Source organism: Pelophylax lessonae, assembly GCF_965119305.1.
Source record: "Pelophylax lessonae genome assembly, chromosome: 3".
Lineage (NCBI taxonomy): Eukaryota > Metazoa > Chordata > Amphibia > Anura > Ranidae > Pelophylax > Pelophylax lessonae.
This window is the reverse complement of record NC_138770.1, coordinates 581,217,851-581,437,383: the sequence shown is the minus strand read 5'-3', so window position 1 is coordinate 581,437,383 and position 219,533 is coordinate 581,217,851. Positions and strand designations below refer to the sequence as shown.

Below are 219,533 nucleotides of genomic sequence, written 5' to 3'. Positions count from 1 at the left end.
AGGGTATCCATCTTTTATTTACCGACCACAACCAACCCCAATGTAGCAGCGAGCTTGGTTTTTGACGTGTGCTCTGCCATTAACCTCAATAGCTTCCCCAGGAGAGGTTGCAGGGGATTAGGATGGGAAAGAGAGTACCTGGCAAACAATACATCTGTTTAGAGCAGTTGGGAGCAAGTTGCCATAACAAGGACTGGAATTATAGCCCCCCCAGTGGGGGTGTCAGTTGGGGAACATGGAGAAAAAAGACCCAGGAAACGATCCTGCAGTCCTTGCCTGGCCTGTTTAGCTGTTCAGTAGGGAGCTGGAAAGACAATGAATGGCCCCCTGAACGTATTGTCCAGTATTATGGCCCTGCCACCTGGGCGGAGGATGGATCATATGGTCACCATACCCCTATCTATAGGCTTAACCAAATTATCTGGCTACAAGATATATTAGAAATTATTACTAATGAGTCTGCAAATGCTTTGAACCTACTAGCAAGGTACAAGCTATGTATCGTTTTTTACCAGAATAGGCTTGCTTTAGATTACTTGCTAGCTGCAGAGGGAGTGGTGTGTGGAAAGTTCAACCTGAGTAATTGCTGTCTAAGATTGATGATCATGGGAAAGTAATTGAGGAGATTACTGATAGGATAAGAAAGCTAGCTCATGTACCTGTACAGACTTGGGATGGTTTTAATGCTGGCATTTGGTTTGGGAATTGGTTCCCAAGTTCAAGTGGGCTAAAAGCCATGTTAGGGGTAGCAATGGCAATACTGGCCGCCTGCATTTTCCTTCCTTGCCTAATTCCCCTTGTGACTAGGATGATTCAAGGTTTTTATTGAGGCCACTGTAGAAAGGAAGGCAGCAGTCCATGTAATGGCCATGTGAAAGTAACAACCATAAGCTCCCCGAAACAAACCAGAACTACCATAACTCCTTCCCACATCCCAGAGGTTTCCCCTCTGAATTCAGTGTTTTGCAATGATGCTATGTGATGCTTAGTTTCCGCTCAAACTCTCGCTACCTTAGCATCAAAAGGGGGAAATGTAGCATCACCTAGAAAGCTTTCTAAAAGGGTGGATAATTATCAAAACAAAATGGTAGATTTTGACGATCCCTGTAGTACTACAAGGACACAGAGACAGTCAAGCTGTGCATTTTAGACCCCACACCCCCCCTTCTCTCCCTTTATTTCTTTCTCTCTGTTCTGCTGTAACTAACGAGATAACAGATAAGTGTGAAGCCAGGAATGTTAATTGCTGTAGATAAAAAGTTACAGGGAACATCTGTATGAGAAAGATATGTATATCTTGCCAAACTAGTTAGAGAAATATGTATCCTAGACGTAACTGCTGTTTTATATATGTGATGTACACGCTTATTTAGTCACTTGGTAAATGGGCATGAGCACGGCTAAGTCATTTTCGTTAGCGAATAAAAAAAAATTTGTTTTCCTGAAGTTTGCTTCCCAATTCCATTTCTGGTTTCCAACAACTGTTTGCTGCTACATCTTAACCACTTATCTCAGTATTACATAGAGACTTTTGCCTACCTTCCTCTTCACTGTTAGGACCCCTTGCGGGATACCCCTTTTTTAAAGTTTCTCTAGTGCCTCCCTATCCTCTATACTCTTTGGTTCATTTTGTCTGTTTTTCCTGTCTTCTCTTTCCATCTTGCCTTCTGCCTGCTTTGTACTCCCAACCAACCCATATCATACCTCCCAATTTTTTGAGATAGGAACGAGGGACACCTATTAGCAAAAGTTTGTAAGCATAGGACACCCCCCTGCCACGCCCCATTTAAAGAAGAGTTATAAAAAAAAAATGATTATTTAAACCCACAAGTGATTTTTTTACCACTACTATTTCTTTGTAATGCATTCTGAAATTTACAAATGCAGCCATTTAGAATTTGGATGAATGGTTTAGCACTGGGACAAATGAGGAGGAAACAGGGACAGAGGGACTTTGTTCCAAATCAGGGACAGTCTCTCCAAATCAGGGACAGTTGGGAGCTATGCCATATGTCCAGACTCAGGTAACATCCCTGATCTCAAGCACCATATGCTTTGAATGTTCACATGCTATGTACATTTTACATGACCTCATGCAATAGTATAGATAATGTTCAAAAGCCATACTAAATGTTGAAAGTCAGCCTCAGGATTAAATCACTTTATTTTTATTTTACTAAATTGCATTTATATGCTGTGACAGTACTGGGCCCTGCCATTGTGTAAGTATAGGGAAAATCGACACAGGGTTTGCAACTATTCAAAGTGCAGGGCTCTCAAGCATTGTGTCTGAACAGAGAAAATTAGGCATTTGCTTTTCTCTGGATTAATAATCCAGGATCAAGGTCCAGAGTCTAAACGTTTCAAAGAGTCTGTGGGTGGGATGAAGACTAATGCTCCGTACACACTATGAGAAAATCGGGCGCAAGATCGGCCTGTTTTCCTCAATGTTTCACAGCAAGTGGGAACCAAGGATAGAAATAATGTACGAAAATTCTTGCATGACAAAGCCTTTTTTTAAATTATTTGTTTGTTTCTGATCATGCGCAGTCTTTCATATCTGATATATTCCCTGTACGAAAAATCGGATGAAAACAGTACACTTGAAACAAAAAGTGTTCTATCTATTACCATACGAGAATAAAGTTGTAGTTTGTCCCTTTGGGAAATTTTTGTTCGGAAGGTCAGAATCACCTGTCCACACACTATCAGAAAATCGTACGATCATTCCTCGGACAAAAATTTTCCCTGATCTTATAGTGTGGGGCATAGGGCCGGCCATACACAGGAATAGTAATCTTAACTAAGAATTTTTGTTCAAATTTCGCACCATTAATGGGCTGCAGCAATGGCTGATTTTTGTGCGGCCATTGAATTTGAGTGATCGGCATGTTTGAATTTTTTAAAAAAAAGCAAGATTTTCTAATTAATGATGGGAGAATGGTGCAAGAAATATAATCGAAAAAGAAATGCGGATGAGCGCAAAGATATTTCCCGGAAAGAAAGAAGATGCCCTACTACTAACTGTCACCATGCACAGTCTTACTAATTGTCACCATTCACTGCCTTACTAACTGTGACGAGACCAATCTCGCCCCATTGCATTGGAGGAGCCTGGTTGCCCGCCTGCTGCCTTTTGACTATGGACCCTCTCATCAGCCCATGCTAAACGTAAACCCCATGGCGATTGGACTGTGTTTGTGGCATCCGAGTGCTGTTTGGATATGTTGAGCGCTCAGATCCAGGCTATCTGGGGATGGGTTAAATATGGGGTTCTGTTCAGTAGACTGGGAGTTATGCATTTTTGTGTCTTTTTGTGTTTCTTTAAACATGTGGCTAATGGAGCCTTGCCTCTCCTGGAAGCTAAAACGTATTCCTGTAAACTGTAAGGAACAGGAAGCCAACTCCTAATATGGGCATTACAGGAAGTTCTGAGGAGACAGCGGTCTATTGACACTGAGTAATGTGTATTGAGGGCTCGTTAGGGAACCATTGTTCTGTGTCTGACTATTGTGTACATTGATTGCCCCCTGGGGCTTCTGTCTCCTTGCATTGGTCAAAGCTATCTGACCAATCCCTGTTGACTCATTTTCAAGCCCTCATTTGCATATGCTGGAGAGGACCTTAGTGAGAACTGCAAGTACTTTACAATTGACCAATAGGAAAGCGGTTGTTGGGGGAAGGATGTTCCAATTTCTGTATAAAAGTGTGCTCTGTTCTTCCAATAAAGGTTGTGCCTGTTTTACCCTCATCTCGGAGCTTTGTCTCGTTATTGGGGGAATCTGCTGCAGGGATTGCTATGGTCTTCCATACTCCCTTAGAGAATCACTAAGCTCTTGTAAGAGCTTGTGAAAGAGCTTGTTCGTGCTGCACTCTCTGGGGAAAGAGAGGTTCACCCACAGGAACCTGGGGCCTTGTCGTTGGTCCAGGGTGGGTAGGAGATGCCAAGACCCTAACCAAGCTGCGGCGGTTCGTGGAGTCTGAAGTGCTTACGGTGTCTGGTGGAGTGCTTGGAGCCCTCGGGAAGCACTAGGAGCGTCTGTCAACGGAGGTACCTGCTCAGGGGTGCCCTGTTCAGTAACACTAACTGACACCATCTACAGTCCTACTAAAGCCCTGTACACACTATGAGAAAATCAGGCAAATGATCAATCACTGGATGGACTATCGTCTTTATTCAACCTCAACTTCTATGTAACTATGATCTGCCGGTTTTCCTTGATGTTTCACAGCAAGTCGGAACCAAAGATAGAAAAAATGTACGAAAATTCTACAACGGCAAAGGAATTTTTTTTTTTTATCATTTGTTTATTCTGACTTCTTCTCGGGGCGGTCTCAGTCAAGTGAGGAAACCGGTAGGGCGTGGCTTACAGGACACTGAGACAGCACCACTCAAGCATTGGAAAGGAACTGCTTCACATATCCCTGCTCACGGAGGGCTTGAGCAGAGGATCAATGTTACACAGCACAGATCCCTAGTGTCTGGCAGACACCATCCTTGTGAGTGTTATGGAATTTATCTTTTACAAATAAAATAATCTCATTATGCAGTAAAACGCTATGTGTGGCATCCCTCTTTATCCTTCTATGTGATTCCACTAATTTAAACCTGAGCTGCGGTGACCAAGGAGAGAGGAGGTCAAGGATTAATTAAAGTGTGAACAAAGCTTGATTGCTGGTTTATAATTTTACCAGCAATATATCTGGTGAGTTTACCCAGGCACTAATTACTGTGGTGGAAGGATCCTCACTGACACATTACAAGCACCTTGGAATTTATATATTTTTCAGCACTATTGGCACTTTTCTGCATGAGAGGATTATAATAATGAACTTTATTCAATGGACTTTATTTTTATTGTTTGATATGAGATTATTAAGTATGAGAAATATTTTTTAGTATTTTACTAATGCTCGCATTTTTTGCACTTGCACTTTTTGCACACAAAAGATATTTTTGTGATATAATTATTTTTTGCTGATTGGCAATTTTTTGGGTTTATAAATAGTATTGTTTATAAGTATACACCATTGCACTGAAGCACCAGCACCTTAAGGCCCCTTTCACACATGCTGTCCGTTTGTCCGTTTTTCATCCATCCGTTGACGGATGAAAAACGGACATCAATGCATCTCTATGTAAAAACGGATGACAACTGATGATCATCAGTTAACATCTGTTTTCATCCACTTCCGTCAATGTCCGTTTTTTTGAACGGATGACAACGCCCTATTTTTCATCCGTCAAAAAAACGGATCGGAAGAAAAACGGATGACAACGGATGAAAAACGGATGTCAACTGATGACAACGGATGAAAAACTGATGTCAACTCATGACAATGGATGACAACGGATGAAAAACGGACGACAACGGATGAAAAGCGGATGAAAAACGGATAACAACTGACGAAAAACGGATAACAACTGACGAAAAACAGATACCAACTGACGAAAAATGGATGACAACTGACGAAAAACGGATAACAACTGACGAAAAACGGATAACAACTGACGAAAAACGGATGACAACTGACGAAAAACGGATGAAAAACGGATGAAAAACTGATACATTTGATGTGACTGAACTGATGAACTGAACGGACCGTATGTGTGAAAGGGGCCTAAAGCCCCGTACACACGTGCAGATTGTCGGCCAAACGATCGTCCGTCTTTTGTCCCCGGGCTGTCGTGTCCGCTGAAAAGTGCCAAAGACTGCACACGAATTTTGTCGGCCAACAACAGCCGACTGCAGAAGTGATGTCATGTGATGGTTAACTTTCCCTGTGTTTTTTCTTTTCTGAGCATGCCCAGTCTTGCAAATCTGCTGTCTGTCGGCCGAAATCTGTACTGACTGGCGAACAATCGGCCGTTCTGGTGTCGGCATACAAAAATTTTAATGCTTGCACGACAGATTCTGTTCGGCCAAAAGTGCGCTGTCGGAAGCATCATACTAACAAGCCGAAAATCGGCCGATCGGTCGTCGGCCGAATCTTTTCGGCCGACAATCTGCACGTGTGTACGGGCCTTAAGTTTGCACCCATACATACCAAGCAATTGATTTCAGGTGCTTATTAGCATATATGTTTGCACTTAAGCACTAGCACTTATAATTAGCATACATTTGCTTTAGCATATTTTGTCTTACATTAATTTCACTACCATCCCATATTTATTCACCACCACCATTTATATATATATAAAAAAAAAAATTTTCTCGTCATACAATTTTTTCACAGATATTGCGCCTAATTTATATAGGGGAAAGTTTCCGCGCTATTGGAGGAATTAAATAAATGACTGCAGCCTACCTCAAAAATATAGATAACTATATTTAATGAATGTGGGGTAAAGGGAGGTAAAATGGCGCTGTCAGGCTAATAAGTAGGAAATATAAATATGTCTTATAAGTGCACTGGTGATAAAGTGAAAAAAGTCAAGATATATAAAACTTAATGTGGTGAATCCTTAAAAAGTGTAAATATGTTTAAAAGAAATTAGTAAAAATATATATATATATATATATTATCGTGATAAATGGGTAAATAGGAAATATAAGATGTAAATAATAAATTATTGAAAATCTATTCAGTGTGTGATCCTAAAGGTATAAATATGATTTCATACAAAATACATTAAATCAATAAATAAAGTGATATATTAAATAACCTCAATAAATAATTAAAGTGCTAATTAATCAAATGTAAATTGTGCTAGTGAGCCAAGCAATAAATAGCTTTGTATAAATTTGTACACAAAATCAATTCATAAATAGTGTCCCTCAATTTAAATAACATAAATAAATAAATAAATGTAAAAAGAATATATAGAAAAATTGTCCATATAAATAGCCAAAATTAACTGGTGCTACAAATATAATTGAGTCCCAAAATGGGAAACGAAGCAGGGATTTGACAGGAAAAAATGGATTCCAGGAGTTCCAGACTGATGGGGGTGCTCAATACAGGAATAAGTGCTCCCCTCCTATTACTCCCGCACTCACCAGATGGTGGTACCCCCACAGGGGTAATCAGCGTTTGGGGTGACTCTCAGAGGTCCCTCCGAAGGCTGGCTAGTAATCCACTTAATCCCGACTTCATATACTGTATTTTTCTCCAGGGGAAAATTTGATGGGAAATACCTCCTCTTAAAGTACTCCTCCTCCTCACTGGGCACACACTCTCCAGCCTCACATCACACCATCCAAAGAATTCTGTTGGAATAGGAGGGGAGCACTTATTCCTGTATTGAGCACCCCCATCAGTCTGGAACTCCTGGAATCCATTTTTTCCTGTCAAATCCCTGCTTCGTTTCCCATCTTGGGACTCAATTATATTTGTAGCACCAGTTAATTTTGGCTATTTATATGGACAATTTTTCTATATATTCTTTTTACATTTATTTATTTATTTATGTTATTTAAATTGCTGGGACACTATTTATGAATTGATTTTGTGTACAAATTTATACAAAGCTATTTATTGCTTGGCTCACTAGCACAATTTACATTTGATTAATTAGCACTTTAATTATTTATTGAGGTTATTTAATATATCACTTTATTTATTGATTTAATGTATTTTGTATGAAATCATATTTATACCTTTAGGATCACACACTGAATAGATTTTCAATAATTTATTATTTACATCTTATATTTCCTATTTACCCATTTATCACGATAATATATATATATATATATTTTTTTACTAATTTCTTTTAAACATATTTACACTTTTTAAGGATTCACCACATTAAGTTTTATATATCTTGACTTTTTTCACTTTATCACCAGTGCACTTATAAGACATATTTATATTTCCTACTTATTAGCCTGACAGCGCCATTTTACCTCCCTTTACCCCACATTGCGCCTAATTTATTTTCCTTACTTGCCCCATAGCTTTTGCTATGGTTCAGCGGCTGCATTTCTGGTGATTAATTGTTTTTACACATAAGCTTCCTAGGCGCTGGTTTCCCCATTTGATTCACAGTCTATCAGTGCCCATCAGTGCAGCCTTATCAGTCCCCATTAGTACAGCCTCATTACTGCCCATCAGTGCAGCCTCATCAGTGCAGCATACCAGTGCGGCCTCATCAGTGCAGCATATCAGTGAATCCCCATCAGTGTCCCTTATTGCAGCCTATCAATGAATCATATCAGTGCCCTTTAGTGAAAAATGTGAATGCAGCGCTGCTTAATAATATAAATAAATAAATACATACAAGTGATAAAATCATACAAGTGGTAAAATCTACTACCGATCATATACTCATATTATTAAGAAATTGAATAAAATTAAATATAATTAAATCAATGTGTTAAATAAAGTCCATAGGTTAATCCTTCCGTAGTGGTGTGTCCTTCCCCAATATATATAAAGTGCTTTAGTGCTCGATCTGTGCTTTGCATGGGGTTTCCCCCTTCAGGTGTCTACTTACCACTAAGTAGATATAAGCAGGCATGAACAATTAGACTTTATATTCAGCGTCTCCACTTTAGCAGGAAAGGACTGTTGCTGGAAGATCAAGATAAATTCCCCATTTCCTCAGAAAAAAGAAACTGTTCATAGTGAAGTTCGTTTAAACATCACATTTATTGGGTGTACAAGGGGGATTTATACTCACAAACATCACAAAATGACATGCAAAGAATATAGCAGGACGGCTCAGTGGTGTGCTGCTCCCGCAGCATACAATCCTCCGGCCGGAGATCACGTGGTACTCGCTCTACCTATCGCTAGACGCGTTTCGCTGTGACACACAGCTTCATCTGCGGGAGCAGCACACCACTGAGCCGTCCTGCTATATTCTTTGCATGTCATTTTGTGATGTTTGTGAGTATAAATCCCCCTTGTACACCCAATAAATGTGATGTTTAAACGAACTTCACTATGAACAGTTTCTTTTTTCTGAGGAAATGGGGAATTTATCTTGATCTTCCAGCAACAGTCCTTTCCTGCTAAAGTGGAGACGCTGAATATAAAGTCTAATTGTTCATGCCTGCTTATATCTACTTAGTGGTAAGTAGACACCTGAAGGGGGAAACCCCATGCAAAGCACAGATCGAGCACTAAAGCACTTTATATATATTGGGGAAGGACACACCACTACGGAAGGATTAACCTATGGACTTTATTTAACACATTGATTTAATTATATTTAATTTTATTCAATTTCTTAATAATATGAGTATATGATCGGTAGTAGATTTTACCACTTGTATGATTTTATCACTTGTATGTATTTATTTATTTATATTATTAAGCAGCGCTGCATTCACATTTTTCACATTCTAAAGAGCACTTGCACTTTTTTGCAGCTAGCAGCTTGATCAAAATATTTATTTTTAGCACCAATCACTTTATTCAAAATCCATAAGCGCAGGGTCCCACAGTTCACAGTGCCCTTTAGTGCTGCCTGATCAGTGCAGCCCCATCAGTGCAGTTTATCAGTGCCGCCTCATCAGTGGCCATCAGCGCAGCCTCATTAGTGCTCATCAGTGCAGCATATTAGTGCCCATCAGGGCAGCATATCAGTGCAGCCCCATCAGTGAAGCTTATCAGTGCCGCCTTGTGCCCATCAGTGCAGCCTCATCAGTGCCCATCAGGGCAGCATATTAGTGCTGCCTTATTAGTGCAGCCTCATTAGTGCCCATTGGTACCCATCATTGCCGCCTCATCAGTGGCCATCAGAGCAGCATATTAGTGCCCATCAGTGCAGCATATCAGTGCCCATCAGTGCAGAATATCAATGCCCATCAGTGCAGCCTATAAGCACCCATCAGTGCACCATATCAGTGCCCATCAGTGCAGCTTATCAGTGCTGCCTTATCAGTGCTGCCCCATCAGTGCAGCTTATCAGTGCCATCTCATCAGTGGCCATAAGTGCCCATTAGTACAGCCTTATGTCACTGAATTGGTAAGATTACTCCTTTCTTTTAAGATATTTGGACTGCCACTGATTGTAATCATAGGATTATTTCACTTATTTGTATAATGACTAGGAAGTCCATAGTCATTATACATATAAGTGAAAAAATCAGTGGCAGCAAACTCAAGTCCAAATATCTTATAACATAGGAGTAATCTTACTAACCCAGTGACATATTGCAATAGCACAAATGAGGTGAGCAGGTCCAAAATAATATTGAAATCATATACAATTAAAAGTCTTAATTGTATATGATGCAAGTCAATATGCTCACTAAAGGACAAGGATGTTTAAAGAAATGAAATTATATTATTGACATGATTCCTGCCATACCTGGGGGTGGAGGAGGGTAGGCGGAGCATTAGGCTGCATTGCCACACTTATTAGCTATGGCAGCCATCGGGCCAGTTGTATTAAGTGTGGTCGGCGGCCTGTGGTCTGTCCAAATGTCCTGACCGGCCAGTATTAACATACCGGCAGGTAGCAGTGTGACTGATTTATGGGGGTGCCAGACTGATTTGCCTCCTGGACCCTGGCCCCATAAGACTGGCACTATAGTAAAAGTGTAGCGCAAGCCGGCGGGGACCCTTTTCGCGCGGGAGCCGGAAAGACGGCTGTTTTTTTTTTTCCGTGCAGGGTGACGTTTTTTTGCTGCCCACCAGAAAAGTTCCGTCCTAGGCCTGGTTCTTATTGCCTAGGCCAAGATACAGCACTGCTTGTGTCATCCTTACTATTTAGTTAGGCCTTACTACTAAATTTCTTAAAAAAAAAACAAAAAAAAAACTGACGAACTCAGGTGATCTTTGATCGCTTTCATATTGTTCGGGTAAATTTGTGAGCAACTGTTTATGGACTTCTTTACTTTCATTAGTTTAATAAAAGTGGACTGGCAGACCTTTTAAATCACAGTTTGGACTGGCATGGACTCACTAAAAAGCATCTACCACTGAGCTAAACAACCCTCGTATTACAATGCGTTTGCGATGCATTCACATGTGTTTCAGTGCAAAAAACCCCAGCGTGCTGTATTTTCCATTCACCGCTTCAATACTGGGCACTTTCACCCCCTTCCTGCCCAGGCCAATTTTCAGCTTTCAGCGCTGTTACACTTTAAATGACAATTGCGCGGTCATGCAACTCTGTACCCAAATTACAGTTTCATCATTTTTTTTCACACAAAAAGAGATTTCTTCTTGTGATATTTAATCACTGCTGTTTTTTTTTTTGCTAAAAAAATGAAAAAAGACTGAAAATTTTGAAAAATAAAGTTTATCTTAGTTTCTGTCAGAAAATGTTGTAAATAAGTAGTTTTTCTCCTTCACTAATATGCACTGATGAGGCGGCACTGAAGGGCACTTATTAGGTGGCACTGATGAGGAGGCACTAATAGGCCGCACTGATAGGTGGCACTGATATGCGGCACTGATGAGCACTAATAGGCGGCACTGATAGGTGGTACTAATGGGCACTAATAGGTGGTACTAATGGGCACTAATAGGTGACACTGATGGGCAGTATAGACAGGCAGCACTGATAATCCCTGATGAGCAGGCACTGATGGGCACTGAAAGGCAGCACTGATTCGTTTCATTGATGGGCACTGATTGGTGTCACTGTTGGGCACAAACTGGCATCATTGCTGGGCACTGCTGGAGCTGCACTGATCATCAGGGCACTGATGATCAGTGCCCTGATTACCTGTACAGGTCTCCCCTGTGAGGAGATGAGGCTGATCGGCTCTCCTCTCCTTACACTCTGTCAGTGTTAACGTAGAGAGCCGATAAACGGCACTTCTGTTTTTACATGTGATCTGCTTTGATTGGAAACAGCCGATCACATGGGTAAAGAGCTGCGTCATCGGCTCTTAAAAAAGATCAGGGTTGCGCCTTGTCCAACACGCGGGTGCACTAGAGAGGTGACACTGGGGAGAAATCATATGACGTTGTCCCAGAGTGAGAGGAAATCCCGCCCGCTGTCATTTTACTATACTGTGGGCGGGAGGAGGTTAAACACACGTGAAACCACTGTTATCTTGCAAACTATGCTTATTGAAAATTCATAAATTTTTTATGAATATACTGTATGTTTGTACTGCATTTAAAAACAAGTTTAACAACATATGGTGTAAATGAGCCCTTTCCAAGCCATTTTTCCAGTGCTGTGATAGTAAGTTAGTTTGACTGACAATTACTTGGTCATGCAACACTGCACCCAAATAATGTTATACCATTTTTTGACAAAAATACAGCCTGCTTTTGGTAGTGTTTATTACCACTGATTTCTTTTGTTTTACTGTAGAAAGGAAAAAATACTACAATGATTCTGATGCATCACATTTCTTTAGGCTATAATGCCTTCCAAACTGTTTAGGTTAGGACATAGAGTATACTGTACAGTGAAGCAGTCAGTGCGCTGTGGTCAGGACTATGTAATGCTCAGAAGAGCTTGCAGGTTTCAGTGGTCAAGAGTTAGCACCACCTTAAGCTAAGTTCACACCTAACATTGCGTGAATGTATTTTTTTGTCACACTATTTTATGAACATTTCGGTGTGTTTTCTTGCCACACACATAAAGTGGCTCATTCATTTCAATGGACTGCCCTATGCTGGCGATCGCACCAAAGAGCTTCAAGTTTCTTTTTGGGCATTGTGCTTTGCTTGTTTTTTAATACTTTTGATTCACGTCTGCTTGCCATATTTGGGGTACCATTAATGATGGATAACACTGCAAGTGTCACATGTGTTTTGTGAACATGTGCAAAAAGTCATGCTTTTGCACACATTAACAGAATACTCAGGTGTGGCTGCTGCCTTACTGTGGTGGTCAGTGTTTTTTTTCCCCCATTAATGTTGGCAATCAGTGGTGAGTACCCCATAACATTGGTATTCAATGGTAATTTCCCACACAGCATTAGTCATCAGTGTACCCCTTTAAAGTCCACCTGCCCCCTGTGTGCCCTCTTGCTGTTCATTGGTAATCATTGTAACCCCTATTCCCTTCCCCACTGATAAGTCCCCATTTTGTTGGTGGTCAGTGGGAGCAGTCTCATTCTAGGGACAAGACAGGAGAAGCACCTGCTATGGAAGAACAAAGATGATTGGGAAAATCAGTGGCAGAGAAGGAAGGTTCTCAGATGGAAACACAAACTGCATTTACTTTTGTAATCACTGTGATTGGCCATTACAAGATACAGAGTCATTCAGATCATCGTTGTGCCTTTTGTCTCTGATGCCATGACTGCTTCATCACATGCATTTATTGGGCGCACACAGGGCTGCTGTTAGAAATTGCGGGGCCCCGTACAGACTACCTGGCAGGGCCCCCCCAAGAAAATATTAAAGATATATTTAGCTAAAATTAAAACAAAATCATTATTATCAGACACAAATATAACATAACTCCTGCTAAATCTAAAAAAAAAACTATGTTAAATTAAAAAAAAGATGAGATGAGAAAAATATGCAGGCTGGGCAGTTGGAGCTCAGTGATCAGAGAGAGAGAAACAAAGTTACAATTTACAAATAAACTCCTGAGCAGAGATAAGTGCTGGGAGGGGGGGCCCACACAAGGGAGGGGGATTAGTGAGGGACGACTGTCTCTTTCTCAATAGATAAAAGCTGATAGCAGGGAGAGGGACAGATCAGATTCAGGTGCTGGAGGAAGATTTCTGTATTTGTTGTCCATCACTAATCCCCCTCTCTGTGTGGGCCCCCCCATGTGTGCTCAGGTCCCCTACAAGAGGGCTGGTGGTCCCCCGCTATCAGTGGCCCTAGGCGCACATTTCTCTCCTACAGTTACTACTCCGCCAGTGCAGAGAGAATTTATGCTGATGATCTTTAAAGAAGTTGCATTGTGGTAGGACATGTAATGTAATGAAAAGCTATGATCCTAGAAGTCTTTACTAAAATTGTTGATATACTCACTGATTCTCACATGAAGAAGCCATGTGATCCTCTCCACATACTGTAACCCACATGGGCATTGTAGGAGTTATACAACCAAACGTGTGAAGCAAGAAATAAATTCTCTTGTTTTGTGTGTGGAATTAGACAAAAAATATTTATTACGTGTGCTGTTATTACCTTGTGTGTACAGCTAACAGGCAGGGGGAAGCATTTATGACAGAAGAGACCAAAATAGTCTCTTCTTTTATTAAAACTGTACCTGTCAGCAACTTTTAGAAAATTTAAAAGTTTTATACCACTTTAAGGGCCTATTTAGGGCTTAGTCACACTACAGCGCATACTTTAGCACTGACATGCACTCTACTATTGACTTCTAACCTTTCACTGCACACTGCAGCATTTCTTAACATGCTGTGCAAACATGTCACCTGTACTATTTTTCTTTTTCAGTACAGACCAATGCAACGCACTATAGAAAATAAAGCTTTCTGCCTCATCCTTGCATTGGGATTGTGTTGAGTAATATGCCCAGCACGGGTGGTGTGAATAATCTTTTAAAGGACAGCTGCAAAAACCTTGCCTCCTGGGTACTGCTAACCCTTCCCAACACTTACCTTGGTCCTCGTTACAGGGATCTTCACTGTGCTGTCCTGTGTGGACCCACACAAACTTTCTGCAGAAATTGCCCTTGCCAGATCCTCTTGTTCCTGTGTCTGTATGCCATGACCGCATTCCTATACTCATGGTGGCCTCCAGCTGTCCTGCAAAGTTCATCTCTCTCCATAGAATAAAATGAGGCAGAGGGAACAGTGACCAAGGTAAATGTTAGACTGGGTCAGCACACTCACTGGGAAGGGGAAGGAATTAAAAGAACAATTGTTTCATAAGCCGGACCTCAGTACCTCTCTACTGTAAAAAGAGTGGAGAAGTGGACATTTATTTTTGGAGTGCCGTTCAAAAATAATGCTATGTCTACTACTTGTGCACACATTGCTAAGGCGTTTGATACAGTTTCCCACAAACTCTTAATTTATAAAATAAGGTCTGCAGGCATCGACCACAAGGTTTGCTCTTGGATACAAAACTGGTTAAAGGGGAGTATCCAAAGGGTGGTAATAAATAACGTGTATTCAGACTTGTCTGGGGTGGTAAGTGGGGTCCCCCAAGGCTCAGTCCTGGGACCAATCTTGTTCAATTTATTCATAAATAGCATTGAGGATCGGATCATTAGCTCAATCTCAGTTTTTGCAGATTACAAAAAATTAAGCAGGGCAATAACTTCACATCGTGAGGCAGAAATCTTACAGAATGACCTGAACAAAATAACAGAGTGAGCAACTACATGGCAAATGAGGAGAAGTGTAAGGTATTACACTTGGGGACTAAAAACATAAACGCCCAATACACTTTGGGGCGGGGGGAACCCCTGGGGGAATCAAAAATGGAGAAAGATCTGGGAGTCTTAGTGGAAGATAGACTTAGCAATAGCATGCAATGTGAAGCTGCAGCTGCCAAAGCCGGCAGAATATTAGCTTGCATAAGGTAGGGGATGTATTCCAGAGATAAAACTATAATTCAACCACTTTATAATACACTGGTCTGACCGCATCTGGAGTATTCGGTCTGGTCGCCAGTCCTCAAAAGGGATGTTTGGAACTGGAGAGAGTCCAGAGGAGAGCAACTAAACTGATTAGGGGATTGAAGGTTCTTAATTATGAAGAGCGCTTACAAGCGATTGATTTATTCTCCCTGGAAAGGAGACGCCTGAGAGAGGACATGATGGCGATATACAAGTACCTCAACGGTGATCTCAGCATAGAAAAAAAAAACTGTTCAGTCACAACGAATGCATGAGGACACGTGGCCATACAATGTGATTGGAGGAGAAGAGATTTAACCTTAGGTAACGCAGGGTTTTTTTTTTTTTTACAGTAAGGACTACAACATTGTGGAATTCTCTACCACAAATGGTAGTTACTACAGGGAGTATGGCTACTTTTAAAAGACTCTTGGATGTACATCTCAAGGATCAAAACCAGTGGCGGAGCCAGAGGGTTAGCTGGGGTGTCAATTGACACCCCAGAAAAAGTCCCTGCCACCCCTGTTGCCACCCCGATCCAGGCTGGCAGCGGAGGAATCACAGGCAGTGGTGGGATGGGATCAGCCGGTTCGCAGAACCGGCTGATCCCTCTAAGCTGGCGGCCAGGGTCAGGGAGCAGCAGAACAGTGCGTCCCGAAGCCGAGCCCGCCCATTCTGTGACAATAGCGAATGAAAATTCGCTATTGTCACATGGATCCTCCTCCGGCCAATCAGGGAGCGGGTCCTCCCGCTTCCTGATTGGCCGAATGGCAAATGCCGTGCCATTGGTCGAGGAGGCGCCGGCGGGAGGACTGAGAAGATGCAGGGAGCCGCGGACCGATGATAAGCTGCTGTGATGACCGTCCGTCCGTGAGGTAAGTAAGCCGGTCTCATGGGGGGGGGGGGGGACGACGCTGGCACTCTGCAATGATTGCGGGCAAATGCTGTGGCACTCTGCAATAATCATTGGGGGCATTGCTGTCTCACTGCAATAATCATTGGGGGCATTTCTGTGGCACTCTGCAATAATCATTGGGGGCATTGCTTTCTCACTGCAATAATCATTGGGGGCATTTCTGTGGCACTCTGCAATAATCATTGGGGGCATTGCTGTCTCACTGCAATAATCATTGGGGGCAAGGCTGTCTCACTGCAATAATCATTGGGGGCAAGGCTGTCTCACTCTGCAATAATCATTGGGGGCATTGCTGTCTCACTCTGCAATAATCATTGGGGGCATTGCTGTCTCACTGCAATAATCATTGGGGGCATTTCTGTGGCACTCTGCAATAATCATTGGGGGCAAGGCTGTCTCACTGCAATAATCATTGGGGGCATTTCTGTGGCACTCTGCAATAATCATTGGGGGCATTGCTGTGGCACTCTGCAATAATCATTGGGGGCAAGACTGTCTCACTGCAATAATCATTGGGGGCATTGCTGTCTCACTGCAATAATCATTGGGGGCATTTCTGTGGCACTCTGCAATAATCATTGGGGGCATTGCTGTCTCACTCTGCAATAATCATTGGGGGCAAGGCTGTCTCACTGCAATAATCATTGGGGGCATTGCTGTCTCACTGCAATAATCATTGGGGGCATTGCTGTCTCACTGCAATAATCATTGGGGGCATTTCTGTGGCACTCTGCAATAATCATTGGGGGCATTGCTGTGGCACTCTGCAATAATCATTGGGGGCAAGGCTGTCTCACTGCAATAATCATTGGGGGCAAGGCTGTCTCACTGCAATAATCATTGGGGGCAAGGCTGTCTCACTCTGCAATAATCATTGGGGGCAAGGCTGTCTCACTCTGCAATAATCATTGGGGGCATTGCTGTCTCACTCTGCAATAATCATTGGGGGCAAGGCTGTCTCACTCTGCAATAATCATTGGGGGCATTGCTGTCTCACTCTGCAATAATCATTGGGGGCATTGCTGTCTCACTCTGCAATAATCATTGGGGGCAAGGCTGTGGCACTCTGCAATAATCATTGGGGGCATTTCTGTGGCACTCTGCAATAATCATTGGGGGCATTGCTGTGGCACTCTGCAATAATCATTGGGGGCATTGCTGTGGCACTCTGCAATAATCATTGGGGGCATTGCTGTGGCACTCTGCAATAATCATTGGGGGCATTGCTGTCTCACTCTGCAATAATCATTGGGGGCAAGGCTGTGGCACTCTGCAATAATCATTGGGGGCATTGCTGTGGCACTCTGCAATAATCATTGGGGGCAAGGCTGTGGCACTCTGCAATAATCATTGGGGGCATTGCTGTGGCACTCTGCAATAATCATTGGGGGCATTGCTGTGGCACTCTGCAATAATCATTGGGGGCAAACCTGTATCCTCTGATCGCCACCTGTATCCTGTCTGTATCCTCTGATCACCACCACCTGTATCCTGTCTTTACTAGTAATGGCAGCGATCATTAGAGGGACTGCGACATTGCGGTGGACGAATCTGACACTAAATTACACTTTGTATATTGACCCCCCAAAATAATACCTAGCCACCCCTTTGCCACCCCTGTTTTAAAAGTCTAGCTCCGCCACTGATCAAAACATTCAGGGGTATGTGAAATAATTGCGTCCACACACACCTACACAGGCTGAACTGGATGGACTATAGTCTTTATTCAACCTCAACTACTATGTAACTATGTTGCTATGTAACTATGTAACATCAGAGCTGCACACAATGCCTGTGATTGTGCTGTCATAAACAGGGCAGATCATAAGCAAAATGCACAAAGCCGGCCAGAGAAGCCCTTTGCCTTATGACTGCTGTAGTAGCCAAATGTTTACATTTTACTATATAAAATGTATTTTTTGTGAAACTTTTCTATAACAAAATTGCTAACAGGCAGTTTTTTTATGCAGAAAAGACATATGGACCCTTTCACATGAGCTTTTTGATAAGGTCCACCTATCGATTTTTAAGGTGGACCTAATCGGAAGTTCCATGCAGATTGATCAGGTCCTAAACTTGACCGATTGGAGGTAGCCTGTAGTGACATCTGTCTGCCCATAGAGCTGTCACAGGTCTCCAGGCACAGACTGGACGGGCATGTATGTGAAAACACTGATATCGGTCCTGTTTGGCTCCGATTTAGCAGGGAATCTCCTGATCGAAGCAGACTCAGCTCATTGTGATAGGAGCCTAGGTCTCTTCTGCATTAATGTTTCTTATCTGCCTGTCTGAGCTGTACACTGAGCTGCACATGTGCATGCGTAGGAGCGATATCATCTTGGTCTGGCCAATGAAAACAGCTGAAGATCAAAACCCTGAGGAAGACCGACTGAAGATGTCAAGAGCCAGTGAAGCAGCCCTGAGACACCGCAGCACTGGAGTGGAGGGCAGTATAGTTCTGCTTTAAGTGTTTACATTGAAGAACCCTCCTCTTTCTTTCACAAAGCAGGAAGGAGGATTTTTATTAGTGACCTAATGAATAAAAGGTAGGCAGCAGCAGCTTAATTCGTTTGTGGGATTGTTTTTTTTTCTGTTTTTGTATTTTTGTTACCTAGATGGAGTTTGAGGTAACTGGATGTAAAGAGATGCACATCCATGTACTTTCCCCTAACCCTAGACTAGCACGGAGCTGAATGGAATGCCTGAGTAAAAGGGCCCTAGGGCTCCATTTACACCAAGGCGGTAGAATCGCCATGATTCTGCCCACAATCCCGAATCACTGCAAAACTTAGGACCTGCTTCGATCCCTTACTTTCAATTGCACCCCAATTGTGGCGCGGTTTTGCAGTAATTGTCGCCCGATAAATCAATGTAAATTGCCGCAAACAGAATTGAAGGGAGGCCTGTCGCCCAAAAGAAGTTCTCTGTTAGTCGACAGGTGTCCTGCGATTCTGTTTGTACGATTTTACCACAATTCATCTCTCAGTATGGGGCCTCTCATTTGGGAGAGGTTCCGCATCCTGTTTGCAGCTCATGAATCTGAAGCTTTGTTCACACCATGGCGTTCCGGATCATGGGCAGAATCGCTGCAATTGTGGCCGCAATCCCGGATTGCCACAAAACGCTGGACGCGCTAGCATTCCCTGTTAGGCTTCGTTCACACCATGGCGTTTTTGGGCGACAGGCGCCCCGCGATTCTGTATGCACGGTTTTACTGCGATTCGTCAGGTGACACTTTTGGGAAAACGGCACTGCGATTGAGGTTCCATTGAAAGTAAGGGGGATCGTGAGTGTATCCTGGGTTTTGCAGTGATTCAGGATCACAGGCAGAATCACAGCAAATCCGCCTGTAAACCGAAACGCCATAGTGTGAACGGAGCCTGAGATTCGTGAGCTGCAAATAGAACCTTACCAAAAATGAGAGGGCCCCATACTGAGCGATGTGTGGGAGCACGTTCCAATAGATTCAAAAGGGTCAGTTCCCAAAGAGGTGCTGGACCAAGGATTCTGGACAGGTGGATAAAACTTGATTACTGAACCTAGGCAGCTCTGCCAAAAACCCAGTTTCCCCCAGATAATGAAGGGCCTCCACTAGAAACTCCACAAGAAATCAACACACAGAACACCAGGTCTTAATAAGCATTTTATTGTTAATAAAATTAAAATCACAATAAAACAAAAGACAACCACCACATTTTGTGGACAATATTTACTGGCACAAGTCTATAGAGACTTTCAGTGTTTTATGTCCAATACATCTGAGGTTTTTGGAAAATAGGATTCACTCCGGTAACATTATCCCCTTTGTCAGTGAGCAGTGGCTGCAGGGGAAAGGAGTGAGCGCTCGACAACAGCCGTGACATCACTCACAGGTTCCCATGATCCAGCCATTGAAGGCGCTCCATTCTTTCCCCTCCAGTCACTGCTCACTGACTGACACAAAGAAGCTAGAGTGAACTAAATATAGGTAAGTATACATACCTTTTTTTTTTTTTTTACACAGATTAGGCAGTATAAGTAGCAGGAGGTGACATTTTTAAGACTAGTTATTGTTAGGCTGGACTTCTACTTTAAAGCGGAACTAAACCCTCCTACCCTATTCAGTACCGGTGCACTGATATGAAAATTCCAGTGCTGAAACTTCAGGATACACTTGGTCGAAAAACCGAAGTGGACAGTTTTAAAAAAAATTGTTTTAAATGTATTAATGTGGCTGGCTATTTTGCATTGAAGCAGGGGTCAAGTCCTGGGGAAAAAAGTGTGGGAACTCACCCAAGATACACCCGCGCCCCCCCCAAAAAAAAAATTTACGCTCATATATTTCACAGAAAATACAATGCAATATTTATTGTAAGGGGTGTGAGGGTGGCACGAGAATGCAAATGTGCAGTGGACTCACTGCTCCACTTACCTGGCACCTCTGAAATCGAAGTCCCCGGGCCTGCTCCTTGTGTGCTGGCTGTGTCTGGCTCCTCTGCTGCGTGCTGCTGCCTCGCCTTACCGGTGACTCCACTGATGCTGTCCACACACTCTGGGCCTTCAAGTGCTTAAACATGAAACATTCGTGACAAATTGGCCAAATAAACACATAAACATTAAATATTCCTGACAAAGGGCATCAGTCACGATTCACAAATATTTAATGTTTCTGCATTTGAAGGCCCAGAGTGTGTGCAGACATCATCAGCGGAGTCACCGGTAAGGCGAGGCAGCAGCACGCAGCAGAGGAGCCAGACACAGCCAGCACACAAGGAGCAGGCCTGTGGACATCAATTTTATAAGTGGCAGGTAAGGTAAGTGGAGCAGTTCAGCTGTAAAATTCTGTCAGCATGTCAGCCACATTGTCATTTTCAGGGGTGTGTGAGTCACACACCCCTGAAAATAACAATGTGGTTGACATGCTGACAGAATTTTACAGTGTGAGGTACAGTATGAGAGGCAAATGTGCAGTGAGTGGACTGTGGAGACTCACTGCTCCAGTGACTCACCTCCCAGGCAGGCTGCCACACAGCCACAGTGCCACTTTCTAAAGCAAGCCTGCTCCTCTGACTGCTGCAGTTTTCTTCTGGCAGTGTGAGTCCACAATCCACTCACTGCACATTTGCCTCTCATACCAACCTTACACTGTAAAATTCTGTCAGCATGTCAGCCACACTGTCATTTTCAGGGGTGTGTGAGCACACACACCCCTGAAAATGACAATGTGGCTGACATGCTGACAGAATTTTACAGTGTGTGAGGGACAGTGGCTGACATGCTGACAGAATTTTACAGTGTGAGGGACAGTATGGGAGGCAAATGTGCAGTGAGTGGTCTGTGGAGACTCACTGCTCCTGTGACTCACCTCCCAGGCAGGCTGCCACAGTGCCACTGCTAAAACCGGCCTGCTCCTCTGACTGCTGGATTTTTCTTCTTCTGGATGCTGTGGATATGCTGCTGCTCTCTGTCTCTGCTGCCGGCTGCCTTCTTCTCCTTGCCTCGCCTCACTCACCGCCGCGCCTCACCAAGCCATCATCAATTCAATGATCCAGTCAGGCCACGCCCACGCCTGTCCATTCAGCGCGCACTCTAGGCCTGGGCTGGGCCTGTGACTGGCTGGTGGTTCTTGTTGCTGGGCAGCTGACTCTCCTGCTCGTGACGTCATCCGCTGTGCGCTTCCCCCTCCGCCGGCCTGTTTGCAGAGAGAGGCGCCGCGATCGGTGAGACGCTGCGGCTGCCTGCACTGCACTGTAAGCTCTGGCTGGCCTGGTCCTGCAGGAGGTCGGAGGAGCAATGGGAACGGCGTTCCCGCTGTGGAAATAGTGCGGGGATGCCGTTCCCATGCGTTCCCGCAGGACTCGACCCCTGCATTGAAGTCAATAAGATGCAATTTTGCATTGAAGTCAATGGAACGTGATTTTGCATTGAAGTCAATGGGGCACAATTTTGCATTGAAGTCAATGGACTGCAATTTCACATTGAAGTCAATGGGCCGTGATTTTGCATTAAAGTCAATTGGACGCAGCATGTCTTTATTGGAACCTTTTATTATTTTTTTTCTATCGGCAAGAGTCAAATAACCCTATTTTTGATCGCTATATCGGAGCATCACTACTTTTCAGCCAAGGAAGCTGCAGTCCTAGCCTTTATTTGATCTGCAGCTGCCAATGTGCTGCACATGTGATCAGTTATGACACCAGCCATTTGATAGATTGTCAGTTTGGTTGAGAACACAAGCAAATGTGATAGTTAGCATTCCGGGCATGCTAGAAATAGAACTGTTTTTTTAAACCGTTAAATCGATGGGTTTAGTTCCGCTTTAACTGTTTTCCAAACAATTACATTCAAGGAATGCCATGAAAAACTGTCAGTATTGCTTGTGCTCTCAACAGAACTGTCAAGCCATTAAATTGTTGGTGTCATAACTGATCACATGCAGCACCATGGCAACTGAGGATCAAAAAGAGTTTGAAGAACAAAATCCTGAGGAAGACTGAAGACAGCAGCTTCCTTGGCTATAAAGGATAGGAGGTATTTCCACTTTAAAGTGGCTGAAACCCTTACATATACCCAATAAAGTAACTGGCCTTGGGTGATACACCGAAATTAAACAAATCTTGCTACATACCGTAAGTTGTACTTGTTTATTTGCAGCCCTCTCTTACCCAGGGATGTTCAAAGTGCAGATTTTATGCAGCTTGTCTGAGCTATCAGAAAGCAGGGGGCAGGGATCTAAAGTTACACTGTGCCGAACTTAGTGATTGCTGATTGGAGGGAAGGGACACACCCTCTTCACACATGAACAGAGCTGGGCCAGTCAATCACAGGATGTGTGCTGGGGGTCCCTCCCCCTCACCTTTTTTCGCTTGATATCAGGAAAACTTGTCAGAAGTGACTCACGTGGATAGCAGAGGAACCAGGCAGCAGTGCACTTAGTGGACACACTATATAGGGATATACGCTATACTATTAAAAGTATTGGGACGCCTGCCTTTACACGCACATAAACTTTATTGGCATCCCAGTCTTAGTCCATAGGGTTCAATATTGAGTTGGCCCGCCCTTTGCAGCTATAACAGCTTCAACCCTTCTGGGAAGGCTGTCAACAAGGTTTAGGAGTGTGTCTATGGGAATGTTTGACCATTCTTCCAGAAACGCATCTGTGAGGTCAGGCACTGGTGTTGGATGAGAAGGCCTGGCTCGCAGTCTTTGCTCTAATTCATCCCAAAATTTAGAACTCTGTGCAGGCCAGTCAAGTTCCTCCTCCCCAAACTCGCTCATCCATGTCTTTCCATGGACCTTGCTTTTTGCACTGGTGTGCAGTCATGTTGGAACAGGAAGGTGCCATCCCCAAACTTTTCCCACAAAGTTGGGAGCATGAAATTGTCCAAAATGTCACAACAATATCCCCTCTCCACCAAATGCTTTGGACCAGTGCACAAAGCAAGGTCCATAGAAACATGGATGAGAAAGTTTGGGGTGGAGGAACGTGACTGGCCTGCACAGAGTCCTTACTTCAACCTGATCTTATTCATCCCAAAGGTGTTCTATCAGGTTGAAGTAAGGACTCTGTGCAGGCCAGTCAAGTTCCTCCACCCCAAACTTGCTCATCCATGTCTCTATGGACCTTGCTTTGTGCACTGGTCCAAATTGTTTGGTGGAGAGGGGATTATGTTGTGGGGTTGTTTTTCAGGGGTTTGGCTTGGCTCCTTAGTTCCAGTGAAGGGAACACTTAAGGCATCAGCATGGCAAGACATTTTGGTCAATTTCATGCTCCCAACTTTGTGGGGACAGTTTGGGGATGGCACCTTCCTGTTGACTGCGCACCAGTGCAGAAAGCAAGGTCCATAAAGACACGGATGAGTGAATTTGGGGAAGAGGACTTGACTGGCCTGCACATAGTCCTACATTTCGGGATGAAATAGACTGCGAGCCAGGCCTTCTTGTCCAACATCAGTGCCTGACCTCACAAATGCGCTTCTGGAAGAATGGTCAAACATTCCCATAGACACACTCCTAAACCTTGTGGACAGCCTTCCCAGAAGAGTTGAAGTTGTTATAGCTGCAGAGGGTGGGTCAAATCAATATTGAACCTTACTGACTAAGACTGGGATGCCATTAAAGTTCATGTGTGTGTAAAGGCAGGCGTCCCAATACTTTTGGTAATATAGTGTACATTCTTCATATTTCATTTCTGAGGGTTGCAATCACTTTAAGGCAGCCTTTCTCAACCTTTTCAACACAGAGGAAACCTTGAAATAAATTTCTGGTCTTGGGGAACCCCTGCTAAAAATTAAAAATCTATAACTCATGACACATTAGTGTGACAGTCAGTGGGAAGAATGCTCCTTACTCTTGTCATCGTTGGGAAGAATTACCCCCCTTACAGATAGCTAAAAGGAACAATGCTGTCATTGGGAACTTATCGAAGAGGCAGAAATTGCCCATTTCTCAAGGAACCCCTAGCAACCTCAGGAGGAACCTTAGGATTGCACGGAACCCTGCTTGCTAAACCCTGCTTTAAGGCAAAAAAATTGCACTTTTCCACTGGAAGTACTGGTTCGGCTCAACCCGGCACTGCTTGGCCCAGCTCTGCTTTTCCACTGTGTAGTACGAGTTGGCACGTTTCAGCGCTGTATAGGCTATACTCTGCTCGGTTTTCTTTTCCACTGCGTAGTAAGCGGGTGGGATTACAACGATTCTCTGACCAATCAGTGGCTAGTAGTGACAAACAATCAATGCTGCATGCAAAGGATTGTGGGATATGGTATAGGTACGGCCCGCTTGGAACCCCAACCGAGGTGGTACTGTTTAAGGGAGCCATACCATGTAGTGGAAAAGCGCCGCTGTACCAAAACTGTACCGAACCGTTCTAACGCGTACCATGCGGTGGAAAAGCATCAAACCGAGCCGTACCATGCAGTGGAAAAACATCAAACCGAGCCGTACCATGCAGTGGAAAAATGCGACACTGAGCCGTGCCATGCAGTGTAAAAACGCGACACCGAGCCGTTCCATGCATGGAAAAGCGCCAATGTGCTGTCTCTGTCACTTGGGGGTTTGGTCACCATCAGGGGCCACCCCTTGTGTCCTACTCGTGAATGGTCAGAGATCAAGATCTCTACTGTGTCCTGAAGAGCATTGCTCCAGTACAGGTGTCCTTTGTGACAATGAAATAAGAATAGTGGAAGGAGTTCACTCAGCACCTGAACCCCTCCCCCTCCATAGTGATCATACAATATGTGACTAATGATGATGAGTAAAGACCGGTACAGCAGGATGTAATGGAAGGAGGTCTGCTGATCTGCACACTTGTCATTGATCAGCTGCCTGGGTGAATAGGATAATGACTTCCTATGAGAAGAAGGTTGCAGTTACAGATGATGTCACCCTCTGACACCTCTACAGAGCCCAGTGTCATAGAGGTCCCCTGCACCGTACTCCTTATCAGCTCTCCCCTCCTCCTCTCCCCGTGACTGGACCCGGCTTATCCCTGGACCTGCCCGGCAGCTGCCACGTTTCAGTGGTGACGTCAGCCCAAGCCAGCAGATTCCGCTAGAGGGAGCCGGAGCTACCCCTCCAGGAACCAGGACAAGGAGAGGGAGGGGCCGCTCGCAGGGGAGGGGTGAGGGTTTTCGCTGCGCAGGCGCGGAATACCCGCGGCTCTCTGGGAAATGAAGTTTTCCCCGCCCCTCTACCATAACTTAGGGACGGTGCGCACGGGCGCTGTAGGACTACATCTCCCAGGGTACAGCGCGAGGCCGGCCTTCTGTCGCCAGTGCGAAGCCTTCCTGAGTTGGAGGATTCACTATTTCCTGGTTTGGGCCGGCAGCCATTTTGGGGTTACAGAGAGCTCGGGCTTGAGGCTGCTGTGCTGGTATTTGGGGGGTTCCTGGGCTGCTGGGGGGAATAAATAGTTCTTATTATTAGATAGTAGGTTTGTCGCTGGAACCTTCCGTGGAGGTCCGGTCTGCCGGTTTAGTTTTCATTCGTCCCCTGGACCCGGGTTTGCTTGGCGAGGCGGTGGGTCTCCGGTGTTCGGTGTGTTGTGATTCTGCAGAAGCGGTGGAGAGAGCAGTGACATGTCCAGCATGAATCCCGAGTAGTAAGTATGATGGTGGGGGGGACATCCGGGACCAGGCCGGGGGAGGCCTCAGTCTGTTACCTGCCCTGTCATTGTCACTGGAGGGAGGGGAGACAATCCTACACACACAGCTACTTCTCACATACTAACATGTGCTGTGCACATACAGCCAGGACCATTGTCACCAGGCTAGACAGCTGTGGAGGGACTACAAGTCCCAGCATGTCCTGACCCCAGTGTCTGCAGAGGGGTGCTGGTACTTGTAGTTCTTCTACACCATAAATCCCAGCTCTGCCCAAGACTTTGCCAGGATTTCCTGATGTACTCCTCCCTTCATTTCCTGTATGTCAGATCCCCCTCCATGGAGATGGTTTATTCCTTCCTGTACCCCCCTCATATCTCACCCCTATACCCTGTCTGTATGTCAGATCCCCCTCCATGGAGATGGTTTATTCCTTCCTGTACCCCCTTATATCTCACCCCCTATACCCTGTCTGTATGTCTTACCCCCCTCCATGGAGATGGTTTATTCCTTCCTGTACCCCCCTCATATATCACCCCTATACCCTGTCTGTATGTCATCCCCTTCCATTGAGATGGTTTATTCCTTCCTGTACCCCTCATATCTCACCCCCTATACCCTGCCTGTATGACAGATTCCCCTCCATGGAGATGGTTTATTCCTTCCTGTACTCCCCTCATATCTCACCCCCTATACCCTGTCTGTATGTCACCCCCCTCCATGGAGATGGTTTATTCCTTCCTGTACCCCTCATATCTCACCCCCTATACCCTGCCTGTATGACAGATTCCCCTCCATGGAGATGGTTTATTCCTTCCTGTACCCCCTCATATCTCACCCCCTACACCCTGCCTGTATGACAGATTCCCCTCCATGGAGATGGTTTATTCCTTCCTGTACCCCCTCATATCTCACCCCCTATACCCTGTCTGTATGTCAGTTCCCCCCTCCATGGAGATGGTTTATTCCTTTCTGTACCCCCTCATATCTCACCCCCTATACCCTGTCTGTATGTCACCCCCCTCCATGGAGATGGTTTATTCCTTCCTGTACCCCTCATATCTCACCCCCTATACCCTGCCTGTATGACAGATTCCCCTCCATGGAGATGGTTTATTCCTTCCTGTACCCCCTCATATCTCACCCCCTACACCCTGCCTGTATGTCAGATTCCCCTCCATGGAGATGGTTTATTCCTTCCTGTACCCCCTCATATCTCACCCCCTATACCCCATCTGTATGTCAGATCCCCCCTCCATGGAGATGGTTTATTCCTTTCTGTACCCCCTCATATCTCACCCCCTATACCCTGTCTGTATGTCAGATCCCCCTCCATGGAGATGGTTTATTCCTTCCTGTACCCCCTCATATCTCACCCCTATACCCCGTCTGTATGTCAGATCCCCCTCCATAGAGATGGTTTATTCCTTCCTGTACCCCTCATATCTCACCCCCTATACCCTGTCTGTATGTCAGATCCCCCTCCATAGAGATGGTTTATTCCTTCCTGTACCCCTCATATCTCACCCCCTATACCCTGTCTGTATGTCGAATCCCCAGTATGGCAGCATGTGTCTGACCTCTCACACAAAGACATGGCAATCAGCACCTCTTCTGAATCATCAGAATCTTGTGTCCTAGGCTGTTCTATAACCTCTTGTGTCACTTCTATAGCTATCGTACAGTATCTTACCTCTATGGCCATCTTCTAGGTTACATCTATGGCAAACTTAAAGGGTCTTGTGTCTATGGCCATCTTATGGCATCCTGTGACTGTGTTACCATCTTATAGCATCTTATGTCTAAGACCATCGTTAAGGTTACATCTATGACCATCCTATCCTATCCAACAGCTTTTTCCATCCTATAGAATCTTAGATCTATGGCTACAACTATAGCTACCTTATAAGATGACCATAGATGTTAGATGCTATAATATTGCTATAGACCTTATTAAGCCCACGTTCACATTGGTCTGATTTGATGTGTCAAATTGGAGCTACGGCACTGTCCAAATCTGTGCCACGCCGACTTTGCGGGCTACACGTCCCAAAAGTAGTTTCTGCTCTACTTTTGGCGAACTTTGTGGATGGATTTCAATAGACATTTATGCAGGAACCGGCACAGATGTCTGTGAAACCCTGAAGTAGGATTGAAAATGCCAGTCTGAAATAGTTCTCAATAGTTTCAAACCCGCCTCAGTGTGAACCTAGGTTGAATGCGGTTAGTTGACCATAGACCTAAGATGACCATAGCCGTTAAATGTTATAAGATGTCCATAGATGTTAGACGCTATAATATCGTAGGTCTGTGGCCACTTATAACGCAGGAGTAGGCAACCTTGACACCCCAGCTGTTGTGAAACTACCAATCCCGTCATGCCCCTGCTTCCTCTAGGAGTCATACCTGTGGATGTCAGAACCCTGTCATGCCTCATGGGATTTGTAGTTTCACAATAGCTGGAGATCTGAGGTTGTCTACGTCTGTTATAGCATATCTGAAGCCAAACACTTGTGCTTAGTTGTAGTTTTGGATAGAGCTTGGAATATTTAGAACACCTGTCAGATTTTTTTTTTTCTGTAGGTAAAGATTTACTCTGTACTTTTCCTGTGACAACTTTCACTGAAATTGAGGAAACATGCTACATTTTGAGCTGTCACCAGAACAGAAATAAAGGGGGGAAAAAAGTGACAATTCTCTCAGGAACATTGAAGATTTCCTCACTTCCTTTTGTGTATAGAAGACAGGAAGTTAAAAGAAATCTGCCTAATGGAAGACATAGACCCAAATAAAACTGGGTTTTTATTGATTTACTATCCTAAACGAAAAGGGGGGGGGGGTTTACACATAAAGCAGTTCTATAACTGCCTGAGGGGACAGCACCTCCCAGTCCTGTATAGGATGGCAGCTCTGGATCCACTGGGCTTGCAAGTATAGTTATACATTATAGCAAGAAGACGAGGTTAAGGGCATGTTAACTGTTCTTTGGCTTGGAGGGTGAAGTCCCTATGTAAGGAGCCTCCAGGTTTTGAGACATGACAAGAACCAGCAAGTCCTGCCAGCTGGTGTAAAGCTGGTCATTCTGGCACTTGTAGTTTCTCAGTAGGCTGAGTTTTGTCAGGCTGAGAGCATAAGCTTTCCATCTTCATATTGGGTCAGTCTTTTTTCCTTTTATACAGTTGTATTTTACTGTTAAAGTGGTTGTAAACCTCAGAATTAGAAAAAAACAAACAAACACCTGAAAGATAAACACATAATATGCTAGTATGCATTCCATACTAGCTCATTATGAAATACCTTAGAACGAAGCCCTCACAAGTGCCGACCACTCACCTCTCTCACGGGTGACATGTTCGGTCGCCCTTCTTCTGGGTTTGCGGCGTCCGGCCATCTGATTGGCTGGAGCCGCGATGACGTCACTCCCACGCGTGCGCGCAGGAGCTGACGTTCACGGCACAGGGCTCTGAAGGAACGGCCCGAGCGCATGTGCCAGCGATGTCACATATAAAGTAAATATCTCCTAAATGGTACATGTTTAGGAGATATTTACAGTACCTATAGGTAAGTCTTATCCTAGGCTTACCTATAGGTACAAGTTACAGAGGAGGGTTTACTTTTTAATAGGCCATACTTTATCATCTTTCCTTTTTACCTGTTGTCATAGTCACTGCTTTGTTTTGCCTGATGGAAGCCATTGATGCTTATCAATTAAGATGTGTGCTTTTTTTTTTTTTTTACAATTGTACAGTATTTGAACTGCTTGGGTAAGAGATTGATTAGCAATTGTTCTTTGTAATAATTAGGGCAGTATAGAATCATTTCTATCTTTTAGAGGCCTTAGGCCTTCCTGCTGCTGAGCACATATAAGTGGTTGCACATTTTTCCAGTAGTCCAACAGCACCAGTGCTTGTAGCTTGGCCAGAGACGTCTTTATTGTAAGCCGTGTTAAAAGACCAACACCACCTTTCTAATCTGGTGTCCATATCCGTTGGACATTGGCATCAGCCTGCGATGCTTTGGGCCTTTGAAGTATAAGAATACAATTCATCCTATGTCTCTTACAGACTTTTTATGTAATTGTCATTTATTTGTACGGCCTGATGAAAATCATTTTTTTCAATTAACACATATGCTACACTTGCCTGCTCCGTGCAGTGGTTTTGCAATGAGCATCCCTGATCCTCCTGCTCTGGGATCCCCTGCTGTCTCTCCAGGCTCCTCCCCCCTTTCTGAGTGCCTCATAGAAAACCACTTGCTATGGGGGCACTCCTCTGTGTGTCCATTTACAGACACAGCGTGGCTCAGCCTTGCCACCTGCTCTCTTCTCATAGGCTTTGACTGGCAGTAGCAAATGGCTCCCACTGCTGTCTCTATGTCCAGTGAAGGGGAGGGAACAGCTGCTCTCGGGCACAGCGTTTCATCATAATCGGGCTCAGGTAAGTATTTTTTTTTTTTTTTCCTTAAAGTGTAATTTCACCTTTTACAGATAATCCGTAAGGTGAATTTACACTGCACCCCCTCACCATCCCCCCAGGTCCCGCTGTATCAGAATCTTGCTATCCACCACAGCCGGGCGCCGCTTCACCGGTCCAGGGTTTTGAAATCCCCTCCGCTTAATCTCCTATCCATACCTCTCAGCGTGTATGGGTGTAGGAGGCATTTTAATTGGTCACATGGATGGTGCTGACCAATCAGGCTCTGTCTAGCCCGTCCTGTAAGTGCTGGAGGAGAGAAATCTCGATCGGTGAAGCAGCGCCTCGGGGCCTGATGGCAGGGATAGCGGGACTGGGGGGGGGGGGGGCGGTCAGTGTAAGTTCACTTTACGGGTTTTCTGTGAATGTGTACTTGCCTTTTAATGCAGAGAATGCATTGAGGTTAAAAAAAATAAAATAAAATAAAAAAGAAGTCTGCCTTTACAACCCTATTGCACACCAGGTCCTGCACTGCCTTTGTCTTGCCAGACTTCATTGGGAGCCAGCTGTCTCTTCTGTGTCCTTGTAGCCACCCCCTGATGACACATTGCTGGTTCCTTCCTCCAGAGTGCTGTATACTTCATCTGATTCCTTCTGGGTTATCTAATGCAGGAGAAGGCTTGAGTTCTTGTCTAGAGGAGAATGGGGGCAGAGTGGACCATGAATACAAAAATAGGCAAAAGGGTTCTTCAAAAAGCCTCCACCCTTTTTTTTTTTTTAACGCTATTAAATATAACAAAAGTGCAGAAACATTTTGAAGACGTGTCGTATTGAGAAGGAGAAGCTATACAATAGCCAAAGAGTTATTTTGGAGGAAAGGTCCGCTTTAAGTTTACTTAAAGGCAATGTCACCATGCAAGCCTCTTGGTGGTGACTACATGCCCTAGGATGACCTGATGAAGTTCTATTGGTGGTGGCTACATGCCGTAGGATGACCTGATGAAGTTCTCTTGGTGGTGGCTACATGCCCTAGGATGACCTGATGAAGTTCTATTGGTGGTGGCTACATGCCGTAGGATGACCTGATGAAGTTCTATTGGTGGTGGCTACATGCCGTAGGATGACCTGATGAAGTTCTCTTGGTGGTGGCTACATGCCCTAGGATGACCTGATGAAGTTCTCTTGGTGGTGGCTACATGCCCTAGGATGACCTGATGAAGTTCTCTTGGTGGTGGCTACATGCCCTAGGATGACCTGATGAAGTTCTCTTGGTGGTGGCTACATGCCCTGGCAGGGATGACCTAATGAAGTTGATGTCTTTTTGGAGACCTGCAGCATTCCCCATGTGTAGCGTAGACTAGGTTAATTGGCAGTGAAACATTAGGCCTCATGCTGCTCTGTCCTTTTTGATAAGATTTCTTCTGTTTCTTCTGTTATAATTGAAGCATCTACATGATCCATAAGTTGTGTAAGGTGGGCCTTTACTCGATCAGTAGCTGTGGAATGGTGGAAGATGATAGCTGTCTAATAGGTTTTGGGTGGTGGTGCCACCAAAGTAAGATCTTTTCTCATTGTAGAGAACGATAAACAGGAAAATGCCCACTGTTCACAAGTATCATGTGAAACCTCTTCCCCAGCCTCACCCACCTTGATTCTGGCCTGGGCTGCGAGGTGATGGTGTATTTTAGTATGAGTTAATTATACCTTACATGTTTCGTAATTGCAATTTCTAGTACCTGATGTTAGCTGTCTGGGTTCTAAATTGATCACTATAGATTGAGCTATCACCATGGACTGAAATATTGAGCCACAAAAGGATCTATCTAGCAGAAAGACAAAATGGAAACAGAAAGCAAACCGTTTTTTCAGTTTCAGACGTCAGCATGATGATGTAGGCTTTGTATCTACAGGAAGTGGCAGTCCTATTACAGGGATTTATATTGGGTCTGTAAATACTCTGCAGGACTGGGGGTTTTCTGTTTTCACATTGTTCATTCGGTGAAGATAGAGGTAGACGGTTTGCTGTTGCTAATGTGTCCTCTGTGGGCTGTGAATGAATCCATAGCCAGCCTTCTGTTTAGCAACGAGTCATATGTGTGTCACATGATTCTTACAAAACACACATTACTGGGGGTTTCGCAATCTGCTGCCTGGAGCTGCCGTTATCACTTCCTTTCTGAAATCTGGGGACATTTAGACACTATTAGGGGACTATGCCATAGAGTAATTTATCTTCATTTATTGCAGTATTTTGTTTTAGCTGTGTTCTGTGAAGCGAACCTTTCAGGTTCCAGTATGCAGCAGTTTTAGTAACTCTAGAGCAAGGGTTAGTTGAGTTCACCATTCCTCTTCAGCTTGTTTTTTTCAGACCAGCAGAACACGATTTTTCCATCCACCATTTTTTAACCAGCCAGATACATTAGGGTTATTTTTTCAGGGTTGTTTATTTCAGTTTAGAACTGAAACAAATAACAAATCATAAAAAGCCAGTATGAACTGTTCCTGTATATCAAGTAAAAAAATGTTTCCAAAAGTTTAGGCTCCTGCTATTTTGGTAGTAAATTTGGACTTTTGTTCATTTGGATTATTTCCCATTTACCTTATGCTTTGATTAACCACTTACTGCCCAGGCGAATTTTCAACTTTTAATACTTGGAATGACTATTGCCCGGTCATGCAACATTGAACCCCAACAACATTTTTATCATCCTTGCTTAAAACCTCACTGGGGTTTTTTTTTTTTTTTTTTTGCTAAACAAATAAAATAACAATTTTTGAAAAAAAAGTTTTTCTTAGTTTGTTATAAAATTTTGTAAATAAGTAATTTTCTTAAGTCATCTTCCAGGACAGCCCATGAGACCTAGGGCTCTTCATGGGCTGTCCTGGAAGACTCTCAGAAAAGGAGTTACGGTAAAGCTGGATACACACTATACAATTGTCTTTAGATTTTTTCCTTTAGATTTACCAAAACCATATAATATGAGGTAAAACCTAAACACTTTAAATTAGTATGCAGTCAGGCAGGCCCTTGCACTACATAGTTGAAGGTAAATCGAATGCCTCGTACACACGTTCAGATAATCGTACGAAAAAACTCGCTTTCGACCTGGTTGCACGATAATCTGATCGTTAGTACACTGCTTTCGACAGCCGATCACAACAGTTCGTCCAACAAAATCCGAAGGGACAAACAGGAAAACTTCTGTCGTACGATAGCCTAGCGAACGACAATCGTGTAATCAGTACACTCTGCGTCCGCTAAAGATCGTTTGACAAACACCGTGCATGATCGGAAACAGCGACATAACCCACGCATGTCACGCGCATGTGACGTATGTGACATCACTTTCCAAGACGTAGCTACGCATTCAGGTTGCTTTCACACAATCGTACGACAGAAATCATATGGTTAGTACACATGGTTGAATTCAACATTTTGTAGCATGCTACTTTACTCGAACAATATGTCGTACGATTATCTGAACGCGTGTACGAGGCATAAAGGAAATATATCAACAAAAGTTGTATAGTGTGTATCCAGCCTTAAGCCTCATACACATGCCACAAATTTCCGCTGACCGGTCGTCCGTCTTTTGTCCAGAGTGGTGTCTGTTGGTTGGAATGTGCTCTAGACTGCACACAAATTTTCCCGTAAGACAGAATTCTACTTCAGAAGTGATGTTATGTGTTGGATTGCTTTGTATGTGTTCTTTCTCTCTGAGCATGCCCAGTCTTGCTCATAAGATTTTTCCCCATCGAAATCTGTACTAATGAGACGAAAATCGGACATGTTTTGACGGAGGACAAAAATTTTAATCCCTGCACACCAGGATTTTGTCAGCCGAAAAGTTGGAGTCGGCTTTCGAAAGCACCATACTAACAAGCCGAAAAATTGGCAGATCGGTCGTCGGACGAAATTTCCCGGCCAAATTTTTTATCGTGTGAACGGTACTTTAGTCTAACTCGGCTTTTTCTCTTTCACTGGTGGGTGGACAATGATGATCAGTGTAGATGTCCCCTGTGTGGATTTGCCAGTTTTTGGCTCTCTTCTCAACGCGAGGCGAGAATTGTCTATAACCGGCAAATCCTGTTTATGCAGTAATCCAGCTGTAACTGGACACAGCTGATCACGTGGGGAGAAGCCGCCATGATTGGTTGTTTACCCCGATCACAGGTCACTGCCAGTGTGCTGGAAGCGCAAGCATAGGAGGACGTTATATGACGGCCTCCTGACAAAGTGCGGCCGTGCTGTAGCAGTCATTCGGCTATAGTGTGGTCAAGTAATTGGGTTCTGGATTCACATTAGCCATAGTCCTGATCGAGTAATTTTAGATTTGGCAAAAACAAAACTTTTAGGGGTAATATATGCAAATGAAAGCTGGCTGCCCACTGCAGAGCACACATTGCCATTATTCCCTGGAAATAAATCCAGAAACTCTGATTGGGACAACAGCTGTTTTTTCTTTTTGCTGAGCATTTCTTTTTTGTTTTCTTCAGTGCCATTAGTTGGGTTCTGCCGCCTTCTGTATAGAAACTAGACCACATTATTGTAGTCAGCTGGGGGATAAGTTGATTGCATGTTTTACTTCATGTCACATGGATTGTTGCTAATTTTCTCTGTCAGATGACGGACAGCTTTCTGTGTTATAGAATTGTAAAAGAATTCTGTAGTATTTCTAGCAAACCACAAAAATATATGCTTTTTTTATTTTTTGGTTTTCACTCTGAATGAGATAGTGACTTGTAATTTGTATGTCCCTAGGCCTTTTCCCCACATTGCATTCTACATTTAGGAAGTTTTCATCAGAAGCCTACAATCCATATATAAAAAGGCTAATTGCCCCTATGCTCACCCCTTTTACATGCTATATTGGAATAATGTTTTAGAAAGCTACAATGTATTAATGTTCTCTAAGAGCCCGTTCACACTGGGGCGACCTGTCAGGCGATCTGGTCGCCTGACAGGTCGCCTGCCATAGAGAAGCTGTGGACCCGTTCTAATAGGAGCGACACAAGTGGCTCCGACTTAGAAAAATGGTCCGGAGCTTCTTTGGGGCGACCTGGAGCGACCTGCATTGACTTCAATGTTATGAAGTCCATGCCGGCCGCTCCGAGGTCGCGGTGCGAACTGTGTGCCGTGACCTATGAGGTCGTCCCGGCAAGTCGGATCGCCCCAGTGTGAACGGGGTCTAAAGCTGGCTACACACAATGAGAAAAACTGAAAAAAAAAAAATTAAATATGAGGCATGATCGTTTTTATTTTTTTTTTTTTTTTGTATGCTCTGCACACAACTTTTAATAACTGATTTGGACTTTCCAAATGAAAATTTTTGAAGGGATAAACTCCAAAATTTTTCTAGAACAGAACTAATGATTTTCATTTAATGTGTACTGTGTTCGTACAAGAAAAATCAGATATGAAAGACTGCGCTTGATGAGAAACAATAAACCAAAAAAAAGCCTCTGTCATACAAACATTTTTGTACAATTCGTAATCAACCTGCTGTGAACATTAAAAAAAAAACCAGGCCATCGTTCGTCCGATTTTTTTTTTTTTTTTCTTTTTGGCCCCTTTAACACTTGTGCGACTTCGACTGGGCTTATAATGTCTTTTACTCAAAACGCATCAAAATCATGCCAAAAGTAGTGCAGGAACTACTTTGAAGTCGGTGCGACTTCAAGTCGCACAGATATGAATGGGGCTCATTGGAAATAATGGACAACGACTTGTTATGCGATTTTTGCAGTCCCAAATCGCATGACAAGTCGCACAAGTGTGAAAGGGGCCTTAGTGTATACTGGGCTTCAGATCCAGAGCAAATTAGAATTCCTAGTTATGAGATATGCCCTATATGTCGTCAGTTTCTGAAGACTGATCATTAGCCGCAAATATTTTGGTTATTCAATTTTGCAGTTGTAAACTGAAAGGATGCACAAATCATTTTGAACTGCTTTGGTTGTAATGAAAGGTCTGCAAAGAAGCCCTGGTTGTCTTTCCGATCCAAGTTAGACATATGTAAAATGAAGAAACTGAAATGTTCGCAAGGCCAAAGCTGTGTTTAACGTTGACACGAAAATGCATAACACGACATGATAAAATTTATGATTTGATAAATAGATTTGTAAACTGAAAACTTGCATGGTGCCCTTTTATACAAGTTTGCAGAGTGCTCCTTTTTATTCCAGGATGCTGCTGTGCAGAGGGAGGAATCCTTCAACAGAAAACCTAGAAGTCATGCTTTGCTGCACTTTGATGGTGACATTTTAGTTCCATTTTTCCAAATGCTGTAGGAACATATGCGGTCTCCTTTTATACTTAATACCTCTGCAGCCAGAGTCTGCTTGTGTGTCACCTGTGTAGTTGTCCTTGCTGTGTTTTTTCAATTCGATCTAGTACGGTTGAACTGATTCAGTTTCTTTACTAGCAAGTACCTAAAACTTTGCAATCCAATTTGAGCCCATACAAAATGGTTGGGCACAAATTGCTCTGCAAAGAATCGCGTGTGATTTGAGCAGGAGTGCTGTGCCATTCCTGTCTGAATCGCTAGCGGTTTTACCTCACTGCTCCTGTGTGAACCCAGGCTGAAGCCATTGTGACAAGCCTGGGCTCACACAGAAGCTGTCGGGGGAAACCGCATGCGCATTCCTGTTCAAATCACATGCGATTCTTTGCAGTACGATTTGAGCTGATTCATTTTGTATGGGCTCAAAATCGCACTGCCAAGGTATTTGTTTCAGGTATCGGAGCATTTAGATGAGTATGGATACTTTTGCAAATGCATAGTATTAGCACCAATGCCATTATTGATATCGGTGCAAACCAATGTCTAGTTTGATATGGCATTACCATTGAGCTTTCAAAGTACCCATATAGCTCTAGCTGCAAATATCAGTTGGGGATGCTAGTAGAGCTCCATTTTCTTCCCATTCAGGTACATCCAAAATATCAGGCCTCCTAACCTATATCAGTATATACAATATAAAGTTATTGAAAGTCCCAGCAGCTCCTCCAATATGTTTTAAGTCCAGGAGGCCTCTTTCACATATGTCCGTATATCACCCCATCTGTTTGCGGATGATGTACGGACATAATGCATGTCAATGGGATTGCGGATGTCAGTGGATGACCATCCGCTGACATCCGATTTGCGTCCTTTCAGTTCTGTTCCGTTTTTTTGGAATGGAACAGAACCCTATTTTTCTTCCGTTTAAAACAGAAAGGACGCAAAATCGGATGTCAGCGGTGTCATCCGCTGACATCCGCAATCCCATAGACATACATTATGTCCGTATATCATCCGCAAACGGATGGGATGATATGCGGACATATGGACCGGATGACACAAGTGTCATCCTTGTCCGTAAAAAATAAATAAATGCCGCAGCGGACGAAATAAACTGAGCGACTGTGTGAAAGAAGCCTAAATGGGTTTAATGGGAGAGGCTAATTTAACCTACTTCTTGGAAACATGAAAATTAAACATGTCGGCCAATGAAATTTGTTGCATGCCTTGCTTTTTCGATGAAGCACAACTGAAAAGTCAGGTATAAACAAGGATACTTTCTTTGTTGGATTTTTTTCTACCATTACCTTGCTTTTTCACTTTGCCAGTGACTTAAAAAGTAAAGCGTTGCAGTTCAGTTACTACATGCTCCTAGGATATTGGGGTGTAGGTACAGTAACTCTGATCGGAGTTTGGAAGTATCCTATATTCGCACCCAAAATTGTCAGATATTTATTGCACTCTCACAAGGGCCTGGAACTTCTTAAATAGAAGTCACCAGTCGGTTTTCTTTGTCTGGAATGCTAAACTTGGGCTTTCTCGGACAAGTTGTATTTATTTTTATTTTTTAAGTCCTTTTTAAGTTATGTTCAGGTATTGCTTCCACCCTTTTTTTTGTTTTTTAGAGCTATTTTTATTATTTTATTTGTGTTTACCTCTGTCCCATGGTGTGCCTCTGCTTCTAAAATTCCCCTTGTAGCAGAGAAGCAGTAAAACTGCATTAAGTTAGCACACTAACAAGCCCATTGTTCAATCCATGCCAGAAGGTGGATGGTGGTAAATGATATTGCTTTTGAATAATTTGAAATAGAAATGCAGCAGGAAAGACTGGCCTGTTGCCTAGCAGTGCTCTGCTGAGCTTCTAATACTTTGCTGTTGTTTTGCAGCCTGCATTTTAAAAATGTTAAGTGCTTTGTGTAAGGCGAAGGTTCAGAGTTCCTCTGTTCCTCAGCTACATGTTGTGCCTTTAATGCATTATTGATGAAATAAGTGACATGTTACACCTTCTCAGACTTTGTACACTGTGTGCATCATCGGTATGTTTTCAGAAATATCTAAAACTGACTTGTAGATATAGATTATCTTATTCTTCACAGTATCCTCTGATGGTGTTTTCAGGATTTCTTTAGCAATTGCAGACATAGAGCTGGGACTTATTTTGTAGAATTTATCAGTGTTTTGGTTTTTAAATGATTTAGTGATCAAGATACCCATAGACTAGCTCTACAAAAAAAAAAATTAATAAATTATGCCCAAGCCAGCTGATTTTGACATACTGTCAGTCAGTATATCATTGATTACCAGATGGCATTCCTCCTGCCTAGAGCACCAGTACAGATTAGTGAGGGTTTCTTTGTTGCTGCATCCTTCCTTTTCATTTGCATGCAGTGAGAAGCTTATGTTTTGCTCAGCACTTTTTGATATTGAACCATGCAGATGTCAGGGATGCATGTTGAGTGCTCCATTATGCTGGGATAGATCTAGATGGCAGAATGTGGAATCCAAATGTCTATGCAGTGTTTACCTAGTTGGACAGTGGATTTAAAGTAAAGCAGACCTGTAAGAAATCTAAATGTATAATGACCTGCAGCTTTGTAGAGTTCACATGTTAACATTTTGACTTGTTTAACCACTTCTGGACTGGCAGATTTTCTCCTAATGACCAGGCCATATTTTATGATTTGGCACTGCGTTAGGTTAACGGACAATAGCTCGATGTGACGCTGTACTTAAATAAAATTAATGTCCTTTCTCTAGCGCTCATTGACAGACGTAGTCCTCGGTGATACACCACCTTCGGGTTATGTTGCCTCCACAGGAGCAGGACTAGACAGGAAATTAAAAAGCTCTGGCCACACCCTAGGGGCAGTCCCAGAGGGTATATCCTCTCTCTCACTGCCTCAGCAAATCAGTTATTTTCTGTCTAGTTAGGAGTAAGGACCTAGATACCTTGCTGGGATCTTAGGTCCTGGCAAGAATTTTTTTCTTAAAGGATTTTTTAGACAGCTTTTTTTCTCCAGTGTTCCTGTGAGATCTTCAAGCAAGAAAGCTGAACTGGGCGACGGGCTGGATGTTGAGATCCGGTGGTCACCCCAGTTCAGCCTACGAGCGCGTGCAGGCCATAGCTCCGCGCTGGGTCGGCCGCGACAAAGTCCCATTAAAAGGACTGAACCCGCGAGTTAAACGTCTCGCTGAAACGCCAAAGACCATGAGTCACGGCGTCCGTATCGGTCGACAGCCCTCCCGCCCCGGTGGAGAGGGGTACTGTCAGGAGTTGGTGCCCGCCTGGTTCCGGTATGGTGAGTAGCATGTTCCCCCTTTTTTCCCTGACGGGTTTTGTGGTGAACGCGGGCCCCTCTCTGTATGGTAAGAAAGAGTCCTTTCTATCCTATAACATGTCACAAATCCTCCTACTTTGAGTGTGATTTTATGTGTGCAAAAGCCAGGAGGCTTGGTTTGGGAGCTAACAATCTATTGTATACATGTTTAAAAGATGTAATCTGTGGCATTCTGGGAATCTTATGGGTTAAGTATAAGCTACCTACCAGTCAGAAGCCACGGACATGTAGACAGCCTTCCTAATCAGATCTCCAGCTATTAGCAGGCCTCCCGAACGGCCATGCGGTCCGCCAGGGCCGGTACCGCCAACCACGCCATATCCCCATGCAGAGAGAGTGTTGTGTGCCCTGCAGCACACCGCTATTCAGTATAGGCCGCCGCCATTTTTTTTGCTGGATCGCACGAGCCGCCATTTTGGCGTAGCCACGTGTCTCCAGCATGGGGGCGGCCATGTTTGAGGTGATCCTACACCTCGTGGAGCTTGGGGGAGGCGCCGGAAGGCGTGCAGAGGGGCGGAGCCGCCTCCTTTCTTCCTGGGCAGCCAGCCAAAAGACTTCCTGTTTGTCAAGACAGCGCTGTAAGCTGTTGCAGTTTAACTCTGAGCATCAAGTGGTGAGCCTGGGGGTCTATCTCTCTCTCTCTCTCGATCGATAGGGATCCCTAGCAGGTAACACTAAGGGGCTTTTTGTGGCGCTGGGGGTCAGAAAAAAAAAAAAAAAAAAAAAAAAAAAAAAAAAAAAAAAGTTTTTTTCCTTACTTTTGAATTATATTATCCAGGAAGTAACTGGAGATATTATGGACCCTGCCACACATATTCCCCCACCTGTTTCCCTCGAGGGGGCCTCGGGACCCGCCGGTGCACAGAGTATAGAGTCATTTACAGCAATTTTGGAGTCTATGGTGGCTCGGGTGGAGGCGGCCTGTCAGGGATGGGGGTCAAGGAAGCGACCCCCGCCTACCCCTATACTATCTGACACCTCTGACTCAGATTCAGAGATGGTCACGGCAGTTGCAGGTTCCTCTGCAAGGGCTGTTATCCCAGGTAAAGCCCCCTCAGACAGTGAGGAGGACGCTTCTTCTCTTGCTATAATTCAGGAAGAAGCATTGGTGGACGCACTAGTTGTGGCAGTGCAAGAAACCTTAAAACTTGAGGCTTTACCGGCAGAGGCAACTGAAACAGAGAGGCCTTTTGGGACTAATAAGCCCATCAAGACGGCGAAGGCTTTTCCTGTACCTAAATGTTTTGGTAATCAGATTAAAGGAGAATGGGAGCATTCTAAACGTACCTTTACTATTTCCAAGCGTATTGCTAGACGCTATCCGTTTGAGGAATCCATCATTAAGAAATGGACGGTACCACCAGTCGTGGATCCGCCTATTTCCAGGCTGAATAAAGCCACGGTTATTCCAGTGGAGGACACTTCGTCCTTTAAGGATCCGGTGGATCGAAAGATAGAAGCAGAGTCCCGCACTATCTTTTCTCTGATAGGGTCAGCATTTAGACCAGTAATTGTTATTGGTCTAGTTTCCCAGACACTTACGGAATGGGCGAAAATGGTACGCCAAGATCTTAGGGGAAAAGATATTCCCCAGGAGACATCTGATTTGATGGAACAGATCATACAAGGGCTACGGTTTATCTGTGACGCAGCCTTGGACACTACTCCCTTGTTAGGGCATGCATCTAAGTTAGCAGTGATCCTCAGACGTGTGCTGTGGTTAAAATGCTGGTCAGCTGACCTAGGTTCCAAAAAGACCTTGACCAATCTCCCTTTTCAGGGGAATCGTCTATTTGGGGCCAACCTAGATGAAATCATTAAGGATGCCACTGGGGGCAAGAGCACTTTTTTGCCACAGGCTGCAAAAGCTAAGGGACCTCGCAACAAGCGAGGACCTTTCTTTACCGCCCATAAAGGGCGCCCGGCTGGTACTCCCGGGAAAGGCAAGACTCCTCCAGGAGGGTTCAAGAAGGGCTGGTCGGACAAGCAGAGGACCAACCCAGCCAAACCCGAAGTAAAGGAGTACACAGCCTGAAGGTGCGCCCCCACCCGGTTTCAGGGTGGGGGGACGTTTTCACCGGTATTCAGGACATTAGATCGAGCATCTACCACTACTACCGGTGCGATTCTTCCCTTCCAACATTTAAGTACCACAGGAAGCGGTAGTTACCGTTCCCTGAATAGATCTTTTCCTTTACCTTTTCCTAAGATTAGTCCCGATACCTCACAGGAATCGGATCTGATTGACCAGATAGGCCAAGTAGCCTCTAGTCGGGTGACTTCGGTCCCTGAGGTTCAACCAGAAAAGATCACCTTTCCTGATAACGATCAGGTAGCTGATAAATGTGTGGAACCAGAAAACGACCAGACTTTCTCGGATGGTCGGGGCCAGATAGCTCTAGGGACGCCTGGTTCAGATCCAATCAGCGCCAGTGGTCCTAGAAATTCTAGGCTGGCCTCCTCAAGCCGGCCTGGCCGACTTGGACATGTTAGTCGCAGACGTTCCGTGGGAACTTCGTCTCAGGGAGTGTCTGTGGTCTCAAGGACCAATTTACCTTCGTGCTTTACAGTCGCTGGTTTTAATGGCCTGGCCATTGAGACCCAAGTACTGAAGGACAGAGGTTTGTCTACTTCAGTCATTCCTACCCTTATTAAAGCAAGGAAAGCGACTTCCAGCAAAGTCTATTATCACACATGGAAGACTTATATTGCGTGGTGCGAATCTTTAGGATTTCCTCCACGTACCTATTCGGTGTCTCGAATATTGGCCTTTTTGCAACAAGGGGTTGAGCAGAAGCTAGCCTTGAGCACCATCAAGGGTCAAGTTTCAGCATTAGCAATCTTCTTTCAGAAACCTTTAGCTACCAAATCCTTGGTGCGGAATTTCATCCAGGGGGTGCGGCACCTGGCTCCTCCAGTCCGCGCGCCCTTACCGCCCTGGGATCTTAATTTGGTTTTGTCGGTTCTACAGAAACCTCCCTTTGAAAACATCAGGGAGATTCCCTTGCTTACTTTATCCCAGAAGGTGGTCTTCTTGGTGGCTATTACTTCTGCTCGCAGGGTGTCAGAGCTGGCTGCATTATCATGCCAGTCCCCATACCTAGTGATTCATAGGGATAAGGTAGTACTTCATCCTAAGCCATCTTTTCTTCCTAAGGTGGTTTCAGATTTTCATCTGAATGAAGATATTGTACTACCTTCCTTGTGTCCTCAGCCCAAGCATCATCGGGAACATGCGTTGCATTCCTTAGATGTGGTTCGGGCAATCAGGGTATACCTGAAAGCTACGGAATCATTCCGTAAGACGGATTCACTTTTTGTGATCACGGATGGCCCCAGAAAGGGTTTGCCTGCATCTGCCGCGACCATTGCCAAATGGATTAGACAAACGGTGGTACAGGCTTATTCTATTAAGGGTCAGAGTCCTCCGTTCCCTGTTAGGGCGCACTCCACTCGAGCGCTCAGTACTTCCTGGGCCTTTCGCCATCAGGCGTCAGTGGTCCAGGTATGTAAGGCGGCCACTTGGTCGTCGGTACATACCTTTACAAATTTCTATAAAATTGATGTGACGGCATCGGCGGATGCCTCATTTGGCCGCAAGGTTTTGCAGGCCGCAATTTGAGGAGACCGGTGGTCTACCTCGAGGGTTTTTTTCTGTTTGAAAAAAAAAAAAAAAAAGAAAAAGTTTTTCTCTCTTTTGTTGAGTCTCATCATTAAGGATGAGCATTGTAAACTTCTAGTTGGCACCGGTTGGGCCTTCTAGATTGGGATTTGATTTCATTTTCCCACCCCTCAGTTGTGATACTGCTCTGGGACGTCCCGAAGGTGGTGTATCACCGAGGACTACGTCTGTCAATGAGCGCTAGAGAAAAATGGATTTTTGTAAAATCTTACCGTAAAATCCTTTTCTCTTAGCTCATTGACAGACGTAGTCCCCGCCCCTCTGTTGTTTTGAGTTGGGTTGGGTTAAAATCTCTAAAGACTGCTTTTTCACATAACTGATTTGCTGAGGCAGTGAGAGAGAGGATATACCCTCTGGGACTGCCCCTAGGGTGTGGCCAGAGCTTTTTAATTTCCTGTCTAGTCCTGCTCCTGTGGAGGCAACATAACCCGAAGGTGGTGTATCACCGAGGACTACGTCTGTCAATGAGCTAAGAGAAAAGGATTTTACGGTAAGATTTTACAAAAATCCATTTTTTTTTTTTTTCCCCCACAAAGAGCGTTCTTTTGGTGGTATTTGATCACCTGTCTTTTTTTTTTTTTTCCGCTTTAAACAAAGGGCGACAATTTCTGGGGAAAAAAATAAAAAATTCACATTCTGCTATATAACATTCTAAAAAAAAAAAAAATTAAAAATCAAAAATTTTACATTTTAGGCCACTTTTTCTGCTACATATCTTTGGTAAAAAAAAATTGCAATAAGCATATTTTGATTGGCTTGCGCAAAAGCTATAGTGTCTACAAACTACGGGAAAGGTTTATTTTTTTTTTTACAGTAATCAGTGCTAAAAATATGCACTGTTACTGTAATAATGACACTGGCAGGGAAGGAGTTAACAGTGTGGGTGATCAAGGGGCTAAATGTGAACCTAGGGGAGGGATTCAAACTGTGGGGGTGGGGGGGGGCGTGCCTTCTTAAAGCGGAGTTCCGGGCAGAGAAACGTTTTTTGGATGAACATACCCCCGGGACAGTCAGGGCTAGTACATTCCACAATGGCTAGCCTCTGATCTGTCCCGGTTCGCACTTACCTTTTAGAAGAAATACTTACTTAGAAATTTTCTTCCACAGCGTTTCCATCTCGGTTGTGGGCAGCTGAAGCCGGCGCGGTCCTCTTCTCCGTCTTCTTCCGCGTCTTCGTGTCCCAGAATGCACTGCACCGGCCCCTCTCGTCACTTCCGGTGCGGCGCCGCATTCCTAAACAGCTTCTGGGCATGCCCAGAAGCTGTTTAGCAGGGGAATGCGGCGTCCCCCGGAAATGACGAGCGGGGCCGGTGCGGCGCATTGATTCCTGGGAGCTATGACGTTTAGCTCCCAGGAATCATCGCGAGGCAGGAAGTGACGGGGTGAGCCTCGGCGCTGGAGGAGGAAGCTGTCATAGGTGAGTATTTACGATCGTCAATAAAAAGGTGAGTAAACAAAAAAAAAAAAAAATAACTATCCAATTCCTTTTCAGGTGCGGCATACCTAGCGGAGGGGCACAAAAAAAAAAAAATCTTTTTTGTGCCCGGAACTCCGCTTTAAATGACCAGAGACCTGTGATCCTATATAGAAGGATAACAGGGGCTCTGATCATTCCAGGGAGAAGAACGGTCAGCTGTGTTTTACAACAGCTGACTGTTCTTCTCTCTCAGCAGGGAACGATCGTGGGTGTCAGGCGTCAGTCAGAGCTGCCTAACCCGTGCATCGGCTTCCCCGCTGCCGACTGGGGGCGGGAGCCAGCAAAAAAAGGTCCCGCACGTTGGACTGCCTTTAGCTTTGATTATGGCCCGCATTTGCTGTGGCATTGTTTCGATAAGCTTCTGCAATGTCACACGGTCTTTTTCCTTCCAGTGCTGCATTCTTTTTTCACAAAGATCTTGTATTGATGATGGGAGTTGGACCACTGTGCAAAGCCTTTTCCCGCACGTCCCAAGGATTCTCAATGGGGTTAGGTTCTGGACTCTGTGGTGGCCAATCCATGTGTGAAAATGAGGTCTCATACTTCTGAAGCACTCTTTCACAATTTGAGCCCGATGAATCATGGCATTGTCATCTTGGAATATGCCCGTGCCATCAGGGAAGAAAGAATCCATTGATGGAATAACCTGGTCATTCAGTATAATAAGGTAGTCAGATGACCTCATTCTTTGGGCACATGCAGTAACTATCCAATAGGATAGTTACTGCATGCTTAGTTAGTTGCTTAGTTAATTCCAGGTGGCGACTTTTTTTTTTTTTTGGCCAGGCAGTGTAGTTTTAAGTCTAAAGTTGAGATACAATGGTCACACATACTGATGTCATCACATTCTGATTGGACCGTAAAAGTAGCTAATACAGGGCTCAACAAATCCCAGATCGCAGTAGCAACTAGAAATTGCATCTTGGCCCTGGGCTTTTGTCAGCCCGTTCTCAGGCATGAGCAATTTCCATTGCCTGATGCCCTGGATATGCAGTTCCGGGTGCCTGGCAGCTGTTTGCCGACTGCACGATCAGCTAGTTCTGAGAGGGCATCTATTGACTTCCTCCCTGAACCCCGCCCCCTCCTGCTCGCCCATGGGGCGCGCTCTGATCCAGCCGTTTACAGATCGAGGTAAAGGGCCAATCACAGCAGCCCTTTACCATGTGATCCGCTGTGTCCAATCACAGCTGATCACATTGTAAACAGATGTGAGGAAGGGAGAGCTCGTAACAGGCAATTCTGACAGGTACATTTAAGCCTAGTGCACAATCCTTTTTTTTTTTTAAATTCCGTTTAACCCAGTGGGCTGAAAGAACAAGTGGCCCCTTGGGTTGGACCTGCTGTATTAACAATCTTAGTACAGTGATCTTCCTTGCCGTGCGATTGTGTTTTTGACAGGGAGATTTTGTGTATACTCTGTGTGTAAACCTGTGTTGTGCATCTGTAAAGCTATACATTAGGGATAAGTAGGAGAAGGGGTTTTGTCATTACAAATGAAAGCCTTGTTAATTTTTTTTATTTTTTTTTTTAGCATAGACCCTAGAGAATAAAATAGAGATCGATGCAATAGTTTGTCACACCGTATTTGCACAGAGGTCTTACAAATGCTATTTTTTTTCTTTTTTATTTTATTTCTTTTTTTTTTTTTTTAAATTTAAAAAAAAAATAATTTCTTTAATGTGAAAGATAATGTTACGCTGGGTAAGTAGATACCCAACATGTCAGGCTTCAAAATTGCGCAGGCTCGTGGAATGGCGACAAACCTTGGTACCAAAAAAATCTCCATAGGCGACGCTTTGAACATTTCTACAGGTTACCAGTTTAGAGTTAGAGGTCTAGGGCTAGAATGATTGCTCTCGCTCTGATTGTGGTGATGCCTCATGTGTGGTTTGAACATCATTTACATATGTGGGCACGACGTGTTTACGCTTCTGTGCACAAGCTCGGAGGGACAGGGTGCTTTAAATATTTTTTTTTTTACCTTTTTTTTTTTTTTTTTTTTTTTTTTACACTGGTCCCTTTTTGTATTCCTATTAAAAAAAAAAGAGTAATTCTTTTTATTACAAGGAATGTTAACCTCCCCTGTAATAGAAATAAGCAGGACAGGTCCTCTTTACTGTGAGATCTTAGATCAAAAAGACCTCAGATCTCACGTTTACACAAAAAAAGCAACATATGTCGCTCCGGTCCCCCAAGGCCATAGAGTCGAGTGGGGGCCAGCTTGCCCTCCCTCGACTTCCTGCCTAGGAGGGGAAGGGACTGGCTACTGACTGCTCCGGGAAGCAGTGGGAGGGGAAACCTCTCCCGCCACCCATAAAAGTGATCCGGCGGCGTACCTGCTGCTGGTAGCACTTTTTATGTTAAAGGACCGCCCGCCTTGTAAAAAAAAATAAAAATACCGTGGCTATGGCAGCTATCTGCTGCCATAACCCGGGTATTTAATGTCAAAGTATAAAACTGTGGCGGGCGGTCTGTAAGTGGTTAATATCAGTGTAAGGCTGCTTTCCAGGCAAAATGTGTCAGTGGGGATCATCATCGGCATTCCTCAAAGCTTTAAGAATTAGGTTACTATTGGTTGTGTGGCTTCCTACTTCTTGTGTGCAGATAAGAGGGGGAGATGGATCTCCAATGAGTGCAAAACCCAGAGCTTGCTTTTGCAGCCTCAGAACCTTTAGCGCTACTCTATTAATAATGGAGCCAAGGAACAGTCTGAAGGTGAATGTTTAATGGAATTGATATTTTCCCTTCCGGTTTCTGTTCCATATTCTACTAAAATATTGATCGGTCACTGAGGGACTAATCGCGTGTAATTTTAAGCTTGGCTTGGGAAAACTCATGGAAGCATCTAATTGTTAGGAAGAGTTGTCCACCCTTTAAGTATTGTTAGGACTTCCAGTCTAGAGCTGAAGAGCCTTTTGAGTTACAGTGAAACCTTGGATTGCGATCATAATTAGTTCCCTGAAACGTGCCTGTAATCCGAAGCACTCGTATATCAAAGTGATTTCCCCATAAGAAATAATGGAAACTCAGGTGAGTCGTTCCACAGCAAGTCCTTCAGTCTATAGTCCATACGAAAAAATTATAGCAATGTGACTTCAAGGCAACTTCAGGGAATGCCTGGGTAATCATCCTGTAATGTCAAATCCAAATCATATTAATTAGGATGAGAATCTGACTTGGGGCTCTGCAGATAAAAAAAAATGCTGCTTTTCCTGGCATTTTAGCTTTTATTTTAGCCTGAAGAAGCTTGTGCTTTTTTTTTTTTTTTTTTTCTTGTGCACATTTTTATAGAGCTTCTTTAAACATAGGCGTTTTTTTCCCCCCATAAACTCTCCTTTATAGTCTATGGGCACAAGTTGGGTGAAGTAGTAGAGGAAACTTTTTTTTCTAATGTCAGAGCGACTTCAGTAGCTTTAATTAAGACAGCTCTTATTGAATGACATGGGATTTCTTTTTTATACTCGGTTGTAATGGAACGCTACTTGTATTGCCAGACCTCACTCTTTTATCAAGTTAAAATGTATAAAAAAAAGATTTGCTTGTCTTGTAAATCACTTGCAGACCAAGTTACTCACAATCCAAGGTTTTACTATTTGGAAAAGGAGCTTAATACTTCACAAATACTTGCTAAACCTGATGTTTTTCTGAGAGGTATTTACTGCTGAGAATAGAAAATGCCCCTGTTTACTTTGCCATGTGAAGCATACATATTAGGCAAACATGGACTGCTCTTGCTAACTTTTTTTTTTTTTTTTAAATCATTTTATTTTTGATCTCACAAATTTGAGAGTAATCACTGTGGGCTGATTAGGCCTGGCCCAATCTCACCCTGACATCCAATCCGATCTCTCAAATCTGGACGGATGGAAACCCTATTTCCCATCCGTCCAGCGGATGGGATCGGATGAGAACGGACAGACGAGGACCTTACAGCTCTGTCTCCGCACACAGCGTGGAGGCAGAGCAGCCATCTGCCTGCTCAGCGGGGGATCAGTTGATCGATTTCCCCCCCCCCCCCCCATGAGAAAAACAGAGTCCGCCGACGGACCGCCAGGTGTGAAAGCGGCTTAAGGGCTCTTTCACACGGGCGTTCAGTTTTTTTTTTTTGCCCGATCAGGTCCTTTTTTTTTTTTTTTTTTTTTAACGGACACGGATGACACTTGTGTAATCCGGTCCCTCTGTCCGTTTTCCATCCCATCCGTTTGCGGATGAAAAACGGACATAATGTATCTCTATGTAAATACGGATGTCAGCGGATGACACCACTGACATCCGTTTTTGCGTCTGTTCCGTTTTTTGAACGGAAGAAAAAATAGGTTTCTCTTCCGTTCCAAAAAACTGAACTGAATGGAAAGGACGAAAAACGGATGTCAGGGGTGTCATCCGCTGACATCCGTATTTACATAGAAATACATTATGTCCGTTTTTCATCCGCAAACGGATAGGATGAAAAACGGACATACGGAACGCCCGTGTGAAAGAGCCCTAAGTCTACGTAGATAGTTGAAAGGATACATATTAACCAAGAGTTACGGGAAAAATGTTGTGCTTTTAATTTTGAACAGACTTAAATATTTAACAATAAAGGTACAGATCATTAAAGTGGTTCCAAACCTTTTTTTTTTTTTTAAACCTTAATGTATTCCTTACAATGATAAAAAAATGCACCCCTACCTGTCCTAGCCCCCTCTGCCCTTGGACACTTACCTGGCACCTCTCACTGTTCCTGTGATGTCCCACTGGCAGCACTGTTGCTCCCTCTAGCTAGCCTCACAGGAGACTTGAGCATTGGGGGCCAAAGGTTCCCGCTGCTGTCAGATCCTTTGAGGAGACTGTGCTTTCCTTGTCTATCGCTCGCCCACACAGGTGCTTCCTCAGCACATGGCTTGCTGAGGGTGCACTTAGAAAGAGAAGCTCATAATTCTGGCAAGGAACCTGAGAACACAAAGTAAGCTACTGCTTTGTGCAGTACCCAGCACACCTACCAACCAGCTTGCAAAACCACCGACTTGACTCAAACCATTTGTTTTTTTGCACACATTTGCAAAAATATATGTGTAAGACAAAGTGCAGATGCCAAAGGACCTCTGTGTATGCTGCGGTCCTAACTCTAAACTTCCTTCTTATTAGGGACACATATAAGAATGGATAGATTAGTGTTTGTAAAGGCTAAAGGTTTTTTACCTTTATGCATTCATATGTGTAGCAGCCCCACCTAATACCTGAGCCCAATCTTCCTTAAGCAATGTGCCGGAAAGCCTTGGATCTCCAGGGACTCTCCCTCCTCATTGGCTAAGACAGCAGCTGGAGCCATTGGCTTCCACTGCTGTCAATCGCAGCCAGTGAACCAATGAGGAGAGAGGGGTCGGGGCTGGGTCACGGCTGTGTGTGAATGAAACCCAGAGCTGCAGCTCAGCAGCTGTTTGCTATGGGGGCATTGGGCAGAAGGGAGGGACAAGGAGTGCAGAGAAGAGGATCAGGGCTGCTCTGTGCAAAACCACTGCACAGAGCAGTGAAGTATAACATGTTTGTGTTGTGTTTTTTTTTTTTTTTTTTTTTGTTCTTTAACTAGGACAAATTTGTCTAGAGAGGGCACACACCCCTTCTTTAACCACTTCTAGACCATAAGGTTTTACCCCCTTAAATACCAGGCAATTTTTTGCGATACGGCTCTGCGTTATTTTAACTGACAATTGCGCGGTCGTGCGACACTGTCCCCAAATAAAATTGATGTCCTTTTTTTTCACCACAAATAGAGCTTTCTTTTGATGGTATTTGATCACCTCTGCGTTTTTTTTTTTTTCGCTATAAACAAAGAGCGTCAATTCAGAAAAAAAATTTCAGACTTTTGGCCAATTTGTATTCTGCTACATATTTTTGGTAAAAAAATCACAAATGTATATTAATTGGTTTGCGCAAAAGTTATCGCTTCTTCAAACTAGGGGAAAGATTTGTCATTTTTTATTTTTTTTAATACAAGTAATGGCGGCGATCAGCGGTTTTTAGTGGGACTGCGACATTGCATCGGACGCCTAACTGGCATTTTTTACTCTTTTGGGGGGACCAGTGTTATTACTACAGTCACTGCAATAATAACACTGGCAGGGAAGGGGTTAACACCATCAACGATCAAAGGGTTAAATGTGTGCCTAGTGGGTGCTTTCTAACTGTGCGGGGGATGGGCTTGCTGAATGAACAGAGACACCTGTGTTCCTAAATAAGAGGAACACAGGGTGCCTGTGTTCATTACTGACAGAACAGCAGTCTGCCATATTTACAACAGCAGTCTGTTGTTCTGTCCTCACGGAGGGGGCAATCGCGGCCGGCGGACCAACTAATTGCCTTCCCCTGTGGCCAGTCGGTGTGCATGCCCCCCACTATCGGTCCTGCAAAGCGACGTACAGGTATGTTGTTTCACGGGACAGCTGACCTGCCGCAGTAAAACTGTGGCAGCTGGTTGGCAAGCAGTTAAAGGCACCTGACGCCCAGCAGGAGCACAATGGCAGCGAAGGCGTCCCTGCACCCATATTCCTTTAATGTGCACCTTGCTGCAAAGGCCAGTTATAAATTGGGGTGGTTGCCACTTTTTTGTGCAATACCATTGCACAGAGCAGGCAAGTAGAGCATCTTTCAATATACACAATCCTATACCCACAGTTGATCCAGAGGAAGGCAAAAAACCCCAGCAAAAGCATGATCCAATTTGCTCCAGGGAAAAAAAATTCCTTCCTGATCCCCAAATATTCAATCGGATATTCCCTGGATCAACTTTACCTATAAATGTTAGTATCCAATTATGTAATTTACATTTGTAGAATAATCCAGGCGCTTTTTAAAGCATTTTACTGAGCTGGACAGAACCAGCTCTTCAGGGAGTCTCCGTCTATTCCACATTTTTACAGGTCTTACAGTGAAGAAGCCTTTCTGTATTTTGAGATTAAGTTGCCTTTCCTCTAGATGTAAAGAGTGCCCCCTTGTCCTCCGTGATGACCTTAAAATGAATAAGAACACCAAGTTCACTATATGGACCACCTATGTATTTATACATGTTGATTATATCCCTCCTTAATCTCCTTTTCTCAAGAGAATAAATTCCGTTCCTGGTCCAGAAGCTGACAAATGACCTCTCCTCCTGAAAATGCTCGTTACCTGACTGTTATGTCTTTAGCGACAATGCCTAGTCATTAACTCAGACCAAAATGTAGATAAGGGATTCTCGTTCTACTTACATTTTTTGATCAGCGTACTGAAAGCAGAGACCGGCAGGCAGAACTGGTTTTTAAAGCAGGCCGGTTATGCGATACAATTAAAGTGTATTTAAAGGGAAAAACCTGTTTTTGTTTCAGAGTTTTGAATAGTTGGAACTTCTGTCTGTTTTTTTTTCCTATGTCCCTGGTAATGACAGCCTAACTAATTTTTCCTGGAGGCCAATGACCAATCTTCCAATAGGTACACCTGTCCTATTGATTACAGCCTAACAAGTAGTTTTCCTCTCACTCCTGCCTTGGCGGCAGGAGGTCAAGGAAAATTTTCCTAATGAGAAACAAAAAACCTGCCAGGAGCTCTAACCGTTGTCTGCTTTAGGAATACATTAAAGTGGTAGTAAAGGTTACAAAAAGGTAAAGGCAAAAAAGACTTGCCTTAAAACGAAGCCCTCCAGCAGGGCACTGTCTCTGCTGCATAGACTTCCATCTTCACCCCGTCGTCTTCAGAGTTTGCAGGCTGCGGCCGCTTGAATGGCTGAGCCACGATGTCACTACGGCACATGTGCTCGGGAGTCAAGGCTGTGGCACAGGGCTCTGAAAGAATGGCACGGATATACTGTTCCTTCAGAGCACGTGTGCCAGTGACCTCCCCACCAGCAGCTCCCTAAAATATCTCCTAAACCAGCCTTTTTCAACCAGGATGCCTTGAGATTTCTTCAGGGGTGCCTTGGCAAAATGCCTAATGGAGGATGTTCGCCGCCTGCATAGCATCCTTGTTTGAACCTCCCCTGCCCTTCTCCATCAGCATTGGGGTCATATTAGCTAAGTGATGGAGAATATCTTTGAATACTAGTCGGTACCAGTTTGCAAGTGTATTTTGCTGTGGAAGAATAAATCCCCTCTAACATTGGGTGTCCTACTTGTGTGGATTTTGCTGCAATATGTAAAACTACTAAAATAGTTTAAAAAATATTATCTTGGGGTACACCATTCTAAAATGTTAAAAGGCTCCTATGGCTGAAAGTTTGAGAAACATGGTCCTAAATGGTGCATGTTTAGGAGATATTTATTTATCCTACAGGTAAGCTTTATTATAATCTTACCTGTAGGTAAAAATAAAAATTCTGTTTACTACCACTTTAAAATAAGAGTTGTGTGTTGTCACTGCTCACCAGCATGTAAGTTATTATTAGGGGTGAGTACTACTAATTACTACTTGGTCGATGACAGACTAGGCAACAGCATGCAATGTCAAGCGGCAGCTGCCAAAGCCAGCAGAATATTAGCATGCATAAAGAAAGGAATGTATTCCAGAGATAAGACTATAATCCTTCCACTTTATAAAACTCTGGTCCGACCGCATCTGGAGTATTCTGTCCAGTTCTGGTCGCCAGTCCTCAGGAGGGATGTGTTGGAGCTGGAGAGAGCCCAGAGAAGGGCAACTAAACTAATTAGGGGATTGGAGGACCTTAATTATGAAGAGCGTCTGCAATCGCTTGATTTATTCTCCCTGGAGAAGAGACGCCTGAGGGGGGACATGATAGCAATTTTTAAATATCTCAATGGGGATCTCAGCTTGGAAAAATGCTGTTCAGTCAAAGGGATTGCATGAGGACTCGAGGGCATACAATGCGATTAGAGGAGAAGCGTTTTAACCTCAGACAACGTGGGGGGTGGGGGGGTTCTTTACTGTTAGGGCTACAAGATTGTGGAATTCTCTACCACAAGAGGTGGTTTCTGCGGGTAGTATGGTGGCTTTCAAAAGACTCTTAGACGTACATCTCAAGGATCAGAACATTTAGGGCTATGTGAGATGATTACAGCCACACACAGGTTGAACTGGATGGACTATTGTCTTTATTCAACCTCGCCTACTATGTAACTAATACAGGCTGACTGCCAATGTTAAAGCAGTGTAGGCTGGTGTACACACCGGCTGAATATCAGCAGGTTCAATAGAATCCAGTGTGTACGGCGGCCTGTCCAGCGTCTGTTAAACGGGCATCCAGTCAGCGCTCGCAGTCATTGGTGGTTGGGTCCTGGTGGGGCAGACCCTATGTCAGAACACAATAGTTCAGCAGAGAGATGGCTGTACTAACATTGCGTAGTTAGTGCAGCAAACTCCTCCCAAGCCCCCCTGTTTTTTTTTTTTTTTTTTTTTCGTTCAGTCTGCTGGGTTGAAAGATAAAAAAAAGTTAGTGTGCACCAGGCTTTACTCCATGTGCCTTGTTTTAACCAGTAAGCTCATTTGGGCATAAGTAGCTGAAAACTGCTACCCATTGACAAACGTCTGTCTAGTTCTTCCATTATAAACTGCAGGAATTTGTCTAGACTGAGCTACAAATTGAAGCCAAGGATGTTTCCAGGCACAAATTTGCACAGGTCCTGCAGGGCAATGATCTGAAGCATACAGAGATCTCGCTCTGGCCAGAGTTGTGTTTCCCAGGGTCCTTTATACAGAGGCTGGCAGCAGCCCTCTTGCCATCATCCCCATGTTTTTTCTCCAGCAGCTTGGACTTGTGGTTCACCCTCAGGGAACTCCAAGTAGCCTCCCTGAGAGATGCTGGTTTGTGTCACTGCGTGGTTGACATTGGAATTACAGCCTTAGCCTGCTGCTGCTTTCCAGCTCTGCCAGTCACCTGAGCAATGCATGTGATGTCATCGGGCAGCAGGTGTGCTTTGGCATTTAGGCTCTGTTCACAAGATGCCACTAGGGCACCTCTGGCAGCAAACAGCATCCCACCTGATGGGAGGACGTGATTCTGCTGCCACTAAGGCAGGAGCAGGTAGCCAATCCTCAGGCAGCATCATGCAGTGCAAGGACTTATCAGTAACCCCTGGGGTGCTGGGCGCCTGCTTCCCAAATCTTTCTCCAGGCTTCTGCCAAAAGAGGTGAGCTTGGACCAAGATTCAGTTGATGGCCACATAGCAATTATTGATGGGCGTGTGAGTGAAGAAGAGCTCTGTGTAGAAGGTTAGTATTGGCTTGGCATGTCTGCTTCTCAGGGAAGCATCTGACCCCACATGCAGCCCTGATGACCAGAGAGGTTTTTCAGTCGCCATGACGACCAGGAATTGACCAGGCCGGTGTTAGATCATTATGCCTGATTGCTATTTTTCTTGCAGCTATGTGAACTTTTGGCTGCCCTTACCTTAGGATATATTCACACCACACCTCATGTGTTGCATTTTTTAAAATGCGTTGTGTTGATGTGCATTTTACAATGTACTTTTTTCTTTTTGAAATATACTGTACTTTCTTCAGAGCATTGTACATTGTAATGAATGTATTGACTCTGCATGTATCTGTTGACGCTCCCCCAGTGTGGACAGAGATGGGCTTCCATATCAGTCCTTTTTCAAGATGATTAGGATCATGGAGAATTGAATGTTTTTTGGACAATTATCAGTTTGTCCAACCATTCTTTTGGTCTTGTTTTGGAATTTATAGCCAGTCAAACAAATTATGTATTACTCAAACTTTGTATAGCTAAAAATTTTGTTTTGCAGTTTTGTGTTATTTTGCATTTTGAAAAAAATAAATAAATTAGTGCCTGCTGTTTTTTTTTTTTTTTCTTTCACAGCAGTGTAACGCAGCACACTAATATGAACAGCGTTTACAGGGAACCATTCTTTAATGCTGTGCGTTGGGAATGCATTTGCAAGCACACCCCTGCGCATCTGGTGTGAACCAGCCCTTACACTTCTATAGGCATAAACAAGTGCAATTTGTGGGATGTCTGGTTGTGCCTGTGATCCAAGAACCCTCTGTGGCAGAGCTTGACAAATCCCAGGTTGCCAGAGCCACTAGAAAATGAGTCCTGGTGCCTGGGCTTTTGTCAATCTTTCCCAGGTAAGCAATTTCTTTTATGCCCAATGCCCTGGACATGCAGTGCCAGACAGCTGGTTGCCAATCCCGTGGTCGGCTAGTTCTGGGAGGTGGTCTATTGATGTCCTTCCAGAACCCTACCCCCCTGCACACCCCAGGGCACACTTTGTGATAGCTGTGTCCTTAGGACACAGCTGATCACAGATTGTGACAAAGGGCCAATCACAGCAGCCCTCTACCCATATGATCAGCTGTGTCTAATCAAAGCTGATCACATTGTAAACAGACTTGTGGCTTAAGGCCCGTACACACGTACCGATCGTCGGCATACAAACGTCGGTGGACGAAGGATCTGCCGATTGTACGCGTGTTAGTATGGTGCCTCCGACAGATGTCTGCGCACAATCCGCGGACAAAAGTCTTTCGTGCAAACATGAAAATATTTGTATGCCGACACCAGAACGGACGATTGTTCGCCTGTCAGTACACAATTCGGCCGACAGACCGCAGATTTGCAAGACTGGGCATGCTCAGAAAATAGAAAACACAGGGAAAGTTAACCATTACATGACATCACTTCTGCAGTCGGCGGACAAAATTCTTGTGCTGTCCTTGTGCTGTCTTTGCACTTTTCAGCAGACACCGACATCCCGGGGAGAAAAGAGGAACATTTGTAAGCCGACCATCGGTACGTGTGTACGGGGCTTTATTCGCAGTACTTTCCTCATGCTGTCACAGCGTGAGGAAAGGAGAGCCAGTAACCAGCAATTCTGACAGGCACATTTAGTGCCCGTTCACATACGAGCGACGCTACTTCGCACCGCGCCGCGACCTCGGAGCGGCCACCACGGACTTCATAACATTGAAGTCTATGGCGGTCGCCTCCTGGTCGCCCTAAAGAAGCTCCGGACCCTTTTTCTAAGTCGGAGCGACTTGTGTCGCTCCTATTAGAACGGGTCCGCAGCTTCCCTATGGGAGGCGACCTGTGAGGCGACCAGGTCGCCTCACAGGTCGCCTTAGTGTGAACCGGGACTTACACTAATAATCAATGCTGCCTCATCTGTGCACTTCAGTGAAGAAGAAAACATTTACTTTGCTAAATATTCAAAGAGAAATGAAGGTGTATTTATTTATTTGTTGTACCCAAAAATAAACGTCCCTGTGGGGATTAAGGCTGCATTCACATGTCAGCTTATAATCGCGGGCAGAACCGCCGTGGTTCCGCCCGCGATTCGGAGATTTATTGCAAATCGCGGGACGCCTAGCGTTGCCCGTTGATTTGCAATAGCCCCCCAAACGCCGAGCGATGTTGCCGCGATTTACGCCCGCCGAATCGCGGCAACATCGCGCAAACAAAATCGCGGGACGCAGTACGCTCCAAAAAAGTACAAGAGCTTCTTTGGAGCGTATTGCGTCCCGCGATTTTGTTTGCGTGATGTTGCCGCGATTCGGCGGGCGTAAATCGCGGCAACATCGCTCGGCGTTTGGGGGGCTATTGCAAATCAACGGGCAACGCTAGGCGTCCCGCGATTTGCAATAAATCTCCGAATCGCGGGCGGAACCGCGGCGGTTCTGCCCGCGATTATAAGCTGACATGTGAATGCAGCCTTAATACCACCAAAAGAAAGCTCTGTCTCAAAGAAATGATACAAATTCCATGTGTACAGTGTTAAATGACCACACGATTGCCATTCAAATCGTGGCAGCACTGAGGCTCGGTTCACATTGATGCGATGCGGGAAGGCTGCGAATTCGCAGCCTGTTCCCGCATCGCACACGCACCCCCGGCAGTTCACACTGCCATATGCGATCCGCTGGGGGTGTCAGTGTAATCTTAACGACACCCCCAGTTTGATCGCATATCGCAGTGCGGTCGTGCAGTTCGCACAGGATCGGATCGCACAAGTGTGAACCGCTGTGCGATCCGATCCTGATGCGGCAGCAAAAATGCCTCCTGTGCGTGTTTGCTGCAGGTGCGATGCGAATTTAGCCATACAAACTGTATGGCTAAACTCGCACCGCACAGCTGATCGCATGTCATGTCGGAGCAGTGCGCTCCGACATGACATGCGAACCCCGCACACGCAGTAGTGTGAACCGGGGCTGAAAGCTGAAAATTTTGATTTGCTGCTTAGCCGCAACAGAGATGAAGTTGTTTTTTTTTTTTTTTTTTTCACATACTGGCATCTCCGTGTATACCGTGTATGTGTGTAAACCTGTGTCATGCATCTGGAAAGATGCACACCAGGGATACATAAAAGATTTGTTAATTTAAAAACAAAACTGTAAACTTAACTGTAGTATAAGAGCCGGTTCACACTGGGGCGACTTGTCAGGCGACCTGGTCTCCTGACAAGTCGCCGCGGGTCGCCTGCCATAGATTAGCACAGGACCCGTTCTAATAGGAGCGACACAAGTCGCTCCGACTTAGAAAAAGGGTCCTGAGCTACTTTGGGGCGACCTGCATTGACTTCAATGATATGAAGTCTGTGCATGCCGCTCCGAGGTCGCGGTGCGAGCTGCTCACCGCGACTTCACAGGTCGCCCTGGTAAGTTGGGTCACGCCTATGTGAACCGGCTCTTAGGTTAACCTATTACTGATGCTTTGTCTAAATCGGTGTTTCTCAACTCCGGTCCTCAGGGCACACTAATGGACCAGGTTTGCAAGAAAACTGAAATGCATCACAGGTGATATAATTTGCTGCTTAGTGATTGCAGTATTCTAGTCTGCATCTCCCCAAGGGAATACTTAAAATCTGGCCTGTTAGTGTGCCCTGACGATCGGAGTTGAGAAAAACAGCTCTAAATACTAAAGGAGTTGTCAAGTCGGAAGGTTTTTTTATCTTTATGCATGAAGATTAAAAACCACCTGTGTGTAGCAGCCTCCGTAGCACCCCCTAACACTTACCTGAGCCCCATCTCTCTCCAGCGATGTCCACGAGTCCCTCGGCCAGCCGGGACTCTACCCCCGCAGCCCTATTCCTGAATTCAGCCCCAGCTGAACCGCAGCCCTGTTACTTAATGGGCACGGAGCTGCAACTCCGATGCCCCCATAGCAAGCTGCTTGCTGTGGGGGCACTCGTGAGGAGGGAGGGACCCGAGAAGTGGAGGATCCAGGCTGCTCTTTGCAAATCCAACTGCACAGAGGAGGTAAGTATAACATGTTAAAAACAAAGACTTTACAATCACTTTTAAATATTGAGGTTTTGAGCTTTTTTATTAAAGCTTACAAATCTGAAATATTTAATGCAAACAAAATGGATTTCTCAATAACTACTGTGCAAATTTCAGACTACTAATCAAACACAGCCCGAGCCAGTTATTCCAGAAAATCAAGTTGGTGTTTTAACGTCGATTTTTCTGCCACAGGCTTTTCTGAGTATAATAGTTATCTAAATGTGTTTGCTTCTGTGATTCCTTGACACGTCACTGTTCTAATGCCTATTTTGTATTAGTTGACACCTTGACGGATAGCTTCGTATAATGCAGTGCATGAAATTTGAGCCATGGGTGGACCTGTTGGCACCACCTAGCTTGATGAACTTCAAATGCACCCGACTGCCCTCCAATCCAGCCAGACGGAGGGGAATAGATCCCCTTCCATTTGTGTGTGCCAGATTGGGGATAGACCAATGTAAACGGATAAGTAGGTTTACATTCTCCGCTCCATAGAAAATGGAGCAGACCTCCATTTAAAAGGGGCATTGGGTAGCTTGCTTGGGGTCTGCTGGGTATTGTTTATCTGCGCCACAGTAACTATTGTCTGTCGTCTGAAAAATAATTGCATGCTTGAAAAGAAACTGGCTTCGGCCTGAGTCGCAGTGTTTCCTCCTGGCCGACAGCACCCTCATTACGATGGAGCGGTGCCCACCCTGTTCCTAGTGTGGTAAGTAGCTGTCCTCCACCCTGGAAAGTTTTGGGGTGGACGTGGGACCTCTGGGTTCCCTTCCTCCCATCCCCTCTAAAATTGTGGTGGTCACTGTGGGCTGTTGCCACACGCTCTTAAGGAGTTGCTGCTAACCAGGTTTTTTTCTGGTGCGCAACGGGGGGTTGAACAAGGTTCCCTGCCATCCTGGGGGGTTGGTGACTAGGGCAGGGATGTCCTCTGGGCTGCCTGTGATGGTTGGGCTGGAGAACAGAGGGTTTAACATCAGTGGGTACGTGCCTCGCGCGGTCGGATTTAGGCTGCGGTTTTGCGGCCTATTAGTTGGAAACTTTGTGAGGCGGCCCCAGTGAGAGTGGCATAGACCACTGCCTCCCGTTTGGGCATCCCTCTTCCCCCTCTGCTGCCCCTGGTTGGTCTGCTTCGCTGGGGCTCACGTCCAAGCGGCTGGGCACCCACAAAAATTTGTGATCTACTAGGCCATGTGGCCAAGTCGGGCGCCTCCGTTGGAGGGTTGCCCCAGTGCGTTTGAAGCCCTTGCTCTACCTTTGGGCATCTGCCGGGCTGAAGATTCGTGCACTTGCAGCTGGGCCTCCACAAAAATTGATGCTGCAGCTTGTGACCTGCTAGGCCATTTGGTCAGCTTAGCACCTTCCTTTGATGGGGTGGCGCTGTGGGGGTGCTTTATATGTTAATGACAGCCTTGCAGCCATTGTGTGGGGCACCTGCCTCTTTTAGCGCTGCGGGATCATCAGAGTACCCTGCCTGCGCGTCTGCCTCCTCGGAAGGGGCCCCTTTTAAGGGGGCCATTTCCTATTATGCCCGCTATGGATGGATGGGAGGGCGACCCTCTTGTTTTTTGCGGGGTCCGGTTTGTTGTCCATTCATTGGCCCTTAGTCGGTGTCCCCTTTGCTGGATTGCCGTGGCACCCTCCCCTGATATGTTTTCAGGGTGGGATTGGTATATAGCGACCTTTCTGGTCTACTTCTATGCACCCTGAGTGCTTAGATAGTGAGGATGATTCCTCTGCTCCTCTAACTGTGCCTGACACTTTGAAGTTGTAGGTTGTTGCTAATGCTGCATCGGAGGCGCCGATCCCTTTTTGGCACCCACAGGCTTTCCAAAGCTGCGAGGGTTTTCTCTTTTCGCTCACTTTGACCACATTGCCACAGAACAGTGGGGTTGTCCAAAATGCAGTGGTTCTTAAGCGCTTTTTGCTTGCAGGGTTTTATGAGGATAACTGCATTTTAAAGATGGACGGTCACGCCTGTAGTGGACTCGTCCGTTTTTAAAGATAAAAAAAAAAGCTACCTTAATTCCATTTGAGGAGTCCCCAGCCTTTAAAGATCTGGCTGCTAGGAAGGCGGAAGCTCTGGCCCTCCAAATGTTCACTGTGGCTGGTTAGTCACTTAGGCCAGTATTTACTATTGCCCTGGTATCGCAAACTGACCAAGTGGGCTAAACTTTTATGCCAGGACCTGGAGGGGAAGCAACTTCCCCCAGTCTTTACGGAGCTGGCGGATCAGTTGGTCCAGGGGCTAAAGATTTTCTGTGATGCCTTTTTGGTTGCGGCTCCTTTGATTTCTAGGCTGTCCGTATCCGCAGTTGTCCTTCTGCGTATTATCTGGCTGAACTGCTGGTCTGCAGACCAGACTTCTAAGTAGGCCTTTTCTGACCTCCAACTTGTAGGGGATTGCCTGTTTTGGAGCTTCCTTGGATGACATCATTAAGGGTCTCACGGGGGTACACTACTTCCCCATGCTACCAAGGGCAATGGAGCCCCGTTGTAGACATGGGCCATTCTCCTCAGCTCATAAGGTCTTTTCGTCTCTCAGGGTCTCAAGACGAGGGATCAAAAGTCAGGGCCAAGAGGACCTGCTCTGGGAAGCAACGCGCGGGCTTTTCCAGACCTGCGGACAAGGCTGCCTCTGCATACAGGGGCACCCTCACCCATTTCTGAGGTGGGGGGGATGTCTTCCTTGGGATCCATGGACCTCCCAGGTACAGGATAAGTGGGTCCACAAAGTTATTCGGTCAGGCTACAAGATCGAGTTCGGTCTTATCCTCCGGGAAAGGTTCTTCCCTTCCAACCTGCACTTCTCTTTGGGGCAGTGCAAGACTTGTTACTTCAAGGGTGATCGTTCTGGTTCCGACTTTACAACGTTTTCAGGGGTTTTTACTCAAACCGCTTTATATTCCCCAGGAAGGAAGGCAAGGTACGTCCAATTATGGACCTCAAGGTGCTAAACTGCTTTTTGCGAGGTACAGAAGTTCTGCATGGAGTCCATTCACACGGTAGTGGAGTCCCTACCTCAGGGGGATTTCTTCATGCTTCTATTGACATGAAGGAAGCCTACCTGCACATTCTAATATGTGCTAGTCAGCAGCGCATCCTCTGTTTTGTGTGGGCGAGGAGTGTTATTTGTGGCGTTGACCTTGGTCTGGCCTCCACACTTAACGTCTTCATAGTGTTAGCCCCAGTGCTGACATTGTTTGAGTCAGCGGGGTATCGTGGTACTAGGGTACCTGGACGATCTTTTGCGAGTGGAGTCTCCCACTGTTGTGATGGCCAACCGGAGATTGCTCTGCGAACTCTGAGGGAGTTTGGTTAGATTCGGAACCTTCAGAAGTCTGTCCACAAAACTGGACTATCTGGGTCTGACTCGGCCTTAGCCGGAATGTTTTTTCCTCTGGAAATATACAGACTTTGCAGGAGGCAATTCATCTCTCCGGGCTTGCATGCGGGTGCTGGGCCTGATGGTGTCCACCCTCGAGGCGGTCTGTTTACACAGTTCCACACAAGATCTCTGCTAAAGAGATTCTGGTAAAATGGGACAGGATCAACGGTCTCTAGAGGTGGTTTCATTCTCTGGTATGTTGACAGGGAAAAACCTTTCTCCCCCTGTATTAGACGGTTGTCACCACTGATGCCGGCCTGTCCGGGTGGGAAGGTGTCCTCGGCACAGAAATGCTCACGGGGTCCAGACTCCGACAGAGTCCAGACTGCCGATTTAATGTTCTTCTACTCTGAGCGATCGGACTTGGTCTGGCTCGATGGACGGTTCGTCTTCAGGAGTATACAGTATGAATACATTTGGACAATTGCTTGGCCGTGGTCTAAATCGATCACCAAGGGGGCACAAGAAGTGTCCTGGCTGCTCGGTAAGTAGCCGACATTCGAAGGTGGGCTGACCGATTCGTTCCAGCTGCTTAAACTGTTGCCACCACTCCTGGGCAGGATCCAGGCAGAAGAGATTAGTCCTTCTAGTGCAGTGATGGCGAACCTTTGCACCCCAGATGTTTTGAAAAACTACATTTCCCATGATGCTCATGCACTTTGGAGTGTATTTGATCATCATGGGAAATGTAGTTCCAAAACATCTGGGGTGCCAAGGTTTGCCATCACTGTTCTAGTGGCTCCAGACTGGCCTCGCCAGTCTTGGTATGTCGATCTGGTATGGCTGGTCACTGATGCTCCTTGGAGACTTCCTCTCGAGGAGGATCTGCTTTCTCAAGGACTAATCTTCCATCCTGCTTTACAGTCGCTCGCTTTGACGGCTTGGCTGTTCAATGCTAGGTGCTGAAGGATGTAGGTTTGTCTGAGTCTGTGATTCCTGCTGTTTAAAAGCTAGGAAATCTACTTCTAGGAAGTTATACCATTGTATGTGGAAGATGTACATTGTGTAGCGTGAGTCTCCCGGGTGATCTCGATGGATCAGGTCTTAACCTTCCTTCAACGGGTGGTTAAACAGTAATTGGCCTTGAGCACCATAAAGGGTCAGATATCGGTTTTTGGTGGTCTTTTTCCAAAGACCTTTGGCGGCACGCTCCCTGGTATGTTTTTTTTTTTTTTTTTTTTTTTTTTTCTTCAGGGTGTCTGACATTTGGTTCCTTCAGTGTGAGCCCTGTTGCAGGCCTGGAATCTTAATGTGGTGCGTTCAGCTCTACAGAAGCCTCCCTTCGAAAATATTTGGGAGGTTTCCCTGCTTTGCTGCCCCAGAAGGTGGCCTTATTTGTTGGCTATCACCTCTGCGCACAGGGTGTCGGAACTGGTGGTGTTATCCTGTCGTTGACCTTAGGGTGATTCTCGAGGGTAAGATGGTGCTTTGCCTCTGTCTGTCATTCCTTCCTAAGAAGGTCTCTGACTATCATTTGAATGAAGACATTGTGTGGCCTCCCCTGTGTCCCAGGCCTAAACATCCAAAGGAAATTGCCTTGCATGCCTTTGATGTGGTTCGAGGAATTAGGGTGTACCTGACAGCTACGGAGTCTTTTAGGAAATCAGACTCTATTTGTGCTCGTGGACGGTCCTTACAAAGGGTTGTTCACTTCTTTTGTGACCATTTCCAGATGGATCAGACGGTGGTTTAGGCCTATTGCATCAAGGGTCAGGTTCCTCCTTTCCCTTTCAAGGCGCACTCTCCTAGGGTGCTTAGTGTCTCCTGGGCTTTCCCTCATCCAGCATCAGTGATGCAGGTTTGCAAGGCGACCACTTGGTCGTCGGTGCATACTTTTACAGTTTTTTGTAAAGTGGGTATGTTGGCATTTGCGGATGCTTCTTTGGCTGCAAGGTTTTGCTGGCTGCTTTCAAGAGGACCTGGTCCTCTTTGAGGGTGTATTGTTCTTTTCAGGTGAGCTCCAGTTGTTTATGGTTGAGCTCCATTTCACCTGGTTGGCTATGGCTCGCCTTGGGAATTTTTTTTCTGTTTTCCACCCCTCAAGTTTGACTGCTTTTTTGAGAGGCTGGATTCATCCTTCTTTTTATGGATAGTGTAGGACCCACTGCCATTGGGTACTTCGTAGTGGTGGGCTTGAGCAGGATATGGCCATATGGTGGGACTAAATCCCCATTTTTATTTGATTGCCTTTATATTTGATAGTCATTTCTTTTGCATGTGTGTGCTATTTTTTGTAAATATGCATGTTGCTTGGTTCATAGCTGCACCAGCTTTAGAAATGCATGTTCAGGGTGTGACTTCCCCCCCCCCCCCCCCCGGCTCCTTGTTTGTAATGACACTGCTTTGGGACATCCCAATGGTTAAGAAGAATCGGGAGCTGTCTGCCAATGAATGAAAGAGGAAATGGGATTTCTGACTTACCGTAAAATGCATTTCTCTGTAGTTCATTGACGGACACAGCACCCACCCCTCTGTGAAGTTGGCTTTCTTCTGACACTGCTTGTAAAAAAACTGGGTGCCTATAGCTGAGTGGGTGTATACCCCCTGGGACTGCCCAAAGGCGTAAAAGATTTTTCCTGCCTAGTGTCATACTCCTGTAGGGGGTAGTATAACCCAATGGTTAAGAAGAATTAGGAGCTGTGTCCATCAATGAACATCAGAGAAGTGTATTTTACGGTAGGTCAAAAATTCAATTATTTTTTTCTGATTGAGAGAAGAAATGTTAACACCCCTGTCAGATTATATTAATTTTGCTGCCTGTGCACCATTGGTAAAATTTCCTTGTCCAAAAGAAGCTACAGGAAGTTGGAGGAAATCTCCCAAAGATTATGCAGTTGTCCATGGAACAGGTGTCTTCACTAGGCCTCATGTATATAGGCAATTTGGCTCCTACAGCATAAAACCTGGGCACTTTGGGGTACCTCAGAGAGGCAGCATGCAGCCTGCTGCCAGCAATGACCAAGTCCATATTCAGCATATTTTTCCCCATTGAGATCGGATGTGTTTTCAAAGTGTTCCTTACATTTTTTTTGAGCAGTGTGTGTTGTACACACACTATCTTTTTTTTTTTGGCCTCATAAAAAGCCTTCAGCTTTTCCTAGGTAGCTTGAATTATTTACTGATGAGAAGGCAGAGGCAGATGCTTATCGCTGGTTGCTGTAGGCTGGCCTTTCATTTACTAACTTACCTTGCAGTGGGTTTTAGCTGTTGTCCATCTGTTGCATTTCATAAGTGTCCGCTGTATTTGAAACATTTGTGTTCTAGTCATACTTATTGTTTTTGTTTCAACTTTTAGCTCATTATTTCAATTATTTTTACAATGTATTTGGGTGTGTAGAGGATTTTTTGACACTTGAAATGTGGTCTTTTAGTGTGTGATTAGTAGCTCCTTTTTTGTTCTTTGTTTTCCGAAAGCTTTATTGCGTATCTCCAACTAGTACACATCTGAACCTGATTTAGACCCCTTTCACGTGAGGCAGATCTGTCTGAGCAGGGGATCTCTCCACTGATCCCAGCTGAGCAGGCAAACAGGTCAGACCAGGACAGAGCCTGCTCACCTCTTTGGGGTGGTCGGATGGAAACGGATTGCATGTCTGCTTCCACCTAAATTGTCATTCGATCCGCCCCGCTGGACAGGTGGCGAATATATCGCCATACATCTGTTTTCAGCGGGTTTGGTCAGGCTGGATACCTGGTGGGTGTCAGCGGACAAATGTCTATTGACATCCGCCGCCAACTAAAGGACAGTGGGTGGTCTGATCGGGTCCGCCTGAAAAACTGCCAGGTGTACTTGATCGCTCTGCTGGTGTGAAAGGGAGACCAGTTTGTCAGCTGCAGCAACTGAAAATTTTGGGCCTTATTTAACTACTTCCGGTCCACGCTATAGCGGAAAGACGGCTGCAGAGCGGACTCTTTAAATGGCCTCCCAGACACAGGCTCCCCGCGCGCTCCCGCGAGCGCGCATCGGGGAAAGTCTGTGTCGGCCGTGTCCCTTGGACACAGCCAATCACAGATCGTGGTAAATGGCCAATCACAGCGGCCATTTACCACGTGATCGGCCCATGCAATGAGAGATGATCTCATATGTAAACATATGAGATCATCTCTCATTGCCAGCTCTCCTTCCTCACACAGAGACTGCAGTGTGAGGGAGGAGAGCCGATCAGCCGCCGGGGACACAGAAGAATGTAATCAGGGCACTGATCACCAGTGCCCTGATTACACAAGGTAAAAAACATCCCCCACGTGCCCACAGTGCCCCCCATCAGTGCCCGCAATCAGTGCCCATAGTGCTGCCAGTCAGTGCCTGCTCATCTAGGCACTGATGAGCACTGACTGGCAGCACTATGGGCACTGAGTGTGGGCACTGATGGTGCCATCCACCAGTGCTCATCAGTGCCGCCTCTCAGTGCTCATCAGTGCCGCCTCTCAGTGCTCATCAGTGCCGCCTCTCAGTGCTCATCAGTGCCGCCTCTCAGTGCCGCCTCATCAGTGCCCATCAGTGCCGCCTCATCAGTGCCCATCAGTGCCGCCTCATCAGTGCCCATCAGTGCCGCCTCATCAGTGCCCGAGAAAAATGTATTTATCTTCAAAATTTACTCGCAGAAAATAAGAAACTTTTTTTTTTTTTCAAAATTATCTTTTTTCTTTTTTTTTTTTTGTAAAAAATAAAAAATCCAGAGGTGATTAAATACCACCAAAAGAAAGCTCTATTTGTTTGAAAAAAAATGATAAAAATGTCATATGGGTACAGTGTAGCATGACCGCGCAATTGTCATTCAAAGTGTGAGAGCGTTGAAAGCTAAAAATTGGTCTGGATGGGAAGGGGGGTTTAAGTGCACAGTAGGCAAGTGGTTAAATAGGAAAAATACAATTGAATTGAAAGAAAATTTAAAAAATAGCAGTAAACAATGTTGGGGCCAGTTCACACCATAGAAATGTGGTCCGGGTGTGTGCCAGATGCATTTCTGCATGTGTGTTTTTGATGCTTTCATGGCATTTCAACCCCCCCCCCCCCCCTTTTCAGTGCAGAAAAAATGCAAGACGTTCTACCATTTTTAAACCTGGAATTCCCTGGAACTAACCGCACTGGTGTGAACTATGCCATTGGAAACCATAGAACCTACTATCCTTGCATTTCTGTTGCAGAAAAAAGCACACTGGACTGCATGTGGTGTGAACCGGCCCATACGGATTACGTTTTTCTAATGATGAAATTCTACATTGTGCATTCTCTGTTTACTCACAGAGAATATACAGTGGATTAGGTGTTCAGAATAACAGCTACTGAACCTTGAGAGGCTGCTAGTAGTTGCATTAAAAAAAGCCACGTGCACCTCTCAAGACACAGGTTGTGGGTCACTGGTTTACAAACTTACTGATTTAATTTTTCCTTCTCTTGGATCTTGTAGAAAGGGATTCTGTGCACCTGTACTGCATAATTGATGGCTCTGCTCAGTGCAGACAGACTGGAGCTGCATAACGCTACTGAATAGGGTTATTATGTAGAGTGCCAGCTGTGTGCACAGCCATTACTAAACACAGTGCAATCAAGCGGACAGCATCTTATCCTTTTTTTGCTTGCATTGCCTTCTGTAGGGTCTTTGTACGTAGTGGGTAGGTATGTTTTTATGTTCATATTAATCCTACTTGGTAGTGTTGCATCTATTCCATCTTTGCTCAACAATACTACAAGCAATATGCTATAGGTGAATAGACTTAATGATCCAGCCAAGTGTGAGTAGATCTGGCTCATTTTTCACCTGTTTTATTTATTTATTTTTACGTTTACTTACACATTTTTAACAATACACTTGTGATATGGTCAGGGTAAAGCTAATTTAGAATATGCAGAGCATTCTGCTAGTACAGGCTCTTTGGCATTGGAGCAGGGTTTGCTCCAATCAGCAGGGGACCTGTAAGCAAATCCTCTGCTGAATCTGAGCCAAACGGGACGGATGTCAGTTTGTGTCCAGGGTACACAAGCGGACCTGTGATAACTCTATGGGCGGCCGGATGTAAACGGTCTCTGGTGTCTTTTTGCATCAGGCTAACACTGATCCACCATATTTAGGTCCCAAAAAATGGAATAGGAAACTGCCCTTTCCCTTTTTTCTTTTTCTTTTCTACAAAAACCTGGTGGTAAAATATAGGCAAGCCAATAATATGTGGGTATTTTTTATGGTGGCCTGGGTTCTGCTACCACTGTAGCAGCAGCAGTGCTGAGCTCAGCTGCTGCTTCAGGAAGAGGGAGCGTGCGCAGCACAGGTTCTGAATAAGGAAGAGTTGTTCCTGTTGTTCAACCTGCTGTTCAGCTTGTATCCTAGAATCTAGGCCGGATGGGGCTGATCTCTACAGTGGGGCATTGGGTGTGCTCTTTATGGCCCACAGGTACAGCATTTAAACACTTAGGACCAGGCCTATTCTGACACTTTGTTTAAAAAGTAAAAAGCGTTTTAGTTTGTTTTTTTTTAGTTTTTTACAGCAATTACTTCAAACCCTCAAACGTGTGTGTGGGTTTTTTTTTTCTTGAGAGTAAATAACGGTTGTTGCAATTTTTATGTTGCATGGTATTTTGCCCAGTTAGGTGGTCAGCAAGTGGTAAACTAAGCAAACCTTTGCAAAACCACTGTTTTTTAACCAACTGTGGCACCTTAACTGCAGTTAGTTTTATTCAAAAGGTAAACTTAGCCATTTCAGCAGTCTCTGATGTAACATGGATGGACTTCTATATCTACCTTTGCTGGAGATCATTGGATGCAAATCGCTGCATTATTGAACAATAGCAGAAATCTATTTTTTTTTTTTTTAATCTATAATGTGAAAGATATTACGCCAAATATTTAGATACACGACATGTCATGCTTTAAACATGTGCAGGTTTGTGGAATGGCGACAAACTACGGTACTTAAAAAATCTTCGTAGGTAACTTTTTTTTTTTTAAAAGAATTTACAGGTTACTTGTTTAGTTACAGAGGGGGTCTTGCACTGCTCTCGCCCTAACAACCGCAGTGATACCTGTGTGGTTTGAACACCTTTTATTTACTTTTTTTTTTTAACACCTTTTTTTAATTTATTTTCACTTTTACTCCTATTACAAGGACTTGTACTAGAAATAACCATGGAAGGTCCTCTTCATTGAGAGATCTGGGATCAAAAAGACCCCAGATCTCTAATTTTTCATTTGAAAGCAAAAAAAAAAAGTTTATTTTGAATTTAAGAAAAAATCCTGTCTTATCTGCCTGAGGACTAGAAGTGACGTCGGAGGTCGCTTCGATCCACCAAGGGCAATGAGCCGTATAGGGGCAATCTTGCCATCCCTCAGCTTCCTGCCTAGCTATCGGCCACATTGGCCTGTTTCCAAGCTTACCGAGTGCTCTGGGAAGCAGTGGGAAGGACACCTCTCGCCACCTATAAAAGTGATATCGTTCCAAATCCAGTGCTGGGGCCACTTGTATCTGAAAGCCAGCCGCCTAAAGGGAAAAAACAATACCGGGGTCATGTCAGCTAGCTGCTGCCATAACCATGATATTTAACGTCTGAGTAATGACTTACATTCCCAGTTAGGTGGTTGGCAAGTGGTTAATGTTCTCCACCATCACGACCTAATGTTTCTCTATAGTTTGCTCAGTAAATTGCTTTCCCAAATAATACAAGGATGATAAAACCACGACCTGGCATGCCAGAGGTGCCCTAAACACTTAAAAAAATACTTTATGGAATGAAATGTTGAAGACCATAATAAAAGAGAGAGTAGCTAATCCCTTCAGAATTCTCATTCCAGAAACACTTTCTGCTGCTTCTGGATCATCACAAAGTGTTTCCTCACAGGCAGCATTTTCAACTAAAGAATTGTTACAAACCACGGCCTCCCAAAAATACACAATACCCTAATTTTACAGAAATTCGCACCTGAAAATCAGGAGCACATTTGTCAAGCTCCTGCAAGAGCAATATATGCTTCTGGGTCCACATTGTGTGTGTTTTTTATATATATATATATATATATATATATATATATATATATATATATATATATATATATTATCCAGATCTATGCAGTACTAAAGTGTGAAATGTCCTTCCTGTAATAAAGACCAATAACTGCTACTCTGTCCTTGTGCAGGGTGACTGGTCTCATATCCACCCCCTCCTGTAGTTCTCTGCAGGCAGCCTGTAACCACTTTAATCTCTACGCACTGTGCAGTAAAGTGATATTTTCATTGCTTTACATGGTAATATTTAGGTTTGCGTATCGTGCACACAATGATTTATATAATTTCTGGATATTGAGGATTGTTTTTGAATGCATTTTTGTGCCTGGAGTTCAACTTAAGAAATGTTTTTTTTTTTTTTTTTTTTTGGGTTCAGTGGTGTAAATGTCCTCTATGATGTGTTTCAGTGGGATAAGTAACCAGTAGTTCTTTAGCTGTAACATCTGCTTCCTTGTGTATCCTGACTTAAAGGGACATGAATCTTAAAAATATGAGAAAATAATGTGCTACATTCGTAACAATCAAAGTGTGGACAGAGTTTTTTATTTTTATCTGCATGAAGAGAAGGCTGTGAGGACTGGTGAAACAAGCTTTTCTAGTCTTTGTGACTAGTGACAGGTGTACATCAGGGCAGCGTTTATATGGACTGCCACACCTCTGTTTAAAGGGAACTAAAGACTTCATAATGTCTTGCTTTTTATGCAAAAGAGGTCAGTGTAATGTAAATATTAGTGTAGTATTAGGTTAAAACGTTGTTTTTGTATATAGTTTTATTATGTACAAGGTATGTCTTTTATCCTTTGTTCGCTACTAACTGAAATCAATGAGATCTCTATAGTAATGGCTGGTAAAAAAATTTCGGTGCATCACTATTTCCAGCATTAGAAATTAGTTTTATTCCTCTGACAGCCTGTCTCTCTTACCTTTCAACTTCTCTGTTCTAACGCTGCAGCTTTTACCAGGCTTTTTGGCATTCAACACTTCCAGGAGTTCTTGTGGAACTTTAAAAAAGTAAAGTTTTTGACCAGACAGACTTTTTAACACAAAAGAGAATATACTATGTGTCTCCTGCATTTAATGTGGTTGTAAACCTCAGTCAGGAAATCAGAGCAAAGCACATGTATCTGTAGCGTTTACTTGTCTCTCTCCAAAGCTCTAAGCCCCAAGTCACTGGTGCAACTTTTCATGCGCTTTGATATCTTCAAATCACATGGCAAGTCGCAGCTTATGGTCTGCAATGATGGTGAAATCGGTGTGACTGACTCCATGGAGTCTCACCAATTTTGAAAGTAGTTTGTGCACCACTTTTTGCACGTTCAGGTGCGACTTGCATAGACCTCTATGCATGAAGTTGCACGGATGCCTTCCAAGTCACACCTGAAGTTGCACTGACATGTGGCTTCCGAATTGTGCAGCTTCAAGCCGCATTCGATGTGACCATATATACGAAGTGTCGTTTTATCTCTAGTGCTTCGTTCTTATCAGCATTTGTCACTTCTGAGAAGTTAGCTCAGCACAGAGCTTGTCTATTCGCAAGAAAGTTCTGCTGCGTGAAGAGGGGTGTATGCAGCTTTCCTCCAATCAGCTCTCACACACTAACTGCGGCCTCTCCACCCCCTCCTCTGTGCTCCTCAGATGCAGAAGGATTTTAAACACTATCTGCCCTTTTTAAAGGGGTATAGAGAATCGAAGACCGCAGATATGCAGGTAAAATGTATGTAGGAGGATTTGTTTACTGCTTCAGCTCTGGAAGGTTTTACCCCCTTAATGACTGGGCCATTTTTTGCGATATGGCACTGTGTTGCTTGAACTGACAATTGCGTGGTCATGCGACGCTGTACCCAAATAAAATTGAGCCCCCCCCCCCACACACACACACACAAAAAGAGCATTCTTTTGGTGGTATTTGATCACCTCTGCTGTTCGACAAAGTTTTTATAAAACATTCCCCAAAAAAATTAAGAAAATCAATTTTTTTTAAAATCAATTTAAGCCAATATGTATTCTCCTACATAGGTTTGGTTAAAAAAAAAAAAAAATCCTTAAGTGTAATTTGATTGGTTTGCGCAAAAGGTATAGCGTCTACAAATTATTGGATTAATTTATGGACTTTTTTATTATTTTGTTTTTACTAGTAATAATGGCGAGCAGCAATTTTTAGTGGGACTGCGACTTTGCGGCGGTCAAATCTGACACACAGTGACACTTTTTGCTAAAAAAAAAGGCACTGTTACTGTATAAATGGCAGGAAAGGGGTTAACACTAGGTGTGATGAAGGGGTTAAGTGTGCTCGTAGGGAATGGTTTCTAACTGTGGGGGGGATGGATGTGCTAGAGAAAAATTATCTGTTTCAGCTTAGCTGAAACACAAGATCTTTCTCTGGCAGAACAGCCGCCTGCCTTGTTTACATAGACAGAACGGCCATTCTGTCATTCTCCTGCAGGCCATCGCGGCCGCTGGACCCGCTGATTGGCTCCTGCTGTGTCTTACCACAACAGGAGCGGCGCGCGCCGCTGAGAACCCCCTGCACAAAATCGCGTACTTATACGTGATTTTGCGCAGCTGGGCTGCCCTGCTGCAGTATATATTCACTGGGTGGTCCAGAAGTGGTTAATCGGTGTATCATCTGAGGCTGTTTACTTCACTGAGTATATGTGAGGGTTTACCTGCCTATTTGTACTGTACACATGCAAGTTGGTGTACAGTTTCCACATGTGTGGGAAGGACATAATCTTAGCCTGGCCAATCAAAATGGCCGAAGATGTCAGAGGCTGGTATAGCACTCCTGGACAATGCATCGATTGAGAGGTGAGTATTGTACCTAGACACAGAGGTGTGAGTATAGTTCCATGTTAAGGAGTTATATCACACCAGAAAAGAGCTCCTATTCCTTTCGTAAAGAGATAGTTATATAATTTTTTTTTTTTTTGGTGTGTTGAGGTAAGCGCTTCTAAGAAGGCATACTAAATTTCACTTTTAATGACGATGATTGCAGCAAACCAGAATCTGCCTTCCTTTCCTTCTCTAATGAAGGACACAGCTGTAGGAGACGTACACGCATACACAGGAGCACCGCCAGACTTCCACAATGAAGAGCCCATTTTGAAGTGTCCTGGGGCTTTGTCCTGGTTGTCGCCTGCTCCATACTGTGTACATTACAGGTGACGGTGCCTCTTTGTGGCCATGGTAACTGTCATACCCCATTATTCCAGCACAGTGCTGTGGGCAGGTCACACTCAGGATGCTTCATGTACTTCAACATGGCTAGTTATTTGTGATCTAGAAAAGACTTTCATAGCATCAGGATTTTCAGCTTGTATTTCGCACAGATGATTGCAGCTTTTTCATATTGGTTTTGTTAGCTGTAAAGCTGCATTTATTTTCCAAAATTAAGTTTTACAATATTTTATATCAATTTGTTTTTACTTAGTTTAAACATATTAAGCTGTATTTTTAAAACGTAGTTGCATAGTTAGGTTGAAAAAAGACACAAGTCCATCGGGTTCAACCAAAAAAAACAAACTGTATTGAAAACCCAACCATACAATCCCATATAAACAATCCTATACCCGTTGTTGATCCAGAGGAAGGTGAAAATAAACCCCAGCAAAGCATGATCCAATTTGCTAAAGCAGGGGAAAAAAAATCCTTCCTGATCCCCCCCCCCCTCCCCCAAGAGGCTATCGGATATTCCCTGGATCAACTATACCTAAAAAAAAAAAATGTAATACCTATTTATATTATGTACACCTAGAAAAGAATCCAGGCCTTTTTTTGTAAACCCATACAAAATTATTATTTTTTTTTTTTTGACCTGAAAGAGAAACACATAATGAGCTAGTATGCATCGCATACTAGCTCATTATGAAATACTTACCTTAGAACGAGCCCCCGCTGTGCTGTCCGCTCAGCTGTATGACGGGCGACATGTCCAGTCGCCCGTCTTCCGGGATCGCGGCATCCGGCCATCTGATTGGCCGGAGCCGCGATGACGTCACTCCCGCGCACGGGAGCCGACAGTCACGGCACGGGACTCTGAAGAAACGGCACCAGCGGCCGTTCCTTCAGAGCGCATGCGCCAGTGACGTCACTGGCTGCATGTAAGGTAAATATCTCCTAAACGGTACATGTTTAGGACATATTTACACTACCTATAGGTAAGCCTTATCATAGGCTTACCTATAGGTAAAGTGTCAGAGGAGGGTTTACTTCCTCCTTAAAGCAATCTAGTGAACTAGCCAGAACCACCTCTGGAGGGAGTTTTTTCCACATTTTCACAGCTCTTATGGTGAAGAAACCTTTCCCTATTTGGAGATGAAATTTTTCCTCTAGACGTAAAGAGTGCCCCCTTGTCCTCTGTGTTGACTTTAACCGCTTGCCGACCGCCGCACGACTATTTACTGCAGCTCACAGGCAAAGCGACGTAGGGCTACGCCACTAGCCTGTGAGGGTCTAGGGAGCGAGCTCGCGCCGGCGGAGGCGCGGTCACGGACCCCCCCCCCGCGCGCGTGTGGCCGGTGGACCCGATGTCCGCCGGTCACTTGCGATCGTCTGTTAGAGCAGGAGAAAGGCAGGTGGCTAATGTAAACAAGCCGCCTGTCATTCTCCCCTGTGTAAGAGTAGTGATCATACGGTTCTTCTATGTAGGACCGTTGATCACTGTTCCTACACCTCAAGCCACATCCAATCACAGTATCGCGCCTCTAGGGACACACACAGCCCCTCCCTCTCAAAAATTTTAACCCCTTCACTGCCAGTATCATTTTACAGTAACAGTGCATATGTATAGCACTGATTACTGTAGTAATGTCACTGGTAACCCCAAAAGTGTCAAATGTCAGTCAAGGGTCCGATCTGTCCGCCGCAATGTTGCAGTACCGCAAAAAAATCGCAGATAGCCGCCATTACGCGTTTGACAAAAAAAACAACAAAAATTACAAAAATCTTTCCCTTTGTTAGTAAACGCTATAACTTTTGCGCAAACCATTTAAAATCAAAAATTTTCATTTTTACATTTTTTTTGGGGGGGAATTTCATATAAAAAAAATGTGAAAAATATTGTTATATTTGCAAAATTGACGCTCTTTTTTGTTTATAGCGCATGATCAAAAAATTGCACAGGTGATCAAATACCACCAAAAGAAAGCTCTGTTTGTGGGGAAAAAAGAACATCAAATTTGTTTAGGTACAGCTTCGCACGACCACGCAATTGTCCGTTAAAGTCACGCAGTGCCGAATCGCAAAATAGGCCCTAGTCAGGAAGGGGGTAAAATCTTACATGAGTCTTATAAGGATCCAGCACTTTCCCAATCTGCAGGTCTTCTCTCGTGTCACTCTTGAGCTTGGCTCAGAGCAGCAGGAGCCATCCTTTCAGGGAGTGGTGGGCGTGCCAAGCTATGCTTAAGACTGGTTAAGCAATGCACCTGCACATGTGCCGTCATATGAGGCTGGTTTCCTGTGGGGGCACACAGTTGGAGCAGACAGTGGCAGCAGGGGACCCCAGAAGAGGAGATTCGGGGTCCCCCTATGCAATACGCTTACACTGAACAGGTGAGTTTCTCATTTTTTATTTCAGTAAAATAAAAAAAGGCTTTACAGCTGCTTTTAATGGTGCAGTTGCATTTCCTTCCTTTTTCTGTAATGACTTACCATTTTCATTTAATCTGTCACTTTACAGAAGCCAACAGAACCATGCACGCTGACTTTTTTTTTTCTCTCCTCAGATTTTGGTATTTGGTCCATTTAATCCCATGGTTTGTGTGTTTTCTGATTGTTCCATTATTGGACGTCCTTTTTCAGGGAGAGTTTGGAAACCTTGCATTCTTTTGAGCTGCTGTTGCTTTAAGATTTGGCCTATTCTGTTAAGTTTTAATAAAGATTGGAGGAGGGGGAGGGTGCCCAGCGTTTATCGCCATAGTAACCAAGAGTGTTTTTCTTTCTGCACTCTGATAAGCCTGGCACTTTACTGCAGTCTTTTCAACATATGGGTTAATTATCTCTCACTCATATTTGCAGTGATAGTTTTTCAAGTATACAGAAATATAAAGGCTCAGCCTATATACAGCCTATATATCCATTTCAAGCAGGTGGCGGTATGGTTGGCTACCAGCTTCTTGTATGGCAGCGTCATCGTCCTGAAGACTTTCCCAGCTTTGCTCTTTTTTTTTTGCTTTGGAGTTTCAAATCTACTGCTTTATAAATAGGCACCTCATTTACTGCATTCTCCATAATGTAAAATAAAGCTAAGGCAGTGAGACCCACTCGTAGAAGCCATAGGGGGTTAGATCTGGGAATTTATGTACCTAGATCTCACTGCTTGGTGTGTCAATGCTGACTAGTCTTTCCATGTGATAGATTTAAATGTCTGAATATATTGAAGTATTTAGTTACATGTCGGTAATTTACAAACCATACTTATTTAGGGCCCATTTACACCTAGCAGGTCCGATGTGATGCTGGTAGCGCATGTTAATGTGCGGTGCATTAAGCTAATATTTTAATTTTTTTTTTTTTTTTTGGGATCTGCACCACTGAAAATGAACACACTTGTATGTATGGTGCATTTCTGTACAGTGCAATAATGCAAGCTTTGCTGATGCATATATGTGACCCTTGGGACACACAGGCAGATGGGGTTCGGTAGAAATGAGTGGTTGAGCTGTGGTTTTGCTCCCCCTCCCCTAAGCACTGCAATGAAGCTGCACAGGCTGTACCCATGCCTCAGCAACATTTAAATGATGTATTGCATTCAGCATGTGGTATCACTACAGAACGCAGCCTATTCTAGTGAAAGGGGCCCTGACAGACCCATATGCAAAGTACGTAGTTCTGGTGCTGTCATTTTGAGGGTTAAAGCAGGTAGTGAGGAAGGGGACATCTCTCCCCCAGTCTATCAAACATCTATGAAAGCGATCCACAGCAGATAGCTTGTCAGAGGAGTGCCTCGCGTGTAATGAACCTTTAAAGTGATAGTCTCGTGTATATTTAAAAAAAAAAAAATGAAGGTGCTCGCATAAGTGTGTACACCCTCTTATAACTGAGGATGTAGCTGTGTTTAGAATTGAGCAATTACATTCAAACTCATGTTAAATATGAGTCCGTACACACCTGCCATAATTTTAAAGTGCCTCTGATTAACCCCAACAAAAAGTTCAGCTGTTCTAGTAGGTCTTTCCTGACATTTTCTTAGTCGCATCCTACAGCAAAAGCCTCGGTCCGCAGAGAGCTTCCAAGGCATCAGAGGGATCTCATTGTTAAAAGGTATGGGTCAGGAGAAGGGTACAAAAGAATTTCCAAGGCATTAAATATACCATGTAACACAGTGAAGACTGTCCTCAAGTGGAAAAAATATGGCACAACCGTGACATTACCAAGAACTGGATGTCCCTTCAAAATTGAAAAGGCGAGAAGATGACTGGTCACGGAGGCTACCAAGATGCCTACAGCAACATTAAAGGAGGTGCAGGAATATCTGGCAAGTACTGGCTGTGTGGTACATGTGACCACAATCTCCCATATTCTACATATGTCTGGGCTATGGGGTAGAGTGACAAGATGGAGGCCTTTTCTTATGAAGAAAAACCCCCAGGCCCCGCAATATTTTGCAAAAACACATCTGAAGTCTCCCAAAAGCATGTGGGAAAATGTGTTATGGTCTGATGAAACCAATGTAGAACCTTTTGGCCTTAAGCATCATGCTTTGGAGCTGTTATTATTCAGCTGGAACGGGCCTTAGTCAAGGTAGTCAGTTATTAACAGTTCTAATTACCAGTTAATATTGGCAAAAAAAACCTTCAGGCTTATGCTAGAAAGCTTTACATGAAGAGGAACTTCATCTTTCACCATGACCACGCATATGTCCAAATCAACAAAGGAATGGCTTCACCAGAAGAAGAAGAATACAGTTTTGGAATGACCCAGCCCTCGCAATCTGACAAATTTGGAGTGTTATTGCGGAGAATGGGCAAGATGTACCGTGCTGATAGACTCATACCCAAAAAGACTGAGTGTTGTAATAAAATTGAAAGGGGCTTCAACAAAGTATTAGTTTAAGGGTGTGCACACTTATGCAACCATATTTTATTTTTATTCTTCCCTCCACCAAAAAGATTTCAGTATGTTGTTCAACTGAGTTGTACAGTTTATAGGTCACATTTAAGGTGGGACAAGATCTGAAATGATTTATCTTTGTCTTTTTTTTTTTCATCAAAGAAACCCAACATTTTAATAGGAGTGTGGAGACATTTTATATCCACTGTAAACTGCTTTTGCTCCCACTTGATTCTGGCTGCAGTTATGAAGGATGTAGACAGCTGAAGCCAGCCTGGCTTAATTTCCTGAATTTCATGCAGCTGGCTACCCAGCCTGCGCCTCCGGATCTTGTTCCTACGCAGTAATGACACTGCGATGTGCGCTTTGTCATAAGAATGTCGAAGGCTCCTGGGATCGATGACACTGATATCCCAGGAGTCAACTGTCGGGGCTGATGATGTAATTGCCTAGGCGGGCAAAACTGGAAGTTGCAGATAACGCTACTTAAAAAAAAATTGGATGTGGCCTCCTTATACACATCCGCATTACATTAATACAGGCTAGCCTACAAGCCGTACAACATTTTCTGGTAAAGGATCAATCATTTCATCATGCCTAAGTTCAATTCCTATATAACAGCATTGAATTTAACACATAATTATTTAACATTTTTAGGAAACTATTAGACAAACCAAGGGGACAGCTATGGGCACCAAGTTCACCCCAAGTTGCGCCAATCTTTCTCTATCGCTCATTGACAGACGTAGTCTTCTTGATTCTCAAGAGCTGGGTTATGTTGTCTCCGCAGGAGTAGGACTAGGCAGAAAGACAAAACGTTCTGGCTCCACCTTAGGGGCAGTCCCTGAGGGTATATCCTCCCTCTCTCTGCTACAGGGAATCAGTTTTTTTCTGTCTAGTCAGGAGTAAGGACCTAAGTTCCTTGCTGGGATCTTTTGGTCCTGGCAAGACTTTTTTTCTTTAAGAAAGACATTTTTTAGGTAGTTTTCTCCAGTGTTTTTTTCCTGTGAGATCTTCAAGCAAAAATGCCGGACTGGGCGACACTTGTGGTCACCCCAGCCGGCCTACGAGCGCGCGCAGACCATGGCATTGCGCTTGGTCGGCCGCGACATATTCGAGTAAGTATGCGGGGCCGGGCGACGGGCTGGATGTTGAGATCCAGTGGTCACCCCGGTTTCTGCCTACGAGCGCGTGCAGACCAGAGCTCCGCGCTGGGTCGGCCGCGACGGAGTCCCAGTGAAGGGACTAACTTTGCGAGTTAAAAGTCTCGCTTGGACGCCAGGTACCAGAGAGTAGAGGCGTCCACAAACCCCCACCCCGGTGGAGAGGGTATTGTGAGGGGAGGGTGCCTGTCGGTTCGGTTACCCCCCTGGGATCTTAATTTAGTGTTGTCGGTTCTTCAGAAACCTCCCTTTGAAGATATTAGGGAGATTCCTCTACCCACGTTGTCCCAGAAGGTGGCCTTCTTGGTGGCTATTACTTCTGCACGCAGGGTGTCAGAACTGGCCGCATTATCTTGTCGTTCACCATATCTGGTGGTTCATAGAGATAAGGTGGTTCTTCGTCCGAATCCATCCTTCCTACCAAAAGTGGTTTCAGAATTTCATCTGAATGAAGAAATTGTATTACCTTCCCTGTGTCCTAAGCCCAGTCATCCTCGGGAGTTTGCTTTACACTCCTTGGATGTGGTCCGGGCGATCAGGGTATACTTGAAAACGACAGACTCGTTTCGCAAGACGGATTCACTTTTTGTGATCCCAGATGGACCCAAAAAGGGGTTGCCTGCATCTGCCGCGACCATTTCCAGATGGATCAGACAGACGGTAGTGCAGGCTTATTCTATTAAGGGTCGGGAGCCCCCGTTCCCTGTTAAGGCGCACTCCACTCGGGCACTTAGTGCGTCATGGGCCTTTCGCCATCAGGCGTCAGTGGTCCAGGTGTGCAAGGCGGCTACCTGGTCGTCGGTGCATACCTTTTCTAAACATTATAAAGTTGATGTAATGGCATCGTCTGATGCCTCGTTTGGCCGCAAGGTTTTGCAGGCCGCAATTTGAGGAGACCAGTGGTCTACCTCGAGGGTTTTTTTCCGTTGGAAAATTTTTTCTTTAGTCTCATTCTTTGTTTATAATGAGCCTTTAAAACTTCTAGTTTGGCACCGGTTGGGCCTTCTAGATTGGATTTGATTTTGTCAATCCCACCCCTCATTTGTGGCACTGCTTCTGGATGTCCCAGCTCTTGAGAATCAAGAAGACTACGTCTGTCAATGAGCGATAGAGAAAAATTGATTTTTTGTAAGATCTTACCGTAAAATCCTTTTCTCTTAAGCTCATTGACAGACGTAGTACCCGCCCCTCTATCATTGAGTTGGGTTGGGTTAAATTCTCTGTACTGCTTTAAACAGAACTGATTCCCTGTAGCAGAGAGAGGGAGGATATACCCTCAGGGACTGCCCCTAAGGTGGAGCCAGAACGTTTTGTCTTTCTGCCTAGTCCTACTCCTGCGGAGACAACATAACCCAGCTCTTGAGAATCAAGAAGACTACGTCTGTCAATGAGCTTAAGAGAAAAGGATTTTACGGTAAGATCTTACAAAAAATCCATTTTTTCATGGGTTGTTGGGAATGCCAGTACATCTGGGGCAAAGCCGTGCGCCTCTATGCATGTTGTATCGATGACATCCTGATCATCTGGGATGGGTCGGATGAGGTATTGGGTGATTTATTGACTTATTGTTCCAAGAATCCCTATGGGATCACCTTCACTCATGTGCTAGATGACACCGGTCTGGTCTTTCTGGATCTGGAGTTGCACGTGGATGATTATCACAAATACTCAAGAACCCAATTTAAGCCCAGTGTGGTGAACTCCTATCTCCATGCACATAGCCACCATCATCCCAGATGGATTAAGAATGTGCCAGTTCTGCAGGCTGACTAAGACCTGTACCCGGATAATCGATTATAAGGAAAAGGGGTATGAGGAGGGTCATATAGAGGAAGCCTACCATAAATATTTTTCCTCGTATGAAGCAACCACTCCAAATACAAATAAGGAAAAAGTAAATCAGGGTGTAGAGGGGAAATGCAGATTAGATTCTGCACAAGGTATAGCAATAAAGCCCCAATGATTCAGAGAGTTTTGAAGAAAAGCTGTAGAATATAAAAACAAGACCCTGTCCTGAGACCACCTGCCTTCCCATCCCAATCTTATCTTCAGGAAACCCAAGGACTTGAGGAGTATGGTGGCTCCTAGTAGGGTCAGAAAAGCTAAGAGGAATGGGTTAAAGAATGCTTGGCTTCCTTTTTGCGATTTGAAGGGAAGTTTATAGGTGTGGGATGAGTAACTGTGGCACCTCTGCCTTTTATGTGTCACTGCAAAAAGGAAGTGATTACCACAGATGGTAAAGTATATAAGATCAACCAATTCATTAATTGTAGCACCACCCTTGTGGTTTTCTGTCTGCTGTTCCCTTGTGGGCTACTATATGTAGGCCGAACTACACAACCCCTAAGAGTCAGAATAGGTGAACAAAAGAGCAGTATCACCCACCAGAAAGAGAAGTATTCAGTTCCCCGACATTTTTTGGGTTTACACAATGGTAGTTTAGAAGGTCTAATGGTCATTGGGATAGAGGCAATCAGTAATATGTATAGTGGCCAAAAATATCAAAGGCTTTGTACAAGAGAGGCATACTGGATTTTTACCCTAGGGCCCCTAATCCCATTGGCCTTAATGAGATATAGTTCCACTCTGTGATGTGACTGGCTCGCACCAGGGTTGGGCACTCTGCTCTGTTGTGTCTGGTGGGGTCCTATATATAATATTGTATGGTGGACTTAAGAGACCAGGATATTGCCCAATGTGCCATGAGTCCAAATCCCCCTCTACCCACAATTTATGGGTGCAGGGTTTACGCTCATATAATATGGAGCTTAAACAATTTTAGGACTCCTTTAGCCCCTGCAACATCCTTGTGTGCATGCACATGTGCGGTCACACATGTGAGCTGATGGGGCACATCCCACGCTACACTTTTTTTTTTTTTTATAGGTTTCTAATGCATATTTGAACTAATGGAGGAAGCCAGTGGATTTTCCACTGTTATGCCTTAGTATACGCTTTTTGATCCCCTTATCTTGGGTTCTTTGTGTCTCCACTGTAGTGCGTCTCCACTGTAGTGCATTATGTGACCTGCCGGGCAGGGCCGCTTGACAAATTTGCCTGAAATCTAGGAGCCAGCTAAAAGTTAGGAGGCAGTTTTTTTTTTTTAAACTAACAACCAAGCTTTATTTAATAAAACGGATACTAAATTTACACATAAATACAACTAGAACCCCACTCTCCTCTATAGCGCAATTGGATGGAAACAGACTGTCTCTTTCCATCCGATGCCATCTGATCTGATCCACGGGATTGATAGAAAATAGAACCACCATCCGTCTGTTTTTGGCGGACAGGATCAGATGGCGGCAGATTACTGCTCCATAGAGGAGAATGAAGGGTCCGATCAGGTCTGCCTGAAAAACTGACAGGCGGACCTGATCAGACAGCCCGTGTGAAAGGGGCCCTCGGCTGTGGCATGGCGATGAGGGGAAAAAAAAAAGAATATGAAAAAAAAAAAAAAAAAGAAAATATATATATATATATATATTTTCTTTTTTTAATAATTGAAAAAAAAGAGATTTTTTTTTTTTTTTTAATTTAAATAAATTAATAACCACACTATCTGTCCACTTTACCTTTTTTTAAGCAAAGGTAACTGGACAGGGAGATGAAGCCTACAAAAACTTCCCTCTCATCGCCTCTTGGGAAGGAGATGGGAATGCATGAACAGGCAGTGGAAACAGTCTTTACTCCCGGCCACCACAAGAGGGTGCCAATTCCCCATTGGAAGCCTCTCTCATCTCACAGAAGGCCAAAAAGCCGGGGCCTCAATTTTCAGACGGCGCGGAAGTCCGTGCACTCGGGGAGGAGGTGGGGGCGCAAAAGGGTCAGGACACCTCCTGCAGGGCACCCCAGGCGCCAGGTCGCTAATTCTAGTCGTAAATGCGACCTGGCGCCCGGGGTTTGTTGAGCCCTGCTGCCGGGCCTCCCTTGATCTTTGATTGTGCTCAGGGAGTCACACTAGTGTTTCCCTCTGCCGTCTGTCGGGCAGGTTAATTTGGCGCCGTGGTACACCCAGTAGTGATGTATTGGAAGGTGGACTGCAGATCCACTCGCACTCCCTGGTGTACTAGCAGGCGTGTATTTCAAGCCGGTGCTATGTGGCTGGGGGCATGTACGGTTGCGCGGGTCTCGCACTACTGGTGTACAAACTGACCCAATGTTGCTTTGAAATCTGGAGTGAGCTCAACAGGACCCCAAGCATTCTGCAGTGCTATTAATGTCACTGTATGGAGTTTAACATTCATACACATGTATGTATGTATATAGTGCTGCTCTGCATTTTTAGCAAGTGTGCGATTTCTGGAATCAATTTTCCAGACCACACACAATCCTGGTCAATATATGGGTTGCTAGTTTTTGGTAATGATTTAGAATATTTTCTATGGTTTGCTATTGGTTATTCTCAGTTTATAACTTTTTTTTAACAGTTCCTTTTTGTCAATGCTACAATCATGATTGCATTGCAATTGTTGTGGGCAGTGGTTGGTTTATACACTTTAGTGTACACTGTGTTGTCCTTTAATGTCATGGGCATCAGACATCCCATGAATTCCATCTTTGTTACCCACACCCTTGACCTTTTCTCCCTGTGGGGTGGGGCGGCGCGGCATGTTGTGAGTGGTACAGACCAACTAACTAAACACACCTTGCGAATGCAATGGTGGGTCAGTAGCACTTTTTGGCTCTGAGGAAGAGGTTCCTCCCTCGAAACGTGTCAGACAGGTTCATGCGGATACCAGCACGTCATCCGGCACCGTAGGCGTGTCCTGGCTGTCTTGGAGGCGATTGGTTCCATTGTCTTTACATGTGTGCAACTACCATATGTGTTTGAGTACAATGTATGTTGCTTTTTTGGATTTTACTAAACCTTTTTAGTGGTAATGCACAAGGTCGTGCTCCCTTCTCTTGTCTGTCAGTGTATTTTGAATACCATTGGTCCTGAGGGGACGGCAAGACCTAAGGTGGTGTTAACAAAGACCACATAAGACGCTCACCTTTTTTGCATACCACTCGAGTACAGGAGAAGTACTGTTTTTTAAAGCGGAGGAAAATCCCTGGTGTTCACCAGAACTGGTGTTCCCCTCTATTTCTGCTCTAATGCCCACTCAATTAGAGAGGGATCAATCTCCCTAAGGTGGGCACAAATGGCAATAAAAACCTGACAGGTGTTCTAAAGCTTCTCCACTGTATCCAAAACTATAAAAAAAAAAAAAAGTTGCTGTTCTACTATAATGCCAAAAAAGAACCAGTTTTCTAGAAGCAAAAATGCATGCATGAAATCTTTTTTTTTTATTTTACCATATCCATCCATAATCAACGGAACATGCTGTAATTTCAGCATTTCCATGTGATTAAACCTTCCTCTTGTTTAAACCTTCAACAGGAAAAAATAAAAGTATAAAGTAGCAGAAAACACGGGAAAACACATTAGGCTTTTTTTAAAAGTGGAATTTGTTGTATTGGTGTATAAAGTTGAGTATAATCTTTGCCTGATAGTCCTTCTTTTTTTTTTTTTGGCCTAACATTTTATAACATTTATGTGTCGTCTGAGTAGAAGCTGCCAGGTTTTTGCAGGCTTGGCTGGGAGAGGGGGGGGGGGGGGGGATGCATCTTCTGGTCGGAGCTGTGGAAATTCTGTCATGTGATGGTGACACGGGGAAGATGACTGACTGGTTAAGCTTTTCCTGTGTGTAAACTCTCTCCTCCTTCTCTTTACAGTGACTATTTATTCAAATTGCTTCTGATTGGAGACTCCGGTGTGGGAAAATCTTGCCTTTTGCTTAGGTTTGCAGTAAGTACACCATTTTATTTAATTTATTCATTTTATTGAACTTCAGTGCAATTCTTTACACCGTTTTTGCCTTTCTTATTGTTGAATGTGAACTCTATATTGACATTTTTTCATCTCTGAATTGGGAAAAGACATAACATTTAAAGTTGGAAACCATTGCAACGTTTATTTCTGGTTATTGAAGTGTTTGTGAATCCATGCGTGTCTGGGGAGTTCTATTCACAGTTTAGGTACTCTGTGCTGCGATTCACCTTGCCTTCTAAAACCCGTGGAATAGAAAGTGTGCAGCGTGTTGATAGAAATATCTGGTTGAAAGGACAAGATGTTCGATAAAACTGACAATGATCTGTCCACATTGTACATAGGATATAGCTGCTTCCAGAGATCACAAGCCAGTGTCTGTTTTTAACCTGCTGACATCCCCCTAGAACTGACTTTGCAGTTTACTGTGAATTTTACAGTTGCAGGAACCTTTGTTTCGTTTGGCTTTAGCGAATATCTGAATATGCAATGATTGTTCAATTATTAAATTATGTATAATCAGTACAATATTAAATTATGTATGAAAGCAGGATATACATCTCCAACCACCTTCTTCAGTTAGACCACCCCCCACAGGCTCATACTGGCACTGCTGGGTAGCTGGCAGGAATAAGATGCTCTTAAGTGTGCAGGTTGGGGTACAATGTATATGGCTATAGCCTGCATTGTACCTTTTGGATCTGCTTTCTGCATTTTAAGTTGGAACATGTTTTTATACTTTTAGGGATAAAATGGCTTTTTGGTAAATTGAATGCAAAATAAATATGTATATGCATTTGATTGTGGTGAGTTTTAGGAAATTGGCAATCTAAAGATTTAATTCCGATAGCAAACACTAAACTGATGCTAAAGGCCATTTTTTTTCAAATTTTAATTAAAAACATGGTTTACTTACCTCAGTGCTGACAGGCCGTTTACTTTACTGCTGTAAGGTCATAATAACATTGTATTTTAAACTTTTCGGTGCAAACCCTTCCTTCTCAGCACCTCTAGGGGTAAAAAATGTCACCTCTGCGATCCTCTTTCTTTAATAGGCTCTATAATATGTGGATAAAAGTTGAAGCTCTATAGCGCATTACCGTTTTATAAAATTTGAAGTAGCAACTAGGTACTCCCTTTAAAAACAGCCTGACAATACATTAACGAACGCGTTGCGGCATGCCCACGTGACTTCATCAGGGAATCCCCTTTGCACTGAAAAGCTTATTTCTAATGCTGTTATCTTTGGAGTCCCCACATATTAGCGTTTATCACATGGTGAAGGGACACGCTGTGATTGATGCCATATGAAAGACTTTCTGTTTGTACCCATATTATATGTGTCCCTATTTATTTTTTGATTCACGGTATGGTATTTTGGCTTTGTATATTATTGGACTATACATAGTATATTTGAATGCAGTATTTTCGTTTGGATTCTATATGCATTATCCCTGTACTATTTAGTTTTTTTCACACAGATTGATAAATTTAGCATTGTGTGCACAATATCACTTTAACAACGCAGGACCTTACATTTATTTCATTTTATTAGCCCAGTGTTTGCTTAATTGGTGTTTGACCTCAGTTAGCCATTTATTTCACTTTAGTAATAGCATGAGAGCCTCACGACTTTATCATGGTATACTTAACTGTTCTGTGCAATTGTATTACCTCCTCCGGGGTCCCCCACTGGTGCTGTCGGCTCCTCCTCCTTAGAGTAGCCCCTAAACTGTGGGGGTGCTCCTGAGCTGGGCTGTTTGCTTCCATATATACACATATCGCGTCTCGATTCCCCCCCCCCCTTATCGGGAGTTGACAGCAACAGGAACAAATGGCTCCTGCTGCTGCTGCCTCTGTGTCGTGTGAATGCAGGAAGAGGGAAGAAAAGCAATGCAGCCCAACACGGAGCTGGATCAATACAGGTCTCCGATAAGTGAAAAACATAAAACAACTATAAGGCCCTGTGTGTGTTTGTAAATCTTGTGGTGTGTGTGTGTGTATAAAAGATCTTGTCGATGGCCACTTAAGGTGTGAAAAAGCATCAGTAAAGCTGATTGGGTATTGGCACCCATTTTATCCACAGGGTCATACATTCACAGGTTTTTGCCCTACAAATGTACCGTCTGTATGCACCGTAGATGTTTCCAGTGTTTGTTATAGGGGACCAGTGTGTCCAAATTGTTCTGAAAGTGGCATTTGAAGCATAATATATCTAAGTGGCATCATAACCTTTTTGTTTTTCTGCCATGTTTCATGTTAGCCTTGGCAATGAGAAAAGAAAGCTCAACAGTATTTGCAATATGTTTTTCTCTTACGTCCTCCGACAGTCGCCGCCTCTTCATATTCGTCACATATGGGGTATTAGACTTTGCTCCGAAGGAGTAGCTAGGCAACAGAATATGTTAACATTAAAGCTTTTAACATATCCCACCCTCAAGGGGTGGTCCCCTCAGTCAATACCCTCCTACTTCCTGCAACCATATCTCAGTTTTAATGTGTAGCTTGTCAGGAGTGGCTGGCTCTCTCTGTGCTGGGGCTTTTTGCCCCAGACTTTCTTCTTTTTTGATATTTTATTTGAGTTTTCTCTCTACCTTTACTTAGCTCCACCGATTCAGTTGCTGTCCAGGTTCCTTCGCAGGTTACACTCGGAACGCAGCACGGTGATTCTGGTGGCACCGGACTGGCCTCGCCGGTCCTGGTACGCAGACCTCGTAAATCTGGCGGTCGACGCCCCGTGGCGCCTGCCTCTTCGAGACGATCTACTGTCTCAAGGACCGATATACCATCCTGCTTTACAGTCTCTGGCTTTAACGGCCTGGCTGTTGAGACCGAGGTCCTAAAGGAGAGGGGTCTCTCCCCAGAGGTCGTTCATACTTTGATCAACGCGAGGAAGTCTTCCTCGGGGAAGGTTTATTACCGTACTTGGAAGGCCTATTTTGCCTGGTGTGAGTCCAGGGGGTTTTCACCCCGCACATACTCGGTTTCCCGAGTGCTGTCCTTCCTTCAAACGGGTGTCGATCAGCGTTTGGCGCTGGCTACGATCAAGGGTCAGGTATCTGCGCTGGCCGTTCTGTTTCAACGTCCCGTGGCCTCCAACTCCTTGGTTGGCACTTTTATTCAGGGTGTGCGGCATCTGGTTCCTCCTAGGAGGGATCCTTTGCCCCCTTGGGACTTGAATCTCGTTCTGTCTGTGTTGCAACGTGCTCCTTTTGAACAGATCAGGGAGATCTCGTTGTCTATGTTGTCCAAAAAGGTCGCCTTTTTGGTGGCGATCACTTCGGCTCGCAGAGTGTTGGAGCTAGCAGCTTTGTCCTGCAAGTCTCCGTATCTGGTTGTTCATTTGGATAAGGTGGTCTTGCGACCTAATCCTTCTTTTCTACCGAAACGAGTTTCGGATTTCCATCTTAATGAGGATATTGTCTTACCTTCGCTGTGCGCGAAGCCTAAACATCCTAAGGAGGTGAGATTACATTCTCTGGATGTGGTTCGGGCGATAAGGGTTTACCTTACATCGACTGAGTCTTTTCGAAAGACGGACTCCTTGTTTGTTCTTCCTGAGGGTTCTCGGAAGGGCATGGCTGCGTCGGCCTCTACCATCGCCAAATGGATCAGGCAGACCATTGAACAGGCCTATGCTTTGCAGGGGAAGGTTCCCCCTGTGCCTGTGAAGGCGCACTCTACTAGATCTCTGAGTACGTCCTGGGCCTGTCGTCATGGGGCTTCTGTAGCCCAGGTGTGTAAGGCGGCGACCTGGTCGACCGTACACACTTTCACAAAGTTCTACAAAGTAGATGTTCAGGCATCGGCAGATGCTTCCTTTGGCCGCAAGGTTCTTAGTGCGGCGATTCCCTAGGGTCCCTTGTTGGGGACCTCTGGCTGTTGGGATAAAGTTTTATCCCCTGGTTATTTGTCTTTTCCTGGGATGTTGCTCCTGTTGAGCAATTGTTTTTTACTATAGCCCAGCTGGTTTCCTTCCTTTGGTAAGGTTCCTTTCTTTGATGCGGAGACTGCGTTGCCTTTCGGCGCGGATGTGTTTCCCTCCCCTCATGTTTGCACTGCTTTGGGACGTCCCCATATGTGACGAATATGAAGAGGCGGCGACTGTCGGAGGACGTAAGAGAAAACGGAATTTTTGTAAAATCTTACCTGTAAAATTCCTTTCTCTGAGTCCTCCGACAGTCGCCGCCCCCGCCCCTCTTTTGGGGTTTGTTTGTATACTTTACTGCTATTCCACTAAAACTGAGATATGGTTGCAGGAAGTAGGAGGGTATTGACTGAGGGGACCACCCCTTGAGGGTGGGATATGTTAAAAGCTTTATTGTTAACATATTCTGTTGCCTAGCTACTCCTTCGGAGCAAAGTCTAATACCCCATATGTGACGAATATGAAGAGGCGGCGACTGTCGGAGGACTCAGAGAAAGGAATTTTACAGGTAAGATTTTACAAAAATTCAGTTTTTCTGTTATGCTGATACTGACTTTTGAAATATTAAGGCCCCTTTCACACGGGCGGGGTGCGCCCAACGGACTCAGTTTTTGCTCAACGGGGAACGATCCGCCGATCCCTGCTGAGCAGGCGGATGACAATTCCGTCCCCGCTTACTTTGCAGAGAAGGAGCTGTAAGAGCCCCGCTCTCCTCTGTGGGAGATCGGGTGATAACGGCAGCCTGTCTATTTTTTCATCTGATCCAATCTTCCAGGCGGATGGAAAATAGGGTTTCTATCCATCCGAATTTCACAAACGGGATCGCATAGGGGTGCATGGAGCATCCGATCAGGTCCGCCTGAAAAACTGACAGGCAGACCTTATCGGAAAGCCCGTGTGAGAGGGGCCTTAGTGTGTCCAGTGTCATGCAAACACTGGATATATTGAATGTTTTGTCTGTGCAGATATCTTGGCGATTGTCATCAAAATCTAAAGGTGCATCTCTGTAGGACTGCAGGCAAGCAGCTAAATACACAGTAAGGCCCCATGCATGCACTGTAAAACTCAGTTTTTGTTTTTTTGTTTTCCTGCCCTTGAAGTCCTCTGTTATCCTATTTGTCCATGTGCACATAGATGTTTTTAGCAGTTTAGTAGCAGGGGAGTTGAGAGGATGTTTTCTGAATGCCCAATCGCATTCAGGAGAGGGAATTTTGACCCCAAAAAACACTGAATGCTGTTTAACGCATTGAGAGCTATTCTCTACAAATTGCTGCAAGGCTTGATACCAAGTCAAATTCCGGTACTTGCACTGTTTATACTAACACTGCTTGTATTTAAAATGCATTTACTGATATGTCTTTATATCTGCCAGGGTGGATTTGATTAAATAAAGTTGATTTAAATCACTGGTAAAAAAGCTTGATTTAAATCCACTCGATTTAAACCAAAATTCTTTAAAGAGCAACTGTCATCTGTCCCGCAGCGGCTCCTCCTCGGACCCGCTGTTGACTCCCCGACAGTCCTGTTCAATTTAATGGGACGGCTGGTGATGTGGCAGTGACACAAGGTGGTGGAGGTGGCGGCAGGAGGTGAGTGGATGCCCGCTAACAGGTGCTGATTTGATGATCTAAAATGACAGGTACTCTTTAAATGTAAGAACTCATTGTTGCTGGTAGTGGGAAATTGTGTGAATGCATCAATGTTATCTCAGCTTGCAGAGCTTGGATTCATTGAGTTTAGCAAAAATGTAAATATTGCAGAATATACAGCCTCATGCTACATAACTAAGCTCAATTTCATGCTGAATAAATTATTAATGCATCTTAAATAGAAAACTAGATTTTTACTCCAAAAGCGAAGTTTGATAAAAATATAAAAGCAGTTTTAAAGAAAATGAAAAAAATTAATTTTTTTATTTACTTTTTTCCACCCTAATATCTGCTTAGAGTTCAGCTTTAAGTAGATTAATGATGGATGTGTAAATGACCGCGCTACCCTAATAATTTTCTGTGGCAGTAGAAATATAAATGAAAAGTGCCTGTGCAATCTTATAACCAATGCTCATATAGTAACTTGGTGGGATAAATGAATAATGTATTACTGTGAAATACCGTGATTCCTCTTAAAGTGCAACGTGCTGAATAATAAATATATTGTAAAATATAACACTCAAAAAATAGATATAATAAATATATAAATGTCCAATGCAATCAAGTCCATAAAGTGAATACAAAAAATTGTGCAAAAAACGTGCTCAAAACACTGCCGGTGTGGGGATGAAAGTGCTGCGTGCCGGTGATCCTTTGGGTTCTCACTCTGTGCTCAGGGGTAAGGTAGCACACTTACCGGAAGGTGTGGATTCCAATGGCATACGCCAAAAGGAATCGAAATCGCTTTGTCTGCTGCTCCTGTATATCGATAGGTGGGTGGACGGTCTCCTTATGGATATAGGTAAGCGTTCCGCATGGAAGAAAGAAGGTAGAAGCTCCTCATAGTGTAAAAAGGTTTTTCCTTTTATTAGACTTCAACTGTACTGTGATCATTCCAGGACTAGTCTAGATCCATAGGCGGCAGGCTCTGGACGGAGGGTGTTCCTGGTTCCAGGTGGAGAAGCGTCCCTGTGGATGTGGAGAGAGGAGTGTGCTTGGAAAGTGTTGCACCTGCTGAGTTTTCTCCGTCTCAGACAGATCCCCCTGACGGAGAAAACTCAGCAGGTGCAACACTTTCCAAGCACACTCCTCTCTCCACATCCACAGGGACGCTTCTCCACCTGGAACCAGGAACACCCTCCGTCCAGAGCCTGCCGCCTATGGATCTAGACTAGTCCTGGAATGATCACAGTACAGTTGAAGTCTAATAAAAGGAAAAACCTTTTTACACTATGAGGAGCTTCTACCTTCTTTCTTCCATGCGGAACGCTTACCTATATCTATAAGGAGACCGTCCACCCACCTATCGATATACAGGAGCAGCAGACAAAGCGATTTCGATTCCTTTTGGCGTATGCCATTGGAATCCACACCTTCCGGTAAGTGTGCTACCTTACCCCTGGGCACAGAGTGAGAACCCAAGGATCACCGGCACGCAGCACTTTCATCCCCACACCGGCAGTGTTTTGAGCACGTTTTTTGCACAATTTTTTGTATTCACTTTATGGACTTGATTGCATTGGACATTTATATATTTATTATATCTATTTTTTGAGTGTTATATTTTACAATATATTTATTATTCAGCACGTTGCACTTTAAGAGGAATCACGGTATTTCACAGTAATACATTATTCATTTATCCCACCAAGTTACTATATGAGCATTGGTTATAAGATTGCACAGGCAGTTTTCATTTATATTTATACTGCCACAGAAAATTATTAGGGTAGCGCGGTCATTTACACATCCATCATTTACCTATGAGATCACTACTTTGGTAGTGTTCTTGAATACTTGCTGCTTCCCAAAATACCATAAATAAATACCTAGGTGCGAGTATACCACCGTTTTTCATTTAAGTAGATTACCCTTGAACACAATAGATTTTTTTTATAACAGCTAGAACAAACATAACAGAGGTTATGAGATATATGGTAAATACATTTTTCAGATTTTACTCACTATTTTTTTGACCTGCCGTGCTGTATAATGTTTAGTAAAAAAGACTAAATTGCCCTTTAATTTAACACCACAATTCAAGTGCAATGTATGTGTAAGGGCTCTTTCACACACACTGTCCGTCGGACGGACTCTGTTTTTCTCAGCAGGGGATCGAACCGCCAATCCCCCGCAGAGCAGGAGGATGACAGCTGTGTCTCTGCGCTGTGTGCGGAGACACAGCTGTCAGTTCCCCATGCATCTCTATGGGGGAAATCGGATGGGAACGGACCGTCGGTCCGTTCTCATCCGATCCGCTGGACGGATGGAAAAGGGGGTTTCCATCCATCCAGATTTGACTTATCGGATCGGATGTCAGCGGACATGTCTCCGCTGACATCCGTCGCCCCATAGAGATGCATGGGGGGACCGTTCAGATCCGCCAAAAAAACTGACAGGCGGATCTGAACGGTCCGCCTGTGTGAAAGGGGCCTTACTGTTCGTTGTTAATTGCAGCCCAGTGCACATAAAGTGTGCTACAGCTCATCTGATCACATAGATGCAGGCGCTTTTATTGCAGTGGGATACATGTTGACGATTGGAGCAGGGCATGCATTAGGTGTGTTCAAAAAAAATCCTCCAAACTGCACAAAAAAGTGTGTATTAAATAGCACAGTGCAGGGAAGTGCACAGGCCCTAAAGCTAGGTGCACATGGACCAAAAATCAGCCGAAAGTCTGCCAGTAACTGCTGAACCAACCTTTGGCTGATTTTTGGCCCATGTGTACCTAGCTTAAGGGACTGTACACATCCCAACACTGTGTATAGCGCCCTCACCTAACAGAAGCCACTCTCACATTCTGCTTCTGTCCAACAACAAGCATGTAAGAAAACTAGCAACCGATCAGCATCTGCCATTGGCTGCAAGTGCTGACTGGTTTGTTCTGGTGCGATGGGGCGTTGGGGTTTTTTCAGAACACAATAGCACCGTAGGGAAATCGCTGTACTAACAAAAAGCTGCTATATTACACTCGCAAAAGTTTACTGGCGGCATCCATCCCAAATTATTGTAGAAAAACAGGGAAGAGTTCCCTACGTAGGATTTCCCCAAGGAAATGGGGGAAGGGGATGTTTGATGCCTGAAAAGTAGCGGAATCTGTATGGAATGTATGAGGCAATAGATATAAAATAAATGAACTTTATTTCAAAACTTCATAAACAATCTTGTATTTAGCTTTTCAAACACATTTAAAATATAACATACGTTTATATAAAACCTCAGTACAATGTCAAGAAGAGGCAGATACCACATAGACGTATATAAAGAGCAAGGAGTATATCTCTAGATAGGACCCAAACCCCTACGCGTTTCAGCTTGATAAAGTCTTCCTCGGGGTATATTGGTCCACAGCTCCTTGTAAAGCATATGTACATGCATGGTACAAAGAACAGGTAAGTAATATACATATGCATCACAGATATAGACGCATTTGGGACATATATACATATAGGTAAAACACTTAAATAAATATGTGGTCCACTCAGCCTTATATCCTAAAGTACCGACTGTATGAGTTGTACAGTCCTGATGGCCCAGGGATGCACCAGGACAGTGGCCCTCACCCAGGAACCACAAGGGGCAGGGGCAAAACCGGACAGATGCAGACCTGGCGGACAAGAAATGGGAAGGAGAGAAAAAAGAACGCAGAGAAGAAAGAAGGAAAAACCTTGTGAAAACCATCCCGCAAAGGAAAAAAGGAATATTAAATGTAAAAATATATGAAAAGTTTTATTGGTAACTGACGTACCTATTTTTCCTTAGTTTAAAGCCCAATGGTGAAGATTAGGGATGCACCGAAATGAAAATTCTGGGCCGAAACCGAAAATGCAGGATGCCCTTGGCCAAAAACCGAAAATTACTTTTTCCCCCAAATAATTTTAAAATAGATAGAAGAGGGGCATACACCAAAAACAGGCAGCGACGTACACCTGTCGCTGCCACCCTGTCAGTATATGTACTGTGACGGATGGCAAGAGGTTAATTTAATTAACGATGGTATTTGTATTATGCAGAATGAGGGGGTTAATGTATTGTCACTGATGCATTAGTGACCGACCAGTGGCAGTTAATTAACCCCTTTTGTGCTGCACAAGTGCAACCAGTATCAGTGTTAATTAACACTGGTTGCACTGATACTGGTTGCACTAATGCAGCACAAAGGGGTTAATTAACTGCCACTGGTCGGTCGCTAATGCATCAGTGACCAGCAGTGGCCTCAGCTCCCCCCCCCCCCCCCCCAGTGCCTCAGAGTCCCCCTCGGCAGTACACCCCCCCCCCCCCGCCTCAGCGTCCCTCCCCATCCCAAGGATGCGATCTCCTTACTCTCACTCTGCTTCTCCGGTGCTCTTCCAGTTTCAAAAGACCCGCCTCTGGCCGGCAGCCCGCCTCCCTGTGATGTCACTACTACTACTACGATCTGTGCATGAATGTACTAACACACCGGGTGGGCGAGTGGCCACTAATAGCTATAACTATGTGAGCGCTTCACTTCCCTGTCAGAGGAGATACCAGCATGACAGGGAAGTGAAGCGCTCACATAGTTATAGCTATTAGCGGCCGCCCTCCCACTCGGTGTGTCAGTTCATTCATACACACGTAGTAGGGACATCGAGAGGCAGGCGGCCGGCCAGAGGACTTTTCAAACCTGCGCTGCGCCCTCCTTCTTCCTCACTGCGGCCATTATTTTGGCATTTTTAACCCATTTTCGGCCGAAAATTTGGGTGGCTGAAGTTTCGGTGCATCCCTAGTGAAGAGCCTCTATATTTTAAAGAGACCTATTAAGGGTCCTAGAAAAGGAAAAAAGTCACCCAGGAGAGTCTAACTAACAACCTTAGTTCATATCTTAAAAAAAAAAAAAAAAAAAAAGAGGGGGAGGAACGGAGAAGGCAAAGAGTCTTAAAAAAATACTCACAAATAAGTAATAGGGGACAAAGTAGGAATGGAATAGTGATAAGAAAGTTACCGGTGTCGGCCTGCAGCATTCATACATCCCCACAAAAATGGGGAATGAAAGTGCAGGCCAGGTGTAGAGGTATATAAGGTGATAATGAGACCGCCCATAGACCAAAGTCACCACCAGGGAGTGATTCCGTTTTATATAAATGTATGTTATATTTTAAATGTGTTTGAAAAGCTATATACAAGATTGTTTATGAAGTTTTGAAATAAAGTTAATTTCTTTTATATCTATTGCCTCATACATTCCATACGGATTCAGCTACTTTTCAGGCATCACAAACATCCCCTTCCCCCGTTTCCTTGGGGAAATCCCATGTAGAGATCTCTTCGCTGTTTCTCGCTGTACATTGCATAGTCAGAACTGCGATCTCAGTTTTTTTTGTTCAGCCCACTCGGTTAAACAAACAAAAACTTCCTGTGTGTAACAGGCTTGAAGATCTTTATTCATTTCGTTACTGTATAAAAAAAAAACCCTCTTATGTACCATTACTGGGCAGTACTCTGCAGGTTATAATGTACTTTTTTTTTTTTTTTATAATGCAAAGGCCATTAACTTGTCCTTAATTATTAGAATAACGTGCTCAAAGACACACTAGCGTTCCTATGTTTTACTTTTAACTGGGACACAGAGCTGGGAAGATGAGGTATATTTTTCATGAAATGAACAATGAAAGGATTAGGGTTTCAGCAGTGGTGAAGGTAACCTGGATCCTATTATACTTTAGCAGATCAGGTACCTCTGTGGGCATTCATAATTTAACAGGCAAAATGAAAATTTCACATTGCACTATTTTCAGTTGCTGATTTGTCTTATAATTGTTTGAATATTAACATTTCTTGTGTAACAAATAATTTTGAAAGGAATGCTGTGACCGTTGTGTATGGGAACTGCCAATGCTAATCTTCCGAAAATACTAGTCATGCTCTATCCCAGAATAAAGTGTGCAGTTCATAAGTTCTGACTTTGCTTGAACATTTTAGAAGTTGCATATTGATTTGCGTTACTGAAAAAATTCAGGGACAGCTTGAGTATTAGGATTTGCAGAGGAAAGCCTCCCATGTTTAGTGACTGCTTTACAAAATATTTTAATTGCCTGCTACAGTTACAGTATTAAAAATTGTAAAAAAAAAATAATTATCGCTGCAGGGTTTTTGTTAATAACATGTGTCGAGTAAAACCCTTTATAGATCCTAATACCAATACTAAGCCAATACTAATTTTCCGGACACTCTTCAGTCCGATAGCCTATATTAAATGCTGATATTCTGTACATTTAATGTTTTTATTTTTACACTCCTTTTTTAAACTTTTTTTTTTTTTTGATCACTTTTATTGCTGTCACAGGAATGTAAGCATCCCTTGTAACTAATACAGTGACAGGTACTCTTTATGAAGGGATCTGCAAGACCCCAAACCCCTCCTCTGCACTTAAAAGCATTCAAAACAGCCAAACTTGGCGGTTTTGAATGCTGTATTTAAAAAAAAAAAAAAAAAAAAAAAAAAATGGCACATTTAAGGCTACAGTAACCGGAAGTCATGACTACTACTTGGGATACCTGATCAGAGCCGATTTATTGGGGTCATCCGCCGGCTTTTTGTTTTGGGTCTCCCGTTTGGATGGAAGACCCGGGTGGAGTGGGGGAGACTTCCCTCCTGCTGCTTGTAATAACAGCTGATTGGCTGCATTGGCTGTTAAAAAGCTGACCGTCGGCTCTAGAAAATGGTACCGGGGTGATGCCTGTAGCTGCAGGCATCACTCCAACCACTTGAAGCTAAATTGGCCATATCAGCAAGTTTGTTACCAATACTTAAAAAAAAAAAAAAAAAAAAAAAAAAACTGAAAATCGGCCCCACCGATAATCGGTCGATCCCTTATGCAAAGAGTCAGTTAGAGCTTAGTCGCATAGCTGGTCCTGGCAGTATACCACCCAGAACAGCCTTTTTATGTTCAATTAGCAGACGGGTGTTTATGTTCAGCTGCAGACAAGGTAGCCTGTGCAACTCAATGACAGGCTGATATGGTCCATGGCTGTTCACATGCAACCACTCGAAGTGATTCTATACAGCTAGGAACAAATGGCTCTGTATGCAGGTTGTTTGTATTCTCGGATCACAAGTAAACCTCTATGTGCAATTGCATGCATACAGATTCATGTATCCGATACCAATTTGTAGTTACTGAGCGACTGCAGCTGAACACCTGGTCTTGCCTGCCATAGACATATACCAATCTGGGTGATGAACAGTTGTGAATGAGCCCTCCTTTTCAGGTTAAGGGCCAATTCACACTGCAATCGCAGAGCAGCTGGAGCGATTCAGCACTCCGACTGCTCTGCGTTGCCGGCTAGCTTTTAGTGCCCCGCTTTCATTGAAGTGTACAAAACATACATGTCACTGCAATGTGGGGTGGTGTGCTGCCTGATATTGCAGTGCGATCTGGGCCAGTGTGCTGTGCTAAAATGCAGCATGTCTGCATTTTATTGCAGCGCCAGGCTGCGTTACAGAATGGGACACATAAGAAGCCATGTGATCGTCTGTCACCACACAGTGAATTGGCCCTTACTGAAGCTGCTAAATTTGGCATGGACATGTATGCTTCAATGAGCTCTGAACTAAAAGGGTTAAAGTACATCTGTCATAAGAGAAATATACGGCCTGATCTCTAACAATGCCACTTACTGGCTATTCTGCAGCAACGTTAAAGGAGAAAAATGTCTAAACTTGTTTGGCCATACTTCTCTGGGTCACAGGAGTGCACTTTGTTCTGTGCTTCTGTGATGCTGATTCAGCTGACAGTGGGCTTAAAGCCTGCTGTTGGCTGAAGTCAGAGCTGGTCCAGGTTCTGTAGTGATCCCGACAATGTCAGGATCCACCCAGATGCTTAACCAGTAGCTGGCTCAGCCTCTCTGTGCGCCGCTGAAAGCCTGAGCCAGTTGCTCCTGTCTCTTCTACCTGCCTGGTGCAACTCGCAGTGCTAGGACTGACAGCTTAGTGAAGACAGAGTGCTCAGTGGTCATGCAATTGCTTGGTTGTCATCATTAGAGCTGGTGTGGGGTACAGGCCGATGCTGCATCCACATAAACCAGGTCCATGAATTAAAATTTGTGGCAGTCCGATGAGTAAAATTTTCTTCCAGCAGAGGTCTGAATCACACGTTTGTGTGAAGACTCCTGTACATCACAGCCCCCCTTATATCACAATCCTGTTCTTACATCAGTGTCCTCAGTCCTTTTGCACATCAGCCCCCCACTTCACATCAGTTTTCCCTTCAATGTAGTGTTCTTAGGCCCCCTTCACATCACCCTCTTCACAGTAGTTTGCTGAATCACCTTTATATAACACAGCCTATTTATTCAAAGCAGTTCTCCCTCCCCCCTTTTAAAGACGTCACCCCACAGTACTGTCCTCTGCCCACCCCCATGCTGTTGTCATAGATGCAGTATGCATTTTAGCATAGTCCTAGATGCAGTATGCATTTTAGCATAGTCCTGCTGAAATATGTCTAGATAGGAGCAATATGCTGCTCTAAAACCTGGATATATCTTTCAGCATTGATGGTGCCTTTCCATATGTGCAAGCTGTCCATTCCATACTCCTTATTAACCCCCATACCATCAGAGATGCAGGCTTTTGAAGTAAGCACCGATAAGCCGCAAGGTCCCTCCTCTGTAGTCCAGGGGACAATGGCGCTCATAGTGGCCAAAAAGAATGTCAAATTTAAATTTGTCTGACCATAGAACAGTTTTCCACTTTTCAACACCATTTTAAATGAGCTTTGGCCACCCGGAGAAGTTGGCCGCGTTTCTGGATGATGTTCAGAGATGGCTGCTTCTTTGCATGTCTGACCTTTACCTTGCATTTTTGGACGGCACAGCGAACTGTTTAGACAGGGCTTTTTTGAAGTATTCCTGAGTCCATGCAGTGGTGTCAATCACAGAATCATGTCGTGTTTTTTTTTTTTTTTATGCAGTGCGTGCATTCGATATTGCGTTTCGGCCTTGTCTTTGGTGCATAGAGATTTTTCCAGACAGAAAAGTCATTGCAGTTTTAGATTGAGGAACATTATTTTGAACTTGTTCAACAATTTTTAGCCTCAGCTTTTTACAGATTGTGGAACCTCTCATCTTTACTTTGGAGACACTCTGACTCGCTAAGATGCTCTTTTTTTATACCCAATCATGTTGCTGACCTGTTGCCAGTAAACAGAATTAGTTTGCAGAATCCTAATCCTGCTCTTCCATATTATTACCTTTTACTGGCTTTTTGTTGCTATGTCCCAACATTTTTTGATACTTATTGTTGCCCTCAATTCCAAAATTAATTTTTTTTTTCTCAGTTCTCAGGGGGTTATGTCCAGTATTGAGTTGGTTAAGCATTTGATATGTTTTCTATTGTGAATAAAATATGGCTTTGAGATTTGCAAATAATTGCATTCTGATTTTGTCAGTTTAACACAGAGTGCTAACTTTTTGGAGATTGGGTTGTACTTTTAATGTAACTAAGGTCTTTGTCAGCATTACGTCTAAAGAGACTATTGATGACTCACAGCTTTGCCAATATGAGAAATCCGGTTTGCTGTGTTCTGCTGAGTCAGCGGTGTCCTCCTCCCTGCACTCAGTTCTCTGTTCCTGTTTAAACCTTAATCACTTCCTGTTGATTAAAGTGGCTGTGATTGGATGATTCAGGATAGCTTAAGGCTCGCACACACTTGACAAAAATCGGACGAAATATCCTCCGATTTTTTTCTCTCTCGTGCTCAGCTGTCATAACCGTTTTTAGTTGACCATGCATAATGTTCACGAAATTTCTCGTCCGTCTTTTTTTTTTTGGGACATTTGTTCCTAGACTTCCGGGTCGTCGGCAACTTCAGATCATGCGTGGTCGTATCCGATTTTTTGCGGATGTACTGCATACACATTAAACGTAAATTGGGCGTCTGGGGATGGATGATAAAAAATTTTGGTGTTTGTCCCTCCTTTTTTTTTTTTTTTTTTTTTCGTTGAAAATGTCGGCATTGGCTGCTGAAAGTTTATGTACACACTAGTCGAAAATCGTACAATTTTTACCTCGGACGGGAATTTTCGGCAGGTTTTCTACGTGTGTGTGTGTGTGTGTGTGTGTGTGTGTGTGTGTGTGTGTGTGTGTACCCCACTTTAGTTTTATATTTTGTGGGAGTTGTAGTGTATTCACGCTTAACCATGGTCCTCCTGCCTTAGCATGCATTTAAATAGTTCTGAACGCTGGGGGTGGGAAAGATCGGCTGATAAGGTGACCACTGTGATTGGCTGTCACAGTGGTCAGTTGATCGGGAGCCAGCCCCTCTAGCTGCGGATCATTAGCGAGGAACAATGGTTGTATTTCACAGCTTGGTGGCTGTGCTGGGAACATGCCCTGCCATACGAAATTCGAGCGGTTGTGACCTTACCAGCACCACCCAGCTTAACCATGTTCAGTTAAAATGTTGATGAGTTTGGTGGAAAATTGTTGGCCTAACAATGCCTACACCATATCTGATGTGACCACTGCTATGGTAATCAGACAGCCATAAGTGTCAGAGGTTATCAGAATACAGTAGCCGATGGGGGAGATTCCTCTGTTCCTCCAATATTTAGCATAGATCTGGGAATCTGCATTCTCATCCAGCTTGTGGCCTGCATTTAAAAAGTCTACACGTATAGCTAGCCCTAGTTTATACTTGGTGACAGGCCAAGAATTTATTTTCTCTAGGTGGTGGTTTTAGTGCCTGCTTGGTAAATGCACCAAACATAAATCTGGCTGCAGAGAATACGGAGCCCCCCCAGGCACAGGACATGGTACTGCCTCTACACAGCGAAGTTGTTTTAACTTATTACTGAACTCTGTATTACCATTCATTTATCTGCTAATTTTACATTTTTTTTTTTTTCTTTCTTGCAGGATGACACATACACAGAAAGTTACATCAGTACAATTGGTGTGGATTTTAAAATCAGGACTATAGAACTAGATGGGAAAACAATTAAACTTCAGATAGTAAGTAACAAAGTATTGTTCTGATGACTTGAATTGTTGATTGCTACATTGTTGGAGCCATCTCGGAAAGGTTAAAATGTATGTCCTTCTAGAATTTTTTCTTTCTTCGTATTTAAAGCATCGCATACTAGCACGTTATGAAATACTTACCTTTAAAACGAAGCCCCCGCACGGTTGCCCTGGACACCGCTGAGGGAGCTGACATGTTCCCTCGGCAGCTCCAGCTCTGCGAGTGGCCAGAGCCGCAATGACGTCACTCCCGCGCAGGAGTTCACTTTTTGGCAAGGAGCTCTGAAGGTCCGGGAAGATAAGCCGGATCTTCAGAGCGCATGCACCGCTGGTGTCAGTGGCTGTATGCAGGGTGAATATCTCCTAAACAGTGCAGGTTTAAGAGATATTAATTTTACTAGGGATGCACCGAAATTTTTGGCCGAAAATGGGCCTATCCCATTTCGGCCGAAAATAGGTTAAAAATGCCGAAATTAATGGCCGCCGTGAGGAAGGAGGAGGGTGCAGCGCAGGTTTGAAAAGTCCCTGATTCTCCTGCCTGCAGGATAGGAGAATCAGGCCGGTGGCTGCAGCGGAGCGCCTGTGACACCTCGTCTCTCACACAGCCCAGCAGCGAGTACTCACCCCTCCCAGACACGGACAGGAGAGGAGAAAGGCATACAGCTCCTCCTCCTCCCCCTCCCACCCCAGTTTTTCTGTGTCTGCCCGGGCCCGCCCACTCTCCTATCTCGGCGTATGTCTGTGCAGGACAGAGAGAGGGATGTGGGCGGGAAATATGAAGAACAGCAAGCAGCTACACATTCCAAGCCTCATGAATGATACCTGAGCCATCCAGCCTCCGCCTCGCCCTCGGACCTTGAATGAGTGAGCACTGCATTTACACTTTTCATTACGCATAACTTAACTGTCCCTATCTCCCTCCCTTGTCTCCCCTATCTGCTACCCCCCCCCCCCCTTCTGTTCTTCCAAGTTCCATTGAGCACTTATGCAACCCATGCATTGACTGCTTTTTTTTTATTTGTTTGATCATTATGCTGAAGAAAAAAAAAAAAGGAGCAGAGTGAGAGTAAGGAGATTGCATCCTTGGGATGCGGAGGGACGCTGAGCCAGTGGGGTGGGGGAGGGTTAGCTGGGCAGCTTACATATGGAATTAGTATTATGCAGCATGAGGGGGTTAATATATTGCCACTGCTGGTCACTGATGCATTAGTGACCGACCAGTGGCAGTTAATTAACCCCTTTGTGCTGCATTAGTGCAACCAGTATCAGTGTTAATTAACACCGGTTGCACTGATACTGGTTGCACTAATGCAGCACAAAGGGGTTAATTAACTGCCACTGGTCGGTCACTAATTCATTAGTGACCAGCAGTGGCAATACATTAACCCCCTCATGCTGCATAATACAAATACCATTGGTAATTAAATTAACCTCTTGCCAACCCGTCACAGTACATATACTGTGTCAGGGTGGCAGCGACAGGTGTACATCGCTGCCTGTTTTTGGTGTATGCCCCTCTTCTATCTATGTTAAAATTATTTGGGGGAAAAAGTAATTTTCGTTTTCGGCCAAGGGCATCCTGCATTTTCGGTTTCGGTCCAGAATTTTCATTTCGGTGCATCCCTAAATTTTACCTACATGTAAGCTGCCCTTATAGGCTTACCTGATGGTAAAAACTAAAAAGTGGAGTATACTACCGCTTTAATAGAGCAGAAGACTAGAACCCCTGTAAAAATTATTTTTTTCTTGGCTCTGTCGATATTTTGTTGGATTCCCTTTTTCTGTCCTGCTATAAATGTCCTTCCATACTGGAAGTGAGTAACCCTCCAACCACAACACAGACAGAGATAAAAAAAAAATATTTTTTTGTTTAAGCCGAACTAAACCCGTTTCAAAAAACTGTTTCATTTCAAGACATGCTGGGATTGCTAGTTTGTGTCCTCAACCAAACTGTCAAACTATTAAATGTCTGGTCTCATAACTGATCATATATGCAGAACTTTTACAGCTGCAGATCAAACAAAGGCAACTTTCTTGGCTGCAAAGCATAGGAGGGTTTAGATTTGCTCTAAAGCAGAACTTTACCCATAACAGCTTGATAAATAATGTTTAGCAAGCAACACACATTGCACATTAATACACTACCAAAATTATTGTGTGCTATAAACTGCCTACAGCATTGTTCCTGTATCTTCTTGCTGGAGGCTGCCATTTTGATTAAGCTCTGAGCCCCTGAACACAAGTAAATCACAATTTCACGGGTTCAGAAAACCGTTGCATTCCTAACTGCCATATTTGCTTGTGTCTTTAACCAAACTGTCAAACCATCAAATGGTTGGAGTCATAACTGATCATATGTGTAGCATCATGGCAGTTGCAGATCAAACAAAAGCCGCTTCCTTGGCTGTAAAGGATAGGATTTTTTAATTTTTCTTTAAGGCTGTCAGCAGGTCGGCCTCTACAAATTCAGCACAGTGCCTAAAAATAGAAGGCAAATGAGCATGTGCAGAATAGGATAAAACTGTGTATTACTGGATTGTAGGCTGTAAAATAGGCTCTTATTTTTAATGTTTTGCATAACTTTACTTGCAAAAGTGGCCACCCTAAAGTGATCTAGCATGGCTTAATTTTCTGACCAAAATTCCATGAAGTACAGAAGGGCTAGAACATCTTTTTGCTTTTAATTGCTGTCTGTGTCTTAGTTGCAGATTTAGCCTCCCTTTCTGTCTGGTGAAACCATTGTCGGCAGAACTAAACATCTCGAGACTTCCCCATTCATTCATAGAGAATACCTTGGCTTTAAAAATGTTTTCCTTTTTTCCCCTCTAAAGTTTTCTTGAAGCCTAACTTTGCACCTACCTATCTAATCTTTTGTTGCCCCATGCTCAGTCAGTGGACTGTCCCTCAGCATCCTCACATCCATTGTAGGGCTGTGGTCTTGATGATGCCAGAGGCATCAGACTAGCAGAATGCAGGGAAGAGCAGGTAGCAGGGACCAGTCTAACGGTGCAGAGGAACCTGCGGGATTACAGAAACGGGTAGGTAAAATTGTTTACAAACAGTTGACCCTTGCAGTGCAAGAGCAGCCACATGCAAGGGAGGACTTTTACTTTTCCCAATGATCAGCTTTAAAATTAGAACTTGTAAGAAAATGAGAAATGACAGATCATCTTATACAAATCAGTTGATGAATACAAGAGGTGAAGGAAGCTTTGTAGCCTGTGACTTCCCAGGAAACGACAGAAGTATAAAGGTAGTTGTCAGTTTTGCGGTACAGCATTTATTTATATCATAAGTGGTCTTATGTGAAAAGCATTACTGTGATTAAGTTGCTGTGTTAAAGTGGTCTGTGTTGAAAGCTGATTTGCTGTTAAGGGGCAGTGAAGGTTTTCGCTGTGCAACTGATGCACATGAAGAGCCATTATTAGCGTTTTATGTAGTCACAGTTCAGCATGTTAAATTTATAAAGGTTTTCATCATTTTATGTACATAAATATGTTTAATGAATATTTTCAGTTCTGCTCCAAGTTCTTCTAGAGAACAAACTCTTAAGTGGACGGTTACACTAGAATTACAATTTTCAACCTCTGTGCAATCTTAAAACAAAAAGCTCCCCCGCCTTTCATTCTTGCCGATGGGAGAATGAAAGGTACCCTGGTCCTGCAGCCTCCTGGTAAGGTTTTTACATCAGATTTCCCAGGAAACTCTGCTGGGGCATTGTATGGAGCAGCAAGCCATGAATCGAGAAGAGTCTGCTAGCTCCGAGTGGCATGACTTAAAACAAAATGGCGGTGCATAACCTGGTTTGTAGCAGTAGACCGGTAGATTAGTCTGGTGCTTGAGTCAGAGTTTTGCTGGGTGTGCGATTAGGTTTTGGAGGGTAACCCAGCAAGAAAGTTAAGTGGGGGCAGGTGTTTTGGGGGATGGGGGGGGGGGTGAGGAGAGAAGTCATTCTGTAAGAGTGGGGGTGGAGGGGGGGGGGGGTTGCTGCTTCTAGTAAGTGTTAGTTTCAGGTCTCTCTTCGCTTAAAGGATTACTGAGCCAATGGCTCCCGCTGCTGCATCTCAGCCAATCAGGAGGATTGGGAGGCACCCTCTACCTATGGGCTTTTTATTTTAAGACAGCAGGAGGATCACAATCTGCCATGAATAAAGCAGACAGAACCTGGTACTCACACCCCTAATAACAGAAATAAGTGTGGGTGCTCATAATATTTTTTTCATTACACTTCAGCCCTCTTCTGCAGAGCTTTTCCAGCCTTGGAATTCTATTGAAAAAAAAAAAGGGTGTTGGAGGCCAGAGGTTCCAGACAGGGGTTTGTTGTGGTGGTTTTTTTTTTGGTTGCATTTGCTGATAGAACTGTTTCACTGTATTTGCCTAATCTCAAAACGATTTGATAGGTTAAGTCATATTCACATTGGGTGCTGTCAAACCTGCATTTTATAAGACCTTTCTAAATGCATGGAGTGTTTATCTGTGTTTAGGTGCGATCAGTTTATCTGTGTTAAAAGAACAACCGTACTGTGTATCCAGGATCCAAATAGATCTAAATGCTGCTTTGAAGCAGGGAAATGTGAATGCTGGTATAGCCACCTGAGAAGCTTGAAAATGGAATACTTCCCAGATACCGTCTCTTGCATTTAGTAAGGCTAAAAACGCAGGAGTGCTAGTGTGAGTCAGGCTTTACATTGTTCTCTGTGTCCCCCGCCTCCCCCCCCATACGGATATGGACGTTTACATAAAGATTTACCCATGATCTTACAGTATTCCTTCGTTACACAACTGCAGCTTTTATTGTGCTTCCTTTGCTGTCAGTCTTTTTCTTCCTTTGAGCTCTTTTGACAAGGCCTCATTCTCCCTGGCATGTACTTTTTTTTTTTTTTTTACACATTTTACATGGTTATATGGCATTTCTAAAAGCATGTAATTTTAAATACCATTTACATTTAGAATGCGTTCAGAATCATTCCATTGAGCTGCGTTTAGAGAAGAGTTCTGAGGGTCCAGGTACAGATTAGTTACTCTGAAAGTGTGAATACAAGCACATTATAAATGCAGGAGAACTTGATCCGGGAAGTAGGATGTTTTTATTCTTTCCAGATTAATTTCTCTCCTGTTTAAAAATCCTGTATGATTGAGGGCTAAAGGCTATTTATAGTGATCAATTATTAGAGCTGGTTCACATATGTCTGGGCATGGCTTTATTGCTATTTTTTTTTATTTCATTTTTAAAATGAGTCTGGTGCAGTTTTGTTCACTGTTTCAGGTGCAAATTTTTGAAGCGTATGCGCGTGTGTGTGTGTGTATGTGTGTGTATATGTATATATATATATATATATATATATATATATATATATATATAAATAATCAGCCATTGGCAGCTGCAAAGGAGAAGGGAGATCACTCCAACAATGGCTAGTAAGGCCTGGAGCGCTGTCGTCACCCATAGACTTCAGTGGCCCATCTGTTGGCTTTTCCTCCTCTTCCCTGAATCTGCCAGATTACAGGACCATACTGGCTTTAAATATGCATCTTTCTTACACAGGCGATTTAGCATAGGTATTGGGAGCGGACAGTTTTCGGGCTAGTTGTCTATTGCCAGAATTATACTGTAAGTGTATGTTAGATGTGTGGCTTTATTCTGCATTTTTAGCAAGACGTTCCACTTATTGCAATATTAAAGGTTTTGCACCAACCACGTCACTGACCAACGTGAAAATTAAACGTGTATTTCTCCCATTACAGTGGGATACAGCTGGCCAAGAAAGATTTCGAACTATCACATCCAGTTACTACAGAGGCGCTCACGGCATCATCGTTGTGTATGACGTTACAGATCAGGTAATTTCGGTTTACATAAAAAGTTGGTTTAACCACTTCAATACCGGACACTAACTCTCTTCCTGCCCCATCCAATTTTTAGGTTTCAGTATCAATCAGTCATGCAACACTGTACACAAATTAAATTTGTATAATTCTTTGAGACAGAGCTTTCCTTTGTGCTGGTATTTTAATCGCTACTGTTTTTTATATATATATATATATATATATATATATATATATATATATATATATATATTTAACGAAAAATACTGAGTTTTGAACCCCCCCCCCACACACCATTTTCTTTCGGTTATAAAATTTTGCTGATCATATATTTAGGTCAATATGTATTCTTAGATTTCTTTCATGAAAAATAACCCAAATCCGTATATATTATTTACTCTGTGTGATGTATACAGTCTACATTAATATTTGGGCTATACATTTGAAAATGTATCAATCCTGATGTGCTGATATCTAATTTTTTGAGGCCCTAAAATGCCAGGACAGTACAAGTAACCCCCAAAATAACCTCTTTTTGGAAAGTAGACACAGCAAGCTATTTAGTAAGGGGCATGATGAGTTTGGATCAGACTTGTTTTCTCTGTCGCTCATTGACAGACGCAGATTCCATCTCTTGATATCCGTAGGGTATTACTGCCCCCTACAGGTAGGACACTAGGCAGAAAAAAAGTTCTGGCTACACCTATGGGCAGTCCCAGGGGGTATACCCTCTCTCTCCCTGCTATAGGATGTCAGTTTTATTTCTGCCTAGTCAGGACTAAGGACCTAAGTTCCTTGCTGGGATCTCTGGTCCTGGCAAGTTTTTTAGATGCATCTTTTTTTAGCTAGCTTTTTTTTCCTCTCCGAATTGTTCCTGTGAGATCTACAAGCAATTATGCCGGATCTGGGCGACGGGCTGGATGCTGAGATCCAGTGGTCACCCCAGCCGGCCTACGAGCGCGTGCAGGCCCTAGCTCCGCGCTGGGTCGGCCGCGTCATAGTCCCAGTGTCCCTTTTGGCCGACATCCCCACCACTGGGTGGCGAGGGGTTTTGTCTGGAGTGGCACCCGCTCTGTTCCGGTATGGTGAGTAAATGTTTTCCCCCCTTTCCCTCATGGCTAACTCTGGGGTGGACACGGGCCCCTCCCTGGGACGGTCGGACCCCCATTGCTCTGGGTTCCCCCTCTGTTCCTCTGTGCACCCCCGGGTTTGTGTGTGTGGGGTGGCTGGCAGTGCGTGCGCAGGCCACTAAGGGAGTGGGGGGTCCCGACGGTGCGGACGGCTGTTGTGCGGGGGGGCTTCCTCCCTGGCTCCCTAGGGCCAACCTGCCGATCGATCGCTTGTTGGTGGGGGACCCCCCTTCCCGCCGCAGCGTGCGGTGCCGCCATTTTCTTGTAGCCCCTTGTGTAGTTCATGGCGGCGGCCATCTTGGTACACCCAGCTCGTTGTTCTTCAGAGCTGGGCTGCAGTGGGAGTTACTGGAGGCGTGTGAGGGGTTGGAGCCCCTCCCTGGACCCGGGAAGATCGCTCCAAAGGTCTTCCTTTTCATGTGGACAGCGCTGAGAGCAGTCCTTTAAAACTCTGCATCTTGTGGTGAGCCTTTTGGGGGTCTCTTTCTCTGCGGGGGTCTCTAGGCACGCTGCCTGGCCACTGGGGGGCGCTGTAGCGCTGGGAGACATTTAAAAAAAAAAAAAATTTCATTTTGTCATAATTTGCTGACGGTTTCCCCTGGTGTACCATGGAACCTGCTGCACATGTGTCCCCTCCTGATCCCCTCAATCAAGGTGGCCGCACGGCCCTCCGGACCCCAGCTCACCATTGATGCACTTTCGGCGGTCCTGGAGTCTTTTGTGTCCCGGGTGGAGGTGGCCTGTCAGGGACGGGGGGCTAAAAGGCGACCCCCGCCTACCCGTCTCGTCTGATGACCTTTCTGCCTCCGCTATAGCGTAAGACAAGGCGCTGGTGGACGCACTGATTGTGTGTGTCCGGGAGACCCTAAAGCTGGAGGTTGCACCTGCGGATGCGACTGATACGGACGTTTCCTTTGGCACTCGCAAGCCCTCCAGGGTGGCGAAGGTGTTTTATTTTCCCAAATGCTTTGACGATCTCATTAAGAAGGAGTGGGTCCGTCCGAAACGACCCCCTGGGATGCCCAAACGGATTGCTAGGCGCTACCCGTTTTAAGAGTCCCTCCTTAAGAAATGGACGGTGCCTCCTTCGGTGGATACGCCGGTCTCCAGGCTAAATAAGGCTACTGTTATCCCATTAGAGGATTCCCCGTCCTTTAGGGATCCGGTTGATTGTAGGGCGGAATCTGTGTCCCGCTCTATATTCTCCCTGGTGGGGTCGGCCTTCAGACCAGGGTTTACCATTGCTCTGGTTTCGCAAACATTGACAGAATGGGCCAAGTTGTTACGCCGTGATCTGGAGGGGAGAAGTCTCCCCCCTGCCTTGGCGGAGTTGCTGGACCAGATGGTGCAGGGACTGCAGTTTGTTTGACGCCGCGCTGGATGCTGCTCCATTGCTGGGGCGTGTGTCGTTCTCGGCGGTGGTCCTCCGGTGCATGCTCTGGTTGAAGTGCTGGTCGGCGGATCAGGCTTCTAAAAAAGCCTTGACTGATCTCCCTTTTCAGGGGGATCGCCTGTTTGGTGCTACCTTGGATGAGATTATCAAAGGTCTCACTGGGGGCAAGAGCACCTTTCTCCCGCAGGCTGCCAAGGGTAAGGAACCTCGACGCAGACGGGGACCTTCCTTTTCAGCTCACAAGAAGTTTTTTCCTTCCTCCGGGGCGGGTGACAAGGCGAAGCCCTCCAAGGCCCTCCCGGGGGGTTTCAAGAGACCCTGGTCTGGTAAGCAAAAATCCGGTCCTTCCAGACCTGAGGATAAGTCCGCTTCGGCCTGAAGGTGCGCCTCCCACCCATATCAGGGGTGATGGGGGGGGGGGGCGGTTCCCGGACCCGTGGCTCTCTAGGATTCAAGACAAATGGGTTCACGAGGTCATACGGTCGGGATACAAGATCGAGTTTCGATCAGTTCCACCGGTGCGGTTCTTCCCTTCCAATGTGCGACTGTCCCCGGATCGCTTAAGGGCTCTGTTGGGGGCAGTTCAGGACTTGATGCAACAGGGAGTGGTAGTTCCTTTTCCTTGTGGGGAACGTTTTCGGGGCTTTTTCAAATCTGTTCACAGTGCCCAAGAAAGAGGGAAAGGTGCGTCCAATTCTGGACTTAAAGGCGCTCAATTGTTTTGTCCGGGTGCAAAAATTCAAGATGGAGTCCATTCGCACAGTGGTGGCCTCCCTGCATCAGGGGGACTTTCTGGCCTCCATAGAAATCAAGGATGCCTATCTTCACGTTCCCAATTACGCAGGACACCAGTGTTTTCTGCGCTTTGCTGTGGGAGAGGACCATTATCAGTTTGTGGCGTTACCCTTTGGTCTTGCCTCTGCTCCCCGGGTCTTCACAAAGGTTTTGGCCCCAGTTCTGGCGCTGTTGCGGCACCGGGGCATATCGGTTCTGGGCTACCTGGACGACCTCCTCCTCCGTGTGGAGTCTCCACAGGCTCTGTTGTCAAACTTGGAGATCACCATGACCAAGAGTTCGGGTGGCTGGTGAACCTGCAGAAGTCATCCCTGGTTCCCTCCAGGAGGCTAGACTATCTGGGCCTGACTTTGGATGCGTCCCTGGCCAAGGTGTTTCTCCCTGCGGAGAAACTCCAGAAGATACTGTCGGCGACTCAGCTGTTACTGTCCGCCAACTGGCCGTCCCTTCGGACCGGCATGAGGGTTCTGGGACTGATGGTGGCATCTTTCGAGGCAGTACCTTTTGCTCAGTTTCATACGCGGACTCTTCAAAAGGAGATTCTTAAATGGAACCGGAATCCCGATTCCCTGGACAATCGGATCCGGCTGAGCGAACGGACCAGGGAGTCCCTGGTTTGGTGGCTTCGGTCTCCGATGCTCAGTCAGGGGAAGTCATTTTTTTCCGATCTATTGGACGATTGTCACCACGGATGCCAGTCTATCCGGGTGGGGAGGGGTTCTCGGCAGGCTGTCTGCTCGGGGGCTCTGGTCCCTGGAAGAATCCAGGCTGCCGATAAATGTGTTGGAACTGAGAGCGATCAGGCTTTGCCTGGTTCACTGGACCGAGCGTCTTCGGGGCTGCCCGGTTCAGATTCAGTCGGACAATGCCACGGCTGTTGCTTATGTCAATCACCAGGGGGGCACCAAGAGTGTTCTGGCGGCCGTGGAAGTGGCCGGCATCCTTCGTTGGGCGGAACGGTTTGTTCCGGCTTTCTCCGCAGTTCACATTCCGGGCGTGGAAAATTGGCTGACCGATTTTCTCAGCCGTCAGACCTTAGATCAAGAGGAATGGTCTTTTCATCCAGAGGTGTTTCACCAGTTGTGCCTTCGTTGGGTCACCCCGGATGTGGATTTGTTGGCATCTCGGCTCAACAGAAAGGTGCAGAGGTTTGTAGCCCGCTCCCGCGATCCTCTGGCGGATGCCACAGACGCACTGGTTGCTCCGTGGGGGCAGTATCAGCTGCTGTATGCCTTTCCTCCTCAAGTTGCTGCCGAAACTTCTTCACAGGATAGAGGCGGAAGGAATTCCAGTCATCCTTGTGGCTCCGGACTGGCCTCGTCGGGCCTGGTACGCCGACTTGGTCAGGCTGGTCGCGTACGCTCCTTGGCGACTTCCTCTCAGGGAGGATCTGCTGTCTCAGGGGCCGATATTCCATCCTGCTTTATGGTCGCTGGCTTTGACAGCTTGGCTGTTGAGAGCCAGGTGCTGAAGGACAGGGGTTTGTCTGCTTCAGTTATTCCTACTCTGATTAAAGCGAGGAAAGCGACTTCCAGAAAGATCTATCATCGCACATGGAAGTCTTGTATCGCGTGGTGAGTCTCTCGGGGTTCCTCCACGCTCTTACTCTGTGGCTCGGATCTTGGCCTTCCTGCAACGGGGGGTTGAGCAGAAGCTGGCCTTGAGCACTATCAAGGGTCAGATTTCAGCCTTGGCGATTTTTCTTCCAGAGGCCACTGGCCACTCATTCCCTGGTGCGGAATTTCATCCAGGGGGTGTGGCACCTGGTTCCTCTGGTGCGCTCACCCTTGCCGCCCTGGGACCTTAATTTGGTGTTGTCGGTTCTCCAGAAACCTCCCTTATATTAGGGAGATTCCCTTGCTTACCTTATCCCAGAAGGTGGCTTTTTTGGTGGCTATCACCTCTGCACGCAGGGTGTCGGAACTGGCTGCATTGTCCTGTCGTTCCCCCTATCTGGTGGTTCATAGGGATAAGGTGGTTCTTTGTCCGAATCCATCCTTCCTAAGGTGGTTTCCGGCTTTCACTTGAATGAGGATTTTGTATTGCCTTCCCTGTGTCCTAAGCCCATAAGCCCAGTCATCCTCGGGAGTTTGCGTTGCACTCCTTGGACGTGGTTCGGGCAATCAGGGTGTACTTGGCTACTACTGACTCTTTTCGTAAGTCTGATTTGCTTTTTGTGATCACGGATGGCCCTAGAAAGGAGTTACCTGCGTCTGCCGCGACTATCTCCAGATGGATCAGGCAGACGGTGGTGCAGGCTTATTCTATTAAGGGTCGGGTTCCTCTGTTCCCTGTTAAGGCGCACTCTACTCGGGCTCTTAGTGCTTCCTGGGCCTTCCGCCATCAGGCGTCGGTGCTTCAGGTTTGCAAGGCGGCTACCTGGTCGTCTGTTCATACCTTTACTAAATTTTATAAGGTTGATGTGCTGGCATCGGCGGATGCCTCTTTTGGCCGCAAGGTTTTGCTGGCTACTGTTTGAGGGGACCTTTGGTCTACCTCGGGGGTTCTGTTTTTTTCAGGTGGGTCTCATCTTCTTGTTTCGATGAGTCCTCTGTTCTTCTGGTTGGCTCTGTTTTGGCCATCTGGATTGAATTTTTTTCTGTTATCCCACCCCTCATTTATGGCACTGCTTTGGGACGTCCCTATGGATATCAAGAGATGGAATCTGCGTCTGTCAATGAGCGACAGAGGGAACTGGATTTTTGAATGGATTTACCGTAAAATCCTTTTCTCAAACTCATTGAGACGCGGGACCCACCCCTCTATTTGAGCTGGGTTGGTTTGATTTCTCTGACACTGCTTTGTTACATAACTGACATCCTATAGCAGGGAGAGAGAGGGTATACCCCCTGGGACTGCCCATAGGTGTAGCCAGAACTTTTTTTTGCCTAGTGTCCTACCTGTAGGGGGCAGTAATACCCTACTGATATCGAGAGATGGAATCTGCGTCTGTCAATTAGCTTAAGAGAAAAGGATTTTACGGTAAATCCATTCAAAAATCCAGTTTTTTTCAGCACATCCCACAGATTCCCAATTGTATTTAGATCTGGAGAATTGGTAGGACAAAACACCTCAAACTAGTTGTGTTCCTTAAATCATTCTTGAATTAGACCAGAACACCACCTTCCATTGCGCTTTAAGCCAGTTCTGATGCTCATGTGCCCATTGTAGGTGCTTTTGGCTGTAGACACGGGTCAGCATGGACACCCTGACCAGTCTGTACTTACAGAGCCCCAAACGGCAAACTGCGAAGCATCAGAAAATACAGCGCTTGCTAATATTGATATACTATGTGTGCAATAGTTGGATATTTGTATCACAACTAAAACCAATATAAGATAATTGTGCACATGAACAAATATGTGCAATGGAATAATTAATAACTATGGCCATTTAAAAATCATATAATATAGTGCAATAGAGCAATTGATATTCTTTATGCAATAAGTGGTTATTTATATTGCAATATAGAATATTTGTGCAAATGAGCAAATACGTCCAATGGAATAATTAATAACTATGACTATTTAAAAATCATATATTATAGAGCAATTAACTATGACCATATAGACATCAGTAGATGACATGAATTTCCAAATAGAATGTACTGTGATAAACGTCACTATAAAGTGCAAAATGTTAAAGTCCATCAATAAGTGAATGAATAAATATTAAAGTCCAAATAATTTTCTTTAGTTCAAATAAACTTCTTCCAATCTATCAAAAGTGCAGGTGCTCAGTGGTAGACTTCCTCCAATACGGTTTAGTGACTTATAGGTGCAGGTTCCTTTCCAAGTGAAATTGTAAAGATGGGTGACTCTTACCAGATGTAATGGGTCTTATGTACCATACGGTACTAAGACCAATCACGCTTGTAGGCCCTCAGGGCAAAGGTAGGTTCCCTCGTGTCACCTCTGCGACGGGGTGTTATGTGGGTTTCTCCTCACCTTCAACATGGGTCAGGGTATAAAAAAGAAAGGTCCTCCAATAGTGTAGTATTGTTAAAAATTTTTATTACACATCCGTGGGTGATTAAAAGCAAGAGGTAAGCAGTAATTGTGACTGTACAGGGCTACATGTAGAGTGGTGAGTGGAGGGTTCCCGGCTTGCGTACCAACTGCGAGCTTCAGTCACACTAAAGCGCAAAGAACTGACGCGTTTCGTCACTTCCTGTGACATTTTCAAAGGCCTGGGATGCAATGCGTGTTCTAACACCTTTCTATCGGAACTAACATTAACCTTTTCAGCAATTTAAGCTACAGTAGTTTTATGGGTTCAGACTACATGGACTAGCCTTTGCTCCCCACATGCGTCAGTGAGCCTTGGTCATCCGTGACCCTGACACTGGTTCGCCCAGTCTCCCTTCCTTGGACATGTTTTGGTCAGTCCTGACCACTGCAGACTGGGAACATCCCGCAAGAGCTGCAGTTATTCAAGAAAATTTTTAAAGAAAAGGTTTCCAGTCTTCAAAAATAAAAAATATTCATATGGTTTTATCATTTAAAGCCCATGTACAAAAGGCATAGCTCTTTCCCATTGGATACAATTTGTTCTTTCCTTGGCATTCATTCTTAGTATCTCATGGCTAGGCCAGGTTAAATAAGGTAAGAACCATTGGAGCTTTTCTCCTGTGATTATCTCATACTAGCATGGCCCCCATCTTTGTTGGCTTATGGGCTAATGAAATTTTGTGTACCTGCTATTTTGACATGTTTCTCTGCATTTTATACATTCTGAATTAACCTGGTTTCTAGTGATAACCCTCAGTTTTAGGTGCTTCCATAATGCAGTCACAAGGGCAGGCAGACTTGGTAATTCTCACTTATCTTCAGGTGTGCTGAGTAATAATAACAAACTGTTCTCTAAGTATTTTGTGCAAGAATATCCCTTGTTTGTACTCTAGCACATTTTTCACCTTCAGAAACCGAGAATTGATATATAGAGATCTAGATATATATGGCTGCTTTGACGTTATATATGAAAAGATATTTTTTTATTAGCTGGGAAGTTATGATTTGAGGTTTCTTTTTTGCTTAGGTAACTGCTTTACAAAATTGGATAGCTGACATCATATTACATTGTATAACATTTGCAGATCCAAAAGAAGCCGTATGAATCAGATTTGCAATTGTCAGTATCTGATTCTGTGGATGAGGCATGTTTCCGCTGCGCCTTTATGCCTGTATGCCAGACACCCGGATATAGTCAGGTCTGTGGGTGTGCCATTCCACATACTGTAATGCACCTGTAATTCAGTTGTAATTGCTAAAAGCCACCACTGGAGGTCATATGTAGAGAATAGTTCTTGGTGTTAGTTTTCTTTTATGTTGTATATTAGTCCTTCTTTTGACAAGTGTTACTATCCTTATTAGTAAATGTTGTTTTATTTTTATTTTTTTCACCCCCCAAAGGAATCATTCAACAATGTAAAGCAGTGGCTTCAGGAGATAGACCGTTATGCCAGTGAAAATGTTAACAAGTTGTTGGTAGGGAACAAATGTGACCTGACTACAAAGAAGGTAGTGGACTACACAACAGCAAAGGTAAGAAGCACCATCTGTACAGCAAAATATTTATATGATTAAAAATGTACCAGGACTTCAAGTAACCATTTATAGTGAGGGCTTTTCTTTTTAATTCCTTCTCTGCCTGAGCATTTTTTTTTACACCTGTAAAATACACATTTAAAAAAAACAAACTAATAAACCCCCCCCCCCCCCCCCCTTCTCGAGCAGCATTTCTACTACATATCCCACAGCAGGACTACATCATATACCGATGTTTTCAGCGGTGAAAGGTTTAAAGTGGTTCTCAAGGCCAATTTTTTTTTTTTTTTTTTTACCTTTATGCATAAAGGTAAACCTTCTGTGTGCAGGAGTCCCCCAGCCCCCATAACACTTACCTGAGCCACATCTTGATCCAGCGATGTGGTTGAGAGCATCGACTCTGAGACTGCCCCCCCCCCCACCATGGCCGAGAAAATTAGCCAATGAGGATAGAGAGGGGGCAGGGCCAACGTGCGGCTCTGTCTGAATGGCTCGGGAGTGCACCTGCTTGGGTGCCCTCATTGCAAGCGGCTTGCTCTGGGGGTTTTCGACAGTAGGGAGGGGCCAGGAGTGCTGACGGGGGACCTCAGAAGAGTAGGATCTGGACTGCTCTGCAAAATCGCTGCACAAAGCAGGTAAGTAGAACACGTTTGTTATTTTTTTATTTTTTTTTTTTTGCCTTCAATATCACTTAAATGCTAAGTTTTATTTATTTTCATTACGCTGCACCTACTAGTAATTCCAAATATTGATAGGTTCAGACTGCTAATTTTTATACCCAGTGGATTAGGCTCCGTTCACATCTTGGCGTCCCGGATCACGGGCAGAAAATCACTGTGATAATGCCTGCGATCCCAAATCACGGCAAATCGTGGGACGCCCGTGCAATTCCCGTGTTTTCCAATGGCACTGAAAATGCGGCACAATTTTGCTGCGATTGTCGCCTGACAAATTGCGGTAAAATCGTGCAAATAAAATCGCAGTACCCCTAGCTTCAAAAAAGTACTAAGAACTTCTTTTGGGCGACAGGCGCCCTGTAATTCTGTTTGCGTGGATTTACCTCGATTCGTTGGGCGACCATTGTGGCGAAATCGCGCTTTGTTTGGGGTGTCATCGGGACGCCAAGATGTGACCGGGGCCTAACTGTTCTACGAGAGCAAACTTAAAAATGCAAGTTGTTTAATGGGAGCACTGTGAATGGCATTGTATATGTATGATGAAAAGGCAATGGCCTAAGTTATATCTCTACTAAAAATTCCCCATTGCAGGAAGTCTCGATAACCAAGAAAACTTCTTGTCTACAGTCCTCAAATATGACCCAACGGTGAGCTTCTCAGCCTGGCTTGGCTTATAGTGATTTCTCTTTCGTTCACTGGTAGACACAGCTTCAATTCCATTGGGCTTTATTCTGTGTCTCTTCAGGAGTAGGACTAGGCGGAAACCTTTTTGTTTATGCCCCTGGGTCAGTTCCAGAGGGTATACCATCACTTCCTGCTGTAAGACTCCATTTTTTTTTCTGCCTAGTCAAAAGTAAGAACTTGGCTCTCCGCTGGGATCTGTGGTCCTGGCATTTTTTTCGTTTTTAAATGGAATTTTTTTTTCTTTTTGTTCCTGTGTGGGGTACACTATCCTTCCTCTGCTGTAGACAGCACTGCTGATGCGCTGATTCTTGTGGTTCCCCAGCGGTGCATGGATCTCCTGTTTGGGGTTTTTTTTTTTTGCAGAAAAAAAAGAAAACACAGGGGTTCAAATTAACCCCTTAGGGTCATGGAGCGCGTTTCACCACTCACTCCACTCCTGGAAGCTGCGGCACCCTCTGGGGTCTGTCTGCCCTAGTGGCCATGACTGCAGCCCTGCAGTCACTAGTAGCCAAAGTAAAAGATACGGCCTGGCAAGAAGAAACATAGAATGTGTCGGCAGATAAGAACCATTTGGCCCGTCTAGTCTGCCCAATATATCTGAATCCTATGAATAGTCCCTGGCCCTATCTTATATGAAGGATAGCCTTATGCCTATCCTATGCATGCTTAAACTCCTTCACTGTATTTGCAGCTACCACTTCTGCAGGAAGGTTATTCCACGCATCCACTACTCTCTCAGTAAAGTAATACTTCCTCATATTACTTTTAAACCTTTGCCCCTCTAATTTAAAACTGTCCTCTTGTGGTAGTTTTTCTTCTTTTAAATATGCTCTCCTCCTTTACCGAGTTGATTCCCTTTATGTATTTAAAAGTTTCTATCATATCCCCTCTGTCTCTTCTTTCTTCCAAGCTATACATGTTAAGGTCCTTTAACCTTTCCTGGTAAGTTTTTTCCTGCAATCCATGTACTAGTTTAGTAGCTCTTCTCTGAACTCTCTCTAGAGTATCTATATCCTTCTGAAGATATGGCCTCCAGTACTGCGCACAATACTCCAAGTGAGGTCTCACCAGTGTTCTGTACAGCGGCATAAGCACTTCTCTCTTTCTACTGCTTATACCTCTCCCTATACATCCAAGCATTCTGCTGGCATTTCGTGCTGCTCTATTACATTGTCCTCCCACCTTTAAGTCTTCTGAAATAATTACTCCTAAATCCCTTTCCTCAGATACTGAGGTCAGGACTGTGTCAAATATTCTATATTCTGCCCTTGGGTTTTTACGTCCCAGGTGCATTATCTTGCACTTATCCACATTAAATTTCAGTTGCCAGAGTTCTGACCATTCTTCTAGTTTTCCTAAATCCTTTTCCATTTGGCGTTTCCCTCCAGGAACATCAACCCTGTTACATATCTGTGTCATCAGCAAAAAGACAAACCTTACCATCGAGGCCTTTTGCAATATCACTTATGAAGCACCCCCGCCTTCACCTGTATCATCTGCTTCCTCATAATTTGAAGTGGATTTGGCCGCCGCATATGAGAGTCAGCCTGCTGGGTCTGCGTCCACGCACGCTGAGTGCTCTAATAGTGAGGATGAGTCGTCGTCCTCTGAAGCCACATGAAAAAACGCTGGTGGAGGCCTTATTGTCTCAGTGCGGGAAACCTCAAAGTTGTAGGAGTCCAGTTTGGCACCTGCAAATCTTCCAAGGTGACTAAGGTGTTTACCTTTCCTGCCTATGTTGATGAGATTGTCACCAGTTAGTGGGGTTCCCCAAAAGGCCTGGTTGGAACGCTTAGGCGTTTTGCTAGGAGATATCCCTTTGAGATATCCTTTGAGATATCCTTATCTCTTCTGAAGAAACAAACGATTCCTCTCAGGTTTCCAGGCTAAATAAGACCACAATTTTGCCGGTGGAGGATTCTCCATCCTTTAAGGACCCTGTGGACAAGAGATGAGGCTCTGGTCTGGTACACCTTCACCGTGACTGTTTCAATTTTGGGACCGGTGTTTGCTATCACCTCGGTATCCCAGACCTTAACGGAATGGGCTAAGATTTTGTGCCCAGATCTGGAGGGGAGTCAACACCCTCCTGAGCTGGCAGACCTGGCAGGTCAGTTGATCCAGGGGTTGCTGCATATTTGTGATGCGGCCCCCTTGGCCAGCAGGGTTTCGGTGACGATGATACTTTGCTGCATGATCTGGTTTAAGTACTGGTTGGCTGACCAGGCTCCTAAAAAAGGTGCTGACTGATCTTCCTTTTTGTAGCTGGCCGTCTGTTTGGTGCCTCTATGGAAGAGATTATTAAGGGCCTCACGGGAGGCAAGAGTACTGCTAAGGGCAAGGAACCTCCCTGTAAGCGTGGTCCTTTCCTTTTGGCTCGCAAGTGGCCCTTTCATCCGCCTTTTCGGGAGGTTCTAACAGACCGTGGAATGGTAAGTCCAAAGCTTGCACTTCTGGTTCCGCAGTCAAGCCTTCCCCAACCTAAAGGGGCGACCTCACCTGGGTCTGGGGTGGGGGAGACGTATTCCCTTCTTTCGGGACCTGTGGACCTTGCTCATTCAGGACAAATTTGTTCACTAACTAACTGGTTCGGTTTCAAGATCAAGTTTGGGTCCTTGCCTCCGGCAAGGTTCTTTACTTCCAACTTTAAGCCCGTCTCCCAAGCAGGTGCTGGACCTGTTGGCACAAGGAGTTATTGTGCCAGTTCCATAGTCGGAATGTTTCCAAGGTTTTTATTCAAATCTGTTTACAGTTCACAGGAAGGAAGGCAAGTTTCGTCCGATCTTGGATCTCAAGGCTCTGAACCACTTTGTGCGGATTCAGAAATTTCGGATGGAGTCCATCCGCACTGTATTTTCTTGGCCGACAGCTCCCCCACTTCGGTGGCGAGGATTCTGTCTGGAGCATTACCCGCACCATGGAAGGGTAAGTACAGTCTCCCCCTCTCCCCTTTTTTGACTTTTTTTTTTGCTATCCCCACTCTGTAAGGGTCCTGGAATAGTGTGTCCTGCCCTGGTAATCTGGAGGGGTCCCAGTGTAGGAGACCCCTAGGTGCATGCCCCACTGTTTGCACCTGTCTCTGCACTGGGATCCCACTGCACTTTACCCACACTGCTGAGTGCACAGCAGAGTCTCCAATAACGTGTCCTACCTTCAGGAGGGGGTCCCCTTGCAGAGGGTGTAGCATTGCAGAGCGCACAGGAAAGACCATATTTGTGTAGCCAGATGTAACCGGGGACATTTTCCCTTAGTCCGGGAGACGCTGAAGACTGAAGCCTCCTGGGGGATGCTAAAGCTCCTCAATTTTCTCTTCCTGTGCCCAGGACGTATGAACAGGGATGGCGTCCAGGTGATGCTGGGTCCAAATTCTCAGGGCTCCTCTGATCGGTAGGGTGAGTCCTTGGGGGTCCCTGTTATCTCTCTCTCTGCTGATGGGTACCCTGAGCCTTGGGGGGGATTCTTTAGTGGTGCCAAAAGATTTTTGTACTGCAAGGTCCTCCTTTCCTTTTGGAGCCTCAGGGTCACATCTCCCCCACTGACCCCCCTCAAGGAGGTGGCAGGTCCCTCGGAACCCCAGCTTCTCATGGTTGCCTGTTGGCGCTGACTGTAGTCCTGCAGTCCTTAGTGTCCCAGGTGGAAGTGGTGTGTGGGCAAAGGCCCGGTAGGAAGCATCCCCTGCCTTTCCTTGCTCAGTCTGTCTCATCTGATTCTAAGCCTGATGCCGCTGTGGACGGGGCCCATCCAGGGGGGCTTAAAATCACACTCCCCAGATCCATCCAATAATGAGGATGATTCCTCCATGGTCTCAGCAGTAAATTAAAAAGCACTGGTAGATGCACTTATCGCTGCAGTGTGTGAAACTTTGAAAATGGAGGCTGTGGCTGATGTAGTCAGGGACTTGGCTTTGTTTGGTATGCATAAGTCACCTCGCACTCCAACTGTGTTTTCTTATGTGCCTTATTTTTACAGGTTTTCCTGTAAGGAATGGGAACAACCAAAATTACCCTTGTTTACTATGTCTGGTTTGACATTGCGGCCAGTCTTTGCCTCAGCCCTGATGTCTCAGACCCTAACTGAATGGGCCAAGCTTTTGCGCCAGGGCATGGGGAGTAATCAGGTCCCCCCGCTGCTTGTTGATTTAGTGGACCAGTTGGTCCATGGGCTGCAGTTTTTTTTTTTTTTTTTTATGCAGCTTTAGATATAGCTCCTGTGCTGTCCAAACTTTCTGTTTCAGTGGTGGTGTGGCTTAATTGGTCCGCAGATCTGCCATTTCAAGGCGATATCCTGTTTGGGGCTACCCTGGATGACATAATTAAGGGTGTCACGGGTAAGAAGAGTACCTTTCTACCATAGTCTAGGACAGAGAAGGAGCCTCGTCGCAGATGGGGGCCCGCCTTCTCAGTACATAGAAAATTCTTTCGTGCTTCTGGGGCAGAGTATAAGGGAAATCTCCTCTCTGCTGTGGATTGCTTGGTGCTTTGTGCCTCGCGACCGGGTGTACTGCCAGTGCGTTGGGGGTTGTCCCTTAGCAGTGTTACACTTTTTGTGGGTTCCCCCTGGTGACTCATGGAGTCTTTGGAGCACATTTTTTCCACTTGATCTCCTCTCTGAGGCTGCGGGGCCCTCCGGGATCACAACAATCCATCCGTGCATTGACGGCAGTCCTGGAGTCCCTTGTGTTCCGGGTGGAGATGGCTTGGGGGCGCCGGCTAGCAAAAAGCACCCCCTGCCTTATCTGTCTCATCCGATCCTGATTCGGCCGCTGCGGACATGGGTCTGCAACCACGCACCTGGAACCCTCTGATAGTAAGGATGATTCCTCCAAGTCTGTGATCGCACACCAAAAGGTGTTGGTGGATGCACTGATGTCTCTGTGCGTGAGACCCTGAAGATGGAGGACGCAGCTGTGATGGAGGCGCGGGGACGCTTTGGCACTCACAAGCCATCCAGAGTGGCAAAGGTGTTTCCTTTCCCTGCCTATTTTGACAGAATTGTCACTAAAGAGTAGGAACGACCAAATCGTACCCTAAGGCTTTACTAGGTGTTACCCCTATGACAGGGCACGACAAACCCAGGTAAAAGGTCGTATTGGCGACTCGAATTAGCAGCCTAGCACCTGAGCTACACTACGGCAGGTGTTTGTCCTCATGCGGCCCCCCTGCCTGCAGGTGCGCTAAGTAAGATGCCACACCGGCCGTTAATTGAGGCCGCAGCTTTGCGGCCTGCTGTAGGGAGACACTTCGGGGAACTGGTGTCCTCTTGTGGTGGCCAGGGCTACAAAAAGTAGTCACTGGCGGCACTGAGAGTTTCCCCTGCCTGGTCGTTGGTTTGACAAAGGAGCAAGATTGCTCCAAAACGCTCATAGAAGACGTGCTGCAGTAGTGTACATGAGTGAAACTTTTTTATGGGACCTTCCTGTGGAATTTTAAGGGTTTTTTTTTTTTCCCTAGATATAGACATTTATGAGGCTATAAATTTATCTTGTTGGCACTAAGTTTCTTTCTATTACATGAAGATGTTGAGGGCTTGATCTGGCGCTCTGTCCTTACCAGTGAGTGGACAAGGGAGTGTGGGGCAGCTGGTCGTAACAGCCTCAGTCCCATTTACAACCCCACAAAGATGGAAACAGTTTGTTTGTTTATTTTTTATTTTTTCCCATTAAAATTCGTTTTAATTTTTTTTTTTTTTTTTTTTTTTTATTCTCTCCGTCATGTCACACAGCCGAAGGCCCCTTTCACATGGGCTGTCTGATCAGGTCCGCCTGTCAGTTTTTCAGGGGGACCTGATCGGACCCTTCAGTCTTCTCCTATGGAGGGACGGATGTCCGTTGACCACCGTCGCCATCCGGTCGGGCAAAAACAGATGGATGGTGGTCCTACTTTCCATTCTTCTGACGGCTCTAATCAGATGGCATCGAATTGAAATGGACAAGCAGTCCATTTCCATCTGACTACCCCTTAGAGGAGAGCGGGACTGTGTCACTCTGCATAGCGGGGATCGCTCAGCGGGGATTAGCGGAGAAATCCCAGCTGAGCAAGCAAATTCGGCTTAGCGGAGGTGCATGTGTGAAAGGGGCCTAGGGTGGCATGAGTTACCGGATCTCCTACCGCCTCCAACTTGCTGCACTGTCCTTCCCTAGTGAGCCACTGCCCATCACACCATCAAGCCACACACGGGTCAAATGCTGGGCAACATCAGTTGGTTCATTAAAAACTGGCCGCCATTTGGCCCGTGTGTATGGCAGCCGGTCCGACAGTAGCCGGCCATTCGGCATGCGTGAAAAAAAAAAAACTGGCTGCTAACTTTTTTTTTTTTTTTTTTTTTCAGCTGGCTCCTAGATTTCAAGAAAATTTGTCAAACCCTGCCCTATGAGGAGTCCCTTAAGAAGTGGACTGTGCAACCGGTGGTGGACCCTCAAGTTTCCAGAATAAACAAGACAATCCTGATTCCATGTCCCCGGCCTTTAAGGATCCTGCTGACCGGAAGGCAGAGGCTGTGGCCCGCCATGTGTACACTCTGGTTTGGCAGTGAGGTCAGGATTCACCATTGTCAAAACTGAAAACAAGAGGTTGGGAGACCAAGAGAATACAGATATACCCTGTTACTCTGTATCCCAACAACCAACTAAGGGCACCCAACACGAGTTTGAATAAAAATAGTAGATTTATTTGGCACGTATGCCATAAAAATTGATTTCAAGACAGAAAACGGACATTTGGGTAGTGAACCATGGTGACACTAACTCACAAAAAATAAAATAAAATCAACAATTAGGCACCCATGCATGTGAGAATATACCATATACTCAAGAACATTATACCCCTGCGCAAGCCAGCATACCTAGTAGGCTGGATAATGCGCAGGGTATAATGTGAGGACCTCAATAATACCCCTATGGACACTTGGGTTAAACAAGACCTGGCTGAAATTCACCAATTGGTGAACTGAAATATGATGTAAATAATCTTGAAAAGGTATTGATGATGTAAATGGTTGTCAGTCCGATGACTTTCAGTAGATTTTTAACATACTTGTCCAAAATTAAGTCGTTGGTTGCAGTGAATGATTCTCCAAAATTAAGGAGGTGTTGAATATTGTGAACAAGTGGCGACTTATCAATTAAATCATCAGGGTAAGGACAGTCCTCGATATTGGGAAAGACTTCAAAATAGATTTTAGGTGGACAGTCAATGTACCTGAGATGAGTAGTTGATATAGAAAAAGTTTCACCGTCCTGTTTCACAGACTTAATAGATCATATGTTTACCTTTTCATTCTAGGTAAGCCAATGTCCTGGTCATGTAGCGGGGGAGGAAGATGAGTAGAGGTATTAGGCGGCACGGTCCCCCAGATCCCGTAGAACTGGCGCTCTTACCCGTCGGCGTTCTTCCCCTCCATGCGGCTTAGCCAGCGGCCGTGGCGGTTGACTTCCGGGTCAGAGGATTTCCTCCCGGTCGTCACTTCCTGTGTAGCCAAACGGCCGGACGCCTCCACGGGGAACAGCCTGGGGAGCGATAACTGTGGATCCTATGCTGGGAACTCAATTGTCGCCTGTTGCATGGGAGCTTGGTACACAATGCCGGACGCTGACGCGTTTCACCAAACGGATTGGTTTCCTCAGAGCTATTGAATATCAAGATGCACCGATATATACCGCCCTTAATTGGCAGTAATTAATTGATCATTCAATTAGGTGCGGGACTTAATGGGAATGAATTACCATATTCCACCACAAGATGTCCTCGCTCCTTAAAAGTTAATCAGATAGAATACTTCAATGCATCTTGCCATTCTGCCAGCAAAGTTGATAGCACTGACTCCATGTATGTCACTATGGAGACAGGGCTATATTCTTTTAACAAAAGAATAAATGGACAAATACATGTGATTTAAAAATTACACAGCAAACTAAATTACAAAAAGAAAAAAGGGGAAAGAGGAAAATAGAAATGACTGATAGTCTCTACATTCTTTGATATGGAGAACCATAATTAGATTAGTAATAGGTTGAGGATAGGGGCCCTTTATATGTACCTCAGGGACTAAGTCCTGAGGTGAATTTACCAATTCGTGAAAGACCTTAGAAGAGGGGAGGCTACGCACAGGAGGGTTAGTATTTATACTCCTGAACATAGGAAGAGGTTGGGGCTAAGGAGATGGTCAACCATAATTAAATTTTGATAGAAAGAAGGTTAGTAACATCACGATACCAGTCACAAGGGACAAAGGGTTCAGGGGTTCAGGAAGGGCTGTAGACTGAATTCAACATTGAGTCCCATTGGTACTAAAGATCCCATCTTAAAGATCCACATTTTCTCCTTCTGGAGGAGGATCTGGTCAAAGTCTCCCCTCCTTGCAGGCAATTTAAGAGCATATATCCCCCTGACCCTTAGACCGTCGGGGCTGGCATCGTGATGTTCTATAAAGTGAAGGGGAACTGTCCTTTTGTCAATTTTCTTCCTAATATCGGCAACATGTTCAAGGATGCGTGTTTTAAGTTGACGTTTAGTTTTGCCAATATATGATTTTTGGCAAGGACAAATAATTTCATATATGACTTTCTGTTTGGCAATTGATGAAATCATTAATAGTAAAACTATTTTGCCCATTACAACTAGTGAAAGATTTGGACTTAATTACCAATTTACAAATTTGGCAATGGCCACATGGGAACATTCCTTTTGGTTGTGGTAAAGAGGTTAGCCAATTCTCATTACTCCGTGACCTGACAAATTCCGAGTGACAAAGTGTGTCTTTCAAATTTCTAGCCCTTTTGGCTGTAAGTAGGGGCCTGGGACCTACTAGTTTTTCAATAAGGGGGGACACTGTAAGGACTTGCCAGTGTTTTGTTAGGATTGACCCAACCTCCTTCCATTGTGTGCCGTACTGGGTGATAATACGTGGGTATCGATCACCAACAGTCGTCACACCTGTGGTCCCTGCTTCTTGTTCGCCAAGCAGGGTGGATCTTGGTCTAAGTCCTGCTCTTTTCCGTGCTTTCTTAATAATACTATGGGAGTATCCCCTCTCCCTGAATCTTTGGTGCAGTTGTTTTGCCTCTTCCTGATAGTCTGCTGGTTTTGAACAGTTTCTTTTGTGACGTAAAAACTGCCCCACTGGGATACTATTAATCAAATGTTTAGGATGGTGGCTATCTGCGGCCAAAAGTGTATTGGCTGCAGTGTCTTTGCGATAAGTTTTAGTCTTGATCTCCCCATCATCCACTGAAATGAGGAGATCGAGGAAAGGGAGACTATTAGTACTCGCCCTATATGTTAACCGTATATTGCGGTCATTTTGGCTTAGATCGTCCATGAATTGATCCAATTCAGCAGGGGTACCCTTCCAGAGAAGGACATCATCAATGTACCTCAGCCACAGGTGTGAGTGGCTGAGGTACATTGAGGATGGATAAATAACCTGCTCCTCCCAAAGGCCAAGATGGAGGCACGCGTAGGCCGGGGCCCACGGCGCCCCCATCGAGGTTCCTCTAATCTGCTGATAGTATCTGTTCATGAACTGGAAGAAATTATGGCCCAGGAGAAATTCCAGGAGCTCGACGACAAATTCATTATGAGCGCCGAGCTCAGGGAATCTATTCTCCAAGAAGTGTGCGACTGCCCTCAGACCCCAATCATGTGGGATGGAAGTATATAAACTCTCAACGTCAATGCCCACCAGGAGTATATCCGGGGGGGCAGAGATCTGAGAGAGTTTACGGAGTACATCCCTAGTATCTTGTACAAAGGATGGGAGGGCAGTCACTTACTCCTTAATGAGGGCGTCGATGAATTTGCCAGTTCTTTCTAATGGGCCTCCCACCGCCGAAACGATAGGTCGCCCTGGGGGCTGATCTAGCGATTTGTGCAGCTTAGGTATGGTGTAGAACGTAGGGATGTTGTACGTTTTGACATGGAGATAATCTGCTTCCTTTTTGGAGATAAGACCCTCGTCCTTAGCAGTAGAGAGTTTATGGTTAAGGGCAGAGACAAGGGAGGAAAATGGGTTAGCGTGAAGTTTTAAGTAAGTAGTAGTATCATCTAATTGTCTCAGGACCTCCTTGATATAATAATCTTCACTTAGCAAAACCACATTGCCTCCCTTGTCGCTGCCCCTAATAACCACATTAGTTGCCTCCATGAGTTCTTTGAGGGCTAATCTCTCCTCATTACTAAGATTATCGAATTTGCCCCTTTGCCAGTTTACCCTACCAAGGTCTTCCTTGACCAAGTCAAGGAAAACCTTGATGTTTCGGTGTTTTGTAAGTGAGGGCATTTTAGTTGATCTAATTGGCAGATGTGCATCTCGTCTTATCATTTCAGCTACGGATGTATCATCCTCTAGATCTTGTCCCTCCTCCATTAGAGATGTAAGGATCTCAATTAGTTCCGTATCTTCGTCAGTAGGGGATGTCTCTATTTTGGTTCCATCAGTACCCCTGTCATGCCACATCTTAAAAATGACCTTTCTGAGGAATAGTGCTATATCTTTAAAGACCTCAAATTCAGTCATTGCAGATACGGGGGCAAAAGATAAACCTTTACTAAGTAAACTGATATGTCGCTCTTGAAGATCGAAACTAGAGAGATTGACAACCTTGAGATCACTACTAGGTAAATTCACCGACGGTTTTGGCGACTGCTGGATCTCGTAGCCCTCTGTTGGCCCCCCTTGAATTGGCCCTCTTTTTTCTTTGATTTTAAGTTCCCCTTTTCTTTTTGTGTCCCACATGGGGCTTCTAATTGTTGGGGATAGGAGTCCTCGGAAGGGGGGTCCAGGCCATTGCTCTAGTGTCGCAAACTCTGACCGAGTGGGCTAAGCTCTTACACCGTGACCTGGAGGAGGGGGGGGGGGGGACAGCTCCCCCCTGCCTTTTCCGATCAATGTAAAGGAGATCCGAGCGATCAGCCTTTGTCTGGATCATTGGACAATTCATCTTCAGGGGTGTCTGGTACAAGGTCAATCACACAAGGCCGTGGCCTATGTCAATCACTATGCGGGCACAAGAATTGTCCTGGCGGGTCCAGAAGTAGCCGTCATTCTAAGGTGGGCAGAACGAGCGTTCCAACCCTCTCTGTTGTTCACATTCCACGGAAGGTACAGAGGTTTGTGGCATGGTCTCAGGATCCTCTGGCCGACGCCGCAGATGCATTAGTGGCTCCTTGGCATCAGTATTGTCTGATTTATGCCTCCCCCCCCCCCCCCCCCTCTCAAACATCTGCCAAGATTCCTGTGCAGAAACAAGGCAGCAAGGGATTCCGGTCCTTTTAGTGGCTCCAGACTGGCCTCGCCGGTCTTGGTACGTCTGGTCGCCGATGCTCCTTTAAGACTTCCTCTCAGGGAAGATCTGCTCTCCCAAGGGCCAATCTTCCATCCTGCTTTAGTCGCTAGTTTTAACGGCTTTGCTATAAAGCCAGGTGCTGAAGGATAGAGGTTTGTCTGAATCAGTGATTCCTACGCTATTAAAGGCTAGAAAATCTACCTCTAGGAAGATCTACCATCGTACTTGGAAGGCGTATGTTGCGTGGTGTGAGTCTTTTGGGGTTCTCCCTCGCTCTTTTTTGGTGACTTGGGTCTTCGCTTTCTTCCAACAGGGGGTTGAGCAGCGCCTGGCCTTAAGTACAATCAAGGGCCAGGTTTTGGCCTTGGTGTTTTTCTTGCCACGTCCATTGGCCACACATTCCTTGGTGCGTACCTTTATCCAGGGAGCTCAACACTTGGTTCCTCCAGTGCAGTCTCCTTTACTGCTGTAGGTCTTCAAATTGGTGTCAGTTATCGAGGAATCTCCCTTGAAAATTATAGGGAGGTTCCCCTGCTTACATTTGTCGCAGAAGGTGGCTTTTTTGGTGGCTATTACTTCTGTGTGCAGGGTGTTGGAGCTGGTGGCATTGTCTTGTCGTTCACCCTACCTGTTGGTTTACAGAGCTAAGGTGGTTCTTTGTCCCTGTCCGTTGTTCCTTCCAAAGGTCATCTCTGATTTCCATTTGAATGAAGACATTGTGTTGCCTTCCCTATGTCCCAAGCCTAAACATCCTAAGGAAATTAGAAACCACACACTGCTTCAGGTGGAAATGCCTTCACAAATCCTCACTGTAACCGCACTGGTGCAGGCTCAATGTGCCAGCCATATAGAACAAAATGTGTGTCTGGACAGCCGCACTCCAATGCAAATATTTATTGAAAAGAGGATAAAATACCACAGCATACAGAGGTACAGATCAGACAGCCGACGCATTTCACACTAACAGTGCTTAATCATAGCTATAGTGTGCATGACTCAAAACAAGTTATATATAGATAACAAAAAGGTCCACAATGTGCACAATTGTCTTTCTATATATAACTTGTTTTGAGTCATGCACACTATAGCTATGATTAAGCACTGTTAGTGTGAAATGCGTCGGCTGTCTTTGATCTGTACCTCTGTATGCTGTGGTATTTTATCCTCTTTTCAATAAATATTTGCATTGGAGTGCGACTGTCCAGACACGCTTTGTTCTATATCCTAAGGAAATGGCTCTGCATTCCCTGGATGTGGTTCAGGCAATCGGTGTACCCGGCAGCTACAGTCTTTTAGAAAGCCACTCGCTAGTTGTACGCACGGTGTGACCGCAAAGGGTTGGCTACTTCTGCTGCAACTGTTTCCAGATGGATCAGACAGTGATTCAGGCCTATTCAATTGGAGGTTAGGTTCCTCCTTTCCCTGTTAAGGCACACTCTACTTGGGCCCTTAGTGCCTCCTGGGCCTTCCATCAGGCATCAGTGACGCAGGTTTGCAAGGCAGCCTTCTGGCTGTCTGTGCACACTTTTACAAGGTTTTATAAAATGGATGTGTTGGCATCTGCGGATACTACTTTTGGCCACAAGGTTTTGCAGGCTGCTGTTTAGAAGACCTGGTCCTCTTTGAGGGTGTATTGTTTTTTCAGGTGAGCTCCAATTGTTATGGTTGAGCTCCATGTTACCTGGTTGGCTATGGTTCGCCTTGGGAGTTTTTTTTTTTTCTGCTTTTTTCTCACCCCTCATGTTTAACACTGCTTTGGGGCATCCCAATGGTTAAGAAGAATCAGGAGCTGTGTCCCTCAATGAACGAAAGAAACTGGGATTTTTGTCTTGCTGTAAAATCCCATTTTCTCTAGCGCTCATTGACAGACGTAGTCCTCGGTGATACAGCACCTTCGGGTTATGTTGCCTCCACAGGAGCAGGACTAGACAGGAAATTAAAAAGCTCTGGCCACACCCTAGGGGCAGTCCCAGAGGGTATATCCTCTCTCTCTCTGCCTCAGCAAATCAGTTATTTTCTGTCTAGTTAGGAGTAAGGACCTAGATACCTTGCTGGGATCTTCGGTCCTGGCAAGATTTTTTTCTTAAAAGATTTTTTAGACAGCTTTTTTTCTCCAGTGTTCCTGTGAGATCTTCAAGCAAGAAAGCTGAACTGGGCGACGGGCTGGATGTTGAGATCCGGTGGTCACCCCAGTTCAGCCTACGAGTGCGTGCAGGCCATAGCTCCGCGCTGGGTTCGGCCGCGACAAAGTCCCATTAAGGGACTGACCCCACGAGTTAAACGTCTCGCTGAAACGCCAAAGACCATGAGTCACGGCGTCCATATCGGTCGACAGCCCTCCCGCCCCGGTGGAGAGGGGTACTGTCAGGAGTTGGTGCCTGCCTGGTTCCGGTATGGTGAGTAGCATGTTCCCCCTTTTCCCCTGACGGGTCTTGTGGTGAACGCGGGCCCCTCTCTGTATGGTAAGATAGAGTCCCTCTCTATCCTATAACATGACACAGATCCTCCTACTTTGAGTGTGATTTTATGTGCAAAAAGCCAGGAGGCTTGGTTTGGGAGCTAACAATCTAATTGTATACATGTTAAAAAGATTGTAATCAGTGGCATTCTGGGAATCTTACTATGATAAGAATAAGCTACCTACCAGTCAGAAGCCACGGACATGTAGACTGCCTTCCTAAATCAGATCTCCAGCTATAAGCAGGCCTCCCGAACGGCCATGCGGTCCGCCAGGGCCGGAACCGCCAACCACGCCAAATCCCCATGCAGAGAGAGTGTTGTGTGCCCTGCAGCACACCGCTATTCAGTACAGGCCGCCGCCATTTTTTTTGCTGGATCGCACGAGCCGCCATCTTGGCGTAGCCTCGTGTCTCCAGCATGGGGGCGGCCATGTTTGAGGTGATCCAAACACCTCGTGGAGCTAGGGGAGGCGCCGGAAGGCGTGCAGAGGGGCGGAGCCGCCTCCTTTCTTCCTGGGCAGCCAGCCAAAAGACTTCCTGTTTGTCAAGACAGCGCTGTAACCTGTTGCAGTTAAACTCTGAGCATCAAGTGGTGAGCCTGGGGGTCTATCTCTCTCTCTCTCGATCGATAGGGATCCCTAGCAGGTAACACTAAGGGGCTTTTTTGTGGCGCTGGGGGTCTGAAAAGAAAAAAAAAAAAAAGTTTATTTTTGAATTATATTATCCAGGAAGTGACTGGAATTATTATGGACCCTGCCACACATATTCCCCCACCTGTTTCCCTTGAGGGGGCCACGGGACCCACCGGTGCACAGAGTGTAGAGTCATTTACAGCAATTTTGGAGTCTATGGTGGCTCGGGTGGAGGCGGCCTGTCAGGGACGGGGGTCAAGGAAGCGACCCCCGCCTACCCCTATACTATCTGACACCTCTGACTCAGATTCAGAGATGGTCACTGCAGTTGCAGGTCCCTCTGCAAGGGCTGTTATCTCAGGTAAAGCTCCCTCAGACAGTGAGGAGGACGTTTCTTCTCCCGCTATAATTCAGGAAGAAGCATTGGTGGACGCACTAGTTGTGGCAGTGCAGGAAACCTTAAAACTTGAGGTTTTACCGGCAGAGGCAACGGAAACAGAGATTCCTTTTGGTACTAATAAGCCCATCAAAACGGTGAAGGTTTTTCCTGTACCCAAGTGTTTCGGTAATAAGATTAAAGGAGAATGGGAGCATTCTAAACGTACCTTTACTATTTCCAAACGTATTGCTAGACGCTATCCGTTTGAGGAATCCATCATTAAGAAATGGACGGTACCACCAGTGGTGGATCCACCTATTTCCAGGCTGAATAAAGCCACGGTTATCCCAGTGGAGGACACTTCGTCCTTTAAGGATCCGGTGGATCGAAAGATGGAAGCAGAGTCCCGCACCATCTTCTCTCTGATAGGGTCAGCATTTAGACCAGTAATTGTTATTGGTCTAGTTTCTCAGACACTTACGGAATGGGCGAGAATGGTACGCCAAGACCTTAGGGGAAAAGATATTCCCCAGGAGACATCTGATTTGATGGAACAGATTATACAAGGGCTACAGTTTATCTGTGACGCAGCCTTGGACACTACTCCCCTATTAGGGCATGCATCTATGTCAGCGGTCATCCTCAGACGTGTGCTGTGGTTAAAATGCTGGTCAGCTGACCTAGGTTCCAAAAAGACCTTGACAAATCTCCCCTTTCAGGGGAATCGTCTATTTGGGGCCAACCTAGATGAAATCATTAAGGATGCCACTGGGGGCAAGAGCACTTTTTTGCCACAGGCTGCTAAAGCTAAGGGACCTCGCAACAAGCGAGGACCTTTCTTTACCGCCCATAAAGGGCGCCCGGCTGGTACTAGCGGGAAAGGCAAGACTCCTCCAGGAGGGTTTAAGAAGGGCTGGTCGGACAAACAGAGGACCAACCCAGCCAAACCCGAAGCAAAGGAGTACACAGCCTGAAGGTGCGCCCCCACCCGGTTTCAGGGTGGGGGGACGTTTTCACCGGTATTCAGGACATTAGATCGAGCATCAACCACTACTACCGGTGCGATTCTTCCCTTCCAACATTTAAGCACTACAGGAAGCGGTAATTACCGTTCCCTGAATAGATCTTTTCCTTTACCTTTTCCTAAGATTAGTCCCTATACCTCACAGGAATCGGATCTGGTTGACCAGATAGGCCAAGAAGCCTCTAGTCAGGTGACTTCGGTCCCTGAGGTTCAACCAGAAAAGATCACCCTTCCTGATAACAATCAGGTATCTGATAAATGTGTGGGAACAGAAAACGACCAGACTTTCTCGGATGGTCGGGGCCAGATAGCTCTAGGGACGCCTGGTTCAGATCCAGTCAGCGCCAGTGGTCCTAGAAATTCTAGGCTGGCCTCGTCAAGCCGGCCTGGCCGACTTGGACATGCTAGTCGCAGACGTTCCGTGGGAACTTCGTCTCAGGGAATGTCTGTGGTCTCAAGGACCAATTTACCATTGTGCTTTACAGTCGCTGGTTTTAATGGCCTGGCCATTGAGACCCAAGTACTGAAGGACAGAGGGTTGTCAGCTTCAGTCATTCCTACCCTTATTAAAGCAAGGAAAGCGACTTCCAGCAAGGTCTATTATCACACATGGAAGACTTATATTGCGTGGTGCGAATCTTTAGGATTTCCTCCACGTACCTATTCGGTGACTCGAATATTGGCTTTTTTGCAAAAAGGGGTTGAGCAGAAACTAGCCTTGAGCACCATCAAGGGTCAAGTTTCAGCATTAGCAATCTTCTTTCAGAAACCTTTAGCTACCAAGTCCTTGGTGCGGAATTTCATCCAGGGGGTGCGGCACCTGGCTCCACCAGTCCGCGCGCCCTTACCGCCCTGGGATCTTAATTTGGTTTTGTCGGTTCTACAGAAACCTCCCTTTGAAAACATCAGGGAGATTCCCTTGCTTACTTTATCCCAGAAGGTGGCCTTCTTGGTGGCTATCACTTCTGCTCGCAGGGTGTCAGAACTGGCTGCATTATCATGCCAGTCCCCATACCTAGTGATTCATAGGGATAAGGTAGTACTTCATCCTAAGCCATCTTTTCTTCCTAAGGTGGTTTCAGATTTTCATCTGAATGAAGATATTGTACTACCTTCCTTGTGTCCTCAGCCCAAGCATCATCGGGAACATGCGTTGCATTCCTTAGATGTGGTTCGGGCAATCAGGGTATACCTGAAAGCTACGGAATCATTCCGTAAGACGGATTCACTTTTTGTGATCACGGATGGCCCCAGAAAGGGTTTGCCTGCATCTGCCGCGACCATTGCCAAATGGATTAGACAAACGGTGGTACAGGCTTATTCTATTAAGGGTCAGAGTCCTCCGTTCCCTGTTAGGGCGCACTCCACTCGAGCGCTCAGTACTTCCTGGGCCTTTCGCCATCAGGCGTCAGTGGTCCAGGTATGTAAGGCGGCCACCTGGTCGTCGGTACATACCTTTACAAAATTCTATAAAATTGATGTGACGGCATCGGCGGATGCCTCATTTGGCCGCAAGGTTTTGCAGGCCGCAATTTGAGGAGACCGGTGGTCTACCTCGAGGGTTTTTTTCTGTTTGAAAAAAAAAAAAAAAAATTTTTCTCTTTTTTGTTGAGTCTCATCATTAAGGATGAGCATTGTAAACTTCTAGTTGGCACCGGTTGGGCCTTCTAGATTGGGATTTGATTTCATTTTCCCACCCCTCATTTGTGATACTGCTCTGGGACGTCCCGAAGGTGGTGTATCACCGAGGACTACGTCTGTCAATGAGCGCTAGAGAAAAATGGATTTTTGTAAAATCTTACCGTAAAATCCTTTTCTCTTAGCTCATTGACAGACGTAGTCCCCGCCCCTCTGTTTTTTGAGTTGGGTTGGGTTAAAATCTCTAAAGACTGCTTTTTCACATAACTGATTTGCTGAGGCAGAGAGAGAGAGGATATACCCTCTGGGACTGCCCCTAGGGTGTGGCCAGAGCTTTTTAATTTCCTGTCTAGTCCTGCTCCTGTGGAGGCAACATAACCCGAAGGTGCTGTATCACCGAGGACTACGTCTGTCAATGAGCTAAGAGAAAAGGATTTTACGGTAAGATTTTACAAAAATCCATTTATTCCCTTCCTCCATCCCAGAGTTTTCCATTGAAATAACACAAATCTAATTCCCTCCGATCATGCCAGAATGCTGTGTGTGTTCCCGGACTCTGACCTTTCCTTTTGGCCCCATATCCAATAGCTGTCCAAATCCTATGGCCTTCAGCTCCATAGGTTTTTCAAAATGAACCCCATCTAAACCAGTAACCTCACTTAGCTACTAATTCTCTCACTTGTTATTGCAATTCCCACCTCAATAACCTACCTCTACACATGCTATCTTATATCAGGGATATTCAAACTGTGGCCCTGCAGCTGTTGCAAAACAACAAGTTCCATCATGCCTCTGGGTGTCATGCTTGCGGCTGTCAGTCTTGCTACGCCTCATGGGACTTGTAGTTCTACAACATCTGGAGGGCCACTGTTTGTATATCCTTGTCTTATAGGTATAATGAAAGCTGCTACCAGACTCGTCCACCTTACCAGCTGCTCAGTTTCTACCACCTTTCTCTGCCAATCCCTCAACTGGCTTCTCACCCATTAAATAAATTTCAAAGTACTAGTAAGCCATCCACTAATTCTGCCACCAGCTACATCATCAACCTTGTCCCAAAATATCACCAAACGGCCCTTTTTGCTCCTGTGAAGACCTTGGGCTGCCTAGCTCCCTTGTCATCTCCTTTGCTCACCTCCATCCTCTGGCACTCCCTACCCCAATCTGTATGGCTATCTCCAAGAAAATTCCAGAAAACTTCTCTTCAGGGAAGCTTATCCTTCCTCTAGCTAGCAACTGTATTTTAATTTGTCCATCAACTCTTCCTCCACACTTTTTACTTATAATATAATTTGCCCTCCATTTTAGATTGTAAGCTCTCAATGAGCATCTTCTTTGGTTGAATTGTGTTATCAAGGGAGCAAGTACAGTTGCATCATAAAGTGCTTCAGAAACTGTTGGTGCTATATTAATCCTGTATAATTGTAATAATGATGATCCATCATTGGCCAGAACTTTAACCTGCTCATTGTTCATAGTTTGTTTTTGTATGTAAAGGTTTGGATATACAGGAAATTACACTTGCCATCTTTTTTTTTTTTTGCAGGAGTTTGCAGACTCTCTGGGAATTCCATTCTTGGAAACAAGTGCAAAGAATGCGACGAACGTAGAGCAGGCCTTTATGACAATGGCTGCCGAGATCAAAAAGCGAATGGGTCCTGGAGCTACAGCTGGCGGCGCAGAGAAGTCCAACGTCAAAATCCAGAGCACTCCAGTCAAGCAGTCCAGTGGAGGTTGCTGCTAAAACAGCCTGCCCCCTAAATCGCCCCATTCCCTCCTCACAGCAGTGAAATCTCAATCTGAACCTAAGTGACAAAACAAAAATTGCCTGAATTGTACTGTATGTAGCCGCACTACAACAGAATCTTACCGTCTCCCCAAAGGTCAGCGATTGTAAACGCTCAATACTGACTTTTTTTATGCCCTTGAATCAAGACAGCTAACTTCATTTTCAGAACTGTTTTAAACCTTTCCCCCCCCCCCCCCCTCCCCTCCCCTATGTGTGCCGGTTTCTCAACACTGTGTGTAACCCTTGTTGCTTTACTAATACCAGATGCCCCATCCTTGTGGTTGGTTAAATGACCCTTGTCCCCTCCCCCCCACCCACTTTTTTTTTTTTTTTTTTGTTCTGTTTGGTTTCAATTGGCATGTTTAGGAGTCAGGTTTAGTCTTCTGAAGATGAAGTTTAGCCATTTTGTATCAAACAGCACAACAGTGTCTGTCGGTTTCCATGCATCAATAAAGTTTAGTGAGATGTTATATGTAAGATCTGATTTTGCTAGTTCTTTTCTTGTAGAGTTATAAATGGAAAGATTACACTTATCTGATTGGCCTCATTGGTTGTTGGAAGAGCCTGCAGCATGATGTGCCTCAACGTGCCGCAGGCCCCTTCAGCAACAGAAGCGAGACTAGTTTCTTCATACTCTGCATATAATTTGTGGCTGCAGAACATTGTGATTTGTTGCACAACATGTAACAAATAACTGAAGAAATGTTTAATAAATATTGTACGTATTGGAAGTAATAACAAACCGTATGGTGAAAAGTATTGTCTTAATTTGTCTAGAAATGGGGAAAAAATGAAGGCTTTTTTTTTTTTTTTAATTGACCAACACTGCCCTGCATGTAATGAAAGTTTTATGTATGGGTACTCTTATACCAAACTAACAAGTGCTTAACTAACCCAATCAGTGGCAACCACTATATTGCTTCACTTGTCTGTTTAGTAATGTTGAATGAGTAGGTGACTTAGAGAATTGTACAAGTGGGAGAAATGTCTTGGTTTGAATGTGCAGTGTTTGCCCTAATGTAATTGGGAATACAGTTTCCTTAGCTCTCTTCTTCCGGTTTTTAGATTCTGCAGAGGTGTACAGCAGTGCAAGTGTGACGGTGATGTGATTTTGCCATTAACTTTATATACTTGGTTCCATTTTCCACTAAAGTGCACCTGTTTTTGTGTACATGGAGGACATCCAATATTTACCCGCAAGACCTCACAAGTTGGCAGCTTCCTGTGCATGGGACAGGGTCACTTTATTCATTGTTTTCACTGTAAGCTCATCCCCAATGACATGTCCCTTAAGTTCTAGGCTCGAAAGGCAAATGTAAGGAGTGTAAACAATACAAGCTATAAAAAACGGAAAGCTTGCACATGGGGGGGGAAAAAATAAATAAAAAATCACTGCATAAAAAAATTACTTCTATTTAACAGTGGTTTCAAAGAAGAATCAGTCCTGTTGATTGTATATAGCAATTAAACGTCTGTGGATGGCTTATAAGTCTGCTAACTTATGCTACCTATACAGGTTGAAATTTGGAAGCCTGTGTGTGTGTCTCTTAATAATAATAAAACTTGTTAACACTGAATGTGTAGTAGTCAGACTTTGGTCATAAGCTGTAGGCTTGTTGGGGGGGGGGGGGGTCTTGCTGCTCTGTGGGTTCTACTAAATACCCGTAGTGGTGTGCAGTAACACTGAGCAATTTTCATCCAATTATTTTAATCACATATAGGAGACCATTTCTGATGGGCTACTCTAATGCCGGTGTTTCTCCATTATTGTACCTCGGTCAGTGCCCTAACTCAATGGGTTACCAGTCAGTGCCTAAACATACCATTAGAAACTCACCTCTTCAAACTGGTAGCCTCGTGTCTTGGGATGCTGTGATTTGCTAAACTGAATACTTGTGGTAGTGTCAGTTACTGCCCTATCCCCCCATATTCATGTGGCCAGTAAGGCTGCTTGTCATATAAAAAGGACAATAGGAAGTTTAAAGGGGCTGGATCTATAATCAACACTACCGTAAAGTGTGGAACTTTGTAGAATACAGCAACCCATGATTTATGGCTCTGGGTGAGAGCATCCAAAAGTATGTATAGGTATCGCTTATCTGCACTGACCTTCTACAGCTGTTCAGTTCTTGTAGGGTACTAATAGGAATTCTGGTTGCATTTTTCCTTGACTGAATACATAACCTGCAAAGGGTATGGTCTAATTTATGGTAACACAAATGTGTACATAATCCTACAATCCTTTCATTGACTGATACATGGGGTATGTGTTCACATTTCATTTTAATCTCACATTTGTTCATGCCTAGGTATTTATTAGAAGGCTTAAGACCAGACTGGAGCATTTCTTCTTCAGTGTGTATTTCTGCATCATTTTAAAAGATGAGTGTGCTGCCAAGGCTCTTTACCAGGATTGCTGCGTCAATGTTAAACCCTCACTGGTCTTGTAGAATGTAACCTCTCGGTATTAAGAACCTACAGAAGGTGGTAATGCTGTGCCAAGATCGCCGTGCAGTCACAATATTTATCCTCCATCAGCTCTGTACATTCCTTTTCACTTGATGTGTAAGCACCAATAACACATGAGATTCAAGAACATTTCTTTATAGTTTCCATAAAAAGACACTTTAGATACAAATAGAAATGAATATAAAATCAGCAAGGTAGTTTCAAACATTCATAAAGTCACACTTAAATATTTATATAACTGGAATTTAGAGACATGTTTACGTCTTGCAATTGATATTCATCTCCTCAAAGCAGTACAGGTGGAATGTGGCGGGAGGAAACTCACTACATCAGTCCTTTTTTTTTTTTTTTATACTTGCTTGCAAATGGGTATTTCGAACAGTGTAAAGCTGAACTCCAGGAATTCAGTCTGTAAAATGTGCTGGTATACTATGAGTTAAGTCCAAGGAGGCACTTGCCACCTCATGGACTTCTTATAATTCATGTCTGACTTTTTTTAAATATTTTTTTTAATTTTTTTTTATGAAGCTTAGGGTGCATGGTGGAGATGCTGTCAGCATCTTTTCCTGTTCCCCCTCCCCTGCCTATTTACAGGAGTCTTTGTATTTTGTGAAAAGGGTTCACATAACACAAAGCGCTCTGATTTGGGCTGCTGGATTGAAGACTAGAATGTCCTGTGATGGCTTTGCTGCTTATGCTCCATAAAAATGTCAGTTGTAAATCAGAGATGAGTCCATGAGGTGGCATGCACCCTTGTTAAAACACCTCATAACCCAGAACATTTTTTTTTAAGGTGACTGAATTCTAAAAGTCAGGGCTTGCCTTGTGTTTGAAGTAGAAATTAAGACATGACCTTTATGGTAAATATCCTTAAGATCCCTAAATCCGGATATTCAGTTCATGGGCAATATAGGTGGATTTTCCTGTGTATATGTGCATTAAAAAAAGTGACCCGTGTAGTTCAGTTGCTTAAAAGTACTTAGAAGTTGCCATTAGCTCAATGACGCCATCTGTGCTGCTCTGAAGCGATCAAAATTGCAAGAGGTATTGTAAGACTGCATTAAAAATATTCTGATATGAACAGTTCTCCTTCAGCATTGGACGGATCATTTCTTTGCTGTACCTAGTCTGTGGCACAGTGTCACAGTTGAAGTGAGTGCACTTTAAGATAGATTTAAACCATTCCAAAAATCAGAAACCAAGTTTCCACAATGTGTCAAATCCATCCTCCAGTGTGCATTATCTGAAACACAAAAGTGGTTAAGATTTTGATTATTAAAAGTTATAATAGTATATTAATGGATATTTAATTTTACATTGTAGTATAAAGCATGGAAGGTGGGGAACAGAAAACAAGTGATGTTACCCCCCAGAACTCCATGTTCTTCTGTAACTATTATTTGTTTATTACAGCCAATGGGGAACAGTGTAAAAAAGACAATATGTAGTTAGAATAACACACTTGTCCGTCTTTTCTTCAACTAGTTTTAGGCTAGGTTTTCCAATTTTGCTGTCTGTAATTTAATATAAATTTTATTGGAAAACCATCATTTTTCTGGCAGGGTGGCAAGACTGTTTCTTACCAGCAAAGCAATCTGCATGAGTACTGAATTCCATTTTAGGAGCCTCCTGTTGGCTTTTTGAGTTTTGTCTCGTCCTCATGTGTGCATAGTCTCATGCACTATCACTGTGGTCTGCCATAACTGTGCGTCCTCCACATTCTTTAGACTGTAAGCATTTGAATAAGGACTCCTCTGAAATCGAATGTGCTTGTAAAATCTTATCCTACTGTTACTTGTATTGTTCCATCTATGTATACAAGCTGTCATATAATAAAAGTATCAAAACTGATATATTTGGTAGTGCCATATAATTTAACTTAAAAAAAAAAAATAATCAAACACATCAAGAGCCTCTGTCTTTTATTTGGCTTCCATGGTAAAACCTTAAAGTGATAAAATTGTGAGTACGAAGTGTAATGTACACATTTAGAATAAGAGCTTTCTTCCTTCACAAACAAAACCTCATCAGTTTAATACTTTGAAACTGTCCCTTTTTAATACTGGCATGATTATGAAGATCGTTGGAGCTGTTCATGTATCTCCCTTCTCCTCTCCCTCCGATAGCCAAGATCTTTTCAGGAGCGTGCACAGTGAATACTGGCCTTGGCAGTAAATGGTTCTAATCTGTGATGGTGAGAGCATGACACCCCCCTTTCCCCAAGGTATGAACCCATACTGTAAAACCGTAAGGTAAAAAGTCAATAGGCTTACTACATCGGAAATCTATGCGGTTTTGCAGAAAATTCTACTTTTAAAAAGGTAAAAAAATGTTTGCTGTGAAATAACCAGTGTAAGCAACGTATGTGATCGTATGCCAAAAGAGTTCTCCATTTCACTGCAAACCACTGAATAGTTGAATGGAAGAAGAATGTAGATAGTTTGTATGGACAGGTCATCCTTCAAACACATTCATGCATTATCCTATATGTGACTTTATAGGAATGACACATTCTGAAGTACTAAAATCTTACTAAACGTGCTATAATATTCTCTAGGCCTCATCCAACTCAACATTGGGCCCCTATCACACTAGCCCCTGCTGACCTCTCCACAACACCGGGGTTGGCTGATGCAGCACAGATGGATCCTGCTTCTGCAAAGCAAGCTGAAACATCCAAGTGTTTCTTTATCCCCCAAGAACTAAATGATTTATCATGTAGCATACCCGTCTATGGCTGTATTCATTTTTAACTGGTAATCGTGCAAATAACATTTGTTGTGGTGACTGCACACACTTTTACTGAATTTATAGAGGGAACATTGGTTGCCATCATGGCTAGACTTCAAACATGTCTACTTCTATTCATCTGCATTACATAGAGTGGGGAAGTAAGTTGTTTACAAATGAAGGAAGATGAGGTTGTTTTTAACCACTTTTGGAACGAGAGATTATTCTGCTTAATGACCAGGCCCTATTTTGCAATTTGGCACTGTGTGACTTTAATGGACAATTGCGCATTTGTGCGATGCTGTACCCAAATATAATTGATGTCCCCCCCCACAAATAGAGCTTCCTTTGGTGGTATTTGATCAGCTGTACGATTTTTTTTTTTTTTTGGGCTATAAAAAAAAAAAAAAAAGTGTCAATTTTGAAAAAAATATATTTTTACATTCTGCTATGACATTACCAAAAAAATAAAAATCTAATTTTTTTTTACATTTTAGGCCAATTTGTTTTCTGCTACATATTTTTGGTAATAAGCGTATTTTGATTGGTTTGCGCAAAAGTTAGTGTCTACTAACAGGAAAGATTTGTGATTTTTATTGTTTTTTTTTTTTTTTTTTTTACTAGTAATGGTGATCTGCGATTTTTTGCAGGATTGTGACATAGGGAGTCGATCTGTCCGCCACAAACTTACACTTTTGGGGGTACCAGTGACATTACTACAGTAATCGGTGCTAAAAATATGCACCGTTAGGAAGGGGTTCATACTGTTGGTGATCAAGGGGTTAAATGTAAGCTTAGGGGAGTGATTCTAATGGGGGAGGGGTTGGGCTTTTGAAATGATCACAGAGACATGCGATTTTATATAGCAGGATCATATGGGCTCTGTGATTATTGCAGGCAGAAGGAAGGACAGCTGTGTTTACATCAGCCGTCTGTCCTTTTCTCTCAGCGGGGAGAGACTGAGGGTGTTAGGCGGCAATCAGAGCCGCCTGACACATGTGCCACCTTCCCCGCTGACGATCGGAGGCAGGAGCGCGCCCCTTAGCTCCTCCCAGGCAGATGCAGTGTATTAACGTGATTCTGCCTGTAGGTGCCACTCTGCCGACGTTAATATACAGTAAGCAGTTGGCAAGTGGTTAAACTGAACAAAATTTTAAAATGCAGCACTTGTTTTTTTTTTCCCCCATTTTGCATGAGCTGAAGTTAAAGATCAAAGACTTTCTATGTACAGAAAAGGCCTATTACTCTCAAATATTGTTCACAAATCTGTGTTAGTGAGCACTTCTCATTTGCTGAGATAAACTATCCACCTCACAGATCAAGATACTGATTAGACAGCATGATTATTACACAGGTGTGCCTTAGGTTGGCCACAATTAAGTGCACTCTGAAATGTTCAGTTTTACTTTATTGGGGGGGGGGGGGCGCAAAAACCAGTCAGTATCTGATGTGACCATAATTTGCCTCATGCAGTGCAACACATCTCCTTTGTCTAGAATTGATCAGGTTGTTGATTGGGGCCTGTGGAATTATTGGGCCACTGTGCAAAGTTGCTGGATATTGGCAGGACCTGGAACACGCCGTCGTATATGCCGAGCCACAGCATCCCAAACAGCCTCAGTGGATGACATGTCTGATGAGTATGCTGGCCATGCAAGAACTGGGATGTTTTCAGCTTCCTGGAATTGTGTACAGATCCTTGCAACATGGGGAAGTGCATTATGCTGCAACATGAGGTGATGGCCTCAGAATCTCATCACATCTGTGCATTCAAAATGCTATCAATAAAATGCCCGTTTGTTGTACATAACCTACTCCTGCCCATACCATAACCCCCCCTCCTCCCAACCATGGGCCACTCATTCCACAACTTTGACATCCGTAAACCACTCACTCACACAATGCCATACATGCTGTCTGCCCTGTACAGTGAAAACTGGGATTCATCCGTGAACACCTCTTTAAAGTGCCAGACACCATTGAATGTGAGCATTTTCCCACTCAAGTCAGTTACCACAACGAACTGCAGTCTGGTTGAGACTCCGCTGAGGACAGCGAGCATACAGATGTGCTATCTAAGATAGTTTCTGACAGTTTGTGCAGAAGTTCTTTGGTTATGCAAACTGATTGTTGCAGCAGCTGTCCGGGTGGCTGGTCTTAGACTATTTTGTAGGTGAAGATGCTGGATGTGGAGGTCCTGGGCTAGTGTGGCTTGCGGTTGTGAGGCCAGTCGGATGTAATGCCAAATTCTCTGAGACAGCTTATGGTAGAGAAGCTAACATTCAATCCATGGGCAACAGCTCTGGTGGACATTCCTGCAGTCAGCATGCCAATTGCACACTCCCTCAACACCTGTGGCATTGTGCTATCATAAAACTGCACATTTTAGAGGGGCCAGGCTAAAGCACACCTGTGCAATAATCATGTTGTCTAGCATCAGCATCTTCATAATCCATCCACCTCACAGGTGTGGCATATCCTGGCAAAGGCAAAGTGCTCACTAACACAGATTTAGACAGATTTGTGAACAATATTTGGGAGAAACGGGCTTTTTGTGTATATAGAAAAAGTCTTAGATCTTTGAGTTCAGCTCTTGAAAAATGGTGGCAAAAATAAAAGTGTTGCATTAATAATTTTGTTCAATGTAGCTCAGCTCATAAGGAGACAAGGTTCATAGCTATGTGACTCATTCACGTGTGCACAGACTCCATTTATTTAAATGGGCTCCTGTGCCTGTGTTTCATGCAGGAAAAAGGTTTCTGCACCATCTTTAAACCACAGCCAGAGGGAAATCACATGGTACTTTTTCATCATGCGATTTTCCACAACCAAAAACACATCGTGGTTACAGATGCATGGGGGTGCCATTAAAGATGAATAGTAGCCCCATGTATCTGCAAAAAAAAAAAAAAAAAAAGTAGCACTATTTGGCTACAGGCACAGGTGCAATGTACCAGCTGACCCACACAAGTGGGAATCTAGCTGAAAGAAGGATGCTGCATTTCTGGCAAGAGCAAAATTGTTTTCTGTACTTGCTGGAAAAAATAAAAAGGCTTGAAAACTCGTGATCTACCACATTCAATGATTGGTATGCTGCAGTAGCTGACATTTTTGCTCTTGGGTTTAGGTATTCTTACATACCTAACATACCAGTCTTGAACATTTATGAAACATGTAATCAAGAATTCGTGCCTGCCTTAGGGAAGCAGAGTGCAGTATGTAAATCAAAAATAATCAGCGCAAACCCACATTAAACATTATCAATCAAAATTCTTGTGCACAAGGCTGCAAACAATCAGTGCCAAACACAAAAACACCTGTGAAAACTTAAAGAAAATAATATTGCTGCGCCAAGTCTTTCATTGGAGATAAATAAATAGATAGATATGTTTGGTGTACAAAATGTTATCACAATAACTCTAAAATCAGTCCATCTACTGTGATACTAAAGTGATAAATCAATTTCTGAGCCGTGATTATAAAATCAATAATACTAATAGTCCCAATCCTCAGTGAAAATAGTGACTGAAAGAAAATCAAAAAATCTTCATCCACAAACGTGATCAAAAGTGCTGCATGCTTCACTCCAGGTGCTCCTAGTGACTAGTGACAGATTAGCAGCTCACCTTAGGAACAGACTCCTGAGAGTCAATACACACTCTGGGATAATCACTGCAGTCTGGTTTGCCTTCCCATCACCGCCTCCTGATAGTCCCTCCAGGTTTATATGGCATCGGTGTGGAAAAAATAAAAGCAAGTTCTAGTGCTCTCTGATTTTAAGGCTATTTATTAAATCATAAATGGTGAAATCGCACTTACATTTCAAAGCACTTCAGCAGTGCGGACTTATCATAGCATCAAACGCTGCCTGTGGTCTCCGGGAATCGACATGATGACGTGCAGGCTCCTCCCCCGTACGCGTTGCGTCATAGACGAAGTCAAGATGCCATATAAACCTGGAGGGACTATGAGGAGGCGGTGATTATCCCAGAGTGTGTATTGACTCTCAGGAGTCTGTTCCTAAGGTGAGCCGCTAATCTGTCACTAGGAGCACCTGGAGTGAAGCATGCAGCACTTTTGATCACGTTTGTGGATGAAGATTTTTTGATTTTCTTTCAGTCACTATTTTCACTGAGGATTGGGACTATTAATATTATTGATTTTATAATCACGGCTTATCACTTTAGTATCACAGTTGATGGACTGATTTAGAGGTATTGTGATAACCTTTTGTACACCAACCATCTATATTTATTTATCTCCAATGAAAGACTTGGCGCAGCAATATTATTTTCTTTAAGCAGAGTGTAGTGTCCTTTTAAAGTGGAGGAAGAGCACAGACAGTGTTGGTCTCTTATAATGCCCACTTTACATTCTTGCGGTCTGGCTGTATACCCGTCATCGGTTACCTGCTGCAACATCGTTCCCCTTTCTCCTCTGAAGCATCTTACTACCCCTGCTTAAAAGAGTCTTCTGCCACCCATCCTCCCACATCTCCTGCCTTATGAATACTGATCAGTAATCCTATCAAAAGGTATGTTCTGTGTTTTGAAGCAGAAAAATTTAATTACAGATCAAAGATATGACCCATGAGTGGTAAAAGTGGGATGGAGCATCATATTGCAGGGTCAAGTACCTTGGTCTTTTTCTCACCCCAGGTTAGTGGGTTAGGTAGCACTCAGGATCTGTAGTAGGGTTTTGAAGGACATGGATAACTGACTGCAAAATGTCAAGATAAATGTTAACAACATACCTCTACACACACACTGAAGGTCACCATTTAGAAAATGGCTCCCACAGCCAACAAAACGTTTAAGAGTTTAGAGACTGCAAATCTGCCGGGCATAATCTCCCTGTAGGTAGAGTTTGCGGTTTGGAAATCACAATAAATAAATAAAAAAGCCAACATCTAAAATAATAGTATTTTTGATAAATCAATTTCTCTGATGTTCATTGACTGACACAGCTCCTTATCTTCTTAACCATTGGGTTATACTGCCTCCTACAGGAGTAAAACACTAGGCAGAAAAAAAAAAACTCTGGCTACACCCATGGACAGTCCCGGGAGGGGGGGGGGGGGTCTCAGAGAAAGAGGCTAAGCCTCGAAACGAGTTAGCCATTACAAACTCAAGGGACAACTTACCCTCGGATCCTACTACTGAGGACTGCGTTCCTTATGTGATATGCTTTTAACCAAGAACTCGGTTGTGAGTATTTTTAATCTTTTTACTTTTAAATAAACCAACCAAAAGGATAATGCACTAGGCCTATGCGCCCCTGTTTGTTTGTTGTTTGCACAACCAGGGAAGTCTGGAAGTACTGTAAAGGGCAGCAAGGCCGCAGCATTTTTTTTTTTCCTGGGTTGTCGCAGCCACAGCTCCAGAAACAGTGGAAAGACCTTAATGAAGTGGGACTAGCAACTACACCTCTCTGAGCGCAGGGAACTGGTGCTTTGCACCTTAAACTTTTTTGCAACTGAATTACTGTCTGTCTGATCCATCTAGAAATGGTCGCAGAGGAAGCGGCCAACCCTTTCCGGGGCCCATTCGTGAGCACAAATAGTGGAGTCGGACTTCCTTAAAGACTCCGTAGCTGACAGGTACACCCTAATTGGCTGGACCGCATGCAAGGCAATTTCCTTCCAGTGGTTTGGCCTGGGACACAGGGAAGGCAACACAATGTCTTCATTTAAATGAAACCTTTGGAAGGAATGACAGACAGGGGCGAAGAACCACCTTATCTCTGAACCACCAAGTAAGGTGAACGACAGAATAACGCCGCCAATTCCGAAACCCTGTGCGCAGGGGGTGATAGCCACCGAAAAAAGCCACCTTCTAGGACAGCGTAAGCATGGGAATTTCCCGAAGGTTCTGAAAAGGAGGCTTTTGGAGGACTGAGCACACCAAAATGAGGTCCAAGGCGGCAACGGAAAGCACTCTGGAGGGGCCAAGTGCCTAACTCCCTGAAGAAAAGTACACACCAGGGAGTGTGTGGCCAAGGGCCGTTAAAAGAAGACCTCTAAGGCTGACACCTGGCCCTTAATAGAACTCAAGGCCAGTTTCTGCTCAACCCCACGTTGAAGGAAGGTGAATATCCAAGCCACCGAAAAAGAGCAAGGATGGACACCATGAAATGTACGTCTTCCACGGACGATGGTAGATCTTTCTAGAAGTAGATTTCCTAGCTTTTAACAGCATTGTAAATCACCGACTCAGACAAACCTCTATCCATCAACACCTGACGTTCAACAACCAAGCCGTCAAAGCCAGCGACTGTAAAGCAGGATAGAAGATTGGTCCTTTGGAAAGCAGATCGTCCCTGAGAGGAAGATTTCAAGGAACGTCAGTGACCAGCCACACCAGATCGGCGTACCAAGCCAGGCGAGGCCAGTCTGGGGCCACTAAGATGACCAGAATCCTTTTTGCCTCGATCCTGCGTAGAAGTCTTGGGAGGAGGGAAGGCATAAATTTGACAATACTGACCCCACGGGGCCACAAGTGCGTCTGGCAGAGGATCCCGTGAGCGAGCCACAAACCTCTGCACCTTTCTGTTGAGCCAAGACACCAACAGTTCCACCTTGGGGATGCCCCACCCGAGACACAACAACAAATGAAACACCTCAGGATGAAGGAACCACTCCCCTTGGTCCAACGAATGCCGATTTAGGTAGTGCGCCTGCCAGTTTTCCACCCAGGGAAGGTGTACAGCAGAGAGGACTGGAAATAACCGGTCTGCCCACCTTGGAATACCAGCTACCTCCAGAGCCGCCAGGACACTTCCTGTGGCCCCTGGTGATTGACATAAGCCACGGACACGGACTTGTGCGATTGTGCACTGGACATCCCTGAAGACGTTCCGTTCAATGCTCTAGGCATAGTCTGATGGCTCGGAGTTCCAAGACATTGATTGGTAGTCTGGACTCTTCCAGTGTCCAGACCTCCCGAGCAGAATTTTTGCCGAGGACACCTCGCCAGCCGGACAGGCTGGCATCTGTGGTGACTACTGTCCAATACAAGGGGAAGAAGGATTTGCCCAGCTGAAGTGCCTTAAAATGAAGCCATCTTTCGTTCTCTGGCTCAGCCGGATCTGATTATCCGGAGACTGCAGATTCGTGTCCAATTTGCCCAGAATCTCCCTTTGCAGGGACCTTGTATGGAACTGTTCAAACGGAACCGCCTCAAAAAGGTAGACACCATCGGGCCCATGAAAGCCCAGAGGGATGACCATCTGCTGGACAGCAGGAGAGAAATTGCAGTTTCTGGAGTTTGTCCAGAGGAAGGAGCACTTTGGGTCTGACTCTGGACTCGGCTTTAGCCAGATAGTCCAGCTTTGTGGACAGAACCAGAGCAGACTTCTGAAAATTCAGAATTCTGCGTAACTGCCTCAGAGGCGTTATGGTGATCTCCAAGTTTTTCACCAGAGCAGTAGGAGACTCCACTCGCAGAAGAAGGTCGTCAAAGTAGCCCAGTACCGCGATCCTCCATTGGCCTAACCATGCTAGCACCAGGGCTGACATTTTTGTGAAAACCCGAGGAGCAGAAAGCAGACCAAAGGGTAACACTACAAACTGATAATACTCCTCTCCCACGGAAAGCGGAGGAAGCACTGGTGACCGGCTCATATTGGAATATGAAGGTAGGCATCCTTAAAGTCGATAGAGGCAAGAAAATCCCCCTGATGCAGGGATGCGACCACCGTGCGCATGGACTCCATTCTGAACTTCTGTACCCACACAAAGCAGTTAAATGCCTTGAGGTCCTCCTACAGGAGTAGAGGAATCATACTCACTATCTGAGAACTCAGGGCGCGTGGTCGCAGACCCAGCAGAGTGACCCACGTCCGCAGGGGATGAATCAGATTCAGGATCTGAAGAGAGAGATAAGGCAGGGGGGTGCTTTTTGTGTGTCAGTGCATCAATGGATGGCTGGGACCCGGAGGGCCCCGCAGCCTCAGAGGGGATCGGGTGGGGAAGTGTGCTCCAAAGACTCCATGAGAGGGACCCCCACAAAAAAAATAAGTGTAAAAAAAATACTAAGGGACACCCTAACCGCTCTGGCAGCACTACTCGGTCGCTATTAACATAGCACCTAAAATGATCCTCAGCAGAGAGGGAGAACACCCCACCAGACTCCCCCACCCAGCAGAAACAGGCACCTGTAGCCACCTGGCCAATCTGCACTCCATGTGCGGAATTCAGGATATGAAAAGATCCAGGAGTCAGCACCAGGGGATAAGGAGGGGCTCCCATCGCTGAAATCACCACCCATAGGGCTGTCATGGCCCCTGCTATTTTCAATGGAAAACCACCGCAAAATGGCCGTTGGACTACAGAAACATGGCTGCCGTGCATTGAGCACACAGGCTACAGCAAAATGGCGGCACCACGAGGCTCCCAGGATGGATCCCTAGGCCTCATAAAACAGAACAGGTAGTAAGGGGGCCCCCCTACAGTTGATGGGGGGGGGGGGCTGTCGGCCAGGAGGAATGCTGAGACCTGGGCGTATGCCAACTCGCGAGGCGTTTAACTCGCAGGCCAGCTGGTGGGGCTATGTCCCGGTCGACCCAGCGCAGATCTGAGGTCTGTGCGCTCTCGCTGGCCAGACTGGGGTGACCACTGGATAGATTATCCAGCCTGTCGCCCAGTCCGGCAGTTAAAGAAAAAATTGCCAGGACCAGAGATCCCAGCAAGGAACTAGGTCCATACTCCTGACTATGCAAGAAAAAAAAAGTTTTTTTGTCTAATCGTAAAATCCTTTTCTCTTTAGTTAATTGACAGAAACAGCTCCATATAAAATTGTTGACCACTGGATTATGCTGCCCCCTACAGGAGTAGAACACTAGGTAGAAAAAAAGCTTTACCATGCCTATGGGGCCGTGCCTGCAGGCATACACCCACACACTCTGCTATAGGCTTCAGTTTCGTTGCAAGCAGTGTTTAGGAAAAACCCCAACCCACTTAAGATAGAGCGGTGGGTCCTGCGTCTGTCAATGAACTTCAGAGAAAATTATTTTTACGACAAGACAAAAATCCAGTTCTCTATCGTTCATTGACAGACGCAGCTCCATATAATTCTTAACCACTTTAGGACCGGAGGATTTTCCTGCTTTACGTCCAGGCCACTTTTTGCAACTTGGCACTGTGCGACTTTAACTGACAATTGCGCGGTCATGCAAAGCCGTACCCAAACAAAATTTACGTCCTTTTTTTCCCACAAACAGAGCTTTCTTTTGGTGGTATTTGATCACCTCTGCGCTTTTCATTTTTTGCGATATTAATAAAAAAAGAGCGACAATTTTGAAAAACTAACAATATTTTTCTACTTTGACAGGTAAAAAATATCCAATATATTCAATTTTTGTCAAATATTTAGGCCAAAATGTATTTAGCTACATGTCTTTGACAAAAAAATTCTCAATGAGCGTATTTTTAACCGCTTTAAGACCGGAAGATTTTACCCCATTCCTGACCAGGCCATATTTTGCGATTCGGCACTGCGTTACTTTAACAGACAATTGCGCGGTCGTGCGACGCTGTACCCAAATGTTTATGTCCTTTTTTTCCCCACAAATAGAGCTTTCTTTTGGTGGTATTTGATCACCTGTGCGATTTTTACTTTTTGCGATCTAAACAAAAAAAGAGCGACAATTTTGAAAAAAATAATATATTTTTCACATTTTTTTTTATATGAAATTCCCCCCCCCCCCAAAAAAAAATGTAAAAATCTAATTTTTTTTATTTTAGGCCGATTTGTTTTCTGCTACATATGTTCGGTTAAAAAAAAAAAAAAACGCAATAAGCGTATTTTGATTGGTTTACGCAAAAGTTATCGCAGCTATTAACTATGGGAAATTTATGTCGTTTTTATTTATTTTTTTTAACTAGTAATGGCGGCGAGCTGCGATTTCTTTTGCGGGACTGCGACATTGCTGCGGACAGATCGGACCCTTGACTGACATTTTTGGGGGTACCAGTGACATTACTACAGTAATCAGTGTTACTGTAATAATGACACTGGCAGGGAAGGGGTTAACTTTATTGGTGATCAAGGGGTTAATGTATGCCTGGTGCTTACTGACGTTTGTGTGGGGGGAGGGGACTGTGTGACACAGGCACAGATCGCAGGTTCAGCTATGCTGAATCCTGTAATCTGTGACTGTCTGTCATATAAGAGATCCGCCCGCTTTGTTTACACAAGCGGGCGGATCTCCTCACTCGATCCGACGATCGGGGAAGAGCGGCGGTGATCATCGCCTCTCCTCTCCTGGCCCGAGCCTCCGGCGGTGCGTGCGGCGCCCACAAGGGGAGGAGTCCAGCGACGTAGGTCTACGTCACTGCACGATAATGAGCCACTTTGCCGCAGTACGCTCAATGTGAACGGTCGGCAAGTGGTTAACACTGGGACGTCCCAAAGCAGTATTTGCAAGAGTGGTGGGAAAACAACGCAGAAAAAGAATGTAATTCCCAACAAGGCTAAAACTTTAGCCACCCAAAGAATATAGAGCTCAACCAGGAACAATAGAAGCTCACCTGGACAACACCCTCAAAGAGACTAAGTCTATGTCAAACAGCAGCCTGCAAAACATTGCGGCCAAAAGAAGCATCCAGGATGCCAACACATCTACTTTGTAGACATTTGTGAACGTGCGCACAGATGACCAAGTTGTCGCCTTGCAAACTTGTATCACTGATGCCGAATGGCGAAAAGCATAAGAAGCACTTAGCGCCCTAGTAGAATGCACCTTCACAGGGAAAGGAGGAACCTGACCCTTCAGTGAATAAATAAGCCTGAACAACCGTCTGCCTGTTCCACCAAGAAATGGTTTACAGCAGACGCAACCAATCCCTTACTGGGTCCTTCTGTAAGGACCAACAGAGAATCTGATTTCCTGAAAGATTCAGTAGCCACCAGGTAAACCCTAATTGCCCGAACCACATCCAAAGAATGCAGAGCAATTTCCTTAGGAGGCTTAGGACATAAAGGCAGCACAATGTCTTCATTTAGATGGAAATCGGAAACCACCTTAGGAAGAAACGACTGACTAGGTCGAAGTACCACTATTTCTGTGGACCACCAAATAAAGCGAACGTCAGGAAAGCGCCACCAATTCAGATACACTGCGAGCAGAAGTAATAGCCACCAAACAGGCAACCTCCTGAGACAAGTTAAGCAGAGGAATCTCCCCAATGTTCTCAAAAGGAGGTTTTTGAAGAACAGACAATACCAAAGTCAGATCCCATGGAAGTAACGGGGATTGCCTCGGAGGGCGCCACATGACGGATCCCTTGGATAAAGGTGCGAATCAATGCAGGCGAGGCTAAAGGACGTTGGAAAAACACAGCCAAGGCCGACACTTGGCCTTTGTTAGTGGCCAAGGCCAACTTGCATTCGACACCTCTTTGAAGGAAAGCCAAAATCCTAGCCACCGAAAAAAGGAGGAGGAGAGGATGCACCTTCATGGACTCACACCATGAAATGTACCACGTACGATGATAGATCTTCCTGGAAGTAGACTTCCCGGCCTTCAACAGTGTAGAGATCACTAAATCAGAAAGACCCCCTATCCTTCAATACCTGGCTTTCAAAAGCCAGGCCGTTAAAACCAGTGACTGTAAAACAGGATGGAAGATTGGCCCTGGAGACAGCAGACAGAGAAAGTCTCTAAGGAGCAATCTTACCAGATCTGCGTACCAAGACCGGCGAGGCCAGTCTGGAGCCACCTGAATGACTGGAATCCCCTCCGCCTCTATTCTGCACAGAAGTCTCTGCAGGAGTTTCAGCGGCGGAATTGCATAGATCAGCCGATAATGACCCCAAGGAGCCACCAGTGCATCTACGGCGTTGGCTAGGGGATCCCGTGACCTGGCTACAAACCTTTGAACCTTCTTGTTGAGCCAACAGGTTGACATCGGGTGTCCCCCACCGAGCACACAGGAGATGAAACACCTCCAGGTGTAGAGATAATTGCCCCTGATCCAACACCTGACGCCTCGGGTAGTCCGCCTGCCAGTTTTCCACACCTGGGATATGTACCACAGAGAGGGCTGAACAAAATTCTTTGTCCATTTCAAGATCTCGGCCACCTCCTGGGCCGCTAGGACACTCTTGGCGCCCCCCTGATGATTGATGTAAGCCACGGCTGTGGGGTTGTCCGATTGAACCCGGACTGGACAACCTTGTAGATGATTTGTCCAGTGAAAAAGGCAAAGCTTTATTGCCCTGAATTCCAGAACATTGATTGGTAGTCTGGACTCTTCCACTGGACAGATTGTTCGACAGCAACAAAAAGAATCATCCCCTTCAACTTCTGCAGCTTGTCCAGGGGAAGAAAAACCTTCGCCGACACGGAGTCCAGAGTCAGAACCAGGTAGACCAGACTTAAGGATGCTACCAGGGCTGATTTTGCAAAAGTGATAGTCCAACCAAACTCTTGCAGTGTCCTTACAGTGATTGACAAATCCTCCAGAGCTGAATGAGAATCTGCTCTTAACAAAAGATCGTCCAGGTACCCCAGGACTGCAATCCCCCTCTGAGATAGAAGTGCCAATATCGGAGCCAACACTTGTGAAGACCCTGGGAGCAGAGACGAGACCAAAAGGGTAACGCCACAAATTGAAAGTGCTCCTCTCCCACAGCGAAGCAAAGAAAATGCTGGTGTCCAGCGTAGATAAGGATGTGTAGATATACATCCTTGATATCGATAGAGGCCAACAGGTCTCTCTGATGCAGGGACGCCATCACCGTCCGAATAGATTATATTCAAAACTTCTGAACCCACACGAAGCAGGTCAGAGCTTTGAGATCCAGGATTGGACGCACTTTGCCGCAGTGAACAGGTTTGAATAAAATCCTTAAAAACGCTCCCGAGAGGGAGCCGACACAATCATCCCCTGCGACAGCAGATCTTGCACCGCCTGTCGTAGGTCCGTTAACCGATCTGGAGGTAGGCGGAGGTTGGATGGGAAGAACCTGTCCAATGGTTGGGACCTGAATTCGATCTTGTAACCCGATCGGATCAGTTCGTGAACCAATTTGTCCTGAATCAAGGAAGTCCATGGTTCCAGAAAGCAGCAGGGACCCCACCCCACCCCACCCCACCCCAGAAACAGGTGAGGGCATCTCTTCATGCAGAAGAAGATTTGTCTGCAGATCTGGATTGGCCTATTCTCGGCTTACCTGACCATGTTTTCTTGGAACCCCCCAGAAGACCTGAATGGCTTAGCTCCTTTCTCCTGCGCCCCGGAGGCACAAAGGCCACCTATGAGCAGTAAATGGATGCCACCGTCTATTACGCGGTGACTTGCTCTTGGTGGATTGGGGAAGAAGAGTACTCTTCCCACCCGTAAGGACTTTGATTAACTCATCCGAGGAGGAACCAGTTTGTCCCCCGTAAAGGTTAGGTCAGAAAGAGCCTTTTTGTAAGCCTAGTCCACAGACCAGCTTTTTAGCCACACCATGCATCCAATTGCAACCCCCACTGCATACACTGTGGCCACCAGTGGATCCACACCCAGCGATGCCACACATATATATATACAGAAGGGCTTGGATCACTTGATCCGTTAGCTCTTGTCAGTCCCAATGGGAGCTACTCCGTTCCTATGTCACCTTTCAGTAACTTCGCCTATTCCGCTATGGTCTGTGACACCAGAGTGATCACAAAGACCGGTTTCAGTATCGAGCCTGCGATCACATGCAAATGGCGGAACTGAGACTCGATCCATCTATTCAAGGGGTCTGTAAATACCGTGGACTCTTCCACCGGAACTACCGTAGACTTGTTTAGTCTAGCAACAGGATGATCCACCTTTGGTGGCACGTTCCATCTAGCGGATACCGCGTCCCCGAAGGGGTAACGCTTAGGCACCACTAACATTTGTTTGATGCGCCCCCGCTGTTTATGGACAATGTTGTCAAAAAGTTCCGGACAGGGAAAAACCTTGCCTTACTTCTGGGATTTGCGGGTGCCGAAAGACATCCACCACTTTTAAGGTTTCCCGCACTGACACTATAAGGGCCTCCACCAGCGCGATTTCCAACGCGGCTGCTGGCGAGGATACATCTTCCTCGCCATCAGAATGCAAAGACGCAGAACCAGGGTGGCATGTGTCCGCGGCGGCCATATCTACGTCAGAATCTGAGGATATTAAAGAGGGAGGAGAAGGCATAGGGGCGCTTTCTACTAGTAAAATTTTTTAAAACGAAATCCTGCCTAGTGTTCTACTCTTGTAGGGGGCAGCATAACCCAATTGTCAAGGATCATATGGAGTTGCGTCTGTCAATGAACGATAGAGAAAACTGAATACCAATAGGAAGAAGGGGTATACACCCTGGTACTGTCCATAGGCGTAGCCAGACTTTTTTTTCTGCCTAGTGTCCTACTCCTGTAGGGGTCAGTATAACCCAATGGTTAAGAATATCAGGAGCTGTGTCCCTTAGAGATAGAACTGATATAGTAATACGCCCAGCTGACAAGGGAGGTGGCATAGTGGTGCTTGACAAAGTTGCCAATACCACCGAGATGCATAGATTACTGGCGGATTGAGATACTTACGTTCCCCATTCAGGTAACCCTACTTTTAAACTTAAGAAGGAACTGATTCAGCTGATTAACCAAGGTTATCATGATAGTATTCTCAGTAAGAAGGAGAAATCTTATTTGGCTCCCGTGGCTCCACGGGTCCCTGTCATCTATTACCTCCCTTAAGGTCCACAAAGATTCTATCAATCCACCAGGTCGCCCTATTATCAGTGGACTAGATTCGGTTACCTCTAGAACAGGGAGGTATATAGATGGGTTTTTGCAACCTTTGGTGGTACAAACGCCTTCCTATTTGGAGGGACTCTACCCAAGTTTTGAATCTCTTGGGCGAGATACAATGAAAGGACAGTTACATCTTATCCACTGTACACTATAATCTCCCATGAACATGGTTAGCAGGCAGTGGATTCCTTTCTGGCGAAGGGAATCTAGCATGATATTAGAGCAGCGTCAGTTTATTTTGCACCGAGCATGGCAAATTTATTCATGGCTAAGTGGGAGGAGGACATTGTCTATGGGCACCGCCGACAGGAATTATTTGTCTGGTGGAGGTACATAGAGGACGTCCTCCTCCTATGGGATGGTAGTATGGAATCTCTAAATATGTATTATCAGTGATTTGAATCAAAATTCTCAGGGTATAATTTCGCAGCATGAAGCCAGTTAGACCAAAGTGCACTTTTTGGATCTGAATATTGAGATTAAAGAGGGTGCTATTGTCACTAGCACCTTCTTTAAACTACTGATTAGAATAGTTTTATAGGTCAGGGGAGCTGTCATCACCCCTCTTGGCTCAGATCTGTTCCAAAGAGTCAGTTCCTGAGGGTGCAATGGAATTGTTCAACCATTGTAGAGTATGAACAACAGGCCTCTATGTTGAGAACTTGACCCCCTTATTCAGGAAGTGAGGGGTCTGGAAAGATCCTCTTTGCTGATGGACAGACCTAGGTTGTAGAGGAATACTGACAAAATGAGTTATTCATTACCACATATTCCAAGCAGCATTAAACTAAACGTATATATTATGGGAGTGTGGTTCCTGCGCTATCGTGGATTCTCTACTAACCACCCTAATGCTGCGTCACATAAACTGATACTATAAAACAGCCACAGATATATAAGTTATGGGGGAGTGTGATGCGCTTCAGGGGTACTGTGAATATTATATAAAGTGCTTCTGTGTAACTATCCACTTATTTCATCAATTCTATACACCAAAATTATTATTCTGAAGTGCTGTTACATAGGTTTCATTCCAAAATTAATAAATTCATCACTAGTTCATATAAATATATAGTGCTTGCGTAGATATCCCATTCAGATATTATTGCCAGAAAGTGAATAAGTGCTTCTTATAAAATAAAAGTGCTCTGTACATCCAGTGCCAATATAATTATCTCATCAACAGTACAAAAATTATATATCACATATGTCCATAAAAACAAATAAATGTAACAATAAGTGTCCAATCCAGATAGGAATGCACCAGACAATTCCTAATTTTATCTGGTTATAACAAATCCAAAAAAATATTTCTCTTACGTCCTCCGACAGTCGCCACCCACTCACAAGTCTTCACCAATGGGTATTGACCTTTGCTCCGTAGGAGTAGCTAGGCAACAAGAATTGTTAATACAAAAGCTTTTAGCATAGACACACCCCTAGGGGCTGTCCCCTCAGTCAATACCTCCCTGCACCAGCATTCCCAACTCAGTTTGACTTTGCCTAGCTTAGGAGTAGCTGGCTTTCCTGTGCTGGGGGCTCAGTCTCAGCCTTCTACCCTTTATTTGATTTTATTTCAAGTGTTTTTTCTCTTTTCCTTGCTAGCTGTTATTCTGTCAGCCTTAGTTTAGGGATCTTCTGATGAAGAATCATCATGCGGAGCTGGGTCTCGGACTGGCCGCCCTGGATCCCAGGGCTGAGAGCCAGATGGATCCCCAGCCTGCCATCGAGCGTTCAGCTTAGGTTTTACCCTGGCACATTGAACGACCCATCCCTGTTCGCTGCAGGGATGCTGCCTGTGAGGTGGCTACCTCACTGGACGCCATGACTGCGGTCCACATGCGTCCTGGCTGCGGCACTCCCTGTCTGCCCTGATAGCGGTTTGTCGCTGGAGACGGCTCCCCACGCCATCTGGTACGGTAAGCACCTTCTGTGTGGGGACCTTCTGTATGGGTGTCAGTCTGTGGCTGTGTATTACCCTCCATGTCTGTGTAACTGCGGGCTCCCTGTCAGATCCCTGTGTGGCTGCACTGCCTGTGGGCTGCGGGGGTGGGCCATCCTGCTCTGCTGTTTATTATGCTCTGGGTGCAGTTTGTGTGCAGACATGTGTGTGTGCGGCGGTCGCTGCGGCGATCCGCCATTTTATTTGCCTGAATACTGTGACCGGCCCTTTCCCTATGCAGCGCCATGTTTTGGCGCCATTCGCCGCCATTTTGGCGGGCGGTACTCATCCATGCACATGGCGGCGCCATTTCATTGTAGCCTTCTCCCCCGGCCGAGCGGCCATTTTTCTGGAGCCTTCAATAGGCTATATCAGTCAGCCAGCATTGCATCACTTCCTCTTTCTCTGGGAACAGCGATCGGTGGCAGCGGTCTGGTGTGCTCTCTCCAGGTTTTTACCTTCTTGTCCTGTCATTCCTTGCTCAGTATTGTCTATCCCTGCGGGGTCAGTGCATACAGCGGGGTGCGGTGGGCTGCGCTCGCAGTGGTATTAAAGGGCCAGTACCTTTATACTTTTCTGTACTGGGGCATGGATTCTCAGGATAGCAAGTTTCCCCCCGCCCTGGTGGGGGACCAGGGGGCTGCTGCACCCCCCGAGGGGGCCGATCTGACCACTGTAGTGGCTTCCTTAGTGTCTCAGGTGCAGATGCTGCTGGCTGAACGATACGCAAAAAGGGCCAGGTTATCCATTTCCTCTGATTCAGAGAGGATGTGGCTGCTGTGGCTGGCATACCCTTGTCAGGGTCCCGCTCATCTTTGGACCTTGTGGGGTCTGAGGGGGAGCCTGAGGTGGAGGGGGTTGATGTTTCTCCCCCTGGCTCGCCTGAAGAGCTTGCACTCATGAATGTGCTGATTGCTTCCATAAAGGACACCTTGCACCTGGAGGATGAGCCTACTCCTCCTGCTAGGGTGTCTTCTTTTGGAACGCAGAGGGCTCGCAAATCTGCTCTGCTGAATTTCACCATACGGTTAATGAACAGTGGCGCAATTTAAAGAAGCCCTTTACTGTGCCCAATAAGTTTAAACTGCTTTATCCGTTTGCGCCTGCCACCGACGAGCGTTGGTGTGTGGCGCCCCCGGTGGATCACGCGGTAGCCATTTTGAACAAAGCTATTGCGGTGCCTTCTGAGGATACCCCGGTTTTCCGGGACCCTACGGACAGGAGAATAGAGTCTCTTGCCCGTCATGCCTATATGGTGGCTGGTTCTATGCTGAAGCCTATTTTTGCTTCCATTATGGCGGCACAGGCTTTGCTTATTGGACCAAGATGCTCAGGCGCACCTTGGCGGCTGATTCCGCTTCACCTACCACGTTGGCTATGGTGGACCAGATCCATCAGGGTGTCATGTACTTGTGCGATGCGGACTTGAATTTAGCTCCCTTGGCTGCGCGCCTGTCCTGCGTGGCGATTCTGAATCGTCGTCTGATTTGGCTGAAGAATTCGTCGGTCGACCAATCTTCTCGCAAGACGCTGGCGGATTTTCCCTACGCGGGGTCTCGCCTTTTTGGCGAGGCTTTGGATACCCTGATAAAAGGGGTTACGGGGGGCAAGAGTACTCTCCTGCCCCAGTCTTTCAAGCATAAGTCTTTCCGTGGAAAGCGGAATTCCTCGTCTAGGCCCTCTCAGGGGTCCTTTCGTGCCTTTCGGTCGCAGTCCAAGGGCAAGCCCTTCAAAGGCCAAGGCTCCCAGAAGAAGCCGTGGGTGGGGAAGCAGAAGTCCGGCCAGTCCGGTTCAACTTCCCATTCCACTTCCGCCTGAAGGGGCGCCCTCACCCGTTTCTGGGGTGGGGGGGGGGGGACGTCTGCGCGGTTTCCTACAACCTTGGCTGGCCCGCATTCGGGACAGATGGGTTCAGGAAATCGTTCGATCTGGTTACAAGATCAAATTTCTCTCTCGGCCGGCGGGCAGATTTTTTCCCTCAAATCTTCAGCTGTCTCCGGAGCGCTTGCAGGATTTGCACCTAGCGGTGCGGGACCTGTGGGCCCAGGGGGTGGTGGTCCCGGTGCCTCATCGGGACAGATTTCGGGGGTTTTACTCCAATCTGTTCACTGTGACCAGAAAGGAGGGCAAGGTGCGTCCGATTCTGGACTTGAAGGCTCTGAACCGCTTTGTGCGGGTTCGCAAGTTTCGCATGGAATCCCTGCGCTCAGTGGTGGCTGCCCTGAGTCCGGGGGAATTCATGGCCTCCATCGATCTGAAGGATGCGTACCTACACTTCCTCGTTTGAGGGTCACCAGAGGTACCTTCGATTCGCCATTGCGGAGGATCACTACCAATTCGTGGCGTTACCTTTCGGTCTCGCTTCGGCTCCGCGGGTTTTTACCAAAGTGCTGGCGCCGGTTCTGGCCCTGTTGCGAGCACAGGGCATTGCTGCCTTGGGGTATCTGGACGATATCCTGATACGGTCAAACGCCAATCAGAGCCTGGTGACCGACCTGTCCACCATGATACGGACACTGCAGGAGTTCGGTTGGACTATCAACATTCCGAAGTCGACTCTGTGTCCTTCGGTTCGTCTTCCCTATCTGGGAATGATTCTGGACTCTGTCCAAGCGAAGGTCTTCCTGCCGGAGGACAAGCTTCGGACTCTTCAGGACGAGGTCAGGTCCCTCAGGGACAACCGACACTAGTCGCTCCGGACATGCATGAGATGTCTAGGTTTAATGGTCTCGTCGTTCGAGGCGATCCCTTTTGCCCAGTTTCACACGCGGGGTCTCCAAGCGGAGATTCTGGCCGAGTGGGACGGGCGGCCGCAATCCCTGGATCTGCGGATCTCGTTGAGCCACGACGCCAGAGGGGATCTTCTGTGGTGGCTCCAGTCCCCGGCGGTGTCGGGGGGCAAGTCTTTTCGTCCTTTATCATGGACGGTACTCACCACGGATGCCAGCCTGTCGGGCTGGGGTGGTGTTCTGGGCGTTCTGTCCGCCCAGGGAACTTGGTCGGAGGAGGAGTCCTCCCTTCCGATCAACATTCTGGAATTGAGGGTGATAAAGCTTTGCCTTCTGAGATGGACGGACCGGCTACAGTTCGGGTTCAGACGGACAATGCCACCGCGGTGGCCTACATCAACCACCAAGGGGGCACCAGGAGTGCCCGAGCGGCTCGGGAAGTAGCCGACATTCTGTCTGGGGCAGAGAAGCACGTCCCAGCGATAACGGCAGTTCACATTCCGGGGGTGGAGAACTGGCAGGTGGATTATCTGAGTCGCCAGACCCTGGACCAGGGAGAATGGTCCCTTCACCCGGATGTCTTCCAGATGTTGTGCGCGAAGTGGGGTTCCCCGGATGTGGACCTGTTCGCGTCTCGTCCGAACAACAAGGTGGAAAGGTTCGTGGCACGGACGCGCGATCCTCGGGCAGTCGCCTCAGACACTTTAGTGGCGCCCTGGCATCAGTATCGTCTGATGTGTGCCTTTTCACCGATTCAACTACTGTCCAGGCTTCTTCGCAGGTTAGCCTCGGAACCGCACACGGTGATTCTGGTGGCGCCGGACTGGCCTCTCCGGTCTTGGTACGCAGACCTCGTAAATCTGGCAGTCGACGCTCCGTGGCGTCTGCCACTTCGAGAAGATCTCCTGTCTCAAGGACCGATATTCCATCCTGCTTTACAGTCGCTGGCTTTAACGGCCTGGCTGTTGAAAGCCAGGTCCTGAAGGATAGGGGTCTCTCCCCTGAGGTCATTCCCACTTTGATCAAGGCTAGAAAAGCCTCTTCGGGGAAGATTTACTACCGTACTTGGAAAGCGTATTTTGCCTGGTGCGAGTCCAGGGGGAATTCTCCTCGCTCATACTCGGTGTCGAGAGTGTTGGCTTTACTTCAAACGGGCGTGGACCAGCGTTTGGCGTTGGCCACGGTTAAGGGTCAGATTTCTGCGCTGTCCGTTCTCTTTCAACGCCCTGTGGCGTCTAATTCATTGGTTAGCACCTTTGTTCAGGGGGTGCGTCATTTGGCCCCTCCTAGGAGGGACCCTTTACCTCCATGGGACTTGAACTTGGTTCTGTCCGTGTTGCAACAGGCTCCCTTTGAAAAGATCAGGGAGATCTCGTTGTCTCTGTTATCCAAGAAGGTTGCCTTTTTGGTGGCGATCACTTCGGCTCACAGGGTGTCGGAGCTGGCGGCTTTGTCCTGCAATTCTCCCTACCTGGTGGTCCACAAGGATAAGGTGGTCCTGCGGCCTAACCCATCTTTTCTTCCGAAAAGGATCTCGGAATTTCACCTAAATGAAGACATTGTCTTGCCTTCGCTCTGCGCGAAGCCTAAGCATCCGAAGGAGGTTGCCTTAAATTCCTTGGATGTTGTCCGGGCAATCAGGGTTTACCTGTCGTCCGCTAAATCTTTTCGCAAGTCGGATTCCCTCTTTGTCCTTCCTGAGGGACCTCGGAAGGGCATGGCGGCGTCGGCTGCGACCATCGCCAAATGGATCAGACAGATCATTGAGCAAGCCTATGCCTTGAAGGGGAAGGTTCCTCCCTTCCCTGTGAAGGCGCACTCTACCAGGTCTTTGAGTACGTCTTGGGCTTACCGTCATCAGGCTTCTGTGGCCCAGGTGTGTAAGGCGGCGACTTGGTCGTCCGTTCACACCTTCTCAAAGTTCTATAAGGTGGATGTTCAGGCATCGGCTGATGCCTCCTTTGGCCGTAAAGTTCTCAGTGCGGCAGTTTCCTAGGGACCCTTGTTTTTGTGGGCCCTTGGTTGTTAGGAAGTTTTCCCCTGGGTTACTTGTTTTTCCTGGGTTGTTGCTCCTGTTGAGCACGTTTTCCTGTTGCCCTGTTGGTTCTCTTACTGTGGTAAGGTTCCTTTCTCTGATGTGGGTACTGCGTTGTCTTTCTGCGGTTGCGTCTCCCACCCCTCATGTCTACACTGCTTTGGGACATCCCATTGTTGAAGACTTGTGAGTGGGCGGCGACTGTCGGAGGACGTAAGAGAAAACGGAATTTTTGTAAAATCTTACCGTAAAATTCCTTTCTCTGAGTCCTCTGACAGTCGCCGCCCCCCGCCCCTCTTTTGGGGTTTTTGTGTACGCTTACTGCTATGCTACCAAACTTGAGTTGAGAATGCTGGTGCAGGGAGGTATTGACTGAGGGGACAGCCCCTAGGGGTGTGTCTATGCTAAAAGCTTTTGTATTAACAATTCTTGTTGCCTAGCTACTCCTACGGAGCAAAGGTCAATACCCATTGGTGAAGACTTGTGAGTGGGCGGCGACTGTCGGAGGACTCAGAGAAAGGAATTTTACGGTAAGATTTTACAAAAATTCCGTTTTATATATACGGATGAATAGATAATGGTGATTTGATCGTGCAATTTCTTTTCCTCCACCTTTAATCTCCTTGGTGTGAACCTTGTTCAGTGATTTCACTTCTAGGTGTGCTATATTCTCACCTCAAAGAAAACAATAATATGCCTGTATTATTAAACAGGAATTGGTGGAAGTTCTTCTCCTTCCTCTATTCCAGCGTGGTATCGGCTCTCAATCAAACCTTTTTCAAGGGTATCAGGCTACACGGCTCGGGTTCTCGTTGCTCCAGAGGGATCAATACTATCACACATGGAAAGAAAATAATGGATGTATGTATTTATATCTTCTTCTTTATACCACATTTGAATAAAATCGGTGGTATTTACTACTAGATTACTAACTGAATATATCTATACAATTATTGCAGAATCTGTGACTATCACCCTTGAAAAAGGCTCGATTGAGAGCCGAAGCGCGTTGGGACAAAAATGCAGGAGATAGAGAATTATCCTAAAAAAGTCACAACTTTCACATCTGTCACTACCTTCTGAACTAAATCACATCTCTTCACCAGGGGTCTATAACCCCTCACAATTATCTATTTTACTGTATATATGTACCACTCTACAGAAGACCGTAAACAAATGCTTTATTTTACTACCTGTATCTAGATTATTATTTGTTACTTTGTCCTTAAAGTCCCCACATTTCTATGGCCTGAGGTACCAACCCCAAATAAGATTCAAACAGGGACGGTGGCAAAACCCATACTATTGATAGGTAGATAATGATCAAAAAACCTTCAATATTTTCCATAGGTTAAGCTTCACCCCGCAGTGAGGAATGCCTGCTCAACCGATCTTCCATCTCCGCCACGGCAGTTGGTAATAGTACCTTTTGCATGCTATTAACTGTATGACAGTTTAGAACTAATGCTTTTATGGCTTAACAAATGTGCTTTGCGTTTATAGAGAAGCTATGCTGAGAATTTTGTTCCCATCATGGATCTCACAATGGAAACTTGATTGTCACTGACCAATGGTGACAAGCGCTGTTAAAGCTGGGTATTTATCTGTCCAGTGCCTACTCCAAGTGCTCTTCACAGCAGCTGGGACAGAGTTCAGTGTTTTTTTTCCCTTATACACCTGTGCTATCATTGACCTAGCTCTTGTAACTATTTGGGTTTCTGCTTAAATATTTTGTTTTTTTTTTACATTATTTATGCAGTGCAAGAAATAGCAGATTTCCTAATAAAAATATCTTAATACTTGCTCCATAGTGGACTAAACATCTCCCACGTGTTTATGCTTAGCCCTGTGCTGTGAATGAGTTTGTGTAGTGCTACTCAGGTTTCCACACTGGTAGTGTCATGTCAGAGGACATTCCTTCCTTGCTGTCTTTCTTACCTAACTTGACTCCATCTCCAGGGAAACTGGTTGTTTTGGGTTACTGGTTGTTTCTCCCCAAGCCTTGATCGGTAATGGTATCCATAGCTTCAAGAACAGAGGCATACAGGCGTTCAGTGTGTCTTTCAAGCTCTCCAGATTGTTTGGAAATTAATGCCAGGGTGTCCTTCAGCACTAATGAGAGGTTACAAAAAAGATCACTGTAGCATCACAAGGAAGCAGATAAAGACTCTACTCATAATTATTCATGTGTTTATCAGTAAACATTCACAAACTGAGTCCCTGACCTACAAGTCATATCTGCTAAGCATTACCTCTACAAGCTCACACCCTAATGACTAACAGCTCGCTGCTTATGTGTGTATATAGTCCAGCAGCAAACAAAATTACTTGAATTGTTTTGTAGTCACCCTGTAGCCTTTGATTAGAGGAATGGAGGTAACTATTTAACATGTAAAGTTTCTGGTGTGGTCAGCTTCGGTACTATCTTTGTTTATGACATTGCTACTGTACTTGCACAATGCTGGCAATCAATTGCTAAAAGTAGGTGACTGCATCCTAAATATATATGAACTCTAATAGTAGAAGCTATATTTAAGTGGAAGAAAAATGTAAGTTCTATTTGCATCTAATCTGGCCAGATAAACACATGGCAATTATAAAAACATCCGTTTTTGGGGAAAACATTTTATGGTGTCCCATGGCTCTAATAGTCAGCCACACGTGGAAAAGGTAAGACATTTAGGACCTGTATGTGAATACTTAGCTTGTCATAGATAAAGATATGTGAGCCAGGAAAAACCTGCCCTTCCATGCTACAATAGAAGCTTCCTTTGTTCTACTCCATGCAGGCTGTGCTCTCAGTTATGTAGCTATGAGGGTAGAACACTATATTCTGGTTATAGGTATTGTACTTCATATTGGCTTCTTTACCTTCTCAACTAGAACTATTTCTTACGTTAAAACAATATCCTTTTATTATAGAAAAGTTCTTTAAAAGGAGCACCAAAATTCTAGTTTGATAAGCTGCTTCTAAATACTGTAGCTGCTGACTTTTAATACAAGGACACTTACCTATCCAGGGATGTCCTCACCCGAACCAATTGTTGGATCGGCCTTGGGTGCAGGCACCAGCATAGCACATAAGAGAAAACCGAAAGTGAGAGGGGGGGGGGGGGCAAACTTCCAGCTCAGATCGCTGCCCGAAGCGGGAGCGTGTACTTGTCAAAACCAAGTACCCACTCCCCCCAAAAAATGGCGGAACTTCCACAGAGACTAAGGGAGCCGCATCCAGAGAGGCATCACAGATGAACTGCAACCCTTGGACCAAATAGTCCACCAGCTCCGCAAAGGCAGGTGGAGGCTGTTCTCCCTCCAGATCCTGGCACAAAGGCTTTGCACATTGGGGAAAAAGCAGAGACACCAATGATATGGTGAACATGGGCCAAAGGACTGAACCAGCCACAGTAAACATGTGGCGGACAAAAGTCTCGGCTCTCCTGTCAAAAGGATCTTTTTCAAAAACTGAAGACTCCTCCACCGGAATTATGGCGGATGTATTCAGCCTGGAGACCTGAGAGTCCACCACAGATGGGACTGCCCACGTACTCAGAGACTCCTCAAGTGGTACGTCTATCGAAATGCTTAGGCACCGCCATATTGCGTTGAGAACAACTCCACTGACTTCCCGTCAGCTCTATCAACTCAGTCAGCAGCTCGGACAGTTTGACCAGCAGCTCAGACAGCTTGGGCAGTCAGCCGCAGCCTAAATTTTTGCCCCGATCCAGCCATGTGAGGCGCATGCCCAACGGCAACTCTGTCAGCTTGGCCAGCAGCTCACACAGCTTGGTCAGTCAGCCGCGAGTAGGCTGCAAAGCCGCGGGCCTGAGTTTTAAGCCCGATCCGGCCGCGTGAGGCGTGTGCCCGTCGGCAGCTCTTTTAGCTCGATCAGCAGCTCAGAAAGCTTGGTCAGTCAGCTGCAAGTAGACCGCGTTTGCCTGTTGGCAGCTCAGACAGCTTGATCAGCAGCTTGGTGAGCAGCTCGGACAGCCTGGTCAGTCACTTGGACAGATTGGTCCATCAGCCGCGGCCCAAATTTACAGCCCGATCCGGCCACATGAGGCGCTTTTTGGGCTTTTTGCGGATGATAAAAACATCCATTCCCCAGCCCAATAAGCGCTGCAGGGAGTCCAAAGGACATCCCTGGCCCAGTCACAAAATCCCCAGGAGGCAGGGAACCCACACCAAACCCCCCGTTAAGCAACAACCACATCCAACCCCCCCTTCTGGAGTACAGCTCCCACCGTGAGTGTTTAGAGGGGCTGGGGGGGATGGATGGGGGCCCACGTCCACCCCGAAAGACCACCAAGGGAGGGGGGGGGGGGACACTACTTACCACACCATGGAAATTAGTCTGCATCACTCCAGGCAGACCACCCACCATCTTGGCAAAGGGGTGCTGCGGGCCAGAGGTATGCTGCGACTCGGGTCATGACCAAGAACGTAACCAGGGCTATGCGTCTTCGCGGGATGTTTAACTCGCCGGCCAGCTCCTGTCCAGTGGGGCTATGTTTGCCCAACCCAGCGTGGAGCTAAGGTCAGGTCACGCTCTTTGGCCAGACTGGGAAGACCGCAAGGATCAGGGATATACAGTCCGTCACCCAGTCCGACAGTTGATTGCAGTTCTCACAGGAACCGAATTGATTATAGTTCTCAGAGGAACAGAAAAAAAAATAAAAGAAATAAATAAATTCAGTTTAAAAAAAGAAAAAAATGGAAGCGTGATCCCAACAAGGAACTAGGTCCTTACTCCTGACTATGCAAAAAAAAAAAAAAACTGAAGAGCTAGAGCAGGAAGTAGGAGTATACCCCTGGGGACTGCCCTTTGGGCGTAGTCAAACTTTTTTCCACTTAGTGTCCTACTCCTGTAGGGGGCAGCATAAACCCAAGGGTCAAGAAGATATGGAGCTGTGTCTGTCAATGAACGAAAGAGAAAGCTGTATTTTTATTAAAAAAAAAAAAAAAGAGGAATTATTCTAAGCCTCTATTAATAGAGAAGTAATTGCATAGAGTTATAGGAGTGCAATATTTTTCATGATAGTTGTCTGTTCGATTACATTTGTTTTTTTGGCTAAAATCCAAGGACCCACTTGTGCTGCAACCCATGCATTAGGCAGTCCTTTCAAACTGAAAATGCTGTAAATAATCAAATCATAGGGCTTGCTGAATATTTTTGCAGTGAACATGAGTTTAGGTGAGATTTAAAATGAATAGCACTGCAGCAAAAATAACACATTTACAATGTGTTACTGCAACAGCCTGGTGTTAACCGGCCCTTAAAGTAGAACTATAGGTAAAACACCCCCCCATTTTGCAGGGAGTAATGCCTAGTACACAGAATGAAAACAATGGATTTTTGACTTACTGTAAAATCCTTTTCTCTGAAGTTAATTGGGTTATGCTGCCCTTTACAAGAGTAGGACACTAGGCAGGAAAAAAAAAATACCACGACTATGGGGCAGTCCCTGAAGCCATACACCCACTCACTCTGCTATAGGATTTAGTATTTTACGGTAAGTCAAAAATCCAGTTTGTTCTATCGTTCATTGACAGACGCAGCTCCATATTCTTCTTAACCATTGGGATGTCCCAAAGCAGTATTTGCATGAGGGGTGGGAAACCAACACAGAGAAAGAACGCAATTCCCCAAAGGCTAAACCTAGCCAACCAGGTAAAATGGAGCTCAACCAGGAACAACTGGAGCTCACCTAGAAAGAACATACAAAAGAGTAAAATTTGCTCTTTAAACAGCAGCCTGCAAAACCTCACGGCCAAAAGAAGCATCCGAGGATGCCAACATATCTACTTTGTAGAATTTAGTGAACATGTGCACAGACGACCAAGTTGCCGCCTTGCAAACTTGTATTAATGACGCCTGATGGTGAAAGACTGAAGAGGCACTCGGCGCCCTAGCAGAATGCGCCTTCGCAGGGAAAGGTGGTACCTGACTGTAACGGATCAACCGGCACCCCGACCGGGCACCTCCGTTGACGGATGCTCCTAGTGCATCCCGAGGGCTCCAAGCACTCCACCAGACACCGTAACCACCTCAGACCCCACGAACCGCCGCAGCTTGGTTAGGGTCTCGCTGTGTCCTACCCACCCAGGACCTACGACAAGGCTCCAAGTTCCCGTGGGTGAACCGCTCTTTCCCCAGAGAGGACAGCAGGAACAAGCTAATACAAGAGCTTAGTGAATATCCAAGGGAGTATGGAAGACCAATGCAATCCCTTGTAGCATATTCCCCCAATAAGAGACAGGACTCTAGATTGAGGGTGAACTAACTCAACTTTATTGAACAAGAAACAGACTTATATACAGTTTTCCCCCACAAGGTTACTGTCCAGGTGGACCTTGTGGAGAACTAGACGTGACATTCACAATCCAATAGAAACAGGGTTTTACACTCAGTCATTCCCATACAGTGTACACAATCCCCCCCCCCCCCCCCTAAACTAATTATCTAGCCATCTGGACAGAACAATGTGAGGTCATTAAAAAAAAAAAAAAAAAACAGACAAATGTCCAAAAATACGTCAAGGAACAGAAGAGAATCTGCTTCATCGTCGTTGAATTAATCAGGGCATTTTCTGTGCTTTATTGGGGCCTCGTGCAGAGAATTCAATTTCTTCTGAATCTGCAACGATGAGCCTGGATGATGAACTTTATCTCTATTCGAAAGAAGCCGTAATTGACAGAAGAAGTCATCCTCTTCAGTGGTGGAGAGAAAATGAGGCACGCTACAAAAGACTTGCTTCCCATGCTAGAAGATACCTCTCTCTCTGCTCCTCTGTCCTCCACTACTGAGCATGTTTACGAAGTTGCAGCATTGTTTGAACAAAACAGAAGACCTTTAACAGGTGACCATGGACATGCTGAAATGTTCTGCTTTCTGCATTATAATATTGTTCTACTTAACTGGGAGTATTATAAAAAGAGTAGTGTCCACTCCACTCCACTGTCTAGCTGTTGCCTAGCTTTTTCTAGCAGTTTTGCACTGACTGCTGTAGTTGCAGTGAGTGCCCTATTGCAGAGGTAGTCCGCTGAGTGATTCCAATCCACTGTCTAGCGGTTGCCTAGCTTTTTTCTAGCAGTTTTGCACTGACTGGTGTAGTTGCAGTGAGTGCCCTACTGCAGAGGTAGTCCGCTGAGTGATTCCAATCCACTGTCTAGCGGTTGCCTAGCTTTTTTCTAGCAGTTTTGCACTGACTGCTGTAGTTGCAGTGAGTGCCCTACTGCAGAGGTAGTCCGCTGAGTGACTCTAATCCACTGTCTAGCTGTTGCCTAGCATTGCCCATCCGCTGCTCTAGCACCCCGGTCAGCAGCCAAACAGCCTGGTCAACAGCTCGGTCAGCAGCTCAGCCAGCCAGCTGCGAGTAGGTCGCAAAGCTGCGCCCTAAATTTGGGGCCCGATCCGGTTGCGAGTCTGCTGCCAGCATGATCAGCAGCTCAGTTAGGAGCTCGGACAGCCTTGTCAGTCACCTGGACAGCTTGGTCATTCACTCAGACAGCCAGCTCCATCAGCCGCAAGCTGCAGCCTCATTTTTTGGCCCGATCCGCCACGTGAGGCATCCGCTGGTCAGCTTGGTCAGGCACCTCATCTCGGTCAGGCATTCAGTCGGCTTGGTCAGGCAATCGGTCAGTTTGGTACCCGGACAGCCGTAAGTAGGTCGCAAAGCCGCGGACTAAATTCTCGGCCTGACCTAGACACGTGGGGCGCAGACACATCCGCTCCCCCCCCCCAAGCCTATAACCACCGCAGGGAGCCCAAAGAACATCCCTGCGCCTGTCACTAACCCCCAGGGGGCCAGGAACTTTCTCAAAGACCCCCGTGTGCAATCGGACAGCCTGGTCAGCAACAACCACATCCACTCTCCCTTACTGGAGCAAGTGGCAAAGCCAGCACCTACCTAACCCCGGGAGGGGGGGGGGGGGGGGACATGAAGGAGCTGGGGTAATGGAAGGGAACCCAAGGGTCCGACCATCCCAAGAAAGGGCCCATGTCCACCCCAAGACCACCAGAACTATGGGGGGACACTACGCACCATACCAAACGACAATCATGTGGGCGCCACTCCGGACAGACTACCTCTCCACTCGGGGGGAGGGTGCTGACGGCAAAGGGGCACACTGCGACTCAGGCCAAACCAGGTCGTGTGCATCCCAGAGAGGTGTTTCACTCGCGGGCCAGCCCCTGTCCAATGGGGCTCGGTCGTGGCGAGGCCTAGCGCGGGGCTATAACCTGCACACGCTCGCTGGCCGGACTGGGAGACCTTAGGGATATAGGATATCCAGTCCGAAACCCAGTCCAGCTGTTGATTTTAGTTCTCTGAGGAACATACCTAGCTAAAAAATTAAAATTTTAGCAAAGGTTTCCTTTAAAATAAAAAAAACAAGCTAAGACCGAAGTCCCAGCCAGGAATTAGGTCCTACTCCTAAACTAGACAGAAACAAACTGAATCCTATAGCAGAGTGAGTGGGTGTATGCCTTCAGGGACTGCTCCATAGGCGTGCTAAAGTTTTTTCCTGCCTAATGTCCTACTCCTGTTGGGGGCAGCATAACCCAATGGTTAAGAAGAATATGGAGCTGCTTCTGTCAATGAACGATAGAGAAAAAAAAAAAAATTGGATGAAATTAACTGCATTCAGAGCGATCATTCGATAATCTAATCATTAGTACACAGCTTCTCACAGCCGATGATGACTTTTCATCCCCTGTTTCTGAAGGAACATGAGGGAAAATGTTTCTCATAAGATAACAGAACGAACGTTTTATGTAATTAGTATGGTATTCGTACAAATGAATTTTAGAAACAAGATTGTGAATGAGTAGAAATGAAAGAACGAACTGGAAGAAGATGGCAACTAAAACAAGTATCGTGTACAAAAAAAAAAAAAAAAAATCATATTTTGCATATTATTATTTAACCTTCTAATAAAGGACTGAAAACTCTTTTGAGAATGGCAAGCAGATGGGTCACACATACATTATATTACTTGATTCCTTGCTGGTAAGTAGCTATGCACATGGGAAGTTGCCTTGGATTGCGCAAGAATTTTCGTAAGGATAGTAGCATCCTCATATTCAATATAGGACTAGCATGAAAAAACAAATTATCATTCTTCTGATTTTCTCATGTGTATTAGGCTTAAGGGTTACCAAAACTAATGTCCCCATTGGAAGATTTTCCCTCTGTTACGTTCAATGATAAAAGATAAATAGGACATATGGAGCAAATCTCTCAAACAGGGGCACAGAAAGCCATAAAAACATAAATCGGTGTTCCAATTCCTCTCCACTCTATCCAATACTAGAGGAAAAAAAAGTTTTGCCTTTAGATATACTTTAAACACTTGCTACAACCCTGTGAATAGGCCCTTGATGTTTTACCAGAATCCAAACAAGTCTTACCAGAGGAATTAAATGCCATATATTTTGCCAGGGATTCTCCTTCCTTCAGAATTGCATTAGCCAGTATTCTCTGCTCCGCAACATCCTTCTTCAATTTCTACAATGGATATGTGAACTTTGTATAAACTTTATGCATATAACAGGGAAATTTGCATATCTTCCAGCTGAAGAAAAAAAACTCATTCTTTGAATGACCTGTAGACAGAGTCCCTTAGTTTTCAAACAGTTATAGGCAGGACTCTGGCAAGAACAAATGCCAGATGCCAGCAACCAGCATTTTCAGAAGAACTCTGTAGGGCAGCCTCTATATTTCACTCACTATTACCTACTGCATTCAATTCACAGTTCTCACAAATGCTGTCCAATCTTTTATGCTGCTTTGGTTTAAAAAGATCTATATTATGTAGAGCTGCACGATTAATCGTATGAAAATCGCGATCTCGATTCACCCCCCCTGACGATCTAAACCTGACATATGCTCGATTCTTTGCATAGCTGAGGGAGCAGAGAAAACAGCTGTGGAAAACTCCCAGTAACTATAAACAAAATGATTACATTGTATCGTTCCTCCTGCAAACTCCTATCAGCATTTAAGTCTCCCAGTAACTATAAACAAAATGATTACATTGTATCTTTTCCTTCCCTCTGCCAGGGAGAAAGGAAGTTTAACCTCTTAAAGACTAGAACTTTTTCTGACACTTGTTGCTTGCAAGTTAAAATCATTTTTTTTTTTTTGCTAGAAAAGTACTTAGAACCCCCAAACATTTTATATATTTTTTTAGCAGAGACCCTACAGAATAAAATGGCGATTGTTGTAATATTTTATGTCACACTGTATTTGCGCAGCAGTCTTTCAAACGCAATTAATAGACTTTAATGAATAAAAAAAAAAAACGTAACAGTAAAGTTATCCCAATTTTTTTTTGTTACACAGAGAATAGTGAGAGAATCGTGATCTTTATTCCAATCTAAAAAATCGTGATTCTCATTTTGGCCAGAATCGTGCAGCTCTAATATTATGGCAAACCTAACATGCCATTTTAGTAAAGGCTTCTAGTGCTGCAGATCTTAGGAGCAATGCATAGTGTACATCTTGAAGACCATGTAAGGAATGGATTTTAAACTACATGTTTGAGATCCAAAGAATTTCTAAACCTAAAATCAAATTATCTTGCACCTCACCAGTCCATACACAAGGTGGCAGCATTACTTTTAATTTTCTCATTCATTTTCTCCCTGCAGATTCTGCAAATAACACGCTTTCTGTCCCCTTCATGTCTACACTCATTTCTCCACTGTATCTATGAAGACAAACAGTTATCACACAGTCAGGACTTCAAACATATCTGGCTTTGTTCCTCTCGATTACATAGTGGATTGACAGGACTGGTTGTTTAACCTCTTGGGGCCAGCTGCATGCAAATATGTGGCCTCTCGGCAGGCAGGCCTTGGAGCAGAGCGGCTGCATATTTGAGTGCAATAACAGCTATGTCGAGTGCGCACTCTGCGGGCTCCTGGCGACTAATGAAAAGCTCCTGATTGCTACTTGCAAATTGGGAGCTTTCTGATCATGCGACCACCGTGACAGACAATCACGACAGTCACATGACCATAAACCCCGCCTCCCGGCATTCTAAACCCCTTAAAGGGCCAGCAAAATTTCGTAAAAGCAATCTAACCCATAAAACAGTGAATACAAGCAGTTCATCTCTCCGTAACGTTTGATTTCAACATGTCGGACAGACATAAATAAAGAAAAAAAAAAAAAAACTTACCAAGTAAAGACTGAGTGATAGCTGTATGCTCTCAAAACTGGGCTTTGGGGCGGTCCAGTTGTTTGTTACTTCCGCAACACCGTAGAGCCATTGTATCAACTTGTCCAACTCAAGACAGAATTTCTAGACCAAGTGCAACAGATCAGAAGTTTAGGAGTATATTCAGCCTGGTAAGAATATACAACCTCATGTATGAAAGTACCAGGTCTTCTGACCTGTTAATAATGTATAGTCAGGCAACCACTGAAGCAAACCATGTGTGCATGTATATATTCACCAAAAGCAACATGCAATTAACTATATGAAACGTATTTATAGGTATACTACTGCTAGATTCACCAGGTAAAAAAAAACAAAAAATAATGCAGCCAACACATCTAAACCCTCGTACACATTATTCGTTTTTTTGTTTTTTCATTCAACCCAGAGGGCTGAGCCAAAAAAAAAAAAGAGCTTGGGAGGACCCGCTGTACAATGCAATGTTGTTACAGTGATCTCGCCCCCCCCCACCGCTGAGCTATTGTGTTCTGACAGGAGGACTGCTTGAACCCCCCCCCCCAATATCACCTGATGTTCGGCTCATGTGGGGAGGACTGGTATGCGGCAGTATATTACATTTTTGTTCTTAGGTTTACATACACTTTACCATGTTTAGTACCTAGGTTTTAAATGAGAACTAATGGCAATACTCGTCCTCACTATGGCAATAATGCAAGTTCACGACATACATGTACAAGACATAAGTCGTGCATGCTTCTGGTTGGCATAGGGATGCTTCACCATATATTATATATATATATATATAGACAAAAGAGGGGGCTCTCATGGCGTAGTATCAGCAATAAATACTTTAATAGATCATAATGTTGCACTTACTACAATAAAAATTCCAAAGAGCCAATGTACAAGGAGATTGCGGCTTCAAACCACAGAAAAACGCTTCCGCGTAGCCAACGTCATCACCCCTGATGACGTTGGCTACGCGCTGACAAAACGCGTCGGGATGTGGGATCGTAACAGCAGAACTTCCGGTTTCTATTTGGAACGCAGGTGGAACGTGGAAGCATTTTTCCTTGGTTTGAAACCGCAATCTCCTTGTACATTGGCTCTTTGGAATTTTGATTGTAGTAAGTGCAACTTTATGATCTATTAAAGTATTTATTGCCGATACTACGCCATAAGAGCACCCTCTTTTGTCTCTATATATATTTTGTGGTCCTAACGGATGTCATAAACGGGCTGATTAATGCACCTGAAGGGAGAGTGACCCCCATACATACCAGCTGCTGCTTATATATGTCGTGGTGGGACCATATAATGGAATACCGTCCTTGTCCAAGGAGTTGAGTGAGATCATCGCTTTATCTGACCCCCTATAATTAAGGGGTACGATAACTCTGATAAGCGGTATTTTGTACATACTGGGTGGAAAAGTGAAGGTGAACTTTATCTCTGTGAACAGCAGCAGTGTCTCCCACAAGAACTTTCCTGAGATTGTGATATCTTCTGTGGTTTTCCCTCACTAGAGACTTATTTATCCCCAATTTTCACGTTTCACTATTATTTGCACTGATTGAGGAGATTATATATATATATTTATTTATTTTTTTTTTTTTTTTACATTGAATATTCATCACTTAATTACCAAAATGTATTATGCATTTCATAGTTAATATTTATTTATAAGGTGTTACTACCGTGAGCGCGGTAATTTTTTCTTAAGCAAAATAAAGTAATGTACCTGAATTTTTTGAACAAGGGATTTATTTTCTTGTATATTTGGCATTGATGGACATCTACTCAGTTCTACAAGCGATGAATTACCACCATCAAGCATGTCCCTTAGAGAGGAAAACCTTTTCATATCAGAGTCATTGTGTTTTTGGCAGGTTGACAATTGACATACAAAGCTTATATCCTTGAAGTCATCACTTGTGGTAGTTCTGCTCTTCAATGAATCCAATAATTCTTGATCTACATCAATATCAGACAAAATCAATGTCTGTTTACTAGCATTGCCCTGATCACAATTTGTGCTTTTGGCCTGACCTACTCCTAACGAAAGATCCTTCAAATGGGTAGCCAAAGCATCCAACTCTTTCAGGGAAGGTGGTAAGGAAAGATACTCCTCATCACTATCCAGATCCCTCTGTAATGGTAATACACTTGTGCTTGCCAGAAACTGACCTGGTTTTTGTAAACTCTCTCTAGTTGACCTGTCTGTTGTCAACAGTTTATCAAACACATTATATTTGGGAAGACAAAAAGACTCTGTGGACTCTTTGGCAAGGTCTACTTTGCTGGTATAAGGCGAAAGGTCCCCATAGGATGTTAAATGAGAAGACTCAGCGGTGTTCCGTAAACTGTGATAACCAGTTCTTCTACATAAAGGCGTTGAAAAGGCATTTGGAGATTTCAGGCCGTTTGTATGTGAAGAACTACTCTTTAGTTTATGATTTTCTCGATATGAAGAGCCAGAATAGTCCAACTTACTCTCACATGAGAGATTATAGCTACCAATATCTACTCCAGAATCCTGCAAAAACTCATCTGTTACTGCTTCTTCATTACCCTTATTCAAAAAATACTTTGAATTCAGTGGATATGTATAATCTAGCAAGTCCTGGTACTCTTTATTTGGGTCCCAGTTGGGAGAATCCCTATCAGGACGAGGTGGAGGAGTGTTTGGAATTGCACAAGCCCAATACTGTTCCTGCAAAGTTTGCGGGTTTTGTGAAAGTTTTTCAGAACCAGCTCTCTGATTAAAATTAGAACTTAAAGAATTGTAAGCACCCTTTGACTGGGCTGATGAAATGTCACAATAAGACCATGAAGAGTCGTTAAAAGTCCTCAGTTGATCCTGCTCAAGGTCATCATTTTCATCAGGCCTTTTAGTTGTAGGTTCTCCTCTTAAAGAATAATGTCCTGTATCGTATAATGGCTGATAACTGAACCTGTGTGACAGAAAGTCTTTATCGGCAGAGGAATCCATTTTATGAAATCTTTGTGGCTAGAGCAACCAACCATAGTATGGGGATTTCCTGTCTCCTTCCCTAGAGGAAAAAAAAGAAGATACACTAGTTAATACCGTAGAAACACTTTAGCAGATTTTAAATGGCCCTTTTATTTTTTCCCCAACCCTTAGCCCTGGTTCCCACAGATGCACTGCAGAACGCACTGAAAAGAACGTCAAGAGAAACAACATGCATTTTTATGGAGGATGTTTACATACATGCAGTCTGAAATGCGATGCAATTTAAAGAGGTTGTAAACCCATTATATATATATATATGTTTTTTTTGTAACCTGAAAGAGAAACACATAATGAGCTAGTATGCACCGCATACTAGCTCATTATGAAATACTTACCTTAGAACGAGCCCCCGCCGTGCCGTCCGCTTACCTGTATGACGGGCGACATGTCCAGTCGCCCGTCTTCCGGGAGCGCGGCATCCGGCCATCTGATTGGCCGGAGCCGATGGTCACGGCACGGGACTCTGAAGGAACCAGCGGCCGTTCCTTCAGAGCGCATGCGACAGTGACGTCACTGTCTGCATGTAAGGTAAATATCTCCTAAACGGTACATGTTTAGGAGATATTTACAGTACCTATAGGTAAGCCTAAGGCTTACCTATAGGTAAAAGTGTCAGAGGAGGGTTTACTTTCTCCTTAAAAATGGGTCTTTTGCGTGTCGGTTGTGACGCGGTGCGATTTTAAGCCCCATAGAGTTGAATGAAAACTTCAAATGCAATGTAATTCCAGTGCGTCCCAGGCTCCTCCTAAAAATTCTAAGTCAGCAGCTACAAATACTGTACATGCTGACTTTTAATACAAGGACACCCACCTGTCCAGGGATCTAGCGATGTCCTCACCCAAGCTGATTCTTCAATCAGCTTCGGTGCAGGCGCCGGGATCTTAAGTAATGGAAACTGGCTTAAGTGTTAATGAGCCCTTAAGTGTGAATGGGCTCTCTGTTTAAATAAGATAAATACATTCCAGGTGCATGAAAATACATTCCAGGTGCATGAAAACTAGAAGGTTTCGAGGTGTTTTTTTTTTTTTTTATTTTTTTTTTTAGAAAGCAGCCACAGCCCTAGTAGAAAACCAGAGCCCTGTCACCGTGCTGTTGAGAAGGTGACTTGCTCTGTGTGGACGCAGTCAGACCTAAAGTTCTGCAATCAGAAAAACCAGTCTCCCTTCTGACTGGAGAGCTCTTGCTCTGACTCAGCAGAGGGTGTGTGTGTGTTGGACCTCTGCATAAAGACCACTTCCTGTCCCATAGCCAAACAGAAAGTTAGCAGAAATCCCTGCGAATTAACCACTTCAAGACCGGGCCTATTTTTGACACTTGGTGTTTACAAGCTAAAATCATTTTTTTTTGGGCTATAAAACTATTTAGAACCCCCCAAACATATATAATTTTTTTTTTTTTTTAGCAGAGACCCTAGAGAATAAAATGGAGATTGTTGCAATATTTTTTTCACACACCGTATTTGCGCAGCGGTCTTCCAAACGCAATTTTTTTGGAAAAAATTCACTTTTTGAATTAAAAAATTAGAAAACAGTAAAGTTAGCCGATTTTTTTCCATAATGTGAAAGAATGTTACACAGAGTAAATAGATACCCAACATGTCATGTTTCAAAATTGCGCATGCTTGCGGAATGGCGACAAACGTTGGTACTTAAAAATCCCATAGGCAACACTTGTCTACAGGTTACCAGCTTAGAGTTACAAAAGAGGTCTAGGGCTTTAATTATTGCTCTCACTCTAACGATCGTGGCGATACCTCACATGTGTGGTTTGACCACCGTTTACATATGTCGGCAGGACTTCAGTATGCGTTCGCTTCTGCGTACGAGCCAACAGGGACAGGGCGCTTTAATTTTTTTTTCCTATTTTATTTATTACTTTTTATTTTTACACCATTATCAAATTCTTTTTTTTTTTATAATTTTTATTCCTATTACAAGGAATGTAATAGAAATAGGCATGACAGGTAGGCATGACAGGTCCTCTTTATTGTGAGATCTGGGGTCAAAAAGACCTCACAACTACACTAAAAATGGGAAAATCGGCCCTTTAATCGGTTGCTAGGCAATGACGTTTGACATCGCTCCGGTCCTCCAAGACCATAGAGTCGAGTGAGGGCCATCTTGCCCTCACTCGACTTCCTGTCTCAGAGGATCCGGGACCGGATCGTTTTCCCCGCTGCCTGCGGGTCCGGTAAGCGGGGAAAACAGCCAGGACGCGACGGAAGGGGGCACCTCATCCGCCGCACCATAAGGGTGATCCCGCGGCAATTCGACCACTGGGACCACCCTTATCTAAAGGCCGACTGCCTGCCCTTTAACCACTTTACCACCGGAGGATTTTCCTGCTAAAAGACCAGGGGGTTTTTTGCGATTTTTTACTGCGTGACTTTAACGGACAATTGCACGGTTGTGCGACGCTGTACCTAAACGAATTTCACATCCTTTTTTTCCCACAAACAGAGCTTTCTTTTGGTGGTATTTGATCACCTGTGCGATTTTTTGATCACGCGCTATAAACAAAAAAAGAGCGTAATTTTTGCAAAAATAACAATATTTTTCACTTTTTTTTTTATATGAAATTCCCCCCAAAAAAAATGTAAAAATCAAAATTTTTTAACATTTTCGGCCAATTTGTTTTACGCTACATATGTTTGGTAAAAAAATAAATAAATAAATAAATCACAAAAAGTGTATTTTGATTGGTTTGCGCAAAAGTTATCACGTTTACTAGCAAAGGGAAAGATTTTTGTCTTTTTTTTTAACGAGTAATGGCGGCGATCTGCGATTTGTTTTGCGGTACTGCGACATTGCGGCGGACAGATTGGACCCTTGACTGACATTTTTGACACTTTTGGGGGTACCAGTGACATTACTGCAGTAATCAGTGCTATATATATGCACTGTTACTGCAAAAATGACACTGGCAGGGAAGGGGTTAACTGTATTGGACAGGGAGGGGTTAAGTGTGTCCTAGGGGCGTGCTTCTAACTGTAGTGGGACATTGCTATTGGTGTAAAAACAAAGATCAACGGTTCTACATAGTAGAACCGTCTGATCTTCATTTTTACACAGGGAGAACTGACAGGCGGCTTGTTTACATAAGCCGCTCTGTCTTTCTCCCGCTGTACCGGCGATCGTAGTGTGACCGGCGGACATCGGGTCCGCCAGTCACACTCCCGCACTCCTCCGTGAACGAGCCGAGGCCGGCGCGCCTCGGCGGGCGCGCGCTCGCCCGCTATTGGCTCTAGAAGGAGTGACAGGCGAGCGACGTAGACCTACGTCACTCTGCCTGGCCGGGGGCCGACTGCCGCAGTAAATATACTGTGCGCAGTCGGCAAGTGGTTAAACAAAATACAAGGGTTATGGCAGCTATCTGCTGCCATAACCCTGGTATTTAGCTTTAAATGACCAACGTAAATAGTCGTTAGGCGGTCGGTAAGTGGTTAAGAGAATTCCTTGGGGCCCCCCAGGTCACCAGAACTAGTGTCCTCATTGGAAGATTTCCCCTCTATTACTTTTCTAGGGACAACCCAAAATTTGGGATTTTCTTTTACTTTCAATGATAAGGCCTCATGTACACTGCTACTTGTAAACGGACGTTTAGGAGCAGTTGGGCGTTTTTTTCAGAAGCCCCTGAATCCACCTCTATGTTATCTTATCTGTCCATGTACACTGGGTCGTTTACAGTCATTTAGAGGCAGATGAGTTCAGCGTCGTTTTTTGGAAAGCAATTATTAGCGTTCAGGATGTTCAGAACGTGTGTTTACCGGCGTTTCAAACGCAAAACACGACCTAACGCGATCACCCGCGTTTAGCGCTTGCGTTTTTCCTGGGAATGATTTTTTGACCTCTAAAAACGGATCTGAGTGCAAACGCCCGCTAAACGCAGCTGCAAACGCGACACAATGGACGTTTTAAACGTCCTTTACATAGCTGTTAAATTCCAGCGTTCTAAGGACTTTTTAAAACGTCCCGTGTACATGTAGCCTAATGGAAAACAGGACAAATAGAGAGGGTGAATCTCCCAAACAGGAGCACAGACAGCAACAAAAACTGACACGTGTTCTAATCCATTTCCACTCTATCCAAAACAAAACAAGAAAAATAAATAAATAAATGTTTTGCCTTTAGCTATACTTCAAAAGAGAATTATGGCCAAAGCTTATTCAGCCATCCAGCCCCATGCTCCAGTGAGCACTGGAGGGGCATAGTGGAGAGCAGTGACTAACAGTCACCACTCTCTGCTCAGAGCTGACTGAGAACTTGGCGATCAGCAGTTATGCGATTGCTCAATTCTCTGGCTTAGAGCTGGATGGGGACAGCTGCAGCATCAAACCAATGCTGAAGCATAGGGTGAGTATCTGTGTTTTCACTTCTCCTTTAAAACAAAAGTTCAGTTGGAGTATAAAGCCTCTTACACACCATTCTCTGGTTTGAGCATCTCCTTTTTCAGCTGTAAATTTCAGGCGCATTTGTCTTATTGAAATACGAGCATTTTCGGGCATTCATGTGCATTTTCGTTCGTGCAAAAATCACATCTTTTCGCACAAATGTATTCTCGTGTTCTTGTAAAATATGCAAATTAGTTACATAGTAGTTGAGGCTGAATAAAGACAATAGTCCATCCAGTTCAACCAGTGTCGGTGTGAATCATTTCCCATACCCCCTGAATGTTAATGTCCTTGAGATGTATGTCTAAGGCTGGCCATACACTATACAATTTTCTTGTTCAACTTTCCTTTAGATTTACCAAAACCATGTAATATAGGGTCAAACCTAAACACTTTCAATTTGTATGCAGTCAGGCAGGCCCTTGCACTACATAGTTTAAGGTAAATCTAAAGGAAATTGAATAAGAAAATTGTATAGTGTATGGCCAGCCTAAGAGTCTTTTAAAAGTAGCCATACTCCCCGCAGTTACTACCATTTGTGGCAGAGAATTCCAGTCTTGTAGCCCTTACTGTAAAGAACCCCCTCCGTAGCCTGAAGTTAAAACGCTTCTCCTCTAATCACATTGTATGGCCTCGTGTCCTCATGCATTCCTTGCGACTGAATAGTTTTTTTTCTATACTCTGATCACCGTTGAGGTATTTGTAAATTGCTATCATGTCCCCTCTCAGGCGTCTCTTCTCCAGGGAGAATAAATCAAGCACCTCCAAACGCTCTTCATAATTAAGGTCCTCTAATAAGTTTTGTTGCCCTTCTCTGCACTCTCTCCAGCTCCAACACATCCCTTCTGAGGACTGGGGACCAGAACTGGACAGAATACTCCAGATGTGGACGGACCAGTGATTTATAAAGTGGAAGGATTATAGTTTTGTCTCTGGAATACATCCCCTTCCTTATGCATGCTAATATTCTGCCGGCTTTGGCAGCCGCAGCTTGACATTGCATACTGTTGCTAAGTCTATCTTCTACTAAGACTCCCAGATCTAGCGTGCATTTTGCTTTTACGTTATTAGTCCCCAAGTGCAATACCTTGCATTTATCCACATTAAACCTCATTTGCCATGTAGTTGCCCACTCTTATTTGTTCCGGTCATTCTGCAAGATTTCTGCCTCCCGATGTGAAGTTAATGCCCTGCTCCATTTTGTGTCATCTGCAAAAACTGAGATCGAGCTACTGACCCTGTCCTCAACGCCATTTATGAATAAATTGAACAAAATTGGACCCAGAACTGAGCCTTGGGGGACCCCACTTACCACCTCAGACCAGTCCGAGTATGCATTATTTACTACCACCCTTTGGACATGCCCCTTTAACCAGTTCCGTATCCAAGAGCAAACCTTGTGGTTGATTCCTGCAGACCTTAATTTATAAATCAACCGTTTGTGGGGAACTGTATAAAACGCCTTAGCAAAATCCAGGTTAGCATTTTTCAGATCAACAGTATGTTCACGTGCGTTCATTTGTTCGCAATTGCGCGTATTTGCACGCATTAGGCGTAAATTACTGTCCAAAAATGCAGATTTTTTCTATTTTGTTCTTACTGAACAATGCACGGCGCTCAATTACGGGCCTGTGTGCATAGGCACATTACAATGAATGGGCTGTATTTTAGCTCAGAAAAAAAAAAAAAAAAAAGCTGTACTGAGCTTTTTTAAGCTGCAGTGTACAAGAGGCCTAAGAAATGCAATAAGAGTAAAGCCCTGTACACACGCACAGATTGTTGGCCGCCCGATCGGCCGTCTTTTGTCCAGTGTTGTTTGAAATGTGCTCTAGACTTGCACTGGACTTTTGTTGGCCAACAAAAACCAACTTCAGAAGTGATGTCATGTGATGGTTGACTTTCCCTGTGTTTTTTCTTCTCTGAGCATGCCCAGTCTTGCTCATCTGATTTTTGTTTGCCGAAATCTGTACTGACTGAGGAACAATCGGCCGTTCTGTTGTTGGCCAACAAAAATTTTATAGCATGCACATCAGATTTTTTTCGGCCGAAAAGTCGCAGTTGGTTGTCGGAAGCATCATACTAACAAGCCTACAATCGGCTGATCGGACGTTGGCCGACAATTTACGGCCAACAATCTGTGCGTGTGTACAGGGCTTAACGCATACGGAATGTGGAAAAATAAACCAAAACCCAATTTTATATTCTTATATCAGTCAATAGCAAAATGCACTCTTTACACTGGGTGGCCTGGGATTTCCAGGGAAATAATTCCTTGCAGAGTACAGTGAATATAAGAATGAGACCATGTTGGCTTATTGAGGTAAAATGCCCAGTTACTTAGCAGCTTAATTCCGGTCGTTGGGTTATTTGTGTCCTTGTCAGACAAGTTCTAACATGTAAGGACACAAGACCACATCAGCAAGCTGTACGGTCACTTAGCAATACTCTGCACTTGCTCTGCTATGATTACTAAACTATGAAACATATCAGCACATGGAACATTTGTTGCACAATTTTATTACCTAATCACAGGTCAGCTATAAATAGGATTTTAATGTCACATTGCTCAGCGGTGTTCTTTTATATACATATCAATATTTTTTTTTTTAGCTTAACTTTTTATGGTTGTCATAGGGCGGATTTGTGAAGTCCCGTTTGTGCTAACGTGTTTTGCACATTTTTTTTTTTACGCAACTTCAATAGGCTAACCTATGCGCGACAAAAGAAGCTCCCACACCTTTTCAGGCAGTAAGCTTCGCACATTTTCTAGATGGCTTTGGGGGTGCCATTAACAACTAATGGTGCCGCATGTTTTCCATGCATTCCCAGAACGCACAGGTGTGAATGGGTCCAACAGAATGGTGATTGGACCCACGCTTAGGAATAATTGTGTTTCCACAATAAGTGATCTATTTATAGTGAAATAAATAAATAAAATGGTGAAATAAATAAATGAAATAGTGAGCTGCTGCTGCTGATAGGGAGTAGTCCCTTAAAAACCCCCAACTCTTTTGTCTTGAACTGTTTTGTAACTGTATGGTCTCCCTATATTTAGTGAAATGCTGGGCAAACTGTAGGCACTATAAAAATCCTGTATAATAATAATAATAATAAAAGATAATTATGGTAGAGCAGAGAGATCCTGTGGAACCCAAATTTTATCAGTTCCACTTTAAGGCTGCATTCACATGTCAGCGTTTGGATCGCGGGCAGAACCGCCGCGGTTCCGCCCGCGATCCGGAGATTATTGCAAATCGCGGGACGCCTAGCGTTGCCCGTTGATTTGCAATAGCCCGCCAAACGCCGAGCGATGTTGCCGTGATTTCCGCCTGCCGAATCGCGGCAACATCGCGCAAACAAAATCGCAGGACGCAATACGCTCCAAAGAAGCTCTTGTACTTCTTTGGAGCGTATTGTGTCCCGCGATTTTGTTTGCGCAATGTTGCCGCGATTCGGCAGGCGGAAATCGCAGCAACATCGCTCGGCGTTTGGGGGGCTATTGCAAATCAACGGGCAACGCTAGGCGTCCCGCGATTTGCAATAAATCTCCGGATCGTGGGCGGAACCGTGGCGGTTCTGCCCGCGATCCATACGCTCACATGTGAACGGAGCCTAATCATACCTTCTCTTGCAGTAATTGTGTAGTAAATAAGTGTTTTGGTGTGACGCATGTCTGCAGTATTGGTAGGATTTGTTTTATGTACTGGCAGAAGGGAAAACACACAGTCCAGAAAAGATTCTTCCCCAAAATCTTTTGTCTAACATGTTGGGACCCAAGTTAAAAAACAAAAAAAACAAAAAAAAACAAACACACCCCCCACACATAGGAGATTTGGTGTCATGGCATCAGGACAGATTTCTATCATTTTTTTAGAGAGGGATCCAAGACCTACCTTGCATTGGAAATTTAGCCTGACCATAGATGGTGTGATAGTGAGCATTGCTTAATACTAGCATGCCATTTCTGTACAAGTGTGGTAATGAGCCTCTCTGATAGCAGGAGGTACTTTCACTCAGGGATATGTCATGCTGGAAAATCACTATATTGGGAAGAATCTAAAGCCCTGTACACACGGGCCGAATATCGGCCGGTTCAATAGAAACCAGTTGACATTCGGCCCATGTGTACCGCAGCCTGCCCATGGAACTGGGGAACTGGCTGAATTTCGATCCATGCATGGGAACTGTGGTTGAACTGAAGTCGTCAATCTACCAATTGCCTTCTGTATAACCGCCCTGTTGAAACATTTCTGCTCAATCCGCGCTGCAGGCTACAGCCTGCAATACTGATTAATGTATTCTGATGGTGGGGGAAGTCTCCCCACTGTCAGAATACAGTAACAGTAAATGTGTGGATGGGGAATGAGAGTCTGAACAGATTTAGGTTGGCCATATACCGGTACAAGTTTGTCAACACATTTGATAATGCCATAAGAGATTTGATAAACGTCATTCGAAAGTACTTCATTCTACTTGCTTTTAAAGCGGAGTTCCGGCCGCAGGGGTGAAATTTAGCTAAAAATACCCCCGGGACAGTCAGGGCTAGTACATTCCACAATGGATAGCCTCTGTACTGTCCCGGTGTAACGTTAAAAAACCATACCCCGTGGAGAAACCATACCGTCGTCACTTCCGGTCTGAAACAGCTGAGCAGCGCAGCAGTGCGCATGCTCAGAGCCCCGGATACGTAAATAAACATGAAAGAATTTGACAAGTGCGCATGCTCGGTGGGCATGAAATTCTCACGGCACTGTGTCTAATGTAATACTTGCGGCGGGTACATTAAAACACTTCGGCTGCAACATAAATCATCTCCTCTGCTATCGCTGTAACTTCCCTCATCTCCGGTAATAAATATAAAAGCGGTGGCGGGAGTATGAGATGTAAATGTGACGGCGATCGCGGCTCCGTGATCCGCTTTTATATTTATTACCGGAGATGAGGGCAGTGACAGGGCGAAGAGCGGAGATGATTTATGTTGCAGATAAGCTGTTTTAATGTAAGCCCCCGCAAGTTTAACTACCGTGAGAAATCCATACCCTCCGTAGCTGAACCGGAAGTGACGAGGGTATGGTTTTCTCACGGGTATGGTTTTTTCACGGAACACCGGGTCGCACTTACCTTTTAGAAGAAGAAGTACTTACCTTGAAAATTTCTTCTCCAGCGCTGCCATCTCGGATGTGGGCAGCTGAAGCCAGCACGTCCTCTTCTGCGTCCTCTTCTCCCAGAATGCGCTCGTCACTTCCGGTGCGGGCGCGTCATCCCTTCACAGCTTCTGGGCATGCCCAGAAGCTGTTTAGCAGGGAATGAGGCGCCCGCATCGGAAGTGACGATCGGGGCCGGTGCAGGCGCATTGATTCCTGAGAGCGATGACATTCAGCTCCCAGGAATCAATGAAAAGAGGAAGTGACGGCGCAGGCCGCGGCCGCAGAGGGAGGAAGTGGAAGAAAGGCGAGTATATTTTCTTCAATAACAAGGTAAGTAAACAAAACAAAAAAAAAATCGTAACTATCCATTTGTTTTTCAGGTGACCAAGAGCAAGCGGATGGCCCAAAATCGATTAGGTTGATTTTGTGGCCGGAACTCCGCTTTAACATTCAATCCAAATGGAAAGCACTCGAAAAATATTTCCGTCACTACAGTTGAAAATGAATATTGGTTTAGAGATAGTCCAACGAATGATCCGAGAGAATTTTCAAATAAAATTCTACTAGTGTAAGGCCAGCTTTAGATTGCCTATGTTATGGTAAAATAACCAGCTACTAAGCACATTTTTTACTTAAATGCTGAACTTCAACTTTTGTTACACTTTACATAGTTCGCTTGGGCCAAGCTGGCCTAAACAAACTTTGTACCTCACTAAAATGTGGCACCGCTGGATATGCTGTATAAACTGTATGCAGTACCGCACTACCGTGTTCCGGGTGCAAGTCGAGACTTCCTGTCTCATACCTGGAACACAATGGAGTCTGTCTGAGCTGCGCTCAGTCTTAAAAGAAAGCAATGTAGTCTAGCAATGCTTCTTCTGATTGGCTCAGTCAGAGATTGTGACATCAGCCCGTATCTCTGACTCAGCCAATCAGAGGAAGCTTTGTATTCATTGCTAGAATACATTTCTTTCTATGAATGGCTGAACGCCCCTCAAACAGACACTATTGTGTTCCTGGTATGAGACAGGAAGTCTCGGCTCGAACCCAGAACACAGTGCGGTATGCTGTATGTAGCCTCAGCTGCATACAGTTTATACAGCACATTCAGCGGCCTCACATGTTTGTATGTAGAGCGTAACAAAAGCTGGAGTTCAGCTTTAGACCCCTTTCACACAGGGAATCCGTTCAGATCTGCCTGTCAGTTTTTTTGGCGGATCTGAACAGATGACCTATGCATCTCTATGGGGCATCGGATGTCAGGGGAGACACGTCCGCTGACATCCCATCCATCAAAACCGGATGGAAACCCTATTTTCCATCCGTCTGGCGGATCGGATGAGAACAGACAGACAGTCCGTTCCCATCCGATTCCCCCATAGAGAAGAATGGGGACCTGACAGCTGTGTCTCCCCGCTGAGAAAACCGGAGTCCGCCTGACGGACTCCATGTGTAAAAGGGGTCTTAAACATACGAAGGAGATCAAACAACAGAAAAACATGAACAAGACTTCAAACATGGAAGGGAGGCTGAAGATGAGGTATAAAACATGTCTCCTTTCTACCACAAAGCACAAGCAGATCTTTGATTACACCAGCGCAGGGTCCCATGGTGCAATGCATCACACACCTACACCCTTCTTTCAGGTAAATGTTCTACAATGACAGCAAAAATAAATCACCAAGTCTTATCACCTCTGATCATTTCTGCAGTCAGTGTAATATGAGGACCAGAACTGCAAGCACAGACTGAAACTGAAAGACACCAGAGACTTTCTGTACTGATGTCAAATCAATGATACAAGATTGATATAATAAAAAAAAATTGGTACCAAGATATTTCTAACAAGCACCAATCAGATTTGAACTTGCCTCAGATGTTTGTGATTGGTGAAGCATAAAGCAGGAAGAGGGTGATACACAGCTTAGACTTCTGCAAGGTCAGTCCTACTGTCCTACCACCCTGTAAGGTGCATTGTGTAAGCTGCGGATGTGATGGATTACACAAAACTTCGCTGAAGTTGAGTGAACTCTATGATTTTAGAAGGTATTTTTTTTTCTCCCTCTCAGCAAAAAACAAATCACCAACTCCAGTGATGTCAACTTGCTTCCAGGTCCCGTGCCGAGCGGCTACATTCATACTTACTGAACACAGTAGGTCAGCTGCTTGGCGCGAGTGCCAGTCAGAGAATGCTTTGCCTTTTCTGAAAGAATGCAAAGTGTTCCCTGATTGGACGCGGTAGAGCAGTGATGTTGCACTCTACACCTCATTGAATCAGAAATTGAACCTTTACACCACTGATTTTTCTCTACAAAGAAGTGGTCTTTGGCACACAGGCTGAAGGAAAGGCAAGTATTTTCTTTCTTACAGGAATAACTTTTACTGACACTATGGCAACAGAGGCGCTTTAAACGTGCTAAAGGCCGAGATGATGGTACATAAATGTCTAAAGTATTAGTCTTCCCTTTAATGCATCAATATATATGATAAAAGAGCTAACCACAAATAATATACAGGGGCATCTCAAAATTAGAATATCAAAAAGTAAATTTAATTCAAAAAATGAAACTCATATTTTATATAGATTCGTAACACATAGTGATATCTTTCAAGCATTTCTTTCTTTTATTCTCAGAAAATTAGAATAATACATAAGATAAACAGAAAACATTTTTTATTTTTATTATAGAAATTTTGGCTTACTGAAAAGTATGTTCATTTACAGTATAGAATGCACTTGGAAGGGGCTCCTTTTGCATGAATTACTGCATCAATGCGGCGTGGCATGGAGGAGATCAGCCTGGGTTATGGAAGCCCAGATTTCTTTAATAGCAGCTTTCAGCTCCTCTGCATTGTTGGGTCTGGTGTCTCTCATCTTCCTCTTGACAATACCTCAGATTCTCTTTGGGGTTTAGGTCAGGCAGGTTTGCTGGCCAATCAAGCACAGTGATACCATGCTCATGAAACCAGGTATTGGTACTTTTGGCAGTGTGGGCAGGTGCCAAGTCCTACCGGAAAATTAAATCCTCATCTCCATGAAGCTAGTCAGCAGAGAGAAGCATGAAGTGCTCTAGAATTTCCTAGTAGAGGGCCGCGCAGACTTTGGACTTGATAAAACACAGTGGACCAACACTAGCAGATAACATGGCTCCGAAAATCATCATAGACTGTGGGAAATGTTGCATTTCATTTGGAAATGAAAGTCCCAGAGTCTGGAGGAAGAGTGGAGAGGTACAGAATCCAAGTTGCATGAGGTCCAGTGTGAAGTTTCCACAGTCAGTGATGATTTGGGGAGCCATGTCATCTGCTGGTTTTGGTCCACTGTGTTTTATCAAGTCCAAAGTCAATGCAGCCCTCTACCAGGAATTTCTAGAGCACTTCATTCTTCCATCTGCTGACCAGGTTTATAGAGATGCAGATTTAGTTTTCCAGCAGGACTTGGCACCTGCCCACACAATGATCATGGCATCACTGTGCTTGTTTGGCCAGGCAACTCGCCTGACCTAAACCCCCTAGAGAATCTGTGGGGTATTGTCAAGAGCAAGATGAGAGAGACACCAGACCCAACAATGCAGATGAGCTGAAAGCCGCTATCAAAGCAACCTGGGCTTCTATAACACCTCAGCAGTACCACAGGCTGATCACCTCCATGCAATGCCACATTGATGCAGTAATGCAAAAGGAGCCCTGACCAAGTATTGAGTGCACACTATACTGTACATGGACATGCTTTTCAGTAAGCCAACATTTCTGTATTACAGATCCACTTTTTATTGGTCTTATGTAATATTCTAATTTTCTGAGATACAGAAATTTGGAATTTCACCAGCTGTAAGCCATAATCAAAATTAAAAGAAAGAAATGCTTGAAATATCACACTGTGTGTAACGCATCTATATAGCATATACGAGTTTCACATTTTGAATTGAATTACTGAAATAAATTAACTTTTTGGTGACTTTCTAATTGTATAAGATGCACCTGTAGAACCCAGAAGTTCTGTACAGTACAATACATTTTAGCAAAACTGTGGAGACCAGAAAAATCAGTCTATACACGGACTACAAAGTACATCTGGATCTGTATATATGTAGAGAGAAAATAATAATTTGAAACCCTTCTTGCAAGATTTTGTTCTCAACAGTGTATTTAATTTACATTTGACTATTACAACAAGTCAATGTCAGCACAGAAGCAGCGCACATGCATCTCAACTGCAATCCAGTCATGCCTATATACACAGATGCTGAGATTTTGGGTTACATTCCACTGCCCTAAATTTTTACAAAACCTTTCACAAAAGGCTTCCTGCCTGGCCCTCCCAACTGCATACTTCCCTCAGCAGGACAGCTGCAGACCACTACTACAGTCTTAGAATCCAACCCCATACACGTAGAATACTTACATAATGCGTCTTTTATATTATACAAATATACATCTAAAGTACAGTACAAGGCAAAACCTTATTTTTAATTTTTGCCGAGAGAACACCTGTCAGTTTTTTTTTATTGCGGTCTGTGCCCCTCTAGGAAAAAATCTACCATCTCTATTTGTCCCGTTTACTGTTATCACTGAAAGTGAAAGAAAATTCCAAATTTTGGGTTGTCACTAGAACAGGAATAAAAGGGAAATCTCCCAATGGGGACAATAGTTCTGGTTACAATCAGGAATTCCCTTACTTTTTATCGATTTCTTCCTGTTGGGATGATGGGACAGGAGGTAAAGGGAAATATCCTAAAAGTGATTGTAAAGTCTCATTAAAAAAAATAAAAATAAACATGTTATACTTACCTGCTCTGTGCAGTTTTGCACACAGTGGCCTGGATCCCAGTGGCATCACTAAAGTTGGTGTCACCTGGTGCAGTAAAACATGATGTGTGGATGGAGCCGAGGTGGGATCAGGGGAATGGATGGAGCCGTGATGGGACCGGGGGAATGGATGGAGCCGCGATGGGATCTTTGATTTAAGGGGCATGGGGGTTAAAGGATATGTGCTAGAGGGTGCTTTGGGAGGGGAGAGGAATTGTGCTTTGGGGGGGGGGGTCAAACTTCAAATCAGCCCCCCTCCTTCTAGCACAAGTCCTGTCTAATCCAAAACAAAGCAACCCCCCCCCCCCAGCACATATCCTGTAACCCCTCCCTAAAAGCACTGCTGGTATCACAATTGGCCATGCCCCTCTTCCCTAACACCATGGCCCCACCATGTTTTCCTGTTATTACAGACCTCAGCCGTGTGCATGGTGTCCCTCCTGGCCTGGGTACATGAATGTCAGAGGCGAGGAGGATGCGGCTATAGTCCGGTCTGCAGAGAGTGCAGCCGACGTGGAGAGAAACTCCTGCAGCCGGGCAGCCTCTTCACGGTAAGGAAGAGGTTATACTGGGATCATGGTTTACAGCCAGCGATTCTCTTTCAGATAAAAGTATTCCGAGTGGCTGGGCAGCCACTGAAATACTTTACGGGTGGCAGAAAAAGGGGTCCCAACCCCCTCCCACCGCCGTCATCACCGGCTCTCCTGAGCGATTGGGAAGCCCGGCAATGATGCAGCCTGCGGGATCCACGTCCGGCCTCACAGTGAGAGGAAATGAAGCTGTCCCTTCCACTGTATGAAGTCAGAACCGGTGAGCGTTGACTATTTAGTCACTTCCGGTTCTCGTGCTTTTACTGGACGCATAGTGGCCAATCAGACTTATCTGTGTGTTTGGTTGCATTAGAGCCCAAAGAAGAGTTGGGGGGGTAGTCATTGCTATTGCCATCAAATGGGATGTTTACATTCTGTTTGAAAGCAACAAGAATCAATTTTTTTATCTTGAAAACACTGTAAAAATAAAATGTCACCCTGTGCTCACACGCAGTGGCGAACGCACATGTTGGTCCCACACACATACAGTGGGTACGGAAAGTATTCAGACCCCCTTAAATTTTTCACTCTTTGTTAGATTGCAGCCATTTGCTAAAATAATTTAAGTTCATTCTTCTTCCTCATGAATGTACACATAGCACCCCATACTGACAGAAAAACACAGAATTGTTGACATTGTTGCAGATTTATTAAAAAAGAAAAACTGAAATATCACATGGTCCTAAGTATTCAGACCCTTTGCTCAGTATTTAGTAGAAGCCCCCTTTTGATCTAATACAGCCAGGAGTCTTTTTGGGAAAGATGCAACAAGTCTTTCACACCTGGATTTGGGGATCCTCTGCCATTCCTCCTTGCAGATCCTCTCCGGTTCTGTCAGGTTGGATGGTAAACGTTGGTGGACAGCCATTTTTAGGTCTCTCCAGAGATGCTCAATTGGGTTTAAGTCAGGGCTCTGGCTGGGCCATTCAAGAACAGTCACGGAGTTGTTGTGAAGCCACTCCTTCGTTATTTTAGCTGTGTGCTTAGGGTCATTGTCTTGTTGGAAGGTAAACCTTCGGCCCAGTCTGAGGTCCAGAGCACTCTGGAGAAGGTTTTTGTCCAGGATATCCCTGTACTTGGCCGCATTCATCTTTCCCTCGATTGCAACCAGTCGTCCTGTCCCTGAAGCTGAAAAACACCCCCACAGCATGATGCTGCCACCACCATGCTTCACTGTTGGGACTGTATTGGACAGGTGATGAGCAGTGCCTGGTTTTCTCCACACATACCGCTTAGAATTAAGGCCAAAAAGTTCTATTTTGGTCTCATCAGACCAGAGAATCTTATTTCTCACCATCTTGGAGTCCTTCAGGTGTTTTTTAGCAAACTCCATGCGGGCTTTCATGTGTCTTACACTGAGGAGAGGCTTCCGTCGGGCCACTCTGCCATAAAGCCCCGACTGGTGGAGGGCTGCAGTGATGCTTGACTTTCTACAACTTTCTCCCATCTCCTGACTGCATCTCTGGAGCTCAGCCACAGTGATCTTTGGGTTCTTCTTTACCTCTCTCACCAAGGCTCTTCTCCCCCGATAGCTCAGTTTGGCCGTACGGCCAGCTCTAGGAAGGGTTCTGGTCGTCCCAAACGTCTTCCATTTGAGGATTATGGAGGCCACTGTGCTCTTAGGAACCTTAATTGCAGCAGAAATCTTTTTGTAACCTTGGCCAGATCTGTGCCTTGCCACAATTCTGTCTCTGAGCTCTTCAGGCAGTTCCTTTGACCTCATGATTCTCATTTGCTCTGACATGCATTGTGATCTGGAAGGTCTTATATAGACAGGTGTGTGGCTTTCCTAATCAAGTCCAATCAGTATAATCAAACACAGCTGGACTCAAATGAAGGTGTAGAACCATCTCAAGGATGATCAGAAGAAATGGAAAGCACCTGAGTTAAATATATGAGTGTCACAGCAAAGGGTCTGAATACTTAGGACCATGTGATATTTCAGTTTTTCTTTTTTAATAAATCTGCAACAATGTCAACAATTCTGTGTTTTTCTGTCAGTATGGGGTGCTATGTGTACATTCATGAGGAAGAAGAATGAACTTAAATGATTTTAGCAAATGGCTGCAATATAACAAAGAGTGAAAAATTTAAGGGGGTCTGAATACTTTCCGTACCCACTGATTGCACCACACATGAGGTGTCACCGCGATCATCAGAGTGGGAGCAATAAATCTAGCACCGGATCTCCTGGGTACATCTAAACAACTAACCTGCAAAGACTTTTAAATCATCACCTATGGATAATTTAAAGAACCATAGTTTGTTGCCATTCCACGAGCATGCTCAATTTTAGAGCATGACATGTTAGGCATCTTATTTGCTCGGCATATCTTTTACACTATGCACAAAAGTTGGGCTAACTTTAAAGTTTTGTTTTTTCTTTAAAGCGGAGTTCTGGCCACATACAATTTTTTTTTTTAATAAAAATACCCCCCTAATCCTAAGTTAACCCCTATTACCCGAACACTAACCCCACATTACAGGTCATTACAGTTATTTAATAAAGACACTTACCTTTAAAATTGATTGCAGAGCGTGGCCATCTCCGGCGTGGGCATCTGAAGCCGTGGTGTCCCCCGCTGTGTCCTTCTTCCGGGTTCCTGGCTACCCAGAATGCCAATCGCAATCTCGTGCATGTGCTGTAGTTTGCAATCGGCAATCAGAGTAGCGGCTGGGGCCGTTCCCATTGCATCCTGGGATTCATGATACTCATCTCCCAGGATGCAATGCAAAGGAGGAAGTGACGTCGGGGCCGCGGCCGCACAAGGAGGAAGAGGAAGGAAGGGAAGTTTATTTTCATTAAAAACAAGGCGGTGGGAAAAAAAAAATATTAACTATCCAATTCTTTTTCAGGTTTTTTTTTTTAACTGATGCTGCAAAAAATTTTAGGGTGGAACTCCGCTTTAAATTCATGAAAGTGTATTTTTTTAGGGATCGACCGATTATCGGCAAAGCCAATATATAGAGGGCCGATATTGACTTTTGCCGATATATCTGTATCTGCCCCGGAACTGGCCGATATTCCAAATATTGCTCATTTGAGGGTAAAATGATGTCTAATAGCATACTTCCGTTTACAAATGTTATTGAATATGCCACTCAGATATGTACAAATTAAAGATATAAACAATGAAGTGATGTAATGGCATCACTACCGGGTACTCAGTGCCAGATTTAAAAAAATGAGAGCATTCAAAACAGCCAAACTTGGTGTTTTGAATGCTTTTAAGTGTAGAGGAGGGGTTTGGGCTCTTTTAGTCCCCCAGATCCCTTCACAAGAATACCTGTCAAGTGATAAAAATAAAATAAAAAAACATTTCTTGTAAATGTACGAAAATATCAGCCAATATTGGCTGATACCGATATGCAATGGCCAAAATATCGGTATCGGCAACGAAAAACCGATATTGGCCGATCACTAGTATTTTTTCCCCAAAAATTGCGTTTGAAAGACCGATGCACAAATACAGTGTGACATAAAATATATTCTCTAGGGCCTCTGCTTAAAAAAAATATGTTATAAATGTTGGGGGTTCTAAATAAGCTTCTAGTAAAAAAAAAAAAAGTAGATTTTTACATGTATGCGAGAAGTGTCAGAATTGGCCCCAGTGTTGAGGTTGTTAACCGGTTGCCGACCACCACAAGTACATATAGCCCCGGTTCACACTAGGGCGACCTGTGAGGCGACCTGGTCACCTCACAGGTCGCCTCCCATAGGGAAGCTGCGGACCCGTTCTAATAGGAGCGACACAAGTCGCTCCGACTTAGAAAAAGGGTCTGGAGCTTCTTTGGGGCGACCAGGAGGCGACCGCCATAGACTTCAATGTTATGAAGTCCGTGGCGGCCGCTCCGAGGTCGCGGCGCGCTGCTCGAAGTAGCGGCGCCTGCATGTGAACGGGGGCATACTGCGGCGGTCAGCTCCGGCCAGGCATAGAAACATAAACATAGAATGTGTCGGCAGATAAGAACCATTTGGCCCATCTAGTCTGCCCAATATATCTGAATCCTATGAATAGTCCCTGGCCCTATCTTATATGAAGGATAGCCTTATGCCTATCCTATGCATGCTTAATCTCCTTCACTGTATTTACAGCTACCACTTCTGCAGGAAGGTTATTCCATGCATCCACTACTCTCTCAGTAAAGTAATACTTCCTCATATTACTTTTAAACCTTTGCCCCTCTAATTTAAAACTGTGTCCTCTTGTGGTAGTTTTGGGTATGGGTACATCACTAGCCTGTCACTAGCTTGTGAGCCAATAGCGGGCGAGCGCGCGCCCGCCCCTGGCTTGCTCCCTAACAAGTCAGTGCGTGTGACCGGCGGACCCGATGTCCGCCGGTCACTTGCGATCGTTCGCCGTGAAGGGAGAAAGGCAGGCGGCTAATGTAAACAAAGCCGCCTGTCATTCTCCCCTGTGTAAAAATGGAGGAGATCACACGGTTCTACTATGTAGGACCGTTGATCTCTGTTTTTACACCAGTAGCCATGTCCAATCACAGTTAGAAACACGCCCCTAGGGACACACTTAACCCCTCCTCCCCCAATAAAGTTAACCCCTTCCCTGCCAGTGTCATTTTTACAGTAACAGTGCATATGTATAGCACTGATTACTGTAGTAATGTCACTGGTACCCCCAAAAGTGTCAAAAATGTCAGTCAAGGGTCCGATCTGTCCGCCGCAATGTCGCAGTCCCGCAAAAAAAAAAAAAAAAAAAAAAAAAAAAAAAAAAAAAAAAAATCACAGATTGCCGCCATTACTCGTTAAAAAAAAAAAAAAACAACAAAAATGACAAAAATCTTTCCCTTAGTTAGTATAACTTAGTAATAACTTTTGCGCAAACCAATCAAAATACGCTTATTGTGATTTTTTTTACCAAACATATGTAGCAGAAAACAAATCGGCCAAAAATGTTAAAAAAATTTTGATTTTTACATTTTTTTGGGGGGAATTTCATATAAAAAATGTGAAAACTATTGTTATTTTTGCAAGATTGACGCTCTTTTTTTTATTATAGCGCACAGGTGATCAAATACCACCAAAAGAAAGCTCTATCTTCAAGGGCTTAAGTGGTTAAAAACCAAACCGCCATAACCGCGATTCAGTGACTACGAAATCTGCGTGTTTTCTAGATACATTTGGGGTGCCATTAGCAATGAATGGTACTCGTGTGCGTCTAAAGCAGGCAGCACGTTTCCTGCATCGCAAATAGTGTGAACAGCGCATTCTCCTGCGATAAACGCATACTTTCTGCATCGCAAATAGTGTGAACAGGCCCATACAGAGATTGTCCAATCAGGTTGTATAGTGTAGGGAGGTCGGTGTATATACAAGCAGATCCCATAGGCACTGTAATGACGGGCAGCCTGTGTTTTCTATCATTAGAAATGTCTCTCACCATAAACATTCATAGACAACACATAACAGTGACAGGAGGAGCCCAGTAATGCGCATACATTTCTCTCACACATAACAGAGACCGCCCAGAATAACACATACAGAGTCCCGGGCCAGCGCTCACCTCACACATTACCTTCCCCCGGCTCAGCCCGGTGATAGTGAGCAAAGCTTCGAGCTCACATACATCACAACCAGCACCTCTTCCTGCGTCCCCTCCGCGACATTCTGCCCGGACACGCCCTCTATTGAAGAGCCTGGCCAATCACAAGATGGCGGCTCAGGCTCCACAACGATTCCTTCAAAGGGTGCGGCTTGCTTAGATCCTACCCATCAAGCATAGCATGCAGATGTTAGGGGCGTGACTGATACCCAACCTATCACAGGCTGCCCGGCTGAATGTTCACTCATTTCTGTCCTTATATCGCACGGTTGTCGTCTGTCCTGTATTGCGCCCCCTGCTTGTCACCACCACAACCCGCTACAGTGACAGACCACTCCCCCTCCGTCCCTGTCATCAGGTACTTCCTGAGCCTTTTCCTAAGGACTACATTTCCCAGGAGGCATCGCTGTCCGGGAGAACAGGAAGTGAGCACCTCTCTCAGGATGGCTCTCCTTATTGATGCAGCTAGGCTAGTTGTTTTGGCTCTTCTAGGCTGGATGTGTGTGGAAACACTACAAATAAACTTCTCTAATTTCCTCTCTTTTGAATATGAATTATACCTCCTCACCCCATTTCAGTAACGTGGGAAGTTTATACGCTTAGTGTCAAAAGTTTTGGGAATCTTTGTGCCTGCCTTTACACGCACGTTAACTTTAAAGCAGAGCTCCACCCAAAAGGGGAAGATTTGCTTTAAACACCCCTCCCCCCTAAATATGCCACATTTGTCATGTCATTTCGGAAGGAGCGCGGGGGGGTACTTAGTTTTGACAGGTACCTGCTCCCTAAGCGACTCAGGCAGAAGTCCTGATCTCCCCCTCCCTCCTTGCAATCCTCTGGTACACGCCACAGCTCCAAGGGTTGGTATGAGTTTATCCCATGTCATTGCGCCAAATTTCCTACTATTTGTATAGAAATTGGACATTTTCTACCTTTTAATAAAGCCAAGTTTTGATGATTTACACTGTGAGGAGACCTTTTGTTTTTCTGGGTGACTGAGAGATTAGAAGAGAAGCCGTCAACCTTTTAACCACTTGCCGACTGCCCGCCGTAATATTACTGTGGCCGAGCGGCTCGGCTGCCTCCAGTCACGTAGCACTATGTGAATGGAGTGCATGTGGTTTCGGCGGCGCACGCGTGCCGCGGGAGCCGCGCTCCCACTGTGTTTGACACAGTGGGAGGCGGGCCACGGGAGGAGCGGCGGATACTGCCGCTGCCCTCTTGTCCGAGAAACCGAGAGAAGACCCGCCTGCTTATGTAAACAAAGCAGACGGATCTTCTGTCAGACAGGGAGGGAAAGATCAGCAGTTTCAGCTAAGCTAAAAACTGCGATTTGTCTGTGCCTGTCACAGAACCCCCCCCCCCCTCCACCGATGTGACTGCTGAGCAGGAGGATGACAGCTGTGTCTCCGTGCTGTGTGCGGAGACACAGCTGTCAGGTCCCCATGCATCTCTATGGGGGAAATCGGATGGGAAAGGACCGTCTGTCCGTTCTCATCCGATCCGCTGGACGGATGGAAAATAGGGTTTCCATCCGTCCAGATTTGACGGATCGGATGTCAGCGGACATGTCTCCGCTGACATCCGATGTCCCATAGAGATGCATGGGGGGACCGTTCAGATCCGCCAAAAAAACGGACAGGCGTATCTGAACGGTCCACCTGTGTGAAAGAGCCCTTAGGCATACATTTAACCCCTTTGATCACCCCCAGTATTAACCCCTTCCCTGTCAGTGTAATTTATACAGTAACTGTATATTATTTAGCACTGATTACTGTATTAGTTGTCACTGGTCCCCAAAAAGTTTTAAAAATGTCAGTTAGGGGTCCGATCTGTCCGCTGCAATGTCGCAGTCCCGCTAAAAAATCGCAGATCGCCGCCATTACTAATAAAAAATAAATAAATAAAAAGTCCAAAAATCTATCCCGTAGTTTGTAAACGCTATAAATTTTGCGCAAACCAATTAAAATACGCTTTTTGGGATTATTTTAACCAAAAATATCTAGCAGAATACAAATTGGCCTAAACTGATAAAAAAAATTATTTTTTATAATTTTTTAATTAGGAATGTTTTATAGCAGAAAGTAAAAAATATGGCATTTTTTTTTTCAAAATTGTCGCTCTTGTTTTTTTTTATAGTGCAGAGGTTTTAAAAACCGCAGTGGTCATCAAATACCACCAAAAGAAAGCTCTATTTGTGGGAAAAAAAGGACATCAATTGTATTTGGGTACAGCGTTGCTGTAACGCTCCTGCGTTTTTGTTATAGTTAGCTGGATTTGCAGCTGCAGAATCTCCACTCAGTAGTCATGTAGAGATGTGTTGAATTACCAGATCCAACTCTCCAGACTCATCACTGTGGACCCGCCTGCTTCAGCATACAAATATACATACACTCAATAAGATGTTCCTGGAGTGATGGGATGTATATGACAGTATAGAGGTGATGTGCTGAAGGGACAGGCGTGAGCAGTGATAGCAATGATAAGCACTTGATAGTAATGTTCAGGAGAGTAGTAGATGGTAATAGGTAGAATGCAGATAGGTTAGTAATCATGTATAGTAACAGGTGGTAAGGACAGCAGATGACATATACAGGAGAGACTAACCCAGTGCAAGGATAGATGGTAGTAGACTCAAGAGCTAGCAATCTATGTAACAGTGCAGATGATAGGATTAGTAATGCATAGATAGTAACAGTCCTTAATGTGCAGAAGTAGATAGTGTAAGTTTGTTATGAAGGAATCCCCTGTGGGGTACTTATCACTAGTGAGGTTAGTAGTAGAAGGGTCCGGTAGTAAGGGAATGATCCGGTAGCGAGATACGGGATCAGTAGCGAGGTTCCGGTCTGTTCCAGGTAAAGAGAATAGCTGGAGGCTCCGGCAGCATAAGACAAGGTTTTTAAGCATGCGGTTTGAACGAACAACCTGTGAGAGAAAGCCGGCGATTGAAATAGCCGCTCAGAGCGGCGCTCAGTGATGATGTCATGCGGCTTAAAGGTATATGCGTTCCACCTAACTGAAAAGGTGGGACGCAATATGCAACGAAAAATAAGGGTACCAAAGGTACCAGAATCTTACAGTACCCCCCCCTTAAGGCCGGCTCCAGAAGGCCTATAGCACTGGTTTCTCCGGGTATTTAGAGTGAAACCTTTGTATAAGCCTGGGTGCGTGAACATCAGAAGTATCCAACCAGGTGTCGTCTTGGGGTCCATAGTTCTTCCATCTTATGAGATATTGGAGTTTTCCTCTGTGGATACGAGAATCCAAAATCTCCCTAATCTCAAATTCTTCTCCGCCTTCAACTTGTACTGGAGGTGGAGGCAAGATGGTAGGCCTTATTCCTTGGTTAGGAACATGTGGTTTCAGTAGCGACACATGAAAGATGGGATGTATTCTGAGATCTGCCGGTAAAGTGAGTTGCACTGCAGCTTTTCCAATAAGTTTCTTAATTGGGAAGGGTCCCAGAAATAAAGGTCCAAGCTTTTTGCTAGGGATCTTTAACCTTAAATTTTTCGTCGATAGCCAAACGAGGTCCCCAATAGCATATTGAGGAGAGGGTTTCCTACGAAGGTCGTAGTACCTTTTTTGTTGACTATGAGCGTGTGAGATGGTGGTATTAAGTAAACCCAGAGAGTCTTTTATTTGGGTAAGATAATCCGAGGCTACTGGGTTACTTGATGGTAGGATGCGTGGTGGAAGAAGTGTGGGATGAAACCCATAGTTTAAGTAGAACGGACTTTGCTTGGTAGTGCTGTGGGTTGCGTTGTTATAAGCAAATTCCGCCAGAGGGAGGAGGTCCACCCAATCATCCTGTAGGTATGAGGTGTAGCAACGTAGATATTGTTCAATGCACTGGTTGACTCTTTCAGTCTGTCCGTTGGTTTGAGGTTGGTAAGGAGAAGTGAGCTTTCGCTCAATCCGTAGTATATGACATAGAGCTTGCCAAAATTTGGAGATGAACTGTGAACCACGGTCGGATAAAAGAGTCTTTGGAATTCCGTGTAACTTGAACACATGTTTCATTAGTAATTCCGCTGTTTGCTTAGATGAAGGTAGTCTGCGAATAGAAATAAAATGTGCCATCTTTGTCAGATGGTCCACTGACACTAGAATGGTATTAAATCCTTTGGAAGGTGGTAGTTCTACTATAAAGTCTAAGGACACAACTTCCCATGGAACCTGGGGTATTGGTAGACTGCAAAGTAGACCAGATGGTTTTGTAGTGTCAATTTTGGACCTTGCACAGATGTCACATGAAGAAACAAATTTTTGTACAGACTCCTTCATATCAGGCCACCAAAACTGCCTGGTAAGCAAATTAAGGGTTTTAGTCATACCCATATGTCCTGCCATAGGCACATCATGTGACAATTCCAAGATCTTGGTGCGCATAGTAGGGGGTATGTAGAGTTTGTCGTTGTAGTAGAGGAAGCCTTCTGCATCAGTACTTAGTTGTGGTGGAGATGAATCCAGTCCTATACTGTGCAAAATCTCTTCCTTCAGGGAACGAACAACACCAATAGTACGTTCATAGGGTATTATAGGAATATAAGGGATTTCGGCGCAGTTATCTTCGGTTAATCGTGATAGCGCATCCGCTTTTTTGTTTTTGTCTGCAGGCGTGTAGGTCACTAGGAAGTTGAATCTTAGGAAGAATAATGACCATCGTACCTGCCGGTGGGAAAGAGTTTTGTTAGTCTGAAGGTATTGAAGATTTTTATGATCTGTATATATGAGTATTGGTAATCGAGTACCTTCAAGTAGGTGTCGCCAATTCTCTAGTGCCAGTTTTATGGCAAGCAACTCTTTTCCACCCACTGGGTAATTCACCTCTGGGCTGCTTAGTGATTTAGAGAAGAAAGCAACTGGGTGGAGTGGTGAAGTATTTGTTGGTCGTTGGGAGAGAACTGCTCCTACTGCCATGTTTGACGCATCTACCTCCAGGATATATTGGAGGGATGGGTCTGGATGGCGTAGTATGGGAGCAGAAGTAAAGCTTGATTTTAACAAGCGGAAAGCTCCATTTGCTTCTTCTGACCATTTGAATGGTTTCTTTATACTTGTAAGTTGTGTGAGAGGTCTCACAATAGCAGAGAAGTTCTTGATGAACTTCCTATAGAAGTTTGAAAATCCGAGGAATCGCTGTAATGCCTTACGAGTTGTTGGTATAGGCCAATCCAGAATACACGATATCTTGCTCATATCCATCTTGATTCCGGTTTTAGATATGATGTATCCTAGGAATAATATTTCTTCTTTATGAAATAGGCATTTTTTTAATTTCACGTATAGATTGTGTGCGAGTAATCTGGATAACACAAGTCTTACATGTTTTATATGTTCAGACAAAGATCGAGAATAGATAAGTATATCGTCCAGATATACCATGACACAGACATCAAGTAAGTCTCTGAAGATGTAATTTATGAATCGTTGGAAAGCTGCGGGAGCATTACACAACCCGAAAGGCATCACAAGATATTCGAATAATCCGTATCTGGTTCTGAATGCTGTCTTCCACTCATCTCCGTCACAGATTCGGATTAGGTTGTATGCCCCTTTTAGGTCCAATTTAGAAAAGTAGGTAGCCCCACGCACTTCTTCAATGAGTTCAGGTATGAGCGGTAAAGGATAGCGATCCTTTATCGTAATGGTATTTAATTGCCTATAGTCAATAATAGGCCTAAGACTTGAATCCTTATTGCGGACAAAGAAAGTCCTGCAGCTGTGGAAGAAGTAGAGGGTCTGATGAACCCTTTCGCCAAATTCTCATCCAAGTATTCCTTGAGATGAGAAAGTTCATCCTGTGAAAGAGGATAAACATGACCGAAAGGCAATTTGCTATTAGGGAGTAGATCGATAGAACAAACATAGTCCCTATGGGGAGGTAACACTTGAGCATTTTTCTCAAGGAAGACTTCGGACAGATCCTGGTAGCATAGTGGTGTAATCTCATCTGACACCACAGACAGGATCTTTCCATAAGATGGGAGATTACACGTGATCTCGCAATAGTGAGAAGGGAAGGTTAGAGTCCGTGTTTTCCAATCTATGGCTGGTTGATGTATGTGTAACCAGGGGAGTCCCAAAATAATGGGAAAATGTGGTGAAGGTAGTACATCAAAAGAGGTGGTCTCCATATGGGACTCGTTAGCAGTGACAAGGAGTGCTTGTGTCTGATTGGTGATTGGACCAGAAGATAACGAAATACCGTTAATGAAACTAACAGAGACAGGTTTAGGTTTTGAAATAATAGGTATTTTATTTAAAGTAACAAAACGTGTATCGATATAGTTCCCACAAGATCCTGTGTCGATCATAGCCTTGGTGGTGATCCTAGTTTGGTCCCACTGTAATGTCAAATGAATAAAGAGATAGGGATTAGAAAAGGAAGTCGTTAATCCCCCTAGCAAGACATGTGAACACTCACCCTCTTTTTTGCGGACAAGGGGACAGACGCTTATCAAATGATCCGGGGAGGCACAGTACATGCAGAGATTTCTGGATCTTCTCCTGGCTCGTTCAGTAGTCGATAAAGGTGGGCGTATGGTTCCTACCTCCATAGGAGTAGGGTCAACGGCCGAAATCCGAGAAGGACTGGACAATGGCATTCCCATCTTCTCAGCCTTTCTTTCTCGCAGTCGCCTGTCAATGTTGATACTGAGTTGTATTAAGGCATCCAAAGTGCCAGGTAAATCCGCTCGGGCGAGCTTGTCTTTAACGGCTTCTGACAACCCAAGTCTGAACTGAGTTCGCAGAGATGTATCATTCCACCCTGAATCAAGGGTCCATCTTTTGAACTCTGCTACAAAGTCTTTAACAGGTCTCCTTCCTTGTTTTAAAGCCCTTAATTGGATATCAGCAGTACTCTGCCTATTGGGGTCTTCATATAAGCTAGCGAGTTCCGCTAGGAATAAAGGATAGGAGTTGAGAAGAGGATCATCTTTCTCAAAGAGAGAGTCTGCCCAGGCCCGTGGATCACCCGTCAAATATGAAATAGTGGTACAGACTTTAATTTGATCAGTAGGGTAAGTACGAGGTTTTAGCAAAAAAAGCAATTGACATGCGTTTTTGAATTCACAAATTTTTTTCCGATCACCTGTAAACACTAGAGGAGGGTTTATTTTAGGTTCAGGGGGCTGAGCAGCAGTAAGCTGTGAAAGACGAGCTATCTGCTGTCTCAGAGTCTGATTTTCATCTTTTACTTCAGTAAGAGCAAGTATTAATGCATTTACTTTTTGTGTTAATTGTATCACTTGAGTGGGTAATTCTGCTGAATCCATTTTTTGGGTTCGTTCAATCTGTAATGCTCCTGCATTTTTGTTATAGTGAGCTGGATTTGCAGCTGCAGAATCTCCACTCAGTAGTCATGTAGAGATGTGTTGAATTATCAGATCCAACTCTCCAGACTCATCACTGTGGACCCGCCTGCTTCAGCATACAAATATACATACACTCAATAAGCTGTTCCTGGAGTGATAGGATGTATATGACAGTATAGAGGTGATGTGCTGAAGGGACAGGCGTGAGCAGTGATAGCAATGATAAGCACTTGATAGTAATGTTCAGGAGAGTAGTAGATGGTAATAGGTAGAATGCAGATAGGTTAGTAATCATGTATAGTAACAGGTGGTAAGGACAGCAGATGACATATACAGGAGAGACTAACCCAGTGCAAGGATAGATGGTAGTAGACTCAAGAGCTAGCAATCTATGTAACAGTGCAGATGATAGGATTAGTATTGCATAGATAGTAACAGTCCTTAATGTGCAGAAGTAGATAGTGTAAGTTTGTTATGAAGGAATCCCCTGTGGGGTACTTATCACTAGTGAGGTTAGTAGTAGAAGGGTCCGGTAGTAAGGGAATGATCCGGTAGCGAGATACGGGATCAGTAGCGAGGTTCCGGTCTGTTCCAGGTAAAGAGAATAGCTGGAGGCTCCGGCAGCATAAGACAAGGCTGTTAAGCATGCGGTTTGAACGAACAACCTGTGAGAGAAAGCCGGCGATTGAAATAGCCGCTCAGAGCGGCGCTCAGTGATGATGTCATGTGGCTTAAAGGTATATGCGTTCCACCTAACTGAAAAGGTGGGACGCAATATGCAACGAAAAATGGGCAATAAGGGTACCAAAGGTACCAGAATCTTACAGTTGCATGACTGTGCAATTTTCTGTTAAAGTAACGCAGTGCCGAATCGCAAAAAATGGCCTGGTCATTAAGGGGGTAAAACCTTCCAGGGCTGAAGTGGTTAATAATGTTGTACCAGTAAGGTTAATAACCTTCTGCCTGTTTGACTCTTTGCTACCCACAGTAGAGTCCACGAGTTCTGGTAAGAACTTCTCACTTCCCTTATGGTGACGGTCGCACATGTGGTGACATCCTTTTGTTTCCGTCTCTTCTTGGATATGGACTTTACGCTTGATTTGATCACTATTTTAAGGCCTTGCACTTTTTCAGTATTTTTCTCCTTTTTGATGTGTATTGGCAGCACGTTGTTTGCAATTTGCACTTACAGCATCTTGCACTTTATATATATTCATTATATGTTTTTGCACAGATTTATATGGCCGTGATGAAGCACTTTTTGTGTTAGAGCTTTCTGACACTTTCTTCATGTCACTCCTCTGATCTCCCTGAGCACACCAAGTCTTTCCCTCTGAGCATGCTGCCGCCATGGTGCTTGGACTGGAGGAGGTTGAGTTGGAGGTGGGTGAAGTTACGCACTAGGCCTACTCTGCACTGAATGTAGGGCCTCGGGACTTACCCTGTGTGCATGACATCACTGGTTGCTAGACAGCAGGCGGTCCTAGCAACCAGTTTGGACAATGTAGCTGGTAGGGTGGCTGTGTTAGTTTCATTTCAGGACACTGTATTGTCCCGGAATGAAAGTACTCGGGACCCGGGACAGACCTCCCAAATACAGGACTGTCCCAGGCAATCTGGGACACCTGGTCACCCTAGCTGTAAAGATAGTCATTCGGTTTCTTGAATTACTATTAGACATCATTTACAATAGATTTAAAAAACAAAAGGTTGAGCCTCTGATTACCACCCTGACGATCCACCTAAAACATACCAAGCAGCCACAAGGCGTCGTACAAAAGCCAAAAAAACAACATATAAAAAATGTAGTCCACTTACCAGCCTGGAGGGAGCCCACCCTTCCCTAAAGGTATACAGTATGGGTCCAGTGCATCCCTATACCTTAAAAGAGGGATGGGCTCCCTACAGGCATATCTGCCCTTTATCCATTTTATATATGTGCTCCAACTCAGGAGACTCTCAAAATTATAGAGTTGGGATGGCAGTACACTGGGGTGCCATGATGTGACCGCTGCAGCCTATGCATATACGTATTTGCAAATGTGTCGAACCCCTTGTTTTTAACGTAAGCTGTCAGACAGGGTCAATTCGCTTTGTAGCAGGCTGGCTGGTAAGTGAGCTGGGAATTTTTATTTGTTGTTTTTTTTACATGCGTCGCCCTTCCATGTGCTCCTTGCTGCAAAGGCCAGTTATAGCTTGGGGTGGTTGCCATTTGGTCATACAAAAACTGCAGGAATTTTAACTGGGAATTTCACAGACTGACCCACATGTCAAACTCACCTATTGGTGCCAGTGGTACCACACCACAAGCCCAAGCTACATGCTTGTCTCACATTACGGGGTGCTTTTTCATAGCCAAATCCCACTTCGGCTGGAAAAAAATCAGAGAAAAAATGCATTAAGGAGGCAGCAATATCGCCTCCTGCAGGCATGGAAGCTTCGGTTTTACCACTCTTTGAAAGGCAACATACTGCAGATCACTTTTTAGGGGGCATTAGAGATTGCCAAAGGGGCAACAAAGGTGATTGTAAACGATCACCTTGTCAAACAACCCATTCCGTTTAAAATAGAAATGAAAGGCAAAACATTTTTGTATAGATATAAAAAAAATTACAAATACAATTTTTCCATTTCTTATAGGGGATCACATCCCTTCTGTTCTCAGCTGCATAAGAGCTGGGGGGAGGAGAAGCAGCAACATACTGATCTTCCCAGTGAATGGCTGTGCAAAGGGGGAGTGCCAGGATAAGTCTGATTGTTGGAGGAGAGCAGCCTGAGTTCCCAGCATAGCTAGATAATTGATCACTGTCTGACCGCTCTCCTTAGTGTGGTCAGTTTTTAATAGGAAAGCAGAGGGACTGCCAAAAACACCAGGGATTTCACATAAAGGAAGCAATACAAAGAGAAAGGGAAACTTCCTCATACAAGTACATGGTACAGCAGGCACATATCAGGAATATGAAGTGTTGGGGTAACAAACGCTTTATCTGCTCCTTCTCCTAAAATCTATATCCCGCTTGTAAATTGTATATCATTTGTCTTCCATGTGAGAAAAATCTGTAAGAATAGCATTGCAAATATGTACTGCTGGTGCAAATGTAGGTCAGCACATCTTAGTTCCAAATTGTGATGTTTTACATTTCCCATCTTTTAGTATTTGCACATTTCCTGCCATCTAGTGGTTGGATTTTGCATTTTTCTTTTTCTTTATCATTACAAACTTTTATTGAAAAAATAATCTGCATTACAAAGATCGTATTATATGATAAAAACTGACACGGTTTTCAAATATAAGCAAAACATTGCAGATAGTAAACAAAATATTATTTGTACAATCTTTGGTACGGTCATTTCTTTTTATTTATAGTAGCCAAGCACGTCAAATTGATGTTTTATGGCCCCTTTCTCAAAAATTAAATATTTTAAATTGCAATTTTATTTTAAAGTTCATAACCCTTTTTTTTCTGGACATAAAGAGAAACTTTACTCCCCTCTTCCATGTTTTCCTCCTTTTTTTCTGTTTTTTTTTTTTTTTTTTTGGGTTAGCCACTTCTCCATTGCTGCACTCCCTGTCCTGCACCACTCTAATGCCTCCTCCAGGTTCTTTCAGGTGATAATGCACATGCACCACGACATGTCATTTGGGGGCCAGCTGCAAGAACTCAGGAAGAGGCCGCCGGCCCGCTGATGACACGCCTTAGCACATGTTGGCCGCGGAAGCGTGCTGGGCCTATAACCTGTTGCAGAGCGCGATCACTGGGTACAGCGGAGTCCATTCAGATCAGACATTGTGGAGTAAACAGGAACTGGCTTCTTTTATTGGAAGATAACACAGGAATCAAACATGTCACCTTCTCTTCCTGTCTGTGTTCTTATTAAGATGAGAAGGTGACATGTTTGATTCCTGTGTTATGTTCCAATAAAAGAAGCCAGTTCCTGTTTACTCCACAATGTCTGATCTGAATGGACTCCGCTGCACCCAGTGATCGCACTCTGCAACAGCACATGCTCTGCAGAGTACCCAAAGTCCTCCTGAGATGCATGACATGAGTATTAGAGGTGGCTGCTGGCAACTGAATATGACATTCTCACCTAGGCGAGAATCTGAGTGGTGGGAGAGGGTGGCAGCATGCACCAGTCAAATAAAAGTGATCAGGCGGATCCACGGTCGCCTTGATTACTTTTACATTAAAGCCCAGAACTCATTGATAGAAATTATAACAAGCTCACGACTGCTACAGCAGATGTGAGCTTGTTTTTACTACTTCCCGGCCACCCGCCGCCTATTTACTGCGGCAGGGTGGCTCTCCTGCGCAAACCGACGTAGACCTACTATTTTTGAGAATGTCATATAGCAGAATGTGAAAAATATTGTTTTTTTGTTTTTTTTTCAAAATTGTCACTCTTTTTTTGTTTATAGCGCAAAAAAAAAAAAAAAAAAAAAAATCGCACAGGTAATCAAATACCACCAAAATAAAGCTCTACAGTATTTATGGGAAAAAAAGGACATCAATTGTATTTGGGTACAGGATCGCATGATCGCGCAATTGTCCATTAAAGTACCGCAGTGCCGAATCGCAAAATAGGGCCTGGTCATTAAGGGGGCAAATCCCTAAAGTGGTTAACCTATTCATTCTATGGACATAACAGGCACAGGGCCTGGAAGTAAGTGAAAATACCTTGGCTGATGCCCCTGAAAGCTGGAAATCACTAAAGTAGACATTGCAACTTCTAGGGGCATTGGCCAGGTATGGTATGTACTAGGGATAGACGGATTATCGGCAAGGCCGATATATCGAGGGCCGATATGCACTTTCCCCGATATTTTAGTATCAGTATATCAGTATAACTGGCCGATATTGACGATATTTTTGTGACTTCATTCTGCCTTCTTAGGCTGCCTCCCTCGCTTTGGACAGCCTCGTCTGGAGTCGGGACTAGTCTCGCGTGAGTGTATCACAGCCATACACCCATCCACAGCAGCCCGGTGCCAGCCAGCCACCCACATCCACAGGCCCTATACCAGCCAGCCAGCCAGCCACAGGCACTGTACCAGCGAGCCAGCCAGCCACCCACAGGCCCTGTACCAGCCAGCCAGCCACCCACAGGCCCTGTACCAGCCAGCCACAGGCACTGTACCAACCAGCCACCCACAGCCCCTGTGCCAGCCAGCCACCCACCACAGGGTGCCAGCCAGCCAGCCACCCACCACAGGGTGCCAGCCAGCCATTCACCACAGGGTGCCATCCAGCCACCCACCCACCCACCACAGGGTGCCAAACAGCCAGCCTCCCACCACAGGGTGCCAGACAGCCAGCCACCCAACACAGGGGGCCAGCCAGCCACCCACCCGAGGGTGTCAGACAGCCAGCCACCCACCCACCACAGGGTGCCAGCAAGTCAGCCATTAAGCATTAAACAAAAATTAACATGTTCAGTACCAGGTTTGTGTCAAAAATTGTCTTTATTTTTCAAAACTTTAAATGTACAAAATATCGGCCCATATCGGCCAATACCGATACGTGTGATCAAAATATCGGTATCGGCCCTGAAAAAACCATATCGGTCTATCCCTAGTATATGCATAGTTACATTTGCCCAAGCTAGACCAATGTAACTATGTATACAGTATCCATACCTCAATTTTTTGAAAAAGTATAAGTTAAAGTATAACTAAAGGTAAAACAATTTCTTAGATTTAGATAGAGTGGTGAAGGGTTAGAACACACATCCAATAGGATGGCTTCTCCTTTCGGCCAATTGGGAAACACTCATGTTTTGTAATGCTGTCTGTATCCCCGTTAGGTGACCAGGAATGAAAGCAAAGGTACATCCAAAATTTTGAGTGGCCACCAGAGCAGCAACATCGCTTTACAATGTAGAGGGGGGACAGTTCAATTACAATACAGTTCAATACAGAAGGAACAAGAGGGCCCTGCTCATGGAGCTTACAATCCAAAGGGAGGGGGAGGTGGTACAAAAGGTAATAGCTGCAGTGGATGAACTAATGGAGGTGGCTTGGGTACAGTTCCTAGGTGGAGGTAAGTTCAGGCTTCCCTGAATAACTGAGTTTTCAGGAATTGCCTAAAGGTAGACAGGGTAGGGGCTGACCGGACATACTGGAGCAGGGAGTTCCAGAGGATGGGAGAGGCTCTGGAGAAGTCCTGGAGGTAAGCATAGGAGGAGGTAACAAGAGAGCTAGAGAGCAGGAGGTCTCGGGGGGAGCAGAGAGTACGATTTGGGCAATATCTGAAAATGAGGTTGGTGATGTAGCTGGGGCAATGTTGATGGCCTTGTATGTTGTGGTTAGTATTTTGAATTTGATACGGTGGTGTAGGGGAAGCCAATGAGGGAATTGGCAGAGAGGAGCAGCAGTCACAGGTCGGTTAGTAAGGTGTTTTAGTCTAGCAGCAACATTCATATTAGACTGAAGGGGGGGATAGCCAGGCCAGGAATGAAGGGGAAATCTTCCAATGGGGACACTTGTTCCTATGACAACTCTCTAAATGGTGATTTCCCTCACATGGGAAAGATTTCCCTTCACTTTAAGTTGAATCTACAGAACAGGAGCGGAGGTAAATCTTCCTAATGAGATAGTAAAAAAATTAAAATAAATGATGGCGGTTTTAAACCTCCCTTACTGGGAAAGTTTATTTCAATTTTAGATATGAGATTACACTGTAAAGGATTTTGTTTTGAGAACAATAGTGTGGGAAATTTTACATGCAGCATGTTTGGGTTACTTGCATCAACCTTGACTGAAAGATATTACTCACCAGAGATAAAGCACATTCCACATCTTAAATGATCACATCACCTTACATGCTGTAGAGAAAAGATTGCTTAAAGTTTTTTTTTTTTACAGACAAGACATGCAAAGCCTTTTTTGCCAAAAGAAAAAAAAACGTATTTTCTGGATCCAGACAGTTTTTCAGTGCTCTAGGTTTTCTCAATGAGTGATCTACAAGGATTCTCCAAGGGTCCGGCTGCAATTTACAGTTGGTCCCCAAAGGTGCCTTTTATTTCCTTAAAGTTGAGTACTGTTGCTATCATCCCGTCAATACTTTCCAAGCTCCTGCTCGTGACTTCATATAACAGAACATTGCAGATTCACAGGATTGGTTGAGCTGTAAGACAGCAGGACTACCTTAGATATTGTTCAAGGAAAGTTTCCCAATGCCTACACAACCAACCATGTATTCTGATCATTTGTAATGCCTGTAAATGCCTTTAACAAAGTTATGCCTCTTGGGCAACCTGGAGTAGGAATATTCCAACCACGCCCCGGACGACGTCACGTATGACGAAACTGGTCGGGCGGTACTGGACGCACAACTGTCACGCCCCCTAGACGCCGGCTCTTCCACACACGCGGGACACCGCGGTTTTGCTTTTGTCTTTGATGTGCCTACATGCAAGTCAACCCATTAGGAGGAAGTGTACAGCAGCCGCAGATACCGGGAGGAAGCTGTGTGATATTTTCATGCTGGTTTTGCCTATTCCATGAGAGTGGTTAGGCATGGTTCTCTGGTGAGTTTGCATTTTGGCTAAATCTCCCAGCACTGGTGGTGGTGACATCCTATGGTGATTCTTGTAACTGACACCAAAAAGACCCTGCTTTAAGAGACTTTATAACACTTTGGCACTTTACAAAGGACTGATGTGAATGACCTTTTAAATTGCTGTATTGATTTTAATATATTTATGTGTATGGTATTTATGCACTCTTTGCACTTTATGATAGGAGAGTAACACCATCCTTGCGCTACTGAAATTCTATAGAATTCTTTGATGTTTTTCTGTGATGAATTTTATTTTATGTAATATTCCAATATATAAATCTGACCATACACTACAAGATTTCTCTTATACAGCTTTGTAGACTGATCAAGAGAGATCTATCATTGACGCTAAACAGCATGGATGGATAAATCTCCCCTGTCAGTTATTGTACCCTGACACCCAGGTACCCACACCTGTCAGAATGTCCTTACAGCGGCTGCATCTGATTGAGTGCAGCGCTGTTCAGGTGACAATCTTTCATCCGCCTCCTTCGATTTTCAAATCAGGTGGGCGGATACTTACAGGGCCACCACTGCTCGAAATTCACTCTGTGTATGGTCAACGTTATTTACTACATACAGTATCTCACAAAAGTGAGTACACCCCTGACATTTTTGTAAATATTTTTATTATATCTTTTCATGTGACAACACTGAAGAAATGACACTTTGCTACAATGTAAAGTAGTGAGTGTACAACTTCTATAACAGTGTAAATTTGCTGTCCCCTGATATTACTTGACTTAACACACAGCCAATAATGTCTAAACCGCTGGCAACAAAAGTGAGTACACCCCTATGTGAAAATGTCCAAATTGGGCCCAATTAGCCATTTTCCTTCCCCGGTGTCATGTGACTCCTTAGTGTTACAAGGTCTTAGGTGTGAATGGGGAGCAGGTGCGTTAAATTTGGTGTTATCGCTCTTACTCTCTTATACTGGTCACTGGAAGTTCAACATAGCACCTCATGGCAAAAAACTCTCTGAGGATCTGAAAAAAAGAATTGTTGCTCTACATAAAGATGGCTTAGGCTATAGAAGATTGCCAAGACCCTGAAATTGACCTGCTGCATGGTGGCCAAAACCATACAGTGGTTTAACAGAAGAGGTTCCACTCAGAACAGGCCTCGCCATGGTCGACCAAAGTTGTTGAGTGCACGTGCTCAGCGTCATAGCCAGAGGTTGTCTTTGGGAAATAGACAAATTAATGCTGCCAGCATTGCTGCAGAGGTTGAAGTGGTGGGGGGGTCAGCCTGTCACTGCTCAGACCATACGCTGCACACTGCATCAAATTGGTCTGCATGGCTGTCTTCCTAGAAGGAAGCCTCTTCTAAACATGATGCACAAGAAAGCCCGCAAACAGTTTGTTGAAGACAAGCAGACTAAGGACATGGATTACTCGAACTATCCTTTGTGGTCTGATGAGACCAAGATAAACTTATTTGCTTCAGATGGTGTCAGACCAGTGGCGGCTGGTGCTCCATGGGCTGGGGGGAGGGTGGCAGACGGACCACACCAGCTCCAGCCCGCACACCATGAAATCCCCCCCCTGGACCACACCAGCTCCAGCCCGCACACCATACCCCCCTCCCCCCTGGACCACACCAGCTTCAGCCCGCACACCATCCCCCCCCCCCCAATCGCTAGCTCACTCACTCTGGACTGACTTGGAGACAGCGGCGGCTTCCCCCTCAGTCTCCTCCATGGGTCGGGCTTCCCCTGCATCTCCTCCCTCCTCCTCCTTCTTCGCCAATAGGATGGCTTCTCTTCTCCTTTCGGCCAATTGGGAAACAGGTCTCAGGACCCGCTTCCTGATTGGCCAGGAGGAGAATTCGTGTGACAATAGCTAATATTCATTCACTATTGTAACACAACTGGGTGAGCTTAGGGCGCAGTGCTCTGTGCCCTGAGCCCACCCTTTTTATTAGAGCCTCTGGCTCTAATCACATGCTTCAAAGAAAAAAAAAACAATTGGAATCCATGCATCCGGCACCCTGCATGTAGATTAGGGGCCGGGTGTATTGATGGGGGCCGCCACTGTGTGAGACGCGTGTGGCGGCAACCGGGTGAGGAGTACAAAGATAAGTATGTCTTGCCTACAGTCAAGCATGGTGGTGGGAGTGTGGTTATGAGTAAGCGATTTTCTGTATCGTGAAATGCATCAACCTGTCGCATGTCCCTGTGATGCTCTGTCTGTATTGATTCTTCATGAGGAATAAAAAACACTTCTGATTTCATTTACTTCTGAGTGCGGTCCATTTTCCTTTTGGTTTATATGGTGGTGGGAGTGTCATGGTCTGGGGCTGCCGGTACTGGGGAGCAACAGTTTATTGAGGGAACCATGAATACCAACATGTACTGTGACATACTGAAGCAGAGCATGATTCCCTCCCTTCGGAGACTGGGCCACAAGGCAGTATTCCAACATAATAACGACCCCAAACACACCTCCAAGATGACTACTGCCTTGCTAAAGAAGCTGAGGGTAAAAGTGATAGACTGGCCAAGCAAGTTCCCAGACTTAAACCCTAATGAGTCTGTGGGGCATCCTCAACATCTCTAACATCCACCAGCTCCGTGATGTTGTCATGGAGGAGTGGAAGAGGACTCCAGTAGCAATCTGTGAAGCTCTGGTGAACTTCATGCCCAGGTGGGTTAAGGCAGTGCTGGAAAATAATGGTGGCCACACAAAATATTGACACTTTGGGCCCAATTTGGACATGTTCACTTAGGGGTGTACTCACTTTTGTTGCCAGTGGTTAAGACATTAATTGCTGTGTATTGAGTTATTTTGAGGGGACAGCAAATTCACACTGTTATACAAGCTGTATACTCACTACTTTACATTGTAACAAAGTTTTATTTCTTCAGTGTTGTCACATGAAAAAATATAATAAAATAATTATAAAAATGTCAGGGGTGTACTCACTTTTGTGAGATACTGTATCTCTGTTGCAATTACCATAAGATTAATCACAGCCAGCCAAGTCTTCTTTTGCATTAAATTGTATTTAGGTTCTCTAGCTTGTGACCCTCCAATATTAGTATTGCCACATTAAGAACAAAATCTGCTAAAATAACTTCTACTCCAAGAGGGTTTTCACAGATTTGCACTTCCTCTCCATTTATATACAACAGTAAATTATTGACACTGACCTAATACGATTGAAGGACAAGGTAAGAAAAATGTATATGCTGTTGAGGCATATATAGAAATTATATTCAGTGCCGAATAAATTATCTATATTATTCTATTGATAATACATTAGAAAAACAATGTACCGACATTGATCACCAATATGTCATTTGTGGATCATACAGCACAAATGTTAAAAAATATAAAAATATTATACTTTTATTTCTACTTTACAGTATAATTATACAAAATTTTAATATAGGAGGGCTTTTATTTTTGTGCATTGCCACTGAGATATATCTATTTCCTTGTTTTTCTTTTTATGTCATTGGTTTCTCAGGTCCTGACATCTTGACCAAAAGCCATACGGCTCATCCATGATTTGTAGATCAGCAAATTGTTTTCCAAGATTTCTTCCAAGATAAAAAGGTTGATAAAATCTTCTCTAGATAGACTAAATGGGACATGCACCATGCAGTGTACAGTCCCTCCATATCTGTAAGGTGCCATGAATAGAGTCATAGGTGATGTAACTCCTGTGCACATCATCAGAGGCTGACCAATAGCAAAAGAGGAGTATTGCCATTGGAGCTCCTTTTAGCAGGATGTCATTCTGTTCTTTTATTAATATACTTACCTTTTCAAAGTCTTCAGGGTGATCATGTGACACGTAAGGTCCTCTTCAGTCTGCTCCTACTGGTTTTCTATGATGCAGAGAGGGGTCATCAGCATTGCTCTCTGTATCTGTATCAATATACTGTGAGTACAGGGTGCTATGGTGACACTCATGTTAGGCCATTTCTCCCCATCCCCTGTGCAGGTGTTCTGCAGGGATTTGGTTCTTGAGAGAGCCCTGTGGTACAGATGCGCAAGCGCTGGTTTCCCTGACCATCTGCAGATGGCATATGTGCAAAGCAGGGAAGTTTCAAGTCCTCCCCATTTTTGCCCAGAAAAAAACATCTACATGTGTGCAGATTGCTAAGGCTCTCTCAGGACCTGCAGGCTTGGCATATCCCCAAATGGTGCTGTTTTAAGGTCAGTCTTGTAGCCAGAACCACCTTTTTTTCTTAACCAGAAGGAGGACCATATGACTGAAAACAAATTATTGTAGTTGGTCTTTGGAGCAAATCTGTTCTAAGAGAAAAAGATGTTCTAAGAGAAAATATGTGCTCCCATTGTTGACCCATTCTGAAAATAGTAGTATCCTGGCTGTTATTCTGATCCAGTAAATTCAATAATTTCTGAGTCACTGACTTAGAACAAACAAGCAGGACAGGACAGTATTGAAGTCAGGGATAATTAGACATCTAGCATCTTCAGAAGAAAAATCATCAAAGGCATCATCTGTATTTCTCTCAGTGTTTTCTTTTATAGGAACAAAAGAAGAAGAACCAGCAATGCATCGAAGAAGGAAGAGGGGTGACGTATGTTCCCCGATACCTGGAAGTTCTGGGTAATTTTCTTTGCTGTTTTGCGCTTAGCAGCTAATGAAAGCAATGGAAAACAAGGACAAGGTCAAGGTGTGTATATTACAGAGACCCTGTCCCCAAGAGGTTATTACCATTTTTCCATCTACTACTATTGCTGTATCCAATTATCACTCTGCCTTTATTGTCCTTAATTGATGCCCAGTTTTCATGCACTGAAAATGCTGTCCATGTGCCGTTGGGCTCCACCATCTTGTCTCCTAAGTCATCCCAGCAGCCATGGACCTGCCAGTTTAATTATGCAGCAGCAGGATCTTGCATATCTACAGTAAGATACCAGTTGGATGCATGTTGTTTAATTACTGGAGGCTTGGAGCATTAGTTAGGACTTGCATGGAAAGCATTCCAAACAGGCAGTGATGCACTCTTCCACAGACACAACCTCTGACAAAGCAATGAGTTATGAGTGCAAAGTTGTGCTGGAAGCAAGACTAAGGCAGTGACAGAAGGGTGAGTAAGCATAAGTGAAGGGAGCACTGAAACACTGTACATTTTAGCTGCAGTAGAATGAAGGCTGCAGTTTCAAACATTTCCCAGCATTTTGTTTTCAGTGTCATTCTTCCAACTTCCTTTGAGCCTAGGAGTGTCAAGGCTCTGCCTCATGCCACAA

General features: G+C 44.7%; 2 protein-coding genes across 2 annotated transcripts; one reads left to right on the top strand and one right to left on the bottom strand.

Moving 5' to 3' along the window:
* Positions 1-26,123: 26,123 nt before the first annotated feature.
* RAB1A (RAB1A, member RAS oncogene family) lies at positions 26,124-139,404 on the top strand. Its single transcript, XM_082249755.1, has 6 exons — positions 26,124-26,415; positions 86,134-86,206; positions 102,681-102,776; positions 108,531-108,626; positions 117,341-117,472; positions 137,796-139,404. Exons 1-6 carry the CDS (start codon positions 26,393-26,395, stop codon positions 137,991-137,993), a joined length of 618 nt encoding a protein of 205 aa, XP_082105881.1. The 5' UTR covers positions 26,124-26,392; the 3' UTR covers positions 137,994-139,404.
* Positions 139,405-141,404: 2,000 nt separating this feature from the next.
* CEP68 (centrosomal protein 68) lies at positions 141,405-199,555 on the bottom strand. Its single transcript, XM_082252611.1, has 6 exons — positions 199,383-199,555; positions 177,632-178,943; positions 175,891-176,013; positions 174,116-174,212; positions 166,645-166,818; positions 141,405-141,750 (listed from the first exon to the last, which is right to left on the bottom strand). Exons 2-5 carry the CDS (start codon positions 178,880-178,882, stop codon positions 166,685-166,687), a joined length of 1,605 nt encoding a protein of 534 aa, XP_082108737.1. The 5' UTR covers positions 178,883-178,943; positions 199,383-199,555; the 3' UTR covers positions 141,405-141,750; positions 166,645-166,684.
* Positions 199,556-219,533: the final 19,978 nt, after the last annotated feature.

Bases quoted from the DNA above. Each gene is read 5' to 3' on its own strand.
- RAB1A (XM_082249755.1), top strand. From the start codon at position 26,393: ATGTCCAGCATGAATCCCGAGTA. The intron at 26,416-86,133 runs GTAAGTATGATG...TTCTCTTTACAG, and splicing joins TCCAGCATGAATCCCGAGTA to TGACTATTTATTCAAATTGC. The intron at 108,627-117,340 runs GTAATTTCGGTT...CACCCCCCAAAG, and splicing joins TGTATGACGTTACAGATCAG to GAATCATTCAACAATGTAAA.
- CEP68 (XM_082252611.1), bottom strand. From the start codon at position 178,882: ATGGATTCCTCTGCCGATAAAGACTTTCTGTCACACAGGTTCAGTTAT. The intron at 174,213-175,890 runs GTAAGTTTTTTT...TATCCATTGTAG, and splicing joins TATCACTCAGTCTTTACTTG to AAATTGAAGAAGGATGTTGC. The intron at 166,819-174,115 runs GTAAGACTTGTT...ACCTCTCATTAG, and splicing joins TATGGCATTTAATTCCTCTG to TGCTGAAGGACACCCTGGCA.